This window comes from Dasypus novemcinctus, chromosome 18 (assembly GCF_030445035.2).
Source record: "Dasypus novemcinctus isolate mDasNov1 chromosome 18, mDasNov1.1.hap2, whole genome shotgun sequence".
Taxonomy (NCBI): domain Eukaryota; kingdom Metazoa; phylum Chordata; class Mammalia; order Cingulata; family Dasypodidae; genus Dasypus; species Dasypus novemcinctus.
In genome coordinates this window covers 64,739,913-65,028,270 of record NC_080690.1, presented here as the reverse complement: position 1 = coordinate 65,028,270, position 288,358 = coordinate 64,739,913, and the positions used below count along the sequence as shown (strand labels likewise).

Below are 288,358 nucleotides of genomic sequence, written 5' to 3'. Positions count from 1 at the left end.
CGCAAGAGTGTCCTTTGTGAGCTAGAACAAATGTACATCACTCTTGCAGGGTGGTGGGAATGTGGAGAAGCATGGGAAAAAGACAACTGGAGTGACCTATGGACTGTGGTTAACAGTAATAATGTAATATTCTTGCATCTATGCCAAAGATGTACTGTGTTGATAATGGGAGAGAATGGGAAATGTATGCCAAATGTATTTTATGGTCCTGATAATAATTATCAGATGTTATTATCTCATAATTTTTAACAAATATTCCACCTTGGTATGCTGTGCTAATAGAGGGGTGTTGTTAGGGAATTCTGCACCTGTGCATGATTGTTTTGTATGTTTACAACTTCTGTCATAAAAATATATTTAGAAAATAATAGGGTTGGTTGGGGGAAAATACACCAAATGTAAGATAAGGACTATAATTAATAGTAAGATTTTGACAATATTCTTTCATCATTTGTAACAGATATCTCACAACAATGCAATGTGTTGGTGGAGGGTTGATGTATGGCACCCCAGTATGATTTTATGCATGTTTGCTTTGTAAGTTCACAACTTTTACTATATACTTATTGTTTATGTATGTTCATTTATAAATGATATAATAATATAACAGGGTGGGTTGGGGGAAAATATTTTGTTTTATAGTAATATTTTAAGGATGCTCTTTAATCATTAGTTAACAGTGTTTCACAACAACACAAGGTATTGGTGGTAGGGTGAGGTATAAGAGCCCTGTATGATGGTATGTGTGTTTGCTTTTAAGTTCACAAATATTATTACACACTTACTGTTTATGTATGCTCATGTATGAATGATATACTTTAATCAGTCAAAAAAAAACAGTAAAAGTATTAGAAGTGAATGTGAATAAGTTCTTAGTAAGAATCAGGCAAGGAAAGTCTTTATAATCTAATAGGAAAATATGGAATCCAAAATGAAAAGACTGATAAATTTGACCAAAGACTTTTTAAAAACTTATTTCATAAACAACCAAACTTGGGGGAAATTTCATCATATAGGACAGAGTTGTTGCCATTTGTTTACAATCAACATTTCCATGAGCAAAGAAATGCAATCAATAATGAGACTGGGGAAGCGGATTTGGCCAAATGGATAAGGCATCCAACTACCACATGGGAGGTCCAAGGTTCAAACCCAGGGCCTCCTGACCCGTGTGATGAGCTGGCCCACGAGCAGCACTAATGCGCGCAACAAGTGCCGTGCCATGCAGGGGCGCCCTGTAAGGAGAGTAGCCCAGTGCGAAAAAAGTGCACCCTGCCTAGGAATGGCACCGCATACATGGAGAGCTGATGCAGCAAGATGACGCAACAAAAAGAGACAGATTCCGGGTGCCGTTGACAAGAATACAAGCGGACACAGAAGAACACACAGTGAATGGACATGGAGAGCAGACAAGCGGATGGGCAGGGAAGGGGAGAGAAATAAAATAATAAAATCTAAAAATAATGATAATGAGATGGCATGCATGGTCCATGAAATTGGGACAAATGAAAGAAAATGACACTTTCTAGTTTTGATACACTGAAAATGGAGGTGTAACATCACTGAAGGACAAGGTGGTAACATCTAAGACAAAAGTGACCACTTAAAAATGACTTCATATTTAATGATATGGAAATCTATATGCTGTGAAAAAATAAAAAACGGCTAGGAAATATAATGATGACATTTTCAGGGGGGAAAAGTTTGGAAATATTCACTCACATAAGTAAGAAATACATAAACCACAATATTAATGATGCTTACTATGGGTGCTAGGATTACAGGGAACTTTAATTTCGTTCTTTGAGTATATTTTTTCTTACTTTTCTTTACATTGAACATGAACTGTCTTTGAAATTAATTTAAAAATTAGATATAATTTATGCCAAAATGTCAATCATGCTTTTTTTGTCTGAGAACACTGCCATTTTCTACAACGTGCATATATTAGTATTGAGTAATAATTTTTTGTAAGGAAAGACGAGAGGCGTAAGGTGCTCCAAAGCTGAGCGATGGACGCTCCCCAGCCTCTTTCCCCGCTGCATTCCGGTGCGGCTCAGCGGTGGCCTAGGCTGAGGTGGGCGCTCCCTCAAGCGATTTGGATGCCTAAAAAGACCGCACGCCGCAGAGGCTTCTGGGAACTGTAGTTCTGGCCGTCTGAATCGCCCACTTCCGCTTCCGGCTAGATTACCACTGCCAGTTTCTTTGGCGATGGTGAGAAATCAAGGGGGCGTGCATCTTATGGTCATCGGTCAGGTTACAGGAGGAGGGGCCGGCTCTATAGAATTTCGGGGAAGGGGCAGCGTGTGGCTGATGGCCTGAGCTAGGCGATTTCGGGGAGCTCGGTCCATCGAAGGAAATACTTAAGGAGGTGGCTCTACCGAGCATCCCGGGTGGGATGGGGCGCGGGGCTGGGGCTGGGCAGCCTCGCTTCTGGGGTGGCTGCACCCGACACTCCCAGGCTTGGAAAGAGAGAAAGCGGCTGTTCCGGCTTTGAGACGCGCGTTCTTCGGTTTGGGAGACACCTGTGCAATCGAAGACTGATGGCATTTTACATTCTTTCAGGGCAGCCTCCCACCATTTCCTGTTAGTGAAGTCATTTCTATAAAGAGCTGCAAAAGTTGACTCCTCACGGTCTGTATTTTCTTAAGCATTGTACAAGTTCTAAGAGATGTTTTCGTGAGCTCTTTATTTGGGGGTGGGGGTGGGGGAGGTGTTGCGTCAGAGGCACACACAGGTTGAATTCCACTCTAGGTATCATACAGAATGAGAGAATCAGAGTTCTGAGTTCAGATCTTGAGAATGTGTCCTGATTCTTAATGTGTTTCAGAAGCTACAGTGAGTGCTGTCTGGTGGACAGGTCCCCAAGCAGCAATGCCGCGGGACCTTCTCTCAGAGTCTCCTGGAGAGGGACTGATTCCCTTTTTACAGGAAGGTGTGGGTTACATCCAACTGGTTCCTCCTGTGATGTGTTGAAATTGTGATAAAAAATGTTATTTCATGGCTCGTTTTTCTTTCACAGCCTTACCTTCTTGGGACTGTACCTTTCCCAGAGAGAATTAGTACAAAAGGAAGGAATAAACCCTGGTCTCTTTCCATTAGAGTTCCAGGTGAGTAGAGCTTTGTTTTTTTTCTGTTTTGTTGCTTTTAATGGCAATGCTTGCTCTCTTCTCAAAGGGAGGTCAGCTTTCCTGACCGTGTATTTCACAAATACCAAGCCAGGTCCCTAAGCCACAGTTGCCATCCCCCAGAAAAGGGTTTCTTCTAAGGCTGAGAATTTTCCTGTTGTCTTTCTTTAGTGTATTCTCTCTGTAGTCCCTAAGTAGTTGTTTATGTTGTCCATAAATCACTCAAGCTTACACTGTTCCAGTGCTGTGCTAGGTAAGGAGAAGAAATAATTTTAGTAACTGTAATGGTATTTATTAACTGACTACTTATTGTATGCCAGGTATCAGGTTGCAGGCTTTCTCTGCTCTATCTCTGGTACCTAGAAGAGTGCCTCGCATATAGTAGTCCCTCAGAGATTTGAATGAATAAATTTCTTTTTAATTTGCTCAGCAGCTTTGCAAGTTAGATATGATTAGTCCCCATGTTACAGATGAGAATGCTGAGGCTTAAGTTAAGAAACTTAACAAGTGTCACCAGGCCAAGAGGGGTTACAAAGAAGTCAGGACGTTTGCATTTGCACTTCCCTCTACACTCTTCCTTCCCCTTCTCTTTGTAAATCTGATTTATTTTCATTCGGGCCTCAGAGATTGTTGCCCACAATCTGATTTAATTTTGCCCCTCCCACACCCCACCAATCCGATGGAAGTTATATTCTGGTTGGTGAGCAAAATTCTGTCACAGTCATTTTATTTTCTTCAAAGCAATCTAAGATCTTTTTGCAACCTCAGATCACCTTATTTGTAGACTTGTTTACTCACCAGAATCCAAGCCCAATAAGAACAATCACCTTGGTCATCTTATTTATTATTCTGTTTCTGGTATTTATTTTAGGGGCCAAGATATAGTTAGGCTGAATTTATACATGTTAGGTGAATGAATGTTTGTGCTAGGTGCTGAGATGAATGAATAAATAACAGCAATGATAATAGTTTTGAGGATTTCCTATATCGAGGTACCTCTAGATGCTTTATTCAAGTAAGTGTGTGTGTGTTTGTGTAAGAGAGAAGAAAAGAGAAAGACTTGATTCTTTCAACTCTGCAAGTAGGAATTATCTTCATTTAACAGAAGAAAGAAGAGACTTGCAGAGATTTGAGTCACTTTTCTGTTGTCAATACAAATGCAAAGTGGCTGAGTCAGAATTTAACCCAAGCCTTTTGGCAACTCCAATATTAAGAGAAGGATCTGAACTTTTTAACCTCCCTTCTCCCAAAACTCTGGTCCTCCTTTGCTGTCTTGATTAATAACTTCATAATCTTCCCATTTTCCTCAAACTTCAACCCCAGACTCAGTTGATTTCTCCCCTTTTTCATCTCTATATATTTATCTATTTTTCCCATAAGAAATAAGGTATTGGGGAGTCAGATAGTGTAAGGGCTTTTGGCTATTGAGAAGACTTTGGTGAGGGTTTTGAGAGAAGTGAAGATTTAGGGCAGAGGAGTGACATCACTGTATTTTAGAAGGATCCTTCTGGCTGCTGAGTGGGAAGTAGACTATAAAGGAACAAAGATAGAAGCAGAGACCAGTTGGGAGGCTATGGCAGTAATTCAGATAAGAGATGATGGTGGTATGGATGGTGGCAGTAACAAGAATTGGTCAGGTTCTGGCTATAATTTGAAGGTATCTGCTGATGAATTGGATGAGGAATATGAGAAAGGGAGAAATCAAGGATCACTCTAAAGAGCCTGCTCAGAAAGAAGAGAGATACCTCCTGGGGCAGATGTGGAGTCTGGTTTTGGACATGTTACGTTTGAGACGCCTTTTAGACATACAGGTGGAGATGTCAAGTTGACTGTTGGATATATGAGTCTAGAGCTCTGGAAACAGCTTCTGACTGGACACATACATTTGAATCATCGGCATATAGATGATGTTTGAAGCCATGAGACTGGATGTGATCACCAAGGGTATAAATGAATGTAGATGGAGAAGAACTCCATGGACTAAGAGTTTCAAGGCAGTCCTAACTTTTAGTGGTCAGGGATATGAGGAGAATCCTTAATAAAATTTTGTACAGACTGGAAACCTCTGGAAGCCCTGAAAACCAGCCAGTCAGAGGAAGCTACAGTATCTTAGCAAGTGCTACTTAAAGTATGGTCACTGGTTCAGCCTTCTCCCCCATCACCTGGAAACCTGTTCAGAATGCAGGTACGTGGGTTTCACTGCAAGTTACTGAATCAGAGTCTTTGGAGGTAGGGTGCAGCAATCTGTTAGCAATCTCATGGTGATTTTTAAGCATGTTAAAGATTTGGAAGCACTGTCCTAGAGGATCCTGAAAATTTTAGTTTAAATAGCATTTGCCTAGAGGGGTCTGTCCTTGTAGTGGTTGGTGTTTTCCTGAGTATTCCACAGTTGCTTCTGAAAGCAAACTTTAGTTGGACAGGGTGAGATGGAAAGGTGCTTGTCAGAGTGTGGGACATACGGTTGGTTAGAGGACAGATGGAGACTTGAGCTCTTGAAGCAGTAATATTCAGGGAATTTTTCCGGGTGGACAACCCAGTATCAGTATGTGTCAGTATGTCAGTATGTCTGTATATCTAAACTTGTCCTGTGCTTTGGATCCAAAGATAAAACAATTCAGGCAAGGAGGAGAAGGGAGGGAACTCATGCACGGTGTCTTTGCAGGACCTGCCGACTAGCTCAGAACTGATTCCAAGAGTTCTGTTATCTTTATATCAGATCTTGTTGATGGAATTGCTTAAATGCATCCAGTGTGCCAGACCCTTGCAAGATGGAGAAGGTAAGTAAAGGAAAAAAGACTCACTTATCTTGGTGATGTAGAGCTCTTGATGGGAGATGCTATTTGAAAGGTGGTAAGCCAGCAGTTTAAATAAGGCATAGTTGAATCTCAGATCAATTCGGTCTGGTAGTGACAGAAGACTTCATTGAGAAAAAAAGTTGTTCTCAGGCATTATTCAGTGTGTCCATGAACTTGAGTGGGAACAAAATTCACACTTATCTGGTCTAACTGAAAATGACCTTGTTCTTTAATTATGAATGTAGGCAAGAAACCACAATAACATTAGCTGTACCTGTGACTTTATCTGTATAAATCATAGCTATTTTTATATCATATTATAGTTGGTACAGATGTTTCAAAATACTGTTTACAAGAATTACTATTTCAAAATACAGTAATCAGTTCATCCTTGACATTTAATATTTAATGTGCTAGTAAACACATACTTGGTGATTTAATATTTTCGAAGGTTGGATTTCAATATAATTGACTTTTTAAATAATCCCATGTATTTTATTTTGTGCCTTTAAAACATTAATCAGGGGAGTGGGTGTAGCTCAGTGATTGAGTGCCTCTTTCCCATGTATGAAGTCCCAGGTTCAATCCCTGGTACCTCCTTAAAAAAAAAAATCAGGGAAGTGGACTTGGCCCAGTGGTTAGGGCATCCATCTACCACATGGGAGGTCCGCGGTTCAAACCCCGGGCCTCCTTGACCCGTGTGGAGCTGGCCCACGTGCAGTGCTGATGCACGCAAGGAGTACCGTGCCATGCAGGGGTGTCCCCGCATAGGGGAGCCCCATGCACAAGGAGCACGCCCCATAAGGAGAGCCACCCAGCATGAAAGAAAGTGCAGCCTGCCTAAGAATGGCACTGCCCAAACAGAGAGCTGACACAACAAGATGATGCAACAAAAAGAAACACAGGTTCCTGTGCCGCTGACAACAACAGAAGTGGACAAAGAAGACGACGCAGCAAAATAGACACAGAGAAGAGACAACTAGGGTGGGGGTGGGGTGGGGTGGGGGGGAAGGGGAGAGAAATAAATAAATAAATAATAAATAAATCTTTAAAAAAAATAAAAAAATTAAAAAAAATCATTAATAAGAGCAGGAGTCCTTAAGTATTGCCAGACTGCTAAAGAGGGCCATGGCACAAAACAGATTAGAAACCTCTCATTTAGAAGACATTTTCTAACCCATACCCTGCTTTTGCAACGTACACAGTATTGCATTAATAAAGCTTTTCTTTCACAGGGCACAGGTCCCCTATGTTTTAGGGTTTTCCCACTTTCTGAAGGCCCTAAATGCTACTGCGAGACTCCAGCTGCTGGGCCTCTACCTAAATGCTTCTATAGCAGTCCTCATTTGCAACATTCTCAGCTCTCTGGACTATGAGTCCCTCCAGTGCAGAGCTTCTAAATACAATTACTTGTTAAATATCCTTGAAATGAATAGTGTCCAGTAGGTGTGATCCCACCTGGAGACCCAGAGCTTTGGGGACCAGAAGAAAGTATTCAGATAAAGTTCCCCCTTGAGCCCACAGGTCCCCTGGCATTGGAGACCAATCAGGCAGTGGAGAATGAAGGTGGAAGCAGGTACTTGTGACTTCAGGCATCCATCTGACACTCCTTGCCAGAGCTTAGAAGGTCTCAAGAATGAAGAAGCCATTGATCTTCTGCTTCTCCAACTTAGAAAGATCAGCAAATAAATAAAATCAGTGCTGCTTTCGGAGAAGCTCGGAGAGGAGACCATGGAGATTTTGACCTCAAGGCATGGGGAAAGAGGTGAGAGTTAATGAAGGGTGTGAGTGAGGGAGAATCCAAGCTGATGGTGGAGAGAGAAAAAATTGGGTGAGTGAGGATTGCCTCAGGGGGGAAGAAAACCTGTGGGTTAACCTGCAAGCCTTCCTAAGATTATCTACCAAGTCGATAATCTGAGAGCACGCGGCTGGCACCACCTCTTCCTCATGGCTTCTTTCTCCCCACAGCTCTTCATTCCCAAGTCCCAGCCCTTTCCCAAGAGGAAGAGGACAAGACCAAGTTTCAGGTGGGTTGAGTTTTCTTCTCCCTCCAGAAATACCACCTCAGGTGTCAGACAGTAACCATACCTCCCTTCCTGGATAAAAGCAAAAAGAAAGAAAAATATGTCCAGTAAGTACATTACATTACTCATTGCACTTCCCTGCAAAATAACTGTATGAGGTAGGTAGTGTGATCCTATTTTGGAAATGAAGAAACAAGTGGTGACCCTGGATTTGAACCTCTATCAGTAAGATTCCAGAATTTGCCTTTCTACTCTCCATGCTGCTTATTCGTAATAATTTCATCTAGGGGCCTGAGACCAAATTATGCAAAGAGGCGACTCTGTAAATAATGAGTCCTTCTCGGACAAGATTTTTCTCCTCTGTGGGTCTTTTCTCTTATTTTGAGATAAATTTATAGATGTAATATTTATGGAAAGTTTAGCTGCAATTTTTGTAGATGTAATATTTATCTTTTTATATATAATATTTATAGACATAATATTCTCCATGTAATACATCCTTACCAAAAAGTACAGCAGGAACAAAATTAAAAGACAGCATAGCGGGGGCAAAAAATTTCATCTATGACAAAATTTTTAACATCCTTACTGTAAAAAGAGAGGTACAAATAAAGACCCAAGCTTTTGTGCTCAGGAAGAAAGAAAGAAAGAAAAACAAGTGACCAGTAATCATACGAGAAGATGATCAACCTTACAATAATTGAGCACAATAGAGATTGAAAGAAGGTATGATTGTTTTTCTAGTAGATGGCCAAAAGTTAGACAGATCACTGTCCACTGTTAGCCAGAGTATAGAGAAATGAGTGCCTACATATAGTTGTAGGAGGAGGGAGAGTAAAATCAGTTCAGCTTCTGGAAGTTCTGTGTACTTCTGATCTGGTATTTTCCATTCTGAAATTTTATTCTAAATCAGAGCAAGTATTTATTTAAAGACTGACCATTACAGTATTGTTCGTAACAGAAAAAAAAAAAAAAAACAAATGGAGGGGACTCTATGAACATCCACCGGACTGGTGAAATACCTTCATTCATTCATTCATCCTATCATATAGATCTTCTGCTGTTAATCAGGTGCAATGAAGTGGATGAAACTATTAGGACGTGAAAATTTGCTCACTTGTTCTCTCTCCATATCTTTTGCAGATATATTAGTTGAGTTTTCCCTTAAATTGACAAAATAAAAATAAATCAGAGTAATGGCAGAACTTTAAGTATATTTTTTAACTGCATGAAATTATTTTCTAAACTTCAAGCTAATGAGATTATAAAAAGTTTCAAAGGTTTCAATTGCTTTTTAAACCATATGCTTTCAATTTTAGATATTATTGACTGACTTTCTGCTATAAGAACTGAGAAAATTAACACTATTACCCTTCACACCATCTCCTGATATTATATTATTATCATCATCTTCTGATTTGTAACCATCAGTCCCCACTGTTGTGTAGTATTGATCTAAGTTTGTAAATCATTACTCACCACTCTATTCTTTTGCCGATTTGTCCATTACTGACTTTTTAATTTTCACATATCTGTTACTTGGCTTAATTTTATTCACAATTAGTTTTTCCAGAGAAGTCTTATGGTTGAGGTATCTTCTGAGTTTTTTATGTTTCAGAATGCCTGTTGCCTTTATGCCCAGATGGCTAATTGTCTGAACTTAAAATTATTCAGTCACACTTGCACTCAGGACTCTTTGAACATTGCTTCATTTGCTCCTGTCATTCAGTCTTCCTTTTTACTGTGGTTTCTCCATCTTTTAGTGCACCAAGTTCATTTTAATCATCGGGTGAGTACATTACATCGCTCATTGCATTTTTCTGCAAAAAGCTGTGTGAATAATCCTGTTTTAGAAATGAAGAAATAAGTGGCGAGTCCTGGATTGGCGCCCAGGTCAGTATAACTCCAGAAAGGCCAGTTGTGTTTATATTTGACAACAGCTTGGCCAGGTGTCATTTTTATGGTCATACTTCATTTCCCTTGCTCCATTATCTTCTGGCATTAGTCAGTTCTTCTGCCTGGATGTCTAAGTTACTATTATGATTATTTTATCCATTTGGTCCTACTGGAACTCCTGTTAGATAAGCAGTATAACTTCTGGATCTGTTTTCCCCATTCTTTAACTTCTCTTTTATTCTATTCTTTGAACTTTTACATTGTATTCCAGGAATCTGTTCTGGTTTCCAGTTCACTAGCTTGTTCTTCATTGATATGTTTTATTCTGCTATTTACCTCATCCATTGAAGCTGGTTTTTTTCAATGGTAGCACTACCGTTTTACATTTCTAAGCATTCTGATGAATTCTTTTTTTTTTTTTTAGATCAGTTAAATATTTTATTAGAAAACTTGTGGGTTTACAGAACAACAAGGCATAAAATACAAGATTTCCCACGAACCCCCACCATCAACCTCTCACACTGGTGGGAAACATTTGTTACCATTGATGATAGCATCTTTTTATAATTTTCCTATTTTTTAGAGTAGTAACCAGTATTTATTGAGTCTTTTTCCAGCAGTATATAAAGCAATTTATATGAAGTGCCTTATTTAAAGCAACCAATACAAAGCCCTGTGAACTATTTCCTATTATTATTATTTTTTATTTTTTATTTATTTATTTATTTAAATTATTTATTTATTTATTTTTTAATTTACATTAAAAAAAATATGAGGTCCCATTCAACCCCACCGCCCCCCCCCACTCCCCCCACAGCAACACTCTCTCCCATCATCATGACACATCCATTGCACCTGGTAAAGTTCATCTCTGAGCATCACTGCACCCCATAGTCAGTGGTCCACATCATAGCCCAGCCTCTCTCATCTGATGAATTCTTTTTGATACAAAGCCTTTTCTCTTCCCTATTCTTTTCCCAAGAAATATCGTAACTGTAGCTTTTCAGTCCTGTGTGTTAAGGCTGTTTTTTTAGCTTCTTCAAAAGCTGTGTGGTTCACAACAATGGGACTTTTCTCCTGCCTGACCCATCTTTTCTGTGAGATCATGACTGTCCACTTTATGAACTTGCAGCTTTAGAAACCTATATAGGGGGAAGCAGCGGTGACTCAATCAGTTGGGCTCCCATCTACCATATGGGAAGCCCTGGGTTTGTGTCCCGGGGCCTCCTTGTGAAGGCAGGCTCATCCGCATGCGCCCGGAGTGCCGCCTGGCCCAAAAGTGCCATGAAATGCCGTCGGCCCGCAAGTGCCACAGAGAGCCGACTCAGCAAGATAGCGCAACAAAAAGGGAAACAAGTAAAAACACTGAAGAGCATGCAGCAAATGGACACAAAGAGCAAAAAACAACAAGCAATCCGCAAGGGGGGGTATAAATAAAAAATACAGACACACAGAAGACTGCACAGCGAATGGACACAGGGAGCAGACAGCAAGCAAGCCACAGGGTGGGGGGAGGATAAAAAAACATAGGGAGTGGATATGGCTCAAGCAGTTGAGCACCCGCCTCCCAAACAGGAGGTCCTGGGTTCGTTTTCTGGTGCCTCCTGAGAAAACAAAAACAAACAATAAGCAAACAAATGAAAAAACCAACTCAGGGAGCCAGTGTGGCTCAGTGGTTGAGTGCTGGCTTCCCATATACAAAGTCCTGTGTTTAGTCCTCTAAAAAAAAACAAACATGTATAATACCAATCTAATAATACTAATCTTTAAAGTTTATAGGATAAATTCCTAAATATTGCTGGCACAAAAGTAATCCACCTCTTTATAAAAACTTTAATAGACTGTTGTCAGAGTATTTGACAGAAAATACTAGCAATTCATCCTGTTTGCCCACATCTTCAGCTTCAAAGATATATCAGTAGGAAACTTTTGTTGATCTTGTAGAGGAGGACTACTTCTGATATGGCAAAGTTCTCCCATTTTATTTTGCAACGCCCAAGATACTAGGCCTGATAAGCATTTTTCATACATTTATTGGCTGTATATGTATTTTCTCATCTTTGAAATGCTTGTGAAATGCTCTTGGCCATTTTTTTCATTGATTCAGTTTTATCACATTTTTAGAGGCTCTTTCAGTAGGAGGGATGTTAACCTGCCTATCAAAAGTATCAGACTTCTTTTCCCTCAGTCTTTTTTAATGGTGACTTGATCACAGATTTTATCATTTTCCCATAGTTTAATCTGTTAGTTCTCTTCTGAAAAGCTGGGTTCATATATAGTTTTGTAAGGCCTTACCTGTCCTACATGTAATAAAAAAGGCACCTAAAGTTTTAAAAATATTTTACATTTTTTCATTTTGAATCTCTAATATAACTAATTTATTTTTGTAAATAGTATGAGATTGATATTCAACTTCAGTTTCTTCAAGATGGATAGCCAATTAAATTAAATATTCTTTTCCAGCCAACCAAAATACCACCCTTATCATTTGTATATTTACTTATGTGCTTATGTGTTATATACATAAACTCTGTGTGTGTGTAGAGAGAGAGAGAATTGATTCATATTTCACATGTACCTGCCTATTCCTGGATTCTGTTATCTGGTTCCCTGAATTATGTACACAGCTCTGCATTGTTTTACTATTTATAGTGGACACATACTTTTGAAACTTGAAATTATGAAGAGAAAAAATAATGTTGGAATTCACATCTGGCTGAAACTTAGCTGAATGTTTTCCAAACCAGGTGCCCTTTGTCATGATAGATCTTGAACACCTTTTTTTTCCAGTTATTTTTGCGGCCTTTGGTTTATTCAAGTGTTCTTTTATTCAGCAAATATTTGTTAAATACCTGTTTCAGGCCAAACATTATTTTAGGTAATAGTAATATAGCAGAGATAAGACAAACAAAATCCTTTTTGGGACTGACATTCTAGAAGGTGGAGACAGTAGTAAGTTAAAAATAAGATTTTTGAGGAGCGGATGTGCCTCAGTCAGTTGAGCATGCATATTCCGCATGGGAGGTCTCAGGTTCACTTCCTCATGCTTCCTAAAGAAGACAGACAAAACAACTAGATAACAAGCAAAAACAAAGAGCAGACAATGAGCAGCAACAAGCAAAAACAAAACGAGCAGGGAGCAGATATGGCTCAAGCAGTTGAGCACTGGCCCCCCACATGGGAGGTCCTGGGTTTGGTTTCCAGTGCCTCCTAAAGAAAAAAATAAACAGACAATGAGCAGACAACAAGTGCAAACAATGAGCAAAAACAATGAGCAAATACAAGGGAGCCATCTCAGGGGTGGAGGGAGAAAATTTTAACTCAAATATTTTAAGGAACATAGGGTGAACAGGAGAACGTTTTCACAGTCTAACTGTGTTTTGGAAATATAATTGACAGATTTTTTTTTTTTTTTTTGTAATTAGGTGTGGGAAATGAGAGGGGAAGAATCAAGGATGAGCCCAAGGTTTTTAACGTGAATAACTGGGTAGATGGGGTTTCTGTTTACCCAGATTGGGGAGACTAGGAGAGAACAATTTTGGGGGAGAGAATTCTAGCTGGATTGTTACAGGTTTGAGATACCTTTTAGACGTCCAAGTGATAGTTGGATATGCAAGAACTTCTACAACTCGATGTAGAAGGCAAGGCTGGATATAAAGGTTCGGAGATACCAGCTGACCACTTCTGTCCAAAGCTTTCTCTCTAGCTTTTCCTAGAGGCTCTTTTTCTGCCTCTAGTCTAGGAATTAATCTAGGATTCTGCTGGGAAATATCCACCCTTCTTCAGTTACTTACTACTTGTACTTAAGAATGTGGGTCCAATTTTGTTGTCTCAAGGTAATGTCATTTGAATCTACAGACATTCATTATATAATGTTTTTAACACCCTGAATATCTCCATCATACTTCGGCCATAAGTATGACTAACAATTCTATAAATGTTTAATATTTTTTCTTACCTTCAGTAATTTAAGCCCTGTCTAGGACAGCATTAATATAGCAGGCCTGATACTCCTCTGCTTTGAAAGACCTGCTTGCAAGGTTGACCCTTGGCTGACATCTGGGAAATTAAAATTTTGGGAGGGTTTCCATTCTGATAAGAATAGCTCATTGTGCCTACCCTGTTTGTGCAAACAATATGGTTTATGCTGAACGTCTGCCTTCATTCTGGGAGTCTGGACCACAGATACATCCTAGGCTGAGGGTCCCTATGTGACCAGCCCCCAATTAAAACCCTGGACATATAGTCTCTAATGAACTTCCTGGTAGATAACGTTTCACACATGTTGTCACAACTCATTGCTGGAGGAATTAAGTGCATCCACTGAGACTCTACAGGAAGAGGACTCTTGGAAGCCTGCATCTGCATTCCTCTGGACTTCGCTTCATGCACCTTTTCCTTTTTCTGATTTGCTTTGTGTACTTTTGCTATAATAAATCATAGCCATAAGAATAACTATATGCTGAGTCCTATGAGTCCTCCTAGCAAATTGTCAAACCTAGGGGTTGGTTTGGAGCTTGGTGACACCAGCTCCATGAAGACAGGGCTGTGTACTTCTTGCTTCTCTCTAATCCCCCGTGCCTAACACTGTTTTGTAGGTACTATTTCTCAAATGGGTAATATGTTCACATGCATGCATTAAACCTTTCAATGGCAACCTTGCTTTCCTTCTTATTAAAAATATATCCATGGGTTAAACAAAAATTGAAGTCCTTGTGGAATCACAACTTACTTTTACCTTATAATGCCTTGCCATACATATTTCAGGGACAAGCTGAAGGTAAAGGGCAATTCTGAAAGCTTACATCTACAACTGTCTCCCTCTCCAGGAGCCATATTACAGTTCAAGTGAATGAAACTGATATTATAGGAATACAGTTGATTGCTATATTTCAACATACAAAACTGCCATTCCATTATTTTCTCACTGGAGCCATTAGCTTAAAAAAACTTGTGCCATGCTTCATAACCAAGGACAATACAGCATGATTTAAAATGCCACGATTTGAACTGCTGCTTTAAAGTTCTCATCTGGCTGGGGAGATGGTTGCAAACATACAGTAGTTTCTTTCTGCCAAGTGATAACATGGAAGCCAATAAAAACGTAGGAGTGGGAAACGGACTTGGCCCAGTGCTTAGGGCGTCCGTCTACCACATGGGAGGCCCGCGGTTCAAACCCCGGGCCTCCTTGATCCGTGTGGAGCTGGCCCATGCGCAGTGCTGATGCGCACAAGGAGTGCCCTGCCACGCAGGGGTGTCCCCCGCGTAGGGGAGCCCCGGGCGCGTAAAGAGAGCCGCCCAGCGGGAAAGAAAGTGCAGCCTGCCCAGGAATGGCGCCGCCCACACTTCCCGTGCGGCTGACCGGCTGACGACAAAAGAAGCCAACAGAAGTGGACAAAGAAACAAGACGCAGCAAATAGACACAGAGAACAGACAACGGGGCGGGGGGGGGGAGGGGATTAAAAATAAATCTTTTTAATAAATAAATAAATAAAAAAGTAGGAGTAACAGCAAAGAGCAGGATTCACCCAACTGCTGCTGGTGAGGTAAGGAAATGATTGGTGAAGAACTATTATTGGAGCAGAAAAAAAATGATAACACTCACTTTGGGTATGTGTAAACATGGCCATTCTTAGTCACAATCTTATTGAAAGAAAAGCTGGTAATCTATCCATTAGAATCAAATTGTAAAATGTGCAGAATCTGTGACTCAACCATTCCAGTTCTAGGAAATTACCTTCTTAAGTGCTCACACTGACAAAGGATGTTCCTTGTTTTCCTCTTTGGAAAACCATGGAAGATCAATTAGTTAGAATAGAAATTATTGGCACCAAGCCTTGAATAAAACTCGAGTTGATTCTCCAAACTGAACAACTTCCCTCTTTATTGACTACTTTTCATAATGATACCAAATTTACCTTTTGTCTAGTGAATGTCTGTGGTAATGGTGCCTCACATTTTAGGAACCATTGACCTTCAAGGACGTGGCTGTGGTCTTCACCGAGGAGGAGCTGGGGCTGCTGGACTCTGCCCAGAGGATCCTCTACAGAGATGTGATGCTGGAGAACTTCAGGAACCTGGTATCTGTGGGTAAGAGAACCTCTCTGGGTAATTAAAACTTAACTTACTGGAATGTTCTTGTTCCTTGGAGAAGTGGGGGCTTTTTGGTCTTGGTACCCGGGTTAAAGCCTTTATTGGTAGGATTGTTATAAAGTTGCTTCATCTATCTGTCCTTGAGAAATTGAGCCTAAACCTGGCATTTTCTTGCATTTTCAGGGCAACAACCTTTCAAACCTAATAAGATAGCCCCTTCAGGACAAGCCAAAGAGACTTGGGTGATGGAGAGAGAAACTCCAAGGGATGCATGTCCAGGTGAGAATGATGGAGCCAAGAGTCCTTGCGATAAGAGCCTGGCTAGGCAGTGAGAGGGTGGACTTGCCACACAGGTACCCCATTCCCTGTCCTAGGTTTTGCCTGTGACTGCTGGTGGTGCCATTATAGAAATCAGTTCCCTGCCTTCTCATGGCTCCTCCATGCTTTGCAGAGAATGACTTATCCAGAGCAGTCAGGGCATCTCTGGTCTTTCCTTCCTCTAATAGAGACAGGCCAGATAGTGGATGGCAAACCAATGGCAGAGAGACCATTCCAAAATGTTGAGAGTCCTGTGATGAATTTCTCATTTAACTCCTGTATCCTAGAAGTTCCTAGTTACAAATGGGTTCTGGTTACCTCTGCCCTAAAAGATAAAAATAGCCCCCCAAAAGTCTGAAAACATGAAAATATTATTTGAATTGTTGGATTATATGGTAAATATGACAGTTTGATAACTCACAACCAGTAATGTGTATAAGTTGATATTTTTACTTCTGCATGCCATAAAATTATCATCTGGATTCTTATTTAAGCTCTTCACAGAAGACACAGACATGGCTGATGCTCTTTGGAGGATTTGATGCTTTGTTGCTTCCTGCAAGTTCAAAACTGGGAGTTATTCCTACAGGCTGTGTCTTAGAATGCTAACTGTGGACTCTAAAACCTGACTTCCAGTGTTCTAATTTTCAGCTCCACCACTTCCTAAAGGTGTGGTGGAGTAACTTAGTTTAAGTACTTACCTTCACTATGCCTTTGTTTCCTCATCTGTAAAGTGAAGATAATAATGTTCCTTTATCAGTGTTATTCTGAGGATTAAATAAGTTAATATATGTACATTGTTGGCACATAAGAAGTATTGCAATAATATTAGATATTATTGTTAACAACAGCATTGTTAAGTAGAGAAGTGAATTTTCTCTGTAAAAACCTGTCCAGAATTTCTTTTTTTCCTGGGAAACTCTATGATGAGACATAGTTTGTCATTGTTCAGATCATATTGGCCTTTAGTATCAATGCTTGTTTATAGGAACCTCTTTATTTTCTCAGAAGGAAAAAATAAATGATTTGGTGGTTAAGACAAAGCTGAGTTTTTCCCTGTGTCATAATGGTCTTGAGCAAAACTTGGTCCAAGTCTGAAAACGTAAAATCCCTGAGCCAATCATTAACTTATTCTCATCTTTGAATTGTCTTTAACTCCATAGGTGACAAGAATGAAAAAGATATGGAATCTACTCAAGAAAAAGAATTAAGATTCCTTTCACACAAAGAGCGCTCCTCCCAGAAAATCTGGGAACAGGTGGCTTATGAATTAACTGAGAGTCTGGATCATAGAGTAAATCTTCCAAGGAAAGATTTCCATTTCTCAGAGGATGCTTCTCCCTATCAGGGGTGGGATGGAGCCTTTACTCAGGATTCTCAAATTGAGAATTTGGTGAACAGTCTTCAAAGGGATGGCCTCATCAATTTAGAAACTCAAGCGTTTCCAGCCTGGAAGTCTGTAAGACCAGTCTCCGTTCAAGAATCTTTATTGAAAGCCTTTGTGAATGAGCTATGGAGTATCCAAAGAAGATATAAAAAACTCAACATGGAAGATGCACAATATAAATGTGATCGGAATGATTATGGCTTCAGCTGGATATCACTTTGCCATGATGATCACAGACTACCTGCAAGAGAGAAGCATTGTAATGATGAGTGTGGAATAGGCTGCATTACAAAGTCAATACTTTATCACCCTGGCCCTGGTGAGAATGACTTTAAAAGTAATGAATGTGGAAATGACTTCAGAGATGATTCAAGCTTTCGCACTCATCCAAGAGTGTACCTGAAAGAGAAACCCTATAAATATCATGAGTTTGGTAAGGGTTTAAGGAAGAGTATCCATCTTGAAAGACATCAAAGGGTCACTACGGGAGAAAAAGCCTTTAAAAGCATTGAGTATAATCAGGGCTTCAGGCAGAGTGCACACATTCACAGCCATCTAAAAGTCTACATGGAAGAGATGCCATACAAATGCGATGTGTGTGGGAAGAGATTCAGGTATAAATCAGTTCTTCTTATTCATCAGGGAGTACACACAGGAAAGAAACCCTATAAATGTGAGGAGTGTGGGAAGGCCTTTGGTCGAAGCTCAAACCTACTTGTCCATCAGAGAGTCCACACTGGTGAGAAACCATATAAATGTGGTGAGTGTGGGAAGGGCTTCAGTTATAGCTCTGTGCTTCAAGTTCACCAGAGGTTGCACACAGGAGAGAAGCCCTACATATGCAGTGAATGTGGCAAAGGATTCTGTGCTAAGTCGGCACTGCATAAGCATCAGCATGTCCACCCAGGAGAAAAGCCCTATAACTGTGGTGAGTGTGGGAAAGGATTCAGTTGTAGCTCAAACCTTAGCAGTCATCAGAAATCACACACAGGAGAGAAACCCTACCAATGTGACAAGTGTGGTAAATGTTTCAGTCATAACTCATACCTTCACACTCATCAGAGAGTTCACACAGGGCAGCGCCTCTATGAATGTGATATGTGTAGTAAGAGTTTCAGTTACAGCTCAGGGCTTCTCATGCATCAGAGACTGCACACAGGAGAGAAACCCTACAAATGTGAGTGTGGAAAGGGCTTTGGCCGAAGCTCGGATCTCCATGTCCATCAGAGAGTCCACACAGGAGAGAAACCCTATAAGTGTACTGAGTGTGGGAAAGGCTTCCGGCGGAATTCAGACCTTCATAGTCACCAGAGAGTCCACACAGGAGAAAGGCCCTACATCTGTGATGTGTGTGGGAAAGGCTTTATTTACAGCTCCGACCTCCTCATCCATCAGAGAGTCCACACAGGAGAGAAACCCTATAAATGTTCTCAGTGTGACAAAGGCTTCAGTTATAGCTCAGGGCTTCTCATTCACCAGAGAGTTCACACAGGTGAGAAACCATATAAATGTGAGGAGTGTGGGAAGGGCTTTAGGTGTACCTCAAGTCTTCATAAGCATCATCGAGTCCACACTGGAAAGAAACCCTACACATGTGATCAGTGTGGCAAGAGTTTCAGTTATGCCTCAAATCTTCGCACGCATCGGAGATTGCACACAGGAGAGAAACCCTACATATGTTATGAATGTGGAAAGGGCTTCAGATATGGCTCAGGTCTCCTTAGTCATAAGAGAGTCCACACTGGAGAGAAACCATATAGATGTGAGGTGTGTGGAAAGGGCTACAGTCAGAGCTCACATCTTCAAGGTCATCAGAGGGTCCACACTGGAGAGAAACCCTATAAATGTGAGGAGTGTGGGAAGGGCTTTGGTAGAAGCTCCTGTCTTCATGTTCATCAGAGAGTCCACACTGGAGAGAAACCTTATAAATGTGAGGAGTGTGGGAAAGGCTTCAGTTATAGCTCAGGTCTGCGAAATCATCAAAGAGTGCATTTAAGTGAGAAACTTTAGAAGTAGATGTGAATTGAGGACCTCTAGCTAGAACTCAAAACTTTATATCCTGAGAGTCAACAGAGGAGAAAAACTGTGAAAATAATATGTGTGAAGGGCTGCAGTAGTGGCTGAATTTTTTTTATAGCCATCAGCTAGTCTGCAAGGAAACAAAGATCTGAATTCTCATAAGTGGAGTAAGCACTTCAATCTTCAATAAGTGTCTGTTACACAGGAGAGTTGTCCTTCATGAAATGTGTTGATAGCTTCAGTAAAATTCAACCACATTCATCAGACTTGGCCTAGGAGCAAGCTTTTACAAATGAGAGTAGTAGTGAGAATGTGTCAAAGGTACAAATTATGGACATTCTGCATTCCTTGGGGAAAATACCTATAATTATGACTAGTGAAGGAAAACTTTGTCACCTTTCTGAAACCAGGATCATATATACCTTTTTAGAGATAGTTTTTATAAAAAATTAAAAGATGATATTAACATTTATTGAAGCTATAGCAAAAGCCCTTCCCTTGACAAGCCTGAATGATGTGTCTCCATTGCATTTTTATCATGCTTTTTCTGATTGCATATTACCTCAAAAGTAAACCTCAGGAATATTTTATATAATCAAGTTTTTAAAATTCTATTGGGATTGCATTGAACGTATAGGTTAATTTGGAAAGAACTTTCATCTTCAAAATGCTTTTTTTTTTCCATTTTGAAAACACTGTTTCCATTTAAACTCCACTATTTTTTATGACTTTATTTTTAGAGATTTGTAAAATAGGTTTTGAGTACCTGTTAAGTATATTTCTAGGAATTTGCTTTATTGCTGTCATGAATATAATATTTTAGCCAATCCCATTTCACCTCATTTTTTTTACATATAAGAGAAATGTTAGAATATGTTTTAAAAACCAGAAATGCCATTTTTAATGGAAACATGCACACTTATGCACTATCAGTGAAAGTGAAAATAGGTACAGTCTTTTTGGAAAGAACTTGTCAGCATCAAATTCACTTTGCATAAACTTGTGGCAATGTGTAATTAATTTATTCTTGGGAGGTAAATACACTTGTGGGAAAAGATGTGTACATCTGTCTGGTTTTTGTTGCTTTTTTAAAATATGAAAGCTTAAAAAAGTATATCAAGTGTCCATTGATAGGCAATTGTTTAAGTTAAGGCATTTGTATACAAGGGAAAACCACTAAAAATGTTCATGTACATCTCTAATGACATTGAAGTTTTCCCACAAACTATTTAGTAATAAAGTTTTAGAATGACATTTATAGTATGACCCTATTTGGTTATTACATATGTTTGTGGGTGTGCATATAGAGAAAGACAGAAGGAAATATTAAAAGGGAGGGAGGGAAGGGAAAGTGTGAAAGAGGTCAGGATCATAACTAGGTTGGTGCAAAAGGAATTGTGGTTTTGGACTGTGATTTTTAACTCATTATAACTAGGCTCAAACACATCTCTATTAACCAAAATAGGAACCATTACAATCAACACGTTTTTGCTGATGAAAAATAAGTTTATTCCTGTAGTGTAAAAGTCTGTGCTTTGGAACTCAAACTCTTGGAAAGCATTTTCTGCATCCTGCTGGTTGTGGGAGCATTTTCCCTGCAAAAAGTTGTCAAGATGCTTGAAGAAGTGGTAGTCAGTTGATGAGAGGTCTGATGAATATGGTGGATGAGGCAAAACTTTGTAGTGCAATTCGCTCAACTTTTGAAGCATTGGTTGTGCAGTATGCAGTCAGGCATTGTCGTAGAGAATTGGACCCTTTCTGTTGACCAGTGCTGGCTGTAGGCATTGGCAGTTTTTGGTTCAGCGCATTGATTTGCTGAGCAAACTTCTCAGATACAGTGCTTTCAACACAGTTCAGAAAGCTGTAGTGGATCAGACCAGAAGCAGACCACCAAACAGTGACCATGACCTTTTTTGGGTACAAGTTTGGCTTTGGGGAATGCTTTGGAGCTTCTTTTCTGTCCAGCCACTGAGGTGGTCATTGCCAGTTGTCATATAAAATCCACTTTTCATCACATGTCTGATCAAGAAATAGTTCATTGTTGTTGCATAAAATAATAGAAGATGGCACTTCAACAATTTTTTAAAAAATTTCCAGTCAGCTCATGAGGCACCCACTTACTGAGCTTTTTTGCCTTTCCAATTTGTTTCAAATGCCGAACGACTGTAGAGTGCTGAAGAACGTTAAGTTCTACAGCAACTTCTCGTGTAGTTTAAGAGGATCAGCTTTGATGATTGCTCTCAATTGGTCATTGTCAACTTCCAATGGCCGGCCACTACGCTACTCATCTTCAAGACTCTTGTCTCCTTTGCAAAACTTCTCAAACCACCACAGCATTTTGCATTCATTAGCAGTTCCTGGGCCAAATGCGTTGTTGATGTTGCGAGTTGTCTCCACTGCTTTACAACCCATTTTGAACTCAAATAAGAAAATCGCTCGAATTTGCTTTTTGTCTAACATCATTTCCATAGTCTAAAATGAATATAAAATAAACAGAAAGTAATAAATCATTAGCAAAAAAACATAAAGCAAGAAATGCACATTTCTTCTATAACTACATTTATATAAGAATATTTGCCAATATCAGATGGCAAATTTCAACAATGCAAAACCACAATTGCTTTTGCACCAACCAATACTTGTCTCTGGCAGGTGGGATTTGGGATGTCATACATTCATTGTACTTTTATGTATATATCAATTTAAAAAATAACAGTTAAGCTGCTTTCCCCCCCATTAGTTTGGTGGAGCAGTTCCTTGTAGTCAAAGTTCCACATTATAACCTCTATAATTTTTGCTATTTTCTTTTTTTTTTTTAAGATTTATTTATTTCTCCCCCCTTCTCTTGCCCACTCCCCCACCCCCACCCTGGTTGTCTGTTCTCTGTGTCTATTTGCTGAGTCTTCTTTGTCTGCTTCTGTTGTCAGTGGCATGGGAATCTGTGATTCATTTTGTTGTGTCATCTTGTGTCAACTCTCCGTGTGGGCGGCGCCATTCTTAGGCAGGCTGCACTTTCTTTAACTCTGGGCAGCTCTCCTTATGGGGTGCACTCCTTGCTCATGGGGCTCCCCTATGCAGGGACACCCTGCGTGGCACAGCACTCCTTGTGCGCATCAGCACTGCACATGGGCTAGCTCCACATGGGTCAAGGAGGCCCGGGGTTTGAACCGCGGACCTCCCATGTGGTAGATGGATGCCCTAACCACTGGGCCAAGTCCACTTCCCTAATTTTTGCTATTTTCTTATGTTTAATTAGCACCAACTCCAGATTTAAGGCATAAAAATAAACTGAAATTGGTAATGTAGATACTTTTCACAGGCTGCATCATTTTTGCTAGTTAGTGGTAGATGAGTTGGTCTGGATAATTGTGAGTAGCTTTGGCGTTTTCATTCTGCATTCTGGTCTCAGATCAGTAATAAGCCCATGAGCCTGCCTTCTTCAAAGAGCATAGGCCCTATGATGTGCTCCCTCCTGTCTAACTTCAGGTGACTCAGGAGACCTGGGGGCTCCCCTTGGTTGATCCCCTTGTTGCTGCCTGGGGCTACCCAGGCAAAGAAATGTAAATTGTAAACATTGGGGTCAGGTGGGAGGTCTTTAAACCTAAGTAAATAATTAAAGGACACATCTAGGGAACAGAAGCAAAGTGTTGATGTTGGGGAATGGTTAGGTTTCAGAGAAGAGGCTTGAAAACTGAAGGAGTTTATAGAATGACAGAAAGGTCGTTCAGGTGATGGGCAAGAGTTTATATCCAACAGACCAAATGTAGACATCATCCTTGTCCCTCAGGCCTTCAAAATGTGTGGTTGGAAAGTTTAATTCATTCAGTTATCCCAAAATGGACAAGATTCTTAAAATTGTTTATCCAGGCAATTGTTTATCTCTTCCATTGTTTGGAGATAGCAGTCTGATGTTAGCAGGGCTGAAGGCATCTGAGTATTTGAGTCTTGAAGCTTCCAAGGTGGCTATTAACATAACTTTGGGCAGGAGGCCTCTTCACAAGGCTTCATGGCAACTGACTTTCCCCAGGGTGAGTGATCAGAGAGGAGAGAGCAAGCAAGAGGCCAAAGTGCTTTTTATGGCCCAGTCTCCTAAGTCATCACCACTTCTGCTTTATTCCGTTTATTAGGAAGTCACTAAATCTAGTCCATATTTATGGGGTGAGGAATTAGTCTCTACATCTTAAAGGAAGAGGTATCAAAGAACCTCCACACATGGAAGAGTAACAGTGATGGAGCCAACAGTCCAACTTCTTTGTAGATGTGTGCAAATCATTCTCCTTTGCCAACTTGGGATCTGCTAGAGGCAGTCCTCAAAATCCCATTGGATTGCTTGAAATTTATCCAGGACTGATCAGCCTTTAGGATTTCAGTGGCAGCAAAGGATATAAGAAAGTTCAGAGAGCTTCAGCTGCTACAGAATGGGTTGTGGGTGTAGGAGTGCAGCACATTTATGCAAATCCAGCATTAATAACAGATGAGTTGTTGACCTCTTTGTTGTCATTCTTGGAGTTTGTGTAGAAAGGTTAATACAAGTTTAAGGAGATTTGGAGAGTTGTAAAAACATCATCTGGTGGCATAGTTCGAAACCAAATAATTGGTAATACACAAAGATGATGTTGAACAAGTTGGCTCTAACTGATGTGGGTTGGTAGGGAGGATGGGTTTGGTAGAGAATATAAAGTTCATCATGATAGTAAGGTTATATCCTGCCAACAGGTTGATGACATGGCCATTTTATAAAATGGAGTGAGAGACTTAATACAGGATACCTACATCTGAGGAGTTTTTGTGGGTCCAGATGGGTTGCAGCTCTTCCTCAGGACAGTCCTCAGTCTGAAGACAAATGTCTCAAATATAACACAGGGCCTAGTGCTATTAAGTCACCAGAAGAAAAATGAAGCCCGCCAACTTGGTAAGGCAATCTACCTCCCAGGAACCATTAGGATGAAGTGGTATGATTTAGGTCAGAAATTAATTTCTGTCTATTCTCAGGAGTTCTCTTGTATCTATATGTGGTGCTGTGAGTATTGAAAATACCTAAACCTATTGTTACCTTGGACTCCAGAGTCAGTGTAATATGATGTGCAATTTTTCCATCAGAAATACTTGCATGTTTTAAATGTCTTGAATTCCTACTACTGACTGGCATTTAGCCGGTCAAAAGATATTTCATGCCAGTTTCTGTTTAAGCACTGGGAATATAACCATTAAACCCTCGAGGACCTGGTGTTCTGCTTTTGGGGAAATTATGGAAAAAGACAAGTGATTAATTTCAGAATGTGCTAAGTGCCTTGAAGGTAAGAAAAAGGATGATGTCCACACCCAGGCACGGCATTTGAATCAAGACCTGAAAGATGAGAAAGTTCCAAGCATTGGAAAAAATGGAGGCAGAATGAACAGTGCTAAGGACCAAAGGTAGGACAATGCTATAGCAGTAGACAAAAAGCCAATGTGGGGAAGCAGATTTGGCCCAATGGATAGGGTGTCCACCTACCACATGGGAGGTCCAAGGTTCAAACCCAGGGCCTCCTGACCCATCTGATGAGCTGGCCCGTGCGCAGTGCTGATGCATGCATGGAGTGCCATGCCACGCAGGAGTCTCCCCCATGTAGGGGAGCCCCATGTGCAAGGAGTGCACCCCATAAGGAGAGCAGCCCAGTGCAAAAAAAGTGCAGGCCTGCCCAGGAATGGCACCTCACACATGGAGAGCTGATGCAGCCAGATGATGCAACAAAATGAGACACAGATTCTGGGTGCTGCTGACAAGAATACAAGTGGGCACAGAAGAACACACAGCGAATGGACACAGAGAGCAGACAACTGGGGCAGGGGGAAGGGGAGAGAAATAAATAAAAAATAAAAAAGCCAATGTGATGGAAATATATTGAATGGGAGTTAGTATACAAGATAACATGGGAGAAGTAGGGTGGTGTGGTAAATTAATGATGGCTGCAAATTCTTCCCTATTACTACTGTTGAGTGGTGGAGTCTAGTTCCTACCCCCTTGAATCTGGGGTCTGTTGGGATCAAGGCATCATGGGCTATCAGATCAGGGAAATATAATCAGGAATCCACCCAACTGCTACATGCCAGGGTCTTTAATACGGCCAAGATGATAACTGTCACATGGCCTCCCAAAGAACTTGTACCAAACAAGGTATCTGGAAGGCCAACTTAAACATGTCTTCTTTCCAGATTCTGGAAAATCTGATGTATTCTATGGGCCCAGAAGACCAGTCTAGACTACATTGATTCTAAATTGTTTGGAATCAGAAAAAGTACAAAAGCCCCAGATAGTGACTAATGTGACAACAGTCCTGACAAGTACAGTCACAGATTTTCTCCCACCAAATCACAAGGGCCTGCAAAGAGAAGGTAGGTAATCTCTATTAGCTGGTTGGCCTGATCTGAGGGAGGTCACAGATCGTGTAGTAATTGGCAATATGAATTATGTTCTAGGATGGTGCTGTCCAATAAAAAGATAATGCAAGTCACACTTGTAATTTTAAATTTTCTAATAGCCACATGAAAAGTAAAAAAAAAAAAAAATCAGATGACCTTAATTTTAATAATACTTTCTTTAACTTAGTGTATCCAAAATATTATCATTTCAAGGTATGATGAACATAAAAATATATTAATGAGATATTTTACCTTTTTTTTTTTTTTTTTTTGATACTTTTTTCAAAATCTGATGTTTTGCTCTTACAGCACTGTCTTAGTTTGGACTAGCCACACTTCAGGTGCTTGGTATCCAGATGTAGCTAGTGGCTACCATATTGAATGCACAGCTTTAGGAGGTTAATACTCCTCAACATATCATGATCTTTACTTAGTTCCACTGTTTTCGATTCCACCTCTCACTTCTGCCCAGGCATACTTGTGGTTATTGAGTCCAGACCTTGTCTGGGGTTCTGTCTGGAAACTTATTTGTCTCTATTGCAGTTCCTCCTGCATGTTATTAAGCTGTAGCTCCTCTGTTCTGCTTTAGCCATTCACTTACTGTCTTCTAGATAGTTCTGGAATTTTCCCACCTGCTGATGCCTCTTTCACTTTTCTTCATTGTTGAAGCTTTATACCTTCTAAAGAAATTACTGTCATTTTAGTGGGTTTCTAGGAAGAGAATATAAACACATTTTCTCAGTCCATCAAAATAAATCTACTCTTTTAAAATCCCTTACTCCTTTATTTAAAAATCCACTGTTTCCTCAGCTGTCAGTTTTTCTGTTTATTGAGTTTGGTGCTTTATATAAAAATTGATATATTAATATAACACAATTGATATTCAGAGGTATTCAAGCATAGGTTGCATCTGAAAGAAATGAAACTATCTTGGAAATTACATATTTTAAGTAAAATGACTTCAATAAAATCATGGAATCATGGGCAAAATAACAGAATAGACTTTGCTAACAAGCAAATTAGGGAGCTATTAGATTAGGCAAGAAATTATTCCAGAATATAATACAAGGAAATAACACACTAGTGCAGGGGTTCTTAACCAGGTGTCCAAAGATTTCAGGGGCCATGAACTTGAATAGAAAAAATAAAAAATATTCTTGTAAGGATGTGTTGGTGCAGGTGTGATATATTCATTAAATAATACACAGCATAGTGTGGACTTAGTAAGGCATCTGTGGTTTTCACCTAACTGGCAAAGGGGTCCATGGAATATAAAAGGTTAAGAACCCCTGCAGTAGTATATATAATTGATACTGGGAAGTGGCTGTGGCTCAACTGATAGAGCATCTGGCTACCATATGGGAGGGCCCAGGGTTCGATCCCCAGGGCCTCCTGACCCATGTGGTAAGCTGACCCATGCACAGAGCTTCTACGTGCAAGGAGGGCCATGCCATGCAGGGGTGCCCCCATGTGGGGGAGCCCCATGCACAAGGAGTGAGCCCTGTAAGGAGAGCTGCCCTGCATGAAGAAAAGTGCAACCCATCCAGGAGTGGCCCTGCACACACGCACAGCTGACGCAAGATGATGCAACAAAAAAGAGACAGTTTCCCAGTGCCACTGAGGGTGCAAGTGGGCACAGAACATGCAGCGAGTGGACAGAGAGAGCAGACAATGGGGGGAGGGGAAGGGGAGAGAAATAAAATAGATTTTTAAAAAATTGATACTAAAAGGGAGAAAGGATCTGACATGTGGCTAATGGGAGTGTCAGAAACAGGAGTGCTGATACAATGATGTGTGTGTGTGTGTGTACAATAACTCAAAAGGAAAAAAAATCAGAAGAAATATTCCAAAGCTGGAGGAAAGATATTACATTTTTACTGAAAGGTCATAGTGAATGCTTGGTAGAATAAAAAAGATTTTCATCTAAATAGAGAATGGTAAAATTTCATTTGAAGATAAAGAGAAAATCTTGTGTTTCAAGAAGGGAAAAAGAGAAGCAGACTTGGCCCAGTGGTTAGAGTGTCTGTCTACCACATGGGAGGTCTGTGGTTCAAACCCCAGGCCTCCTTGACCCATGTGCAGCTGGCCCACACGCAGTGCTGATGCACGCAAGGAGTGCCATGCCATCCTGGGGTGTCCCCCACGTAGGGGAGCCCCACGCGCAAGGAGTGCACCCCATAAGGAGAGCTGCCCAGCATGAAAGAAAGTGCAGCCTGCCCAGGAATGGCACCATACACATGGAGAGCTGACATAAGATGACGCAACAAAAAGAAACACAGGTTCCCGTGCCTCTGACAACAACAGAAGCAGACAGAGAAGAAGATGCAGCAAATAGACACAGAGAACAGACAAGTGGGGTGCAGGGGAGGGGGAGGGGAGGAAGGGAGAGAAATAAATAAATCTTTTAAAAAACAAAAATAAAAGCATTTTTATTATTTGGAGAGATGGTATAAATACTGGTTAACTCAATTCAACTTTTAATAGAGGAATTTCAGAATCAGTGTTTGTAAACCATTTTATTTTGTGTTTATTTACCATGGTTTCTCATATTTTTCTCCTTCTGTTCTTATTTTGTTAGATTGTTTTCTTTCCTTTAGTGTAGTGTTTCTCAAAGGGTGTGCTGTTGGGCATTTTGGGTGGATTACTTCTTTGCTAAGAAGGATTAATTTGTACATTGCAGTGTGTTTGGCATCCCTTTCTCTGAATAGTAAATGCATCCCCCGAGTCCTTAAGTCAAGCAAAAATCATCCCATACATTTCCAAAATCTCATAGGTGAACCATTCCCATCCTTTGTTCTATAATTGGGAAATGGGAGCCCCAATGACAATTATTCCTGAACTTTTCATTTATTTTTTAACAAACATGTTTAGGTTTATATTCAGGTTAAAAAAGAACTCTAAGACTGGATAAAATGATAAGATTCCAGTTATAAGTATGATAACCATATAAATATAAGAATATATGAATTTAAAACCAAACAATGAAAAATGCATACAAAAATAATTCTACTGAAAAGAAAACAAGTATAGTTATCACTAAAAGTTAAACTCAAGGTGAAAAATATAACACACTCAAATGTTGATAAAAATTATTGTTCCATCAAGAAACTATGATCGTCATGAAATGTATATACCTAATAACACAACCTTGAAAAATATAAAGCAAATGTGATAAAGATATATGAGGTAGATTACTAATTTACAATTATATGAGAGACTTTTTAGTAATTGACAGATTCATAAAGGAAGATATAAGTAACCATGTAGTGAATGTGAACAGCACAATTGTAAGTTTGGTCTAAATATAAGTGTTTGTATATCTCCCCACAAAGAATACACACTATTTTTGAACTGCTATAAATGTTACAAAAAATTAACCCTGCATTAGGTAAAAAATTAAAAATTTTCTTAATATATTTTTTAAAATATAAGAATGTCAAATTAAATTAACTAATCTTTCAACTCAGAACTCTATGTGAAGAAGAGAAGAAGACTAAAAAAGGAAAATTTTAAGAAGAAATTAATGACAAAAAAGTAATAGTTGGCAGTAAAATGAAAGGTCTTTTTTAAAATATTAGAATATAGGCAAAGCTTTAGAAGAAAAAAATACATGCAAAATACACTCAAAAACACACTGATAACAATTAAAAATATAACTTCAGAAACAGTTAAAAATATACAGCAATGCTATGCAAAATATTTACTATCAATGAACTTTAAAATCTACATGAAATAAATGAATTTGTAATACATTATTTCAGAAGTGTTAGAAAGTGGATTCAAGAAGAGCTAGTAAACCTGAGTAGGGTAATAACCAAAAAGAAAATAAAATGGTACTCTAAGATCTGTTTTTTAAAGAAATCTGTGCCCAGATATTTCTATGACAGTTCTATCTAATATTCAAGGAAAGTGTAATTCCCATGGTAATCAATCCCAAGCATAGAAAATGAAGGAAAGCTTCTCAATTCATTCTATGAGGTAGTATAACCCTAATAGGAAAACTAGTCTAGGATAAGAAATGTTTGCAAAGTTTTCTGCACATAGGTACAGCTAGTTCTTACTTATTAACATGGATTCAAAAACCTTAAATAAAACCTCAACAAATCAAATTCAACACAGAACCCAAAGAATAGTGATCACTATCATAAGAAAATCATGACCAAATAGGGTTTATCTTTAGTATTGGAAAGATAGTTCAACCTTAGCAAATTGGTAATGTGATTCTCTACATTGCATATTAAAAAACAAAAACCATTTTGCTGTCTCAAATCTATAAAATGATTTTACAGGTAATAAAATCTATAAATTGTTTTAAGATCTATTTTAAAACAATTCTTGGGAAGTGGATTTGGCTCAATGAATAGAGTGTCCACCTACCACATGGGAGGTCGAGGGTTCAAAATCAGGGCCTCCTGACTCATGTGGTGAGCTGGCCCACTTGCAGTGCTGATGTGTGCAAGGAATGCCCTGCCATGCAGGGGTGTCCCCGCATAGAGGAGCCCCATGCACAAAGAGTGCACCTTGTAAGGAGAGTTGCCCTGTGTGAAGAAAGCTCAGCCTGCCCAAGTGTGGCGCTGCACACATGGAAAGCTGACACAGCAAGATAATGCAACTAAAAAAGACACAGATTCTGGGGGCTGCTGACAAGAATCCAAGTGAACACAGAAGAACACACAGTGAATGGACACAGAGAGCAGACAATGGGGAGGAGGAGAGAAATTTAAAAATCTTTAAAAAAATAAAACAATTCTTAGCAATTTAGGAATTGAAGAAAATATTCTCAACTTTTGAAGGAAATATCAAAGCCTTCTATAAACATTCTACTCTTAAATAATGCACATAGGCCCAAGCTGGAACTACATTGCCAAGCCTCGGGTCAGCGAACCCATACTTAATTTAATTACTGTTTCTTGCAAGTCCTGGACTTTCCCAGAAACAGGAAACCTAAGACTAACCAATCACAGTCTACTGGTTCCAATTTATCTTATGTGTCCTGGCTCCTCTGGCTTGTCATTAGCCAAGTAAAGATAATATTTTGATACAGCCAATGGGGCCATTTATACTGCTAGCTTTATTGTTGGTTGTATAAGACTCTCTCTAGAAACACTTTCATTGCTTTTTAAAAAATAATTTTTAAAATTGTCCTTTTAGGAATACATAGATCACAAAAAAAAATCTTATATTAAAAAACTTAAGAGGTTCCCATATACATGCCCCCACCACATCCCACTCCTCCCACATCAACAACCTCTTTCATCATTGTGGCACATTCTTTACATTTGGTGAATACATTTTGGAGCACTGCTGCACTGCATGGATTATGGTTTACATTGTAGTTTATACTTGCACCAGTCCATTCAGTGGGCTATGGCAGGATATATAATGTCCAGCATCTGTCCCCACAATATCATTTAGGACAACTCCAAGTCCCAAAAATGCCCCCATATCACACCTCTTCTTCCCTCTCCCTGCCCTCAGCAACTACCGTGGCCACTGTCTCCACATCAATGATACAAGTTCTTCCATTGCTAGAGTCACAATCCTTCTTTAGTAGAATACCAGAAAGTCCACTCTAATCCATATTTTATTCCTCCATCCTATGGACCCAGGGATGGTGATGTCCAGGCCACTTCTAAATCGAGAGGGGGCTTAGACCCCACAAAGTGATGGATGTGATTCTCCTGCTTGCAGTTGTAGGCACTCTCAGTTCCCTGTTGTGGTGGTTGCCCATCTTCACCTCCCTGTTAACTGACCTGGGTAAGTCCAACAAATCAGAGAGTAGGAGTTGCAACTCTGATGAGGTTCAGGGCCCAGCTGGCACATGGCCAGTCCAGAGATTCAAGTCTCCTGAGTATACACCAACCCCAGCACCAATCACAAGTTCAGGAAAAGTGACAGAAGAGGCATGTGTAGAAAGGTCACATCTGAGTCCAACTCCATCACACTCAGGAGCACAAATTCCAAAGTAGGGCCCACTGACAAGGCACTGAACTCCAGAGCCATCTGCCATGATCGTTGAATCTGTGTGTCTCCATAGCCCTCAGGAGCACCAATACCTGGGTTTGTATCTACTTTGGCTGTCTCTGGGATCCTGCTGAGATGTGCATAAGCACAACCCCTCTGATGAACTTCCAACTCATTTTGAAGTCTCTTAGCCATGTAAACTCATTTGTCTTTGCCATTTCCCCCTTTTGTTTAAGGTCTTTTTCTAGTGGCATCATCAGCTGGTGATTGGTAGTAATCCCTTGGTGCCAGGGAGGTTGATCCCCAGGAGTCATGTCCCACACTGGAGGGAAGGTAATTCATTTACATGCTGACTTTGGCTTAGAGAGTGGCCACATTTGAGCAACATGGAGGCTCTAAGGAGGTAACTCTTAGGCTCCCTGCAGCTCTAGGCCTAGTTGAAACTACTTCAGGCACACAGGCTCATAAGCATGGTCATCAGTATCAAGGGTTCATCATTGGACCATCCTTCTTCACTAGTCTTTGCCCTTGTACTTGGAGGATTGTTATTGTTCCACTGGGGAATGTGACAGAGCTCCCCTGGCTCGGAACTCAGCACTCCCTCAATTGTCGTTTGTAACTCTAACTACTATGAAAATACCCAACAAATATCTGAACATTTTTATGTACCGTATATACATGCCCTGGAGAACTCCCTCCCAACCATGTGCCCCCCATTAATAACACCCCACACCAGTGTTCCTCCCCTACCATAGTTGAACCCATCTGTGATCCAAAAATTCTTCAAAAATGAAGCCTAATATTTTGCCAAATTAAAATAGTAGGAAAATGAAATAGTAATGAGAGTTTAAAGATTAGAAACAGAATACATACTAAATTAGAAAAACTAAAACAAAGTAAAAAAATAAATAGGGGTATTAAAAATGAAAAATATCATAAAACTTTATTTTTGACATTTTGCCTTTCATCACTATAATAGGTGTTGCCCTGTATGTACAGTGGCAAGGTAATTTCTTTCATTCCTTTCTCAGTGTCTACATCTTTTTCTTTTTAGTTTTCAATTTTGTCTCCAAAAAAATTTAGATCACAGTAAAGTCACATATACAGTATAGGGGAACCCATGTATCCAACATCGAACCCTTTTCCCCCTTTCCCAGCAATGATCCTTTTACATGTTCATGTTATATTTACTGCAGCTGATGTATAGAAATTGGAACATAGCTGCCATGGTTCCATTTTAGTTTACATTATGGTTTATATTTTAGACTGCACACTTTTCTGAATTTTTAGTTACATTATGGTTTACATTTTAGACTATACACTTTTATAAACTTTTGGTGAAATTTAACCTGTCCTATATCCATCACTGCATGATCTTGTGGAACATTTCCATTGACCCCCAATTACCCTTGCTTTCATCTATTCTATTTCTCACTCCCCCTCCCCTCAGGGCCCACAGTGACAGCCAAGCTTCACTGCTTGAAGGACCAGATTCACAGATACTTGCAACAATGCTGAGGGCTTGACACACTAGACTGCCCCCCCCCCCGCCCCAATTGGGAGCTATCAAATCTCTCAAGAGACACCCTTCCCTATGTATGAGAACATCAAGCTTCTCCAGGATGGGGTACATCTTCCCACTCATTGTATGGGTCTCTACCCAATGATATAACACACTATGACAAGATGAGCACTCACACACTCCCTAGAAGCTTGCCCCTGTGTCATATGTCCCCCATTAAGCACCTTAAACAAGTAACCCTTCCTTATTATATTTTCTGAAGAGTTTTCTCAACATTATAGCTTCAACCGCATACCCAACAATCTCCCATGTTCATCTCCTCAGCCCAACCCTCCCCCCAATTCCTTGGGCCACCTGACTCATCCCCCCAACCCGAACACCCCTCAAGCCTGCAAAACCCCACCCAATAGTATCCCTGTGCCCCCATCTTATTCCTTCCCCATACAAATACCTCCACTTTATCATAGATTTCACCCATGTAGACATCAGTTCAAAACATTACCCCCCCCCCCCAATTTCCTGTAGGCCTATCATCCAGTCTCTAGCTCTTGAGACAGCTTGGTTTGCTTATTTCATATCAGAGAGGTCATGTAGTATTTGTCCTTCAATGCCTGGCTTGCTTCACTCAATATAAGGGCCTCAAAATTCATCTATGTTATCCCATGTGTTTGATCCGTATTCCTTCTTACAGCTGATTAGTATTTCATTATATATATATACCACATTTTGTTTATCCATTCATCTGTTGATGGGCATTTGGGTTTATTCCAACTTTTGGCAATAGTAAATAATGCTGCTATGAACATTGGTGTACATATTCTGGTTTGTGTCCTTGTGTACAGTTCTTCTGGGTATATAGCAAACAGTGGAATTGCTGAGTCAAATGGCAAATCTATAACTAGTTTTTTGAGGAACCTCCAAACTGTCCTCAGAATGGCTGGATCCTTCTGCATTCCCAGTAGCAGTGGATGAGTGTTCCCATTCCTCCACATCCTCTCCAACACTTGTAGTCTTCTGTTTTTTTAATAGCCACCAGTCTTATGGGAGTAAGATGGTATCTCATTATAGTTTTGATTTGCATTTCCCCAATAACTAGTGATTTTGAGCATCTTTTCATGTGCTATTTAGTCATTTGTATTTCTTCTTTGGAGAAGCATCTGTTCAAATCTCTTGCCCATTTTTAAAATGGGTTGTTTGTCCTTTTATTTTTGAGATACAGGGTTTCTTTATATATGTAGGGTATTAGTCTCCTATCAGATATATGGTTACCAAATATTTTCTCCCATTGGGTAGGCTGCCTTTTCACTTTCTTGACAAAGCCCTTTGAGGTGCAAAGGGCTTTACTTTTAAGGAGGTCCCATTTATCTGTTTGTTCTTCTGCTCATCATGCTTTGGGTGTGAAGTTCATGAAGCCATTTCCTATTACAAGGTCCTGTAGATGCTTCCCTTCATTGTTTTCCAAGATCTTTATGGTCTTGGCTCTTATGTTTAGGTCTTTGATCCATCTTGAGTTGATTTTTGTATAAGGCGTGAGATGGTAATCCTCTTTCATTCTTTTGCTTATGAATATCCAGTTCTCCAAGCACCATTTGTTGAAGAGACCATTCTCTCCCAGTTGAGTGGGCTTGGTGGCCTTGTCAAATATCAGATGACTATATGTGAGGATCTATACCAGAACTCTTAGTTTGGTTCCATTGGTCAGTATGTCTATCCTTATGCCAATATCATGCCGTTTTGACCACTGTAGCTTTGTAGTATGTTTTAAAGTCATACTACAGGTAGTTTGATTCCTCCAATTTTGTTTTTCTTTTTCAATATGTCTTTGGCTATTCAGGGCCTCTTTGCTTCCCAAATAAATTCCACAGTTAGCTTTTCTAGTTCATTAAAAAATGCTGTGTTGATTTTTATTGGTGATTGCATAAATCTGTATGTCAGTTTGGGTGGGATAGTCATCTTAATGATATGTAGTCTTCCTATCCATGAACAGGGAATATCCTTCTATTTATTTAAGTCTTCTTTGATTTCCTTTAACAGTGTTATGTAGTGTTCTGTGTATAAGTCTTTTACATCTTTAGTTAAATTTATTCCTAGGTATTTGACTTTTTAATTTACTATTGTAAGTGGTATTTGTTTCTTGATTTCCTACTCAGATTGCTCATTACTGGTGTACAGAAATGCTACTGATTTTTGCACATTGATCTTATAACCTGAGACTTTACTGACCTCATTTATTAGTTCTAGAAGCTTTGTTGTGGATTTCTTTGGGCTTTCTATGTGCAGGATCATGTCATCTGCAAATATTGAAACTTTCACTTCTTTTTTAATTTGGATGATTTTTATATCTGGTTCTTGCCTCAGTGCTTGAGCAAGTACTTCTAATACAATGTTAAATATAATGGGTGATAGTGGGCATCCTTGTCTTGTTCCTGATTTTAGAGGGAAAGATTTTAGGATTTCACCATTGTAAATGATGTTAGCTGTGGGTTTTTCATATATACCCTTTATCATGTTCAGAAAGTTTCCTTCTATTCCCATCTTTTGCAGTGTTTTTGTAAGGCAAGATTGCTGTATTTTGTTGAATTTTTTTCTGTATCTATAGATATGATCATGTGATTTTTTTCCCTTTGATCTGTTTATGTGGTGTATTACATTGATTGATTTTCTTATGTTGAACCATCCTTGCATACAAAGGATGAAACACACTTGGTCATGGTGTATAATTCATTTAATATGTTGTTGAATATGATTAACAAGTATTTTGTTGAGGATTTTAGCATCTAGGTTCATTGGAGAGATTGGTCTGTAATTTTTCTTTCCTATGGTGTCTTCTTTTGGCTTTGGTATAAGGGTAATGTTGGCATCATAGAATGAGTTAGGCAATGTTCCTTATATTTTGATTTTTTGAAAGAGTTTAAGCAAGAATGGTGTTAATTCTTTCCGGAATGTTTGGTAGAATTCACCTGTGAAGCCATCTGGACAAAGGCTCTTCTTAGTTGGGAGGATTTTAATGACTGATTCTCTTTGTTCTGATTTGTTTGTTGAGAAAATCAATTTCTTCTTTCATCAGTGTAAGCTGCTTATGTGTTTCTAGGAATTTGTCCATTTCCTCTAAGTTGTACTGATTTTTGTTATGTAGTTTTTCAAAGTATCCTCTTATGATAATCTTTATTTCTGTGGGGTTAGTGCTGATATCTCCTTTCTCATTTTTTATTTTGTGTATTTGCATCTTCTCTCTTTTTTCTTTGTTAGTCTAGCTAAGGGTTTGTCAATTTTATTGATCTTCTCAAAGAATCAGCTCCTTCTTTTCATTTATTTTTTTGTAGGGCTTTCTTATTTTCTATTTCATTTAGTTCTGCTCTGATTTTTTATTGTTTCTTTCTTTCTTCTTCCTTTGGAGTTAGTTAGTTGTATTTTTATTACTTCCTCCAAGTGTGCAGTTAGGTCTTCAATTTTAGCTCTTTCTTCTTTTTTTGATGTATGAATTTATAGCTACGAATTTCCCTCTCAGTACAGCTTTTGCTGCCTCCCATTAGTTTTGATATGTTGTGCTGTCATTTTCATTAATTAAGGGAGTTACTGATTTCTTTTGAGATTTCCTCCTTGACCCACTCTTTGTCTAATAGTGTGTTGCTTAAATTCCATATCTTTGTGTCTAATCTGGGTCTCTAGTTCTTGCAGATTTCCAGCTTTATTCCACTATGGTCAGAGAAATTTTTTGCATGATTTCAATCTTTCTGAATTCATTGAGACTTTCTCTGTGTCCAAAATGTGGTCCATCTTGGAGAATGATCCATGTTTGCTTGAGAAGAATGTATATCCTGCTGTATTTGGGTGTAATGCTCTGTATATGTCAATTAGGCCCAGCTGCTCTAATATATTGTTCAAAGTCTTTGTTTCTTTATTGATTCTCTGTTGAGATGTTCTGCCCAATGATGATAGTGGTGTATTAAAATCCCCCACTATAATTGTGGAGGCATCTACTCCTTCAGTTAGTTTTTCCAGTGTTTGCCTCACATATTTGGAGGTACCCTGGTTAGGAGCATAAATGTTTATGATTGTTCTTTTTTCTTGAAAGATTACCCCTTTTACTAATATATAGTGTCTATCTTTGTCTCTCAGAATAGTTTTGCATTTAAAGTCTATTTCGTCCAATATTAATATAGCTACTCCTGCCCTTTTGTAGTTATTATTTATTTATAAGATTGTTTTCCAGCCATTTACTTTCAATCTCCTTGAATCCCTGGATCTAAGATGGGTTTCTTGTAAACAGCATATAGATGGGTCTTATTTTCTTATCCAGTCTTCCAATCTGCATCTCTTGACAGGTGAGTTTAATCTATTGACATTCAGTGTTCTTACTCTCAAGGAATTACATTAGCCATATTTTCTCTGAATTTGTGTATGTCATGTTTTTTAAAAATCTTTTTTCTTCTTATTTATTCTTATACTCTCCTCTTACTCTCTCTCTCCTGTTTTTTTCTTTCCTCCTGCAGGAGTCCCTTTAGTATTTCTTGAAGGGTAGGTTTCTTGTTGGCATACTCTATTAGTTTCTGTTTATCTGTGAATATTTTGAGCTCTGTCATTTTTGAATGCCAACCTTGGTGGGTAGAGTATTCTTGGCTGGAAATATATTTTTTTTAGTATTCTAATTATGTCATACCACTGCCTTCTTGCCTCCATGGTTTCAGATGAGAAATCAGTACTTAATCTTATTGAGCTTCCCTTGTCCGTGATGGTTCTTTTTTTTCATGGTGCCTTCAGTATTTTCTGTTTGTCTTGAGCACTGGATAATTTGACAGGTATATGTCTTGGGGTAGGCCTTTTGGGATCCATGCTGTTGGAATGCATTGTGCTTCCTGGACATGTACATCCATTCCCTCAATAGGTTTGGGAAGTTTTCAGCCATTATTTCCTCCAACACCCCCAATGTCCCCTTTCCCTTCTCTACTCCTTCTGGGATGTCTATAATGCATATATTTGTGCATTTTGTGCTGTTATTCATGTCCCTAAGTCCCTGCTGGATTTTTTCTGTCTTTTTATTGATCGATTCTACTATCTGTTTGATTTCAAATGTACTGTCTTCCACATGACTAATTCTTTCCCTACCCCTTCAAATCTGCTGTTATTTGTTGAGAGTATATTTTTTACTTTTTGAATTGTGCCATTCATCACCATCATATCTGTTACCTTGTTGTGTATGTTTACAATTTCTTCTGTATGTTCTCCAAGTGTTTTCTTAATATACTTAATCTCTTCCTTCATTACATTGGTCCATGATATATGTTTTGAGAGCTTTGATTAGCTGTTTGATGTTCTATTCCTCTTCCTGGTTTGGTTTGTTCATTGGGTTGGGTCATTTTTTCCTGATTATTGGTAATTTTTCCTGATTATTTGTAATTTTTTGTGCTGTCTGGTCATCATTTTATCTTGATGGGTTTGTTCAATTGATTAGCCCAAATATTCTGGGGGTTTATTTAGGTGCTGTTTTTGTGTATGTGTTAAGTCTTCCCTTTGACACTTTGTTCTTCTTTTTTTTTTTTTTTTTTTCTTTTTATTATGGGTTTTATTGCATTTTTGGAGAAATTTCTGATTTACATTTAAAAATAAATTACACCATAAGTATAGGAAATTCCCATATAACACCCCCACACACCTAAACACATGGTTTCAAGAATGATGGTTTTTGGAATTTCAATTTAAGCTCACAGACCCCTTGTTTGTTAGGAACCCCTGCTCTGGACACTAGATGTCACAGCCCCAGAGGATACCATTCTCATGTGCAGGATCTACAAATAATTTTATTGAAACTGAACAAATAACACAGCAGTCTTCCTAGGCTGGGGGCCACCCTCCCCGAGCCAGATCCCACACTCTAGAAGCACACTGCTTGTACAGTAAAGAATTAAAAAAAAAAATCCTCTCTATAGAGAAATCAGACTCTGCCCCAACACTATCATGGACTAGACTATTTACAAACCTTCACAGTTATTATTCCTTTTATAGTTGCTCCCTCCTTTCTGTTCCTACCCTACCCAGTGCACAAAGGGCAGGCACTCCAGGACTTTTCCTTGACTTATCCGGAAGGGGTGGGGATACCGGAGGGGGAGGGTTGGAAGGCTCCTCAGAGGTACTGGCATCAGCCCTGGGGTGCTGTCCCTTACCACAGGGTGGCGGATGGTTCCCTTCCCATGGAAGGTGGGGGGTGGGGCTGGTGCAAAGGTGAGGATTAGACAGAGTAGGCGGGGTGGGGCAACTCCCCCTCAGCCAGGCACCCACAGCCCTTCCTGATCCCCGCCTGCACCCTCTCAACTAGGGGGCCAATGCACTAACCTAGCTGCAGTCGGGAGGGCTCAGCTCAGCCCTGGGTGGAGAGAGAAGCCTCCCACCACTGGTCCCTACTCCCACCAGCAGCCAGCAAACTGTCCAGCTCATCTGGAGGTGGGAACAGATGGGCAGGTGGGTGGGAAACAGACTGGTACTGCCCCAGACTGTCCAACACAGGAGAAATCGAGGTAGCAAATGGCTGAAATGCTCTGACAAGGGGGTAAGAGAAGTGAGGGAAAGGAAGTTCCCACTCGTGCACAGCCCTCACAGCCCCGGGGCTGGAAGACAGACCTTGATTGTAAAGTGCTGTAGCCCCTAGCGGGCTGGGCCCCAGGCAAGCTCGGAAGAAAGCAGCCCAGGCGAGCGCACAGGAACCCAGCAACCCTCAACAGGCTATACCCTGCCTTGCTCCTTGCAGGATTGCCAGGGAGGGTGGGCTGGTAACTCCACCGTTAGCCCTCACCAGTCATCCCCCCTTGTTCACACACAAACCAGCACCCCACCCACACTGCGGGACAGTCCGGCTCACAGGTGAAGATTCCAGCCCAGCAGTTTATTCAGGGTGTGGCCCCAGCCTGGGCTGCTCAACGGAAGCCATACCTTGAGCCTGGGGGTTTCTTGTTGGGGCAGGAGATGCTTGTGCCTGCCACCCCCTGGCCCCCAGGCTCACATCTCATAGAGGATCACAGGGAAATCCACGTGGATGCGGGGGGGATCCAGCTTCACGATGCCCTGAGCAATCAGGTTCTTATGCACCCGCTTCAGCTTGGCCCGCTTCTGCCCGTTCTTGGTGACGATTGTCTCCTCAAAGAACTTGTGAGCCAGAGCCCCATCCTCGTCATAGAACATGGAGCCGCGGCGCGTGAACACGAAGGGGGCTGCGGTTTGGCCTCGGGGCCGCAGCAAAGCTTGCTCAGCACCTGCCGCGCCGGGAGCCTCCGGGCCGCCGCCCCCCGCCGCCGAGGCGAAGGGCCAGAGGCCCCGAGCTTTGGAGCCGCTGGCGCCCATATCAGGGCCGCCTGCGCATGGCGGGCCCCGCAGCCACTCCGCCCTTACAGCGCCACGGTCGTCGCCATGCCCTGCCTCGGCCTCCGCTCCGGGTGCAGCCTGACACTTTGTTCTTCTTATTCTTTTTTTTTTTTTTTAGATTTATTTATTTATTTATTTCTCTCCCCTTCCTCCTCCCCCTCCCTCCCCCGCCCCGGTTGTCTGTTCTCTGTGTCTATTTGCTGCATCTTTTTCTTTGTCTGCTTCTGTTGTTGTCAGTGGCACGGGAATCTGTGTCTCTTTCTTGTTGCGTCATCTTGTTGTGTCAGCTCTCTGTGTGGGCAGCACCATTCTTAGGCCAGCTGCACTTTTGCGCTGGGCGGCTCTCCTTATGGGGAGCACTCCTTGCACGTGGGACTCCCCTACCCCGAGGACACCCCTGCGTGGCAGGGCTCTCCTTGAGTGCATTAGCACTGCGCATGGGCCAGCTGCACCGGGGTCAAGGAGGCCTGGGGTTTGAACCACGGACCTCCCATGTGGTAGACGGATGCCCTAACCACTGGGCCAAGTCCACTTCCCTGTTCTTCTTATTCTATTTCCTTGTTGTTGTCTAAGTTCCCTTGAAGGAAAATATTAGGGCCAGGGAAAGCAAAAGACTTAAGAAAAGAAAAAGTATGATAGTAGTATAGATAGTAAATGTTAGTAGACGAACCATGTGAGACCTAGGAGAATGAATATTGGTAGCCAAAATCAGTACACACAGAAGAGGGGAAATCAAGGATGAGGAAGCAGAGCAAACAAGAAACATTGTCTGCAGCACCTAATAGGAAAAAAGAAAAAAAGAAGGAGGAAAAAAAAAGGAAAAAGAAAAAGCGGGGGGCAGAGGGGAGATAAAGAGAATGGAAAGGAAAGAAAAGAAAACAAACGAACAATAAGACCAGACATGGCCTCAAGCAAGGAGTCCTCTTTGCAATTGACTAAACTGCTTAGGATTCTATCCTTCCCCCTTTCTCCCTTCCTCAGTTCTCTCTCTCCCAGGGCAGCAGGAAGCCCATGTAAGAGCTCCCCTCCAAGATTCAAATGAGACCCTGGTGAACCAACTCACCACAGAAAATAATGACTTTTAGTCTTGCTGGGAACCCTAAATATGCTATTGGAAGCCTACCAAGCGTGTCCTACTGTCCCCCTCCCTTAGGTGTGTTGCACAGGACTACTTAATTGCCTGATTCTACCGTCTCCCAGACCAATTGACCCTATCCCATGGCATTTAGGTAAATCAGGCTCTCTCAGCAGATTCACCTTTCCTCTCTTCCTAGCCTCTCCCCAAGCCAGCTGGCATGCTCCTCCATGTTTTAGAAAAAACGGGATGGGGAGCAGACAATTGAACCTGCACTCCTCAGGCCCCTCTCTACCCCTCATCAGAACCCTCCCACTCTTGGAGTTTGTCTGAGATTGGCAGGCTAGGGGAATGTTGGAGTTTGGGGAGTGCTGGATTCAGGGAATGCAAGCTTGGGGGTATGTGGGCTCAGGAAACACGGATTTGGGGAACACGGGTTATGGGGAATGCAGGGTTTGGGGAACACAAAGTGTGGGGAACATGGGTTCGGGGATTGCATGTTTGGGGAACAAGGGGCTCAGGAATGCCACCATGTGACTGGCGGTGCTCAGGGAATGCTGTGGCTAACAGCTCTAGGGAAAAGTTTTAGCTTTCCCACAGCTCGAGTGCCAGAAACCTGCACTTCTACCTTGAGCAAGCACTCCTTTTGTAACACTCTCTCCAGATTGATGTCCAGAAACCTCCTGCTTTGTGGGTTCCCAAAGCAGCTCACTTGGGCAGGATTCTGTCCCCACTCAGCCCATTTTTTTGCAGAAGAGATGATGAGGGTGAACTCACTCCAATGCCATCTTGCCCCACTCCAGACCCTGTCCTTTCTACCACTCTTTGGAGCACCCTACTTTCTGGTTGGGATGCTGCTCGATTCATGAATTATTCAATTAAAAAAAAAACAAAACAGCTGTGAGACCCTAATTTTCATTTTGTTAAAATTTTTGCTTTTATCACTACTTAAATGTTGTTAAAGTATTCCCTTTATAAAGTTAACAGGTCATAAGGCTGTGACTTCATTCCGATTGATTGAGCAAGATACCTATGTGCAGAGGACAGCGTATTTTCCCCCAAGTATGAGTCATATCACAGTGGGAATGGAGCAGATAAGGACCCTCATCCCTTCCAGACCATCAGACCTCCATATTCCAAGAACGTCCTACCTCCTAGCCAACTACCCCCAAGTCATGCAGGAGAAGAATTCACTTTTACAGTCCTTTATTACCACAGTTATACTCAATTCCAACTCTCTCCCCATGGACTAATGTTTCCTCACCTATCGATGTACTGTATAAAGTCATATCCAACACCTTCCACAGGTGGGCTGAAGTCTCTTTCAGCTCCCGACCTTGCCTGTGGGAGAACTTCCCAATAAACTTCCTGACTGCATCATGACAGCCTCTATGTTCTAGTGAGTGCTGTTTTTTCTCTAACAAGGGTAAAAAATGGAAGTGCTGGAACTGCAGACAAAGACAAAGATTCTCAATATCACCATTATTATTATTCAGGGTAGAGGGGAGACCCAAGCCAATGGTGCAAGATCCCTGGATCTTTAAGATGGATGCCAAGGGGATGCGAACCACATATTCTCAACAGAGCCTCTGCCAATAGGACCAGACAACAGGTTCAAAGAGGGAGATTGCTCTCATCCTTATTGGTGCTTTCCGTTAGGCCAGAATTGTGATCCACTGGCAAAATCCTTATTCGATTTTCTTACTCCATTGCGGCACCAAAGAGGAAGATATTTTCTGGAACAGAAATCTTAAAATGTAAACAGGCATAAATCCAAACAAGGAGAACTCCTCAAAGAGATTCTGAAAACTTTCAGTGTTTTCTTGATTTGTGGAAATACATCTCCATTAAGAGACCACTGCTTCCCCACTTTGCTGTTTCCTAACTAATGACGGCAGACAATGGTCTTGTGAAAATGGGAAACAAATGGCAGGACCATACAGGTGTTAAGCCTAGGAGATTTTCCTGAGGGTTCCCTTCAAAAGAAAAGAAGGGTGATTCTTGAAAGGGAAAAAAAATATTTTAAATGGAAAGTGTGTTTTAGAAAATTAAAGGCCATGTCCACAGATTGAGAAGCTATAAGAATTTTCACTAAAATGTTAGTGCATAATTCCGGGTGTTAAGATAAGGAGTCTTCCCCCCTTTTATTTTATTACTGATATTTCATTATTATTTTTATCTCTATTATTATTTTAGGCAAACGTACAGAAATTGGGTCTCAGAGGAACCCCGCAGCCCCTCCGGGACGTTTCATGCACGGCCCCTGCAGCCGCGCAGAGCCTTCTGGGGATTGTCGCCCAAGGGCTGACTTGCGCGTGCGCAGATGTTCTGGGTGCGCTGTGTGGGCGACGTTGTTTGGGAGGCTGAGGTGAGTCTCCCGCTGGGCCACCCCTCCTTCGGAGGTTTAGGCTGGGATAAGGATGGGTGCTGGGTAGCTAAGACCTGGCCTTGTCGACTGGAATAGGGGTTGGAAGCAGTGAGTTGTGATCGAGGGGAAGATCCTTCTTGTCATGGTGGGGTCTTGAGGAACTCAGGCCTGGCCACCCTGTGATGGGGCGGGAAGCGCAGCTCCAGTTTGGGGGTTTTGGGGACTCGGGATTGTGGCTTTGGCCGCGTTTCCCTGGGTCGGGTGTTGTGGGCACTCTTGGAATGTACATCTCAGGTCCCGGGCGGGGCAGGGGAGCTTTGGCTCAGACTTTGCATCCCGGGTTTGGAGAGCTTTGGGCTGTGCATCCCTGACTGGGGGGAGGGGTTGGCTCAAGCACTTCTCCGGGTTTGGGGGACGGCTTGGGCTGCCTATCTCCCGGGCTGGGGTGGACATTTCCTCCTCAGCACTCCTAAATTTTCTCATGGAAGGGGGGTCGGATTGGGCTCTAAACTCGGTTTGGGATTTGACAATTTACTCCGGAGGGCATTCTTGGCTTTAGCACAGAGGTTCTGGCCTCTAGGAACCGAGGGAGAGTTCAGACTGGATATCCCATCTCTCTAGTAATAAATCTGGAGTTTTATATCTCAGAATTCATTTTGAAAAGAACTACCGAAGATAATGAACCTCATCCTTACCCCACATACTGTGAGCCAAGGAGTGCAAACTCTGAGGATTTGTAATACTCACAACAAATAGTAAATTGTTGACCTGCAATTAACAAGTTGAAATTTGAACACTGACTCTGTAGTTAATAAAATTAGAGACTTAATATTGTTTTAGGTGTGATAATAGTAGTTCTATATATGTTTGAAATTTTTATAGTAAAACATTTTCTAAATTTTTTTTTTTTTTTTTTTTTTTTTTTTTTTTGCATTTAGCAAACTAGAAGATGCTTGAGGCATAGAGAGGTTGAATGCCACTCTCAGTTGCACATACCATGTGGGGGGCCAGAACCTGGGAATTCCCCTCAGAGTAGGCTCCTGTGCCTTGGGAGTTGCAGTGAGCTCAGAGGTGCGGTTAGGTCTTCAGACCTCAAAGTACCTGGCTTGCTTTGCTTGAAACCCGGCTGGTACTTGGCAGTTTCTTGAGTCTGGTCACCTAGAGAGACAATCCTGATTCATTCACCAGATATTCACTGTGCATCCATTTTGTGCCAGGCATTGCTCTTTTTTGTAAGAATACAAGCTGAGGGAAGCAGATGTGGTGCAAGCATTTGGACTTCCATCTGCCACATGGGGGGTCCCGGGTTTGGTTACTGGTACCTCCTAGAGAGGGCGAGCTAGCACAGTGACCTGACACAATAAGATGATGCAACAAAAGAGATGCGAAGAGGAAGGACAATGGGAGAAACAACAAACTGGGGAGCTGAGGTGGCTCTGGTGATTTGGCACCTCTCTTCCACATGGGGGGTCCTAGTTTCGGTTCCCAGTGCTTCCTAAAGAGAAGAGGAGCAGACACAGCACACATGGATGGACACAGAGAGCAGACAGCAGCTTTGAACAATGTGTGTGTGTGGGGGGATAAATAAAAAAATAAATCTTAAAAAAAAAGAATACAAGTGGGATGGGGCAAGATGGCATCTGAGTGAATGCACCTTATAATCTCTCCTGCAAAGAAGCAGCTGAGTATTTGGAGTCCTGTTGGACTGGGGTGTTTCAGGTGTTTGCAGAGTAGGAGGTGTCAGTACGTTGATTTGGTAGGACGGTGACAGAGGAAATTCTTGTAAGAGGTAGAATTTTGGGTCTCTTTCACGGAGGTCGGGGTCATCCACGGGACCCTTCCCTCTGGGGCTGGCGGCCCAGTGGCAGCAATTCCTGGAGGCTTTGCTGTGCTGGGGACTTCCCAAGCTTTGAGTGGGCTGTTTCATGTGCCTGCAGGGCAGGAGGTGTCTGGAAGTCGATTTGGTGAGACAGTGACGGAGGAGATTCTTGCGAGAGGTGGAATTTTGGGTTTCTGACTTGGAGGTCAGAGGTTCTGACTGGAGCCCCACCCCCTAGGGCTGGCGGCTTGGCCGCGGTGATCCCTGGGATCTTTGTCCTATGGGGGGTCCCCAAACCCTGAGCAGGCTGTTTCGGGGGCTTGCAGGGCAGGAGGAGTCTGGATGTCGTTTTGATGAGACAGTGACAGAAGAGATTCTTGCAAGAGGTGGAATTTTCGGTTTCTGACATGGAGGTCAGAAGTCCTAGGAGCAACCCTTCCACCTAGGGCTGGCAGCCTGTCCATGGCGGTCCCTGAACTATTTGTAGTGCAGTGGCACCCCCAACAGGCTGTTTTGGGGGCTTGCAGGGCAGGAGATGTCTGGATATTGAGTTGGTGAGACAGTGTGACAGAAGAGATTCTTGTGAGAGGTGGAATTTTGGGTTTCTGACACAGAAGTCAGAGTTTGTGGATGGAACCCCAACCCCTAGGGCTGGCGCTCAGCTGCAGGGATCCCTGAAGGCTGTGTTGCGTTATGGTGCTCCCAGGTCCCCTGTTAACCAGACACGTGGTTCCCAGGTCTGTGTCCCCCAAACCCTGGTGACCCACGCTCCAGAGACTCACACACCTTGGGTCTGCAATATCACAGACTTCCCATTCCTGAATTCACTGCACCCTGAGGTCCATCTGAGGTCCTTGATTATCCTAGACCTTGGCATTTGTGTTTTTGTTTTTTTTTTCTTTTCTTTTTTGTCTTGGTTGCTAATATTGCATTATCTCCTGGACTTTTCTCTCATTTTACCCCCCAAGATCCTTTTTCATTTATTTAGTTTTTTTTCTCTTTTTCTTTCTCTTGCTTGTTTCACCCCCTTTTCTTTGGCCACCCCCTTTTTTCTTCTCTCTTTTTCTTCTTATTTTATTTTATTTATGTAATAGATGCTGCAGGGAGCACTTCACATTTGCTGTGTTTCCTCATCCTCCATTTCCTTTTTTCTGTGTGAATTGATTTTGGCCACCTACACTATCCCCTTTCCCCCACATCTTACTATCCTCCATTATCCACTGTCTCTCTTACATTCCACTTCCCTTTCTTTGTCCCCCAAATTGTCTGACTTTTAATTTCTAATACCTTTGTCCTGTTTTCTGTCTTTTATCCACTCTTGATATTATTGTCTTTCTTTTCTCTTTCCCTCTGTCCTGAAAACACTGGCTTTTTTAAAAATAGATTTATTTATTTATTTCTCTCTCCTTCCCCACCCACCCCAGTTGTCTGTTCTCTGTGTCTATTTGCTGCTGTCTTCTTTGTCCACTTCTGTTGTTGTCAGCGGCACAGGAATCTGTGTTTCTTTTTGCTGCGTCATCTTGTTGCATCAGCTCTCTGTGTGTGCAGCACCCTTCCTGGGCAGGCTGCACTTTCTTTCATGCTGGGCGGCTCTCCTTACGGGGCACACTCCTTGCGCGTGGGGCTCCCCTACACGGGGGACACCCCTGTGTGGCAGGGCACTCCTTGCACGCATTAGCACTGCGTGTGGGCCAGCTCCACATGGGTCAAGGAGGCCCAGGGTTTGAACCACGGACCTCCCATGTGGTAGACGGATGCCCTAACCACTGGGCCAAGTCCACTTCCCAACACTGGCTTTTTAATTCATACTATATTCCTCCCCATATTCAGTTGACTGTCTCATTATAGGTACTGTACTTACTGCTATAACTCTGCACAACTTATGTGAGTCTAATATCCATTCTCCCAGATCTCACATTGTTGCTCTGTTAACATTTATTACCATTACTACTTTACACATGTTCTTTTCTTACTCATTTTGCTTTCCCTGGCCTTAATATTTTCCTTCAAAGTGAACTTAGCCAGCAACAAGAAAATAGAGTAAGAAGAACAAAGTGACAAAGAGAAGACATAACACTTACACAAGAACAACTAATTAGTCCCCAAGACTAGACAAAGAAGCTAAGGAACTGATTAAACCTGTCAAGATAAAATGATGACCAGACAGCAACAAAAAACTACAAACCAAACCAATAATCAGGAAAACATGGCTGAATCCAATGAACAAACTAAAAACCAGGAAGGGGAGCAGAACATCAGACAAGTAACTAAAGAGCTCAAAACATATATTAGAGACCAACTTAATGAAGTAAAGGAAGAGATTAACAATATGAAGAAAACACTTGGAGAGGAAATTGCTGACATACGCAAAAAGAAAAGAGATATGATGGGGATGAACACCACAGTTCAAGAAATCAAAAATACACTCATAGCAAATAGCAGCAGATTAGAAGAGGCAGAGGAGAGAATTGGCAATGTGGAAGACAGTACATCTGAAATCAAACAGATAATAGAACTGATTGATAAGAAGATAAAAAAAAATCCAGCTGGGACTTAGGGACCTGAATGACAATGCAAAACGTGCAAACATACATATTATAGGCATCCCAGAAGGAGAAGAGAAGGGAAAGGGGACAAAAGGAGTGTTGGAGGAAATAATGGCTGAAAACTTCCCAAGTCTACTGAGAGAGATGGATGTACATGTCCAGGAAGCACAACACACACCAAACATCATAAATCCCAATAGGCCTACCCCAAGACATATACTTGTCAAATTATCCAATGCTCAAGACAAAGGGAAAATTCTAAAAGCAGCAAGAGGAAAAAAAACCCCATCACATACAAGGAACGCTCCATTAGATTAAGTGCTGATTTCTCATCTGAAACCATGGAGGCAAGAAGGCAGTGGTATGACATAGTCAAGGTACTAAAAGAAAAAAATTTCCAACCAAGAATACTCTACCCAGCTAAACTAGCATTAAAAAATGATGGACAGTTCAGAAAGGAAAAAACAGGAGAGGCAGAGTTGGAGGAGAGTGTAAGAGAAACAAAAAAGACAAAAGGAGAAGGAAAAAAAAAAAACAAACAAAATATGACAAACACAATTCCAATCAAAATATGGCTAACAGAGAGAGGGGGCAAGATGGCGGCTGAGTGAACATCCCTGTTAGAGTCTTCTGCAGGGAATCGGCTGGGCGGCGTTGGAGACTCTTTGGGACCGGATTGTTTCGGGATTTTTGCTGGTCCGGAGGTGTCTGGACATCGATTTGGAGGGAAGGTAACAGAGAGGATTCGTCTGTGAAATATACACGGAGATCCCAGCTACCTGTAGAGGATTCCCTTCTTGGGTAGGCGGAGACGAGGCATCTAGCCCCGCTCGGTGGGGCTGAGCCAGGCCGGGCCGGGCCGCGGTAGCGTTTGGAGCCGGGCGGGGCCGGTGCAGGCCCCGGCTGCGGGCCGCGGTAGCGCTTGGAGCCGGGCGGGGCCGGTGCAGGCCCCGGCTGCGGGCCGCGGTAGCGCTTGGAGCCGGGCGGGGCCGGTGCAGGCCCCGGCTGCGGGCCGCGGTAGCGCTTGGAGCCGGGCGGGGCCGGTGCAGGCCCCGGCTGCGGGCCGCGGTAGCGCTTGGAGCCGGGCGGGGCCGGTGCAGGCCCCGGCTGCGGGCCGCGGTAGCGCTTGGAGCCGGGCGGGCCCGGGTCAGGCCGCGGCGGGTACGGAGCCGGGCAGGGCCGGTCCAGGCCGCGGTGGCGGGAGGTGGATGCCGGAGCCGGCTGGGCCGCTGTAGCGAGCGGAGCTGGGCGGAGCCAGGCCAGGCCAAGGCAGCGTGAGGAGCCGGGCAGAGCCGGTCCAAGCCTCCGCGGCGGGCGGAGCCGGGCCTGCGGAGGGGTTTCTGTTTTTTTTTTTTTTTAATTTTACTTAATTTTTTTTTTTTTTTTTTTTGAGCATCTGCAGTACTGGGGAGTTCGTGGGCCCTGGGCAGCCTATTGGGGGTTTGTGGGAAGGGAGGTGCTTGCAGACCCATTTGGGCAGACAGACGGGGGGGTTTTAGGGCAAAGCGGGGGGAAGTTGTTGTTTTAGATAGTGTTGCAATTGTGACACGTGTGTACCTGTATCTCTCTTCTCCCTATCCGTTCCCCACCGTTTGCCCATCCTCTTTTTCTTTCTTCCTTTCTTCTTGCCTTTCTTTTTTCTTTATTATAATTAGTTTTTTTTTTTTTTTTTTCGGTTTTCTCTTTCCCTCTTGTCCCTCATCTTCCACTTATTTTTACTTTAATTCAAGTATACAATAGGTGCTACAGGAAACACCTCACATTTGCTGGGTTTTCCCATCCTCCACTGCCTCATTTCTGTGTGAACTGATTTAGGCTACCTACACTATCCCCCTTCCCCTGCATCTTGATATCCACTATCATCTACTGTCTCTCCTATATTCCACCCCCCACCTCCCGTTCTTTGATCCACAAAGTGTCTAACTCTTAATTTCTAATACCTTTGTTCTGTTTTCTGTCTATTATCCACTCTTGAAACTATTACCTTTCTTTTCTTTTTCCCTCTCTCATGAAAACAATAGCTGTGTAGTTCATACCATATTCCTCCCAAATTCAGTCATCAACTTCATAAAAGGTACTCTACCTACAGCTATAACCCTATACAATCTACATGAATCTAACCTCCATCCTTCCAGATCTCATATTCCTGCTTTATTAACATACATCACCAATACAACTTTACACTTTTCCCTTGCTTACACAATTGCCTTTCCCCAACACTAATACTTTCCTCTAAAGTGAACTTAACCAACAACAAGTAACTAGAATAAGAAGAAAAAAGTGACAAAGAGAAGATATAACACCTGTGCAAAAATAACAACTAATTAACCTCCAAGAGCAGACAAAGAAGCTAAGGAACTGATTAAATTCGTCAAAATAAAGAGATGACCAGAAAGCAACAAAAATCTACGAACCAAACCAATAATCAGGAAAACATGGCTGAATCCAATCAACAAACCAATAATCACGAAGGGGAGCAAAACTTGGCACAAGCAATGAAAGATCTCAGAACATTTATCACCGACAAATTTGATGCAGTAATGAAAGAGGTTAACAACATGAAGACATCACTTGGAGGGGAAATTGCAGACATACGCAAAAACATAACAGATATGATGGGAATGAACACCACAGTTCAAGAAATCAAAAATACACTTGCAGCAAATATCAGCAGACTAGAAGAGACAGAGCAGAGAATTAGTGATGTGGAAGACAGTACATCAGAAATCAAACAGATAGTAGAAGGGGTCAATAAGAAGATAGAAAAAATCCAATTAGGATTTAGGGACCTGAATGACAATGCAAAACGCTCAAACATACGTATTATAGGCATTCCAGAAGGTGAAGAGAAGGGAAAGGGGTCAGAAAGAGTGTTGCAGGAAATAATGGCTGAAAACTTCCCAAATCTACTGAAAGAGACAGATGTACATATCCAAGAAGCACAGCGCACTCCACAAGTCATAAACCCCAACAGGCCCACCCCAAGACATATACTTGTCAAATTATCCAATGCTCAAGACAAAGAGAAAATCCTAAAAGCAGCAAGAGAAAAGAAAACCATCACATACAAGGGAAGCTCAATTAGATTAAGTGCTGATTTCTCTTCTGAAACCATGGAGGCAAGAAGACAGTGGTATGATATAGTCAAGGTACTAAAGGAAAGAAATTTCCAACCAAGAATACTCTATCCAGCTAAACTAGCATTCAAACATGATGGAGAGTTCAAAATATTCGCAGACAAACAGAAACTGAAAGAGTATACCAACAAGAAACCTCCCCTTCAAGAAATTCTAAAGGGAGTTCTGCAGGAAGAAAGGAAAAAACAGGAAAGGCAAAGTTGGAGGAGAGTATAAGACCAACAACAACAACAAAAAAGACAAAAAAAAATATACAAACAAAATATGACAAACACAAATCCAATCAAAATATGGCTAACACAAATAATTCCTTGATAGTAATAACACTGAATGTCAATGGATTAAACTCACCTATCAAAAGATTCAGACTGGGACACTGGATAAGGAAATATGACCCATCCATATGCTGTCTACAAGAGACACATCTTAGACCCAGAGACGCATGGAGATTGAAAGTGAAAGGCTGGAAAACAATCATACAAGCTAACAATAACCAAAAAAAGGCAGGAGTAGCTATATTAATATCAGACAAAATAGACTTTAAATGTGAAACAATTGTGAGAGACAAAGAAGGATACTACATTTTAGTCAAAGGGAAAATCTGTCAAGAAGATCGAACAATCATAAATATCTATGCCCCTAACAAGGGTGCCTCTAAATACGTCAGGCAAACGCTGGAAAAACTAAGTGAAAGAATAGATACATCTACAATTATAGTGGGGGATTTTAATACACCACTATCAATTCTGGACAGAACATCTCAAAAGAGAATCACCAAAGAAACAAAACATCTGAATAGTATATTAGAGGAGCTCGATCTAATAGACATATATAGATCGCTACACCCAAACACAGCAGGATATACATTTTTCTCAAGCGCACATGGATCATTCTCCAAGATAGATCATATGCTAGGCCACAAAGAAAGGCTGAACGAATTCAGAAAGATTGAAATCATACAAAACATTATCTCTGACCACAGTGGAGTCAAGCTGGAGATTTGCAAGGGAAAGAAGCCCAGATTCCACACCACGATTTGGAAATTAAACAACACACTCTTAGAAAAACAGTGGGTCAAAGAGGAAATCTCAAAAGAAATCAATGACTACCTTGAAACAAATGATAATGATAACACAACATACCAAAATTTATGGGATGCAGCAAAAGCAGTACTGAGAGGGAAGTTTATAGCCATAAATTCATATATCAAAAAAGAAGAAAGAGCAAAAATTGAAGAACTAACTGCACATTTGAAGGAATTAGAAAAACAACAACAAAGTAACCCAACAGGAAGAAGAAGGAAGGAAATAACAAAGATAAGAGAAGAACTAAATGAAATAGAAAATAAGAAAGCACTTGAACAGATAAACAAGACCAAGAGCTGGTTTTTTGAGAAGATTAACAAAATTGACAAACCTTTAGCAACACTAACAAAGAAAAAAAGAGAGAAGATGCAAATACACAAAATAAGAAATGAGAAAGGCGATATCACCACTGACCCCACAGAAATAAAGACTATCATAAGAGGATATTTTGAAAAACTATATTCCAACAAAAATGACAATCTAGAGGAAATGGACAAATTCCTAGAAACACATAAACAGCCCATATTGACAAAAGAAGAAATTGATGATCTTAACAAACCAATCACAAGCAGAGAGATAGAATCAGTTATTAAAAATCTCCCAACTAAGAAGAGCCCAGGGCCAGATGGCTTCACAGGTGAATTCTATAAAACATTCCGTAAAGAACTGACACCAATCCTGCTGAAACTATTCCAAACCATCGAAACAGAAAGAACATTACCCAACTCCTTCTATGATGCCAACATTACCCTAGTACCAAAGCCAAACAAAGACATCACAAGAAAGGAAAATTACAGACCAATTTCTCTAATGAACCTAGACGCAAAAATACTTAACAAAATACTTGCTAATCGTATTCAACAACACATTAAACTAATTATACACCACGACCAAGTGGGATTCATCCCAGGTATGCAAGGATGGTTCAACATAAGAGAATCAATCAACGTAATACACCATATAAACAGATTGAAGGAAAAAAATCACATGATTATATCTATTGATGCAGAAAAAGCATTTGACAAAATACAGCACCCTTTCTTGATAAAAACACTCCAAATGATTGGAATACAAGGAAATTTTTTGAACATGATAAAGAGTATATATGAAAAACCTAAAGCCAATATTGTTTACAATGGAGAAATCCTAGACTCCTTCCCTCTAAACTCAGGAACAAGACAAGGATGCCCACTGTCGCCGCTCCTATTTAACATTGTCTTAGAAGTACTTGCTCGAGCACTGAGGCAAGAACCAGAAATAAAAGGCATTCAAATTGGAAAGGAAGAAGTCAAAATTTCATTATTTGCAGATGACATGATCCTATACATAGAAAACCCTGAGAGATCTACAACGAAGATTCTAGAACTCATAAATGAGTTTAGTAAAGTCGCAGGTTATAAGATCAATGCGCAAAAATCAGTAGCATTTCTGTACACCAATAATGAGCAAGATCAGGAGGAAATCAAGAAACAAATACCATTCACAATAGTAAATAAAAAAATCAAATACTTAGGAATAAATTTAACTAAAGAGGTAAAGAACTTATACACTGAGAACTATACAAGATTGTTCAAGGAAATCAAAGAAGACCTAAATAAATGGAAGACTATTCCTTGTTCATGGATAGGAAGACTGAACATTATTAAGATGTCTATCCTACCAAAATTGATCTACACATTCAATGCAATCCCAATAAAAATCAATGCAGCCTTCTTTAAGGAACTAGAAAAACTAACTATGAAATTTATTTGGAAAGGAAAGAGACCCCGAATAGCCAAAGACATACTGAAAAAGAAAAACGAAATTGGAGGAATCACACTACCTGACTTCAAAACATACTATAAAGCTACGGTGGTGAAAACAGCATGGTATTGGCATAAGGAGAGACATATAGACCAATGGAATCGAATTGAAAGCTCTGATATAGAACCTCACATATACAACCACATAATATTCGATAAAGCCACCAAACCCTCTCAACTGGGAGAGAGTGGCCTATTCAACAAATGGTGTCTGGAGAACTGGATAGCCATATGTAGAAGAATGAAAGAGGATTACCATCTCACACCTTATACAAAGATCAACTCAAGATGGATCAAAGACCTAAATATAAAAGCCAAGGCCATAAAAACCTTAGAAAGCAGTGTAGGGAAACATCTACAGGACCTTGTAATAGGTAATGGATTTATGAATATCTCACCAAAAGCACGAGCAGCAAAAGAACTAATAGATAAATGGGACTTCCTCAAAATTAAAGCCTTCTGCACCTCAAAGGAGTTTGTCAAGAAAGTAAAAAGGGAGCCCACACAGTGGGAGAAAATATTTGGCAATCATATATCTGATAAGAAACTTATAACTTGCATATATAAAGAACTCCTACATCTTGAAAATAAAAAGATAAACAATCCATTTAAAAAATGGGAAAAAGACTTAAACAGACACTTCTCCGAAGAAGAAATACAAATGGCAAGAAAGCACATGAAAAAATGTTCCAAATCTCTAGCTATCAGGGAAATGCAAATCAAAACCACAATGAGATACCATCTTACACCCATAAGATTGGCCGCTATGAAAAAAACAGAAGAATACAAGTGCTGGAGAGGATGTGAAGGAAGGGGAACACTCATACACTGCTGGTGGGAATGCAGAAGGATCCAACCATTCTGGAGAACAGTATGGCGGTTTCTCAAAAAACTAGCCATAGATTTGCCATATGACCCAGCAATACCACTGCTGGGAATATACCCAGCAGAACTGAAAACAAGAACACAAACCAATATATGTACACCAATGTTCATAGCAGCATTGTTCACTATTGCCAAAAGTTGGAATCAACCCAAATGCCCATCAACAGACGAGTGGATCAATAAAATGTGGTATATACACACAATGGAATACTACTCGGCTGTAAGAACAAACACACTACAAACACATGTGATAACATGGATGAATCTTGAGAACCTTATGTTGAGTGAAGCAACCCAGACATTGAAGGACAAATACTACATGACCTCAATGATATGAAATAAACAAGCTGCCCTAGATAGCAAGAGACTGAACGATAGGCTTGCAGGAAATCGGAGGGTGGAGGAAGGATATGAGCCGATGTCTGCAGGGGTGGAATTTCAGACGAGATGGTGGTAAGTATGAACACAAAGAAGAGATAAAAGGGGGGCAAGGGGTTGCCTTTGCTTGGGGCTTTGCGGGTTTGAGGGTGGCTGGGGAGGGACGGGTGGGTAACGTTGCCCAAAAGTGGGGGGAGGGAGGGGTAGCATACGAACCAGGAGAGGGTCAGGTGTTGGTGGAGAGTAAAATGCCGAGAAAATCATATCAAAATATAATAAAGAGGGTTACCTGTTTAGAATGCTCGGAGGGGAGGGGCTGATGCAGGACGGGCTCCTGGGGAATGTCTAAATGCTCATTCTGCCAGAGTGGGTGACACCATGGGGTAGAAACCCAAGTAGTGAGAGTGGGGGTGGACCCACATCCTGGGGAGGACTAATGCCATCCAATAGAGGGAACTGTATCCCTCGAGAGAAAGGGTGGCTCCCAGGGCATTGGGGCAGTTGAGCAAGTTAGGCCCTGAACACTATTCCATCTATCTCTGGAAGTGGCTCCTCAGGAAACGGAGGTTGGCTATCACTGAGGGCACCAAGGTGGAAGGGAAAATGGACGTTAAATGTGTGGAACCAAAGTAAATGGGGGGTAAGAGAGGAGTTTCTTGAGAGTACACAAGGATGGATATAAAACATGTAATATTACACCATAACATATAGGAGATGACAGACTGATAATGTAAACCATAATGTAAAACATAGGATAACTAAAAATGTAAAGAACTGTGTATCCTAAAGTATGCACCATAATGTAAGCACAGATGTCACCTTGTTAGAAAGCTAATGTCTCAGACTCTGTACATCACTTTAAGTAAATATGATATGAATAGGGCGTAAGAGTATCACTGTGGAAGGGAAAAGGTTTTCTGGTGGATGTGTGGGAGTGCTGTATATTATATATATACATTGCTGTGGTCTAGGACTCCTGTGAAGAAAAGCTGAATAATTAGGGGGGGGGGGGGGAAAAAAAAAAGAAAAAAATAGGATGTGGAATTTTTTCAAGTCAACATTCTTTATCTAAGTTCTTTATCTAACTTTATCCAAGTTCTTTATCTATCCTTTAAACTCATCGCTATATGCCATTCCCTAGTAAGGGACCATGACATTATATTGGGCTTCAAATTTCGGGGAGTTCTGGATCACAGAGTGTTTCAACAATGGCAATGGAGGGATACTGGTATGGGATACCAATGACAGATGATATATGACTGACAGGGAGCTGTACAGAACATATGTCCAGGGTGCATGGTAATGTTTGGATATACTCATAGTGGCAACAATTAAAAACCACAGTAGGGGGGGTACTGGGTTCCTGGCCAGTGGTGCTCTGTCGTGGTCCCTAGGGGAGCAGCGACAGTCTCCCAGGTACAGTGGTGGGGACCGGGAGGGAGTGAGGGTTCAACAGTGAGCCCCTGATACTAATGACTATGCTTGTGAGCTGATAAACCCAAAATAATAACAAGGCCTAGAGCGACTTTGTGCCTGGGAATTTCCTTCTGTCAGCCTTCATGTTACTCAAATGTGGCCAGTCTCGAAGCCAAACTCAGCATGTAAATGCAATGCCTTCCCCCCAGCGTGGGACATGACACCCGGGGATGAGCCTCCCTGGCAACGAGGGACCACTATCAACTACCAACTGATGATGCAACTGGAAAATGACCTTATACGGAAGGTTCAATGCGGATCAGCAGAATATCCATGTCTACATAAAATACCATGACTTTAAAATGCTGTTTGACCTAAAGTAAGGGGGAAATGGAAAGGAGAAATGAGTTTATATGGCTACGAGTTTCTAAAAAAGAGTCTGGAGGCTGGCAGAAGGTTTGCCCTCATGCACAACTGAGCAGAGTCAGAGAGACAGATAAAGCAGATACAACCCCCAGATATTGGTTCCTTTGAGGGCTAAAGAGACCCATGGGAGTTATGGTCATGGCCGATGGGGTTAACTACCAGGGCAGATGGCCCCTCTTTGGAAATGGTGTTTATGTGTGATGAATCTGGACTCAGATGGGATCTCCCTTCATAAGACTTTCATGCTAATGTGCTGGAGGTGCAGTTAATGTTGGGGTTTAAGATATATTTAGGGGATTTGAATCTCTGGACTGACAATGTGATAGCCAGATCCTGAGCCTCAACAGACTCCAGCACCTACAATCTGATTTATTGGACTTACCACACTCAGCTAAGATGGAGGTGAAGAAGGACAACCACCACACCATGGAGCCTAGAGTGATTACAACTGAAAATGGGAGGATTGCATCCAGCATCCAGGTGGAATCTGAGCCTCCTCTTGACATAAAGGTGCAATGGACACAACCAATCCAGTGTCCACATAGAAGAGGTGGCATTGGATTGGGAAAAGTGGACATAATGGACAAAGGGTATGGGGAAAGGCAGGAAGAGATGAGAGGTGGAGGCGTCTTCGGGACATGGAGCTGCCCTGGATGGTGCTTCAGAGGTAATCACCGGACATTGTAAATCCTCACAGGGCCTATATGATGGAATAGAGGAGAGTATGGGCCATGATGTGAACCAATGTATATGAGGTGCAGAGGTGCCCAAAGATGTACTTACCAAATCCAATGGATGTGTCATGATGATGGGAACGAGTGTTGTTGGGGGGGGGGAGAGGGGGGGTGGGGGGGTGGGGTTGAATGGGACCTCACATATATATTTTTAATGTAATATTATTACAAAGTCAATAAAAAATAAAAAAAAAAAAAAATATGGCTAACATAAATAATTCCTTGAAAGTAATAACACTGAATGTCAATGGATCAAACTCACCTATCAAAAGATTCAGACTGGAAGATTGGATAAGGAAATATGACCCATCTAAATGCTGTCTACAAGAAACTCATCTTAGACCCAGAGATTCATGGAGGTTGAAAGTGAATGGTTGGAAAACAATCTTACAAGCAAACAATAACCAACAAAGGCAGGAGTAGCTATATTAATATCAGACAAAATAGACTTTAAATGTGAAACAATTGTGAGAGACAAAGAAGGATACTACATATTAGTGAAAGGGACAATCTGTCAAGAAGATCGAACAATCATAAATATTTATGCTCCTAACAAGGGCGCCTCCAAATACGTGAGGCAAACAATGGAAAAACTAAATGAAAAAATAGATGCCTCTACAATTATAGTGGGAGATTTTAATACACCACTATCAACTTTGGACAGAACATCTCAAAAGAGAATCAATAAAGAAACAAAAACTTTGAACAGTATATTAAATGAGCTGGATCTAATAGACATCTACAGATCATTACACCCAAACACAGCAGGATATACATTTTTCTCAAGTGCACATGGATCATTCTCCAAGATAGACCATATGCAAGGCCAAAAGGAAAGGGTCAATTAATTCAGAAAGATTGAAATCATACAAAATAATATCTCTGACCACAGTGGAGTGAAGCTGGAAATCTGCAAGAGCCAGAGGCCCAGATTTCACACCAAGATATGGAAATTAAACAGCACACTCTTAGAAAAACAGTGGGTCAAAGAGGAACTCTCAAAAGAAATTAATAACTTCCTTGAAACTAATGAAAATGATAACACAACATACCAAAACTTTTGGGATGCAGCAAAAGCAGTACTGAGAGGGAAATTTATAGCCATAAATTCATACATCAAAAAAGAAGAAAGAGCCAAAATTGGAAAACTAACTGCACATTTGGAGGAATTAGTAAAAAAACAACAAAGTAACCCCACCGGAAGAAGAAAGAAAGAAATAACAAATATAAGAGCAGAACTAAATGAAATAGAAAATAAGAAAGCACTTGAAAAAATAAACAAAACCAAAAGCTGGTTCTTTGAGAAGATCAATAAAATTGACAAACCCTTAGCGAGACTAACAAAGAAAAAATGAGAGAAGTTGCAAATACACAAAATAAGGAATGAGGAAGGCGATATCACCACTGACCCCACAGAAATAAAGACTATCATAAGAGGATACTTTGAAAAACTATATTCCAACAAAAATGACAATTCAGAGGAATGGACAAATTCCTAGAAACATATATGCAGCCTATATTGACAAAAGAAGAAATTGATGATCTCAATAAACCAATCACAAGTAAAGAGATAGAATCAGTCATTAAACACCTCCCAAGTAAGAAGAGCCCAGGGCCAGATGGCTTCACAGGTGAATTCTACAAAACATTCCAGATAGAACTAACACCAATCCTGCTGAAACTCTTCCAAAAAATTGAAACAGAAGGAACATTACCTAACTCATTGTACGATGCCAACATTACCCTAGTACCAAAGCCAAACAAAGACACCACAAGAAAGGAAAATTACAGACCAATTTCTCTAATGAACCTAGATGCAAAAATCCTCAACAAAATACTTGCTAACCATATTCAACAACACATTAAGTGAATTATACACCATGACTAAGTGGGATTCATTCCGGGTATGCAAGGATGTTTCAACATAAGAAAATCAATCAATGTAATACACCATATAAGCAGATTGAAGGGAAAAAATCACATGATTATATCTATTGATGCAGAAAAAGCATTTGACAAAATACAGCACTCTTTCTTGATAAAAACTCTGCAAAAGATTGGAATACGAGGAAATTTTTGAACATGATAGAGTATATATGAAAAACCCACAGCCAACATCGTTTACAATGCTGAAATCCTAAAATCTTTCCCTCTAAGATCATGAACAAGACAAGGATGCCCACTCTCACCTCTTCTATTTAACATTGTCTTAGAAGTACTTGCTCGAGCACTGAGGCAAGAACCAGATATAAAAGGCATTCAAATTGGAAAGGAAGAAATCAAAATTTCATTATTTGCAGATGACATGATACTATACATAGAAAACCCTGAGAGGTCTACACAAAGCTTCTAGAACTCATAAATGAGTTTAGTAAAATGTGGGGAGCCACCCGCTGTAAAACCTATTTACAGCCTCTCACAACATGGCAGAGTTCACAAATCTGCCCTGTCATTTCCTTATTCTTCTTCCTCTTTGTTTCTTTGTTCTCCTTTTCCCGCCACAACTCTGGTGACCACAGCAATATGCATGCGCAAGGCGCGAAACTCTGCAGACCCGGCGCAAACTTTCAGCCAATCCCCTCCTTGGACGCCTGTCACCTGCGAGACTAGCCTATCACCTGTGGACACGTTCCCTTCCCTCAGTATATATTCCCGTGTTCTACCCCCAATAAACGAGGCTTGATCAGAATCCTGTCTTGCCTCCATTCTTTGTGTCTCTTGTCCCCGTCTCTGTGTCATTTGCTTTGTTTCTAGATCCCTGAGCTTGGTCAGACGGGAGACATCCTGTCGTATTGGCCTGGCCTGGAGGCGAGTCTGGGTCATTTGGCGCCCAACGTGGGGCTCAAACCCACGACCCTGAGATTAAGAGTCTCATGCTCTACCAACTGAGCTAGCTGGGCAATGATATAGAAAACGCTGATTGATGGACCCAAAAGAAAATATTTGAAGAGACACTGCCAGGAGCCTGCTGTCAGGATCTCGGAGTACAAAGAGACACCGCCAGGAGCCTGCGGTCAGGATCTCGGAGAACAAAGAGACACCACACAGTAGCATGCTGCGCGGTCAGGATCTCAGTAAGTGATCGGCGAAAGTATGGGACAAGCAATGAGTGAGCATAAAGTGTTTGTAGAAGGTCTATGTGAGGCTTTAAAGGCACGAGGAGTAAGGGTTAAAGTTAAATAGCTCCTAGAATTCTTTGATTTCCACAGGAAGGGAGCATAGATGCAATGATATAGTTTGTGTCCGCCATAGAGATGCAGTCATGACAAATGTAATTACAAAGGGTAAAGAGATTCTGTCACAGGGCCGGATTCCCCCTGGATCCAGTCCTTCTACCACCCTTAGCAATCACACGGTCAGGATCTTGGAGTTAAGGAGACACCATGTAGAATCCCGCCTCCTATCGATTCCGATTCAGTTTCTATTAAGATAGAAAGTGAGGAGGAAATACCCAAAATAGGTAGGAGAAATAAAAATAGGTGCAAAAAGAAAACTGGCGCAAGCTCAAGCTCAGAAACCTCTACCTAATTCTAACCCCAAGTCAGAGTCAGTGAAACTCACTGCCATTGACTACCCGCCACCATATGCTCCCTCCCCCTCTGTGCCACTGCCCAATCGCCCTACCAGTGCTGGCAATTTTGAAAGGATAACCAAGGAGTCATAGCAAATATAGAGAAAACAAAAGAGCAAATTCGCTTACAGAGGGAGCATTTACAACTCATAAAGGAGTTACAGCAGCTAAAATAATTAAAACACCACAAATGCAGAAAGGCAATTAACCACAATCTTTTTATCAACTTCCTGCCCACCTGTGCCTGCCTAGAAAGGCCACCCAGGTGTGCATCCCCTGCGGTGATAAACCCCCCCCTTTTTTTGCATAACCGGTCACCAAGAGGCAAACTGAGGGGCAAAACAATGAGGCAGATAATGAGGCAGATGGTGAGGTGAAGGTACTTCGTGTACATTTCACTTTCCCCTTTAAATCTTTAAAAGAGCTTAAAACTGCCGCCTCCACCTATGGGCCCACTGTTCCATAACAGGCTTGGGAGATTATGAAGGCACTGTACAGCATATGAATTATAACCCTGGCCTATTCGCCCAAATTCAAACTGCAGCCCTTAGAGCCTGGAAAAGGCTGCCTACAAAAGAACGCCCTGCCTCCTATTAAGCAGTGGCCAGAGTAACCCTTTTCAAATTTTGTAGGCAGATTGTGCACGGCTGCAGAAAGACTGTTTGGCGATACCAACACAGAAACAGACTATGTAAAGCAAATTGCCTTTGATAATGCAAATGAGGCTTGTCAGGCAGCGGTGAGACCTTATAGAATAAAGGAGGACTTCTCTGGTTACATCAGGCTTTGTCCTAAAATTAGCCCCGCCTACCAACAAGGCCTTGCTACGGCCGGCACTGGGCTAGTGAAGGCTAATATAGTTAATCCACTGGAAAGAGAGAGAAACGTGGCAACATTTGTGTTTTGTTTTGTTTCCATTCTAGTTCTGATTGGGCTTGCTTGACCAAGATAATAAAATTAGTACCAAGTTTCTATCAAAGTCTAAGGGGAATTTTCAGTTTTAAATCAATAGTTTTCTCCAGAACTTCAAGTCTCAATTTAGTCTTACAGTAATAATCCAAAAATGTGTGTTAATGGTCTGTCTAAAGTGCAAAATAAAAACTTAACTCATTTATGCTGCTCAGGTTATTTTAACTGATTGCTGATAACTAATAATGTTTCCAAGCACAAGCTTGCATATTACAGGCGACATGAATTCCAGAAGAAATCGTAAGAGGTACAATCTAAGATGTGATATATAACAGAGAATTTAAAAGCAGCTATACCAAGAAAGTAAAGAATTATGAGTCAATTGTAAATACATTGTATGTTTCTGTTAATGTGTTGTAATTGTTTGTGTTTGTCTGTCTGTTCATTCAATGTCAGTGTATATTGTGATACCTCCGGATGGTAAATATAAATTAGTAGAAATTTTAAAAGAGCTCTATTCAAATGGCCCAAAATTAAATAAGTGCTTATATTAATACTTAAGTTTATTATATTAATACATAAGTTTAAATGTTAATAAGATATCTACAATAATAAAAATTGTAAGTCTTGATTAACAAAATTACTATGCCTTTTCATAAAAAGTGGTTCTTGCCTAGATTGAAATGAATAACTTATTTTTCTTCACAGGATAATATGAAGGATGCAAAACTTAAATGAATATTAAAAAAAAAAGGGTTAAAAGTTTGTGACAATGCTAACTGAAATTTAACAAGTTTTTGCAAAAAGATGTTTTGTCCTAAAGTAGGATGGCTAATTTTCATAAACTCTTGGAACTTAATTTGCATGTGGCAAATTGTAGAAGGTATTATAATAACTTTAAGTAAGGGAATGTGTTCTGTAAAGGTAAAATTTGTCTTAAAATGATATAAATGTAGTCTATGTGGTTATAAATAATTATAAAAGGTCTTATGAAGCATTGTTTACATTAAAGTGTTTAAGTGGCTAATTCCATAAGGTCATTATTAAACAAACCTGAATTAATAATAATAATAAAAGGTAATTTTATAACAAATTTATTTGGCAGCCAGCCTCCCCTGCCAACTTGCTTCCAAAAAAACTGTTTTAATATTGCATGCTACTAAGTATTTCAAGTAAAGAAAAGTTCATTATTTTAACAAGCTTGTTTAGTGTTCATGGTATTATGTTATAAAAGGTTTGCTTGATAACTTTGTATGTAGGCTATATGGAATGTGTTTTTATTATTAAAGAAACAGAAGATGATTTTGTCCTGAGATAAAATGATTGATTATTGGAAAGAGTAGAGTGTGGGACAAAACCTCAGTGAATACTAAAAGTGCAAAAGGTTCGTGGAAAAGGAATTTTACAGTTAAAGTTAAATAAAATTTAATGGGTCTATCTATAAAATTTTAAAGGCTTTATTATCAAGTAGTATGCTGATGCAAAGTTAAAAATTTTTATTCTTTCTCAAGGCCTCTCATCATTAATCTGTTTTGGTAAAAGTTCTTATTCTCAATAATCAGTATACAAAGAAAGTCTGTTTTATCAAAAACAGATTTGACTCAATGTTTTATGAAAAACAGATTTGACTCAATGCTTTATCAAAATAGCTTCTTGTGTTCATCATTTAACAGTAGCCTTTTATTCCAAACTAATTATAAGAGATTTGTTCTTTTACCTTGAAAGAAAAATTAAAGTGATGATTGAGTTCATTTAATATAAGTTAAATGAAAGGTGTTTAAAAGTGTTACAAAATTAACAAGTTTTTCTTTCCTTTAACCCTCTGTTTTTTTTTTAAAGATTTATTTATTTATTTAATTTCCCCCCCTCCCCTGGTTGTCTGTTCTTGGTGTCTATTTGCTGCGTCTTGTTTCTTTGTTTCTTTTGTCCGCTTCTGTTGTCGTCAGCGGCACGGGAAGTGTGGGCGGCGCCATTCCTGGGCAGGCTGCTCTTTCTTTTCATGCTGGGCGGCTTTCCTCACTGGCGCACTCCTTGCGCGTGGGGCTCCCCCGCGCGGGGGACACCCTTGCGTGGCACGGCACTCCTTGCGCGCATCAGCACTGCGCATGGCCAGCTCCACACGGGTCAAGGAGGCCCGGGGTTTGAACCGTGGACCTCCCATATGGTAGACGGATGCCCTAAGCACTGGGCCAAAGTCCGTTTCCCAACCCTCTGTTAATTAAAGTTGTATGAGTAAAAGGTTTCTATAAATGCTTAAGAGTGTATAAAGTTACCAATATTTCAGCATAATATTTAAGAAAATTACACTGTGGTTATTTATAGTTTTAATTATAATAAAAGAGTATATGTCACAGAAACAACCTCTTATCATAGATTAAACTAACAACACTAGTATGCAGCAATCCCAAACACTGCTAGTTTGTTGCAAAAAGTTAATGTCCAGCTGTATTGCTACCACTTTGTTTTAAAACTTGCAGGGCTTTCTTTAGTGTCTTCTTACACAAATCAAGCCAGCTGCATTCCTCTATCTATATATAAAAAAAAAACAACGTAAAAATGAACTATTGCAGTTCTTTTCAGGACTATGTGCATAGCCCAACCATCTTGTACAGTATTTACTGATAGTAATAGTAATAAAAAAGCAGCATACGTTACTTTTTAAAAAAGAACAGACTTGGCAAACTCCATTCACGTCTCCCCAGCGTACTGAACTTGCTGCCATCATTAAGGTATTAACAATATTTAAGGAACCTTTGAATATTGTCTCTGATTCTGAATATGTATGCCTTACTGTTAAGCATATTGAAACAGCTCATATCTTTCCTACTGATGAGTTATCTCAACTTTTGGCTAACTTGCAACATCTCATCAGGTTAAAACAGCATCCTATTTACATTACTCATATATGCTCTCATACCTCTTTGCCTGGTCCTATGACAGCAAATAATGCTCGAGCTGATTTATTAGTAAGGTGTTTACAAAGTACTCGTGATTACCATGCTTTAACTCACATTAATGTTAAAAGCCTGCAAAATAACTATCAAAAGTTAACAAGACAACAGGCACAATAAATTATTCACACTTGTCCTACTTGTGGACCATTAACAGTGGTGCCTTTTCAGGCTGGAACTAATCCCAGAGCTCTGACTCCTAATCAATTATGACAGATGGATGTTACTCACATACCATCCTTTGGTAAATTACAATATGTTCATGTTTGTATTGACACTTATTCTCATTTTTTGTGGGCTACTGCTCAAAGTGGGGAATGGTTTCATCATGTTCACTCACACCTCTGGTCTGCTTTTGCTGTAATGGGATGCCCTTTGAAAATTAAAACTAATAATAGACCTTCCTACATTAGTAAATCCTTTGAATCTTTCTGTTTAAAATATGGTATTGAACATGTTACCAGCATTCCTTATAATCCTACAGGTCAAGCCATAGTTGAATGCAGCCATCATACCCTAAAAAACTATGCTTTTAAAACGAAAAGGGGGAGGTGATAGTATTATAACACCAAAGGATCAATTAGCAAAAGCTTTATTTACTTTACATTTTCTTAATGTTTATAATTCATTAACACCTGCGGAGTGTCACTCTGGAAAATGTCAAACATCTACAGTAGACACAGGAAATGAAGATCAACCAATATTCTAGAAAGATATTTTAAGCAATGAATGGAAAAAAAGGCAGGATTAAAGTAAGGGGGTGAGGCTACGCTCTTATCATTTCAGAAAATGGAGAACAAATTTAGTTATCTGTGAAAAGGATTAAACCCCAGAATGAAGAGATGGAGTCTTCTACAACTTCTGATGATGGTGATTGTAAGTAATGTGGAAGCTGCCAGTAATTACACTTATTGGGCCTATATACCTAACCCCCTATTACTTAAAGTGCTCTGGAAAGATTCATTATGTCATATATATCTGAATAAAACCCATATATTCCCTATACCAATTGATAATCAATTGCCAATTAAACCCTATAAAGAAAAAGAATTGATAATCTCATATTACCATTTGATTATCAATGCTTATGCATTGGTAACCATCCTTCCTGTATGTATGTTAAAAATCGGGCCATAACTATCTTTAAAAATAATAATACTCAGTTTATTGTGACTTTATTTCCCTCTTACGATTTAATCACAACTAAAAATCCTACTTATGATCGTCCACAAAAAGACAGTAGGGATAAAGAAGGATAGCAAGAATGCCATATAGGAAGAGAATCTGTCATTTTTAATGATTCCTATGGAATAGTGTGGGAAAGGGCCCCTGTGGGGAGTCCCATTGAATACAATGACAGATTTATTTGGCATGGTCTAAATAGTAAAGGACAACAAAAAATAATTTTTACTAAAAATAATAGTGTTTGGAAACAGAAAGGGAAATGGATCCCTTCTCCATGGTGTAATATCACATCTATACACAATCAGAAGAATCTGGAAAGTTTTTCTAGGAATAGCTCCTACTATAGAATGGATTGGGAATAATAGTAAGAATGGTCAATATCTGCATTTAAATCAAATTCATCTTCAGGCATGTGTAAGAGATCCTTATGTGTTTGTGGTTGGAAAATTAACTATAACCCAAAAATGCTCTATTCTATAAAAGTGTGGCCTTGCATCCTAGTAGCCATTACCCCGCAACTAACATACTATGGAGAAGGCAGACTAAAAAATTTTACTATCCCCATCTGTGTCAAAAGAGAGCCGCCTTCCTCCCTATATTGGTAAAAAATTAGCCTCACAGGTTCAGTCGCTGCAGCTGCCACAGCAGGTGGTGCTCTTGATCATGGCCTCATCAGCTTGCAATACTTTAAACAATGACAAATTAGCCTAGAATCCAGTGCACAGTCTCTTGACTCTCTGCAGCGGCAACTAACATCCCTCGCCCAAGTAGTCCTTCATAACCGCAGGGCTCTTAGCTTACTCACAGCTGAATAAAGGAAGAACCTGTCTCTTTCTCCAGGAAGAATGCTGCTACTATATAAATGAACCTGGTATTGTTGAGCAAAATGTTAAATTACGAGAATTGTGGGAAGGAATACTGCCCTCCCAATCACCTCCTCCCTATCGGCCTGGCTCACCTCCCCGATCGTAACATGGCTGGCTCCCCTCCTCAGCCCCCTAATTGCTCTCCTTTTAATCTGTGCGTTTGCACCTTGCCTCCTTAAATTTCTCCAAGAAAGGATGAAGCAAATCTCGGCCCACGTGATGTATCTTGCCGCTGTTCGTCAGTACCAACCTATCCGGACCGAAGAATGAACAACCAACCTTTGAAAATGCAAATTTCTTATGTTGTCTCATTTGCTATCCTGTACCCTAATAGCATTTCTTTGCCTGTTTTCCCCTTACAGTCACCACCTCCCATATCACGGCTTAACCTTCTCTGGTTAATCAATATCATTGAATCGGCTTCGGCAAAAATCCAGTGGCTCGAACGAGCAACGGGCACCCTGGCCTGACAAGACTGGGTGGGTGTGGCCACACCCACTAATCTCAGTACATCATGCATATCATGCGCGGTGCAGAGCTCCCCGCTATAGCTTACTTGTCACTGAGGCGCTGGTCTGGTTAGCCAATGATGGGCAACTGGGCTGACCCATCAGTCAACCTAAGACAGGGACATGGCCTTTTGCTGCCACGCTTCCTAATGACGGGTAAGACTGATCACTTAATGGGTGCAGCCCTGACCTAAGACAGGCACAGCCCCCCTCAGTACGGGAGCACCTTGCAGCCACATGTCACTGCTGAGTATAAGCCCTGCCCTAACGTGAGCCATCGCCAGCTGTTCTTTCCTTCAGTTCATAACACATTAAACAGAGAAGGGGGACCTGTGGGAAGCCATCCGCTGTAAAACCTATTTACAACCTCTCACAACATGGCGGATCTCACAACATGGCGGAGTTCACAAATCTGCCCTGTCATTTCCTTATTCTTCTTCCTCTTTGTTTCTTTGTTCTCCTTTTCCCGCCACAACTCTGGTGACCACAGCAATATGCATGCGCAAGGCGCGAAACTCTGCAGACCCGGCGCAAACTTTCAGCCAATCCCCTCCTTGGACGCCTGTCACCTGCGAGACTAGCCTATCACCTGTGGACACGTTCCCTTCCCTCAGTATATATTCCCATGTTCTACCCCCAATAAACGAGGCTTGATCAGAATCCTGTCTTGCCTCCATTCTTTGTGTCTCTTGTCCCCGTCTCTGTGTCGTTTGCTTTGTTTCTAGATCCCCGAGTGCGGTCACCCCTCGGGCTGAAGTGTGGTTTGCTGGCCTTGCAGGAGAGCGGCCGTGGTAGGCCTAATTCCAAGCTGCTGCCCCCATAATAGGGTGGCTGGTCGGACTCACCGCCACCCCTGAAGGGAGCTCGGCATGGGCGCAGAGTGCCCTCGGGTCTCCCCTTCTTGGCAGCCATGCTTCCGCGGCCACCTCCTCCCGGATAGCGCCACACGATGCCTTATGAGGCAACACCATTCTTCTTCTTTCTCCCTGCACAGGCGCAGGGCGGAAAATTCCAGTCTGCCCTTTTCCCTCCCCCCCCCAACAGCAGCAACAGCCAGGCACAAGGCGGGAAACTCAAGTCTGCCCTCTACCCCAGCAACAGCAGCCACCAATCCCTAAACCCTGCCACTTCCCCCGGCAACAGCAACAGCCAATCCCTAATCACCACCCCTCCCCCTTCCAGTACCTCCCACCGACCTTTCTCCCCAGTAACTGCTTGCGGCAACCAATCAGAACATGGCATAGCTTCGACCAATCAGCCTTCCCCAGCCCCTATAAAACTGTAGCCACTTCCTCAATAAAGTTGGACCTGCGTGTTTACCTCGTCTCCGCGGTAGTTCTTCTGCCATGCGCCCTCCAGTCCTGAGAGCCCCCAACAAGGGCCTGGCCTCCCTTGTCCCCAGTTCGTTGCCTGCTTCTCTGGGCGAACCCTTCATCGCCGGCTTCGCCGGGTGACCCTGTCAGCCGAACCACGCAACCCCTGTGAGACCGATCCCTCATCCCAAGCCGGACCGATCTCTCGTCCCAAGCTGGACCGACCCCTCGTCCCAAGCTGGACCGACCCCTCATCCGCAGCCAGACCCCATCGCCACCGACAGAGCAAGCCGCAGCACCCAAGCTTGGTTGGATGGGAGACGTCCTGTTGTATTGGCCTGGCCCGCGGGCGGGTCCGGGTCAAGTAAAGCCACAGGTTATAAGATCAATGCACAAAAATCAGTAGCATTTCTGTACGCCAATAATGAGCAAGCTCAGGAGGAAATCAAGAAACAAACACCATTTACAATAGTAAATTAAAAAATTAAATACCTAGGAATAAATTTAACTAAAGATGTAAAAAACTTATACACAGAGAACTACACAACACTGTTCAAGGAAATCAAAGAAGACCTAAATAAATGGAAGAATATTCCCTGTTCATGGATAGGAAGACTAAATATTATTAAGATGTCTATCCTACCAAAACTGATCTACACATTCAATACAATCCCAATAAAAATCAACACAGCATTCTTTAAGGAACTAGGAAAACTAGCTATGAAATTTATTTGGAAGGGAAAGAGGCCCCGAATAGCCAAAGACATATTGAAAAAGAAAAACAAAATTGGAGGAATCACACTACCTGACTTCAAAACATACTACAAAGCTACAGTAGTGAAAACAGCATGGTATTGGCACAAGGAGAGACACACAGACCAATGGAACCAAATTGAGAGTTCTGATATAGATCCTCATATATGTAGTCATATAATATTTGAAAAAGCCACCAAACCCTATCAACTGGGAGAGAATGGCCTATTCAACAAATGGTGCCTGGAGAACTGGATATCCATATGTAAAAGAATGAAAGAGGATTACCATCTCACACCTTATACTAAAAATCAACTCAAGATGGATCAAAGACCTAAACATAAGAGCAAAGACCATAAAGACTTTGGAAAGCAGTGTAGGGAAGCATATACAAGACCTTGTAATAGGAAATGGCTTCATGAACTTCACACCAAAAGCATGAGCAGCAAAAGAACAAATAGGTAAATGGGACCTCCTCAAAATTAAAGCCTTCTGCACCTCAAAGGAGTTTGTCAAGAAAGTGAAAAGAGAGCCTACACAATGGGAGAAAATATTTGGTAACCATATATCAGATAGGAGACATATAACCTGCATATATAAAGAACTCCTATATCTTGAAAATTAAAAGACAAACAACCCATTTAAAAAATGGGAAAAAGATTTAAACAGACACTTCTCCAAAGAAGAAATACAAATGGCTAAAAAGCACATGAAAAAATGCTCCAAATCTCTAGCTATCAGGGAAATGCAAATCAAAACTACAATGAGATACCATCTTACTCCCATAAGATTGGCAGCTATGAAAAAAACAGAAGACTATAAATGCTGGAAAGCATGTGGAGGAATGGGAACACTCATGCACTACTGGTTGTAATGCAGAAGGATCCAACCATTCTGGAGGACAATTTGGTGGTTTCTCAAAAAACTAGCCATACCATGCGCAGTGCTGATGCGTGCAAGGAGTGCCGCGCCACGCAGGGTGTCCCCCGCGTAGGGGAGCCCCATGCGCAAGGAGAGCACCCATAAGGAGAGCCGCCCAGTGCGAAGGAGGGAGCAGCCTGCCCAGGAATGGCGCCGCCCACACTTCCCATGCCGCTGACAACAACAGAAGCGGACAAAGAAACAAGAAACAAGACGCAGCAAAAAAAACACAGAAAGCAGACAACCGGGGGAGGGGAGGGGAATTAAATAAATAAAAAATAAATCTTAAAAAAAAAAAAAAACTAGCCATAGACTTGCCATATGACCCAGCAATTCCACTGCTGAGTATATACCCAATAGAACTGAAAACAAGGACACAAACCGATATATGCACACCAATGTTCATAGCAGCATTGTTCACTATCGACAAAAGTTGGAATCAACCCAAATGGCCATCAACAGATGAATGGATAAATAAAATGTGGTATATACATACAATGGAATACTACTCGATTTTAAGAACAAATACACCACAAACACACGTGATAACATGGATGAATCTTGAGAACCTTATGTTGAGTGAAATAACCCAGGCATTGAAGGACAAATACTACATGACCTCAATGATATGAAATAAGTAAACCAAGTTGCCTCAGAGAGCTAGAGACTGGAAGATAGGCTTACAGGAAATTGGGGGGTAGAGGAAGGATGTAAGCTGACACCTACATGGGTGAAATCTATGATAAGCTGGAGGTATGTATTTGTACAAGGAAGGGATAAAATGGGGGCATAGGGTTACCTTTGGGTGGGGCTTTGTGGGCTTGAGGGACCTAGGGATGGGAGGATGGGTTATATTGTCCAAGAAATTGGGGGGAGGGTGGGGCAACATATGAACATAGGAGATTGTCAGGTATTTGGTTGAAAGTATAATGCTGAGAAAACCTTTTCAAAATATAATTAGGAAAGTTACCTGTTTAAGATACTTAAAGGGGATAATCTGATGTAGGACAGGCTCCTAGGGAATATGTGAATGCTGATTTTGCCATAGTGGGTTATACCATTGAATAGAGACCCATATAATGAGAGTGAAGGTATACCCACATCCTGGGGAGGACTGATGCCATCAAATAGAGGGAACTGTATCTCTCCAGAGAAATGGTGGCTCCCAGTGCATTAGGGCAGTTGAGTGTGTCAAGCCCTCAACACTGTTGCAAGTGTCTCTGAATATGGCCCTTCAAGCAATGAAGATTGACTGTCACTGTGCACCCTAAGGGGAGGGGGAAAGAGGTATTGAATAGATGGAACCAATGTAACTGTGTGGGCAATAGAAGTGTTTCACAAGAGTACACAAGGATGGATATAAGACATGTAAAATTACACCAAAAATATATAGGGACTGATAGGCTAAAATGTAAATCATAATGTAAAACATAAGACAACTAAAAATTTAGAAAATTTTATAGTCTAAAATATAAACCACAATGTAAACACAAATGTTACCTTGTTTGAAAGCTATTGTCTCAATATCTGTACATCAGTTCCAGTCAATATAGTATGAATATGTAAAAAGATTATTGCTGTGAAAGGGAAAAGGTTTTATGTTGGAAATGTGGGAGTACTGTATATTGTATATATGAATTACTGTGATCTAAAACTCTTGTGAAGATAAGCTTAATAATTAGAAAAAAGAAAAGAAAAAGATAGGACCTGTACACTGAGGAAAAGATAAAAGTAGTTGCCTTGCCAATTTGCATACAGGGCAACACTTATTGCAGTGATGGAAGGCAAAACATCAAAAACAAAGCTTTTGCATTTTTAAATTTTTTGATACTCCAATTTATTTTTACTATAATTTTCCCAAATTAGTATGTATTCTATATCTAACCTTTAAACTCATCGCTATATTCCATTTTACTATTAAGTGAATCTGGCAATATATTGGGGTTCACTTTTCAGGAAGTTTTGGATCACAGAGAGGTTCAACAATGGCAGGGGAGGAATACTGGTGTGGTATGTTATTGACAGGGGACACATGGTTGTCAGGGAGTTCTACAGGGCATATATCCAGGGTACATAAAAATATTTGGATATTTTCATAGTGGGTACAATTAAAAACAACAACTGAGGGAGTGGTGAGTTCCTAGCCAGAGGAGCTCTATCACCGTCCCTAAAGGAACAGCAACAATCCCCCAAGTGCAACGGCAATGACCAAAAAAGAATGAAGGTCCAACAATGAGCCCTTGACACTAATGACTATGCTTGTGAGCCTGTACACCTGAAATAAGAACAAGGCCTAAAGCTGCTGGGTGCCTAAGAGTTACATCCTGAGAGCCTCCATGTTGCTCAAATGTGGCCAGTCTCGAAGCCAAACTCAGCATGTAAATGCATAGCCTTCCCCCCAGGGTGGGACATGACTCCTGGGGATGAGCCTCCGTGGTGCTGAGAGATTACTACCAAGTACCAGCTGATGATGTAACTAGAAAATGACCTTGAATAAAAGGGTCAACTCGGACCAGCAGAATATCTCAGTCTACATGTAATACCAGGAGTTAAAAAGCTTTTTGACCTGAATCAAGGGGGAAATGGAAAGGACAAATGAGTTTATATGGCTGTGAGTTTCCAAAAAGAGCCGGGAGGTTATCAGAGGGGTTGCCCTTATGCATACCTCAGCAGAGTCCCAGAGACAGGTAAAGTAGATACAACCCCAGGTATTGGTTCTTCTGAGGGCTATAGAGACCCCACAGGTTCTATGGTCATGGCAGATGGAGTTCAGTGCCATGTCAGCTGGCCATTCTTTGGAGTTTGTGTTTCTGTGTGATGGAGCTGGACTCAGATGTGATCTTTTTTCACAAGCCTCTCCTGTTACTTTTGCCAGAATTGTAGTTGGTGCTGGGGTTTAATATATACCCTGGGGATCTGAATCTCTGGACTGACCATATGATAGCCAGGCCCTGAGCCTCAACAGACTTCAGCTCCTACACTCTGGTTTGTTGGACTTACCCCACTCAGCTAACATGGAGTTGAAGAAGGTCAACCACCACACCATGGAGCCAAGAGTGCCTACAACTGAAAGCAGGAGGATTGCATCCAGCATCCACGTGGAATCTAAGCCCCCTCTTGATATAGATGTGGAGTGGACACAACCATTCCAAGGTCTACAGGATGGAGGAATAGAATATGGATGAGAGTGGATTTACTGATATTCTATTCATGAACTATTGTGATTAGTAATTGAAGAAAATGTTGCATTGGTGTGGAGAAAGTGGCCATGGTGGCTGCTGGGTGTGGGGAATGGGAGGAAGAGATGAGATGTGGAGGCATTTTCAGGTTTGGAGTTGTCCTAGGTGATGCTGCAGGGACAGTTACTGGACATTGTATGTCCTCCCATGACCCACTGGATGGAACGTGGGAGAGTGTGGGCTGTGATGTGGACCACTGACCATGAGGTGCGGTGGTGCTCTGAGATGTATTCACCAAATCCAGTGAATGTCTCATGATGATGGAGGAGATTGTTGCTATGGGGGGAGGAGTGGGGTTAAGGGGTTGGGGGGTATATGGGGACCTAATATTTTTTTAATGTAATATTTTTTAAAAATAAAAAAAGAATACAAGCTAAGAATAAACCAACTAAAAGTCCAATTCTTTGTGAAATTTTAGTCTATTGGGGAGAGACAAGCAACAAGCAAAACAAGCACTGATTGTATGATAATATATCAGGTATTGAAGCAACCCAAGTGTCTGTCAACCAATGAGTGGATAAATAAAATTTGGTATATACATGCAATAGAATATTATTCAGCTGTCAAAAAAGAATGAAGCCCTGATAGATGCAGCAACATGAATAAACCTTGAAGACATCATGTTGAGTGAAATAAGCCAGACACAAGACAAATATTGTATAATCTTACTGATTTGAAACAATAAAAATAAGTAAACTCATAGAGTCAGAATCTAGAATATAGGTATCCAGTGAACAGGTTGGTGGTAGGGAATGGGAAGTTGAGGCTTAAAATGTACAGGACAGAGGACCAGGTGTAGCTCAAGTGGTTAAGTGCCTGTTTCCCATGTATGAGGACCTGGGTTTGAGTCCCAGTACCTCCTAAAATAAAAATGTACAGGTTTCCTATTTGGAATTGTAAGAAAAGGGTTAAGTTGAGCTTTCTTATGAAGGTGACATGGGATCGAGGAAATAGGAACTGAAATCAGCCTCATGGTTTCTAACAGCTCTGGGGCCAAGTTTGAAAGTGGCACCAAGTTTGAAGGCAGTGCCAACATTGAAAGTGGTCCCAACTCCTTATATGGTAAAAATACCAGGGAGAGGAGCCCTAAGGTAAGTTTGAAAATTAGCGCCAAGTTTGAAATGGGCACCAACTACCAATTTGCTGGAATGTGGGGAATGGGAGTGGTAACTAAGAACAGAAAGTTTGTTAGACCTCTTGGATAGGCTGTAACCTCTGAAGTATCCAGTCAGTGGGGAACAGGGAAGGGACCTGTGGGTTAATCTTAGGGTATAAATGTTGTGTCTTGTTGCTTTGTGCACTGACCATTTTATTCAGGTCATGTGCCCATTCTTGCAAGATCATGAATAAATTCTTTTCTTCTCCACAATCAGGAGAGCATTCATTCTATTTTAGGTATAGCTTTCTTTCTAACAGAATGATGGTGGTGATGGTAGCAAAATATTGTGAGTGCAATTAACAGTACTGAACTATATATCTGAATATGATTAAAAGGGGAAATATATATTTATGGTAACAATAAAAATTTTTTTTTTAATCCATGGAACTATGCTACACAAACATTGAACCCTAAGTTAAAACATGGACTTTAATTAATATTACAATTATAAAAATATGTTAACATCAATTGTAACAAATATTTCACATCAACACAAGGTGTCATTGGTGGGGTGTTGCATTAGTCAGCTAAAGGGGTGCTGATGTAAAATACCAGAAATTTGTTGGTTTTTATAAAGGATATTTATTTGGCATTGGAGCTTACAGATACCAGGTCATAAAGCATAAGTTACTTCCCTCACCAAAGTCCATTTTCACATGTTGGAGCAAGATGGCTGCCAACATCTGTGAGGGTTCAGGCTTCTTGGGTTCCTCTGGGCTCAGCTCTGTTTTCTCCACAAGGTAAGCTATAGACTCTCAGGTGAACAGCTCTGTCTCTCTCCCTGGGGCTCCAGCTTCAGCATCAAACTCCAATATTAAAAGCCCCCAACTCTGTCCTTTGCTATGCCTTTTATCTGTGAGTCCCCACCCACCAAAAGGTGGGGACTCAACACCCTACTGGCACAAGAGGTTTACATGATTACTTAATCAAGCAAACCTCTGAATCCGATATAATCCAATATGCCCAGAGGAAAAGATCAGTTTACAAAATAATCCAATATTTCTTTTCAGAATTCATCAATAACATCAAACTGCTGCAGGTGATATATGGAAATCCTGTATTTTATGCATGATTGTTCTGTAAATCTACCACTTTAATAAAGGAAAAAATATCAGGTATTGATAAATTATGAAGAAAAAATAAAGCAGTGAAAAGGTGTGCTGTTTTTAACGAGGGTAGTCAAGGAAAGTGTTTCTGAGGAGGTGACATTTGAGCTGAGACCTGCTTTACTTTTCTCCATAGCACTTACTGCTTTCTAACATGGTATGTAACTTACCTTTATTATTAAACTTTTTTTTTTGGTCTTTTTGCCCTCCACCAAGGTATAAACTACAAAAAGCAGGAATTTTTATCTATTTGTTCCTTGCTGAATCCATAGAGGGCAGAACATTTGCTGGCACACAGTAGGCCCTCAGAGGACATGGGTTGAGTGAATGAAAGAATAATCACTCACGACCCTTTGTTCTCTCCTCAGCCCTTCCTCTTCAGGGCACCCTCTTTCCAAGGAGTACTACTTAAAAGGAGAAAGGAATGATTTTATCTACCCTGCAATACAATCTTAGGTTAGTGTCAACTTAATATTTGCTATAGTCAGCATAGAATAGGGGTTAAGAATGTAGAACTCTGGGTTTAAATCTTGGTGCAAACATTGACCTTGAGCAAGTCCCTTTGTAAAATAATAGTACCTATCCCACTGGGTTAAGCTGAGGGTCAAATTAAATGACTTAGTACATGTCCTGTGCTGAGCCCAGTGCCTGGCACATAGTTTGAGCATAAAGTCATGATGATTTTCTGAAATGTTCCTGCTTTGAAATAGAAAACAAATTTTATTGACTTCTTTGAAACTCTGTTCCTCACAATGCCTCATGACTTTGGCTCAGAACTTCTGGAAAATTCTCCAGAAGTCCTTTGTTCAGGTTATGGGGATTCCTTGAGATTTCTAATCCCCTGTATCTATTGACTTCATTAAGTTTGGGTCTGCCTTTATCGCCAGGATTCTATTCATTGATTCCATAAATTATTCTGGCTGATTTTATTCCCAGGGCTATGCTAGGGGGAATGTGAAGAACTAATGAGGGACAGAGTAGCTACTACTTTTTAAGGATTTGGTATTTGTCACCTGATATTCTGAGCACTTTATAAAATATTTTTTCTCATCCTTATGGCACTGCAAGGTAGATATTAGGGCCAACCCTGCCCCTGCCTCAGAACTTAGCACCCACTGCACCTCTGCCTGGATGTGCTCACCAAAGATTTTACATGACTTGCTGTCTCACTTCATTCAGGTGTCTCAATCATTCCCCTCATGAGAGAAGCTGTCTCTAAAATAGGCCTCTCTGGCAACCCTGTCATCTGACTCTGCCTAATTTTTTTTGTTACAGTGCTCATCATCACTTAACATATTACATAATCATTTGTCTGTTTGTCTCCCCCCAGCAGAAAGTAAGTTTCACAAGAACAGTGATTTTTGTTGTTTTTGTTCTTGGTCTATCCCCACACTTGTATGGTGCTTGGCACATTGTAGATGTTCAGCATATATTTGTTTTTTCTTTTCTTTTTCTTTTTTAAAAAGATTTTATTTATTTCCCCCCTCCTCCTCCTCTTGCCTTGCTGTTTTTGCTGTCTGTGTTGTTTTCTCTTCTAATTTTTCTCTCCTCTAGGATTCACCAGGATTCGATCCTGGAAACCTCTTATGGGGAGAGAGGTTCCCTGTCAATTGCACCACTTCAGTTCCTAGTTTCTGCTGTGCTTCACCTTGACTCTCCCCTTGTCTCTCTTTTGTTGTATCATCATCTTGCTGTGTAACTCACTTGTGCAGGGCACTGGCTCACCACATGGGCACTGGCTCGCTATGTGGGCACTTGCGTGGGCACTGGCTTGCCACAGAGGCATGTTTTCTCTTCTTTTCACCAGGAGGCCCCAGGGATCGAACCCAGGTCCTCCCATATGGTAAGGTGGAAGCTCTATCACTTGAGCCACATCCGCTTCCCAAGTAAATATCTGTTGAGTGAATGAAATGGGGCTCATTGGACTCAGATGATACTGTTTCAAAGGCCAGGCTGTCTTACTTTCTTGCTGTGTGATCTTGCAGAAGTTGGCCTCTCAGTGTCTCATTTGTAAAATAAGAATAATAGTATTTACTGCATAGGCTGGGGGTAAGAATTATATGAATTAGTCCATTTAAAATACTCAGAAGAGTGCCCAACATTTAATAAGTGCCCAGTTAACATTAACTTCAAATATATATACATATTTATTTTGTTTTACTGGCCTATGAGCCTTTCAAGTAAAATGTCCCTCTCTCATTGATCTTTTCAGCTGCTCCTGTGTCTAGTTAAACTAATGCCTAGCATACAGTAGGACACAAATATTTGTTGAATGAATACATGATAAATTTAAGGAGTAGCCCCAGATGGATGAAAAGCAAAGTTCAATAAAAAAGATGCTTGGGAATAAGATTGTAAATACCAGGACATTATTGTAGATGTCTTTGACTGTCATGCTCCACTTCATGGAAAATAACAGTAATAACAAAACAGCAAGTGATGTTTATTGAGCACTTATTGAGCCCAATGTATGGGCTTTACATACATTATCTCACTAGATGCTGACACCACTCTTATAAGGTAGATACCACTGTTTGCATTTTACAGGTGAGGAAACAGAAGTTTGGAGAGGTTATGTGTGTTAGATACCATCTGTTTTCCCCTCCTGAGTCATTCTCTACTCTTCTTCATACCACTTTCTGCCTCAGGAGGCTGACCTTTGTGACTATATCAGTGGATGCCCTTGACCTCTGACTTTCAGTTGGACTCAGCCAATAGAGAGCCCCAACAAGAGCTCCTAGGGAAGGAGAGTGTGAATAGGGATTTTATTCCTCCAGCTCTTTCCTTGAGGGCCCATCAGAGCTGGCTGCAGCCATGACTGAAGGACATGCTCCTGTTGGGTAGTTTTGTATCTCTAAGTTCTAGTACATTCTCCCTCCTCTTGCTCCATGCCATTTCTAGCACCTGGGATAGTAAACTGTCTTTTGTGGTTATTTGTACTTTGCCCACATCTTTGTATGAGTGAAATCATATGAAATACATCTGGATTGAACCATATGACAATATCTGACCATTTTTAAGTTAAAAAAGTGTCTATTTCAATATGGTATGACATAATAAATACTCTTTTTATTATACTCTCTTCAGATAACTCAGTTCGCCAAGATCCTGATGGACATGTTCAGTAACTTGCCCAAGGACAATGACTTAGTGGGAAATGGGGGAGGGGGGAGTGTGGGAGTTTGAGGGAGGGATGGGAAGGATGAAGGGGATTTGAATCTAGATTGGTTTAATTCCAGAGGGTGCACACTCTAATATTGCAACAGGCTGGGTGATGTGATTAGATCTGTGGTGTGGAAAACTTATCTGCCAGGATATATAAGACACATTGGGATGTGTAGGGGGGGAACAATGGGGAAACCAACCAAATTATCAGGGGAAAGCTCCCAGGGGTGAGGCAACTGAACTGGAAACTGAATGTGAAAGCAAAGGCTGAGATGTCAGTAATGATGCTGAAGTTTGGACATGGGGGTGACTGGTGATGGGATATTGATTATAATTAATTAAATAATTGTAATTAATAATTTTGGAGAATCAATTAGTTTTATGATTTTAAATATTTTCATCCAGGAACATAGTGTGTTTCTCACTTGATTCATTTTTCTTTATCTTTCAATAAAATTCTGTGGTTTTCTTCCTTAATGAATGATGGTATTTTATAGCTTTTGTCTCTATTGTGATGGGATAATTTTTTTCTTTTCATGTATAATTGCTTAAGGATAGTTTAAAGAAGATAGTGTTCTATCTTTCTGCTACCTTCCCAGAATCTCATATTCTAATAGTTTTTTTAAACAATTTTTTAACGAAGTATATCATTCATACATGAACATGCATAAACAATAAATGTATAGTAAAGATTGTCAACTTACAAAATAAACATACATAATATCACACAGGGGTCTCATAAATCACCCCTCCACCAACTCTTTGCATTGTCGTGAAACATTTCTTACAAACTATGCAAGAGCATCATCAAAATATTACTACCAACTATAATCCTTATCTTACATTTGGTGTATTTTTCCCCCAACCGAAACTATTTTTTTTAAACGTATTTTGTTACAGATATTGTGAACTTGCAAAATAATCATATAGATATGTAGATTTCCCATACAAACTCCACACCCTGGTGGAATATTTGTTACAGATTATTAGACAATATCATCAGACTGTTACACCAATCATGGTCCATAGCATACATTTGGCACGCTTTCCGTACACTTCCATTACAGTACAGCTTTGGCATTGATGCAAGAAAATTATAGTATTGCTGTTAACCACAGTCTATAGGCCACACCAATTGTAGTTTTTCCATGCTTCTCCATACTCCTGTCACCCTACAATACTGATGTACAACTGCTTTAGCTCACAGGACTCTCTTGCATTTGTACCCTTAACCACAATTCTCAACCGCCTCTTGGTTCACTGTGTTATTCAGTCCCTAGATTTATTCTTTAGCTTTCCCTCTATTGACATTTACTTCCCCAGACTACCTTTTTCAGTCACAATCCCATTTATAAACCAGTTGCTACTCACTATAATGTGTTACTATCAACTCTATCCATCTCCACACTTTTACAGTCAAGTTAATTAAAACTTCTACATACATTAAGCATCCATATTTCTTCTCAACCCTCCTCTTGTCTCCTAATAACCTATACTCTAGGTTTTAATTCCATGTGTTTATTATTTGTATTTCATATTATTGAGACCATGCAATACTTGTCCTTTTGTGTCTGGCTTACTTCACTTAGTATAATGTCTTCAAGACTCATCCATGTTACCACATATGTCCCAATTTCACTTTTTCTTACTGCAGCATAGTATTCCATCATATGTATATACCACATTTTGTTTATCCATTCATTGGTGGATGGATGCTTGGATTGTTTGCATCTTTTGGCAATTGTGAACAACGCTGCTATGAACAATGGTGTGCAGATGTCTGTTTGTGTCATAGTTTTTAGTTCTTCTGGATATATTCCTAGTAGAGGAATTGTTGGATCATATGGCAGTTCTATATAGCTTCCTGAGGAACCGCCAAACTGTCTTCACAGAGACTGCACCATTTTACATTCCCACCAACAGTGAAGGAGTGTTCCCATTTCTCCACATCCTCTCCAGCACTTATTGTTATTTGTTTTTTTAATAATGGCCATTATATGTGGTGTTAGATGATATCTCATTGTTTTAATTTTCATTTCCCTAATAGCCTGTGATACAGAACATTTTTTCATGTGCTTTTTGGCCATTTGTATTTCCTCTTTGGAGAAATGTCTATTTAAATATTTTGCCCATATTTTAATTGGATTGCTTGCTCTTTTATTATTGAATTGTATGATCTCTTTTTATAAAGTGTAAATCAAACCCTTATTGGATAAGTGGTTTCTGAATATTTTCTCCCATTGACTGGGCTACCTTTTAACCTTCTTGATGAAGTCCTTTGAATCACAGAAATGTTTAAGTTTGTGGAGGTCCCATTTATCCAGGTTTTCTTTCATTGCTCGTGCTTTTGGTGTAAAGTTTATGAACCCACCACCTACCACCAGGTCTTGAAGATGTTTCCTTACATTTTCTTCTAGGAGCTTTTTGTACTTCCATTTATATTTAGATCTTCAATCCATTTTTAGTTAATTTTTGTATAAGGTGTGAGATAGGGGTCTTATTTCTTTCTTTTGGCTATGGATATCCAGTTCTCCCAACAACATTTGTTGAATAAACTGTTCTGCCCCAACTGGGAGGGCTTGACTGGCTTGTCAAAAATCGCTTGATCATAGCTGTGAGGGTCTATTTCTGAACCATCAATTCAGTTCCATTGGTCTATATGTCTATCTTTATGCCAATATCATGCTGTTTTTACCACTGTAGCTAGGTAATATGATTTAAAGTCTGGAAGTGAGAGTCCTCCAACTTTACTTTTCCTTTTTAAGATATTTCTGGCTATTCTGGACCTCTTACCCTTCCAGATAAATTAGATAATTGTGTTTTCCATTTGCTTAAAAAATGCTGATGGAATTTTTATTGGGATCCCTTTAAATCTGTATGCCAATTTGAGTAGAATTGACATCTTAATGATATTTAGTCTTCCAATTCATGAGCATGGAATATTTTTCCAATTATTTGGGTCTTTTAAAATTTCTTTTAGCAATGTATTATAGTTTTCTGAATACAAGTGCTTTGCATCCTTGGTTAAGTTTATTCCTAAATACTTGATTCTTTTAGTTGCTATAGTAAATGGAATTTTTTTCCTGACTTCCTCCTCAGATTGTGCGTTATTAGGGTATAGAAACACCACTGATTTTTGCATATTGATCTTGTATCCTGACACTTTACTGAAATCATTTATTAGCTCTAGCAGCTTTGTTGTAGATTCTTCTGGACTTTCTAGATATAAATCATACCACCTGTGAATAGAGGAAGTTTTAATTCTTTCTTTCCAATTTGGATGCCTTTTATTTCTTTTTCTTGCCTGATTGCTCTAGCTAGAACCTCTAGCACTATATTGAACAACAGTGGTGAAAGTGGGCATCCTTGTTTTGTCCCTGATCTCATTGGGAAAGCTTTTAGTCTTTCACCATCGAGTACAATGTTAGCTGTGGGATTTTCATATATGGCTTTTGTCATGTGGAGAAAGTTTCCTCCCTTCCTATTTTTTGTAGTATTTTTTATCAAAAAAGGATGCTGTATTTTGTCAAATGCCTTTTCTGCATCAATTGATAAGATCATGTGATTTTTCTCCTTTGATTTATTAATGTGGAGTATTATGCTAATTGATTTTATTGTGTTGAACTAGCCTTGCATGCCTGGTATGAAACACACTTGATCATGATGGATAATTCTTTTAATGTGTTCTTGAATTCGATTAGCAAGAATCTTATTGAAGATTTTTGCATCTGTATTCGTTAGAGAAATGTGTGTGTAATTTTCTTTTTTTGTAATATCTTTATCTGGCTTTGGTATTAGGATATTGGCTTCATAGAATGAGTTTGGTAGCGTTCCTTCTTGTTCAATTTTTTGGAAGAGATTGAGTAAGATTGGTATTAAATCTTCTTCGAATACTTGGTAGAACTCACCTGTGAAACCATTGGTCCTGAACTTTTCAATTTGGGGGCCTGTTTGATGACTGTTTCAATCTCTTTACTTGTGGTTGTTTTTTTGAGGTCTTCTATTTCTTGTAGCATCATTGTAGGTTGTTTCTACCTTCCTAGGAATTTTTCTGTTTCATCTACATTGTCTAGTTTTTTAGCATAAAGTTGTTCACAGTATCCTCTTATGATTTCTCTTATTTCTATGGGGTCAATAGTAAGGTTCCCCTTTTCATTTCTTATTTCATTTATTTGCATCTTCTCTCTTTTTTTCTTAATCAGTCTAGTTAAGGGTTTGTCAACTTTGTTAACCTTCTCAAAGAACCAACTTTTGGTTTTGTTAATTTTCTCTATGTTTTTTTTGTTCTGAATTTCATTTATTTCTGCTCTGATCTTTGTTATCTCATTCTTCTACTTGCTTCTACTTGCTTTGGGATTAGCTTGTTCTTTTTCTAGTTCATTCAGCTCTGTAGTTAGGTCATTGATTTTAGCTCTTTCTTTTTTAAAAAATATGTAAGCATCGAGGGCTATAAATTTTCCTCTCAGCACTCCCTTTGCAGCATCCCATAGGTTCTGATATGTTGTATCCTCATTGTCATTCATCTTGATATATTTATTGATTTCTCTTCAAAATTCTTCTTTGACCCACTGATTATTTAGGAGTGTGTTGTTTAATCTCCATATATATGTGAATTTTCCCTTTATTTGCCACTTGTTGATTTCCAACTTTATTCCATTATGATCAGAGAAAGTGCTTTGTATAATTTTGATTTTGTTGAATTTATTGAGATCTACTTTGTGACCCAACATATGGTCTATTCTGGAGAAAGATCCACGAGTACTTGAAAAGAATGGATATCCTGCTGTTTTGGGTTGCTTTGTTCTGTATGTGTCTATTAGGGTTAGTCCATTTGTCATATTATTTAAGCTCTCTGTTTCTTTATTGATCTTCTTCCCAGATGCTCTATCTAATGCTGACAGTGGTGTATTGAAGTCTCCAACTATTATTGTAGAGATGTCTATTTCTCCCTTCAGTTTTGCCAGTGTTTGCCTCATGTATCTTGGGGAATCCTGGTTAGGTGCATATATATTTATGATTGTTATTTCTTTCTGATGAATCATCCCTTTTATTAATATGTAATGTCCTTCCTTGTCTCTAATAAGAGTTTTGCTTTTAAAGTCTATATCATCTGAAATAAGTATAGCTACCCCAGCTTTTTTTTTGGTTACTGAATGTGTGGAATATCCTTTTCTAACCTTTCACTTTCAATTTATTGGTATCCTTGAGTCTAAGGTGAGTCTCTTGCAGACAACATATAGATGGCTTATATTTTCTTATCCATTCTGCCAGTCTGTGTCTTTTGTTTGGGGAGTTTAATCCATTACCTTTCAGTATTATTACTGTATAGGCAGTTCTTATTTCATCCATTTTGATCTTTACATTTTTATCTGTCATTTTATATATGACACTTTTAGTTACTGTTACTGATACAGTTGTCATTTCTAGACTCTCTTCCAGGCCTCTCCTGTCTTTTCTTTTCAGGCTGTAACACTCCCTTTAGTATTTCCTGCAAAGCTTGTCTTTTTGATATAAATGATCTCAGTTTCTGTTTATCTGTGACTATTCTAATCTCACCCTCATTTTTATAAAATTGAGGCTATAAAATTCTTGGCTGGCAGTTTTTCTCCTGCAGTATCTTAAATATATCATACCACTGCCTTCTTGCCTCCATGGTTTCTGATAAGAAATCAGCACTTAATCTTATTGGGTATCCCTTATATGTTGTGCATTGCTTTTCTGTTGCTGCTCTCAGAATTCTCTGTCTCTGGCATTTGAAATTCTGATTAGTATGTGACTCGGAGTTGGTCTATTTTAATTTATTTGGATGCAAGTACGTTGTGCTTCTTGGACATGGATATCTATGTCCTTCAATAGGGTTGGGAAATTTTCTACCATTATTTCTTCAAATATGCCTTCTTCCCCTTTTCCCTTCTCTTCTCCTTCTGTGACACCCATGACGCATATATTTACATGTCTCTTACTGTCATTTTGTTCCCTGAAACCCTGTTCAATTTTTTCTATTCTTTTATCTGTTCCTTTGTTTGTTCACTTTTGGAGGCCATGTCTTCGAGCTCACTGATATTTTCTTCTGCTTACTCAAATCTGCTGTTATATGCCTCCAGTGTATTTTAAGTTCATTTATTGCACCTTTCATTCCCATAAGATCTGCTATTTTTCTATGTATGCTTTTAAATTCTTCTTTGTGCTCATCAATATCTTCTTAATATCCTTAGTCTCTTTAACCATCTCATTGAATTTATTAAGATTTGTTTGAATATCTAAGATTAGTTGTCTCAACTCCTTTATGTCATCTACAAGCTTATCTTGTTCCTTTAATTGGGCCATCTCTTCCTGTTTCTTGGTATGGATTGTAATTTTTTGTTGGTATTTCCGCATCTGGCTTGCTAGGTGTATTTATTCTGGGTGCATTTTCTCCCTTTAGTTTAGGGATTTATTATCTTTTCTCACTTGCTGGTTGTGTAGTAGGAGCCAAGGATATAGTTGGTGCTGTAAGCTATGGAGGCTGCAGCTACCCATGTTGCCCCAAGAAATGATGAAGCTTCTTCACCTTTCTCCTCTGTCAGGGGTAGGGACAGAGCTGCAGCTGTGTATAATAATCCAAGTTGGGCACAACAAGACTGTCTGTAGTCACCCAGACAGACTGATGAAGGTTCACACTCCTTTCTCCCCTACCTTAGGCAGGGATGGAGCTATAGTTTTGGTCAGCAGTCTATGCTTGTGGTTCCAAAATTACCACAGTTGCTCAGGTAAAGTGATGTAGCACCAGACCCTCTCCCTGCTGGGAATGAGAATGGATCCTCTGGAGTGCCCAACAATCTAATCTCTGTGGGCCAAATATACCTGTAGTTGCTCTGAGAGGCTAAGGGAGTACTGTCCCTTCTGCCCTTTAGGGGGTGGGAACAGAGCCACATGCTCAACAGTTCAGTCCTGCAGGCTGAAAGTACACACCATTGCCCGGAGAGGCTGAGCAATCACCAGCCCCCTCCTATCCTATTGGGTGGTAGGGGTGGTTATAAAGGCACTCAACAGTTCAGACCCTTTAGGCTGAGAATATCTGCCATTACCAGGAGAGGCTGAGGAAACACCAGCCCCTTCTTTCCTCTTAAGGCACGGGGTTGGATCCACAGGCACCCAACAGTTCAGTCCCTGTTAGTTGAAAGTATCCACTGTTGTCCAGACAGACTATGGAGACACCAGACCCCCTCATCCTATTGGGAGTGGAGGTAGATTCATAGGCATCTAATAGTCCAGTCCATGCAGGTTGAAGGTCTGCCATTGCCCAAATAGGCTGTGGAAAGACCAGCCTCCTTCTTTCCTATTGGGGAGTGTATAAGGGTTCTCTAGGGAAACAGAATCAAAAAGGGATATCTGTCAATAGTAAGAGATTTATCAGAGTCTCTCATGCAGCCATGGGATGCACAAGTCCAAGTTCTGCAAGCAGGCTGCAACCAGGAGCTCCAATGAAGATTCTTGATGAGTTCTGGGAGATGTTGGCTGTCCAAAGACTAGCTAGGAAATTCTCTCTCAATGCTGAAATCACTTTGCCTTTTAAGGGATTCAGCTGGTTGGGTTAAGCATCACTCATTGCTGATGGCAATCTCCCTAATTTGGAGATTATAACCTGCTATTTACGATTTACCACTGCAGTAAAGTCAATGGCAACTAAAGTCCATAAATGCCCTTGTGTTACAGTTAACCCAGTGCTTGCTTGACCAAACAACTGGGCACAATTACCTGGCCAAGTTGACACAATAGTCTAACCATCACAAGGGGTGAGGGTGGGTCCACAAGTACCCACCAGTCCAGGCTGTGTGGGCCAGAAGCACCTGCAGTTACCCAGAAAGGATGGACAAACACAGTCCGTCTCTTCTGCTGTTGGGGATGGGAGTGGAGAAACAGGGGCCCAACAGTCAGGCTTGTGCAGCCCAAAACTGTCTGAAGTTGCCCTGAGAGGTTGACGCAACACTAGCCCCCTCTTATCCTGTGGAGGGACAGAGGTGGAGATGGGCTCAACGGCACTCCACAAACCTCTTTGTGTAGGCTGAAAACTCCTGCCATTGTCTGGAGAGGCCAAGAATACCCAGCTTCTCTCCTATTCTCTTGGGGTGCAGGGATGCAGCCCCAGGTGTCCAATTATTCAGCCTGTGCCAGCGGAGAGCACTTGAAGTTGCCTGAGAGCCTGGTGCAGATCCTGCCAGCTACCTCTCTGCTAGAGTTGGGGCTGGAGCCCAGGCCAGAGCAGTCTGATCTTGGTGAAAAGAAGCCCATCCCTAACTCTACTGGATTTCAGTCAGCCAGGCTCCCCCTCATGCTGGGGGGTGGGGTCATAATGGCGGCTACCAGACTGTTTCCTGCTTGGATATGCTCAGACCCTGGCTGTCTCTAGGATTAGACTTTAGTCACCTGAGTCCACTAATCAGTAGCTGAGGTCAGTGGACATTTGTCTTTTCCTCCACCGTTTATGAGAAACGGAGCTTCCATATCTAGCCACAGAAAAGCTCCTGAGGCGGCTTGCACCCCCAGAGCAGGAAGGCACCAACCTCTGTGGCATGGCTTGCAGCTTCCCAGAGAGGTGGAGCAGGTCCCCCCAGCTTCCTCTCTGCTGGAGGTGGGACTGGGGTTTAGGTTAGACCTGCAATCCAACCTGGGTGGAAAGAAGCCAGTCCTTACAAACACTGATTTTCACTCAGCGCCGCTTCCCTTGTTCCTGGGGTGAAGTCAGAATGGTGGTCACCAGCTTCCCTCTGACCTGGACAGGCTCAAAGTTTAGTTGTTCTTAGGATTCTACTTCAACCCACCAAATCCACTTAAAAGTAGCTGAAGTCAGTGCCATATGGTGTTTTCCTCCCATTTTTATTGGGAGAAATAAAACTGCCAACCCCAACCATGGAATAGCTCCCGAGGTGACTTGCATGCCATGGGCACTGACCTCTGTGGTATGGAGGGCTCTACTCACGAATCCTCTGTGCAGATAGGTAGTCTCCTCCTTCCACACTCTCAAGGATGTTGCAGGATATTCTCTAGTCTCCTGGGTTCTCCAAACAGGTGCTTTAGGTAGCTCTGGGTGACCATCAACTGCCCTGTGTCACCAGCTGACTCCAGGAGCACCTTATTCTGCTGCCATCTTGGCTCCACCTCCTTGAATAAGTTTTTAAGTATGGGTCCCTTGTGTTGTTCTGTATCCGTAAAGGTAAGTGTGTTTACTCCTCCAGATTTATGCAATCTATCACATCATCTCAAAACTAATATATCCAAAACTGAGGTCCTGATCTTGCCCTACAAAACCTGCTCCTTCCATATTCTTCCTCATCCAAGCTATCAGCACCCACATCCAAGCTATCAGCAAATCCTGTTGACTATATCTTCAGTTTACATGCAGAATCCAACCACTTCTCATGACCACAACCTCTACCATTCTAATCCAAGCCACCATTAGCTCTTGCTGGGATTATCATAAAAACCTCTAATTGGTCTCCCTGTTTCCCTATTGTTACTTTTAGTCCTCCTTAACACAGAAGCCAGAGTAAAAATCCTCTTAGACATAAATCAGATCACATCAATCTTCTGCTCAAAATGCTTTCATTTGACAAGAGTAAATTAAGGAGTAAAAGTCAAAGTCTTTACAATGGCCTACAGGACCATATACTATCTGACTCCCCATTTACCTGACGTTATCTCCCTTGTTCACGTCACTGTATCACACTGGCTTCCTTGCTGGTTCTGAAACATGCCAGACATGCTTCCACAGCAGGACTTTGGCACTTGCTGTTCCCGGTGTCTGAAACACTCTTTGTGCAGATATCTGTTGTAACAATTTGAAGTTATTTTATGAATTTCAAAAAGAAAAAGAATATGTTCTCAACTAATTCATTCCTGTGGGCATGGGGCCTTTTTGATTGGACTACATAAGTGAAATGTGACTCAGGTTGAGTCTTCACTGTCTTACTGGAGCTTTATATAAACAGATAGAGAGAGAGGACTTGAGGATCACCAGCAGCCGAAGCTTAAGCATTAAGGCCTCGAGAGGCTGGGCCAACAGAGCAGCTTGTGGTTGAAAAGATGAGCCATATTCCTGAGAGTTCATAGCTGAACTCAGGAAGAAAACAGAACAGCTAAGACTTAAAGAGGAGGCCCAGAAAGAGACAAGCCCTATGTCTGGTTGCCCACAGCTGAGCTCTGGGAGAAAGCTGATTCTGGAGGGAAAGGCAGGGACCTTGGCAGAGATAGGCCGCCATCATAGCCATGTGGCAGGACACCAGGATGCTGACTTTGGTGAGAAAGCATCTCTGATGGTGCTTTGATTTGGACATTTCATAACCTCAGAACTATAAGGTTTTGCCCTAAATAAAATCCCCATTATAAAAACCAACCCATTTCTGGTACTTTGCATAGCAACCCTGTGGCAAACTAAGACATCTGTATTGCCCACTCCTTTACTTTTGCCTTTAGGCATCACCTATAGCTTGTCACCTCCCTAAAGCCTTCCCTGATGCCTAGATCTCTTGCAAGATGTGTTGGGTTCCTGTTCCCTGTGACTTTATATGGTCGTGGGATGTCTGTTACAGGACTTATCATGTCTTACCTGTTTCCTCACAAGTAGGACAGAGAAGAGTGTTGCATGTCCATGAAGGGGTGAGCTTACAGGGTTTCTGTCTACCTGCTTCAGTCCACCTGTAGTCCTAGAGCAATCCTACCTGTATACTGTGGGCATCTCCAAAGTGCACAGTGTGCCTTATATGTCATAGATGTGTAGTCAGCATTTGCAAAGGTAATGGGGCTCCAGGGATAGAATGAGGGCTTGGAAAGAGCTTTGGAAGCCAAGAGTTAAGATCATAGCTAACTCAAAATTCTTGAGACTACAGGCCACAGCCACACAGGAACAAGGCTGGTGCTTGAAAATGGAAACAGAAGAAGGCCCCCTGTCAGTAAGAATTCTTCCTGGGAGCTCTCTCCAAATCAGCAATTCTGGAGTCTCTTTTTCAGAATAATTAGGTTGTGGAAGGTGTCAGTGTATTCTCAAGTCTGTGAAAAGAAAAAGAATGTGGAGGTTTTGACCCAAAAAGTTGAAGAGAGAGAGGGAGAATTGGCCAGGGTTGGGAGTGGGGAAGGGTTTGAGGCGGTCAGCAATCAGTTTGTTGAGAGTAAGAAGAAAGGAAAGGATATCCTGGGGGTGAAGCATTGGTAAGAAAATTGTACAGATAAAATGATATCAGTATTCATTCACAACTTGTTAAATTCAAGCTCTCATGGATTCTTTCTTTGCAGTTCTGCTTTCTAAGGCCCATGGCCTTTTCAAGAGGAAGACAATACGATTAGGTTCTGGGTAAGTTAAGATTTCCTTTCTTCCTCTTTATATACTATGTCCATTCTGAGGAATCAGATACCTCTATTTTCTGGAAGGGCATTTTTCGAGGGACTGCCATCTGCTTGGCACTTTATCTTGCTTACAGCTGTTAATGATCTGATGTGAGGTAGATGGTATTACTTCCTTTGTAGAAATGAAGAGGCATACTCAGAGATGTCAAAATGACTAGTACAGTGCCACTCCAAGATGACTAGTACAGTGCCACTCCAAGTAAGGTCCACAAACCAGTGACAGTCCACAAACTGCTTGTTAGTAGATCCTGAGAGATGAGCAGAGAAATCAAGAGTAAGAGTCTTAAAACTTCTATAGCAATTTGGTGTTGCTACAACATCTGAGTGCTTAGTCTAAAGTGTACAGGTGACCACACTCTGAGTGGTCTGGTTCACAAAAGTAGCAAGATTTGAACAGGTATGTATCGGGGTTTGACCAGAGGAGCACAACTGATTGGAGATATAATCAAGTTATTTATTGCAAGGAATTGGGTCATGCATTTGTGGGGGCTGGTTAAGACAATCTGAAATCCATAGTGAAAGCCATTAGGAAGGGCAGGCTAAAAACTCTTGGGCATGGCTGAAGCTACTATCCCCAGGTAGAATTTATTCTTCTTCAGGGAAGCTTAATCCCTGCTTTTAAAACCTTTCAACTGATTGAATTAGGCCCACCCAAATTAGCTAAGATAATCTCCCTTCCTTAAAAGTCAACTGATAATGGACTTTAATCACATCCACCAAATACCTTCACAGAATGCCTAGGTTAGTGTTTGATTGAATAACTTGGACCTATAGCCTAGCGTTGACACATCAAAAGACCATCACAGGGCGGAGCAAAGATTTTCTTTTAACCATGAAAAAAAATTTAAATACAAAAATACACAAAAAGAGAAAACAGTACTATAAACCTCCATTTACAATATTTATCACTGCAGTTCCAACAATCAATGTTGTGCCACATTTGCTTATCTATCTCTTTTTACCTTTTCTTTTTTTTCCCCCAAAAATATTGTAAAGAAAATCTCACCTAGCATGTTCATATTATATTGTTTTTTTTCCCCTGGAGTTCATCATTCTCTTGTAGGACCTTATTACATGCAGTTAAAATAAACCTGTTTACACTTTCAACCTTCTGCCTGGAAACCATCTTGCACAACTCCACAAATTCATTAAGTTTGTTTTCTATCTTCTGAGTTACTGCCAGCAACAGTTTTACCAAATGGTTCACCACTACATCACTCATGTTATCATTTGTCCAGCCTCCTATAATAGTTCCCACAAGTTTTGTAGCCTGGCTCAAAACCCAATACCATAAATATTTATTTGGTAGCACTCTGCTTGTGGTAACAAAGTTTTGTATTGGTTAGTTTGGATGTGTTGTGGTGATGGCAAAGGTACAAGAAAGCAAGTAGAAACATGCAAGGCCTCTTAAAGCCTAGGCTTAGAACTGGCACCCTGTCACTTCTGCCTCACTCTGGTAGCCAGAGCAAGTCACAAGACCAAATCCAAAGCCAAGGGGCAGGGAAATCCACTCTGGTCCTTTGGTGGGATTAGGGAGCATGGAAGAGAATATTTCTAAATAGCAATCGAATCTACCATGCATTCCTATATATTTCAGTATGCTTTCCTAAAAAAAAAAAAAAAGAAAAAAAAAAGATTAATGAGATTATCAACAACTCTTTGGTATCATTTAATAATACCCAATCACTAATCAAATTTCCAAGCGTCCTTCCTTCCTTCCTCCCTCCCTCTCTCTCTCTTTCTCTCTTCTTTTCTTTTCTTCAATTGGTTTGTTTTAATCAAGATCTAAACAAAGTCCAGCCTGATATTTTGTTGTCATGTCTCATAACCTCCTTTAATCTAGAGAAATTCTCACTTGTGCTTTATTCTCCCCTACCAATGACTTCTTGTAGAAACCAAGTTAGTTGTCTTTTGTACTTTCCTATATTGGGATATTTCTGTTTGCTTCTCTTTTGGTGTTAGTTAATGTATTCCTCTATCCACAGTATTTCCTGTAAGGGAAGCTCTAAATGTTCAAGGTTTTACAAAATAGTTCTGTAGGCCAAGGAACAGATTTTAAGACTTTTGCGTATGTGTTTCTAAGTGATAATTGTTTATACATTTTTTGACTGTCCTTATACCAGTGCCCTATGGCAATCTGTGCATCATATCCCTTCAAGGGATCCATCTAGTGTCAAGGATGACTGGGAAATGGGTGTTTTGTTTTCCCAGACTCTATGGTAAAGGTAGAGAAGGGAGAAAGGGATTGAGTGGGCCTCTGTTACCAACCTTCTCTCCCTATGGTGTCTGCCTCACATGGGCTGTGGGGCATCTGTATTTCCTGGCCCACCAGCTCCAACCTCACCTTGTTGCCTTTTGCTGAACATACAGTGGTATTAGTGAGAGTGGTGTTCTTATGACAACACTGCTGCCTCTACTAGGTTTTTCTTTTTTTTTTGGTTAGGCTAGTATAAAGAATTTATTGAGAAGGGGGTGGAAATTACAGCACTTGCTGAGAAATGGGAGACAAGGATGGAAATATGCACTGAGATTTGATGCAGGCTCCTCTAGACAGAGAGAATCTCTACTAGTTTTATTTTTTTATTTTAAAAAACTTTAAAATATTTTTGTGGTCCATGAGAAATTTATTTTTCCCTATCAAAGGGACTATACAATGTGTAAATTCAAGAAATATGGTAGGATGGAAAGAGCAGAAACTTTGGAGTTAACTATAGATTGGATTTGTGGATCTGTTACTTACAGGCTAAGTCATCTTTAGACATTCTTAACTTCTTTGAGTCTCAGTTTCCTCATCTATTAAAGAATATTGGGGGTGTATGTCGGAATTCTGTATTTTCTGCATGATTTTTCTGTAAACTTACAACTGCTTTAATACTTTTAAAAATTAAAATGCAAAGTAAAACCGCATACACATGCAAAACTGAGATTAAAAACATCTTACAATGTTCTCATTACGATTTATGATATATGTTGAGTGTGTTTTGTACCATGTTGGACATATAGTTTCCTTTCTCCCTCTATTAGTTTTGTTTTTAATAATTGTCAGGCTTTGGTAATTGAACAGTTGTTAGTAAAAAAAATTCTTTGTGAAGTACCTTGTGTTTTACTTTGCCAAAGGGCTGCCAATGCAAAGTACCAGAAATGTGTTGGCTTTTTAAAGGGTATTTCTTTGGGGTAAAAGCATACAGTTCCAAGGCCATAAAAGGTCCAACTCAAGGCACCATAAGTGGTGCTATTTTACCCAAGTCAGCTGCCACGTATTGAAGCAAGATGGTGGGTGATCTCTGCCTGGTCTCTGCCTTCCCCTCTGGACTGTACCATCTCCTGGAGCTCAGCTGAGGGCAGCCAGGCATAGGGCTTGTCTCTTGCAAGGCCTCTTGTCTCAGGCTTGGCTGCTCCACTTTCTTCCCAATTTCAGCTGCAAGCTCTCAGGCAAATGACTTACTTTCCTTGGGCCTCATATCCTTGAGCCTCTCCTTTCCATCACATGGCAGCATCAAATATGGCAGATCTCTCATTTCCAGTGTGTCTCTGTTATTTTATCAACCTGAGTCAAACCTCACTGACATAGTCCAGCTGGAAAAGTTGCTCACACCCAAAGGAGTGGACCAGCCCACAAAGGGAATCTTTTTCTTTTTGGGATTCATAAAATAATTTCAAACTGCCACATGTGTAACAGTGCATAAGTGTGGTTTGGAATTACTGCTTTAGAGATCCAGGGTCTAGCGGGAGGACATCTGTAAACACCTAACTTTGAGCACTGTGATAAGTGCTAGGATAGAAGTGATGTATTTTATTTAAATGTTTGTTGTTGTTCTTGGTCAGGGGATAGCTCTTAATATGAGATTATGTTTCCATCAGCTTTTTATTTATAAAAATTTCAACTCATGGAAAAATGGAAAGAATAGCACAACATATCATCTTTACCAAGTGTCTTAGTTTGCTAGGTCTGCAATGAGAAATACCAGAGATGGCTGGCTTAAACAGCAGGAGTTATTGGCTTACAGTTTGGAGACTAGAAGTCCAAAATCAAGGTCTTGCCAGGCCATGCATGTTCTCTCTGAAATCTGTAGTGTTCTGGTGTTGGCTTGCCAGCAATTTATCTCTGCCTCCATCACATTGTGATCTGCCTCTTTCTGGTACCTCTTGTGACTTCTACTTCCATGTTCAAATTTCCTTAGATTAAAAGGACTCCATTTATACTGGATTAAGGCCCACCTGACTCAGTTTGGTCTCATCTTAACAGGATCTTCAAAAATCCCATTTACAAATGAGTTCACACCCACAGGTCTGGAAGTTAGGACTTGAACCTGTCTTTGTGGTGGACATGATTCATTATATCACACCTAGATTCACCAGTTGTTAACAATCACACAAAAACATAGACAAGATATACAAACATACACATACGTATCTTTATTTTATGTTTCTGAAACAGTTGAGAGTAAAATGCAGGCATCATTATACTTCATCCCTAAGTTCTTCAGCATGTCTCGCCTAAGAATAAGACCATTTCCCTACATTTCCACATTACTTTTACCATACCCAGGAAGTTTCCCACTGATACTATACTATTATTTAATGCTTAGTTCACATCCAAATGTTCCTAATAGTCTCAATAATTTCCCTTTTCCCCTCTTTTTATTTTTTTATTTTTTAATCCAGAAGCTAATGTTTTTAGTTGCTTTTTCTTCTTAGGTTTATTTTAATCTGATAGAAGTACATAGTAGATTGATCTGCCATGAAGGAAAATTACCAAGTCTTCGTGTGTGATAGAAGATGGGACACATGAACACTGCTGGGCCTGGGTAGTGGCACAACCTCATTTGTGTGGGTGATTGTTGTGGAGTGTGCTTGATGTTTTAGGAAACAGTGACCTTCAAAGATGTGGCCATGGTCTTTACTGAAGAAGAGCTGGCACTACTGGACAAGGCCCAGATAAACCTGTACCAAGACGTAATGCTGGAGAACTTCAGGAACCTTGTCTCAGTAGGTAAGTCTAATGATCCTCAGCAACTAAGCATCAGTTTCGAACCAGATAGGATATTACAGTTGGAGAACAAAGAGGAACTTAGATCAAGGAGATATAACTCCTAAAAGATCTGTGTGCTTGAGTAATTAAGAGTTTTTGTAGATAAATGTGGACAGATGGTCCCTTATATAGTGTTGGTGAGGAAGCTCTCTTCAGACACTGTACTCCCTGACCTCTGGGCATGGCTGATGCAGTTAGTGAGAGCTTTCTTGCTTCCTCTTACATTTAGGCTCCTATTCTTCCCTCATATTTCTCAGAGAGAGATTATTTAAGTTCAGACACTGCCAAGGGAGAAAGACAAATGTTTTGAACAAACTAGAATCAAAGGAACCAAACCAGAACTTTGGTTTGATTGACACAAGAGCACCTGATACATAGTAAATACAACATAAGTATAAGTTTATTTATATATATATATATATTTATGAATATCTAAAAATTTCAGCTTCTCAGAGGTGCATCTATAGATAGGTATTACCCCAGTATCACTTATGAGATAGTTGCTATTATTATCATCTCCCTTTGCAGATGAAACTGCACAGAGTAGATAAATTAAGTTGCTCATTGTCATACAGCTTATAAGAAGAAGAGCTAGAATTTGAGCACTCCCAGTGTGGCTCTAGAGTCTGTGTTTTTAATATCAGTCTCACTCTGAAGTACCACTGTCTATATACTGTAGACTTAGGGCCCCTTTGCCTAAATCTGCATATCCCTGTAGTTGTTTCTTAAACTGCAGGATGCAAGCCCAGTAGTAGGCCTGGAATCAAGTTAGTGTGTCATAACCAGCAGTTTTTTTTGTTTTGTTTTGTTTTTTAATTTTATTTTTTCTATACCAGGGACAAAGGATTAAACCCGGGACCTTGTACGTGGGAAGCTGGCACTCAACCACTGAGCCACATCAGTTTGCCTGAATTGATTTTGCTTGTTTGTTTTTATTTTTTCAGAAGGCACCAGGATCCAAACCTGAGACCTCCCATGTGGGAGGTGGGAGCTCAACCATTTGACCCACATCTGCTTCCATAACTAGCAGTTTTTAAAAGCAAAATAAGAACGAAATACACAAAAAATTATTAGAGTGCATTGCATATAGTAAGGTATGAAGAAACTTTTGGCTCAGTTAATGGTCTGTCTCTGCGTACTGCGTCATGTTGTAAATGTTTTTCCTACTATGTTAAAATAATTGGAAAGCCATGGCTTTAAGTCTGTTCTGAGTAACTCACAGTCCCCTTTTTTCTGACACCATATTACAAACTAAAAGTCACTTTCAATAACATGACCCAGAAACTACCTTGACCTGGAAGCAGTGTGGTCTTGATAATTCAGGCCATTTTGAAGCCCTATTCTGCCTCAGCCAGGTGTTTGTTATGGCCTTGTCTCTTGCTTCCCTGTACACCAGGCCATTGACCCATTCCCCATTCTCATAGTCATGGCTGTTTAAGATTCTGCAATAACCTAAAAGGGAAGACATCAAGAAATGGATGGCAAGACATTAGTGGACTTTATCTCTTCACAAAGCCAGAGTACCTCAGGGAAAATAGAGTGTCTCTTTAAGCCTGACTCAAAGGTATATATGTGCCTCCCCTCCCCAGCCCCAGAACCATATTTTACAATATCATTCCCATTTCGGTCTGCACCCTTAGTTTACACCCACCATGTATAGTTATGCAGGCTGTACACAAACATACATAATAGCCCTATACTATATAAAAGTGATGTGAAAGAAGGGACATTATTAGGAGATAGGCAATGTTGCTTGTTTTTACAACCTTTACTTAGGGGGCCCTTGTTATCCTTTTTGTCTCTCACCATGCCCAGCATATAGCATCTCATTATTTTGTTATATATTCTACATAAATTGTATGGGAGCCTTCTTCATACCTTTTGTAGCAAAATGGTTTAAAGCTTTTTATTGACTACTTTTATAGGTAGGAGGTAAATTTGTTCCTTTATAAATTCTCTCCAGGGGTTCTTTTTATTTACCTGCAACACCTGCTTTCTAATTGGCAGCTGGCAGGTTGGAATTACTGTCGTTCTAATTGTGTCATATGTGAATAGAAGATAGTGGTAAGTTCCTACACCATCCTACTTCATTTTCTCAAATCTTTTAGAACAGATGATTTATTTGTTCTCTTAGCCATATTATCTTTCTCTTTATAGGAGAAAGGATTAAAAACATTTAGAATCTGCGGTCACCCCTTGGGCTGAAGTGTGGTTTGCTGGCCTGGCGGGGGAGCAGCCGCGGCAGGCCAAGCCGCTGCCCCCATAATAGGGTGGCTGGTCGGACTCACCGCCACCCCTGAAGGGAGCTCGGCATGGGCGCAGAGTGCCCTCGGGTCTCCCCTTCTCGGCAGCCATGCTTCCGCGGCCGCCCCTCCTCCTGGATGGTGCCACACGATGCCTGTGGGGCGGCACCCTTCTTCTTCTTTCTCCCTGTGCAGGCGCAGGGCGGAAAATTCCAGTCTGCCCTTTTTCCCTCCCCCGACAGCAGCAACAGCCAGGCGTGGGCGGAAAAATCCAGCCCGCCCTTTTCCCTTCCCCCGACAGCAGCAACAGCCAGGCGTGGGCAGGAAACTCAAGTCTGCCCTCCACCCCAGCAACAGCAGCTACCAATCCCTAAACCCTGCCCCTTCCCCCAGCAACAGCGACAGCCAACCCCTAACCACCACCCCTCCCCCGTCCAGTACCGCCCACTGACCTTTCACCGGCAACCAATCAGAACAGGGCGTGGCTTCGACCAATCAGCCTTCCCCAGCCCCTATAAAACTGTTGCCTCTCCCTCAGTAAAGTGGACTCGCGTGTTTACCTTGTCTCCGCGGTAGTTCTTCTGCCGTGCGCCCTCCAGTCCTGAGAGCCCCCGACAAGGGCCTGGCCTCCCTTGTCCCCAGTTCGTCGCCTGCTTCTCCGGGCGACCCCTTCGTCGCCGGCTTCTCCTGGCGACCCCTTCATCGCTGGCTTCTCCTGGTGACCCCTTCGTCGCCGGCTTCGCCGGACGACCCCTTCGTCGCCGGCTTCGCCGGGCGACCCCGTCAGCCGAACCGCGCAACCCCTTGTGAGACCGATCCCTCGTCTGCTGCCGGACCGACCCCTCGTCCCAGGTGGGACCGACCCCTCGTCCCAAGCGGGACCGACCCCTCGTCCAGAGCTGGACCGACCCCTCGTCCGCAGCCAGACCCCACCTCTACCAACCGAGCAAGCCGCCGCAAGAATCTTCAGGAGAAAGGATTGAGTTACCTCTCACAGGAAGTGTTCTACTGCTGGCAGATTTGGAAACAAAGAATCAGTGAATTAACAGAGAGTTGGGATTGTGTCATGAACCGTCAAGGAGATTGTCCCCAATATTTAGAAAAAGATATTTCCCTCTGTGACAACTGGGTAGGAGTGTCCCTTCAGATTTCTGGAAACAAAACCTACATAGTAAATGCCATTAATTTAGAAAATCAAGATGTCACAGCTTAGAAAGGCCTGACACAGGTCCTTACTTCAGAATCTTGGAGAAAAGCCAGATTAGTGACAGAGCCCCAGAAATCTCAAGGAAGATATAAGAAATTGTATGGATGTGATAGGTGTGATGACAGTTTCAGTTGGACCTCACATGATCATGATGATCCCCAAGAATGTAAAGGAGAGCAATATTGTAGATGCAATGATTGTGTGAATAACTTGGTTGTGAATTCAGCAGTCGAACAACATAATATACTCCATGCAGTACCCAAACCTTTCAAATATAATAAATATGGAATGGGCTTCATAAGAGATTCAGATCCTCACATTCACCATTGTACTCACATTGAAGAAAAATCTTATCAATGTCACCAATGTAGAAAGGAGTTTAGTCAGATCTCAGATCTTATTGTTCATTATAAAACCCAGTAGGGTGAGAAACTTTATGAATGTCTTGAGTGGGTGAAGGCTGTAAACAGAGCTCATACCTTTCCAGACATCAAAAAATGCCCTCAGGAGACAGACCCTATAACGTGATGAATGCGGTAAGGGCTTTAGAAGGAACTCTCCCCAACCATCACCAAATCCATACAGGAGATATGCTCTACAAATATGATGTGTATGGAAAGGGGTTTAGATTCCAGCTGCTCCTTTATATTCATCAGGGGGTACACTGAGGGGGAAAACCCTACAGATGTGAAGAATGTGGGAAGGGCTTTGATCAGAGTTCTGATCTTCTTGTCCATCAGAGAGTACACATGAGAGAAACCCTACAAATGCAGGGAGGGTGGCAAGTGCTTTAGTTCCAGCTCTGTTCTTCAAGTCCACTGGAGATTGCTTATAGGAGAGAAGCCTTTTAGGTGTAATGATGTGGAAAGGGCTTCAGCCAAAGCACACACCTTCACATTCACCAGAGAATCCACACAGGAGAGAAACCCTACAAATGCAATGTGTGTGGAAAGGATTTTGCATACAGTTCAGTCCTTCACACTCATGAGAGAGTTCACACCAGAGAAGGAACCTTATAAATGTGAAGAGTGTGGTAAGGGCTTCAGTTATAGCTCATATTTTCACGTACATCAAAGAGGTCATACAAGAGAGAAACCCTATAAATGTGATGAATATGGTAAGGGCTTCAATTGGAATTCAGATCTTCATGTTCATCTCAAGGCGCACACAGGAGAGAGTGAAAAATGTGATAAGGGCTTCAGTCATAACTCTTATCTTCTTGCTCATCAGAAAGTGCATATAGATGAGACACAATATGCATGCCATGAGTATGGCAAGGGTTTTAGTTATAACTCCAATCTTCATACTCATTAAAGATTTCAAAAGAGGACAGAAACATCACAAATCTTGTATGTCAGAATTCAATCAGGAAAGCAGAAGACAATCTGAATTCCAGGTGATTAGAGGCTCACTCCGTCATTGGAAGGGCTGGAGGAGCAAAGGTCAGGGAAATTGCCACCCATAATGTCAGCCTGCAGCACTGAAGCAAGTAGTTCTTAAGAGCATTCCAGGAAACTACTACAAGTCTCAGGAACCTCTGTGCAGCTCCTATCAACTCTCTTATGCTGCACTGGCAAAGTTAGTGATTCTCTACAGATGGGCAGTTGGTAGCAGTAGCAATAGCTAGAGGTGAAAATTCCATTCAAGGATGTGGACCCAGGAAGGAAATTCTAATTGGGATGAGTATGGTAAGGACTTCAGTCCAGCCAAAACTTTAGGTTTTTTTTTAGAGTCCACAGTAGAAATGTACCTTCCATGAAAAGGATATTCAAAAGTGTGCACAGAAATGAAATCCACAATATTAGTGTGGTAAGAACATTAGTCCATACTGAGGTTTTCAAATCCGTTAGATTGTCTATATAGAAGAGAAGCTCTGTAGGAGTGATAATTTAAGGATATGAAAGAGCGCAATGTCTGTCACACAGGGTCCCATTTCCTGGGCACATAGGAAGATCCCATTTCCCAGAAACCCTTGCAGTTAAAAGAGTGGGTTCATGCAATTGAGTTCTAGCAATGGAGTGTGAGCAAAAGTGATTTAAGCTACTTCCATGCTTGGCTCTTACACACATCATGTGATGTCCTCAAGGCTTCTCCTTGCCTGCCAAGGTGACTTTGGAGGTGACTTGTTCCAGACTAGGCTGATGGAAGTCTATCTGACCTGTGTTGGATTTTTTTTTTTTAAGTAAGGAATAAACATTTTGTTATACCACTGAGATTTTGGCAGTTTGTTGGTATAGCATTTGTTACTACAGAGGAATTTAATAGCAACATATTCCTGTCATTGGAATCCATATAGGAAAGCAACATTATAATTCAGAGTTCAGCACTTCCTAATCCTTAGGACTCTATGTGGCAGTGAAACCATGTAAAATGGTGTGACTAGAACTTCTTCACTGAGAATCTTTTCATTCATTGTTGTGTACATAATAGAGAAACCTTCCAGATGATATGCATGTGGTAAAACTTTATCCAAAATAGAATTTATAGATGTAAGAAAGCTCACGCAGAAGAGAAATTCTGTAATTTGTAGTGGCAGAAAAGTTTGTTAGTTCACACCTCAAATGCAATGAAAAAATTAACTAGAATAGATGTCCTGTGAATAGTCTTGATAAAAGACTTGATTTCATTTGGGATTGCATTATCTTCATAGATGGGTTTGGGAAGAAGTAATTCCTTCACAATATCTTTTTTCTTCTTTGTTTTAGTTTTTTAGGGTGCTCCAAGCAAATACCATGAAATGGATTGGCTTAAATAATGGGAATTTATTAGCTTACAGTTATTTTTTTTTAAATTGTATCACTTTTTATTTTTTCTCTTTATTTTTTTAATGTTACATTCAAAAAATATAAGAGGTCCTTATATACCCACCACCCCCCTAACCCCACTCCTCCCATATCAACAGCCTCTTTCATCATCATGGGACATTCATTGCATTTGGTGAAAACATTTTGTAGCACTGCTGCACCACATGGATAATGGTTTACATTGTAGTTTACACTCTCCCCCAGTCCACCCAGTGGGCCATGGCAGGACATACAATGTCCAGCATCTGTCCCTGCAGTACCACGCAGGGCATGGATTCAAGTGGACTTACTGATATTCTACTATGTAACTATTGTGATTAGCTTACAGTTTTGAGGCCAGGAAAATGTCCAAATCAAGGCATCTTCTAGGTGATGCTTTCTCTCGAAGACTGTGGCATTCTGGGACTGGCTTTTGGCCACCCTTGGTCCTTAGCTTATCACATCCCAAGGCACATTGCAAATTGCATGTCTGACAAAGGATTAGTATTTAGAATATATAAAGAACAGCCAAAAATCAACAGTAATAAACAATCCTATTAGAAAATGGACAAAAGACATTAAGAGACATTGCCCTGAAGAGGACACACAGATGGCAAATAAGCACATGGAAATATGTTCAACATCACTAATCAGGGAAATGCAAATGAAGACTGTAGATATTACTATACATCTATTAAAACAGCTAAAATAAAAAATAGTGACAATGTAAAGTGCTGTCAATGATACAGAGAAATGATCTCTCGCACTTTCCTGTGGGAATGATACAGCCACATGGGACAGTATTTTGGCAGTTTCTTTAAAAACTAAACACTTCAAGCAAGTGCACTCCTGAACATTGAAACCTCATGTGTCCACAAAAACATGTACATGAATGTTCATAGCAAGAATTCATTACAGCAAATAATTGGAAATAACCAAAATGTTCCTCATAGATGAATGGTTAAACTGTACTTTCATACCATGAAATAGCTACTCAGTAATAAAAAGGAATGGTGGATATTGGTAACTACTTGGGTAGATCTGAAGGACATTAGGCTGAGTGAAAAAGCCAATCTATTTTATGGTATATACAGTTATATAACATACTTGGAATGACAAAACCATAAGAGAGAGGGAAAACAGATTAGTTGCTAGAGATTAGGGATACTGGAAGGAAGGGGGATGGGAATGACTACAAAGGGGTTGTAAGAGAGATATCTTTGTGGTGATGGAATGGTTCTGTATCTTTATTGTGGTGGTTACATCACTCTATCTACGTGATAATATGCATCTTTACACAGGCATTGTAGCAATGTCACTTGGTTTTTATATTGAGCTATATTTATATACAATATAACCATTGAACAAAGTGGGTGAAGGATACATAGGATCTCTTTCTATTGTCTTTGCAACTTTTGTGAACCTATAATTATTTCAAAATAATTTTTTAAATTATAAAGGTAATTTGATAGTTAGGAGCTCCATAGAGAATTTTTATTTATTTTTGCCAGGTTTATGAGCAATATAGAACCAAAGATTGGATTCGCTTGGGCCTGGGTTTGAGTACCTATCTTAAATCTACTTCCTATTCAAGGGTTGCAGCCCTTTGGAGTCTCACACAAAACTCAGGTTTAAAAATTTTTTTTTTAAACTAGGGTCATCCCATTCACCTTTGGCAGGCCTTGGACTCCAACTATTGGTTTTTCAGACTTTTACCTTAAGGAATTGGCAAATGCCCCCAGGAGAAAATAGTCTTTAAAGCCTAGCTCACCTTACTGTATTTCCATGTTCTCCTGGTTCTTATTAATTCTTCATTACCTTTAAATTCTCTGATCTTGAAAAGGATGCTCATTTTCCTCATGAGGAGATAGGTTCAAATTACTTATGCTGGCAGTGAGATAGATGGCTACAATAGACTCTTTAGTGCTTCCCATTGCATTTTTAAAAATTTATGGAAATATATCACTCATACATAAACATACATGAACAATAAGTGTATAGTAATAGTTATGAACTTACAAACATATATAACATCATACAGGACTCTCATACCTTACCCTACCACCAATAACTTGCATTGCTGTTAAACATTTTTAACTAATGATTAAAGAGCATTGTCAAAATATTACTACTAACCAAAGTATTTTTCCCTAAGCCATCCTATTATCTTTACACCATTTATATATGAACATATATAAACAATAAATGTATAGTAAAAGTTGTGAACTTACAAAGCAAACATGCATAACATCATACAAGGGTCCCATACATCAAACCTCCACCAACATCTTGCATTATCTTGAGACATTTGTTAAAAATTATGAAAGAATATTGTCAAAATCTTACTACTAATTATAGTCTTTATCTTACATGTGGTGTATTTTCCCCCCAACCACCCTATTATTATTTTTAAAATATGTTTTTATGACAGAAGTTGTAAACTTATAAAACAAGCATGCACATGTTCAGAATTCCCAAACAACACCCCTCTATCAACGCACCACTCTGTGGTGGAATATTTGTTACAGATAAGATAATATCATCTGATTGTTACCACATCCATAGTGTATATTTGGCACACATTTTCCATACTGCCTCATTATCAACACAGTACATCTTTGACATAGATACAAGAACATTATTACTGCTAACCGCAGTCCATAGGTCACTCCAGCTGTATTTTTCCCATGCTTCTCCATGTTTCCAACACCCTGCAATAGTGGTGTACATTTGCTCTAGCTAAAAAAGGACACTCTGCATCTGTAGCATCAACCATAATTTTCATTCACCTCTTGGTTTACCATGCTATTTAATTATTCAGTTCCTAGATTATTCTCTAGCATTCTGTCAATTGGCATTTACATACCTAGACTACCATTTTCAGCCACCTACCAATTTATAAACTAGCTGTTACTCATTATGTGTTACCATCCACTCTACACATTTCCATACTTTTACAGTAAAGCTAATTAAAACTTCTACATGTATTTTTTTTTTTTTTTTTTTTTTTTTAAAGATTTATTTATTTATTTAATTCCCCCCCTCCCCTGGTTGTCTGTTCTTGGTGTCTATTTGCTGCGTCTTGTTGCTTTGTCCGCTTCTGTTGTCGTCAGCGGCACGGGAAGTGTGGGCGGCGCCATTCCTCGGCAGGCTGCTCTTTCTTTTCACGCTGGGCGGCTTTCCTCACGGGCGCACTCCTTGCGCGTGGGGCTCCCCCACGCGGGGGACACCCTTGCGTGGCACGGCACTCCTTGCGCGCATCAGCACTGCGCATGGCCAGCTCCACACGGGTCAAGGAGGCCCGGGGTTTGAACCGCGGACCTCCCATATGGTAGACGGACGCCCTAACCACTGGGCCAAAGTCCGTTTCCCAAAACTTCTACATGTATTAAACATCAGTAGTCCATCTCAGTCCTCTTATCTCCTTTAAGAATCCACCATCTACCATCAGACCTTGAATATATTTTCCTACATTTTCTTCTAGAAGCTTTATGGTTCTTGCTTTTATTTTTAGGTTTTTGATCCATTTTGAGTTAATTTTGGGATAAGATGTGAAATAGGGGTCCTCTCTTTCTTTTAGGTATAGATATTCAGTTCTTTCAGCACCATCTGTTGAATGCACTGTTCTGCCCAAGCTGTGTGGGTTTGACAGGCTAGTCAAAAATCACTTGACCATACATATGAGGGTTTGTTTCTGAACCATCATTTTGGTTCCATTGGTCTATGTGCCTGTCTTTATGCCAGTATCATGTTGTTTTTACCACTATAGCTAGGTAATATGATTTAAAGTCTGGAGATGAGAGTCCACTTTCCCTTTTTAAATGTTTCCAGCTATTCAGGACTCCTTACCCTTCAAAATAAGTCTGATAATTGTGTTTTCAATTTTAAAAATGCTGGTAGAATTTTTATCGGAATTGCGTTGGGTCTATCAATTTGAGTAGAAATGACACCTTAATGATATTTAGTCACCCAATCTGTAAACATGGAATGTTCTTGCAGTTATTTAGGCCTTTTTAAATCTCTTTTAATATTGAGTTGCAGTTTTCTGAATACAAGTGCTTTAAATCATTGGTTAAGTTTATTCCTATTTGAGTTTTATCTGTCATATTTTATTTTCCCCACTCTTTTGACACTTTTAGTTAATTTTATTGATATAATCTTCATTTCTACACTTTCTTCCAGGTCTCTCTCTCCTGTCTTGTCTTTTCAGGCTCTAGCACACCCTTTAGTATTTCCTGAAAATCTGGTCTTGTGACTAGAAATTCTCTTTTTCTGTTTATCTGTGAATATTCTAAACTTGCCCTTATTTTTGAAAGACAGTCTTGCCAGATATAAGATTCTTGGTTGGAAGTTTTTCTCTTGTAGTATCTCAAATATATCATACCACTGTCTTCTTGCCTCCGTGGTTTCTGGTGAGAAATCAGCATTTAATCTTATTGGGTATCCCTTATATGTTATTATGCATTGCTTTTCTGTTGCTGCTCTCAGAATTCTCTCTTTGTCTTTGGCCTTTGACATTCTGATTAGTATGTGTCTTGGAGTTGGTCTGTTTGGATTTTTTCAGATGCAAGTACGTTGTGCTTCTTGGACAAGGATATCTATGTCCTTCAATATTATTGGGAAATTTTCTACCATTATTTCTTCAAATATTCCTTCTGCACCTTTTCCCTTCTCTTCTCCTTCTGGGACACCCATGACATGTATGTTTGCATGTCTTTTGCTGTCATTTAGTTCCCTGAGACCTTGTTCATTTTTTTTCCATTCTTTTCCTCATCAGTTCTTTTGTATGTTCATTTTCAGAGGCCATTTCTTCAAGCTCACCAATCCTTGCTTGTGCCTTCTCAAATCTGCTACATGCTTCCAATGTTTTAAAATTTCATTTATTGCACCTTTCACTCCCATAAGATCTGGTATTGTTCTATGTATGCTTTCAAATTCTTCTTTGTGCTCATCCAATGTCTTCTTAATATCCTTAATCTCTTTAGCCACCTCATTGAATTTTTTAAGATTTGTTTGAACTTCTATGATTAGTTTTTCCAACTCCTTTATGTCACCTGGAGGCTTATCTTGTTCCTTTAACTGGGCCATATCTTCCTTTTTCTTGGTGCAGTTTGCAATTTTTTGTTGGTGCCTTGGCATGTGAGTTACTATTTATTCTGGGTGCAGTATTTCTCTTTAGTTTAGGGCTTCTTGCCCTTTCTCCCTTGCTGGTTGTGCAGTAGGAGCCAAGGATGTAGTTGGTGCTGTAAGCTGTAGAGGCTCAAACTACCCTCTTGTCCCAGGGCCTGATGAAGCTTCTCCCAACTTTCTCCTTTGCCAGGGGTGGGGACAGAGTCACAGCTGTGTGGAATAATCCAAGTTGTGCAGGCCTAGATTGTAGTTGCCTGGAGAGACTGATGAAGCTTCATACCCCTTTCTCCCTTGCCTGGGGTGGGGATGGAGCTGCAAGGTGTGGGTAGTAATCTATGTGGTGCGGGTCCAAGAAGACTGCAGTTGTCCTGGTAGACTTCCAATTATTCAGTCTGTGCCAGCACAAGTGTACCTGCAGTTACCTGGATAGGCTGGTGCAGGGCCTGCCAGTCTCTTCCCAGCCAGAGGTGGGGCTGATCCTATGCTAGGGTTGCAGGCAGATCTGGGTGAAAGAAACAGATTCCTACTGTCACTGTGATTTTTAGTCAGCCTGGCTTCCCCTCATGCTGGGCACAGGGTAAAAATGGTGGCTTCAGGTCTCTTTCCAACTAGGACAGCTTCAAGCTTTAGCTGTTCTTAGAGTTATACTTTAACCCTCCTAATTGACTAATCATTAGCTGAAATCAGTGGTCAACCATCTCTTCCTCTCTGTTTTTGGGAATGGAACTTCCAATTCCAGGTGCGGAATAGCTCTCGAGGTGGCTTGTGTCTCCAGTGGAGGATGGGCACCGGCCTCTGTGGTGCAGAGCGCTCTACTTATGAATCTTCCCTGCAGATGGGCAGTCTTCTCCTTTCCTTCCCTCAAGGATGTTGCAGGATGCTTTTCCAGTCTCCTGGAACCCCCAAACAGGTGCTTCAGCTAGCTCCAGATAGCTTCCTTCTTTTAAGATCTATCTCTTTGTACATATTTGCTCTTATTCTTTTTGTTTTTCTATTCAGAGGTAAACTTGCCCAGGATTTAAAATAGTTTTAGTTGAAAAGAATTTGGTTTCTTATTCAAATATTTCCAGTCCCTCCTATGAAGTAGTCTTGCCAAAAATACTTGAACCTGGGTGGAAGCGGGGCAAGATGGTGGCTGAGTGAGCTTACCTGATAATATCTCCTGCAAAGTAGTGGCTGGGCAGCATTGGAGGTTCTTTGGGACCAGGCTGTTTCAGGATTTTTGCAGGACAGGAGGTGTCTGGACATCGATTTGGTGGGAAGGTAACAGAGAAAATACGTCTATAAAATATAATTGAGACTCTTTACATGGAGATCCAGGCTGTGCGCGGAATGCTCCCTCCTAGGGTGGGCAGAGCCATGGCACCAGGCGCTGCCTCATGGTTTGTTTTTTTTTTTTTTTTTTGAGGCTCTGCAGTACTGGGGAATTCATAAGCCCTGAGCGGCCTATTGGGGGGTTAATAGGACAGGAGGCGCTTGCAGACCGATTTGGGGAGACAAACAGGAGTTTTATTGAGAAGCGGGGAAATTTTTGATTGCGGACATAAACAATAGCACTTCTGCCTAGAGCCCCACCCACCCCAAGCCCGGCTGCCGGTCTAGAGTGAACTTAAATTGATAGCAGTAAAGAGACGCCACCAGGGTCTGGCAGGGTGGGAGACATCTGGAAGCTGATTAGGGGAATATTTTGCGGAGCATGGGAATTTTGGGTTTGGACTCTGTTATTAGTGTTTCCGGCTGGAGCCCCACCGCCGGGCCTGGCTATTGATCTGCATCATTAAATTGGCTGCAGTGTAGAGGCACCCCTAGGTGGCCATTCCGGGGGATCACAGGGTGGGAGGGGTCCTGAAGTTGAATTGGTGATACATCCACAGAATAGACCCCAGTGAGTGAGTGAATTGTGGGGTACAGACACACAGGATAGAGCGTGTGGATGTGACCTCACCCATAGGGCTGGCACCCAGCTGCAGGGATCCCTGAAGGCTGTGATGCACTGCGGTGCTCCCAGGCTCCCTGTTAACCGGACTTGAGGTTGCCAGGTCTGAGTCCCCTAAACCCTGGTGGCCCACACCCCAGAGACTCACACCTCTTGAGTCTGCAATATCACAGACTTTCCATCCCTGAATCCATCACGCCCTGAGGTCCATCTGAGGTCCTTGAATGTCCTAGCCCTCAACATTTTTTGTTTTTTGTTTTTTTTTATTCTATTTTATTTTTTATTTATTTTTTAATGTCCTGATTGCTAACATTGCATTATCCCTTAGTCTTTTCTCCCAGCGTATCCCCAAAGTCTTTTTCTTCAGTTATTTAGGGGTTTTTTATTTTATTGTTATTTTGGCTGTTGTGGTAGGTATATATCTTTTTTCTCTTTTCCCTACCTGTTCCCCGCCCTTTACCCACCCCCTTTTTCTTTCTTCCTTTCTTCTCTTTTTTTTTCTTTTCTCTCCCTTATCCCTCATTTTCTTCTTATTTTATTTTATCTTAACTATTCAATAGGTGCTGCAGGGAACACCTCACATTTGCTAGATTTCCTCATCCTCCACTGTCTCATTTCTGTGTGAATAGATTTTGACTACCTACACTATCCCCTTTCCCCTACATCTTGATATCTTCCATCATCTACTGTCTCTCCTATATTCCACCTCCCTTTCTTTGATCCACAAAGTGTCTAACTCTTAATTTCTTTTTTTTTTAAAGATTTATTTTTATTTATTTAATTCCCCTCCCCTCCCCCGGTTGTCTGTTTTCTGTGTCTTTTTGCTGCGTCTTGTTTCTTTGTCCGCTTCTGTTGTCATCAGCGGCATGGGAAGTGTGGGCGGCGCCATTCCTCGGCAGGCTGCTCCCTCCTTTGCGCTGGGCAGCACTCCTTATGGGTGCACTCCTTGCGCGTAGGGTTCCCCTACGTGGGGGACACCCCTGTGTAGCAGGGCACTCCTTGCGCGCATCAGCACTGCGCACGGGCCAGCTCCACACGGGTCAAGGAGGCCCGGGGCTTGAACCGCGGACCTCCCATGTGGTAGACGGACGCCCTAACCACTGGGCCAAAGTCCATTTCCCTACTCTTAATTTCTAATACCTTTGTCTTGTTTTCTGTCTGTTATCCACTCTTGAAACTATTGCCTTTCTTTTCTCTTTCCCTCTCTCACGAAAACAATAGCTTTTTAATTCATACCATATTCCTCCCATATTCAGTTGACTACCTCATTATCAGTACTCTACCTACTGCTATAACTCTACACAATTTACATGAATCTAACATCCATCCTACCAGATCTCATATTGTTGCTCTGTTAACATATATCACCAATACTACTTTACACTTTTTCCTTGCTTACACAATTGCCTTTCCCTGGCCCTAATACTTTCCTTTAAAGTGACCTCAATGAGCAATAAGAAATTAGAATAAGAAGAACAAAGTGACAAAGAGAAGATATAACACTTATGCAAAAACAACAGCCAATTAATCTCCAAGACTAGACAAAGAAGCTAAGAAACTGATTAAACCCGTCAAGATAAAATATTGACCAGATAGCAACAAAAATCTACAAACCAAACCAGTAGTCAGGAAAACATAGCTGAATCCAATGAACGAACTAAAAATCAGGAAGGGGAGCAGAACTTCGCACAAGTAATGAAAGATCTCAGAACATTTATCACTGACAAATTTAACGAAGTAAAGGAAGAGGTTAACAACATGAAGACAACACTTGGAGGGGAAATTGCAGACATACGCAAAAAGATAACAGATATGATGGGAATGAACACCACAGTTCAAGAAATAAAAAATACACTTGCAGCAAATATCAGCAGACTAGAAGAGGCAGAGAAGAGAATTAGTGATGTGGAAGACAGTACATCGGAAATCAAACAGATAGTAGAATTGGTTGATAAAAAGATAGAAAAAATCCAGCTAGGACTTAGGGACCTGAATGATAATGCAAAGTGCTCAAACATACGTATTATAGGCATCCCAGAAGAAGAGAAGCGAAAGGGGTCAGAAGGAGTGTTGCAGGAAATAATGGCTGAAAACTTCCCAAATCTACTGAAAGAGACAGATGTACATATCCAAGAAGGACAGCACACCCCACTGGTCATAAACCCCAACAAGCCCACCCCAAGACATATACTTGTCAAATTATCCAATGCTCAAGACTAAGAGAAAATTCTAAAAGCAGCAAGAGAAAAGAAAAACATCACATACAAGGGAAGCTCCATAAGATTAAGTGCTGATTTCTCATCTGAAACCATGGAGGCAAGAAGGCAGTGGTATGATATAGTCAAGGTACTAAAGGAAAAAAATTTCCAACGAAGAATACTTTTTCCAGCTAAACTAGCATTCAAAAATGATGGAGAGTTCAAAATATTCGCAGACAAACAGAAACTGAAAGAGTATGCCAACAAGAAACCTCCCCTTCAAGAAATTCTAAAGGGAGTTCTGCAGGAAGAAAGGAAAAAACAGGACAGGTAGAGTTGGGGTAGAGTGTAAGAGCAGCAAAAAAGACAAAAAGAGAAGGAAAAAAATGCAAACAAAATATAACAAACACAAATCCAATCAAAATATGGCTCACACAAATAATTCCTTGAAAGTAATAACACTGAATGTCAATGGATTAAACTCACCTATCAAAAGACTCAGACTGGGACATTGGATAAGGAAATATGACCCATCTATATGCTGTCTACAAGAGACACATCTTAGACCCAGAGACTCATGGAGGTTGAAAGTGAATGGCTGGAAAACAATCATACAAGCATACAATAACCAAAAAAAAGGCAGGAGTAGCTATATTAATATCAGACAAAATAGACTTTAAATGTGAAACAATTGTGAGAGATAAAGAAGGATACTACATTTTCCTGAAAGGGACAATCTGTCAAGAAGATCGAACAATCATAAATATTTATGCTCCTAACAAGGGTGCCTCTAAATACATGAGGCAAACGTTGGAAAAAGTAAGTGAAAGAATAGATGCATCTACAATTATAGTGGGGGATTTTAATACACCACTATCAACTATTGACAGAACATCTCAAAAGAGAATCACTAAACAAACAAAACATTTGAACACTCTATTAGAGGAGCTGGATCTAATAGACATATATAGATCATTACACCCAAACACAGCAGGATATACATTTTTCTCAAGTGCACATGGATCATTCTCCAAGATAGACCATATACTAGGCCACAAAGAAAGGCTTAATGAATCCAGAAAGATTGATATCATAAAAAACAATATCTCTAACCACAGTGGAGTGAAGCTGGAAATTTGCAAGGGACAGAGGCCCAGATTTGACACCATGATTTGGAAATTAAACAGCACACTCTTAGAAAAACAGTGGGTCAAAGAGGAAATCTCAAAAGAAATCAAAGACTACCTTGAAACAAATGATAATGATAACACAACATACCAAAATTTATGGGATGCAGCAAAAGCAGTATTGAGAGAGAAATTTATAGCCATAAATTCATATATCAAAAAAGAATGAGAAAAAATTGAAGAACTAACTGCACATTTGGAGGAATTAGAAAAAAAAACAACAAAGTAAACAACAGGAAGAAGAAGGAAGGAAATAACAAAGATAAGAGCAGAACTAAATGAAATAGAAAATAAGAAAGCACTTGAAAAGATAAACAAGACCAAGAGCTGGTTTTTTGAGAAGATCAACAAAATTGACAAACCTTTAGTGAGACTAACAAAGAAAAAAAAAGAGAGAAGATGCAAGTACACAAAATAAGAAATGAGAAAGGAGATATCACCACTGACCCCACAGAAATAAAGACTATCATAAGAGGATACTGTGAAAAACTATATTCCAACAAAAATGACAATTCAGAGGAAATGGACAAATTCCTAGAAACACATAAGCAGCCAATATTGATGAAAGAAGAAATTGATGATCTTAACAAACCAATCACAAGTAAAGAGAGAATCAGTCATTAAAAACCTCCCAACTAAGAAGAGCCCAGGGCCAGACGGCTTCACAGGTGAATTCTACAAAACATTCCAGAAAGAGCTAACACCAATCCTGCTGAAACTATTCCAAAAATCGAAACAGAAGGAACATTGCCTAACTCCTTCTATGATGCCAACATTACCCTAGTACCAAAGCCAAACAAAGACACCACAAGAAAGGAAAATTACAGACCAATTTCTCTAATGAACCTAGATGCAAAAACACTTAACAAAATACTTGCTAATCATATTCAACAACACATTAAATGAATTATACACCACGGCCAAGTGGGATTTATTCCAGGTATGCAAGGATGGTTCAACATAAGAAAATCAATCAATGTAATACACCATATAAACAGATTGAAGGGAAAAAAATCACATGATTATATCTAAAGATGCAGAAAAAGCATTTGACAAAATACAGCACCCTTTCTTGATAAAAACACTCCAAAAGATCAGAATACAAGGAATTTTTTTGAACATGATAAAGAGTATATATTAAAAACCTATAGCCAACATTGTTTACAATGGAGAAATCCTAAAATCCTTCCCTCTAAACTCAGGAAGAAGGATGCCCATTGTCTCCCCTTCTATTTAACATTGTCTTAGAAGTACTTGCTTGAGCACTGAGGCAAGAAACTGATATAAAAGGCATTCAGATTGGAAAGGAAGAAGTCAAAATTTCATTATTTGCAGATGACATGATCCTATACATAGAAAACCCTGAGAGATCTACAGCAAAGTTTCTAGAACTCATAAATGAGTTTAGTGAAGTCGCAGGTTATAAGATCAATGCGCAAAAATCAGTAGCATTTCTGTACACCAATAATGAGCAAGATCAGAAGGAAATCAAGAAACAAATACCATTCACAATAGTAAATTAAAAAATCAAATACTTAGGAATAAATTTAACTAAAGATGTAAAAAACTTATACACTGAGAACTATACAAGACTGTTCAAGGAAATCAAAGAAGACCTAAATAAATGGAAGACTATTCCTTGTTCATGGATAGGAAGACTAAATATTATTAAGATGTCTATCCTACCAAAACTGATCTACACATTCAATGCAGTCCCAATAAAAATCAACACAGCCTTCTTTAAGGAACTAGAAAAACTAACTATGAAAGTTTTTTGGAAAGGAAAGAGGCCCCGAATAGCCGAAGACATATTGAAAAAGAAAAATGAAATTGGAGGAATCACACTTCCTGACTTCAAAACATACTACAAAGCTACAGTAGTGAAAACAGCATGGTATTGGCATAAGGAGAGACACACAGACCAAAGGAATCGAATTGAAAATTCTGATATAGAACCTCATATATATAGCCATATAATATTTGATAAAGCCACCAAGCCCTCCCAACTGGGAGAGAATGGCCTATTCAAGAAATGGAGCCTGGAGAACTGGATATCCACATGTAGAAGAATGAAAGAGGATTACCATCTCACACCTTATACAAAGATCAACTCAAGATGGATCAAAGACCTAAATATAAGAGCCAAGACCATAAAGACTTTGGAAAGCAGTGTAGGGAAACATCTACAAGACCTTGTAATAGGAAATGACTTCATGAATATCACACCAAGAGCATGAGCAGCAAAAGAAGAAATAGATAAATGGGACTTCCTCAAAATTAAAGCCTTCTGCTCCTCAAAGGAGTTTGTCAAGAAAGTAAAAAGGGAACCCACACAATGGGAGAAAATATTTGGCAACCATATATCTGATAAGAGACATAACTTGCATATATAAAGAACTCATATATCTTGAAAATAAAAAGATAAACAACCCATTTTTAAAAAATGGGAAAAAGATTTAAACAGACACTTCTTCAAAGAAGAAATACAAATGGCTAAAAAGCACATGAAAAAATGCTCCAAATCTCTAGCTATCAGGAAATGCAAATCAAAACTACAATGAGATACCATCTTACTCCCATAAGATTGGCAGCTATGAAAAAAACAGAAGAAGAATACAAATGCTGGAGAGGATGTGAAGAAAGGGGAACACTCATCCACTGCTGGTGGGAATGCAGAAGGATTCAACCAGTCTGGAGGACAGTTTGGCGGTTTCTCAAAAAACTAACCATAGATTTGCCATATGACCCAGCAATACCACTGCTGGGTATATACCCAGCAGAACTGAAAACAAGGACACAAACCGATATATGCACACTATCATATTGTTCACTATCGTCAAAAGTTGGAATCAACCCAAATGCCCATCAACAGATGAGTGGATCAATGAAATGTGGTATATTCACACAATGGAATACTACTCGGCTGTAAGAACAAATACACTACAAACACATGTGATAACATGGATGAATCTTGAGAACCTTATGTTGAGCGAAGCAACCCAGGCATTGAAGGACAAATACTACATGACCTCAATGCTATGAAATCAGTAAGCTGCCTCAGAGGGCTAGAGACTAGAAAATAGGCTTACAGGAAATGGGGGGGGTGGAGGAAGGATGTGAGCCGACGTCTGCAGGGGTGGAATCTATGATGACCTGGCGGTAAGTATGAGCACAAAGAAGAGATAAAATGGGGGCAAGGGGTTGCCTTTGGGTGGGGCTTTGCGGGTTTGAGGGGGGCTGGGGATGGGCGGATGGGTAATATTGCCCAAAAAGTTGGGGGGAGGTAGGGGCAACATACGAACATAGGAGAGTGTCAGGTGTTGGTTGAGAGTAAAATGCTGAGAAAATAGAATCAAAATATAATTAGGAGGGTTACCTGTTTAGGATGCTTGGAGGGGATGGTCTGATGCTGGACCGACTCCTGGGGAATATCTGAATGCTCATTTTGCCAGGGTGGGTTGTACCATTGGGTAGAGACCCAAGTAGTGAGAGTTAGGGTGGACCCACATCCTGGGGAGGACTAATGCCATCAAATAGAGGGAACTGTATCTCTCGAGAGAAAGGGTGGCTCCCAGGGCATTAGAGCAGTTGAGCAAGTCAGGCTCTGAACACTGTTGCAAGTATCTCTGGACATGGCTCCTTGGGAATTGGAGATTGGCTGTTGCTGTGGGCCCCAAGGGGAGGGAAAAATGGATGTTGAATGGATCAAACCAAGGTAAATGTGGGGGCAAGAGAGGAGTTTCATGAGAGTACACAAGGATGAATATAAAACATGTAATATTACACCAAAAACATACAGGGGATGACAGACTAATAATGTAAACCATAATGTAAAACATAGGATAACTAAAAAATTTAGAAAACTGTATATCCGAAAGTATGGACCACAATGTAAGCACAGATGTCACCTTGTTTGAAAGCTATTGTTTCGGAGTCTGTACATCAGTTTCAGTAAATATGATATGAATAAGTTAAAAGATTATTGCTGTGGAAGGTAAAAGGTTTTATGGTGGATGTGTGGGAGTACTGTATATTGTATATATTAATTACTGTGATCTAAGGCTCTTGTGAAGAGAAGCTCAATAATTAGGAAAAAAGAAAAGAAAAAGATAGGATGTAGAATTTTTCCAAATCAATACGTATTCTAGATCTAACCTTTAAACTCATCGCTATATTCCATTTTACTAGTAAGGGAACCTGACATTATATTGGGCTTCACTTTTAAGGAAGTTTTGGATCACAGAGTGGTTCAACAATGGCAGCGGAGGAATACTGGTATGGGATGTTATGGACAGGCGATATATGGTTGACAGGGAGTTATACAGGGCATATGTCCAGGGTGCATGGTAATGGTTGGATATACTCACAGTGGAAACAATTAAAAACAACAGCTGGCGGGGGTATTGGGTTCCTGGCCAGGGGTGCTCTGTCATTGTCCCTAGGGGAGCAGTGGCAGTCCCCCAGGTGCAACAGTAAGAACAAAGAAGGAATGAGGACCCAACAGTGGGCCCCTGATGCTAATGACTATGCTTGTGAGCCTATACGCCTGAAATAAGAACAAGGCCTAGAGCAGCACTGTGCATGGGAGTTTCCTCCTGACAGCCTTCATGTTACACAAATGTGGCCAGTCTCGAAGCCAAACTCACCATGTAGATGCAGTGCATTTCCCCCAGCGTGGGACATGACACCTGGGGATGAGCCTCCCTGGCACCGAGGGATCACTACCAAATACCAGCTGAAGATGCAACTAGAAAATGACCTTGAATTAAAGGTTCAACGCGGATCAGCACAATATCCCTGTCTACATATAATAACAGGACTTTAAAATGCTGTTTGACCTAATGTAAGGGGGAGATGGAAAGGACAAATGAGTTTATATGGCTATGAGTCTCTAAAAAAGAGTCTGGAGGTTGTCAGAAGGATTGCCCTTATGCACACCTGAGCAGAGTCTCAGAGACAGATAAAGTAGATACAACCCCAGGTATTGGTTCTTTTGAGGGCTAAAGAGACCCACGGGTTCTATGGTCATGGCAGATGGGGTTCACTGCCATGTCAGTTGGCCCTTCTTTGGAGCTGGTGTTTCTGCGTGATGGCACTGGACTCAGATGGGATCTCTTTTCACAAGACTTTCATGCTACTTTACTGGAATTGTAGTTGGTGCTGGGGTTTAAGATATATCTAGGGGATTTGAATCTCTGGACTGACAATATGATAGCCACGCCCTGAACCTCAACAGACTTCAACGCCTACACTCTGATTTATTGGATTTACCCCACTCAGCTAACATGGAGTTGAAGAATGTCAACCACCACACCATGGAGCCTAGAGTGCCTACAACTGAAAGCAGGAGGATTGCATCCAGTATCCATGTGGAATCTAAGCCCCCTCTTGATATAGATGTGCAATGGACACAACCAATCCAATGTCCACAGAGAAAATGTGGCATTGGTGTGGGAAGGGTGGCCATGGTGGCTGCTGGGTGCGGGGAATGGGAGGAAGAGATGAGATGTGGAGGCGTTTTTGGGACTTGGAGTTGTCCTGGGTGGTGCTTCACGGACAATTACAGGACATTGTAGATCCCCCCAGGGCCCACTGGATGGAACGTGGGAGAGTGTGGGCTATGATGTGGACCATTGACCATGAGGTACAGCGATGCCCAGAGATGTACTTACCAAACGCAATGGATGTGTCATGATGGGAGAGAGTGTTGCTGTGGGGGGAGTGGGGAGTGGGGGCAGTGGGGTTGAATGGGACTTTGTATTTTTTTAATTTAATATTTTTAAAAAAAATGAATTAAAAAAATACTTGAACCTGAATCTAATTTATCCTTTAAATCAAAATTCCACTTTGCAGAAAATATAGGATATTGGAAGGAAAGTTAAAAAATCACTGTGAGGAAGCCATTAGACAAACAGCGTGTGGGACACTTAATTTGACATCTGATTTCATTTTTCCAACTCACCAAGGACATGAAAAATGTAGAGAGTATGTGGGGGTTGTAGTCCTAATATAAATGAGTTTCAGGTGAGATAGCAATCAAATACAATGAATTGATGTTTGGATATTGGTTGGAATAAGCTAGCTGTATAAGGCATTTTTGCAATAAACAGGGAAATTAGAAAAGGGTGCATATTAGAGATTACAACTTGCAATTTTGTTTTATAAGGTAATCTCTTTTTGGTAGTTATATAAGAAAATGTCATATTTAAGCAATACATATAGTGTTTGTGAGGAAATGACATAATATCAGAGCTTTGCTTTTAAATACTTCAGTAACCAATTGAAAAAGTAACAGATGAACATGGTCTGGCAAAAATGTTGGTAAGTGTTGAATTTAGGGTATATGCATTGCTGATTAGTGTTACTATTCTCAATACTTTTGTACCAATTTACAAGTATCTCTAAAATATTACTCCCTGCCTAGAAGGAAAGTGGCTAGTACATACTTCTGGTAGTTTAACTTTTTATAGTTATCTGGGCTTCATTTCTCATCCAAACACTCCTGAATAATTATGATACCTGGTTTAAACTGATGTGTAGAAAAAGACAGTCATATTAAATATATGATGCCAAAGAGCAAGACAGGAGTTGGTGGTGTAAAGTCTGAGTTTGAACTCAAAATATTTCAAGGAAGGAGCCCTTTTCCTGAATGCAATATTTTCTCTAATTCCCTGAAAGTGCAGCTTATTTTATTTACCATAAACAGCACACATTTCAATACTGTTTGTTTTATGTCCTAATCAGTTCTTGGAAATCCTTTGTGTATGTGTATTTTTAGCATCTTGAAATGAATAGTTCAGGCAATGAAAACAACATATATGCCTAAATGAAAAAACAACAAAACAAAACAGGCAAGCAAGTCAACCAAGTCTGAAATACCCTATTCCTTAAGGTCTATATCCTGTGCAGCAAAGTCCAAATCTCTTTTAGGATCTTGCTTTTTATCACACCTTTTTCCCGATTAAATATATTAATTTTCTTTCCATATTAGAAGTTTTGCTTTTCTCCCTATAATAGCCATATTTGCACACATTTCTTGAGAGAAAAAAGTTACAAAAAAGGGGAAAAAGCCAAGTGATAAACGCATTGTAAAATGATTTATGTTGAATTTTTTTTAGCCAAAAGAACCCATCGCCGCGACACGTAGAGGATTCTGGGAAGCGTAGTTGAGAAGGTCCGTGTAGTCGAAAGCACTTCCGCTCCCAGGCAGGCGAGGCTGTAGTCCTTTTCCGCTAGTGCATTTTGGGAAATGTAGTCGAGAAATTCCGAGGTGTCGTCTTCCTCTTCAGAAGTGAGGGGTGTGGCTCTAGTCTCCCTCGGGGTTCTGGGAAGTGAGTCAGAGGAACTTCCGCTCCAGGGGAGCTTTGGAGCTATCCTGTCGCAGGTGGTAGTAAGATTTGCGTCCGCGCAATTCATCCGCACCTTCCTTAGCTTAGGCGAGGGACCGGTGGTGGCCCGGCCCTCGGAGTTGAGGAGGAAAAGTGGTACACTTTGTCTTCTTAGGGGTGTAGGCGGTTTTCCTTTCCGTCGTTTTGGCAGAGTCTCCTAGGGCTCGCGCGTGCCCAGGGTGGGAGCAGGTTCGGGTTGTGGGTGTTCTACTGGAAGAATTTTTCCTGCTGGGAAATCTGGGAGCGAGCGAAAAAAAAAAAAAACACAACAGAAAACAAAGTATGTATTTGTCAAAAAGTGGGCAGCAATACCTATTCAGATTTGTTGAGATGGAACTATGCTTTAATTTTGAAGGGGTTAGTTCCAGTAATGTTCAAATTCAAGGATTTTGAATTTTGAGAACCCGAGAATCTTGGAGGAACTCTTATCTGACTGAATCGCAGAATTATCCGATATGATGTCAATTATCCCATGAAGAATGACGTATGAAATGTAAGTATTTTGGTAGCTTTGGGTGGCCCGCACATCAAGGTGATGATCATGGAGTATACAAATGATTATGGAAAAGATTATGGAAAAAACATGAAACCACTTAATCAGCAAGTAAAATGAATGTTAAAAAAAAAAAGCCTTCAGTGATGTCTTCAACTATGACCTTCGTAAACAGTTAAACTTAGAAAAGAAGCCTCAAATGTGTAGTGAGTGTGGAAAGTGCTTTAATTATAGCTCAGTTCTTTTTATTTTTCAGAATGTTTTCACAGAAGAGAAATGCTATTGGTAAGTGTGGTAAGAACTTAAGTCAGAGCTCACATATACAGACTTATTGGGGATAGAGTCCCTTTAGGAAAGAAACCCTAAAAATGCCCTGAATATAGTAAGAACTTCTGCCTTTCTTCATATTAATGAACTTTTTGACAGCAGAGAGAAGCCCTATAAGTTAGAAAGGTGTGAGAGGGCTTCAGGCATAGCTCAGGCTTTAACATTATTTGTAGAGGCCACATTGGAGAGAAATTTTATAAATGTGCTTCATGTAATAATGGTATCCTTAATAGTTCTCACCTCCAAGCTCACCAGAATTGCAAAACTGGAGCGAAACCTTATAAATGCAGGGAACATTGGAAAGGCTTCATTCACAGTTCAAATCTTCAAACTCATCATTATGCTCAGATTGGAGAAGAAGTATACATATGTGAGGAGTGTGGGAAGGATTTCAGTTGTAGCTCAAATTAAACATTCATTTTGAAGGCCATACTGAAGAGAAATTCTTTAAATATGTAAAGTGTGATAAGGGCTTCTCTTAGCCTCAAAGCTTCAGGCCCACCAAGAGAAACCATAGAAATGTGAGGAATCAGGGAAGGGCTTCAGTCACAGTTTACCTCTTTATACTCCTTGTTCAAACCACAAAGAAGAAGAATCTTTTAAGTGGGATGTATGTGGAAAGTACATTCAGAATTCAGACATTCAAGACCATCAGAGATTTCACACTAGAAAGCTGCAGTGATCACAGCTGAACAGGTCCTGGTCTTCAGGACGGGGAGTGCAAGGCTGAAGAAATGAAAGATGCAAAATAGCAGGGGCCAGGTGGACCATGAGGAGCTTGCAGCTACCTCAGGCACCCAGCTTAATCATGCAGCTTATTTTATACCTTAAATGACATCAGCACATTCAGCAGTTCTCACGGGAAGCTCTTGTTTCTAGGTCACTACAAATACAAATACAAATACAAAAGTTACTCTTCTTTTCATTAGCCCTCTGATAACAGTTGGGATAACCTGGATGAAATGGACAAGTTCCTAGAAATTACCAAAACTGACTCAAGAAGAAACAAAATCTCAACAGACCTATAAAAAGTAAAAGATTGAATCCATAATCAGAAACTTTCCAACAAAGTAAAGTCCAGGACTGGGTACTTTTATTGCTGAATTCTAGCAGTCATTTAAAGAAGAAATAATACCAATCCTTGTTAAACTCTTCCAAAATATTGAAGAGGTGAGAATACATCTTGGCTCATTCTAAGAGGCCAGCACTATCCTGACACCAGACCCAGATAAAAACAGCACACATAGAAAAAGAAAATTATGGATGAACATCTCTTATGACTATAGATGCAAAATGTGCAACCATAAACTAGCAAACTGAATCCAACAGCATATTAAAATGATTATACACCATGATCAAGTGGGATCTATTCCACAAATCTGCAATCGTACTTTAACATAAAAAACCCATCTATTTACAGGAAATGGACTTGGCCCAGTGGTTAGGGCATCCGTCTACCACATGGGAGGTCCGCGGTTCAAACCCCGGACCTCCTTGACCCGTGTTGGGCTGGCCCATGCGCAGTGCTGATGCATGCAAGGAGTGCCCTGCCACGCAGGGGTGTCCCCGCTTAGGGGAGCCCCACGCACAAGGAGTGCGCTCGTAAGGAGAGCCGCCCAGTGCGAAAGAAAGTGCAGCCTGCCCAGGAATGGCGCTGCCCACACTTCCCCTGCTACCGACGACAACAGAAGCGGACAAAGAAACAAGACGCAACAAATAGACACAGAGAACAGACAACTGGGTTGGGGGGGGGGGAATTAAATAAATAAATAAATCTTTAAAAAAAAACAAAACCCATCTATTTAATACATCACTTTAATAGAATGAATGCTAAAACCACATGATCATCTCAATTGATATAGAAAAGGCATTGGACAAAATACAATATCTGTCATGATAGAAACACTCAGAATGCTAGTGGTAGAAGGAACTTCTTCAACCTGATAAAGGGCATTTATGAAAAACTACAGATACCAGCATACTCAGTAGTGAAAGACTAAAGCTTTCATCTCTAAAATCAGGAACAAGGTAAGGATGCCTGCTATTACCACTACTAGTCAACATTGTACTGAAAGTTCTAGTCAAAGCAGTTAGTCTAGGAAAATAAATAAAAGGCATCCAAGGTGAGAAGGAAGATCTAAAACTATCTCTACTTGCAATTGACATGATCCTATGTATAGGAAATCCCAAAAAATCCTCAAGAAAATTACTAGAGCTAATAAATTCAGCAAAGTTGCAAGACACAAAACAACATGCAAAAATCAATTGTGTTTCTATACAGCAACAATGAACAATCAGAAACAGAAATCAAGAAAGCAATTCCATTTAAAATATCCTCTAAAAGAATAGAATATCTAGGAATAAGTTCAACCAAGAAGGTGGAAACTACAAACATTGCTTAAAGAAATTAAAGACCTAGGTAAATGGCAAGACATCCTGTGTTTATGGATTTTAAGACTGAATATTGTTAGGATATCACTACTACCTGAAGTGATCTACAGTTCCTACACAATCACTATCAAAATTCCAACAGCCTATTTTTGCAGAAATGAAAAAGTTAATCCTGCCAATTCATATGGAATTGTAAGGGTCCCCAAATAGCCATAACAGTCTTGGATAAGAACAAAGTAGGATAACTCACAAGTTCCAATTTCAAAACTCACTGCAAAGCTACAGTGATCAAAACAGTGTGGTACTGGCATAAGATATATATAGACATATATACCAGGAAATGGCACTGAAACTCTAGAAATAAACCTATACATCTATGACCAGTTGATGTTTGACAAGTGTGTCAAGTCCATTCAACAAATGGTGCTAGGATTAGTGAAAATCCACATGCAAAAGAATGACGTTGGACCACTCTTCCCATACCAAATTTAAGTCAAAAGAGATCAGTGATCATAAATATGAGTTAAAACCATAAAATTCTTAGAAGAAAACAGGGATAAATTTTCATGACCTTGGGTTTGGCAGAGATTCCTAAATCCTAGATATGACACCAAAAATATGAGCAAGAAAAGAAAAAGTAGATAAATTGGTTTCATCAAAATTAAAACTTTTTATTCATCACAGGACATTATCAAGAAAATTAAAAGTCAGCCTACAAAATGGGAGAAAACAGTTGCAAGTCAAATATCTGGTAATTGTCTAATAGCCATGATATATAAAGAAGTCCTAAACTCAACAACAAAAAAGACACACAACCCAATGAAAAGTATGCAAAGGATTTGAGTTAACATTTCTCCAAAGAAGACATACAGATTGTTTATGAGCACATGAGAATAGACTCAATGTCAGGCATCACTGAGGAAATGCAAATCAAAACCATAATGATACCATGATAATGCAAGATGTTAATAATATGGTGGTATATTGGAACTCTGTATTTTACATATGATTTTTCTGTAAACTTAACATCTTTTCTGGTAAAAGAATGAAAAATGTTCAGTTCATCAACAGTGAACATTCTTTTAATCTCTTAAAGGCCATTTTGTTTAACAGAGCTTTACAATTACAATTACAATCAAAATCCAGTTAGTATATACTTAATTTTATATTTAAAATTCTCACTAGCAAAACGAAGAGAGCAATTTGCAAGAAACAGCAGGGATTTTGTAAGACAATGGTGTCACAGCATCAGTGTAAGAGGAGTTTTTTTTTCCTTTACTTTTTAAAATTTCAGAATATATCAAACATATACAGAAGTAGACAAAGTACTACAATGAACTCCCATATAATCATCACCTAGCTTAACAATTACCAACTTATTGCTAACCTTATTTCACATATACCTTCATTCACTTCCCTGCCTTCTACATTACTGTGAAGCAAATCACATCGTTTTGTCTATAAGTATTTCAAATGTCTTCCTAAAAGATAAATACTTTTAAAATGGTTTGAATTTCTTAAGGTTTTATTAAGTAAATATTTTTAGCTGAATTTGTTTATGGTGACATCACATACATGTATGAAGCTGTCATATAATTTGGTGGAAAGCATTTCATTAATAAAATAAAGCGAAATTTAAATTGAAAAAAAGAAACAAAAAACCAAACTGGAATACTACTTCACACCCATTATGTTGGCTAAAATTTAAAAAACAAAAACAAAAAGGAAAATAAGTGTTGGCAAAGATGTGGAGCAAGGGCAACCCTAGTTCATTGTTGGTGGGAATGTAAAATAGTATAGCTGCTATCACAAACCATGGATGGTCCCTCAAACATAGAGCTTAAATATGACCCAGCAATCCCATTTCTAGGTATACACAAAAGAATTGAAATCAGACACTCAAATAGATACTTGTATACCAATGTTCATAGTGGCATTATTCACCATAGCCAAAAGGTAAAAATCACTTAAGTGTCCATCAACAGATGAATGGATAAATACACACACACATTTCAGCTATAAAAAAGAATGAAGTTCTTTTTTTTTTAATTATTTATTTATTTTTAAAAATTACATTAAAAAAATATGAGGTCCCATTTAACCCCACCGCCCCCACCCCCCACTCCCTCCACAGCAACACTCGCTCCCATCATCGTGACACATCCATTGCACCTGGTAAGTACATCTCTGAGCATCACTGCACCCCATAGTCAATGGTCCACATCATAGCCCACACTCTCCCACGTTCCATCCAGTGGGCCTGGGGGGATCTACAATGTCCCGTAATTGTCCGTGAAGCACCACCCAGGACAACTCGACGTCCCGAAACCGACTCCACATCTCATCTCTTCCTCCCATTCCCCAAACCCAGCAGCCACCATGGCTACCCTTCCCACACCCATTCCACATTTTCTCTGTGGACATTGGATTAGTTGTGTCCATTGCACATCTATGTCAAGTGGGGACTTAGATTTCATATGAAGAATGAAGTTCTGATACATGCTACAATGTGGATGAACCTTAAAAATATTGTGCTAAGAGAAATAAGCTAGACACAAAAGGGCAAATATTGTTTTGATTCCACCTTTATAAAATATATAGACTAGGCAAATTCATAGAGATAGCAGACTAGTGGTTACTGGGAAGTGAGGGGAAAGGAGGTGGGCAGTTATTGTTTCATGGGGACATTTTGGGATGATGAAAATTTCCTGGAAGTCTATACTGGTGATGATTATGCAACATTATGAATGTACTTATTGCCACTGAATTGTATGGTTAAAATGGAAAATTTTCTGTTATGTATATTTTACAATGAAAATCCCAAAATAAAGGGGAGCAGATGTGGCTCAAAGCAGTTGAGTGCCTGCTTCCCACATGGGAGGTGCTGGGTTTAGTTCCTGGTGCCTCTTAAAAACAAAACAAAACAAAACAACAACAAAGAACAAGCAAAAACCAAATGAAAAAACCAACTCAGGGGAGCCAATGTGGCTCAGTGGTTGAGTGCCAGCCTCCAAAATACAAAGTCCTGTATGGTTTAATTTTGCCAGTCCCATATACTTTGTATAAATGTATTCATACTTTATTTACTTTATTATTATTTTTTGTTTAGCTCTTTGCTCAACAGATTTAGCAATGGTTTTGCATAAAGCTGAAGTTCGTTCAATGTTTTTGCTGTGTATTGATCTATGGTATGAATATATCAAAAATATTTATTCATTCTATCATTGATAGATGCTTGGAGTATTTCCAGCATTTTGTTACTTTATATGATACTTTAAAGATAATTTTTATACATGTTTCTTGGTACACATGCACACATTCCTTATGCTGCTATATGTTGAATATATTTGAAGTGTCATAAGAAATGCTTTTCAGATTTGGCATTATAATCCACCAACACTAGATTTTTACTTATTTCATGAGGTTGAGATCCATTTCAGTACCCTCAGTACCTAATTTAACTGAGCACCACGTATGGAATAACTGTCACGTTCCCACGAATTTGCAGTGCTATTGCAAATCTTAAATCAACATAAAAGCGTACATAGAAAAACAGATGGATCTAAATATAAGTTATTAAAATTAATCAGTCAAGTCGGCAAGATTAAAGGGCAAGTGCAATATTTAGTAGTAGTTATTTGGTTGGACATTATTGTCATGTTCTAAGAGGAAATGTTTTAGATATTTCACTATTACTTTTGATGTTGGCTGTGATTTTTGTGACCTTTTCTATTCTAGCTTCCTAAGTTTTCTTGATGTATGACATATGTTATCTACATATGTACATACTCATGTATGTATGTATGTTGCTGGTTTGGTTGAGTTGCTTTTGGTTTTGTTTTTTCCCTTCTTCCTTCTCATCATGTTTGAAAGAAAAAATATTCAAGAAAAAAAGACTGGGGAGGAGGCGGCCGAGTTTGACTGGCACTATAGAATTAATACGGACAGATAAAGACCACCCAAATGAGAAAGGGAAGCCTTGCAGGAAGCGGTGCCTTGCAAGGCATTCAGGGAATTGTAATTCAAAAAGATCAGAGTCTGCGGGCGAAAATAGAAAAGTATATTAACTTCCGTGTATTTGTAAGGCGACGAAGTGGCCTGGGAATTCTGGGAAGTGTAGTTCAGGAGCGATGTGTAGTGGGAGAACTTCCGCTTCAGAGGGCGAGGCTGCGTCCCTGTTCCCTTTGGGATTTCTGGGAAGCGTAGTCCAGGAGTTCTGGGAAGACAGTGACTTCCGCTCCAGGTGCGTGAGGCCGCGGCCTTCGTTCCTCCCAGCAAGGTGAGCCCTCTCCTTCCCTGGGTCCCCTCCCGGCCTCCACGTTCACTGTTCTTCCCTTTTCTATGGGCCAGTAGCTACCAGACCTTTGGCTTTAGGGAGGAGAATCCGCAGCCAAGGACGAAGAAGGGGTTTGTGTTCGCTTTGAATGAGCCTTCTCGAGTGCTGGGCGGTTCGCGCATCTCTGGCTTAGGGCCCGCGCCCGGGTCGTACATCTCCGGGTTGCGTTCTTCTGGCTTCTATGTTCCCCCGCCTTTTTCCCGATCGCCAGGCAGCTCTGCCGCTTCCTAGCAATATAATACTCGGCGAGTATCTTCCTCTCTCTGCCTCCGTTTCCTCTTCTTTAAAAGGGTGCTAGTACCGATCTAAGAGTTATTTTGAGAGTTAAATCAGAATGTGCAAGTAAAGAGCTTGGAACAGAGCCTGGCGTAGGGTACAAGATATGTTTCTTGTTAATAGTACTTTTTAAATTTCGAGAAGTGCTCGGTTCCCTGAAAGCTCCTGTGAACCCGAGGTAGAGGTCCCAGCCCCAACTGCAGCGTCCCTGGCCCTTTTCTGATTGCTGAAGGAAGCAGAGCTGTACCCAGATTCCTAATGCCCCTCCTTTTTTTTTTTCCCCCAAGTGGGTCACTCCCGACTGTTGTCTGGGGATGCTCACAGTATTTTATGTGGGAGTTTTGATTTCTTGTAGGCGCCTTTCCTTCCCCAGCCTTAACTTGAAAAAGACTGCAAGGAGGAGGAAGGAGTACCCCTTGATTCCTGGCCTCAGAACCCCTCCTGAGTAGGGCTTACCATCCTTCTTTCTCCTCGATCATCCCTTTTCTCAAGGGAGAAGACATTTCCTTCACTCCTTGGCAGATTCTTCTGCTGCGATGCACCTATACTTATTGAATAAATGCAGAAATGCATAGGGGGAGTGATAATGATAAATTCAAACATTTGGCATTTACCGCTGAATGCTATTATTCTGAGGGTTTTGTATGAATTAATATATTTAACCCCACAAGATTCCTATGGGATGGGGGAACTTTTGTTGTTATTCCCATTTTAAAGATGAGAAAACAGACACATAAGAGCATAAGTTGCTTGTCCAGGGTCACATAACTGATAAGAGACTGAACTCGGATTTGAATTTAGGTAGTCTCAATCCATTATCTTAGTTCTTAAAATGTTTAGTGTCAGGTTGGGAAGGCAGGTTTGGAATTTTGTAGAGGACCATGAAAGCTGTGTTAATGAGCTTTGAGTTTTTGATAAGACTTTTTAAAGTCACCTACAATTTTTAAATTGTATTTTATTTGAAATAATATTTATAGTACATTTTCTGATTATAGGAAGAATTACTGCATATTGTAGAGAATTAAGAAAATAGGAAAGTATAAAGAAAAACAATTATCCATAACCTCAGGATTTAGGGATAACCATATTTATATTTTAATATTTTTCTCCGCAGTAGATTTTTTTTTTTTTGGTATTTTTACCCATGGTTTACAAAATCGGTATTATTTTCCCCCTAAGTTTTTTTTTTAACAAATCAATTTTATTGATACATATTAATAAGCATAAATCCATCCAAAGTGTACAATCAGTGGTATATGGTATAATCACATAGCCGTGCATTCATCATTTCAGTCATTTTTAGAGCATTATCATTATTCCAGTAATAATAATAATAGGGTGGTGGACTTGGCCCAGTGGTTAGGGCGTCCGTCTACCACATGGGAGATCCGCGGTTCAAACCCCGGGCCTCCTTGACCCGTGTGGAGCTGGCCCATGCGCAGTGCTGATGTGCGCAAGGAGTCCCATGCCACGCAAGGGTGTCCCCCGCGTAGGGGGGTGTGCCCCTTAAGGAGAACCGCGCAGCGTGAAAGAAAGTGCAGTCTGCCCAGGAATGGCGCCGCACACACGGAGAGCTGACACAAGATAACGCAACAACAACAAAAAAAGAAACACAGATTCCCGTGCCACTGATAACAGAAGCAAAGAAGACGCAGCAAATAGACACAGAGAACAGACAACCGGGGTGGTGGGGGGCGGGGAGGGGAGAGAAATAAATAAAGAAATCTTAAAAATAATAATAATAATAAATAACAAAAACCAAACTAACAAAACTCATCACCTCTCAGTCTCTCTATGCTTCTCCTGCCTTATGTAGCTGCTATTCTGTTTCCTTCTCTCTAGTTTATTTGTATTTATATTTTGTAAAAAAGTTTTATATATGCAGTATCACCCATATTCATATTTTACATGAGGTTTCTTTTTTTATTTTTTATTTTTAATTTATTTTTATTTTTTATTTTTTTAAAGATTTATTTATTTATTTCTCTCCCCTCCCCGCCACCCCAGTTGTCTGTTCTCTATGTCTATTTGCTGCATTGTCTTTGTCCACTTCTGTTGTTGTCAGTGGCACGGGAATCTGTGTTTCCTTTTGTTGTGTCATCTTGTGTCAGTTCTCCGTGTGTGCAGCACCATTCCTGGGCAGGCTGCACTTTCTTTCACGCTGGGCGGCTCTCCTTACGGGGCTCACTCCTTGCGCGTGGGGCTCCCCCACGCGGGGGACACCCCTGTGTGGCAGGGCACTCCTTGCGTGCATCAGCACTGTGCATGGGCCAGCTGCACATGGGCCAAGGAGGCCTGGGGTTTAACCGTGGACCTCCCAGGGCGTGGTAGATGGACGCCCTGACCACTGGACCAATCCGACGCCTACCTGAGGTTTCACTATGTTATACAGTCCTGTTATATATTTCTTAGCTTTCCTTCTAGTAATATACATGTCCTTAGACTTTCCTTTCAACGACTATCATACCCATGTAATAGCTCTGCTAGTCACAAACACCATGATATGCTCTCATCATTTCCATTCATTTCCAAAGATTTACAAACAACCTTTTAACCAGTTCTGCACAGATTAACCCTCAGCCTTCCATTCTTTACCCTTCTATTTTCTGGTGACCTGTATTCTAATTATTAATTCCATGAGTTTATGTAATACAGTTAATTCATAGTACTGCAGTCATACAGTATCTGTCCTTTAGTGTCTGGCTTGCTTCACTCAACATAATGTCCTCCAGGTTCATCCATTTTGTCATATGCTTCATGACTTCATTTCTTTTTACAGCTGCATAATATTCCATTGTGTGTATGCACCACAATTTGTTTATCCATTCATCAGTTGATGGACATCTGGGTTGTTTTCCAGCTTTTGGCAATTGTGAATAATGTCACTATGAACATCAGTGTGCAGTTGTCTGTTCTTCTGGGTTTATACCTAGCAATGGTGTTGGTGGGTCACATGTCAAGTCTGTATTATATATTCAGCTTCCTTAGGAACTGCCAACCAGTCCTTCACAGTGGCTGTACCATTCCACATTCCCAGCAACAGGGAATAAGTGTTCTACATCCTCTCCAACTTTTATAGTTTTCTGACTTAATAGAGGCCAGTCTAATAGGTGTGAAATAATATCTCATTGTAGTTTTGATTTGCATTTCCCTAATCGCTAGTGATGTTGAACATTTTCTCGTCTTTACCATTTGTTTTTTTTTGGACAATTGTTTTTTCAAATCTTCTACCCATTTTAAAAATGGGTAGTTTGTCTTTTTATTGTTGAGTTGTATGATTTTGTTGTTGTTGTTGTTGTTGATATTCTCTATATGTATTCTGGTTTAATCCTTTTTTTTTTTTCCAAATTCTACTCAATTTATTCATTTTTTAAAAAAGATATTACATTAAAAAAATATGAGGTCCCCATTCGCCCCCACCGCCCCCACCCCACCACTCCCCCCACAATAACACTCTCCCCCATCATCATGTCACATCCATTGCGTCTGGTGAGTACATTTCCGGGCATTGCTGCACCCCATGTCCCGTGTTCCACACCATAGCCCACACTTTCCCACGTTCCATCCAGTGGGCCATGGGAGGACATACAACATCTGGCAGTTGTCCCTGGGGTACCACCCAGGACAACTCCAAGTCCCGAGAATGCCTCCACATCTCTTCTATGATCTTTTTATATGTCATGAATATTAAGCCCTTATCAGATACGTGATTGTGAAATATTTTTTCCCTTTGAGTCAGCTGCCTTTTCACCCTTTTGAGAGAGACCTTTGAGGTGCAAAAGTGTTGAATTTTTAGGAGGTCCCATTTATCTGTTTTTTCTTTTGTTGCTCTTGCTTTGGGTGTAAGGTCTAAGAAATTACCACCTACCATAAGATCTTGAAGATGTTTTCCTACATTTTCTTCTAGGAGTTTTATGGTTGTCACTTTTATATTTAGGTCCTTGATCCATTTTGAGTTAATTTTTAAGAAAATTTCTCCCCCCCGCCTCGCTTTTTTGCACTTGCTGTCTCCTCTCTGTGTCCATTTATTGTGTGCTCATCTTCTTTTTAGGAGGCACTGGTAATCAAACCCGGGACCTCCCATGTAGGAGAGAGGCACCCAATGGCTTGAGGGACCTTTACTTCCCGCTTCTTGTGTCTCTCATTGTGTTTCCTCTTTGTGTCTCTTCATTGCATCATCTTGTTGCATCATCTCATTATGTCAGCTTGCCATGCCAGTCCATGGTGTCAGCTTGCTATCTTGCCTGTCTTTAGGAGGCACTGGGAACCAAACCTGGGACCTCCCATGTGGTAGGTGGGCATCCAACTGCTTGAGCCACATGTGCTTCCCTCAGGTTTTGTATAAGGTATGATATAGGGGTCCTCTTTCTTTCTTTTGGATATGGCTATCCAGTTCTCCCATAATCATTTGTTGAATAGATGTTCTGGCCCAGGTGGGTGAGCTTAACAGCTGTGTAAAAAATCACTTGACTGTAGATGTGAAGGTCTGTTTCTGAGTTCTTGATTCAGTTGCATTGATCAATCTATCTGTCTTTATGCCAGTAACATTCTGTTTTTACCACGGTAGCTAAGTAATATGCTTTGAAGTCAGGAGTTGAGAGTCCTTCACTTTGTTCTTTTTTCAAGACATTTTTGTCTATTCAGGGCCCCTTACCCTTACAAATAAATTTTATTATTGGCTTTTTCATTTCTGCAAAAAAGAGACTGTTGGGATCTTTACTGGGATTATATTGTATCTGTAAATCAGTTTGGGTGGAATTGATTTTTTTTTCTGTTTATATAGTAAGTATTTTATTAATTTGTACTAATATATTCTTATATTACAAAGGCAATTTTATGGAAGAACCTTCTCTTTGACATCTGAATCATCTGAAATAACACAAACAGAACTATACATTTAAAAAATTCTCATGTGGATAACAAATGACAAACAATAGACAAAAAAAGCTTTATTTTTTTTTACAGGTAGACTTTGAAGTAGACCTAATTCAGTTTTCTTTTTTAAAATCTCCAAAGACAAAAGCTGCTTAAAATCTAATTGAAATGAATAAAAAATTTGTTTACTAAGCTACTGGTCTCCAGCACCATTTTCTGTTTCCTGTTGTTCTGATGCAAGCTTTTCCTTGTCTGCTTCTTCTCTTGCTTTTTCCACTGTTCCAGCTGCACCATTTAATGATTTATTTTAATTAAATTATTTAAATATTTAATTTAATTTTATAATTTTAAAAATTATTTAATTTAATTTAAATTAGTTTTCTTGTCTGAAAATACTTTTCCTTTAGCAGACCCAGCCTGGGCAGCTTTATTTTCCTTTCCTTTTCCTTTAAATCTGCAACCTTTTGACTTCCAGTTGTTTAGGGATTCTTGTTGATTTTCTGTGATTTTTTAAAAAATATTTCTTTCTCCGCCTCTCCTTCTAGTACTTCCCATATCACATCTTTGTTCCTGAATTGTAGGTTACCATTATTTGCATCTTTGGCTTGATGGAGTGCTTCTTTAGAATTATTCCCTCCTTTGCTCCTCTGACAAAGTCTATCTATTTTATTTCGCCATGACTTGAGAAAAGGATGTGCAGATATTCTCTACAAGTCTGATCATCTAAGTCACCTGAAAATTTCAGCAAGCATCCAATCTTTTCTAGTAGTATCAATCTTCAGCTTCAGTTTCATTTCAGCATCTTCTGCTAACTTCTGTTTTTCTTCTTGCTCTTGTTTTAAGTCTTAATTTAGCTTACACTTTATTTTGCTCGCTTGCTTCATTCTTTTTTGCAAAGTAATCTTCCTTGAAAAATATTAGTAGGTCTGGGTCCTTGTACTTCTGACCAGATGTCTCTACAAACTGAGCAGATTCAGCACTATCAAGCATAGCAGATATTGACCCCTTAAATGCTTTGTGCAGTGTTCTTCTCATCTAAATATTTAGTGCTTGATCTTTATCTTCTGACCATTCTTTTATGTCATCCAGGGTTGCATCAGTTGGGAAGCCTTTAATATAAATGGATCTGTTTTTTACATCATTTTTATACTTATTAATGTCTCTTCAGGGAGAGGTTTGCTTGGAGATCTTCTGATTTTAGTTTTATCTTCACTTAATTCCATGTGTTCTCCTTTCAATTTGCTTGGTGCTTCTGCTATTACCATTAAAGTCTATTGTTAGACAGTTTAACCTCAATTTAATGACAGATTTTGGCCTCCAGGGCAGCCATTTTTTCAGTATCACCATTCTTAGCCATTATGACCACCTTTAGGGTCCTAGTGTCGCAGAGCTGCACTACAGGATCACTCACGGCCACAGTCTGCTGACGTTTCTGAGCAGGGAGAGGGGACCTAATGTGCTTAAAGAAGGGCCATCCCAGCTAGAATTGATATCTTAGTGATATTTAGTCTTCCAATCCATGAACTAGGAATAGCCTTCCATTTATTTGTCTTCTTCAGTTTCTTTTAGCAATGTTTTATAGTTTTCTGAATACAGGTCCTTTCTGTCCTTGGTTTATTCCTAAATATTTGATTTTTTAGTTGCTATTATAAATGGAATCTTTTTCTGATTTCTTCCTCAGATTGCATATCAGTAGCGTATAAAAACACTATTGATTTTTTGCGTATTAATCTTTATCCCGATACTTTGCTGAACTTGCCTATTAATTTAGTAGCTTTCTTATGGATTTTTTCAAGATTTTCTAGATATAGTATCATATCATCAGTGAATAGTGAAAGTTTTATTTCTTCCCTTTCTGTTTGGGTGCCTTTTATTTCTTTATCTAGCCTAATTGCTCTAGGTAGAACTTCTAGCACAATATTGAATAACAATGGTGACAGTGGGCAGCCTGCCTTTCAGTCTTTGAACGTTGAGTACAATGCCAGCTGTAGGTTTTTCATATATGCACTTTACCATGTTGAGAAAACTCCCTTCTATCCCTATCTTCTGGAGTATTTTTATCAAGAAAGAGTGCTATATTTTGTCAGTGCTTTTTCTGCATCAATTGAGAGGATCATGTGATTTTTCAATTTATCAGTAAGGTTTATTACTCTAATTGATTTTCTTGTGCGGAACCATCCTTGCTTACCTGGGATAAAACCCACTTGATTATGGTATAATTCTTTTAATGTGCTTTTGGATTTGGTTTGTAAGTATTTTGTTGAGGATTTTTGGATCTATTCATTAGAGATATTGGTTTGCAGTTTCTTTTTTTTGGTAGTACCTTTATCTAGTTTTGGTATTAGGCTGATGTTGGCTTTAGAGAATGAGTTTGGTAGCATTCTTTGCTGTTCAGTTTTTTGGAAGAGCTTGAGCAAGACTGCTATTAGATTGTCTTGAGTGATTGATAGAGTTCACCTGTGAAGCCCTCTGGTCCCAGGCTTTTCATCTTTGGGAGGTTTTTGGTGACTGTTTCAATCTCTTCACTAGTGGTTGGTTTGTTGAGGTCTTCTATTTCTTCTAGAATCAGTGTAGGTGATTAGTGTGTTTCTAGGAATTTGTCCATCTCCTCTACATTGTCTAGGTTTTTGACCTACAGTTGTTCATAGTATCTTCTTATGATCTCTCTAATTTCTGCAGGTCAGTGGTAATGTCCCCCCTCTCATTTCTTATTTTATTTATTTACACCTTCTCTCTTTTTTCCTTTGTTAGTCTTGCTAAGGGTTTGTCGATTTTGTTGATCTTCCCAAAGAGCCAACTTTTGATTTTGTTGATTCTCTGTTGTTTTTTTTTGTTCTCGATTTCATTTGTTTCTGCTCTGATCTTTTTTTTTTTTAAAGATTTATTTTTATTTATTTATTTCCCCTCCCCTCCCCCAGTTGTCTGTTTTCTGTGTCTTTTTGCTGCGTCTTATTTCTTTGTCCGCTTCTGTTGTCATCAGCAGCACGGGAGGTGTGGGTGGCGCCATTCCTTGGCAGGCTGCACTTTCTTTCGCGCTGGGTGGCTCTCCTTACGGGTGCACTCCTTGCGCGTGAGGCTCCCCTATGTGGGGGACACCCCTGTGTGGCAGGGCACTCCTTGTGTGCATCAGCACTGTGCATGGGCCAGCTCCACACGGGTCAAGGAGGCCTGGGGTTTGAACCGCGGACCTCCCATGTGGTAGACGGACACCCTAACCACTGGGCCAAAGTCCGTTTCCCTCTGCTCTGATCTTTAATCTTTCTTTCCTTTGGCTTGGTTTGGGATTTGTTTGCTGCTCTTTTTCTGATTCCTCCAGGTGTATAGTTCAATTTTTAGTTTTAGCTCTTTCTTTTTTTTTTTTGGAGGTACTGGGGACTGAACCCAGGACCTCATATGTGGGAAGCAAGCACTTAACCACTGAGCTACATCTGCTCTCCAATAGGAGTTGGTTTTTTCGTTTGTTTTTAGGAGGTAGTGGGGATTGAACCCAGGACCTCATACGTGGGAAGCAAGCGCTTAATCACTGAGCTACATCTGCTCTCCAATGGGAGTTGGTTTTTTCGTTTGCTTGTTTTTAGGAGGTACTGAGGGTTGAACCCAGGGCCTTGTACATGGGAAGCAAGCACTCAACCCCTTGTGCTGCAATCCGCTCCCCATTCTCTTTCTTCTCTTTTAATGTAAACATTGAAGTCTATAAATTTCCCTCTGAGCACTGCCTTTGTGGTGTCCCATAGATTTTGATATGTTTATGTTCTCATTTTTAGTCATCTGTAGATATTTGCTGAATTCTCTTGCAATTTCTTCTTTGACCCACTGATTTTTTAGTGTGTTGTTTAATCTCCATATATTTATTAATTTTCCGTTTTTCCATCCATTATTGATTTCCAGCTTTATTCCTTTATGACCAGAGAAAGTGTTTTATATAATATCAGTCTTTTAAAATTTATTCAGATCTGTCTTGTGATCCAATATATGGTCTGTCTTCAGAAGGATCTCTGAGTGCTTGGAAAGAATGTATGTCCCGCTGTTTTGGGGTGCAATACTCTTTATTTTTTATTTTTATTAAAAAATTTTTTTTCCTTCTTTATTTTATTTTTTTAATGTTACATAAAAAAAATATGATGTCCCCATATACCTCCCACCCCCCTCACCCCACTCCTCCTTCATCAACAACCTCTTTCATTATTGTGGCACATTTGTTGCATTTGGTGAATACATTTTGGAGCACTGCTGCACCACATGGATAGTGGTTTACATTGTAGTTTACACTCTCCCCCAGTCCACCTAGTGGGTCATGACAGGACATACAATGTCCAGCATCTGTCCCTGCAGTACCACCCAGGACAACTCCAAGTCCTGAAAATGCCCCCACATCATATCTCTTCTTCCCTGTCCCTACCCTCAGCAGCTACCATGTCCACTTTCTCCATATCAATGCTATAATTTCTTCCATTACTAATCATATGCAATGGTCTTTAGATGTCTGTTAAGTCCAGTTCATTTTAACCTTTTAAGAAAACCCACTTTTGGCTTAATTGTTTTCATTGAAGCATTGGTAAATTTTTTTATAAAAAGCCAGACCAAATTTTTCAGTGTTGTTGAAATACAGGTGTAGTAATGACTTCTTTTTTGGGGGGATAAAATTTTGCTTAATTAAACTTTAGGGTTAGTATTTCCTATCACTAAAATTTATTTCAGGGAGCAGATGTGGCTCAAGCAGTTGAGAGTCTGCTTCCCACATGGGAGGTCCCAGGTTTGGTCCCTGGTTCCTCCTAAAATATAAACAAAAAAAGCAAACAAACGAGAAAACCAACTCAGGCGAGCCAGTGTGGCTCAGTGGTTAAGTGCAGGCTTTCCACAAACGAGGTCCAGGGTTCAATCTCCAGCCCTGGTTCCTCAAAAAAAAAAAAAAAAAAAAGTGCAAATATTCATCTGTTAATGCTGATGTGTAATGAGATTTTATAATTTTATTTTGAAAATGTTATACAAATAAGTAATTACAAATACAGGTATCAATCCACAAAATTTTTATTTTAATTGAGCTTCTTAGTCTTAGAAGATGTGGTAGGCTGAATATTGGTTTCCCAAAGATGTTCCACATTCTAATTTCCAGAACCAATGATTATTACCCTTCATGGTATAAGGACTCTGTAACTGTGATTAAGTTATGGATCTTGGAATGGGGAGATTGCGCTAGATTATCCAAGTGGGCCCAATGTAATCACAAAGGTTCATATAAGAGGAGCGTGAGAGGATCAAAGTCAGGAGAAGGTGATGTGACAACAGAAGTAGAGATTGTAGTGTTGTGGCCATGATTCAAGGAACTCGAGCAGCCTCTAGAAGTTGGAAAAGGCAAGGACCAGATCTTCCCTACTGACACCTTTATGTTAGCCCTGCAAAACTTGTTTTGGACTTCTGACCTCCATAACTGTAAGATAATAAATGGTGTTTTAAACCACTATGTTTGGTAATTGGTAACAGAAGCAATAGGAAACTAATTCAGAAGGCTTTTACGAATTATTTTAACTTCTTTTCTTGATATTTGCCTTGTGCATATTATTTTACATTGCAGATTAACCATATCCTGTTGAAAGTTAGTAGGAAAGTCCTCAGCTATTAAGTGGATTATGAAATATGGAAATTTCCTTTGTACTTGCATCAAAGTCCAGAAACACTGCTGGAACTATGTAGTTTAAACTCAGAAAATATATTAACAGGTTTGTGTGGGAATGGAGATTATGCTTGTTTTAACTGTTGACAACACTAGAAATGTAGAAAGTACCTTGGACTGACTTGTGATTTAAACAACACTAGGGGTCATTGAAATGACTTTATACAATGTAAGATTCACAAATAAGTGCTGATTTGCCTTGTAATTTTAGGCTGCATTCATTAAGAAAGAGGTCTGTAGCAAAAGCTAATTTCCAACACCACTCAGTACTTTTTAGCAGTGGTTAAAGATGGTTCTTTTCATTCAGAAACATTTCAGTATTGGTTCTAGCTCAAAAAATCAACAGTAAATTTTTACCACTGCTAAGGATATTCAGCTTCTGTTTCTGACAAAAATTCATAGAAACTGATGGTTAAGTCTAAGAAGTGAATAAAGTTCACTCTTGACAGTACTGGTTCAATAACACATGATTTAAAAAATATTTTCTGCAAAGTTCTTGCTTTGTAGAATACTATGAGAAATAATTCAATGAGTAATTAATACCATGAATAACCTTAGGATTTAAATACCTGGCATTTTCACAAGCTTTGTAAATTTTTCCACCTCAGTCTTTTTTTCCTCCACAAATACGTTTACCACCATCACTTGTAATACATCTTAGCAAATTCCATTTCAGGTTGGCCTGAATTCATGTTTTTTCAACTTCACAGACTTCCTAGAGGCTAATTCTTTACTCACTTCAAAATTGACATAGACTCCTTGAATGAACAACTGAGCAATATCACTAACATCTGTCAACTTTACGAAAATCCAATAAAATGAATTGGAAAAATGAAAAAATAAAAGGAAGAAAAAAAATGAAAAAAAAAGCTAAAAATTTAAAAAGAATGATTTGGATTCATTTCCCTTTTATTTTAATTGACTACAATGTTATTCCCATTGTCCTCAACTTTTTGAATGACTGTTCTTGACCAAAGCTAATAATTTTAAACCAGTTCATTTTCTCTGTACAAATTTCTTTGCTACAATCAAACAAAATTTTATTTACTCATTGTTGGCAAATTAGATGGCTTCCCTTGTTTAGGTTAGAAATAGAGACTGAATATTTGATTACCTGAAATTTAATTTGGTTGCAGCCTCATTTTCATTATTTATATTTATATTTTGTGAAGAATTTCTGCTCAGAAGAGGCATTTCATTTTAAGTTTTCTAATTTTTCTGACCAATTGTTTTACTGTTAAGAATATTTGCATGATTAGTGTGATATGTTGATGTGTATTGTATTCTTTTAGCAGTTGCATAAGTAAAATGCTTTGCCCTTCTAATTCAATAACAAAACATTGTGTACTCCACTGTGTTTTCAGAGTGTGACATTTAAAGTCTACTTTCCTTCTCTCTCCTTGTTTTGACTGGTAAAAAAAAATTGCAGTGTCATAGTCAGCTTTATTTGTGGTATTTAAAATGCTGTTGAGTTATAACTGGATTACTATAATTTCTGTTGTGTTTAATAATAGTGCAAAAAAATGAGCACGCCTCATACAGTGTCTGTTGCACCTGTTCAACTATGCTGTTATAGTACAAAAGCAGCAATGGGAAGTACATAAACAAATGAGCAAAACTGTGTTCCAATAAAACTTTATCAACACTGAAATGTGAATTTCGTGTAAATTTCCATGTTCATACTTTTTTACTTTTTTCAACCATTTAAAATATTAAAACCATTCTTAGATTGCAGTCTGTACAAAAACAAGCAGTGGGCTGGATTTGGCCCATAGGCCATTGTTTGCCAGTCCCTGATTTTGTCTAGTGGTTTCTTGTTTTCAATTTCATTTGTTACTTTCTTATGCTTATTTTCAATTTCATTGATTTCTGTCTTATGTTTATTATTTCCTTTTTCTGTTTGCTTTCTATTTAAGTTGCCCTTTTTCTAGTTCTTCACTTGGAAGCTTAGATTATTGACTTAAGACCTTTCTTCTAATGTAGACACCATTGCTATAAATTTCTCTATAATACTGGCTCTAATTGCATTCCACACATTTTGCCATGTTGTATCTTCATTTGGATTCCATTCAAGATATTTTCTAATTTCCTTTGTGACTTCCTCTTTGACCCATTGATTGCTTCTAAGTATGTTGTTTAATTTCCAGATGTTTAGCAATTGTTTAGATCTTTCTATGATTGATTTTAAATTCTTTTATGATCAGAGAAAATATTTTGTATGACTTTATTTTTAAATTATTAAAGTTTGTTTTACAAAAATGCATTATCTGAAATTTAAAATATCATTTGGTGGATTCACTAGCAGATTGGAGATAACAAAGGAAAAAATAATGAACTTGAAGATAGATGAATATAAATTATGGACCCTTTGCCACAGAAAAGCATTCAAAACATGAGTGGAGCCTGGCCTTCCCTGCCTTTTGTCTACCCAGCCCAGTCCTGGGGCCCGAGTTTGCATTGGGAGTAGGGAAAGAGGGGTGATTGTAATCCTTCTTTAATTTCCTTTTCCCACTCTACTCCTACTCTTCAGCCTTTGTGTCAGTTCCAAGGCTGGAGTGTTTGGTCAAAACTGAACACCCCCATTCCAATTTTGCTTTCTGATGTAAATGTTAACTAAGGATTTAGAAGCTGTTTTGGGGAGGCAGGCTGAGGAAAAGGGTAGAGCTGGGTAATAGAGAAATGTCTACTCCCCTGGGGTACTAGGAAGGATTCTTAACTTTCCTTCCACCCCCAATTTCTGCCTCTATAGACCAGCCAGAATTTTGCTTCAGTGAGAGATCTGGAATGGTTGACATGATTGAAACTACATACAATTATATGACCCAATAAATTATTTTGTCCCTCATTTTTCTATTGCTTCCTTCTAGGCGCAAAACTCGGTCCCATTCCCCCCCTTCCAGTTCTTTTCACTGCCAGGCTCCTCCTTTTCTCTTTGTTTAATGGAGTTGCTCATCAAGTACTTTACAGCTTCCAGCCTCTTTCCATGCCTTCAGTTCCCTCCATTTGGCAAGCCCTGATGGGTACAGGGGTTTGATCCTCAGGAGGATAGCCTTGGGTATAATCTGTTTTTCTAGTAATCAACCCCTCGCCTTCTGCCACTTAGCAGCTTTTGTCCTCTGCTTTGATGGCAGAGGTTAATTCATTTTCTTAGGAAGAGGGAGAGGTGGACTGTGTTATGGAAATGAATAAAAATTTATTTGCTGCTTAAAAACAACAACAACAACAAAACATAAGCAGAGCCTCAAGGCTTATGGGACAATATAAAAAAGTTTAATATTCATGTCATTGGAGTCTCAGGAGGAAGGGAAGTAAGATCTGTATGGAAGTCATGGCTGAAAACACCCCAGATTTAGTGAGAGACATAAATTTATGATTTAAGAAACTGAGTGAGCCTGAAATACAGTAAACTTGAAGGAAATCACTCCTGGATATATCATAATCTTCTGAAAGTAAAAAATAAACAAATTCTTGAATACAACCAGAAAAAAAATTTCATCTGGTAGAACAGTATTAAGACATCTGTGGATTTCTTGTGGGAAACTATGGAAGCCAGAAAACATTGGAACAACCCAGTGAAAATTTTCTTCAGGAATGAAGGTAAAAATAAATAAATACACACATACATATAGTTGATACATAAGCATACCTGTGCTACAAGGAGTGTTAAAGCAAGTTTTTTTTTTTTAAAGATTTATTTTTATTTATTTAATTCCCCTCCCCTCCCCCGGTTGTCTGTTTTCTGTGTCTTTTTGCTGCGTCTTGTTTCTTTGTCCGCTTCTGTTGTTGTCAGCGGCACGGGAAGTGTGGGCGGCGCCATTCCTCGGCAGGCTGCTCCCTCCTTCGAGCTGGGCGGCTCTCCTTATGGGTGCACTCCCTGCGCGTGGGGCTCCCCTACGTGGGGGACACCCCTGTGTGGCAGGGCACTCCTTGCGCGCATCAGCACCGCGCATGGGCTAGCTCCACACGGGTCAAGGAGGCCCGGGGCTTGAACCGCGGACCTCCCATGTGGTAGACGGACGCCCTAACCACTGGGCCAAAGTCCGTTTCCCTAAAGCAAGTTCTTTAGACTGAGGGAAATGGTACCAGGTGAGAATTAGGAACTTTGGAATAAAGAAAGAGCAACAGAAACAGTTTTGCAGTTAACATAAAAAGCTTTTCTCCTTTTAAAAACATACATGACTGCTGAAAGCAAAATTTGTAACTTTTTTGGCTGGAGTTTTCTTTGTATGTAGAACAATAACTAGCATAAAAGGAACGATTTGGTGCTAAGATGTCTGCATTTTAGTGATAAAATAATAACTCTAAATAGACCTTGAAAGATTACTTATGTATATCGCAATCCCTAGAGCAACTACTAAAAAATAAAAATAAAAAAACCAGGAGATATAGCCAACAAGTTAATAGATAAGTGAAAAAGAGATACTAAAAAATATCCGAATAATCCAAAAGAAGGCAGAAAGCAGGTAACAGAGGAACAGAGAACAGAGGGGACAAACAATTTTTGACTTAAATCCAGATCTATCCTTAATTATATTAAATGCAAATAGTTTGAACATTTCGATGAAAAGAGATTGTAAGATTGGATAAAAAAAGTAAGAACAAAGTAATATGCTGTCTAAAAGGAACCCATTTTAGATAAAAGGACATTGGTTAAAAATAAAAGGATAGAAAAAGATTTACCATGCAAAGAGCAACCAGAAGAAAGCTGGAATATCTATTTTAATATCAGGCAAAGTAGACTTTAGCCCAAAGACATTACCAGGGATAGAGAAGAACACTAAATGAAGTGTCTGTTTACCAAGTTGACATAACAGTGCCCTCACAAAACAACAGAGCTTCAAAATACATGAAGGAAAACTGACAGAATTGAAAAAAGAAATAGAGTAGTCCACAAGTACAGGTGAAGATTTTGACATTTTTCTCAGTAATTGCTAAAACAAGTCGGCTGAAAATCAGCAAGGATGCAAAGGACCTGAACACTGCTCTTAACCAGTTTGACCTCATTGACATTTCTAGAACACTGCATCAAAAATAACAGTAACAGAATATACATAATTTTCATGGGCTGCAATTTCGATAATTTTTGTTCACCTGTCTTGAGTTCACTGATGCTTCTGTTTCTTGTTGTTTCTGTTTGGTCTTTCCCACTCAGCTGCAGATTTCTTTGTTGTAGGGACTGTGCCAGCTTCTCAGTGGCATAGGAGTTGGTGTAGTTTTCTAACAGACAGTAGGAAATTGGGAGTTTCAGTTCAGTGAGGTTGTATTCAAATTTTCCAGAAATGGATGGAGAGGAAATAAACAATAGAAACCTCACCTGCCCTTTATTTCAATCAGTTTTAGTGGAATACCGAAGCCACCAGCTTTTCTAGTTTTCAGAAGTTGTGTACTCCTACTGATAATTATTGATCTAAAATAAATTTACTTAAAAACAAACCAGGGCTATGTTCTTTCTTTCGGTTCTCTGCTTGGGCTCTGGTTCCCGCTTTCTGCGGTGCCATGCACTGCTCTGAAGAAACCCTGGCCTTCTCCCCCAGCAAGCAGGCCGGCCTGTGAAGGAAGGCAGCGTTCAGATCCACATTGCCTGGCTCTTGGAGCACACACCATGGCTCCAACCACAGGCCACAGGCTCTCACCTGCACAGTGCCTATGATTATACAGTACCACCCATGGAGAAAGCCCTTGTGAAAACACGTTCAGATAGCCCTTCCTTCTGGTTGTTATGGAAGAGTTGCTCCATGTTCTGGCTTGGGTGCAAAACACTTCGTAGATGTAGGAGCTGGTATCGTAGATGAAGACTATAGAGGAAATGTTGGTGTTATGCTGTTTAATTTTTGCAAAGAAAATTTTAAATTGAAAAATTTAAAGTGAAAAAGGGTGATTGAATTGCACGGCTGGCTTGTGAATGGATTTTTTTTAAACAAATAGAGGAAGTTCAAGTTTGGGATGTCACTGAAAGGGGTTCAGGAGGTTTTGTTTCCACTGGAAAGAATTAAAATTTATGCCATGAATAGAAACATACTTTTATCTTTAAAAAATAATGCTGTTACTTAAAGTATTTTGGTGTTTGTGCTTCTGTAAAGCTATTATGTTTTAACTTCTGAAAACATTTTGGATTTCTTATGATCAAGGAAAGGGCACCTCTGGTGGGATCATATAGAAACTTGTGTTTTACTACTAATTGATTGTTGTATACAATATGCTTTGCAGTGTCCTAATACAAGCAGTTTCTTTTCCAGTTCATTTTATGTATAAATGTACATCTATTGGAAAATATTATTTAATTCACTAAATGCTACCCCTTCAGCAACTTATTTTGCTGTAATTGCTTCATAAACTTTAAAAAATGCATTTTATTCAATAAACTTGAATTCTTGCACAAATTATTGCATAAACTGAACTAAAAGATAATAAAAAGGAGAGGTTAAAGTTAAACAAAAAACTAAGGGCTAATGTGTGGCTTGTTTCATGGCGGCAGTGATGGGGATGATTAACAATTTTCCGTGCTTATAATGGATCATTCAGGCTTCCTGATGTTTTTTATGCTTCAACTCATTTATTCCTCATAACAGTCCTTCTTTTATCTCTATTTTACAGGTGAAGAAACAGAAACAAAGAGGGCTTAATTGATTTGCAAAAGTTTACTCTGCCTGTAAGTGGCAGTCAGGATTGAAGCTTGGTGGCCTAATTCCATAGCCAAGGCTCTTATTCACAATGCTGTTTTCATTAGACTGATAAAAAAGGTTTTTGGAGTTTATAACACCGAGGCAAAACACATCAAAAGGCATCCTGGAGCAGGGAACATATTAAACTTAAAAACTGAGTGTTGAAAGCTAAGATCTAGGCCAGAAGTGGACAAACTACTGCTCACAGCCTGTTTTTCTATGTTCTCTCTCCCTCCCCAGCTAAGGATAGTTTTCATATGAAAAGGGTTGTAAAAAGAGACAAAGAATAATATACAACAGATACAGTATGTGACCTGCAAAGCCTAAAATATTTACTATCTATCCCTGTACAAGAAAAAGTTGGTGTCAACTGCCTAACTAGGTGGAAAGGGAAGGAAGGACAGAGGAAACAGCACATGCAAAGCTTGGAGGCTTTTGTGTGAGGTCAAGTGATTTATTTGGAGATTACGGAGAAGAAATGAGCAACCAGACATACAAGGTTTCTGTATGTGTGTCTTGATAAGAATTTAGACTTTATCCTAAAGGCATTGTGCAGCCATGTATTTGTTTTAACCAAGAAAGGAACAAAGTCTGAAAATTGTTTGGGAGAAATTATCTGTATTAATGATTAAGAGTTTGTTAGTGAAGAAGTTCTGTATCTGGACTGCGTAGGTTTTATTTAAGCTTGTGCTCAATCACTGAGCCACATCAGCTCCCCTGAGTTGGTTTCTTTCTTTCTTTTTTTTTTTTAATTTTTATACCCCCCCCCCCATGGCTTCCTCATCTGTCTGTTTGCTGTCTGCTCATCTTCCTCAGGAGGCCCTGGGAACCAACCTAGGACCTCCTGTGTGGGAGACAAGTGCCCAACCACTTGAGCCATTGTGGACCATTGTGGGAGGTGGGTGCCCAATTGCTTGAGCATCTGCTCCCTCTTGTTGTTTTTGTTTTTTCTAGGAGGCACTGGGAACCAAACCCAGGACCTCCCATGTGGGAAGCAGGCACTCAACTGCTTGAGCCACATCTACTGCCCCGGACTACCTAGTTTGACACATGACTCTAGCAATTCCTAGCTGGGATACTTTGGGTTCATTATATGACCTCTCTGTGCCTTGACTTCTTAATTCAAGATACTCTTATAATATTAGCTTTTTCTTCATAAAATTATATTGAGGCTTCAAAGAGCAAATATATGTAAAGTCCTTGGGATAGTTAGTGCCTGGCACATACCATGTTCTCAATGTTGAACTCGTGGCAGAGCTGAGTGTATTCATTGCACGATTCTCAAAGTCCCATGGATAATTAGAGTGATTCTTAGTACTTGATGAAGCTGATCAGGCAGCTTTAAACTGGAGGCCTATCTTCATGTAGTGTTTGTGCCTGCAGGGGCACCCATGATTTGATTTGCTGTTCTCTCCTTGTAGAAATAGCTTGAGGAGCACATTGCAGTGGAAAGAAGTAGGGAGCTCAGCATCAGGTCTGGGTACCAGGCCTCCCTCTACTCCTGGCTTGTGTGTGTGTGTGTGTGTGTGTGTGTCAGGCAATTCCCAAAAGGGCTAGTAGTTAATTACATTGGCTCAGTTTGCAGAATGCCTCTAATCATCTCATAGTCTTTGATTTTTATCCCTTTCTATAAACTGTTACCACCTGAGGACCTTCCAGAAACACTTCCTCCACAGATCCTCATATGTAGCTCTGGGACTGGGGACTGGGCATTGGTGTATTTAAAAAACTCTCCACTGATACCATGTGCTGACCATTTGGGAGCTCCAGTCCTAGTAGTTAAGAACACAGCTCTGGGCCAATAACCCTGCTTGTTCTGCAGGTTAAATGTGTGATCATGAGCAAGGAGCTTAAAATCTGAATGCTTCAGTATTCTCAACCGTAAATAAAAAGGGGTTACAAATAGTCCCAACCCCTTGGGTTGGTAGGATTAAGTGAGGCAATAGCTCTAAAGCACATAATTTGGCTTTTGTCTTCACTCCACCTTCTCTGCTTCCTCTTTTGCTCCAGGGACCTTCTGGCCCTCATTCTGTTTCAGTACTTTGATGACTCCACTCTCTTTATGGCTATTGTAGTTCAATCATCCTCTAGGGCTGAGATCAGTCCTCATTTTCTTCATCCAGACCAGCCAGCCCTTACCCCAATCCCTTCTGGGTTTGGGGGCCCCTTCCATGTTCTCTCAAAGGACCTATGCAAACTGTGCTGTGGCATTTGTCAGTGCATAGCATAACTGCTCTTTTCTTGCTTGGTTTCCTATGCCAAGCTGTGAGCAACTAGAGAGCTGGGAAAGTGATCCCTAAATATTGGGTAAATGAAAGAAAACTCATCTGTTAATTATGCTTGTTCTCAGAAGTTGTGCATGTATTCTGTGGATTCTACAGCAGCAACGCGTGTGGGCAAAAACTTGGGAGGAGCTGGTGCCCCACTGGAGTAGCAGGCCTCTCCCTAAGATGATGTTAAAAGGCTCTGCCTTAGCCACAGCCCATGATTAGTTCTTTTTTTGAGTTCTTTCTCTTCCATAGATGACCTTGAAGTTGCTTGAGAGCAGTAAATAAGGTAACAAACCTTGAGGAATAATCCAAGAAATGAAACCCATGGTCTCCAAATCCTCCCAAGAGTCAATCACTGAGCCAAGACTTTAAATAGAAAAGCACACTTAATCCCCCAAACAACCATGCAAGTTAGGTTCTCTTATCACCAATGTAATTTGTTAAGTGAGACAGGAGGTCACATCTTTTTGTTTAACATGGGAAATATAGTAGTGTCACAGGTCTCATTAGTCTTGTTTGCATGGGGAAGAGTGGTATACCATTGAGCCTTCTCTGGTTTAGGAAGAGTATTTATTGCCATTATACTTTTTGGAAGTGTGGTCTCAATTTCTACATAACTTTGATTACTGGAGCAATAAATTAAGTAAGAAGCCAGGGTTACAGCATTTTAGAGGTTCAGAGTGGCTTTCCAGGACAAAGCAATAATCTGTGCCATCCAGATGTCTTGTAAGACACATTTGCAAAGACAGTTTTTTGATGCAAGATAGTGTTGCTTCTCTGTAGCTTCAAGGAAACCGAGAACCGTGGTATAATTAGAACAGCTTTCCACTGCTCACACATCTAATCTTAGCATCAACCCTAAAATGTTAGTACTATTAGGATCCTAATTTTGCAGATGACAGAATTGAAGCATAAAAATTAATTAGCTTTACCCAGGTTACTCAGCAAGTTTTATAGCTGTGCCAGGTTTTGAACAGTTTGTCCCTAGAATCAACCCATAAAGAGCACATTCCACTGCCTCTCTTTTCCTACATTTCCCAGGATCACAGATGAGTCCTCTGGGAACTGGGAGGTGTGAGGGCTGCTGGGTACAGCTGGGCAGGTTGTTGCACACACTGGGGCGTCCACCCAGGCTAACCTAAGAATAACCGGAATCCAACCTGCACTCAGCCCAGTAAAGTGTATGTGGCAGTGACTGCTGGGGAGAAGTGGTGCTTTTTCTAATTTGTACAAACATACATTTGCCTTTATCTCATGGCTTCTTTCTTATTACCCTGTACTTTTCAGGTCTCTGTCTTTTCCCAGAAGAAGACGGAGAAAATGACCAAGTTCCAGGTGAATCACGTTTTTATTTGTCACATAACATGCCTTCTCATTTCTTAGTGGGTAGACTCATCTTTATTCTGTTCCTTACCAGGAGTAAAGAAAGACAACAGGCATTTAATACCATTTGTGTGCCAAACCCTTGCTTTTTGTTTTTTATTTCTTTTTTAGTCTTTGTTTTGTTATTTTTTTACTTTACAAATATTTTAAAAGAGAATAGAAATATTTTTTTAAAATTCACAGATTAGCCTGCCTACAAACCACCTGCTTTTTTCCATAGCTGCTTTTTGTATGCCTTTGTAAGTATACCTGTAATAGTAGGTATGATTTTGAATTGTGGTAGTTTTTTTTTCCCACTTAATATTATATGTAGCATTTAAATTTTTTTCTGTGAATTCTTATACCCTATTTTCTTTTTTTAACATTCCTCATTTACAGGCTTTTGAGGATTCTTGTAGTTTACTACCATATAGTTTTCCTACATTTAATCTTTACTTCAAAAGGAATTCTGAAGGAATTCTGACATTATTTGTCTTTCATGTTCCAGGGATTCAAAACTGAAAAAATGTGTTTTTTTCATAAGCAGCAACAAAGGTACTTTTAAAAGAATACCTAAAACGTGGTCAGGATCATATTGAAGGTAAACTCACATACAACAAAATAGTGTTAGATGTTTTCATATAAGAAGAGCTAGATATTTTTTCCCCAGTACCTGAAGCTGTCTGTGCATGTGTCTGTACATGTCCATGTGTCTTTGTTTTGCTATGTATTAATTTATTCATTACAGTAATATAGATAATTAAAACTTTTAAATTGTATTATAGGACATGTAAGCATTTCTTTCTGTTACTATGTTGACTCCATACATCTCTCTGAGGGAGCACTTGGAACCATTTATATCCTTAACATGAAGATAAGAAGTTCGTGTAGGTGCAAGCCCTGCTCAAGTTCCTATAGGGCAAGGGTTCCTAACCTTTTTTGTTCCATGGACCCCTTTGCCAGTCAGGTGTAAACCACAGACCCTTTACTAAGTCCACACTATACAGTGTGTTGTTATTATTATTGTTGTTATTATTTTAGGGTGTTCAAATGGAAAGATTATTGAATAAAACAAAGCATAAAGAAAATGTGATAAATCCCACAACTTCAAATTTAAAATTAAATTGCAACAGATGAAACCATAAAGAAAGCAAAGAAAAGCTATGTACTAAAATTGATATATTTGTAATATATGAAATAAATTAAAAATTAGAATTCAGAAAATATAAAGAACTTTGGAAAATCAATAAGAAAAGACAACCCAATATTTCTATACATTTTTCTTGCTTGTATGGTGTCACTATAGTATCTGGAGACAAATATTCAGAGCTATGATGTGTCTCTTTAAGGCATCATTTTTTTTTTAATCCATGTAATTTTTAGTCCTTTTTCATTAAATATTAGAATGTTTTGAGTCCTAGATAAAATTTTCTATCAGGTTATTTTTAGCATAATTTTATGCTTTTCATTCACAATTCACAATTTTAAATGGTTTCCTTTATAATCAGGTCATAATTAACTTTTATTTTATTTATTTATTTTTTATTAATATATATTTTTAAGATACTTAAATTATGCAAAATGTTACTCAAAAAAAAAAGGGATTCCCTATGTCCCACTCCCCACACCTCCCACCCTTCCCCACATTAATAACTTCTTTCATTAGTGTGGTACATTCATTGCAATTGATGAACACATTTGGAGCATTGCCAGTAAGCATGAATTATAGTTTACATTGTAATTTACACTCTCTCCCACTCAATTCTGCAGGTTATGGCAGGATATATAATGGCCCGTATCTGTTGTTGCAATGCCATTCAGGACAATTCCAAGTCCCGAAAATACCCCCACAGTACACCTCTTTTTCCCTCTCCCTGCCTTCAGTACCTCCAGTGGCCATTGTCTCCACATCAATGATATAATTTCTTCCATTGCTAGAATCACAATAAGTCTATAGTAGAATACTAGAAGTCTTCTCCAGTCCATATTTTATTCCCCAATCTTGAGTATTCTGGAATGGTGATGCCCATTCCACCTCTGATTGAGAGAGGGTCTCAATCCCATCCTGATGAATGGGATTCTTTTGCTTGCAGTTGTAGACTTTCTTGGTTCCTTGTTATGGTGGTTGTCTATCCTCACCTCCTTGTTAGTTGTTCTGGGTGAGTCCAATGAACTGGAGAGTAGGTGTTGCAACTCCGCTGAGGCTCAGAGCCCAGCTGGCACATGGACAACCCAAAGATTCAAGTCTCTTGGTTGTACACCTACCAACTCCAGCACCAACTATAGGTTCAAACAGAAGGGACAGAAGAGGCATGTGTAGAGAAGTCACAATTGAGCCCAACTCTGTCACACTCAGTAGCAGAAATTCCTAAGTAGGGCCCACTGGCAAATTCTGGAGCTATCTGCCATGACCATAGGACCTAGGTGTCTCCAGAAACTTCAGGAGCCCCACTGTTTGGGGTAGTATCTTACTTTGGTAGTCTATGAGATCCTGCTGAGACGTGCATAAGTGTAACCTCTGGGACAACCTCTTGACTCACTTTGAACTCTCTTAGCCATATAAACTCATTTGTTTTTACCTTTTTAAAACCTTTTATTCAAGGTCTTTTTCCAGTTGCATTGCTGGTTGGTACTTGGTAGTAATCCCTCAGTGCCAGGGAGGCTCATCCCTGGGAGTCGTGTCCCATGCTGGGGAGAAGGTAATGCATTTATATGTTGAGTTTGGCTTAGAGAGAGGCCACATTTGAACATGGAAGCTCTAAGGAGGTAACTCTTAGGCACCCTACAGCACTAGGCTAAGTTGCAATTTCAAGAGCAAAGTCTCATAAGCATTCATCGATATCAAGGGCCCATCAATGAACCATCATTCTTCACAAGCCGTTGCTCCTGCACTTGGGGGATTGTTGCTGTTCCATTAGAGAATGAGGCAGAGCTCCCCAGGATGGGAATTGAATATTCTTTTAGTTATTGTGTGAATCTCCATCCACTGTGACAATGCCCCATGAATATCTGAACACTTTTATATACCTTATATATATGCCCAGGTGAACTTCCCTCCCATGTATCCCCCCCATACTGACACCTCACACCTTTGATCCTCCCCTGCCACAGTTGTAAACCTTCTATGATCTGAAACTTCTTCAAAAATAAAGCCAAGAATATCGCCAAATACAATTAACAGGAAAATGAAATAATAATGATAGGTTTTAACATAAGAAATAAAATACATAATAATTTAGAAAAACTAAACTAAAATTTAAAAATTGGAATATTAAAATAATGAAAAGTATTAAAATTTTTTTGACGTTTTGCCTTTAATCACTGTAATATCTGTTGTCCTGTATGTACAGTGACATTTTCTTCCCCAGTGTCTTAGTTTTTTTCATTTTGTCTTTAAAGAAGTTTTAGGTCACAGTAAAGTCATATGCAGAACACAAGAGACTCCCATATACCCAACATCCTCCCCCTTTCCCCCCTTCCTGTATCGATAACCTTTTTTATATGTGGATAGTACATTTGTTACACCTGATATACAAATATTAAAACATAGCCACTAATCATGGCCAATGGTTTATATTATGGTCTACTCTCTAGATCATACACTTTTATAAATTTTGATGAAATTCAACATGGCCTGTTTCCATCATTGCAATATCATGCAGAACACTTCTATTGCTCCCTAAATACCCCCTCTTCCATCTACTCTCTTCCTTCCCCCACTTACCCTTGGGGCCCACGGCAACCACCAGGCTACACTCCTTGAAGGACAAGATTCATGGTTACTTGCAACAACACTGAGAGCTTGACACACTGATCTGTCCTCCCATATTAGGAACTGCCCAGGCTCTCAAGAGACACTCACCCCCTCTGTTTGAGAACATATCGGGCCTTCCCAGAATGGGAGTCCCAACTCCTTCCTGCTTATTATATGGATCTCCACCCACTGATACAATACACTATGACAAAATGATCACTTGCATATTCTCTAGAAGACTGCCCCAGGTGCACAATGTCCTGAATGCCCCCCCCCCCATCCAACGCCCTAAACCAGGAACCCTTCCTTGTCATAATGCCAAAAGAGCTTTCTGAGCATTGTAGTATCAACCACATACCCACCAATCCCCAGTGTTCACCTGCTCCCTCTCCCAACCCTCCCCTAGTTCCATGGACGGTCCAACCCACCCTCCCTACACTACTCCCCTGTCAAACTTGCACTGCCCAACCCAATAGTATCACTATACCTCTGTCATATGACTTCACTGCACAACTACTTATTTCCACCTTATAGATTTCACCTGTGTGGGCATTGGCTCACAACCTTCTCCCTTTCTGTTTCCTGTAAATCTATCTTCCAGACTCTGTCTCTCTGAGTCTGCTTGATTTGTTTGATTCATATCAGTGAGGTCATGTAATATTTGCCTTTCAATGCCTGGCTTGTTTCACTCAACATAAGGTTCTCAAGATTTATCCATATTACCTTGTGTATTAGTACTGTATTCCTTCTTACAGCTGAGTAATATTCCATTCTATATGTATACCACATTTTGTTCATTCATCTGTTGACGGGTATTTGGGTTGATTCCAACTTTAGGCAATAGTGAACAATGCTGTTATGAACATTGGTGTGCGTATATCTGTTCATGTCCTTACTTTCATTTCTTCTGGGTATATATCCAGCGGTGTAATTGCTGAATCATATGGCAGATGTAGAGTTAGTTTTTTGAAGAACTGCCAAACTGTCCTTCACAATGGCTGTTCCATTCTACATTCCTACTAGCTGTGGATGAGGGTTCCCATTCCTATACATCCTCTCCAACATTTGTAGTCCTCTGTTTTTTTAATGGCTGCCAGTCTAATGGGTGTAAGATGATATCTCATTGTAGTTTTTTTTTTAAAGATTCATTTATTTCTTTCCCCTTCCCCTCCCCAGTTGTCTGTTTTCTGTGTCCATTTTCTGCTGGTTCTTGTTTTTTTGTCCACTTCTGTTGTTGTCAGTGGCACGGGAATCTGTGTTTCTTTTTGTTGCGTCATCTTGCTGCGTCAACTCTCCATGTGTGCGGTGACTTTCCTGGGCAGGCTGCACTTTCTTTTGTGCTGGGCGGCTCTCCTTACGGGACGCACTCCTTGAGCGTGGGGCTCACCTATGCGGGGGGCACCCCTGTGTGTCAGGGAACTCCTTGCGCGCATCAGCACTGCACATGGGCCAGCTCCACACGGGTCAAGGAGGCCCTGGGTTTGAACCGCGGACCTCCCATATGGTAGATGGACGCCCTAACCACTGGGCCAAGTCCACTTCCCTCATTGTAGTTTTGATTTACATTTCCCTAATTGCTAGTATGTTGAGCATCTTTTCATGTGCTTTTTAGCCATTTGTATTTTTTCTTTGGAGAACTGTCTGTTCAGATCACTTGCCCATTTTCTAAATGGGTTGTCTTTTTATTTTTGAGATATAGGGTTTCTTTATATATGCTGGATGTTAGGCTCCTGTCAGGTAAATGGTTACCAAATATTTTCTCCCATTAGGTAGCCTGTCTTTTCATTTTCTTGACAAACTCCTTTGAGGTGCAAAAGTTTTTAATTTTGAGGAGGTCCCATTTATCTTTTTTTTTCTTACACTGCTTTTGCTTTGGGTGTGAAGTTCATGAAACCATTTCCTATTACAAGGTCCTGTAGATACTTCCCTACATTATCTTCCAAGGTCTTTATGGTCTTGGCTCTTGTATTTAGATCTTTGATCCATCTTGAGTTGAATTTTAAAAAAAATTTTTTTCTTCCCCTTCCCCTCCCTGCTGTTTTTTCTTGTTTGCATTTGCTGCGTTATCTTCTGTATCTATTTCTGTGGGGTCAGTGGTGATATTCCCTTCCTTGTTTCTTATTTATTGTATTTGTATCTTCTGTCTTTTTTTCTTTTTTAGTGTAGCGAAGGATTTGTCAATTTTATTGATCTTCTTGAAGAACCAGCTTTTGGTTTTGTTTATTTTTTCCAGTGCTTTTTTGTTTTCTGTTTCATTTAGTTCTCTTCTAGTCTTTGTTACTTACTTCTTTGTACTTCCTTTTTGTTATTGTTCTTTTTCTGATTCCTCTAGGTGTGCAGTTATGCCTTCAATTTTAGCTCTTCCTTTTTAATATGTACACTTATGGCTATGAATTTCCTTCTCGGTACAGCTTTTGCTCCATCCCATACATAGGTTTTGGTACGTTGTGTTATCATTTTCATTCATTTCAAGGTAGTTATTGATTTCTTTTGTAATTTCCTTCTTGACCCACTGTTTATCTAAGAGTGTGTTGTTTAACCTCCATATCTTTGTGCCTAATCTGGTTCTCTGTCCCTTACTGATTTCCAGCTTTGTTCCATTGTGGTCAGAGAAATTACTTTGTATAATTTCAATATTTCTGAATTTACTGAGAGTTGTTCTGTGGCCTAGCGTGTGGTTTATCTTGGAGAATGATCCTTGCACACTGAGAAGAAAGTATATCCCACTATATGTATGTCTATTAGGTCCAGATCCTCTATTATTCAAAGTATTTGTTTCTTTATTGATTCTTTGTCGAGGTGTTCTGTGTAATGGTGACAATGGTGTAGTTAAGTCCCGGACTATAATTATAGAGGCATCTATTTCTCCACTTAGTTTTTCCAGTGTTTGCCTCATGTGTATTTTGAAGTGCCTTGATTAGGTGTATAATGTTTATGATTGTTCTTTTTTCCTGAATGATTACCCCTTTTACTAATACATAGTGTCTTTCTTTGTCTCTTAAAATAGTTTTGCATTTAAAGCCTATTTTGTGTGATATTAGTATAGATATTCTCATTTTTGGTTGTTGTTAGCTTGTAAAATGGTTTTCCAGCCATTCACTTTCAGCTTCCTGGAATCAAGGGTCTAAGGGTCGGTTTCTTGTAGACAGCATACAGATGGGTCATATTTCCTTATCCATTCTGCCAATCTGTGTCTCTTGACTGGTGAGTTTAATTAATCCATTAACATTCAGTGTCATTACTGTCAAGGAATGACTTACATTAGCCATATTTCTTTGGTTTTATGTATGTCATATGTTGTTTGTATTTCTCTTTGTGTTGTTGTTGTTGTTGTTGTTGTTTTTATACTCTTCTCCAGCTCTCTCTCCTGCTTTTTCCTTTCAAACTGCAGCCCACCCTTTAGTATTTCTTGAAGGGCAAGTTTCTTTTTGGCATACTCTCTTAATTTCTGTTTATCTGGGAACATTTTGAACACTCCATCATTTCTGAATGCCAGCTTTCCTGGATAGAGAATTCTTGGCTGGAAGTTTTTTTCTTTTAGCACCTTAACTATGTCATACCACTGTCCTCTTACCTCTGTGGTTTCAGATGAGAGGTGAGCACTTAATCTTATTGTGTTTCCCTTGTATGTGATGGTTCTCTTTTCTCTTCCTGCTTTCAGTATTCTCTCTTTGTCTTGAACATTGGACAATTTGACAAGTATACATCTTGGAGTAGGCCTTTTGGGATTTATACTGTTTGGTGTGTGCTGCACTTTTTGGACAGTACATCCATCTCTCTCAATAGGGTTGGGAAGTTTTCTGCTTTTATTTCCTCCAGTACTCTTTCTTTTCCCTTACCCTTCTCTTCTCCCTCTGGGATACCTATAATGAGTATGTTTGTGCATTTTGTGTTATCCTTCAGATCCCTAAGTCTCTGCTGGATTTTTTCTATCTTTTTATCTATATGTCCTACTATCTGATTGATTTCAGATGTACTGTCTTCCCCATCACTAATTCTTTCCTCTGTTCAAATCTGCTGTTATGTGCTTCCAGTGTATTTTTGGTATCTTGGATTGTGCCTTTTATCATTATCATATCTGTTATCTTTTTATGTATGCTTAACAATTTCTTCAATATATTCTTCCAGTGTCTTCTTAATATCCTTAATCTCTTCCTTTACTTCATTAAGTTGGTTTATGACATTTGTTTGGATAGCTCTGATTAGTTGTTCCATGTTCTGTATCTCCTCTGGTTTTTAGTTTGTTCATTGGACCAGGCCATGTCTTCCTGTTTCTTAGTATGGTTTATAATTTTTTGTTGCTGTTTAGGCATCTCTTTGTCTTGATGGATTTATTTGGCTGATTAGTTTCTCTTCCTACTCTAGCTTTTATTTAGTTGCTATTTTTGTATGTGTGGTAAGTTTTGTCTTTGATACTTTGTTCCTCTTTTTCTCTTTCCTTGCTGTTATTTATGTTCCCTTGAAAGAAGAAGATTAGGTCCAGAGAAAGGGAAAGAGGTAAGAAGAGAAAAAGGTAATAGTAATAATAATAGTAAAAGGTAGAAGAGTGATGTTATAAGACCTAGGAAAATGAATAATTAATCCTGTAGGAAGAGCAGAGGAATAAGAATTAAAAAGTGGGGTACAAACAATGAAATGAAAAACCCAATAGAGAAAAATATCTAGAATGATTTAATAGGCCAAAACGATAAGAAGAGAGGGAAAGAGAAAAGCCAATAAGAAAAAAAAAATAAAACAAAGAAAACAGAATAGAGGAGATCGAAATAAAAAACAAGAAAAATTGAAGACTAAACAAAGAGGTGGAATGTAAAAACAAAAACAGAAAGCAGAAGATAGGAAGATGGAAGGAAAGGAAATAGCATAGGTATACAAAAAAGGGGGAAACAAAGGAAGGGGGAAACACAGTAAATAAGAAACAAGACAGCAGTACCTAATTTTTAAAAAATGGGTAGTGGGGAGAAAGAAGAAGAAGAAGAAAAAGAACAAAATAAGCAAGCAAGCAAGCAAGCAAACAAAAATTTAGGATAAACAGCCTTCCCTCTTAGGCCTCTGAGGAGCTTCTTAGCCTGCCGGTTTTCATCAATCAATTCCCTGTAGCCTGCTCTCTGCAGGTTTTGAATTGGGTTTTAGTAAGTAAGCTAAGTTAAATTTAAAAAAGGAACCTTTCTTTAGGTAAATAAGAGACCCAAGAGAAGCTAATAGAAAAATAATGTCTATGTGTTCCCTGCCCTAATGTATCAGCTGGGTGTGAACACAGGCAGTCAGCCTCCAGAGTTATGGCTATAACTGTGACACCATAAATGCTGCAGCTCACAGAGGTGGCATGGAAGATGAACTATAGCCTTGATCTGACAATTACATGATATGTGTACATAAAAGATGGAAACAGACAATATGAGGCACTGTTGTTACTAAAGTGATATACCTTCTCTGGAACAAATGGCATTATGAATGAAATTTACAGTATTGGTAGTCCAGGAAGCAACAGAGTTCCGGGCGTATTAACAAAGGCAGTAATTTAAAGTGCAAGGATGACTTTTCTTGCAGCCATTTTGGTGAATGGAATTGGCAGTATGTAAGGCAAACAGCAGGCAGCTACTTTCAGGTTCCCTAGAGTGCATAACAGTTTCTCATCCTTTATACTCTGTCAGTGCTGCCCCTCTTTGGTAATCTTAGTGTATGTGTATTTATTGTTGTAGGAGGCAGTGACATTCAAGGATGTGGCTGTGGTCTTCACTGAGGAGGAGCTGGGGCTGCTGGACCTTGCCCAGAGGAAGCTGTACCGAGACGTGATGCTGGAGAACTTCAGGAACCTGGTCTTAATGGGTGAGGACAGGGGCCCTGTGTAACTCAGCATTGGCCACCTGGAGTGTCTTTATGTGTTCAGTTGTTTGAAGCTCTGAGAATCCTGAAGTGGTGTTCTAAGTTGAACACTTGAGAATCCTAATAATCCATATGTAACATAGACAGGATGTTTCTGATGTTTTTCTCTAGGCAAATGTCTGTCCTCTGAACTATAAATGGGCAAATTGTGGTCCTGCCCCATTGTTTTTTGTTAGCAGTTTAGTGAATTACTCTAGCTTTTTTGTTTTTCAGGGTACCAGTAATTGTTTATTTACTTGATTCTAGGGATATATATATTTTTAACAGTGTGCTTGTAAATAATTTCAAACTTACAGAAAATTTGCTAAAGGAAAAGTATAGTACAAGAACACCCATATACCTTTTACCTAGAGTCACCTATAGTAACGTTTTGGCCCATTTGATTTATCTTTTATGCTCATGTTCATTCTCTTTCCACATATGTATATACCTGAAAAATTATATATATTTATAATTTTTTTGGGAACAATTTAAGGGTAATTTACATGTGCCATGGAGCTGTACCTCTAAAACTTCCATAAATATGCAGACTACCCTCACTCCTGACACCAACCACGAGATCAGGTATTCCTAACACTCCTTTCAGTTTTGATAATTTGCTAGAAGGACTTGCAAAATTCACTGAAAATTGTTACACTCATGGCTACAGTGAAAGGATACAAAGTAAAATCAGCCAGTAGATAGGGTGTGTGGGGCAAAGTCCTGGAGAGTTCCAAGTACAAAGCTTCCCGTTTTCTTCTCCCTGTGGAGTCGTAGACTACGCCAACTCCTCCTAGCAATGGTGTGTGACAACACGTGGAGCATGGCCCCCCAGGGAAGCTCACCTGAGCCTTGGTGTCCAGTGATTTCATTAGGGCTTGCTCATGAACAGATGGTTGACTGCCCACATGGCTGACCTTAGTTTCTGTCAAGGTGATATTGCATGACCCAAAGCCTCCACCATAAATCACATTGTTAGACTATTTGACAGGTTCCAAGGCTCCCAGGGAAACAGGACACATTAGGCAGGACTTGCCATGGGCTTAGAGATCACCTCTAAGGCCAAAGGCCAGACCTCTTTTTAGGCAAGATTAATTCTTTACTGCAAAGTATATTTTGTAGAAATAGGAATATCCTCTTACATATCCCGAGTGCAGATATAATGCTTTATCTTTTATGTTTATACTCTAACTTTATCAGTAGAGCCAAAATAGCCTTATTTTTTCTCCTTCCAGAACAAGGATCCAGTTCTAGTCTGATTTGTCATATATCTTTAGCCTTCTTTAATTTGGAACCATTCTTTGTCTTTTATGACAGTGATTTTTTAAAAAAATACGTTAGCCCACCTCCTTTCCCCAAATTTTAATAGACTATACTTGATGTTTCCTCATAATTAGATTCAGATTATCCATTCTAGCCAGAACACTACAGAGGTGGTGATGTGTCCTTTTGAGGATATCACATCTGGAGACACATATTGTCCTTCTGTCCCTCATTAGCAATATTAATTTTTTTCCCATTAATTATTGTCCATGATTTACATTAGAGTTCCCTGTTGGTGTTGAATACTCCTATGGGTTTTTTGTTGTTGTTGTTGTTTGTTTGTTTTAATTGTAATCACCCAGTTAAGATGTTGTCCAGTTTCTCCACTATATAATTACTGCTTTTTTCCCCCTTGCATTTACAGGGTAACACTTTTAAGAGCATGCGAATATCATGCTCCTCAACACAATTTCCTTATAGATTTAGTATCCAATGATAATTCTTCCAGTCTTTACTATGATAGTTAAAAAATGATGATTTTCCGACATAGTGCTTCCTTACATTTATTTTATTTTATTTTTAAAATTTTTTTTTAAAGATTTATATTTTATTTCTTTCTCTCCCCTTCCCCCCACTTGCCTGCTTTCTGTGTCCATTCACTGTGTGTGTTCTTCTGTGACCGTTTCTGTCCTTATCAGCGGCACCAGGAATCTGTGTTTCTTTTTGTTGCGTCATCTTGTTGTGTCAGCTCTCCATGTGTGCAGGACCGTTCTTGGGCAGGCTGCACTTTCTTTCGTGCTGGGCGGCTCTCCTTTAGGGGCGCACCCTTGCGCGTGGGGCTCCCCTACGCAGGGACACCCCTGCATGGCAGGGCACTCCTTGCGCGCATCAGCACTGTGCGTGGGCCAGCTCCACACGGGTCATGGAGGCCCGGGGTTTGAACTGCGGACCTCCCATGTGGTAGGCGGATGCCCTATCCATTGGACTAAGTCCGCTTCCCCTTCCTTACATTTAGCAGTCAGTGCTTGGCATTCTGCTGTAAGAAAGAGCCCTCTCTATTCAACTGCTTATTATTTTTTATTTGTAAGGAATTGTGAATTCTTTTTTAAAAAATGGTTTATAATGTGTTACTGTAATTAATTATTTTGGTGCTAAAATTATCCCAAATTTGATCAGGAGGAGCTCCTTCAAGCTGGCTCTTGTGCCCTTGTAACATGCCCCCCAACATTTTTTGCACATGTACTTCCTTTGCACAACATAATATTGTATGTTCATCATTTACTTATTTTGTCCCAGCTCTGGAATTACCCATTTCTCCAAAGAGCCCTTATTCAATACCAAGTTCTAGTTGCAAGATATTGTCATTGTCACTGTGGTATATTTGTTTCTTGGTAGTATATAAATAGATAGATGTCCAGTTTCATTCAAAATAAGAAAAATATAAATTTAAATTATTTTGATATACTATTTCTCATCTAGGAGATTGGCAAAAATTAAAAAAATTAACACTACATTTTTGGTGAAGCTGTGAGGGGAAAAGCACTTTCACACTTTGAAAGTAGGAATGCCAAAATGATACATCAATATGTAACAAAACTACGTATTTACCTTTCCCGAGCAATCCACTTCTATAAATTTTCCCTTAAGAGAGAAGAGTGCAAAAGAGCATTAATAGTATGCTAGAATTTATGTAAGAAAGATGGGAAAATAAGTAAATATATGTGTATCTGCTTAACTTTATGAGAATAATCACAGGAAAAATTAATCAGAAAGTCATGAAAGTGAGTGGAAGGTAATAGAGTGGAAAGGATATGAGAAAGAGGTACCTATCTGAGTATACCTTTTTATCTAATTGAAGGTTTTTTGAAATAACATATTTCAATACATTACAAAAATTAAGAATGCAAAGAGGTGATAAACTGTAAGAAAAATGAAACAAATGAACTCAGTTATAGTTGAAAATTAATACCCTTACTACACTGAAGAGGAAAAAGAAAGAACTCACAGAAATATCTAAGGAACACAGCATGGGATGTTATACTATCAGTCTTGAATATGGTAGAAGGGGGATGGGAGAATGTGAATTGCAATCAATCCTCAACAATTTTTAGTAAGTTTATTTATTGTAGTGGTATAGAAGAAGCAATTTTGAGACCTTTTACATGTATTATAGGTGCCAAGGCAATTCATTGAGAAGGTATAGTCTTTTTGACAGATAGTCCTGGAACATTTGGACATCCATGTGCAAAATGATGTACCTGGGCCTGTGCCTCACACCTCATTAAAAAGTTAACTCAAAATGGATCACAGACCTAATGTAAAATATAAAACATATTTATCAAGAGAAAACAAAGAAAGTTGTCATGATGACTGGTTTAGGCAAAAAGTTCTTATTTATGATACCAGAGCATTATCCAGAAAAGGAAACAACTGATAAATTGGTCTTTACCAAAATTAAACAACTTTTGCTATCCTTCCCTTTTTACAGGGCATCAGCCCTTCAAACCAGACCTGATATCCCAGTTAGAGAAAGAAGAAAAGCTTTTGATGATAGAGAGAGAAACCCAAAGAGATGGATGTTCAGGTGAGTACTGTGCAGCAATAATACAGCAGCCAGAGAACCCCTTGTAAAACTCAAGTCAGATCATGTCACTTCCCTGTTTAAAACTCTCCAGTGGCTTCCCATTTCACACAAATAAAATGTAAAGTACTTAAAGTGGCCTTTTAGGCCCTTGGGCATCTGTTCCCTCAACTCCTTCCAGCTTTCCTTATTCATCTACTATTGTTTATCTTTACTGCTTTGCTCTGTCTTTCAGACCTGTCAGTTATGCTTCTACTTCATGTTCCTTGACTTGCTCTTCTCTCTACTTTGAATGAATGAATTTGTTCATAGATGCATGGACTTCCCTGTCTTCAGTCCTCCTAGAGATAGCTAATAGGTATAGAATAAAAAAGGATAACCAAGGAACATTCCAAAATGTTTTTTGTTGTCTGATGGATCCCCGTCCTTATTCTAATTCTTTAGGTGTCCTTGATATTCATAGGTAGGTAAGCATTATTCCTAAAAGGTAAGAGTAGCCAGTTGTCTATGCAGATCTAAATTAAGTAACAGAAATGATCACGGTGCCAATTTGCTAATTTTATAATTGACGCATCTTTTTTTTTCTCTTTTCATTTTTAAAATTTTTAAAAAGATGCTTAGATTACATAGATGTTGCTTAGAATTAGAATATATAGGGGATTCCCATATGCCCTGCTCCACATACCTCCCCCATATTCCCACATTAGCAACATCTTTTATTAGTGTGGTGCATTCATTTCAATTGATAGACACATTTTGGAGCATTGCCACTAAGCATGGATTATAGTTTACATTGTAGTTTACACTCTGTCCCACTCAATTCTTTAGGTTATGGCAAGATATATAATGGCCTGTATATGTTGTTGTAAGGTCATTCAGGACTATTCCCAAGTCCTGAAAAGGCACCCATATTACACCTGTTTTTCCCTCTATTTACCCTCAGAACCCCAGTGGTCACTGCCTTCACATCAATGATTGTTGGAATGTTGGCCTGAAGGGTATCAGGAATGAAAGAGAAAGAGAGATTGGGATCAGGGGTTCTGAGAGCATTGAATCCTCAAGCTCATCAGACAACTTTATTATTTCCAAGTAGCATTATATATACTCAAGCTACTGTAAGCACACGCAGTAGCATGCAGCTGCACACTAAAAATTCTCACAAGCTGCAGGATTAAAATCTTATCTCAGAGTACAAGGTCTTAGTGCTCTCTTAGACTACAAAGTATGTTTTCTCATATTTCTCCCAGCCCCAGACAGCTTCGGTCCTGTTTACTTTTTGCATTCCTGTGTTAACAGCGTAACCATGGAAACAGCACCACTGTGCCTTTGTTTCCCACAAATGATATTTCTTCCATTGCTAGAATCACAATAAGTCTACAGTAGAATACTAGTAAGTCCACTTTAGTCCATAGTACATTCCCCTATCCTGAGGATTCTGGGATGGTGATACCTGCTCCACCTTTAATTGAGGGGAGGCTTCAATCCCATATGGCTAATGGATGGGACTCTTGCAGTTGTAGATACTCTCGGTTCCTTGGTATGTTGGTTATCCATCGTCTCCTTGCTAGTTGTCCTGGATGAGTCCACTGAACTGGAGAGTAGGTGTTGCAACTCTGTTGCGATCCAGTGCCCAGCTGGTACATGGACAGCCCAAAGATTTAAGTCTCTTGAAAGTATACCTACCAACTTTAGTACTAGTTGTAAGTTCAGATAGAATGACAGAAGAGCCATGTATAGGGAAACTACAACTGAATCCAACTCTGGATTCACTGAGGAACATACATTCCAAAGTAGGGCCCACTGGCAAGGGGCCAAACTCCTGAGTTATCCGCTCTGACTATAGTGTCTGAATGTTTCCAGAGCCCTCAGAAGCCTCGCTCTTTAGGGTAGTAGCTACTTTAGTTGTTAATAAGATCCTACTGAAGCATGCATAAGCATTACTTCTGGAATGACTTCCTGACTCACTTCGAAGTCTCTTAGGCATGTAAACTCATTTGCCTTTATCTTTTCCCCCTTTTGGTCAAGGTCTTTTTTTTCCCTCCAGTTGTATTGCTTGTTGATACTTGGTAGCTATCCCTCAGTGCCAGGGAGGCTTATCACTGAGAGTCATGTCCCACACTGGGGGGAAGTTATAATTGACCCTTCTCATGCAGCAATTGAGACTGTCTTGGTGTTGGTGATAATGTCCTCATTCATGTTACCAGCTTATCATCCCATTCTGTCTTCTCCTCTCACCCTTTCATGCTCTAATACCTAAACAATCTCTTGACCTAGGTATAGTTTTTTTTTTGCTTCTGTGCTTTCTGTGTCCATTTGTCGTACATTCTTCTGTGTCTGTATTTTTTAAATTTAATTTAATTTATTTATTTTCTCACCTCCCTTGCTGCTTGCTTGCTGTCTGCTCTGTATCCATTCGCTGTGCATTCCTCTGCTTTTTTTTTTTTTTTTTTGCTTCTCTCTCTTTTTGTTGCATTGCCTTGCTGAGTCAGCTCTCTCCAGTGCTCTAGGTATAGTTTTGAAGTAGAATTATTGTTAAACATTTTTGTGAATCCATGTTTTGGTAATGTTTCCTAAATTCCCAAGACTGCTATGAGAGGCCATTGTCGCAATTGTGTAGATAAGGATGGTTCTGGATGGGGAAAAAAAGGAAATAGAAAGTTTCAAAGCAAGTTAATTCGCTTTTACAATTTTTTGTTTATATCTCAGTTAAGACTCTGGATCATACATGCTGAAGTATAATCTTCAGAGCAGGGGTTGGCAAAGGTCCAGATGGTAAATATTTTAGACATTGTGGGCTACATATGATCTCTTTTACATATTCTCCTTTGTTTTGTCTTTTATCATTTAAAAAATTTAAAAACCATGTTTAGCTTCTAGGATGTACAAAAACAGGCTGAAGTCCATAGTGTGATAATCCCTGCCTGATAGCATCAGTAGGAACATAATGTCATGTTCTAAGATAATTTTTTAGTTAATATATTTACATATATTAACATGTTTATATGTTTTATATTAATGTATAAGTGTGATAATGTACACTCCTTTATATATACTTGCAAATCTCTTTAATGCCTGGCTTAATAGAAGACAGCTGATACTCATATCTGCTTCTGTTTCAATCTCTTGCCATATCATGTAATGTCTAGGAAATTCCACTCTGGGAAGCCTGGTGTGTTTTCAGATATTTTCCATTAAAATGTTGAATTACTATTTCACGTATTTTAGTGGACTCCATTCTGGCAAAGCCTACACCTCTGCTGGCTCCATTAGCATCTCTTGGTATTCTTGTGGAAATGACGTATCTGAAGACTATCAACACACTCACCCATAGAAATTGGGAGATATGAGATGTAGCATTTGTTGGGTCTTGCTTTTGTTGCTGAGAACTTGTTAGAAATGCTTCTTATTTTTAATATACTAATTTTTCTCCTTCAATGATATGTTGGGGAAATCTCTCCCACTCTAAGATTGTAATAACTGATTTTACATGGCTGCATACTATTCCAATATGTGGATATATCTGTGCATCATTTTGCCATTTCCCAGTTGATAAGCATTAGCTTATTTTTTCCCTTTTCTTACTAAAACAGACAGTATTGCAGTAAAAATCCCAGTCCAATTGTCCCTAGGTACTGGTGATTTTATTTCTGTGGAATAAATTACCTGGTGACTCAGACCCAAAAAAACACACACCTTACTGCAGCTGTAAGTTTGGAGTTGTAACCAAAATAAACATTATTTCCCATTGGCTTCCTGCCTAAAGCCTATAGGAACTGACTTGATTCACTCAGGTGAGGAAACATTTTTAAATGGAGATTCTTACAACTATTCTCTTGGCAGGTCTTCTGTAGAAGTCTTTCCTATTGTCTTTCTCTTTACACTAGGAAATAGAAGTAAAAAAATAATGGTTTCTAAGTTATCCATTCCCTTTCAAGATTTTCCAAGTTTCATCTCTTCCAAAGACAATATTCACATGAAGTATCCCCCTACCCCCACCCCTGACATCCTTTCTCTATGCCAGGCGAAGAAGATTCAGGATAAGAGACACAAGAATTAAAAAGATTGGCACCCTTCTTTCCTTTCATCCCCTATTCAGAAATAAGGTGCATATTTCTTCATCTTTATTCCCTGCAAGTTAATCATTCAATAAATAACTGTTAATGTAGATTTTAGACAATTTTTCAAACTTCATTCTACTTAAGATGTAGTATATAATTTTCATCTAGTGAATATTATAGCCTGAAAAATAAAGAAGTTGCATTCTCATGGTCCATACATCCTGAGGGAGAGAAAGAACATATTTTAAGTGATAATTTGTTCCTTATATTTAGAACCTGGGGTCCATGGAGGCATGAAACCAAGAGGTACATACCTACCTATTAATATTTTTCCACATTTGAACTTGCCATTTGAGCCTTGTGATTGTTCTATTAAGGACTTTACACCTTCCTTAATTATTTAGACCAGTGATTTTCATACTTTTCTGGCCATGATGTTCAGTATGTAAAATAACCCAGTAGAAATCTGTATATGTATACATATCTATGCACATGTGAAACAAGCATTTCATTTAGAGATACCCCTATATGCAATGCACATCTTATATTTTCTATCCTATTTTTAAATAATGATTCCACAGCATTAGTGTTCTCCTTTTTTTTTTTAAATATAAAACAGACTATAAAGAACCTTACTTTATTCATCTGCTTCATCAACATCTGGCAAAACTATAAACTGAACAGGTTATACACACAATTCCTGGCACACAAAATATGCTTCTATCCTTTTCTATCCCACTCAAAAAAGCACATTAGAACACAAATAAATGAACCTGATGTTATTAAAGAAGTTATCCCAAATTCACTCTAGATTTTTTTAGTTTACAAACTTTAGTACTTTTGAGTTAAAAAATTACTTGTGATTCACCTCAACACTGATCACTACTCCTTGTTTGAACAGATGATGATTAAAAACTGGTCTTGAATATAGTAGGTGTTCAGTTAATGCTTATTGATATGAAACAAACAACTGGAACATCTGCAATCATACTAGAGTAATACATTTCTCACAGGTACTACAAAAGTATGAAAACCAATTTTATGCACAATTTTTCCAAAGTCTTCCAAAGACACCACCACCATCACTTCCACACATACACAAATAATGGCCTGGCAGAAATTATTTGCCATGCTTAAAGTAGTTAAAAAATTAGTATCCCTTAATACACAAATACCTCCTACAAAAGTGTTCTCCTATTACAGTCCATAAGTTCAAAGTTTTTATATCCAACAATATCCTGTAGTCTGTTTTCAAAAGTACAATCTTCTCTGCCAACCAATGAATTTTTTGAAATATATTTTTTACTGAAGTGTGTCATTATACATGAACATGTACAAACAATAAGGTGTATAGTAGAGATTGTGAACTTACAAAATAAACATACATGATATCATACAGGGGTCTCATATATCACCCCTCTACCAACACCTTGCATTGTTGTGAAACATTTGTGACAAACTATGCAACAGCATCATCAAAATATTACAACTAACTATGGTCACTCTCTTACAATTGGTGTATTTCCCCCCCCCCAACCCACTCTATTTTTTAAAATATGTATTTATTACAAAGGTTGTGAATGTACAGAACAATCATGCACAAGTGTAGAATTCCCATACAACACCCCTTCGCCAACACTACACTATGATGGAACATTTGTTACAGATTATGAGATAATATCATCAGATTATTACCACCAGTCATAGTCCATAGCATACATTTGGCACACTTTTTCCTTATCCCTCCTTTATCAACACAGTACATCTCTGGCATTGTTATAAGATTATTATAGTATTGCTGTTAACCACAGTCTATAGGTCACACAATTATAGTTTTTCCATGCTTCTCCACATTCCTGCCACCCTGCAACAGTGATGTACATCTTCTCTAGCTCACAGAATACTCTTGCATTTGTGCATTCAACCACAATTCCCATCCACCTCTGGGTTTACTGTGTTATTCAGGCCCTAGACTTTTCTTTAGCTTCCTTTCAGTTGAAGTTTACTTCCCCAGATTACCCTTTTCAGCCACAGTCCCATTTATAATCCACCTGCTACTCACTATGTTATCATCAACTCTATCCATTTCCACACTTTTACAGTCAAGTTAAAACTTCTGCATACATTAAGCATCAGTAGCACTTATCAACCCTCATCTTATCTCCTAATAATCTATACTCTAGGTTTTAACTCCATGTGTTTATTCTTCCTGTTTAGTTCATATTAATGAGATCATGCAATATTTGTCCTTTTGTGGCTTACTTTGCTTAGTATAATGTCTTAAGATTCATCCATGTTATCATATGTGTCCCAATTTCATTTCTTACTGCAGCATAGTATTCCATTGTATGTATATAACACATTTTGTTTATCCATTCATTGGTTGATGGACACTTAAGTTGTTTCCATCTTTTGGTAATTTTGAGTAATGCTGCTATGAACATCAATGTGCAGATGTCTCTTTGTGTCATAGTTTTTAGTTCTTCTGGATATATTCCTAGTAGAGAAGTTGCTGGATTATATATCATTTCTAAATTTAGCTTCCTGAAGAAACACCAAACTGTCTTCCACAGAGGCTGCACCATTTTACAATCCCATCAACAGTGAAGGAGTGTTCCTATTTCTCCACAACCTCTCCAGTACTTATTATTTTGTCTGTTTTTTAAATAATGGCCATTCTATGCATGTTAGATGATATCTCATTGTTGTTTTGATTTGCGTTTCCCTAATAACCTGTGATATGGAACATTTTTTCATGTGCTTTTTGGCCATTTATATTTCCTCTTTGGAAAAATGTCTACTTAAATCTTTTGCCCATTTTAAAATTGGATTGCTTGCTCTTTTATTGTTGAGTTGTATGACCTATTTATATAGAATGGAAATCAAACCCTTATTGGATATGTGGTTTCCAAATATTTTCTCCTATTCAGAGGGCTTCTTTTACCTTTTTGCTGAAGTCCTTTGAATCACAGAAGTGTTTAAGTTTGAGGAGGTTCTACTTATCCATGTTTTCTTTTGTTGCTCATGTTTTCAGTGTAAGGTTTAAGAATGAGCCACCTACCACCAGGTCTTGTAGATATTTCCCTACATTTTCTTCTAGGACCTTTATGGTACTTGCTTTTATATTTAGATTTCTTTTTTTCAGGTCAATTTTTTTTGTCTTTATTTTATTAATGTTACATTCAAAAAATATGAGGTCCCCATATATCCCCCACTCCCCTCCCCCCACTCCTCCCCCCATAACAACAACCTCCTCCATCATCATGAGACATTCATTGCACTTGGTGAATACATCTCTGAGCACCACAGCACCTCATGGTCAATGGTCCATACCATAGCCCACACTCTCTCACAGTCCACCCAGTAGGCCATGGGAGGACATACAGTGTCCGGTAACTGTTTCTGTAGCACCACCCAGGACAACTCCAACCCCCGAAAATGCCCCCACATCACATCTCTTCCTCTCACTCCCTACCCTAGCAGCTACCATGGCCACTATCTCCACACCAATGCCACATTTTCTTTATTACTAATCACAATAGTTCATGAATAGAATATCAGTAAGTCCATTCTAATCCATACTCTGTTCCTCCATCCTGTGGACATTAGAATGGTTGTGTCCACTCCACATCTATATCAAGAGGGGGCTTAGATTCCGCATGGATGCTGGATGCAATTCTCCTGCTTTCAGTTGTAGGCACTCTTGGCTCCCTGGTGTGGTGGTTGACCGTCTTCACCTCCATGTTAGCTGAGTGGAGTAAGTCCAATAAACCAGAGTGTAGGAGTTGCAAGTCTGTTGAGGCTCAGGGCCTGGCTATCACATGGTCAGTCCAGAGATTCAGATCCCCTGGGTATACACTAAAAACCCAGCACCAACTACAGATCCGGTAAAAGTAACAGGAGAGGTTTGTGGACAAAGATCACATCTGAGTCCAGCACCATCACACAGAAACACAAACCTCAAATTCGGGCCAACTGACATGGCACTGAACTCCATCTGCCATGACCATAGAACCTGTGGGTCTCTGTAGCCTTCAGAAGAACCAATACCTGGGGTTGTATCTACTTTATCTGTCTCTGGGACTCTGCTGAGGTATGCATAAGGGCAACCCCTCTGATAACCTCCCAGCTCTTTTTGGAGACTCACAGCCATATAAATTCATTTTTCCTTTCCATTTCCCCCTTTTATTCAGGTCAAGAAGCATTTTTAACTCCTGGTATTATATGTAGACTGAGATATTCTGCTGGTCCAAGTTGACCCTTTTATTCAAGGTCATTTTCTAGTTACATCATCAGCTGGTACTTGGTAGTAATCCCTCAGCACCAGGGAGGCTCATCCCTGGGAGTCATGCCCCATGCTGGGGGGAAGGCAACACATTTACATGCTGAGTTTGGCTTTGAGACTGGCCACATTTGAGCAACATGGAGGCTCTCAGGAGGTAACTCTTAGTCACCCTGCAGCTCTAGGCCTTGTTCTCATTTCAGGTGCACAGGCTTACAAGCATAGTCATTAGTATCAGGGGCTCATTGTTGGACCTTCCTTCTTTTTTGGTCTTTGCCGTTGCACTTGGGGGATTGTTGCTGTTCCTTTAGGGACTGTGATAGAGCTCCCCTGGCTAGGAACTCAGCACTCCCTCAGTTGTTGTTTTTAATTGTAACCACTATGAAAATATCCAAACAATTTTATGTACCCTGGAAATATGTCCTGTAGAACTCCCTGCCAACCATGTGTCCCCTGTCAATAACATCCCACACCAGTATTCCTCCCCTGCCATTGTTGAACCTCTGTGATCCAAAACTTCTTCAAAAATGAAGCCCAATATATTGCCAGGTTCCATTAATAGTAAAATGGAACATAGTGATGAGTTTAAAGGTTAGATATAGAATACATATTAATTTAGAAAAATTAAGGTGAAAATAAATTGGGGTATCAAAAAGTTATAAAATGCAAAAGCTTTGTTTTTGATGTGTTGCCTTCCATCACAGCAATAAGTGTTGCCCTGTATGCAAATTGGCAAGGCATCTTCTGTCTTTTCCTCAGTGTCTACGTCCTTTCTTTTTCTTTTTTCTTTTCCAAATTATTAAGCTTATCTTCACAAAAGTTTTAGATCACAGTAATTCATATATACAATATACAGTACTCCCACATATCCAACATAAAACCCTTTTCCCTTCCACAGCAATAATCTTTTTACATATTCATAGTTTATTTACTGAAACTGATATACAGATATTGAGATAATAGCTTTCAAACAAGGTAACATTTGTGTTTACATTGTGGTTTATATTTTAGACTATACAATTTTCTAAATTTTTAGTTGTCTTATGTTTTACATTATGATTTACATTTTAGCCTATCAGCCCCTATAAATTTTTGGTGCAATTTAACATGTCTTATATCCATCCTTGCATAATCTTGTGGAATACTTCTTTTGCCCACACAGTTACATTGATTCCATTTGTTCAATACCTCTTTCCCCCTCCCCTCAGGACCCACAGTGACAGTCAATCTTCATTGCTTGAAGGGCCATGTTCAGTGTTGAGGGCTTGACATGCTCAACTGCCCTAATGCATTGGGAGCCACCATTTCTTTCAAGAGATACAATTCTCTCTATTTGAGAACATCAGTCCTCCCCAGGATGTGGGTATACCTTTACTCACATTATATTGGTGTCAATCCAATGAAACTACCCAGTATGGCAAAATGAGCATTCACATACTCCCTAGGAACCTGTCCTGTGTTGGATTATCCCCTTTAAGCATCTTAAACAGGTAACCTTCCTTATTATATTTTTGAAAAAGTTTTCTCAGCATTATACTCTCAACCAAATACCTGACAATCTCTTATGTTCGTATGTTCCCCTACCCTCCCCCCAATTTTTTGTGCAATATTACCCATCCTCCCATCCCCAGCCCCCCTCAAGCCCGCAAAGCCCCACCCAAAGGTAACCTATGCCCCCATTTTATCCCTTTCTTGTACAAATACTTACCTCCAACTTATCATAGATTTCACCCATGTAGGTGTCAGCTTACATCCTTCCTCTACCCCCCAATTTCCTTTAAGCCTATCATCCAGTCTCTAGCTCTCTCAGCTTGGTTTACTTATTTCGTATCATTGAGGTCATGTAGTATTTGTCCTTCAATGCCTGGGTTGCTTCACTCAACATAAGGTTTTCAAGATTCATCCATGTTATCACATGTGTTTGTAGTGTATTCGTTCTTAAAGCTGAGTAGTATTCCATTGTATGTATATACCACATTTTTTTTTATCCATTCATCTGTTGATGGGCATTTGGGTTGATTTCAACTTTTGGCAATAGTGAACAGTGCTGCTATGAACATTGGTATGCATGTATCAGTTTGTGTCCTTGTTTTAGGTTCTACTGTGTATATACCCAGCAGTGGAATTGCTGGGTCATATGGCAAATCTATAGCTAGTTTTTTGAGAAACCACCAAACTGTCCTCCAGAATGGCTGGATCCTTCTGCATTACCACCATCAGTGGATGAGTGTTCCCATTCCTCCACATCCTCTCCAGCATTCGTAGACTTCTCTTTTTTTCATAACTGCCAATCTTATGGGAGTAAGATGGTATCTCAGTGTAGTTTTGATTTGCATTTCCCTAATAGCTAGAGATTTGGAGCATTTTTTCATGTGCTTTTTAGCCATTTGTATTTTTTCTTTGGAGAAGTGTCAGTTTAAATCTTTTTCCCATTTTTTAAATGGGTTGTTTGTCTTTTTATTTTCAAGATATAGGAGTTCTTTATATATTCAGGTTATAAGTCTCCTATCAGATATATGGTTACCAAATATTTTCTCCCATTGTGTAGATTCTCTTTTCACTTTCTTGACAAACTCCTTTGAGGTGCAGAAGGCTCTAATTTTGAGGAAGTCCCATTTATCTATTTATTCTTTTGCTGCTCATGCTTTTGGTGTGAAGTTCATGAAGCCATTTCCTATTACAAGGTCCTGTAGATTCTTCCCTATACTGCTTTCCAAAGTCTTTATGGTCTTGGCTCTTATATTTAGGTCTTTGATTCATCTTGAGTTGATTTTTGTATAAGGTGTGAGTTGGTAATCCTCTTTCATTCTTTTACATATGGATATCCAGTTCTCCAGGCACCATTTGTTGAATAGGCCATTCTCTGCCAGTTGAGAGGGTTTGGTGGCTGTATCGAATATTATATGACTATATGTATGAGGTTCTATATCAGAACTCTCAATTCGGTTCCATTGGTCTGTGTGTCTCTCCTTGTGCCAATACCATGCTGTTTTCACTACTGTAGCTTTGTAGTATGTTTTGAAGTCAGGTAGTGTGATTCCTCCAATTTCGTTTTTATTTTTCAATATGTCTTTCGTTATTCGAGGCCCCTTTCCTTTCCAAATAAATTTCATAGCTAGTTTTTCGAGTTCATTAAAGAATGCTGTGTTGATTTTTATTAGGATTGCATTGAATGTGTAGATCAGGTTTGGTAGGATAGACATCTTAATAATATTTAGTCTTCCTATCCATGAACAGGGAATATTCTTCCATTTATTTAGGTTTTCTTTGATTTCCTTGAACAGTGTTGTGTAGTTCTCTGCATATAAGTTTTTTACATCTTTAGTTAAATTTATTCCTAGGTATTTGATTTTTTTATTGACTATTGTAAATGGTATTTGTTTCTTGATTTCCTCCTGAGCTTGCTCATTATTGGTGTACAGAAATGCTACTGATTTTTGCGCATTGATTTTATAACCTGCTACTTTACTAAACTCGTTTATGAGTTCTAGAAACTTTGTTGTAGACCTCTCAGGGTTTTCTATGTATAGGATCATGTCATCTGCAAATAATGAAATTTTGACTTCTTCCTTTCCAATTTGAATGCCTTGTATATCTGGTTCTTGTCTCAGTGCTCGAGCAAGTACTTCTAAGACAATGTTAAATAGAAGAGGTGATAGTGGGCATCCTTGTCGTGTTCCTCATCTTAGAGGGAAAGATTTTAGGATTTCACCATTGTAAATGATGTTGGCTGTGGGTTTTTCACATATACCCTTTATCATGTTCAGAAAATTTCCTTGTATTCCAATCTTTTGCAGTGTTCTTATCAAGAAAGGGTGCTGTAGTTTGTCAAATGCTTTTTCTGCATCTATAGATGTAATCCTGTGATTTTTTTCCTTCGATCTCTTTCTATGGTGTATTACATTGTTTGATTTTCTTATGTTGAACCATCCTTGCATACCCAGAATAAATCCCACTTCGTCATGGTGTATAATTTGTTTAATGTGTTGTTGAATACGGTTAGCAGGTATTTTGTTGAGGATTTTTGTATCTAGGTTCATTAGAGAAATTGGTCTGTAATTTTCTTTCTTGTGGTGTCTTTGTTTGGCTTTGGTTCTAGGGTAATGTTGGCATCATAGAATGAGTTAGGCAATGTTCTTTCTGTTTGGCTTTTTTGGAAGAGTTTCAGCAAGATTGGCGTTAATTCTTTCCGGAATGTTTTGTAGAATTCACCTGTGAAGCCGTTTGGCCTGGGGCTCTTAGTTGGGAAGTTTTTATTGACTGATTCTATCTCTTTACTTGTGATTGGTTTGTTGAGATCATCAATTTCTTCTTTCGTCAATATAGGCTGCTTATGTGTTTCTAGGAATTTGTCCATTTCCTCTGAATTGTCATTTTTGTTGGAATATAGTTTTTCAAAGTATCCTCTTATGATAGTTTTTATTTCTGTGGGGTCAGTGGTGATATCTCCTTTCTCATTTCTTATTTTGTGTATTTGTATCTTCTCTCTTTTTCTTTGTTAATTTAGCTAAGGGTTTGCCAATTTTATTGATCTTCTCAAAGAACCAGCTCTTGGTCTTGTTTATCTTTTCAAGTACTTTCTTATTTTCTATTTCATTTAGTTCTGCTCTTATCTTTGTTCTTTCTTTTTTCTTCCTGTGGGGTTACTTTGTTGCTTTTTTAACTAATTCCTCCAAATGTGCAGTTAGTTCTTCAATTTTTGCTCTTCTTTTTTGATGTATGAATTTATGGCCATAAATTTCCCTCTCAGTATTGCTTTTGCTGCATCCCATAAGTTTTGGTATGTTGTGTTATCATTTTCATAGTTTCAAGGTAGTTATTAATTTCTTCTGAGATTTCCTCCTTGACCCACTGTTTTTCCAAGAGTGTTCTGTTTAATTTCCATATCTTGGTGTGAAATCTGGGCCGCTGGTCCTTGCAGATTTCCAGCTTCACTCCACTGTGGTCAGAGATATTATTTTGTATGATTTCGATCTTTCTGAATTCATTGACCCTTTCTTTATGGCCTAGCATATGGTCTATCTTGGAGAATGATCCATGTGCCCTTGAGAAAAATGTATATCCTGGTGTATTTGGGTGTAATGATCTGTACATGTCTATTGTCTGTTAGGTTCCAGCTCCTCTAATATACTGTTCAAAGTTTTTGTTTCTTTATTGATTCTCCTTTGAGATGTTCTGTTCAAAGTTCATAGTGGTGTATTAAAGTCCCCCACTATACTTGTAGATGCATCTATTCTTTCACTTAGTTTTTCCAGTGTTTGCCTTACGTATTTAGAGGCGCCCTTGTTAGTTGCATAAATATTTATGATTGTTCATTCTTCTTGAAAGATTATTCCTTTGACTGATATGTAGTATCCACCTTTTTCTCTGACAATTGTTTTGCATGTAAAGTCTATTTTGTCTGATATTAATATAGCTACTCCTGCCTTTTTGTGGTTATTGTTTGCTTGTAAGATTGTTTTCCAGCCATTCACTTTCAACCTCCTTGAATCCCTGGGTCTAAGATGTGTTTCTTGTAGATAGCATATAGATAGGTCATATTTCTTTATCCAATCTTCTAGTCGGAATTTTTTGACAGGTGAGTTTAATCCATTGACATTCAGTGTTATTGCTTTCATGGAATTATTTATGTTAGCCATATTTTGTTTGGACTTGTGTTTGTCATATTTTGTTTCTTTTTTCCTTCTCTTTTTGTCTTTTTTGTTGCTCTTACACTCTCCTCCAACTCTGCCTCTCCTGTTTTTTCCTTTCTTCCTGCAGAACTCCCTTTAGTATTTCTTGAAGGGCAGGGTTCTTGTTGGCATACTCTTTTAATTTCTGTTTATCTGTGAATATTTTGAGCTCTCCATCATTTTTGAATGCTAGCTTAGCTGGGCGAGTATTCTTGGTCGGAAATTTTTTTCTTTTAGTACCTTGACTATATCATACCACTGCCTTCCTGCCTCCATGGTTTCAGATGAGAAATCAGCACTTAATCTTATGGAGCCTCCCTTGTATGTGATGTTTTTTTTCTCTTGCTGCTTTTAGAATTTTCTCTTTGTCTTGAGCATTGGATAATTTGACAAGTATATGTCTTGGGGTAGGCCTGTTGGGATTTATGGTGTTTGGGGTGCATTGTGCTTCCTGGACATGTACATCCATCTCCCTCAGTAGATTTGGGAAGTTTTCAACCATTATTTCCTGCAACACCCCTTCTGTCCCCTTTCTCTTCTTTTTTCCTTCTGGGATGCCTATAATACGTATGTTTGTGCATTTTGCATTGTCATTCACGTCCCTAAGTCCCAGCTGGATTTTTTCTATCTTTTTATCGATCAGTTCTACTATCTGTTTGATTTTAGATGTACTGTCTTCCACGTCACTAATTCTCTCCTCTGCCTCTTCTAATCTGCTACTATTTGCTGAGAGTGTGTTTTTGATTTCTTGAACTGTGGTGTTTATCACTAACATATCTGTTATCTTTTTGCATATGTCTGCAGTTTCTTTTGTATTCTTTCCAAGTGTTTTCTTCATATTGTTAATCTCTTCCTTACTTCATTTAGTTGATCTCTAATATATGTTTTGAGATCTTTTAATTTTCTTGTCCGATGTTCTGCTCCTCCTCCCAGTTTTTGTTTGTTCATTGGATTTGGCCATGTTTTCCTAATTATTGGTTTGGTTTGTAGTTTTTTGTTGTTGTCTGGTCATCATTTTATCTTGACAGGTTTAATCAGTTCCTTAGCTTCTTTGTCCAGTCTTGTTGGTTAATTAGTTGTTGTTCATGTGTTAGTGTTATGTCTTCTCTTTGTCACTTTCTTCTTCTTACTCTTTTTTCTTGTTGCTGGCTAAGTTCACTTTGAAGGAAAATATTAGGGCCAGGGAAAGCAAAATGAGTAAGAAAAGAAAATGTATAAGGTAGTATTGGTAATAAATGTTAACAGCAACAATGTGAGATCAACGAGAATGGATATTAGACTTATTTAAGTTGTGTAGAGTTATAGCAGTAAGTAGAACCTATAATGAGACAGTCAACTGAATATGGGGAGGAATATAGTATGAATTAAAAGGCCAGTGTTTTCATGAGAGAGGGAAAGAGAAAAGAAAGACAATAATATCAAGAATGTATAAAAGACAACAGAACACAGGTATTAGAAAGAAAAAGTCACACGGTTTGGGGGCCAAAGAAAGGGAGGTGGAATGTAAGAGAAACAGTAGATGATGCAGGATTGAAAGATGTAGGGGAAAGGGGATAGTGTAGGTGGCCAAAATCAATACACACAGGAAAGAGGAAATGGAGGATGAGGCAACACAGCTAATGTGAAGTGCTCCCTGCAGTACCTATTATATAAAGAAAATAAAATAAAAAAGAAGAAAAAGAAAGAAATGAAAAAAAAAAGAGAAGAGAAAAGGGGGAGAGAAAAATGGGGAGAAACAAGCAAGAAAAAGAAAAAGAGAAAAAAACTAAATAAATGAAAAAGGACCTTGGGGGATAAAATGGGAGAAAAGACCAGGAGACAATGCAATATTAGCAACCATGACAAAAGAAAAAAAAAAGAACCAGCTTTTCAAGCTAGGACTCCTCTTTGTAGTTAATACGCTTAGGGATCTGACCTTCCCCCTTTCTCCCTTCCTCCCTTCTTTCTCTCCCAGGGCAGCAGGAAAGCTGCCTGAGTGGTCTGGTAGGAGATATAAGTGGGTCCTTGTTGAACCAACTCAACACAGTAGACTGTGACTCTTTATTTCCAGCGTGAGAGCACCTACACCTCACCAGAAACCCCAGATGTGCTATTGGGAGCTTGGATAGCACGTCCTACAGTCCCTCCCCCTTAGGTGTGCTAGAGGAGGTCTAATTCATTTTCTGACTCTACCTTCTCCCAGACCAAGTTTCCTGTCCCAGGACGTTTAGGTAAATTGGGCTTCCTCAGCAGATTCGCCTCTCCTTTCTTCCCAGACTCTCCCCAAGTCAGCTCGTACACTCCTCCAAGCTCAAGGAGAAGAAAAAAACAACAGCAACAAAAAACGCAGAGGGCTAGGGTAATCAGGGACCTCAGATGGATTTCAGGGTGCAGTGGATTCGGGAATGGGAAGTCCGTGATATTGCAGACTCAAGGTGTGTGAGTCTCTGGAGCGTGGGCCACCAGGGTTCAGGGGATACAGACTTGGGAACCATGCATCCAGTTAACATGGGGTTTGGGAACATCACAGCACAACAAAGTTTTCAGGGATCACCATAGCTGGGCCGCCAGCCCTAGGGGGAGGGGTGCCGCCCACAACTTCTGACCTCCGTGTCAGAAACCCAAAATTCCACCTCTCACAAGAATCTCTTCTGTCACCATCTCACCAAATTGACATCCAGACACCTTCTGCCCTGCAAGCCCCCGAAACAGCCCACTCAGGGTTTGGGAACAGTGCAGCACAACAAAGATTTCAGGGATTGCTGTGGCCGGGCTGCCAGCCCTAGGGGGAGGGGTTCCACCTACAACTTCTGACCTCCTTGTCAGAAACCCAAAATTCCACCTCTTGCAAGAATCTCTTCTGTCACTGTCTCAGTAAATCGACATCCAGACACCTCCTGCCCTGCAAGCCCCCAAAAGAGCCCGCTCAGGGTTTGGGAACACCTCAGCACAACAGTTTTCAGGAATCGCTGCAGCCGGACCGCCAGCCCTAGTGGGGAGGGTCCCGCCCACAACTTCTGACCTCCGTGTAGGAGACCCAAAATTCTACCTCTTGAAAGAATCTCTTCTGTCACTGTCTCACCAAATTGATGTCCAGGCACCTCCTGCCCTGCAAGCACCCAAAACAGCCCGGTCCAGCAGGACTCTCACCCTACTCAGCCGCTTCTTTGCAGGAGAGATTATGAGGTGCACCCACTCAGATGCCATCTTGCCCCTCCTCTATATTTAGATCTTTGATCCATTTTGAGTTGATTTTGTATAGGGAGTGTGATAGGTGTCTTCTTTCTTTCTTTTGGCTATGGATATCCAGTTCTAGCACTGTTTGTTGAATAGGCTGTTCTGTCCCAGCTGGGTGGATTTGACAGGTTTGTCAATAATCACTTGGCCATAGATGTCAGGGTCTGTTTCTGAACCATCAGTTTGGTTCCATTTGTCTGTATATCTGTCTTTATGCTAATACTATGCTGTTTTCACCACTGTTATTAGATAATATTATTTAAAGTCTGGAAGTATGAGTCTTCCAAGTTCATTTTTCCTTTTTCTGGCTATTCGGGGCCTCTTACTCTTCCAGATAAATTCGATGGTGATTTCCATTTGTTTAAAAAATGCTGGTGGAATTTTCATTGGGATTGCATTGAGTCTTATATCAGTTTGGATAGAATTGACATGTTAATGATATTTAGTTTTCCAATCCATGAGCATGGAATATTCTTCCAATTATTTAGGTCTTTTAAAAAAATTTTTAGCAATGCATTATAGTTTTCTGAATACGGTGCTTCACATCCTTGCTTATTTCTAGATATTTTATTCTTGTAGTTGCTATCGTCAATGGAATTTTTTTCCTGCTTCCTCCTCATATTGTGCATTACAATTGTATAGAAACAACCAATTTTTGCATATTGATCTTATATCCTGACTCTCTACTGATCATTTATTAGCTTTAGCAGCTTTGTTATAGATTTTTCGGGACTTTCTATCATCTGTGAATAGTGAAAGTTTTGCTTGTTCCTTTCTGATTTGGATGCCTTTTATTTCTTTTTCTTGCCTGATTGCTCTAGCAAGAACCTCTAGCACTAGCACCACAATAGTGGTGACAATGGGAATCCTTGTCTTGTCTCTGATCTCAACAGGAAAGCTTTCAGTCTTTCACCATTGGCTACAATGTTAGCTGTGAGTTTTTCATATTTGTCCTTTATCATTTTGAGAAAGTTTCCTTCAATTCCTATTTTTTGAAGTATTTTTATCAAGAAAGGATGCTGTATTTTTTCACATGCCTTTTCTGTTTTAATCAGTAAGATCATGTGATTTTTCTTCTTTGGTTTATTAATGTGGTATATTTTGCTGATTGATTTTCTTGTGTTAAACCACCCTTGCATGCCTGGTAAAAAACCCACTTAATCACAGTGAATAATTCTTTTAATGTATTGTTGGATTTGATTAGCAAGTATTTTATTGAGGATTTTTACATCTGTACTCCTCAGATAAATGGGTCTGTAATTTTCTTTTTTCATAATATCCTTATCTGGCTTTGGTATTAGGGTGATATTGGCTTCATAGAATGGGTTTGGTAGTGTTCCTTCTTGTTCAGTTTTTTGGAAGAACTTGAGTAAGATTTGTATTAATTCTTCTTTGAATGCTTGGTAGAACTCACCTGTGAAACCACCTGGTCCTGGGGAGCTGTTTGATGACTGTTTCAATCTCTTGTGAGATTGTTGAGGTCTAGTTTTCTTCTAGGGTCAGTGTAGGTTGTATGCTTCTAGGAATTTTTCCATTTCGTCTACATAATCTAGTTTTCTGGCATAAAGTTGCTCATAATATCCTCTTATGATCGCTCTTATTTCTGTGGGGTCAGTAGTAATGTTCCTGTTTTCATTTTTTTAATTTCATTTATTTGCATCTTCTCTCTTTTTTTCTTAGCTGTCAATTTTGATAGTCCTGAAGAATCAATTTTTGGTTTTGTTAATTCTGCTGTCTTTTTTGTTCTCAATTTCATTTATCTCTGCTCTGATCTTTGTTATTTCATTCCTTCTACTTGCTTTGGGATTAGTTTGCTCTCTTCTTTCTAGTTCCTCCAGCTGTGTAGTTAGGTCATTGATTTTAGCTCTTTCTTCTTTTTTAATGTAAACATTAAGGGCTATAAATTTTTCTTTCAACACTGTCTTTGCTGCATCCCATAGATTCTGATATGTTGTGTTCTCATTGTCATTTGTCTCAAGATATTTAAGGGTATGTTGTTTAATCTCCGTATATATGTGAGTTTTCCCTATTTCTGCTGCTTGTTGATTTCCAACTTTATTCCACTATGATCAGAGAAAGTGCTTTGTATAATTTTGATTTTCTTGAATTTATTGAGATCTGCTTTGTGACCCAACATATGGTCTATCCTGGAGAAAGATCCATGAGCACTTGAAAAGAATGGCTATCCTGCTGTTTTGGGGTGCAGTCTTCTGTATATGTCTGTTAGGTTTAGTTCATTTATCATATTATCCAAGCTCTCTGTTTCTTTATTAATCCTCTGCATAGATGTTCCATCCAATGCCGAGAGTGGTGTATTGAAGTCTCTAACTATTACTGTAGAGATGCCTATTTCTCCCTTCAGTTTTGCTGGTGTTTGCCTCATGTATTTTGGGGCATCCTGGTTAGGTGCATATACATTTATGATTGTTATTTCTTCCTGGTGAATCATCCTTTTTATTAATATGTAATGTCCTTCCTTGTCTCTAATAACAGTTTTGCTTTTAAAGTCTCTGTCACTTGATATAAGTATAGTTTTTTTTTTTTGGTTACTGCATGCATGGAATATCTTTTTCCAACCTTTCACTTTCACTCTTTTGGTATCCTTGGGTCTAAGGTGAGTGTCTTGCAGACAGCATATAGATGGCTCATATTTTCTTATGCATTCCACCAGTCTTTTGATTGGGGAGTTTAATCTATTAACATTCAATGTTATCACTGTAAAGGCAGTCCTTATTTCATTCATTTGGATCTTTGGGTTTTATCTGTCATTTTATTTTCACCACTCTTTTTGACACTTATAATTACTGTTACTGATACAGTCGTCATTTCTAGACTCTCTTCCAAGCCTCACATTCCTGCCTTTTCTTTTCAGACTGTAACACTCCCTTTAGTATTTCCTGCAATGCCAGTCTTTTTTTTAATAAACTCTTTCAGTTTCTGGTTATCTGTGACTAATCTTGCCCTCATTTTTGAAAGATATTTTTGCTGGATATAAGATTCTTGGCTAGCAATTTTTCTCTTGCAGTATCTTAAATATATCATACCACTGCCTTCTTGCCTCCATGGTTTCTGGTGAGAAATCAGCATTTAATCTTACTGGGTATCCCTATATGTTATGCATTGCTTTTCTCTTGCTGCTCTCAGAATTCTCCCTTTGTCTTGGCATTTAACATTCTGATTAGCATGTGTCTCAGAGTTGGTCTATTCAGATTTATTCAGATGGGTGTATGTTGTGCTTCTTGGACACAGATATATATGTCCTTCTATAGCATTGGGAGATTTTCTACCATTATTTCTTCAGATATTCCTTCTGCCCCTTTTCCCTTTTCTTCTCCTTTTGGGACACCCATGACAGGTATATTTGCATGTCTCTTGCTGTCCTTTAGTTCCCTGAGATCCTGTTAAATTTTTTCTGTTCTTTTCTTCATCTGTTTTTTTTATGTTCATTTTCAGAAGCCATGTCTTCAAGCTCAATGATCCTTTATCCTGCTTCCTCAAAATTGCTGTTATATGCCTCCAATGTATTTTTTTGTTTCATTTATTGCACTTTTCATTCCCATAAGATCTGCTGTTTTTCTATGTATGCTTTCAAATTCTTCTTTGTGCTCCACCAATATCTTCTTAATATCCTTAATCTCTTTAGCTGTCTCATTGAATTTATTAAGGAAATTTGTTTGTACATAGTTGTCTCAACTCCTTTATGCCATCTGCAGGCTTATTTTGTTCCTTTAATTGGGCCATATCGTCCTGTTTCTTGGTATGGATTGTAGTTTTTTTGTTGATGTTTTGCATCTGACTTGCTAGATGTATTTATTCTGGGTGCAGTTTTTCCCTTTAGTTTTGGGCTTTCTTGCTCATTGTGTTGTAGAGGTTGAGGATATATGGTGCTGTAAGCTTTGGAGGCTTAAACTGCCCACATTGCCCCAGGAATTGATGAAGCTTCTCTGTCAGCAGTAGGGACACAGCTGTAGCTCTGTATAATAATCCAAGTTGGGCAGAATAAGACTGTAGTTGCCCAGAGGGGTTTCACACTCCTTCCTCCCCTACCTTGGGCAGGGATGGAGCTATAGTTGTGGGCAGCAGTCTTTGTTGTGTGGGTCCAAAATGACCACAGTTGTCCAGGTAAACTGATGTAGCACCAGACCACCTCCCTGCCCAGTGTGGGAATGGACCCTCTGGAGTGCCCAACAGTCTAATCCATGAAGGCCAAATACACTTGCAGTTGTCCTGAGAGGCTGAGGGAGTACTATCCCTTTTGCCCTTTAGGGGGTGGGAACAGAATCACCAACTCCCAATAGTTAAGTCCCTGTAGGTCAAAAGTACCCACCATTGCCTGGAGAGGCTGAGGAAACACCAGTCCCCTTCTATCCTATTGGGTGGTGGAGAGGTTCTCAGGGCACCCAACAGTTTGATGCCGTTAGGCTGAGAATATCTGCCCTTGCACAGAGAGGATGAGGAAACACCAGCTGCCTTCTCTCCTATTAGGGCATGGGTTTGGATCCACAGGCACCCAACAATTCAGTCTCTGTAGGCCAAAAGCACCTGCTGTTGTCTGGAGAGGCTGTGGAGACACCAGACCCCTCCTATCCTATTGGCTGGTGGGGGTGGTTCTAAGGGCACCCAACAGTTTGGTGCTGTTAGGTTGAGAATACCTGCTGTTGCACAGAGCGACTGAGGAAACACCAGCCGCCTTCTATTCTATTAGGAATGGAGTTGGATCCACAGGCACCCAACAATTCAGTCTCTGTAGGCCAAAAGCACCTGCTGTTGTCTGGAGAGGCTGTGGTGACACCAGACCCCTTCTGTCCTCTTGGGGATGGAGGTGGATCCGTAGTCATCCAACAGTCCAGTCCACGCAGGCCCAGAGTGTCTGCCGATTCCCAGAAAGGCTGTGGAAACATCAGCCCCCTCCTTTCCTGTTAAGGGGTGACAGTGGTCCTACTGGTACCCACCAGTCCAGGCTATGTGGGCCAAAAGCACCTGCAGTTACACAGAGAGGTTGGGCAAACACAGTCCATCTCTTGTCCTGTTGGGGATGGAGGTGGAGCCACAGATGCCCAGTGGTCATGTTTGTGTAGGCTAAAACTGCCTGGAGTTGCTCTGAAGGCTGAGAAAACATCAACCCCCTCCTATCCTTTATGGGGACAGAGATGGAGATGGACTCGAAGACACTCACAAACGAGTTTGTGTGGGTTGAAAATGCCTGCTATTGCCCGAAGAGGTGAAGGATACCCAGTTCCTCTCCTATCCTATCCTATCATGGTATGGGGATACAGCCCCAAGTGTCCAACTATTCAATCTGTGCTCGTGGAGAGCACCTGCTATTGCCTCAAAAGCCTGGTACAGGTCCCACCAGCTTCCTTTCTGCTGGAGGTGGGACTGGAGCCTAGGCTGGGGCTGCAGTCCAGTCTTGGTAGAAAGAAGCCAGTCCCTAACTTTACTGGATTTTCAGTCAGCCAGGCTTCCCCTCATACTGGGGGTGGAGTCAAAATGATGGCTCCTGGATTCTTGCAAACTTGGACAGGCTCAAATCCTAGTGTTTCTAGGATTATACTTGAGTCCACTATTCAAGAGCTGAAGTCAGTGAACAACTGTCTTTTCCGCCATTGTTTATGGGAGATGGAGCTTCTAACTCTAGCCATGGAATAGCTCCTGAGACAGCTTGTGCCACTAGAGTAGGATGGGTACCAGCCTCTGTGGCATGGCTTGCAGTTTCCCAGAGAGGTGGTGCAGGTCCTGCCAGCTTCCTCCCTGCCAGAGGTGGGGCTGGCATTTAGGCTAGAGCTGCAATCTGATCTGTGTGGGAAGAAGCTGGTGCCTACCAGCACTATGAATTTCAGTCAACCTTGCTTCCCCTCATTCTGAGGGTGGAGTAAAAATGGCAACTACCAGCCTCTTCTTGACCTGACAGGCTCAAAGTTTAGCTGTTCCTAGGTGTAGCAGTTTGATATGGTTATGAATTCCAAAAATAGATATTGGATTATGTTTGTAATCTGGTCTGCATATGATTAAGTTATGATTAGGGCTTTGATTGGGCCACGTCATTAGGGCATTGATTCCCCACCCCTTGGTGGCTGGGGACTCACAGATTAAAGGCATGGCAAAGGACAGAGTTGAGGGTTTTTGAGTCTTAAGCTGGAGCCCTGGGAATTAAGCTCACAGAAGAAACAGAAGCAACCCCAGGAAGAGAGGAACCCTGACCCCAGGAAGAAGCAAGCCCTGGGAAGAGAGGAACCCTGAACCCAGAGAGAAGCAAGACCCTGGAAGAGAGGGACCCAGGAAGCCTGAACTGTCACAGACGTCAGCAGCCATCTTGCTCCAACATGTGAAAATAGACTTTGTTGAGGGAAGTAACTTATGCTTTATGGCCTGGTATCTGTGAGCACCTGCCCCAAATAAATACCCTTTATAATAACCAACCAATTTCTGGTATTTTGCATCAGCACTCCTTTGGCTGGCTAATACACTAGGATTATACTTTAGTCCAGCGAATTTGCTAATCAATAGCTGAAGTCAGTGCCACACTGTGTCTTCCTCCACCATTTTTTGTGAAATGGAGCTTCCGACTCCAGCCACAGAATAGCTCCTGAGGCGGCTTGTGCCATGGTCACCGACCTCTGCAGCATGGAGGGCTCTACTCATGAATCCTCTCTGCAGATGGGCAGTCTCCTCCTTCCATACTTTCAAGGATGTTGCAGGATACTCTTCTGATCTCCTGGAGCCCCCAAACAGGTGCTTTGAATAGCTCTGGGTGATTACTAACCGCCCTGTAGCAAGAGCTGCCTCCAGGAGCTCCTTACTCTTTCACCATCTTGAGAGACTGATCTATATATTCTTTTTTTTTTTTTTTTTTTAAGATTTATTTTTATTTATTTAATTCCCCTCCCCTCCCCCGGTTGTCTGTTTTCTGTGTCTTTTTGCTGCGTCTTGTTTCTTTGTCCGCTTCTGTTGTCGTCAGCGGCACGGGAAGTGTGGGCGGTGCCATTCCTCGGCAGGCTGCTCCCTCCTTCGCACTGGGCGGCTCTCCTTATGGGTGCACTCCTTGCGCGTGGGGCTCCCCTACGCGGGGGACACCCCTGTGTGGCACAGCACTCCTTGTGCGCATCAGCACTGCACATGGGCCAGCTCCACACGGGTCAAGGAGGCCCGGGGCTTGAACCGCGGGCCTCCCATGTGGTAGGCGGACGCCCTAACCACTGGGCCAAAGTCCGTTTCCCCTATATATTCTTTAGTTCATCCAAGCCAATGAATTTTTGTCTCCTTTTTGGAACATGATAGGAAAAATCACTTTACTACTAGTAAAGCATGATTTGGAATCCATGTCTACATAAAGTCAGCTAGTTAATCCACATAAGCAAAGAAAAGATCTGTTTTCATGGAGTCAACTGGTTAATTCTATCCTAAGTGCAGACTCAGCAACTTGGAGAACCATCTGTAGCCTTTGCTGAGATGAGGCATGACAGTCTCCAGTAGTTCTCAGAGACCTTCCTTCACCAACACTCCTTAACACTTCACCCCCCTGAAACTGTTGGTTCCTGCTGATGCCATCTGAAACTCACAATGGGGATGGAAAGAGAAGTTCCTGGTCCATATGGACAGACAGGCATCTCTACCCTGGAGAAAACATCATTACTCTACAAACAAGGACGTCTAAGCATTTGTTTTTTTCTTGTAGCAAGTTATTTCTGTTTTTCTGAATTTTCAGTGTCATCTACTTATATCAAAATCATCAACTTCATTAACCAGGAGACCTTTACTTTTAGTAATCTCCATATTTCACATAATAAGTTGCCTCCTGTAAATTATCTTGCTTTTCTTTGTTTCCTTTTGGTTACATGCTAGTTCCAGCTAGGTATCTTAGTCCACTTAGACTTTTCAGGAAAGTATTTGGCAATTTTGGTTTTCTACACAGGAAGAGACTAGAAAGCGGCATCTCTCTGCATCAGTGAGCAGTATATGCCAAATGAGTTCACGGAGAGGTAATGCCTCTCACCAGGCATGCATACTCATGTTCTCCTTAGAAAACCTTTGCAGTCCAAGTTTTCTTTCTGGAGGTGCTCTAGCCAAATTTAAGTTCTCCTTCCTAGATTTTTCCCTTTCTACTCTCCAGACACTTAAGAAAGTCTGGAGACAGAATAGCAAACTCTGAGGGCAGATGACAGGGTCATCGCCAGAGACATCAGATTCACCAGGAAAGAGTTTTACAACTGTCAAGTACTAGGGAGACACTTCCACAGGTCATTACTTGGGAGTATCTTAAATGGAAGATACAGTCAGAAATACCCACACACCCACACACATACACACCCCTGAGGTGGCACAGTTCTTCTGAGGTGGCACAGTTCTTCACTAGACAGTGTTGTAGGCAGTGAAGATATTGCAGTGCACAAAACAAAGTGCTCATCCTTACATATATTACATTTCACTGTGGAGAGACAGACAAATATAAATAAATAAGAAAGAATTATTTAGAGAACAATATTACTTATGTAATGAAAAAAAAATCCCCTTTTACTGCTTTCTTTTCTGGGTACTATGGAGACTTTGTATACTGCTACCAAGTGTTAGAGTAAATATTATTACTTCAACCCCATTTATCCTCTCATCTTCATAGAGGATACTTTTCACCAGGATATGAAGATCTGCTGTCTGCTTATAATCTGAACTTTAATAACTAGGTGATAAGCCATTTCTACCCAAACATGATCGTTTTCTACTATTCTAGTGTCTCACATTCCCTAAATATTTGAGTAATTTTCCATTAAAATGACCTAAACCAAAATCAGTGCCCATAGCGTTTTGTTTTTTTTTTTTCCAGGAGGTATGGGGAATTGAACCTGGGACCTCATACATACAAAGCAGGCACTCAACCACTGAACTATACCTGCTCCACCCCATAGAGTTTTGCTCATACCTTATGAATTGTCTCAAAGGCACTTACAGGTGCCATGAAAATGGTGGCTTTTATTCCTCCCTCAGCCACTTTTTTTCTGTTGTCGTTTGTAATGGTGTTTCATATTCTGACCTATGCCATCACGCTTGGTGATTGTAAAATAACTTTTGAAAAGAGTTAAAAACTGATATCAGCTCAAAGTGATTTAGGAGAACTTATTATCCTCATGAAGATACAGCTCATTAGAGACAGGCTCCATGATGCCTCAGACATGACTTAAGGCCTGTGTTACCTTCTTCAGCACAGCATTTGATACACAATCTCCTTATAAACAAATATACAAACAAAAATATTACCAGGCCCATGTGTCAGAGAAAAAAGAAAAAGTTATTATCAAGACAAAAAGCAGTTGTCCACTTGAAACTGTATTCTCTCCAATCCGGGAATATCCCCTAGTTTCTCCTTGGGATCTCTACATAGCCCATGGTAAACTCATAATTACATGTATAAATTTTAATGAGGCCTTTTGAACAGTGTAACCCTGTCTTGATGTCTAGGTTGTATAGCAAAGCCTTGTTTTTGAGGCATACGGATAACCTAAATTATGTAGCTCCTATTTGTATACCTGGTTCAGACAAAGAACAGGATTTTTCTAAGCATTTTTAGAGGAAGTGACTTGAATTTTCCTCTGGTTCATTTAAATTTAATATTATGACCTAAGTGTAAAATTTTGAAACCCCTGAATAAAGTGTTCACTTGTCTACATCTCTGAATTCTCTTTATCCTTATAGGAAGCAAGGATCAACCTAAGAAGGAGAGTATTCAAGAAGTGGGACTGAGCTACCTTTCTCCCAAACAGCTTTCCTCCTGGCAGACCTGGCAACAGAGTGCAAGTGGATTAAACATGTGTCTTGATTCCATGAGCAATGATTCTCAAATGCAAAAGCAAGGTGATTCCCTCTGCCAGATTTGGGCAGAGATACCAATTCAGATTTCTGAAGATGAGAACTATATATTGACTCATAAAGAAGATGGTTCCAACTGTATAAAAAATCAAAAATTTCCATCTTGGGGAGACCAACACTTTTGGAAGAAAGTGTATCTGACTGAGTCACAAAATTTTCAGTGTAGATGTCAGCACATTCCCATTAAAAATAATTTCTGTAAGTGTGACTGCATCAATTGGATCACAAATCACAACATTAGTCTGGCAGTTCACAAAACAGGAAAAAATTATAGCTGCCGTGATTGTAGAAAAGACATCATGAAGGCATCATTACTTAGTCAGGACTTAGTTCAAACAGGACACAAGCCCTACCTGTTTAATAAGTATAGAAAAGCCTTCAGTGATGTCTCCATCTCTGAAGTTAATCAGCAGTTACAATTAGAAGGGAAGCCCCATACATACAGTCAGTATGGAAAAGGCTTCAGTTATAGCTCAGTTCTTCATAGTCATCAAAGTGTACATAGAGGAGATGATGGTGTGGTTGAGAGTTCACAGCTACCATCTCATCAACAAATACAAACAGAGGAGAAACTATGCAAATGTGGTGGATATAGTAAAAACTTGAATCAGTACTCCTCTCTTAACACTTATGAGCTTATTCACACCGGGAAGATGTCCTATAGATGCAACATTTGTGAGAAAGCCTACAGTCATAGCTTAGACCTCAATAGTATTTTAAGGGTCCATTCTGGGGAGGAACTCCATGAATATGAGGAGAATGGGAATTTCTTTGATCAGAATTCATGTCTTCAAGTCCATCAGAAAATCCACACTGAAAAACTATACACAGGTGTGGAATATGGGAAGGGCTTCATTTGTAGTTCAAATCTTAATATTCAGCATAGAGTTCATGTAGAAAAGAATCTCTGTAATTCTCAGGAGTGTGGTAATGGCTTCGGTCTGGCTTCACATTTTCAGGACCTTCAGATAGTCCACACTAGGGAACAACCATACAAACATTATTCACATGGCAACAGCTTCAGTCAAAATTCATACCTTCAGAGCCATCAGAAAATCCACATTGGAGAGAAACCTTATATGGAGTGTGGGAATGGCTTCAATTGGAGTTTAAAACTTAAAGGTCATCAGAGAGTCCATACTGAAGAGAAGCCGTACAAATGCAATGTATGTGGTAAAGGCTTCAGTCATAGATCAGTTCTTAATGTTCATCAGCGAGTTCATACAGGAGAGAAACCTTATAAATGTGAAGAGTGTGGTAAGGAATTCAGTCGGAGTTCATATCTTCAAGCCCATCATAGAGTCCACACTGGAGAAAAACCATTCAAATGTGAGGAGTGTGGGAAGGGATTTAGTCGTAATGCATACCTTCAAGGCCATCAGAGAGTCCACACTGGAGAAAAACCATACAAGTGTGAGGAGTGTGGGAAGGGATTTAGTCGGAGTTCACACCTTCAAGGCCATCAGAGAGTCCACACTGGAGAAAAACCATACAAATGTGAGGAGTGTGGGAAAGGCTTCAGTTGGAGCTTTAATCTTCAAATTCATCAGAGGGTTCACACAGGAGAGAAACCCTATAAATGTGGAGAATGTGGTAAAGGCTTCAGTAAGGCCTCAACTCTTTTGGCCCATCAAAGAGTCCACACAGGAGAGAAGCCATACCAATGTGATGAATGTGGTAAAAGCTTCAGTCAGAGATCATACCTTCAAAGTCATCAGAGTGTGCACACTGGAGAGAGACCATATATATGTGAGGTATGTGGGAAGGGCTTCAGTCAGAGAGCATATCTTCAAGGCCATCAGAGAGTTCACACTAGAGTCAAACCATATCAATGTGAGATGTGTGGAAAGGGCTTTAGTCAGAGTTTACGCCTTGAAGCGCACCGGAGGGTCCACACTGGAGGGAAGCCATACAAATGTGAGGTATGTGCAAAGGGCTTCAGTGAGAGTTCACGTCTTCAAGCACATCAGAGGATCCACAAAGAAGGGAGACCTTATAAATGTGAACAATGTGGTAAGGGTTTCAGTGGATATTCAAGTCTTCAAGCCCATCATAGAGTTCATACTGGGGAGAAACCATACAAATGTGAAGTGTGTGGAAAGGGTTTCAGTCAGAGATCAAACCTTCAAGCTCATCAGAGAGTCCACACAGGAGAGAAACCATACAAATGTGAAGCATGTGGTAAGGGTTTCCGTTGGAGCTCAGGTCTTCTAATTCATCAAAGAGTCCATAGTGGTGATACATTTTATAAGATTGATTATGGTAAGGATTATTCTTCATCAGAAAATTCACACAGAAATGAAGTTCTGTAAAATGGTGTGCTCTGCTTTGTTTTTAAGTCCTCACATGGGAGCTGAAATTTTCCATTCACTAGAATTCTTATAGTAGAATTTTTTTTTTCCTTTTTAATGAACAATATAATGTTTTGGCCCAACCTCAACATTCCCAATGGTTAGGAGACCACATAGCAGAGATGCCTAAAGAGGGATTTGGTCAGAGCCTTATTAGTTATTGTACAGGAGCTAACACTTCTAAAAGATAAGAGAATGGTCAGGAATTTAACAAAAATGTAATACTGAGTGTGCCTAAATCCATGTCCACTAGAATGTAAGCTCCATGAGAGAAGGGACTTTTTTCATTGTAAAATCTACAAAACCATCACATTTTATAACTCAGTGTAGGTGCTCAGTACTTTTTTGTTAAGAGTAAACATTATAATGGTATAATGTTTGGAAATATTTCCAAAAAAAAATTTCATTTAAAATGTATTTGGAGGAGGAATTTTACAAGTATCTTAATATAATCACTTCAAGTAAATGTGCTTTTTACACATGCATAACATCAACAGTATTGCAATTTAAACATAAATTTGGTTGTAACCCTATTGTGATTGGCTCCCATCCTTTGTCCCATCTTTTTTCTTAAGCAGGGACATGCTGGATTTCTTAACATTTAGTCTCTTTCTATGTAGTACACCATCAGGTTAAGCTTGGCTGTGTGTGAGTGTGTGTATCTGCATATACACATGAGCAAATGCTCTGTACCAATACAAAACAGAACATTGCATTTTACGTGACTGAATTTTTGCTCCTGTCCTGTTGTGTTAATTTACTGTAATACTTGCAGAGTCAGAAATGATTATTAATGACAGATACTGTCTTAATAAATGTCTAAGTTTTAATATTTGTTTTTTTTTAGTCTTCCTGTTTCCATCAAAGTCCATTTGATCTGATTGACTTCTAAGTGCTGTAGACTTTGTCCATTCCAGATCTTGTTAGGCTCTGGCAAATTTGAAGGCCTCCCTATCCCCATATTTCTCCCTCTTCTACACAAAAAAGGAAAAATCTTGAATTTTTCTAAAAATTTTATCAGGAAGTATTGATTCATAGGACAGGATTGCCATTTACTTGCTGGTCTCTGTATTAAAGAACAATGCTCTTTGTTCAGGAGAGTGAGAAATACAAGCTTGTTGGAGAAGAGTTGGGTAATATGTATCAAAATGTAAAATGTGCGTGGCCATCTGAGAAAAAATAGAATAATTATGGTTAAGGAATTTTCACAGGAAGAAAAGATATACAATGGTGATCATTTTTTAAATGAAATAGATGTCCAAATGTCAAAGTTTGAGATAAATTTTAATATTTTCCTCTAAGTGGAGCTTTGGAAAGTATGGCATAGATCTAAAATGACAGGAATGGAACATGCATATTGTTTAGTAAAAATGTGGATTGTATTTTCATAATTTATTGCAGTTTATTTAAGTACATACATATATGCTCAATTACCTGCTTATAGATAATATGTGAAAGATTATTCAGCATCATGTAAAACAGTGGTTTTTTCTGACAAGCAAAATTTTGGCTCAGTTTTTTCTGTTTTATAATTGATTAAAAAAAATTTTTTTTTACCATGAACATCTACCAATTTTACCAAAGCAATATCTTCATAAAAGACTGTGAAACTAATTAATTCTTTATAGTTAGGAACTCATAATTGCTGTATTTCATTATATGTCATCTAATGACCAAAATTAAAGAATAAAGTCTCTGAAATTAATTTTCAAAATTCTCTCAAATTTTGGGGATCCAGATAAATTAGGTGTCAGCAACTTTATCTTTCTGGGAAATTTCTTTGAGTCTGAAAGCCTATGCAGTGAAGCATGTCCTAGTGCAATTTAGATAATGATTCATCATAGATTTCCCTGTCAGTTTTCCCCCACAAGATGAATGAGGTGACCAAAGCACTGGCTTAGCCTGATTTCCAAGGTGCTAGTTGATGTAGAGCATTTTTTTTTGCTATCATACTTTCAAGGAACGGTCAAAAGAACTCAAGGTGGTTTTATCAACCAGGATGCTTTTAGTTGTAAGTAGCAGAAAATTTAACTCAAGGTTGCTTAAACTAAAAATATTTTTTGTTTACATAAATGAGAAGTATACGGGTAGGGCAGGACTTAGGTCTGGGTCAGTCAGGGCTCTATAAAGATTTCCTTTCTTTGTCTCACCTCAGTCCCCTTGTGTGAATTCTTGTGTTGAGATTGCTTGCAAGATGATGGTGTTACCTGCTTTTTTGGTTCATAGCCAAGGGAAGAGAGCTTCTGAAGTCTCATTTTAGTTTTGGGTCCCTCCTGCTTCCCAAAACGCATAGGATCTCTGACCTGTCTGATCCCTACTCAAGACTAAAACTAAGCCAAGATGACAGAGAACACCCCTGGTCTCCACGAACAGGCTGGATTTCTCTTAGTGATAAGCAGCAGCAGGCTACACTGGGAAAAGGGTATGAACATGGACAGAGTACTTCTGTGACACAGTGTCTTCCTCTCCTGGGTTGTGAGTATATGTGACTAAATTGTTGCCAATCTCATCTGTCCATTGTCATGGTGTGAGTAGACAATAGAGATAGGCAAAATGCCAACACTGGATATGAATATTTCCATGTGTGTAAGAGGAAAGGATCTGGGTGAGAATGTTTTTAACACCTTAACAGAGTTTTTTTGTGGAGTTAAAAGGAATAGTGATGTTGGCTGGCTCTTCCTGAATACGCTGGATACAGTTAAAAAAGAAAGGGATGAGCTTAAGGCTTCAAATTTGCAATTGAAGTGCCACATGAATGATGTGAAAGTTTCATATGTGCTTTGAAAGAAAATCTTGTTTTGTGCAGCCACAGAATTGAGATCTCTGAAAACCAGACTTAGAGTAACAGAGTTATAATGGAAACTAAAATCTCAACCTTGCTGGATGTCTACTGTTAAAATGAGGGCATTGATTGGAAAGTAGTGGAATCTTGGGGATTGGGATAGAGTCCTATGGGTTGATGATAATGGCAATGGGGACATTGAAACCCTAAATTCTGCTGAGATTCTGCCAGATGAACCTGTAATGAGGAGAAAGCCACTCGACCTCCTTCCTACCCTGAGGAGAAGACCACCCAATGTCAAGTCTGTACCACCCAGCCTCCAGCCTGCCCCAGTGAATCCTGACCACTTCCCCATTCAGAGGAGAGGACCACCCACCCTCCATTCTGCCCCCAGAAGTCCCGACCTCCCTTCCCTAAGGAGACAATCACCCTACCTCCACCTTCCCCTGAGGAGTCTGCCATACAACCCCATTCTTGGTCCAAAGCTGTATTAGGATTCTCTAGGGAAATGGAACCAACAGGAGATACCTGTAAATAATATGAGATTTTATAAAATTGTCTTGTGACTAGGGATGCACGAGTCCAAATTCCATAGGACAGGCTGCAAGCCAGGAACTCAGATGAAGGTGCTTGCTGAGTTCCCTAAGAGAATGGCTATCTGAAGCAGAAATGGGAATTCTCTCCCTGAATGCTGAAGTCACTTCTTTTAAGGCCTACAAATGATTGTAGATGATTGATTGTAGATGGAACCAGCCATCTATGCAGTCAACTCACTGATGATTAAAGTCCGTGAAGTACCCTTGTATTACAGTTTGTCCAGTGCTTGCTTGACCAAACAATTGGGCACATTACCTGGCCAAGCTGACACATTATCACAATAGGTTAATAGAAATTACTCAAACTAAAACAGAAAGAGTAAAGACAATGGACTAGAGCATCCAAGAACCCTGGGACAATAACCTATGGTGTACTATATGCATAACTGAAAACCAAGTGGGAAGGAGAGAGAAAATGGAGAATATTTTTTTATTTGAAAAGAATCGCAAAATATCCAAAAATAATAATAAAAAGCGTCAGTATCCCAAACAGGGCTCAAAAACCCTACAAATATTGCCAAACCAAAAATAAACAATATAGAGAAAATACTGAGGGTAGACGGGTAAAAGACATTACATATAAGGAACAAAGATTTCAAAATAACAGATTTCTTATCAGAAACCATTCAAAACAGTGGACTGACATTTTTAGAGTTCTGAAACAACAACAAAAACAAAAACTCAATAAAAAACTCTAAGCCCAGCTGTTTTTACTACTTCCTATTCACCCCATTGGTGAAGAAGGGGTTTCCCCACCCTAAATAGTACAAAATAGTTAAATGCATGACACCTGACACTGGATGGATGCTGTTTAATCACATATTCACAACCCAGGGGAACTGCCTTCAGGAGCAGAGTCACCCAGCAGGGGCTGTGGGAGGGAGGGACTTTGTAGTAATGAGAGTGGGGTATCCCTGGTTCCCACAGGTACAGATTGTATAATCCCACAGGCTGGCAGGGAACTGAAGCCCATTAGGTTAAAAACTGGGTAGAGTGCATCTGGTGGGGAGCCTTTCCTACTGAATGAAATGCAAATCTGGTGAGAACAGGCCTTTGGGGCCCTGTGAGGCTCAAGATGTCAAGGGAGCAGATGGAGTTTTAGGTCTTAAAGTGGATCTCTTGATACCCTGACATCAAACATGTACTTTAATGGTAATTTGAGAGACCAACAGAGAAGGCTCTCAAGACATTCAAATAAGCATTTTTAAAGGGCAAAGAGAATTAAGAAGGCCTAATTATGAATTATGGCCTATAGCGTACTTTGTTATATTTTTCCATAACCCCCTATTACTAACAAAGCGTATCTTTGGCATTGATGTAAGAATATTACGGTGTTAACTATAGTCTATAGGTTACATTAATTGTGCTTTTCTCATGCTTCTCCACTTTCTTACCACCTATCTACTACATTCTTTTAATGACAACACACTATGTTTATGTATTAATTTTTACTGAACTAATTTCCTACAGGTGAATGTTTTTCACTAGCTCAAATATGCTGTGAAAATTTTAGAAGCTCAAAATGTATCTTCTTTCAGTTCCAATGAACTCATCCAGTGTCCTCTCATGGATCAAGGGATCTATGGTTAAAATTGATTTTTCAGATTTGCAGATATAATACAATTCTGTAGTTAGTGTTTGTTACTGATTTCTAGCTCTATTGCATTTTGACCAGACAACATACTTTTTATTATTAAAGTTTTTTGAAATTTGCTGATTGCTTAATTACTTATGGTATATGGTCAGATATTGTAAATGTTCTGTGTGTACTTGAATAGATGTATATTCCATTGTTATTGGATGCTATATTCTCTATATAATTATTAGATCAATTTCCCTGAGAATGTTGTCATATTCCATATTCTTACTGTTGTTTACTCTTTTTCTGTGCTTTTGTCCTATTAGGTACTCAGATAATGATTTCTTCTTGTAGTTCGGCTGATCTTTGATTCATATATTTGATATTTATTACATGCATAAAAATGTATATTTGTGTTGTTATTGGGGAATTTAATCTTTTTATGATTATGATATCTCCTTTACTATTTCCAGCATAGTTTTTTTTTTGCCTTAAAGTTTACTTTGCCCATTACTTATGCTATATTTTTTAATGTAGTGACAATATATGGTTTAGGATGACAATGTCTTTCTTCCATAGAAAGTTTCATTTGCTTTTGCCAATTGCATACTTGGTGGAGGCAGGAGGCACATGCAATGCACGATGACCTTAATACAATCTTAGGGATAGAGATGATTTGAAGCTGGGCTTCAGTCCTTGCCAGGGAAGGTCTCCTTCCCTTTCCACCCTTAGTCTTAGCATGCGTTCTGTTGGAGTTGTCTACAGAAAACAGTGATTGTGCCAGTTCTCTTCCCACCTGCCACACTTTCAGTTCCCACATTTGCTTCCCTAGCTCCATTACAGTCAAAAGTGCTGCCTAGGGAAGCGGATGTGGCTTAACTGATAGAGCTTCTGCTTACCATATGGGAGGACCTGGGTTCAATCCCTGGGGCCTCCTGGTGAAAAAGAAGAGAAACTGCCCACATGGTGAGCCAGTGCCCTGCACATGTGAGTCACTCAACAAGATGATGACACATCAAAAGAGAGAGAAGGTGAGAGACAAGGTGAAGTGCAGCAGAAACCAGGAACTGAGGTTGCACAATTGACGGGGAACCTCTCTCTTCATCAGACGTCTCCCGGATTGAATCCCAGTGAATCCTAGAGGAGAAAAAAATGAGAAGATAACACAGACAGGAAAAACAGCAGGACAGGAGGAGGGGAAGGGAGGGGAGAAGTGCTGCCTAGCTTCTAGACTGTATTAGCCAAAGGGGTGCTGATGCAAAATACCAGAAATTGGTTGATTTTTATAAAGAGTATTTATTTGGGGCAGGAGCTTACAGTTGCCAGATCATAAAGCATATGTTACTTCCCTCACCAAAGTCTATTTCTATGTGTTGGAGCAAGATGGCTGCCTATGTCTGTGAGGGTTCAGGCTTCCTGGGTTTCTCTGGGCTCAGCTCCTCTGTTTTCTACACAAGGTCAGCTGTAGACTATGAGCCTCTCTAGTCTTTGAACTCTCTCCACAAGGTCAGATGTAGACTATCAGGTGAATGGCTCTCTCTCTCTCCCTGGGGCTTCTGCCCTGTCTAAGGAGCCGTCTCTATTCCTCTGTGTTCTTCTCCTGGCTCAGGTCCTCTCTTCCTGGGGCTTGCTTCTCTTTCCCCTGTGTGCTTACTTCCTGGGGCTCCAGCTTAAGACTTCAGCATCAAACTCCAGCATCAAAACTCCAAAATAAAAAAACACCAACTCTATCCTTTGCCATGCCTTTTATGCCCTAACGACATAACCTAATCAAAGCCCTAATCATAAGTTAATCATGCCCAGGTACAGACCAGATTACAAACATATTCCAGTATCTATTTTTGGAATTCACAACCATATAAAACTTCTACATGGGCCTTTCAATTTTTTTTTTTTTAGCCAAACCTGATATTTTATTTTTTATTCTGGTGTCATAATACAAGTTAAAATTTTCCATTTTAGCCACATTCAAATATAAAATTCAATAATGTGAATTACATTCACAATATTGTCACTGTCATCCACTATCAAATTTTTTGATCACCCAGGGGATAAGTAGCCCCAAATGCCTGGCTCAGTTCACTGGACTTCCATTTTGACCCACTAATTCTCCATTTCTTTGTTGTTTTTCTGATGACTTCTAAAAGATACATTATAAAAATATCTTTTAAAAGACATTTCTTTTCCTAGTTGTTCTCAATACAAGGATTATTTGGAATTATCTGTTTCACTGTTACTAGAAATGGAGGAACAATACATTTATTACCCTCACTATATTTTTTAAAATTTGCAACCCTTTGTATCTCCAAAAAAATCTTTTCTATTGTCAATGTGATCTTGTTTAATATATGACTTGTAAACTGTTATTAAAAATTTTTTGGGGGGTGATGATCATATAGTCTGGTTCCTTAGAATGGTTCCTTTCTTTTAATGCTCTCACTTTTTCTTTTTCTATTGGAAAGAAGTATATACCTAGCATTTTCTGAGAATTTCAGGTGGACATTGTATGGGTATTTGTTCAGTTAATTCCAACATGACCTTTAAAGAATTCTTGCTAAAAATGAAGAACCTGAATCTAATCTTGTCTTTAAACTGAATTTCCAGTTTTCAGCAAATATAAAAGATTAAGGAAAAAGTTATATGATATCCAGAAAGCAGTTTGACACGTCTAATATATGGGAATTCCATATGACAACTGACATTTCTTCAGTAGGTCAAGCTCATGGGAGAGGGGAAAGAGTGAGGGAGATGAGTTCTAGATTACAACAGTCTTGAGACTTAACAATTATATGCAATGAATGCACATGTTTTGATACTGATGCAGGCAAAAAGATTTTTAAGAGCATTGAAACTTCAAATAAGGATAGGGTAAATTAATATTAAGGAAGCACTGTTCATTTTTTTTCAGTGTTTTAAGGTACTGTGGTAATGCAAGTAAATGTCTTTGGTATATATATGAAACTATTTTTGGGGAAATGACAAAGATATCTTGGAATTGCATTTGGACTACATCAGTAATTTTTAAAAAGAAAGAAAAAGTGATAGATGAAGCAAGTAGGAAAAGCGCTAATTGTTGAATCTGGAAGATGAGTTTATGTGTCATTTCACTCTCTTCTACAAATTTGTCAACTTGATCTCATCTAACAATCATGTTCTCATGAATTTCAATCAATGAGGCACCTTATTGTTTTACTAGATGTGTGATATCAAGAGCAGGGTGGAACTAGATGATGTGATGTCTGAAGAGGAACTCAAAGAAGAAACATTTTCAAAAGTTTAGAATTTACCCGTTTCAATATTGCAATGTTTCCTCCAAGTCCCTGCCTTTGCACCCTTAATCCACTTGAGAAACCACATTTCTTTAAAAAGAGCAATTAAAAACAAGGAAATGAGAAACTTTTGCTGCGTTTGCATTATGACCTGATCAACACGTGCTTTTTGTGATTTCTTGAAACCTGAAAATCAGCTCGTGCCAGCTAATAAATCTGAGTTCTAGATAGAACCAGGCACACATAGAATTACCAATAGAGATAAGGTATCTTGACTGGATTGTCTCCTTGACTGGTTGAGATTCTGTGTTCCTTAAATTTGTTGTCCAGCGCTGCTCAGACCATTTACCTTTCACGATATTCATTTTCAGCCCATACATCGCTTCCACTCTATAATGTGGTGGTGTTTTTCCGTTTTTTTTTTTTTTTTCTTGTAATTACTTTCCGTGTTTTAAGCTCAACTTTTCTCTCCTTTACGAGATATTTATAGTTACGTGTGAAAGAAAAAAGTGAGAAAAAGGAAGGCGGGGCTTGATCTGCGGCACAAAATTCATTCAAACGGAATCTGATTATTCAAAAGACGTGCCATACAGAGCAATCTGGTAAGTGTAGGCAATGAAATCCATACAGTCGGAGAAACTGCTCCAGGAAAGTATGTCAGAAGCGTTCAGTCAGCCAGAGCTTTGCTTTTATTGGAGGTATTTCGGGTCTAGGAAGACGCATCTATGTAAGATTTGGGGGAACTTAATCCAAGCATTCAGGGTAATAACCCACCTTTCCGTTCCGAAAGGCCGAGCTGCATGGGGTTCTGCCCACTTGCATTGTGGGACATGTAGTCCAGAAGCTCCTGTCCGACTTCTACCACCCAGGGGCGGGGCTGTGAAAGTTGTTCTCCTAGGGCATTCTGGGAAGTGCAATCCAGGAATTCCGTGTAATAGTAGGCACTTCCGCTCCAAAAGGGCCGTGCTGGTGGATTCTGGGTGATCAAGGCTTCTTGTAATCGCAGATACTTCCGTTCCGAAGGGCTTTGCTGGTGGAATTCTGGGATAGGACCTGGTCACAGGCACTTCCGGCTTGGGACGGTGAGGTGTACTATATTTTTTTGGTGGTGGTTAGTTGCGCGTGCCGCAACCTTTCCGAACCTCTTCGAGTTGCTCTAGGGGCAGTAGTAATCTGGTTTTCGATTTAAGGGAAAACAAGCAGCAGTGGAGAGTGGAGTTCTGAGAGGCGGGTCGGTAGTTTTAGTTAAACTTATGGTAGGTATTCTGACTTTAAGGGCGATTTCTCAGGCGGGCTCTAGTAAGGCATAGCCGGATTGTCAGGTCTCCTTGGCCCTCTGCTCCCGCAACTCATCTCCCGCACCTACCGGCCAGAGCAGCCACTTCCTTGGGTATTAACATTGTGTTGCTGGATTTTCTCTAGGTTCTTGGCTAAGCTACAAAAAAATGAATTTAAGTGCAAGCCAGTTTAGTTAGGCCAGTAATTTGTTAAGGAAGGAAGGGAAGAGAAATGGGAGAAAATAACAGATTATGGATCCCAGGTGGAGGAAAAGGGCTGAAAAGAGATAAAGAGGGCTGATTTACAGACTGCATTTCCCCATTACAGATTACAAAATTCCCAGGTTTACTTGCCTGGATCAGGCAAGAGGGAAGAGGGCAAGAATTGGTCATTTGACTTTGACGCTTGCCTTTTAAACAATTATTCTGCCTTTTTGCTGATCACCGGGAAGGAGTCCCAGCTGTTTGCTGTTTTGATTGATTCACCCATTCCTCACTTCCCCAGGAGAGCTCAATGATAAGACCCATGGAGAGTATTGGGAGCTTCTTGATTCCAGGGGAAGTCTCATTCCAAATGGGAGTTCTCGCCAAGGTCTTCCATTAGCCATCCTGAGGGGTATGCATGGCCACGTGGATTTCCTGCAGGCTCCAGATCTGCCTATTTATTCCTAATCTACTAGCTCGGGGCAACTGGGCTAGTTAGTTACTCCCTGTCCCTCCATTTGCTCATCTGTAAAATTGAACAATAGTAGTACCTTCCTAATGGCATTGTTTTTGGAATTTAAAAAGATATTGCAAAGGAAAACCTTAAAACTGTGCCTGGCACGTGGCAAATGGCAGCTTGTTCTTTTAAATACTGTTATAATTCCCTGAGAAATGTCCATTTTGCAGTGAGTGATGATCCCGGGCCTCACTCTGGCCTGGGACGGAATGGATTGGTTCCACCTGGTTCCTCAGGATGTCTACTGGTTTATCCAGGATGAAGACACAGTTGAGATATTTTACAACCTTTCCTTCTTCAGCCTTCACTTATCATAATGGACAGTATGAAGGTGAAGAGAGTGACTCCTTGGCTCCTGGCGGCAGGACCCTACATAGAGTAGACCTGACCTTTTTTACAAAGATGTTTAAATAAATCTGAGAATGTATGGAGTATGTATTTGGTTGTGAGTGCTGGCAATAATTAAACCTTGATTATTAAGTTCCAGAATAGGTTTAGAAATGAACACATATGCAGGGACACTCTTTGGAACTGTTATTTTCCCTGCTTTAGAGATGAGACTGAGGTATAGGTAGCTTAAGAGACTGCGTGTTGTCATCCAGCTAGGAGGAGGCGGGGCTGGTGTTGGAACTTAGGCACTCTGAGTCCCTGGTCTGAGTTCTTCATCTTTCTGGTATATTCTCCCTGTCAGGAAGGTAGTTTGGATCTTGATTGTGGGGGGCCTTGAATGTAAGGCTAAAGTGTGAGGACTTTTCTTTGATTTTTTAAGAAACATTCTTTCACAGTTGATTCTTATTACTTCTGCTAGTTATGTACTATAAAATCATTGTATGTAGGATTAAAAAAACCTGCGCAACTTCCAACAGCAACTACGAATACTGCAGTAATTTCAAGAATCTTGTACTACAGTTCAATTCAATTCTGGCTTTTAACTACCTGGAGTTACACCAGACTCCACCTATTAAGGGCAGTCCTCTAAAAGATTGCGGTTGAGGCACCAGTCCAAAGTTTACCACATTTCTGACAAACTGGGATTCCCACCACCCACTCATGTTGGATAATTTGCTGGAAAAATTCAGAACTCATTGAAAGTGCTATGTTTAGGATTGTTGTTTTTCTGTAAAAAGATACAAATAAGCCAAAAGAAGAAACGTGGGATGAAGCCTGAGAGGGTCTCAAATGCAAGTTTCTGTTTCCTTTCCTCAGAGTCAGAATGTACCAGGCACACCATACCAGTTGTGGAAGGTCACTCAAACTTTAAGTGTCCTGAATTTATGTGGGGTTTTATTACATAGACCCAACTGATGTAATCAATGCCAGTGTAGTCTCAATCAATCTGTAGTGCCCCTCCTTGGCTGCAAGTCCCAACCCCTTAATCACATGGTTGGTCTTTCTGGTTTGGCCAGCCCCTACCTTTAGATTTTAGGGTACCGTTAGATTATATGGGGCTTACCCCACTCTGCCATCTCCTTAGAATATGAACTATCAGATGTAGTCTGTGTGACTAACAGAAGACAATGCCTAGCAGGAAATTCCAAAGATTTAGAGATTATCTCCTGAAGAACTGGGGGCAGAGACCAGCAAACTCTTTATTATTCTACACATCTCTAACAATTAATGAATACCGAGCCACACCCCCTAGGGGAAATACAGGGTTAGGTTCCTGTGAGCCACTGGTCACAGCATTTCATCAACTTATACATGATCTTCAGATATATATATATATCTCAAGATATATATATGTATGTATTTCTTTTTTTTTTTTTTTTTAAAGATTTATTTATTTAATTTCCCCCCCTCCCCTGGTTGTCTGTTCTTGGTGTCTATTTGCTGCGTCTTGTTTCTTTGTCCACTTCTGTTGTCATCAGCGGCTCGGGAAGTGTGGGCGGCGCCATTCCCGGGCAGGCTGCTCTCTCTTTTCACGCTGGGCGGCTTTCCTCACGGTCGCACTCCCCGCGCGTGGGGCTCCCCCACGCGGGGGACACCCTTGCATGGCACGGCACTCCTTGCGTGCATCAGCGCTGCGCATGGCCAGCTCCACACGGGTCAAGGAGGCCCGGGGTTTGAACCGCGGACCTCCCATATGGTAGACGGACGCCCTAACCACTGGGCCAAAGTCCGTTTCCCTGTATGTATTTCTTAAGACACCTTATATCTTTGGCTTCCTTCTTAACTTTGTATACAGTGATTCCCTAGGAAGTTTCTTTTTGTTTCACCAGCCTTTTAGAGACTGCCCCTTACTTAACACCATCTTCAAACAGTTTCATTACCTTCAGAACATTTTAGAGCAACATTTAAACAAAGCTTCTGAACTTAAATTTAATCAAGTTGAATCATAACTTGATTGGATGGCAGGTAATCGAAGCACATTAAATAAGGTGTTGAATCATTAATGTTGAACTCATGACCAGCAGTGCTGTGCCAGGCATGAAGGAAGCTTATCTCACAGGTGTTTTCTCCAGAAGCACATGGAAGCCTTTTTGCACTTAGGAACACTGGACAATACTTCAGCACTATGCTTAGAGGCCATTTCAAACAGTGAAATAAAAAGGCAGAAAAATGTGAATAATATGGCACTAAATATACCATGAAAAGGACACTTCTTTATAGTATGAGAGCTGAAACAAGAAAGTAGAAAGTTGCCTTATTCACCCTCGCTGGGAATGTGTATGTAAGGTGACTCAAATTTTTCACCATTCGGCACATGTCTGTGAATGACCATGAAAGTATTGTGAATATTGCTTTTGGGTTTACAAATAAATTTTAGTAGTAGGTAAATTTAAAAATACAGAATGAAAAAAAATACAGAATCAGCTAATAAGGATTGACTATATTTAATTTATTTTAAAATATTTAATATTTTCTAGAAGTAATACATAGTCATTATAGGAAATTCAGATGATAGAAAAATATACAAAGGAAAAAATGAAAAATTACCCTTAACCCCAGGATGTACAGATAACAACTGTCAACATTATAATGCATTTCTGTGTAATGGTTCTTTGTGTATATTTATTTATTTATAAATGTTTTACAAAGTTGATAACATACTTTTTTTCCACCCATCACACAAGAAAGGTTTTTATTGCTGTTTCAAAGTTTTTATAAAATCATGCATCAGAAAGTATAAATGTAACACAATTGAGTTTTATTTGAAGGATATAATAAATAACTTTAAATATAGTCAATGCTTAATTACAGCATTATGCCTCTTCACCCCTCCCACCTCAAAAATGCTTCATAGCAGGAGGATCAGAACACAGTGGTTATGGACTGGCGTGGGTACTGGACAGACCCCACTTGGCCTCAGACCAGCTTTCATCGGATGGTGACTGCTTTGGTTTCATCATCTGTTTTTGTTTTGTTTTGTTTTGTTTATGAAAGTTTCCAAATGCCCCCAAGAAAAAATAGATTCATGAACTGCCATGTAACCAATACCCTTTTATCAGCACTTGCCATTTTTGATAAATTAATTCCCTCCACATCTACCTTTTTTTTTGGCTTGAGTATTTTAAGTAAATTCCAAACATCAGAAAGGTAGGTTTAAAAATTAATATTATAAGCTATGTACATGGCCCACTGGGTGGACTGTGGGAGAGTGTGGGCTATGGTGTGGACCATTGACCATGAGGTGCAGCGGTGCTCAGAGATGTATTCACCAAGTGCAATGAATGTCTCATGATGATGGAGGAGGTTGTTGTTATGGGGAGAGGAGTGGAGGGTGGGGGGTGGGAGGTATATGGGAACCTCATATTTTTTTAATGTAACATTAAAAAAAGACCAAAAAAAAATAAGCTATGTACGAAGACTAGGGGAGCGGTGATGTTAAAGCAACTTCAAGCTTTTCACTCTTGGCAGTTTAAATGGAGGGACACAAGAGTTTCTGTTTGAGTGGGAAGTATAGATTTTGTTCACTCATTTGGAGTCTGATTTGCCTCTCTATTGTTACTCCTGGTTTGTCTCAGCTCTGTCTTTAGGCTGAAGGACTTCCTTTTCCAGGGACTGTTATTCTTCTTGGTGTGCCCAGCACTGAGCCCCATCATTGGCAATGAGACATTATATTCAGTGATTGTGGGCAGGGCAGCTGTCTACCAGACAGGTGGAAGCAGGAGCCTGCAGCATAGAATTTCTGAAATTGGTATCAGAAGACAAAACAAAATTAAAATGATCTATAAAATTATTCTTGCCTTTTATCTCAGTGGTTCTCAAACTATTTGATTATAGAATCCCTTTACTCTCTTAAATGATTGAGGACTCCCAAGAGCTTTTGAATTTGGTTTTATCAATCAATATTTGCTATGTTAGAAATTAGCAATTAAGAAAGTATTCACTTATTAAAAAAAAAAAAACTTGTGGGATGATGGCAGGCTAGAAAGACACAAGACTCCTTTCTCTCCCAGAAAAATAGAGGACAGCCAGAAATAGCCTGGAAAAAAAATCTAGGGTTTAGGATACCAGGGGAAGACAGGACACTGCCCAGAGGAGAGAGGGACAAAGGAAAAGAATCATGATGGCAAAATTGTGAGTTAAAAGCTACAGCTGCAAATGCCAACATCCTCCACACTATAGACACTTTTGAATTGCCAGGCCTCAGGACTGGTGGCTACAGACAAAGAGGACCCCAGGGATACACCTTCCCAGGAGGAAAGACAGAGGGACACAGCCCTCTGAAGGCTGGCTCAGCTTTTGACCCACAAATTTGGTCTGCTGTGTCCCATGAGCCCTTCCAGGTTGGGTGGGGATATGCCATTCTTTGCCTTGGGAGCCAGCAAGGGACTAAAGAGATCCCCATCTACTGACTGGGACTGGTTGTTGAGGAAGCAAGAGGAGAGTAGAATTGCCTCCTACCTAGGAAAAGAGAAGGGGCTGCAGTAAAGGTTGGAGAACTGCCTCTGAGAAAGTTTTAATTATGAGGCTCTTAGCCTCCAGGCACGAACCTCTGTCACATTGATTCAGTCTGTGTTACAGTAAACACATTCTGATCAGGCATTGAACTGAGAGGGCTCCCAAAGAGCACCATCTACTGGCAGAGCATGTGAGGAAATTGAAAGTAAGTAAAGCAGACCTTTCCTGGTCTTTATAGTCTCTCTCCCCAAGGCACTAGGAAATGGATCTGCAAGTCATTACTGGGTCCAGGGCCCAGATTTGAGCAACTAACAGGAACAATCCTGAAGACCCAGAACAAACTGAACCAAGAATCAAAGAACAGCAGTAACACACAACCTCCCACCACTAACACACTAGGAAAGAGAAATTGAGCATCTGAATAAACTCACCATTTCTAATCAGATGCCTAGACATCAGAAAAAAATTACAAGCCATACTAAGAAAATGGAAGAAATGGTCTAAAAAGGAATATATCAAAGCCCCAGAAAAAACACTGGATTTGATACAGCTAATCAATGAGATGTACTCAAGTTTCCAAAATCAAATCAGTGAATTGAAAGACATGGCTCAAGAGATAAAGGACATCAAGAAGACACTGAGTGAGCACAAAGAAGCATTTGAAAACCTGAATAGAAAAGTAGCAGAGCTCATGGGAATGAAAGACACAATAGGTGAGATCAAACACGTTAGAGGCATACAACAGCAGACTTGAAATGATAGAAGAAAGAATAAGTGATATCAAAGACAGGGCAGCTGAAATTAGAGAAAAGAATGGGGAAAAAATTGGTCAAGGCCTCACTGAGTTGAATTATGACATGAAACATAACACATGTCACAGGAGTTCCAGAAGGAGAAAATATGGGGAAAGGGGGCAGAAAGAGTATTTGAGGATGTGGCCAGTCTCGAAGCCAAACTCAGCATGTAAATGCAATGCCTTCCCCCCAGCGTGGGACATGACACCCGGGGATGAGCCTCCCTGGCACCGTGGGATCACTATCAACTACCAACTGATGGTGCAACTGGAAAATGACCTTGAATTGAAGGTTCAATGCGGATCAGCAGAATATCCCTGTCTACATATAATAACATGACTTTAAAATGCTGTTTGACCTAATGTAAGGGAGAAAAGGAAAGGAGAAATGAGTTTATATGGCTACGAGTCTCTAAAAAAGAGTCTGGAGGCTGTCAGAAGGATTGCCCTTATGCACAACTGAGCAGAGTCTAAGAGACAGATAAAGTAGATACAATCCCCAGGTATTGGTTCCTTGGAGGGCTAAAGAGACCCACGGGTTCTATGGTCATGGCAGAAGGGGTTCACTGCCATGTCAGATGGCCCTTCTTTGGAGCTGGTGTTTCTGTGTGATGAAACTGGACTCAGATGGGATCTCTTTTCATAAGACTTTCATGCTACTTTACTGGAATTGTAGTTGGTGTTGGGGTTTAAGATATATTTAGGGGATCTGAATCTCTGGACTGACAATGTGATAGCCAGGCCCTGAGACTCAACAGACTCCAGCACCTACAATCTGATTTATTGGACTCATCTCACTCAGCTAAGATGGAGTTGAAGAAGGACAACCACCACACCATGGAGCCTAGAGTGCCTACAACTGAAAGGAGGATTGCATCCAGTATCCATGTGGAATCTGAGCCTCTTCTTGACATAGAGGTGCAACGGGCACAACCAATCCAAGGTCCACAGAGAAAAGGTGGCATTGGAGTGGGAAAAGTGGACATGGTGGCTGATGGGTATGGGGAATGGCAGGAAGAAATGAGATGTGGAGGTGCCTTTGGGACTTGGAGTTGCCCTGGATGGTGCTTCAAGGGCAATCACCGGACATTGTAAATCCACCCAGGGCCCACTGGATGGAATGGGGGAGAGTATGGGCCATGATGTGGACCATTGACCATGAGGTGCAGAGATTCCCAGAGATGTACTTACCAAATGCAATGGATGTGTCATGATGATGGGAGTGAATGTTGCTGGGGGGGGGGAGTGGTGGGGTGGGGGTGGTGGGGTTGAATGGGACCTCATTTTTTTTTAATGTAATATTTTTACAAAATCAATAAAAAAAAATAGAAGAAAAGAGTATTTGAGGAAATAATAGCTGAAAATTTCCCAACTCTCACAAAAGAAATAAACTTACATGTCCAAGAAGCACAGAGTACTCCAATTAGAATAAATCTGAGTAGACCTACTCCATGACACATACTACTCTGAATGTCAAATATCAAATATAAAGAGAATATTTTGAGAGCATCAAGGGGGAAGCATACCATCACATACAAGGGACACCCAGTCAGACTTAGTGTGGACTTCTCATCAGAAACCTGGAAACAAGAAGACTGGTATGATTCAGTTAGGATACTGAAAGTGAAAACCTACCAGCTGAGAATTCTTTACCCAGCAAAGTTGTCCTTCAAATGTGTAGATGAGTTTAAAACATTCACAAACAGAAACTAAGAGAGTTGATCAAAAAGAATCCAATTTTGGTAAAATGGTGCAGTCTCCATGGAATACAGTTTGATGGTTCCTCAAAGGAAGCTAAATCTATAATTGCCATGCGATCCAGCAAAATTCCTCTACTACAGATACATTCAGAAGATCTAAAAACTGACATGAACAGATATCTGCACACTAATGTTCATAGCAGCATTATTCACAGTTGCCAAAATATGGAAACAACTCATGTCCATCAACCAATGAATGGATAAGCAAAATGTGGTATGTACATATGATAGAATACTGTACTGTAGTAAGAAGAAATGTAATTGGGACACATATGATAACATGGATGAGTCTTGAAGACATTATGCAAAGTGAAATAAACCAGACATAAAACGACAAATATTGTATGGTCTCACTAATTTGAACTAAATACAAAAAATAAATGCATGGAGTTAAAACCTAGAGTATAGGTTATTAGGAGATAAGAGAAGGGCTATGAGGGACTACTGATGTTAATGTATGTAGAAGTTTTAAATAACTTGACTGCAAATGTGTGGAAATGGATAGAGTTTTTGGTAACACATTATAGTGAGTAATAGCTTGTTTATAAATGGGATTGTGGCTGAAAAGGAGCGTATAGGGATGTATAGGTCAATTGAAAGAATGCTGGAGCATAATCTAGAGACTGAATAATACAGTGAAACCAGAGGTGGATGAGAATTATGGTTAATAGTATAAATGCAAGACTGTCCTTTTGTGAACTAGAGTGGATGTATGTTACTAATGGAGGTGGTGGGAATATGGAGAAGCATGGAAAAATATAATTAATGTAACCTATGGACTATAGTTAACAGCAATACTGCAGTATTCTTGCATCAGTGCCAAAGATGTACTGCATTAATAATAAGGGGGTATGGGGGAAAAAAATAAGCCAAATGTATGCTATGAAACATGGTAGTAGTAATAGTCTGATGATAATATCTCACAATCTGTAACAAATGTTCCATAACAGTATGGTGTGTTGGTGAGTGGGAATTCTACACATGTGCATGATTATTTTGTAAGTTCACATCTTCTGTAATAAAAATATATTTTAAAAAGAATCCAGCATTGCAGGAAATATTAAAGGAAGCCTTACAGCCTGAAAGAAAAAGATAGGAGACAGAGGCTTGAAGAAAAGTATAGAAGAAAGAATAGCAGAAAGAGTAACCAAAAGAGTAAAAAGACAAGTGGAAATAATATATGATATATGAAAACCAAAAAATAAAACAGTGAAAGTAAATAATGCATTTACAGTAATATCATTGCATGTCAATGGATTAGACTTCCCAATCAAAGCATATAGGCTAACAGAATGGATAAAAAAACAACAGCCACACATATGCTGCTTACAGGACACTCACTTTAGAACCTGGAATACAAACTGACTGAAAGCGAAAGGTTGAAAAAAGATATTTCACACAAACAGTAACCAGAAAAGAGAAGGGATATCTATACCAATATTGAACAAAATAGAGTTTAAATGCAAAAAAGTTATAAGAGGTACAGAAGGCCATTATAAATAAAATAGGTATATTTTATTTTACAAACCACAAGGAAGAAATGAGTCATAAATATCTATGCACCTAACCAGGGTCCCCCAAAATAAATGAGGCAAACTGGTGAAACTAAAGGGAGAAAGACATCTCCACAAATAGTTGGAGACTTCAACACACCTCTCACATCATTAGAACATCTAATAACAAGGAAACAGAGAACATGAACAATATGATAAACAAGCTAGACCTAATAGACATATACAGAACGTTGCACCTGAACTCAGCAGATTATACATTCTTCTCAAGTGCCCATGGATCTTTCTCCAGCATTAGACCATGTTAGGTCACAATGTAGCTCTCAATAAATACATAAAGTTGAAATAGTATAAAGAACCTTCTCAGATCATAATGGAATGAAACTGGAAATCAATAATAGACAGGAAAGAAGTAAATTCGCAAATCTGTGAAGGCTAAACAAAACAAGCCTAAGTAATCAGTGGATCAAAGGAGAAATTGCAAGTGAAATCAGTAAATATATTGAGACAAATGAAAATGAGAACACAACTTTTCAAAACATGGGATACAGCAAAGGCTGTCTTGAGAGGGAAATTTATAGCCCTAAATGCCTATATTGAAAAAGAAGGAAGAGCTAAGATCAAAGATCTAACTGAACAATTGGAGAAACTAAAAAAAGAACAGCAAACCAATCCCAAAAGAGCAGAAAGAAAGAAATTATAAAGATTAGAGCAGAAATAAGTGAAACTGAGAACAAAAAATAATAGAGAAAATCAACAAAGCCAAAACTTGGTTCTTTGAGAAGATCAGTAAAATTGGCACACCCTTAGCTAGACTAACAAAAAGAAAAAGAGAGAAGATGCAAGTAAATACAATAAGAAATGAAAGGAGTGAAGTTCCAACTGACCTCACAGAAATGAAAAGGATCATAAAAGGATATTATGGGAACTGTATGCCAACAAACTAGACAACCTAGATGAAATAGACAATTTCCTAGAAATACACAGGCTACAAGAATGCTACAACAAATACAAGAACTTAACAAACCAATCACATTTAGAGATTGAATTTATCATCAAAAATCTCCCAACACCAGAACTGTAGTTGGTGCTGGGGTTTAATATATACCCAGGGGATCTGAATGTCTGGACTGACCATTTGATAGCCAGGCCCTGAGCCTCAACAGACTTTAGCTCCTCCACTCTGGTTTATTGGACTTACACCACTCAGCTAACATAGAGTTGAAGAAAGTCAACCACCACACCATGGAGGCAAGAGTCCCTACAATTGAAAGCAGGAGGATTGCATCCAGCATCCATGTGGGATCTAAGACCCCTCTTGATATAGATGTGGAGTGGACACAACCATTCCAAGGTCCACAGGATGGAGGAATAGAATATGGATGAGAGTGGACTTACTGATATTCTATTCATGAACTATTGTGATTAGTGATCGAAGAAAATGTGGCATTGGTGTGGAGAAAGTGGCCATGGTGGCTGCTGGATGTGGGGAATGAGAGGAAGAGATTAGATGTGGAGGCATTTTCGGGACTTGGAGTTGTCCTGGGTGATGCTGCAGGGACAGTTACCGGACATTGTATGTCCTCCTATGGCCCACTGGATGGAGCATGGGAGAGTGTGGGCTATATGTGGACCATTGACCATGAGGTGCAGCGGTGGTCTGAGATGTATTCACCAAATCCAATGAATGTCTCATGATGATGGAGGAGATTGTTGCTATGGGGGGAGGAGTGGGGTGAAGGGGTTGGGGGAGTATATGGGGACCTAATATTTTTTGAAGCAATATTAAAAAAAGAAAAAAAGAAAAAAAAATCTCCTAACAAAAAAAAATTTAGGACCATATGGCTTCATGGGTGAACTCTACCAAGCATTTCAAGAAGAATTACATCAATCTTGTTTAACATCTACCAGAAAATTGAAGAGGAGGGAAAATTACCCAACACATTTTATGACGCCAACATCACCCTTATACAAAAGCCAAATAAAGACAACAAGAAAAAAATTACAGACCAAGCCTAATGAACATTGATGCAAAAATTCTCAACAAAATACTTGCAAATAGAATCTAACAGCATATCAAAAGACTTATACATCATGACTAAGTGGGCTTTATTCTGGGTATGGGTATTAGTCTGCCAAAGGGGTGCTGATGTAAAGTACCAAAATCTGTTGGGTTTTATAAAGGGTATTTATTTGGGGTAGAAGCTTACAGTCACAAGGTCATAAAGAGTAAATTAGAACTGAGCCTGAGCCAACCATGGAGTAGGCAGTGGCTGCGGAGGTTGGTTAGGAGACAGCAGCGGCAATGCCCAGATGCCACTGAGGGCACTTGCTCCTGTCTCCAGGAACCACTGTTTGAGGTGGCCTAAAGCAGGAGATAGCATGCAGAGTGGCAAGGAGCGGGACAATTTCCAGGGTGAGGCCTCAAGCACCTCCATGATCTCGGGTGCCAGCTGCTCTTCCCAGCCCACTACCCAGTTGGTTAGCCAGGATACTGGGCTGGCTGACCTGTGCTATGACCCCGACCACTTGCACAGAACGCTTGGCCACCTCAAGATTGCCCAAATGGTCTCTGCAGGCACTGAGATGGAGGAAGGTCCAGACCTTCACTCTGACTCCTGGTCCCCATCTGCCCTGGGACTTACTGCTGAACTCTGACTCCTGGCAGCAACATGATGGATCCCCACTGGCTGCCTCAAAATCGTGGCTGATGTCTCTCACACTGGCATCCTCCATGGAAATTTATTTCCCGAATGGGCAGCTGGTCCATGGTCAGAAACTGGACTTCATGATGGCTTATCCAGTCACCACTACAACTGTGCCTCTGGCTACCCTGGTTGAACCTGTGGGCTCCATGAATAGCCAGCCCTCTTATCACTCATGGCTTTCTCTCTGTATCTGAATTTCCTTTTGCTTATAAAGGACTCCAATATTAGGATGAAGAGCCATCCAGATTGAGGTGGACCACTTAAAAACTATCTCATCAAAAAGTCTACGTTACAATGGGTGGACACCACAGGAGTGTATTAAATTTAAGAACATGTTTTCCTGGGGGTACATACAACTTTAAACCACCACACACAATTTTGAAACAATCAGAAACTTACAGAAAATTTACAAAGACAGTACAAACTTGGTTTTTTTTCCTTTAACCACTTAAGTTATTGAATTGATAAACTGTTATTCCCCTAATACATATTCATTTCCCTCAAACAAGAATTTTACATAAAACCTCATTACAGCCCTAGGCATCAGGCAATCAAAACTGAAACTTAACCACCATCTAATCATTAGGCCCAATAAAGTTTAGTCAGTTGTCCCAATAATGTCCCCTATAGGGAAAATAGCCAGTCCACTATCATGTGTTGCTTTTAGTTGATGTATTTTAATGCCCTTTTAGATTTCCCAGTCTTCCCTTGACTTTCATGAACTTGGCGCTTTTGACTCTTGCAGGTTGTTATTCTGTACAGTGTCCTCCTACATGGTTTTGTCTGATGTTTCTGGTTATGCATCTTCTAGAGGAATATCACAGAAGTGATACTGGGTTTTCCTGGCATTCTGGCAGGTGTTCCTGATTTTCTCATCCCCTTACTGTTGGTATTCAATGAATCATCTGATGAGCATAAGCCACCAAGCTCCTCCACTATATAGTCTTTTCCTCTAGTACTTTTGGAGCAGGAATGTTTGAAACTATATAAATATATTGTTTCTCATCAAATTTTCTGCATGTATGTGTGTATGCATATATATATGTGTTTGTTTCAGCTTTTTTTTTTTTTAAGATTTATTTTTATTTATTTAATTCCCCTCCCCTCCCCCGGTTGTCTGTTTTCTGTGTCTTTTTGCTGCGTCTTGTTTCTTTGTCCGCTTCTGTTGTCTTCAGCGGCATGGGAAGTGTGGGCGGCGCCATTCCTCGGCAGGCTGCTCCCTCCTTCGCACTGGGCGGCTCTCCTTATGGGTGCACTCCTTGCACGTGGGGCTCCCCTACGCGGGGGACACCCCGTGTAGCACGGCACTCCTTGCGCGCATCAGCACTGCGCTTGGGCCAGCTCCACACGGGTCAAGGAGGTCCGGGGCTTGAACCGCGGACCTCCCATGTGGTAGACGGACGCCCTAACCACTGGGCCAAAGTCTGTTTCCCTGTTTCAACTTTGACTCATGCTTTCTTCTTTAATTCAATAGGTTATAATCTGTATATATCATTACTTTTTCTAATGCTCCAATTTTCCTTCATTTGGCCAGTGAGGACCCTGTAAGCTGACATCTTTGTCCTTTTGATAAATTACCTTATTTCATTGAGCCCTTCCCTACTTTCTAACCATAAAATGCTGTAAGCTTATGTTTTACTTTTCCTGTCATAGCCCTGGAATCAACCATTTCTCCAAGGAACCCTGGTTCCTTTCAGTGGAGAATTGTATTCAGACATCAAGAACTGGGTGCTGGGTGTGCACCTTGCTGCTGGGTGATAGTGACTCCCAAGTCTTCCTGTTCTTAAGTGGCCCCTGGGGCTGGCACAGCCTGATAGAGCAGGTTAGGAAACCTGGGTTTGGCTGGCATGTCCAAGACTCTGGCCTGCAGGAAAGTACTTGAGATGGTTTTTCCAGGAGTACACCCCAAGAAGAGAGTGCCCTGAAGATCCCCTTTTCACTTTTTATTTTGAAAAGTATTTGACTTTCAGCCTCGTGAGGTATTTGCAAAAGTAATAGAAAACAATGCAGAGAACTTTAGCACATCTTACAAGTAGATATCCAGATCCACACATTTTAAACATTTTACCATATTTGCTGCATCACTTTGTCTATCAGTTTTTCTATTTTCCAAACATTTGAGAGTAGGTTGTATACATCCCAATGGTTTTATCAACTTGAGGGCCTGAAGCAGGTAGTGCAGCCTGAGGATCTCCCTGTGTGTGAGTGTGCATATGTGTGTACGCCTATGGAGAGGGGTAAGTGAACTGGACGTGGGCTTCATGTCAGTGTGAGGTGTCTGCTCCGAGACTCACAATCCCACTTGCAAGCCCCACCTAAAGCTACCAACACCTGCCCAATGCCCAGCAAAATCCAAACTTGCATACATACTTTAACAAAACAAAATGAAACCATAGCAAAGTCACACACAGCAACACCAGAAGAAAGGAAACTGGGTCCAATTTCAGAAAAAGTCAAGCTTCAGATCCAAGAGGCTCTCCATTCTTAGAAGCAACTTTTAAAAAGCAAGAACATGAAAAGCAAAGCACAAACCTTCTTGTGAACACGTTAGGCTTGCAGATATGTCTGACATTCTGTAAAATATTGTGTGCTCCTGAAGCTGATGTGCCAAGATATGGAAGACATTGTACACTCTTCAAACTCCTCACCACCCTTTGCCCTCAAGTGAACCTCTCACCTAATCATAGTTAGTATCAGTAACAGGAGCTTAAAATTTGTACGATATTAACTAAACTATAGCCCTTTTTGGAAATTCATCAATTTTCCCATGAATGCCCATTTCTGATCCAGGGCCCAGTTTGCATGAGCTATTATTTCACAGAATCCACTCCAGCCTTTAACATTTCCTCCATCTTTCCTATCTTTCATGACCTTGATGCTTGTTTCTATTTTGGGAATTTTAGACAGAAAAACTCTGGATTAAACCATTTGAGATTTCTTTGTTACCATTCAATTCATTCTTTACTCAACATAGACTCTCTTAATTGGACACGTGCTATTTTCATATACAATTCTGCACACAAAAATGATTCTTGCATCAATGACAGATTCTCCTGCTGAAGAATTTCAACATCATGAGCAGTATCCATTCCTAACTACTTTCAGCCTTTCCATTCATATTGTCACTTGGTTTCACCTGCAAAATGACGATTCTATTTTTTATTCTTGAAGGATATCTAGTTCTAGGTCAGCTGTTTTTTCCTAAAAGCACTTTCTCTTACAGCTTCCACAGATTTTTTTACTTTTTAAAATTTATTGAAGTATACCTCTCATATGTAAACATGCATAAACAAAAGTGTATAGTAATAGTTGTGAACTTAAAAAACAAACGTACATAGCATCATACAGGGTTCTCATACCTCACCCTACCACCAATACCTTGCATTGTTGTGAAACAGTTTTAACTAATGATTAAAGAGCATTGTCAAAATATTACTACTAACCAAAATATTTTACATTTGGTGTATTTTTCCCCCAACCCACCCTAATTATATTATTATTTTTATTATTACATCACTTATACATGAGCATACATAAACAAGTGTAGAATAAAAGTTGTGAACTTACAAAGCAAACATTCATAACATCTTAGAGTGGTCCCATACATCAACCCACCACCATCACCCCCACCTTGCATTGTTGTGAGACATTTGTTAACAAATTATCAAAAAATATAAAAATCTTGTTATTAAATATAGTCTATACTTTACATTTGGTGTATTTCCCCCCAATGCACTCTATTATTTTTAAAATATATTTTATTGCAGAACTCGTAAACTTACATAACAATCATGCATCTATGCAGAATTCCCATACAACACACCAAACTGTGGTTGAATATTTGTTATAGATTATGAGATAATATCAGACTATTACCACTAACCATGGTGATAGCATATATTTGGCACATCTTTGGCATAGATGCACAAATATTACATTATTGCTGTTACCCATAGTCCATAGGTCACTCCAGTTGTATTTTTCCAATGCTTTTTTCACATTCCCACCACCCTGCAATAGTGATGTACATTTGCTCTAACTCACAAAGGACACTCTTGCATCTGTACCACCAACCACAATTCTCATCCACCTCTGGGTTTATTGTGTTCATTCAGTCCCTAAACTATTCTCTAGTTTTCTTTCAATTGACATTTACATCCCTAGACTCGACCCTTCAGCAACATTCCCATTTATACATGAGCTGTTACTCACTATAATGTGTTACCATCAACTCTATCCATTTCCATGCTTTTACAGTAAAGTTAATTAAAACTTCTGCATACATTAAGCATCAGTAGTCCATATTAGTCCTCTTATCTCCTTTAAAAATCCACCACCTATCACACGGTCTTGAAGATGTTTTCCTACATTTTTTCTAGAAGCTCTATAGTTCTTTTACATTTAGATTTTTGATCCATTTTGAGTTCATTTTTGTATACAGTGCAAGATAAGGGTATGGAAGGGGACAAAGACCTTATGGTGGCAGTAGTTTCTTGGACCTTACACACAAAGCACACACAACAAAAGAAAAAATAGATAAATGGGACCGCCTCAAAATTAAACACTTTTGAACCTCACAGGACTTTGTCAAAAGGGTAAAAACTGACTAAATGGGAGAAAATATTTGGAAAGCACATATCTGATAAGAGTTTAATATCCATGATATATAAAAAGTTGCTACAACTGAACAATAAAAAGATGAATGACCCAATTAAAAAATGAATAAAAGACTTAAATTGACATTTGTCCAAAGTAGAAATGCAAATGGCAAAAAAAAAATTTTTCAACATCACTCACAATTAGGGAAATACAAATGAAAACTACAGCATGATATCTTTTCATACATTTCAGAATGCCTACTATTAAAAAGACAAAGAACTACAAGTGTTGGAGAGGATGTGGAGAGATAGAAACCCTTATTCGCTGTTGGTGGGAATGCAGAATGATACAGACTCTGTGGAGGACTGTTTGGTAGTTCCTAAATGGGTTGAATATAGACTTGCCACATGACCCTGCAATACCACTACTGGGTGTATACCCAAAAGAACTGAGAGCAGTGACATGAACAGACATCTGCATACCAATGTTCGTAGCACTGTTATTCATGTTTGCCAAAAGTTGGAAACAACCGAGGTGTCCCATGAATGTATAAACGAACTGTGGTATATTCCCACAATAGAATATTATGCAACTTTAAGAAGAAATGAAGTCATAAAGCATATGACAACATGTCTGAACCTGAAGGATGTTATGTTGAGTGAAACAAGCCAGGCACAAAAGGAAAAATATGTATGATTGTGCTACTATGAATTGAATATATTGTGCAATCTCATGAGTTACCAAGTTGAGTAGATCACCAAAAAAGAGAATACGTTTAGATAATGAAAGCTGAGGGTTAACTTGTGCAAAATTAGTAAAAAGGATGTATGTTAATCTTTGGAAATTAAGAGAAAAAGTGAAAGCCCAACATAATTTTTGTAAATAGCAGTACTATTATGTGGTCATGAGAGTGGTTTAAAGGGGAAGTCGTGTATATTACTGAAAGGAAAGCTAAAATATATAACATGGAACTGTATAGCATAGTAAAACCCCATGTGAAATATGAATATGGGTAAAATTCCTGATTTCTAAGAAGACAGTTGGATTTTTATATCCACTTCTTTGTTCTATCTGTTGTGATATGACTTAGAGTAATGAAGAAAATCCATCCTCCCACAATTATGTAGTTGGAAAGGAAAGAATTACTTTAATAGCCTTTACAGATTATTTAGGATATTCTCCTTTGATACTACACTAAAATTCTACAAGCGGTAGTTTCTTAAGTCTTGTTGCAATATAGAATATGAAACCATATCAGTGTACTTGCTGTTCTCTTACATTAAAATCTTTTGGTTTGTCTTGCACTGAAAGTGAATCTTTTATCCTTTCATGGCTTTGAGATATCACGTGTTGAAAAATATTAATTGGCTGAGTTTTGTAGATCTCCCAAATGGTTATATTTTTATAATTTTTTTAAAAGTCACATCAGTATCACCACTTGTCTCATCAGACTTTAAATACCTTAAGTCTTTAAGTGTTGGGAACCTATCAAGTTCTAAGTGATACAACTTTTGTGAAATTCTGTTGTTTACTTGAATGCATGGATTTTATCATTAGCAATAAATGCTGTCAATAATTCCCTTGAAGTGACAGGCTTACTTGTTCATTTCCAAAAGCTCTGCCAAATACCAGGTATTTTGTTAGCTGTTCTTTCAAGAAAATGGTATTCTATGAAAAATCAATGCCTAGCTGACCTTAAAACTCAACAAATACCACAAGTGCTTTTCCTTGAGATGATCTTTGTATGCAGCAGAAGTGCTTGTAATGCTTACTTGACATGTAAATGAGCATAAATTTTATCCCAGAGAATATTACAAGGACACTCAAGGATTAAGATGTAATAAAATTAATAATTTTTACTCTTTCTTCAAGTATATTCTTCAGTGAAACTGGCATTGTATTTTGTTTTGTTTTTACTGTGAGGACATGGCATTAAAGAATACAGTGACTGTACATTTTGGTGCCATTGCCTTGATTCATGCCTAGGTGCCATCTATGGGCATTCTTTTTTACACTTTCCTTTATTGTGCTTCATAAGTACTGCAGTTTTTGCAAATTGAAAGTTTGTGGCAACCCTGTGTCAAGTAAGTCTGTCAGCACCATTTTTACAACAGCCTGTACTTACTTTCTGTCTCTCTATGTCACATTTTGGTAATTCTCATACAACTTCAAATGTTTTCATTTTTATTTTTATCTTTTATGGTGATTTGTGATCAGTGATCTTTAATGTTACTATTGCAATTGTCTTTGGGCCCCATGATCTTTGCCTATATAAGATGGTGAACTTAATCAATAAACGTCACATGTGTTCTGACTGCTCCACTAATCAGTCATCTCCCCATCTCTGTCCCTGTCCTTGGGCTTCCCTATTCCCTGAGACACAACAATATTGAACTTAGGTCAGTTAATAACCCTATAATGGCCTCTATGTATTCACCTGAAAGGAATAGTTGCACACTCTCACAGTTTAAAATACATATATATCTATATTTTTATGTTGGGGGGTAGAAAAGAAAGCAGCCCCTACACTTGATCCTATGCAGTGGGAGTTTCTTGATCCATAGGGCTAAGGAAGACTTTGAGGAAATAAAAGTTGTTTGGAAAAATCCAGGTGTAGTTGCCTTGTGTGTTTGATGGGTAGAAGGGATGAAGTGAAATGTGAAGGCCCCTCACACCCTCATCTTGCCTCAGGCTATATCTTGGAACCCTGGGGTGGAGGAAGCACCACTTTCAGTCCTGCTTCTTGGGATTGTTGACAGCTATGTAGTGATAGAGAATCACAAGCAAGAAGAGTGACATGCCCAGCATGTTGATGGAGATAGCAAGCTGCATGGCCATGATCATCCTTACCAGCTCCACTCAGCTTCAACACCACCTGTGCACCAGTTCAAGGTGGGAGCCCTGGACCAGAATTTCACTTTGCCCTATCACCTTAAAAGCTAGAAATGATTAAGCTTAGTGAGGAGGGCATGTTGAAAGCCAAGATAGGCTTAAAGCTAGGCCTCTTGCACCAAACAGCCAAGTTGTGAATGAAAAGGAAATTCTTGAAGGAAATTAAAAGTACTCTAGTGAACAGACAAATGATAAGAAAGCAAAACAGCTTTATTGGGAAGCTGTGGCTCAATTGATTGGGCTCCTATCTACTATATGGGAGGACCTGGGTTGACGTCCCAGGGCCTCCTTGTGAAGGCAAGCTGGCCCACACCCACAGAGAGCTGATGGACCACGCCCATGGAGAGCTGGTGCGGCAAGATCATGCAACAAAGGGAAGCAAGCAGACAGAGAAGAATGCACAGTGAATGGACACAGAGAGCAGACAGCAAGCAAGCTGCAAGGGGAGAAGAATAAATAAATAAAGCTTTATTGATGATAAGTGAAAGTTTTAGTGCTCTGGATATAAGATCAGTTCAGCCACAACATTCCTTTAATCTAAAGCATAATCCAGAGGAAGGCCCTATCTCTCTTCAATTCTATGAAGGCTAAGAGAGGTGAGGAAACTGCAAAAGAAAACTTTGAATCTAGCAGATGTTGGTTCATGAGGTTTAATAAGGAGAGACTCTGTCTCCATAACATATAAGTGCAAGGTGAAGCAGCAAGTGCTGATTTTAGAAGGTGAAACAAGTTATCCAGAAGATCTAGATAAGAGAGTTGATGAAAGTGGCTACATTAAAATACAGATTTTCAATGTAGACCAAACAGCCTTCTTTTGGAAGAAGATACCATTTAGGACTTTCATAGTTAGAAGTCAATGCCTGGCTTCAAAGGACAGGCTGACTTTCTTGTTAGGGGCTAATGCAGCTTGTGACTTTAAGTTGAAGCCTTTGCTCATTTATCATTCCAAAAATCTAGGACCTTAAGAATTATGTTAAATCTATTCTGCCTTTACTCTAAATGGAACAACAGTCTCTGCTGATTGCTGCCATCATGAATACCAGTCTTGTGCAACCTATCACAGGACTGGTTTGCAGGGACGGTGCACACAGTTTTGTGTGGAATTCATGGAGGACACAAGTCACTCCATCATCCGCAACATGAAAGGCCCAGTGCGCGAGGGCAATGTGCTTACTCTATTGGACTCTGAACAAGAGTCCAGGGTTTGCAGGGACGGTGCACACAGTTTTGTGTGGAATTCATGGAGGACACAAGTCACTCCATCATCCGCAACATGAAAGGCCCAGTGCGCGAGGGCAATGTGCTTACTCTATTGGGCTCTGAACAAGAGGCTCAGAGGCTGTTCTGAGCCTGCTGGGTCTTGGATATCTGGGTGGTCCACCTGGCCCATGGAGATGATCTGTGACTATTAAAAATACATTTACATTTTATGTAAAAATAAATAAATGAAACAGCAGAGTCTGGATGATAGCACATCATGGTTTACTGAATGTTTTAAGCCTACTATTGAGGCTGCCACTCAGGAAAAAAGATATTTTAAAATATTACTGCCCATTGACAATGTACCTGGTCTCCCAAGAGCTCTGATGGATGTAATACAATGAGATGTTTTCATGGCTGCTAATACAACATCCATTCTGCAGGCCATGGATGAAGGAGTCATTTTGATGTTCAAGTCTTATTATTTAAGAGAGAGATTTCATAAGGTGATAGCTGCTATAGATAGTGATTGCTCTGATGGATTTGGGCAAAATAAATTGAAAACCTTCTGGAAAGGATTCACCATTCTAGATACCATTCTAGATGATTTGTGGGAGGAAGTCAAAATATCAACATTAACAGCAGTTTGGGGGAAGTTTTTCCAACCCTCTTGGATGACTCTGAAGAGCCCAAGATTTCAGCAGAGGAAGTAACTGCAGATATCATTGAAAAAGCAAGAGAACTAGAATTAGAAATGGAGCCTGAATATGTAACTGAATTAACTGCAATCTCATGATAAAACTTAAATGTATGAGAAATTGCTTCTTATGGATGAGCAGAGAAAATGTTTTCTTGAGATGGAATCTACTCCTGCTGAAGGTGCTGTGAATATTGTTGAAATGAGAACAAAGGATTTAGAATATTACATAGACTTCATTGATAAAAAAGTGCCAACTTTTGAGAGGATGGATTCCAATTTTGAAAGACATTTTCCTGTGGGAAAAATGCTATCAAATAGCAAATCATGCTACAGAGAAATCTTTCTTGGAAGGAAACATCAGTAGATACAGCAAATTTCTTTGTTGTCTTATTTTAAGAAACTGCCACAGCTCTCCCAGCCTTTGGCAACCACCACCCTGATCAGTCTGCAGCCATCAACACCAAGGCAAGACCCTGCACCAGCAAAAAAGATTATGGCTTGCTGAAGGCTCAGATGATGGTTATCAATTTTTTAGCAATAAGATTTTTTCTTCAAGGTAGGTACACTATTTTTTAGACATAATGCTGTTGCACACGTGATAGATTATAGTACAGTATAAACACAACTTTTATATGCACTAGGAAACCAAAAAATTCATGTGGCTTGCTTTATTTCAATATTCACTTTATTGTGAATGTCTGGAACCAAGCCCTTAGTATCTCCAAATTTTGTCTGTATTTTAACCACCATTCTTTTTCACCATTTTTATAAATATAAATCCAGAGAAAAAGACAAACAACACTGTAGCATTATTATAGAATTAGTTTTGACCTTCTGAACCCTCTTAAAATTGACCCCTATTTAAAAAAAAAGTAACTGATCTGATAGGTCTAAAACGAAGTCTCCTTTTCATTCCAAGAATTTGCTTCCAGGGGTGCTTACAAATCATGATACTGCTCTTTTCTCTCAGGGAGAATTCCAGGGGCACCTTCTAATGGAGAGAAGACTCAGGAAGCCTTGGTATAGTGCCCATCCCTACTTCTGGATTCCTGAAAACCCTTAGGCAGTCCCCTTTCTTCTAGTGAGCCAGTGTAGTATAGGGGTTAAGAACATGATTTCAGTCCACAAATCGCCTGGACTCATCACCAAGGGTGGTAGTTCCCAGCTCTGACTATGTCCTGAAATCTGGAAGACTTTCTAAAATGTACAGATACCTGCTCCCTAACTTGACAGATTCTGATTTACTTTTGGAAGGATACTGGAGACGTTTTAAGCTCCCCCGCAATTTTTAATAAGTTTTTATTTTAGTATAAATTCTAGTATATATTATTTTAGATATTATTTTATATATACAACCTAAAATTTCCCCTTTAACCAAGTAAAATTTCCCCTTTATTCAAGTAAATAATTCAGTGCTGTTAATTACATTCACAATGTTGTGCTACCATAACCATCATCCATTATAAAACTTCTCCATCACCCCATATAGAAATTCTGTACTAATTAAGTTTTAACTCCCCATTCCCTACTCCCTTTCCTGCTCCTGGTACCTATATTCCAGTTTCTGACTATGAATTTTCTTGTTCTAATAATTTCATATCAGTGAGCTCATACAATATTTGTCCTTTAGTCTCTAGCTTATTCACTCAACATGTCTTCAAAGTTCATTCATGTTGTATGTATCAGAACTTCATTTCTTTTCATGGCTGCATATATTCCATTGCATGTATAAATTGCATTTTGCTTATCCATTCATTTGTTAATGGACACTTGAGTTACTTCCACCTTCTGGCAATTTGTGAATAATGCCTCATGAACATCAGTGGGCAAATAACTGTTCTTGTCCCTGCTTTCAATTCTTTTGGATATATACCTAGTAACGGGATTACCGGGTCATATGATAATTGTACAATTAATCTTCTGAGGAACCACCAATTATTTTTTCCACAATGACTGTACATTCCCACAAACAACCTGCGTCTGCACATTCTTTCCACTACTTTTTTTTTTTTAAGTAGTAGCCATTTTAGTGGTTGGGAAGTGGTATATCATTGTGATTTTGATTTGTATTTCCCTAATTCCTAATGACTTTGAGCATCTTTTCATATGCTTTTTGGCCATTAGTATATCTTCTTTGTATAAATGTATATTCAAGTTTTTTTGCCCATTTTTAAGTGGGTTTATATTTTTGTTGTTGAGATGTAGGGTTTCTTTATATATTCTGGATATTAGACCCTTTATCAGATATGTGGATTCCAAGTATTTTCTTCTATTGAGTAAGTTGTCTTTAATTTCATGATAAAGTCTTTTGAGGTACAAAAGTTTTTAATGTTGATGAGGTCCTATTTATCTGTTTTTTCTTTTGTTGCTCATGCTTCGGGTGTGAAGTCTAAGAAATCATTGGCTAATACAAGGTCCTAAAGATGCTTCCTTGTGTTTTCTTCTAAGAGTTTTGTTACTGGTTCTCATATTTAGGTCTTTGATCCATTTGGGGTTGATTTTTGTACATGTTGTGAGGTAGGGGTCGGTTTTCATTCTTTTGCATATCAACATCCAGTTTTCTCAACATCATTTGTTGAAGAGACTATTATTTCCCAATTGAGCAAACTTGGCACCCTTGTCAGAAATCAATTCATGATAAATATGAGGGTTGATTACTGTACTCTCAGTTTGAGTCCATTGGTCTATATGTCTGTCCTTGTGCCACTACTACCATGCTGTTTTGATTATTGTGGCTTTGTAATAAGTTTTAATATTAGGAATTGTGAGTCCTCCAATTTTGTTCTTATTCAAGTTAACTTTGGCTATTTGGGCTACCTTATCCTCCATATAAATTTGATGATTGGCTTTTCCATTTCTGCAAATAAGGCTGTTGGAATTTTTCTTGGTATTGCATTGAATCTCTAAATTGCTTTGGGTAAAATGACATCTTAATATTTGGTTTTCCAATCAAGAACATAGAATGTCCTTCCACTTATTTAGTCTTTTGTATTTCTTTTAGCAATGTTTTGTACAAGTGCAAGTCCTTTACATCCTTGGTTAGATTTATTTCTAGATATTTTGTTCTTTTAGTTGATATTTTGAATGGAATTTTTTATTTCTTCTTCAGATTGTTCATTACACTTCTGATTTTGCATGTTGATCTTTTATCCTGTCACTTCACTGAATTTGCTTATTAGTTCCAGTAGCTCGTTGTGGATTTTTCAAGATTTCCTGTGTACAGTAACATGCCATCTGCAAATAGGGAAAGTCTCACTTCTTCCTTTCCAATTTGGATGCCTTTTGTTTCTTTGCTCTGGCTAGAACTTCCACTACAATGTTGAAGAACAGTGGTGACAATGAGCATCCTTTTTCCTGATCTTTGGTGAAAAGCTTTCATTCTTTCACCATTGAGTATATTAGCTGTGAATTTTTCATATTTGCTTTTTAACCTGTTGAGGAAGTTTCCTTCTTCCTAGTTTTCTAAGTTATTATGTCAAGATGCGTTGCTGATTTTGTCAAAATCTCTTCATCATTTGGGATGATCATGTGCTTTTTTCCTTCATTTTGTTAATGTATTACACTTCTTGATTTTCCTATGTTGAACCACCCTTTCATACCTGGGATAAATCACGATATAAAGAAGGCCACCAGGAAGCAGACTTGGCCCAATGGATAGGGCATCCACCTACCAAATGGAAGGTCCGGGGTTCAAACCTCTGGCCTCCTTGACCTGTGTGGAGCTGGCCCATGCACAGCGCTGATGCACACAAGGAGTGCCATGCCACGCAGGAGTGTCCCCGCGTAGGGGAGCCCCCACGTGCAAGGAGTGCGCCCTGTAAGGAGAGCTGCCCAGCACGAAAGAAAGTGCAGCCTGCCCAGGAATGGCACTGCACACACGGAGAGCTGATGCAAGATGGTGCAACAAAAAGAAATACAGATTCCTGGTGCCGCTGATAAGGATAGAAGTGATCACAGAAGAATGCACAGTGAATGGACACAGAGAGTAGACACTGCAGGGGTGGGGAGGGGAGATAAATAAATAAATAAAAAGAAGGCCACCCAATGTAAAGTAGCAAATTTTACATTAGCGGACTAACATTTGAGCAGAGACTAAAAGTTAGTAGCGAGAAACGGACTTTGGCCCAGTGGTTAGGGCATCCGTCTACCATATGGGAGGTCCGCGGTTCAAACCCCAGGCCTCCTTGACCCGTGTGGAGCTGGCCATGTGCAGCGCTGATGCGCGCAAGGAGTGCCGTGCCACGCAAAGGGTGTCCCCCGCGTGGGGAAGCCCCATGCGCAAGGAGTGCACCCGTGAGGAAAGCCGCCTAGCGTGAAAAGAAAGAGCAGCCTGCCCAGGAATGGCGCCGCCCACACTTCCCATGCCGCCGACGACAACAGAAGCGGACAAAGAAACAAGACGCAGCAAATAGACACCAAGAACAGACAACCAGGGGAGGGGGGGAAATTAAATAAATAAATAAATCTTTAAAAAAAAAAAAAAGTTAGTAGCCATATACATTCCAGGCAGAATAAGAACAGACAACCAGGGGAGGGGGGGAAATAAAATAAATAAATAAATCTTTAAAAAAAAAAAAAAAAAGTTAGTAGCCATATACATTCCAGGCAGAATATAACTTCCTTTCTAGGGTTGGCTTTCAGAGTTTGCACTGCTGCGCTGTTCTTTTCCTTCTCCCAGGCTATATCTCTGTTTTAAAAGATTAGCTACTTAAAAAAAATAGCAGCTATGTATGGCAGGGAAGCAGAGAGAGAATAAGAAGTGATGAGTTTTGTCTGTTTTTTGCTTATCATCATTGGAATAAGGAAAGTGCTCTAAAAATGACTGAAGTAATGAAGGCACAACTATGTGATTACACTAACAACCCTTGATTGTATACTTTGGATGGATTTATGCTTTATTAATATGTATCAATAAATTGATTTGTTAAAAAAAATTAGCTTCTACTTTTTCACATTTTTCCCCCTAAAGTTTATGAGGATCTGAATTACTGCCAGGTTTTAGAACAATATGTTATCACATCAACTTTCTTCCCCCTTTATTCTTATGGAAGAGACTTCCCAGCAGACCACTCTGTTTATATGCTAGGCTCAGTCATTGCATGGTAAGGCATTTTCTCCCAAACCTGCATGCCATCCTAGCTATTCCAGGGCCTTGCAGTGCATTAGACATTAGAGTAACTTTCCAATAAAATAAAATGTCCCAAGGGAAAAAGGCTTTAAACTCTAGATAGGAACGTCTCCTGAAAATGTATCTCTAAACATTTTGAGCAGAGACTCTCTAGCAGTTGGGTATTTATGAATTCCAAAAAGAGACAGTAATTATGTTTGTAAATTGGTCTGTTCCTGTATCAGTCAGCCAAGTGGGTGCTGATGCAAAGTACCAGAAATCTATTGGTTTTTATAAAGGGTGTTTATTTGGGGTAAATGCTTACAGTTACAAGGCCCTACATTGTATCTCCTTGATTGTCTGTTTATATAGCCCACAAAGGGGTCAGGACTCAAACTGAGTCACCCTAATTGTTGAATCAAAGTTCTAATCTTGACATAATTTAATCAAAAGTATCTCAGCTGAATCTATTAATAATGCAATTAAAGGGTGTCATGCCCAGAGGAACAGACAAGTTTACAAACATAATATTCTCATTTTGGAATTCATAAATAATGTTAAACTGCCATACCCTTTGATTGGTTTAAATTCAAAGGCTTTATGTTTACTTGATTAAATCAAGATTGGGGCTTTGATTTGACCATTGGGATGTGCAGGGTTGAGTCCCCGCCCCCTTCATGGGCTGATAGTCTCTCATACAGAAGTAGATACACAGAAGAGAGACACAGAAACAGATACATGAGAAAAGAGGAAGGGAGCTCCATAGACATGGAAGAGGATCCTACAGCCCCAGGAAGAGAGGTGAGCCATTTGCCTGATAATGTGCAGCATAAGAGAACAGAGCAGCTGAGCCCTATGCAAGCCTACAGCTGAGATTGGAAGAAGTGGGCCCATGGAACCTTAAGAGGAAAGAGGAAGACTGAACCCTTGTGGATATTGCCTGCCATCTTGCTTCAACACATGGCAACAGACTTTGGGTGAGAAAATACCTCTTATTGTACCGTAGGTTGGACTCTTCAGGGCCTTGTAAGTGTAAGCTTTTACCCTAAATAAATACCCTTTATAAAAGCTAACATTTTGTGTGATCTATGTATCTTAAAAAAACAACAACAACAACAGAGTTCTGGTACTTTGCATCAGCATCCCTTTGGCTGACTAATAACAGACCCATTGACCAACTGTGCAGGTTGTGCAATGTGGCCCTGATTTTGAGGCATTCAGATAGATAGAATTACATAGAGACTAGATCAGGCAACTTCCACAATAAGAGAAGGGATGACTTTTAATAAGCTAGTTCCTTAACATTTCCTCAGAAGTTACTTAACACTGAATTCAGAAGTTTATTGAAAAATTTATCTCACACATTTGGATGTCTGTGTATAAATGTAGAACCTTTAATAGTAAAGGTAAACATTTTAGAAAATAAATGTGTAAAACTATAGTTATTTTGAGGTTATCAAGAGTTCACAATAGTTGTTAAATAATTTATAGTCTGTGTCAACCAAAAAAATTAAGTATGTCTGTTATGTAGAAATTTCCATGGAATACTTTGCATATCTATATTTAAACACTTTTAGATATTTGATACTTAGAACATATATATTAGCACAAATATGTAAAGTATTGGTTATATTATTAGTTTTCCTTAAAGTTCCTACTTGTTCATGCAACTACTTAATTCTCTAAGATTCTACACTGACTTTATTTTTTTATTTTTATTTTTTTAAGATTTATTTTTTTAAATTTATTTCTCTCCCTTCCCCCCACCCCAGTTGTCTGTTCTCTGTGTCCACTCACTAAGTGTTCTTCTGTGTCCACTTCTATTCTTGTCAGCAGCACTGGAAATCTGTCTCTTTTTGTTGCATCATCTTGCTGCGTCAGCTCTCTGTGTGTGCAGTGCCACTCCTGGGCAGGCTGAAATTTCTTTCACGCTGGGTGGCTCTCCTTATGGGGTGCACTCCTTGCGTGTGGGGCTCCCTTACATGGGGGACACCACTGCGTGGCACGGCATTCCTTGCATGCATCAGCACTCAGCGTAGGCCAACTCCACACGGGTCAAGAAGGCCTTGGGTTTGAACTGTGGACCTCACATGTGTATCCATTGAGCCAAGGCCACTTCCTTCTACACTGACTTTAATGAAATTCAGTACAAAAAGAGCAGATTAATGGTATATATCAATTTTTCTGATATTAGTTTCTGGGTGTCCCAACATCCATTTTTCCCCCCAACATCCATTTTTATTTCCTTAAACCCACTTCGATTTGGTTAATAGTAACTTCATTCAAATTCTCTTTAGACATTAAAAAAAATGTATGTATCATTCTCAGAAACTCTTGACTGTGCTGTGTAAAGTTGATCCTTTTGTACATAACAGCATATTTCTATAGTCCAAACCCTTCTAAACACTTCCTCAAAATATTCCTTATGAAGGAGCACAATCTCTATACACATTTATGGTATTTGCATCTACTTTCCTAATTGTAGTACCATTACCATAAAGAGTGGGTTCCATTGCCAAAGCTTGCAAAGTTTCCATCTAATTGAGGTTGTTTTTGTTGTTGTGTTTTACTTTGTTTTGTTGTTGTGTTTTGTTTTGTTTTTCAAGTCTTTTTGCAACTAACTGATTCCTTACAGCTTGCATATGGGACTTGCTGGGGTTCTAAATGGATTCTTACCAATGCTTGATGGACAGGAGCCTAGTGGATCCCTTTCTGGTGTCTATGGGCATGTAAATCAGAGAACATGATAAATGGCGGCAAAGAACCTTCCCAAGTTCATTGAGATCTCGTGATGATTTCAAGTGTGAAAGCTTGAAATCTCTGAACAAAATGGTCACTTGTCCACATCTATGAATCCTGTCTTTATAGGAGGCAGGATTCAAAGCAAAATGGAGATTGTTCAAGAAGCAGGATCACATGAAAAGTTTTCCTGATTGCAAATCTGGAAACAGGTTGCAAGTGGCTTACCCAGGTGTCAAGATTCCCTAAGTGTCATGATTCCATGATGAATAGTTGTGAGTTTCAAAAACAAGGTGATTCCTCCTGTCAGATATGAGAAGAAATACCAGTTTAACTTTGTGATAATGAGAATTATATCTTGAAACATAAATGGGATGATTCTAATAATTTTGAAAATCTGGAGTTTCTAACCCCAAGAGCCCAGGATCCTTGGAGGAAAACATGTCTGAGTCACAGAATTACCAAGAGTAGTTGTCAGCAAATTCCCATGGAAAATAAACCACGAGCAGTGTGTTGACAGCTTCAGTTGTACCTCACCAGGACATTTTTGGAGTATGCAAAAGAGAAAAATCTTACAGTGACAATGATTATGAAAAAGGCAAAATGAAGCTATCAGCTCTTGATTAGCATAGAATAATTCACAAAGGACAAAAACTACCAATGTAATAAGTGTGCATAAACCTTCAGTGATGTCTCCGACTTCAGTCTTCATCAGCAATTACACTTAAGAGAGTTGCCTTAAACATGCAGCAAGTTTGAGAAATTGTTCACATGAGAGAGAAGTTTTTTGTTTGGGAGGACTGCACTAGCAGTTGGAGGTGGTTTATTCCTATTTGTTTTTTTAATACACTTAATTTTTTTTAAAAAAAAGATACTTAGACTACATAGATGTTACATTAAAAATGTAGGGAATTCCCATATGCCCCACTCCCTACCCCTCCCACACTTTCCCACATTAACAACATCCTTCATTAGTTGGCACATTTGTTATAATAGAAATTTTATAATTGAATGAGTATGGTAAGATTTCATTCAGAAATCTCATCTGCAAACTCATCAGAAAGTTCACACTATAGAGAAACCATACATGTAAGAGGAATGTGGGAAAGGCTTCAGTCATAGAAATCTTGACAGTTGTGAGTAGTGTTAGAAGGGCCTTGAGTCATGCCTTGTGTCTTCAGGACTATCAGAGAATTCACACTGGGAAGAAACCATTCAAGTGTGATGCATGTGTAGCAGTTTGATATTATTTATGAATTCAAAAAAAGATATTTATTATGTTTGTCAACTGGTCTGTTCCTCTGGGCTTGATACCCTTTGATTGTATTGGATTCAGCAGAGATGCCTTTGATTAAATTATGTGAAGATTAGGGCTTTGATTTGACCATGTTGTTATGGCATGCAGGGGTGAGTCTCCACCTCTTCAGGAAGCCAATAAAACACTCTTACACAGAAGTAGATACACAGGGGAAGGAGACACACTGAAAAAGACATGATAAAGGAGAGAACTTGGTTTTGACACTGGAGCCCCTGGAAGAGTTGAGCCATTTGCCTGATAGTTTGCAGTTAACCTTGTGACAAGACCAGAGCAGCTGAGCCCAGAAAGAAATGAGTCCTGAGAAGAGAGAGATGAGCCTTATTGCCAGTCTACAGCTGAGATTTGGAAGAAGCTAGACCCACAGGATCTTAGGAGGAAGAGGAAGGCTGGACCCTAGCAGATGTTGCCCGCCATCTTGTGTCAACATGTGGCAACAGACTTTGTGTGAGAAAGTACCTCTTAGGCTACCTGGAGTTGGACTCTTTGTAGATTGATTTGGAGACAATTACTGCTTTAATAATTACTGCCTTTCTTCTGCTCCATCGACGAGGATTGTCTTTCCGTCTATTTAGTTCTCTTTGAAATTCTTTCAACAATGTTTTATAGTTTTTAATGTACAAGTCTTGCACTTTTTTGTTAAATTTATTTTTGATGCTATTGTAAATGGAATTTTAAAATTTCATTTTCAGTTTTTTTAGTGCTACTGTATAGATTTACAATTGATTTTTGCATATTGATTTTGTATCCTGCAAACTTGTTGAACTTGTTTATTAATTTTAATTGTTTTTTAGTGGGTTCTTTAGTAGTTTCTATATATAAGATTATGTTGTCTGCAATCAGAAAGATAGTTTTATTTCCTCCTTCCTAATCTGGATCTCTCATTTCTTTTTCCTGCCTGGCTAGAATTTTCAGTACAATGTTGACTAGAAGTGGCAAGAGAAGACATCTTTGTCTTGTTCCTGATCATAGGGGCAAAGCATTCATTCTAACTATGGGTATTTTGTGTATCTCTTTATCAGATTGAGGCAGTTCCCTTCTGCTTTGACTTAATTATGTATTTTATCATGAAATGGTGTTGGATATTGTCAACTGCTTTTTCTGGGTCTTTTGAGATAACCATGTGGTTTTTATCCTTTATTTTACTAATATGGTACATTACATTGATTTTGGATATTAAACCAACCTTGCTTTCCTGGGATAAATACCACTCGGTCATGATGTATAAACATTTTTATATATTGATGGATGTTTTTTGTTAGTGTTATTGAACAATGGGCTCACTGCCCAAAGCACACAAAATCCAGTATTGTGACACTAGGATTTTGAGAAAAGAAAGTGTTTTACTGTGAGGTTGCCTGGCAAGGAGATAGGAGGCAAGCTCAACTCTGTCTCCCCAAACCAAGAACTAAGGGTGATTTATAGGACAGATACAAAGGGAGGTGAGGACAGTGATGGGGATTCAGTTTGGCATATTCTGATTGGTTGTTTATAGGACTATCTATATATGGTTGTTTATATATGGTGGAAATATGCCAGCAGGCCACATCTTATCTTCCTTCTGAGAGACCCTTCATATTTCATTTGGTTCAGGAAACTTCTCTTCCCCATAATCTTGATTCCAAGGAAGGTGATTTTTGTTCCTAGTGTCTCAGGGGCAAGGACACAGTGTATCTGTGTCTGTGTGTGCTCTGCCGGCAGGTGAGTTTGACTGCAACTAGCTTGACTGCTTGTAAAACAAACTCAGAAAGAATTTTAGTAATGGGAGAGGAAGAAATTCTGATAAGCAGCAGGGTTTGGCCTGACTCTTGATTTATAGTTAGGACTCACATCTCTCTGTCTGTGGTTTCAGTAGTATTCTGTTGAGGCAATTTGCAGCTGTTTTCATGAGGGGTATTGGTCTTTGGTGTTTTTGTTGTTGTTTTCCCTTGTGATATCTTTGTCTTGTTTTGGTATCAGAGTAATAGTGATGTCATAGAATGAGATGAGAGTTTTCTCTTCTTTGCTATTTCTTTTTGTATGAATCTGTGAATTTTTGTGTGTGTGAAGACTGGTAGAACTAACCCATAAAGTCAGGTGGGCCTGGGCTTGAGCCCCTTTGTAACAATAGTCCTTGAGTTCAGTCTTTGAAGTTTGTTCCAATACCAGGATGACTCTTAGGTGTTTCTTTCCCCTGCATTCTTTGTTAAGTTTAAGTGTTCAGTTTGGCATGTTGCTAACATGGAGCCACCAACTTCCTCTTACTTGTTCCCCACCAAAATCTCCATTGTTTTCAACAATACCCTTAAACTTGAACTTCCCTACCATGCTCTGTTCCAAATAAAGTCATTTCCCTTAGGGAGAGCTAGGGAGCTTTCTGTTCTTATGGTTTTCCTCTACCCTTTGGCAGAAACTCTGCACTATTGCTCTGGAACTGGGGTCAGAGACAGTGGCCCACTTCTCTCAGAGTGACACCCCTGTTCTGTCAGCAACACATTATGCAGTGATAGTAGCCCCTGGTCTTCTCAGCTGGCCTCTTCTGGCATGGAGCCTCTACCCTACAAGTGAACCACAGAAGGAGCAGTCAGGGCCCAGTATTCTTGGCCTGCCACAGTTGTGAAAGAGAGGCCCAGACCTCTTGGCCACACTTGCCTGGAGTAGAGCTTCTGCAATATTGGAGCTGTGAAGGATGAGAAGTGCTATCAGATTGGCTTTCCCAGTGAGAGACTGTAGCCCTAAACTGGTTACTGGGGGAAGAGAAAGCACCATCTTTTTAGCTATACTCCACTGAAGCAGAGCTGCTTTTACACAGAGCTGATGGTAGGGTTGGGGGAGGGATTAGGTTTTGACTCAAGTGCCACAGACTCTCACTGTTAAAATTTAGTAGATTTTCTTGAATAAATGTTCTTTCATTTTCTGTATGCTCATAGGACGATTTCCAGAGACTCTAAAGGGCTGGCTTTTAAGAATTATTTTAATCAGTTTTATTTCACTAGGGAGAGGATTCCATGGAGCTCACTACACTGCCATTCATGAAATGCTTCTCATGAAAGTTTTTAAGGTGGAGAATTTGGTGCTTACAGAAATGTTGTAAGCACTTAAAAGAATGAAGATCAGGGACGTTATCACTGATTATCTTAGCCTGTAGCATCAAAGTGAACGGTTCTCAAGACCTTCCCCTGGAACTACTCTCTATCTTGAGACTTTCTTGGAAACCTCCACCAACAATCTCAATTTGTAACAGAAAAATGGACGATTTTCAAAAATCTTACCTGGAAGTTGTTTTAAAACTGATTTCTAACCCCTTATCTACCCTCAATCTACAGAGAATAATAGCCTCTCCTTTTCTACCTTCTAAGTATCACATGCATGAGGCAGGCTAGTTTAGGGAATGAAAAGATGAATCTGGGACCTGGTAGAAAACCACGGCTGTGAAACATGTGGCCATGGAATTCTACCTGGAAATCCTCTGAGGGAAAGACCCCCCCCCCCCCCATCAGAAAGTGGCTAGAGGAACCCATGAGAATTTTCCTTGATCATCCAGGATCAAGGAAAAGTCTGGGATATTCTCAAGGGGCCTTATCATTGTCGCCCAACCCCCCCCCCACCCCCACTGCCTGGGGGAATTGAAGAGTGGGGTAATCAATCAAAACAACAAACAGGGGAAGCAGCTGTGGCTCAATCAGTTGGGCTCCTGTCTACCATATGGGAAGCCCTGGGTTTGCGTCCCTGGGGCCTCCTTGTGAAGGCAGGCTCACCCGCAAGCTGTGGAGAGCCATTGGCCCGCAAGCACCAGAGCCAACTCAGCAAGGTGACGCAACAAAAAGGGAGACAAGCAAAAAAAAACTGACCCTTTTTCTCCTTCTCTGCCTGGACTAGCCTGCAAGTATGCTTGGGATCCATAATCTGTTGATTTCTCCCATTTATATTCTTTTCTCTCATTTCCATGATAAACTACTGGCCTAACTAAACCAGCATGTTTTTAAAATTCTTTTATATAACATAGCCAAGAGCCTAGAGAAAATTCAGCAACATGAGGGCCTCCTTGATTGTTGACTGTAATTCAGAACCTTTGTGGGATGGAGATACTGGAGGTGGATAGGTGTTGCCTTTTCTTCTTTAATGCAGAGCCAAGTCAACAACAGATTATTCAGAACAGGACTTCAGGTGCATGACAAGTCTTAAGACACATCAGAGACCACATGCATATGTGATGATGCAATAAGGGCTACCTTAAGCACGCATCACATTGGAGACATCAAAGTGCTCCCACAGGTGACAGTGCCTATCAGTAACATGTGAGGCAAGGGTTCTAGTTATAGCTCAGTCTTCCCAATCACTTAGGGTTCACATAGAAACTGTTAAGGTGATGCTGCTAGTGATACCTATAGCCAGAGCTCCAAGATCCATCAAAGAATATACCCAAACAGGAAAGTAATTGGAATGAGAGCAATAAGGACTTTAGGCACAGCAAAGTCTTCAGATTTACTAAAGAGTCTATCCCCAGATCCCTGAAAGATAGCCTTTAATTTTAGAAAGCATGTAAGTTATATTAGAAAGTTACTCAGGGACAAAACTTGGGAGAACTTATTCAGTATTCAGTCCTCCTAATTCATCATTTTTTTACATAGGAGAGAAGATCTGTAGTCAGAGACAAAGCCACGTGTTCACTAGATAATCTCTTTCTGGGCACAAAGGAAGATTACATTCCTAGTACCTAACCTCCAATTCAGTTACTTGTGGCCCTGGGACTATATTCTGGCCAACGCAGTGTGGACAGAAGTGAAGCATAGTACTTTATAGGTCTTGCCCTGAAAACATCTGGTATAATCCTCCAGCTCTCACTTTCCCTGCCAAGGTGATATATAACCCAAAATCAAGGGTGACACCTTTTCCATGTTGTCTAGATTAAGATAGAAGAGGGCTACATGACCCTGTTGGACTTCTATTGGGTGAGAAATAAACATTCACTGTGTTAAGTCACTGAGGTTTGGGGATTTTTTGTATGTGGAACATAGCATAGGTGATATTGACTTAACATAAAATGTCTTAGCAGCAGTTTCTTTAATCATGTAAGCAAAAAACACTAATTTTCATGAACATGGAGATGTTTTAGTAAGAATGCCAAAACAGGGAAGCGGACTGGGCCCAATGGATAGGGCATCCGCCTACCACATGGGAGGTCCGTGGTTCAAACCCTGGGCCTCCTTTACCCATGTGGAGCTGGCCCATGCGCAGTGCTGATGCACGCAAGGAGTGCCGTGCCACACAGGGGTGTCCCCGGGTAGGGGAGCCCCACACACAAGGAATGTGCCCCGTAAGGAGAGCCGCCCAGCGCGAAGGAAAGTGAAGCCTGCCCAGGAATGGCGCCTCACACACAGAGAGCTGACACAACAAGATGACGCAACAAAAAGAAACAGATTCCCATGCCGCTGACAACAACAAAAGTGGACAAAGAAGAACACGCAGCAAATGGACACAGAGAACAGACAACTGGGGCGGGGTGGGGGGAAGGGGAGAGAAATAAATAAAATAAATCCTTAAAAAAAAAAAAAGAATGCCAAAACATTACAATCTTTAAGGTTCTTTATGGCTATAAAATATTGTAGGTAGATGGGGAAAGTCCTTCTGTGAGAATCTTCCATTCATTCATTTATTCATCAGAGTCTACATAAACTTGCTTGTAGTAAGATCCTTTCATTAATGCAAATTATGATAATTTCCATGCAGTTGTAAAACTCTGTAAGTTGGTGATTATGTCACCTCACAACTTAAAAGCACTAAGAAATTACTTCATAGGAAGTCTACAAATAGTCCTAATAAGGTTGACTAAATAAAACTTAGGTTTACTAAAAGTAACAAATCTTTTTTTTTCAATTTCTCTCCCTTTCCTCCCACCTCCCTTCCCACCCCCCCCCCCAAAGTTGTCTGCTCTCTGTGTCCATTCGCTGTGTGTTCTTCTGTATCCATTTGCATTCTTGTCAGCAGCACCGGGAATCTGTGCCTCTTTTTGTTGTGTCATCTTGCTGTGTCAGCTCTCCATGTGTGTGGTGCCACTCCTGGGCAGGCTGTACTTTTTTCACACGGGGTAGCTCTCCTTATGGGGCGCACTCCTTGCATGTGGGGTTCCCCTACACGGGGGACACCCCTGCATGGCACGGCACTCCTTGCACATATCAGTGCTGTGCATGGGCCAGGGGGTCCTGGGTTTGAACCCTGGACCTCCCATGTGGTAGGCAGACGCTCTCCCTTGAGTCAAATCTGCTTCCCAAAAGTAAGAAGTCTTAAAAAGCCATCAGAGTTCATTGCCAGAAGCAGTAACTAAGGAAGAGTCTTCTCCCAGCAATACTGTATAATACTAAAGTCCTTTAAAAGTGTTAAATTTCTGTGAGGGTCTCAAACTGATCACTTTGTGAATACAAGACTTTTGTTTGCCCCAGCTTCATCAGGAAGGGCCCGAGGCAGGATTCAAGGACAATCTTTAAGTTTTCTTCAAGGTCATGTTGTGATTTTTTAGTATTGCATTTTCTTTGTAGAGGTGGGAGGAGTAGACATTTTCAAAGAAATTTCCCTTCCTTTTCAATAAATATTATTCAGGCCATTTACGTGTCTCAGTTGTGTTCTAGGTTTCTTTATTTGAGTTGTGAATGTCTATACTTAGTTGTTTTTCTTTCCTTCCATGATATAGTTTTACTGGCATGGTGACTTAGTTTGCCAGTGCTGCTATGACAAATACCACGCATTCATTGGCTCAGCAACAGGAATTTACTGTTTCATGATTTTGGAGACTAGGAGGAAATCAAGGTGTCAGCAAGATTTTGCATTGTCCCTGAAATCTGTAACATTTTGGTGTTGGCTTGCTACAGTCCTTGGGGTTCTTTGACTTGTGTCTCTCCCTCTCATCACATGGTGATCTTTCTCTCCCTGTGTCTGCTGTTTTGTTTCCACTGACTTCCAGCTTCTTCCTGTGTGGACTCCTCTATATTTTATCAGATTGGACAAGCACATCTGCTAATCAGTGATATCTGCTCCCCACTTTGTAAGACCCCTCCCCCATGTAAAATGGAAACAATGTCAACCAGTCAGAGCATTTCTTTACTTGCTTCTGTGTTCATCCTATATGGTCTTCCCTTTTCTACTCCCTTGGCAGAGCTCCCTTCTGCCTTCTGAATAGAATGCTGCTTGATAATCACTCAATAAGGCTGTGAGATCCTAAATTGCATGGAATGTTTTTCTTTCATCCCCATAGTATAATATTCCACACTATAATAGTTTTGCCCACTTACTAATCAATAGACATTTGGATTGTGTCCAGTTTTCAGCTATTATGAATAATGCTGCTATGAATATTTACTTAAAAGTTGTTTGTGGACATATGTTTTCATTTTCCATAGGTAAATACTTAGCAGTGAAATTGCTTGGTTTTATGGAAGAGTTTGTTTCATTTTATGAGATAGTGCTAAACTGTTTTCCAGAGTAGCTGTATACTTTTACATTTCCACAAAAAATCTTTTGAGAATTTCAGTGACTCTGTGCCCTCACCAATGCTTGGTATTGTTATTCTTTTTGTTTTTGCTATTTTAGTGGGTGTTTAGTTCCTTTAAAAATTTCTATTTTACTGATGACTAGTGTGGTGAACATCTTTACTTATGTTTGTCTATATAAACCTTCTACAAAGTTTTTAAAAAGTATTGTTTATGATTTATTTGTGTTTATATATTCTGGATATAAACCCTTTGACAGATGTTTTGGAAGTATTTCTCCCAGGTTATAGCTTGCCTTTTGATTTTCTTAACTGTCTTGAAGAGCTAAAGTTTTTCATGTTTTTGTGTCCTGTTCAAGAAATCTTTGCCTGACCTTTCTGTGGGAAACTGGCTTACCTGTTCCCTATTTGTTGCACTTATCCCCAATTATTGTAATCATTACTGTGCTGATGAGGAACTGCTGCCTTGGAATTCCTAATAAATATGATGTGGAAACTAGGGTCGAGGCTCTCAGTTCCAGACCTGGTCCCAGCTTTGTTTTCTCTCTTGTGTCTCTGTCTCTCTGTTCCTTTATTTCTTTATGGCTTGGGGACAGAAAGAGATTAAGAAGGAAATTGAGAGGAGGAAAACTGGAAAAGAAATGTTGAATTATAAAAGGAAACAATGAAGAAATTCTAGATTAATAGATTTGGAACTGCTTTTGTGCTTGTTCAATGTCAGTGTGTGTGTTTTAATTGTTTCAGTGTGTGGTGTGTGAAAGAGAAAGGGAGGGGAAAAGAAAAAGGAAGAAAAAAGAAAGAGATAGAAAAAGAAAAAGAGAGAGGAAGGAAAAAAGAAAATGAGAAAAGGAAGGAAAAGAGAAAAAGATGAAAGAAAAAGATAAAGGAAGAAAGAAAAAAGAAAATGGACAGGAAAAAGAGAAGGAAAAAAGAGAGAAAGGAAGGAAAATGATAGAAAAAGGAAGAAAGAAAAAGAAACAGGAAGGAAAAAGAAAGGAAGGATAAAATGAAAGATAAAAGTTAAGCAAATATTGAAAAAGGTAAAAAGGTTTGTAGGAATGCTAACTGAAATTTAATAAGGTGTAGTTTGTCTAAAATAAAATGGTTTTATAAAATCAGAAATGGAAATATGTGGAACAGAACTAATATGCATATAGCAAGTTGTAAAAGTATTGTGGTAGCATTCAGTGAGATAATGTGTTTTGCAAAAGTAAAACAAGCCTGAATGAATACAGAAAGTGTAGAAACTGAACTTCTGCGGTTCTTCCTCAAGGCTTTCTGCCCTGGCCTGATGGCAGTGAATCTGGCTGCATAGAAGAAACCTGTGGCAGTGACCCTACTAAGAAACATCAGAGACAATGGTATTTCAAGGGCCTGGAATAGGCCAACAGTTGGGACAAGCTATAAGGTCCCTGCTACTCTATCAGATTATTAAATGTTGTTTGGTTGGGTAAGACAAAACTATACCATCTACTGTATTTGATAAAGTACAGTGTTTTCTCATGTTAACAGAATTGGTAATATTGTTGGAATACTAAAAATCTTTTATCCCTTGCTAAGATGTGTTAATTAGGAAAGGTCCTTCATGAAAGTAGGAGGACCTCCAGCAGGCTGCATTAAAAAAAAAAAAAAGATGGAGAGAAGGTGGATATTGACTTAGCCTGTGAATTGGCTGTGGCCAGTACCAGTATTGGCTTTGGGTGGGGTTTGTGGCAAAGGCAATATTCTAATTGAGTACCCCTTGGGTTTTAGTCACAAATGTGGGAAGAGGCCAAAAGTACAATTAAGACCTAAGAAGAAGCAGAGTGGCTCCACTGGAAAAGTGAACATCGTGAATACCAGACCTTGTGGTGCTTCTTGCAGCAGTTCCCACTGCCTGCTATTCAGCATAGGAAGCCCTGCTGAAAGTGAAAGATCTAACCCAATAGCGTCTGGTCACTCTGAAGACTGCCATCCCTATCCAGAGGTGGATTGCAAATACTAAAAGCAAAACAGAAACAATGGACTGTTGTGAATCACCCTCTATGGGGAAGAGATTTGTAGAAGAACATCTGGGACACCTGCCAGCAGTGACAGATAAATGTCTGTCATGTCCCTGCCCACTCCTCTAACATCCCTCTCAGGACTATTGAGGCAGATGCCTCATGCACCAACAGCTTGTGGCCTTAATGCTCACTTCAGTGACTGTGACATCAGCATCCTCCTGCTCTTGGAAGGGGCAAGATATGCTTTCACTGCTACAGACACTGCAACAGGACTCATAACAGGTCAGCTATTGTTTTCTGCCTGGAAAAAGTCCTCACAATGATGGACTAAGTTTAAATTCAACACTGAGTTGTGGCCCCAGGTCCAGTGAAGATGCTAAGAGCAGGACCAATGAAGACATGGAAATTATGTGATAAACTTCCAGCTGTCCCACAGCCCAAAATGGGGAAGTAACAATTTGTCATTGCCAATGCCTCAAACTTTACAAATTGGGGAAAATGAGGTCATTTTTTATCAAGTACTGGCCTATATAGCCTTGCTGGTAGGAAATCTTAAACCCATGAGAAAGAAGTCATCACTAGTTGGAAGTTTGTATAATCTGCTGTAGTTATGGATTATGTATAAAATGCTGTTCTAAACTTGGAAGAAAAATGACAAAATGTAAATATCCAACTGAGACTAACATGACTGGAATGTATCTTAACTTTTGTGTAACCCCACATGTTTATAATAATAGTCCAATTGCAAGCTGATGTAATGGGTATTCAGAATGCTAACCTGTTTCTTAAACGATGGCTGGAATTGCATATGGACTACAGTCACTAAACCCTATGACTTAGGGGAAAAGATGGGGAGGAGGTATTCTGGGAGAAATGTTGCTTGTTTGTCTTTGTTTCTTTTGAACATAGTCCTCAGAAGCATGCAACGAGCCCTTCTGGGTATGAAGCAGCAAGAAACCACGGAATCTGCCTTCGTTGCTTTTCAAAAACAAAAAGGGGGAAATGTTGTGGGAAACTGGCTTACCTGTTCCCTATTTGTTTCACTTGTCCCCAGTTATTGTAAACGTTGCCATGCTGATGAGGAACAGCTGCTTTGGAGTTCCTAATAAATATGATGTGGAAACTAGGGTCGAGGCTCTCAGTTCCTGAATCTGTGAGTCTCCTGGTCCCATCTTTATCTTCTCTCTTGTGTCTGTCTCTCTGTCCTTTATTTCATAAAGTTCTGCGTTGCCTTCCCTTCGAGCCAACCTATTGCTGAGTTGATCTCAGCAACTGGTGCCCAATGTGGGGCATGAAGGGAAGAAAGCTTGCAACATGATCCAATGTCAAAATTTTTCTCATATGTTTTCTTCAAAACATTTTATAATTTAGCTTTTACATTTCGGTCTATGATCCATTTCAAGTTAATTTTTGTGTATGGTATGTAATACATTTGATGCAGTGCCATTTGTTTAAAAGTGCTTTCTGCCCTCATTGCCTTAGCACATTTTTGAAAATCAACCATGAGTCTTTTTCTGGATTTTCTATTCTGTTCTGATACTCAACATTACATCAATACCACACTATCTGAATTATAGTACCTTCATAGTAAGCCCTGACATAAGGTAATGTAATTCCTCCATCCTTGTTTTTATATTTATTAATTGGGCTGCTCCAAGTATTTTGGCTTTCCACATCAGTTTTTAAATCAGCTTGTCAATTTCTTTGAAGAAACCTGCTAGGATATAGTTTGGAATTGCATGAAATCTGTAGTTCAATTTGAAGTGAATTGCCATCAAATCAATATTGAGTCTTACAATCCAATGCATATGGTATATTTTTCCATTTATTTATGTTTTCTTTAATTTACCTCAACAAAATTTTGTAGTTTCCATTGTACAGATCTTGCACATTATTCATTAAATTTGATGCTACTATAAATGGAGTTGCTTTTCTAAATTTACTTTTTCAATTTTTCTCTGCTGGTATACAAAAATACAATTGGTTTTCTATTTTGTCTTTGTTTCCTGTGTTCCTACTAAATGCACTTATTAGTTCTAGTAGCTTTTTTGGTAGATGTCTAAGGATTTTGTAGGTTCAAAATCATGTCATCTAATGACAGTTTTATTAGTTCCTTTGAAATATGTATTCATTTTATTCCTTTTTCTTGCCTTATTGCATTGACTTACACCTCTGGCACAATGCCAAATATAAGTGGTGAGAGAGTGGACAACCTTACCTTGTTCCTGATCCTAGAAAGCATTTAGACTATCACCATTGAGTGTGTTAGCTGTAAGTTCATTTTTTGTTTGAAAGGAATTAAAACATTTTAATTAAAAAAATCACAAATGGATGATAAAGTATGTAGAAACTGAAAATTTACAAACTAGTTAAAACCTGTAATCGCTGACTGTTCAGAACTACATAGATGGATCATGGGTGGTGGTGAACAGGAGAAAGGGATGAATCTGCATTGTTCTGGTGCTCCCCATGCCACCTGACCCCGAGGAAAACCTGACTTTGATTAGTTATTGAGCCAGACTAATGCTGGCAGCAGATCCAGTGATGGTAACTTGCCTATCCGTAGATCCTTCCACTGGGTTATCAATTTTGATCTGCACTCTAGATACCTCACACATTTCATTGATTCTGGCACTTTGACGCCCGATGATGCAACCAATCAAATCATTTGGTTGGCGAGTTCATGAGAAATAGTCTGAACAGATGCATCCAAACCTGCGCTGAATCTGATGTTGCCATGTGTCATAGGAAAATGAGACTGTTGCATCACCAGCCGGTACAGCTTGCTCAAATCTGTCTGTGGAATGGCATACTATTCTTGAATGGTATATTAGCCAGTCAAAGGGGTGCTGATGCAAAATACCAGAAATGGGTTGGTTTTTATAAAGGGTATTTATTTGGGGTAGAAACTTACAGTTACCAGGCCATAAAGCCCAAATTACTTCCCTCACCAAAGTCTATTGCCATGTGTTGGAGCAAGATAACTGCTAACATCTGCCAGGATTCAGGCTTCCTGAGTTCCTCTCTTCCCAGGACTCATTTCTCTCTGGGCTCACTCCTCTGTTTTCTCTACAAGGTTAGCTGTAGACTATGAGGCTTTCTAGACTTTTCCTCTCTCCACAAGGCCAGCTGTAGACTATCAGGCAGCCAGCTCTGTCTCTCTCCCTGGGGCTTGATTCTCTCCCAGCTTAGCTGCCTTGCTTCTCTGTCCTACTTACTTCCCAGCCACATGCAGTTGTTCAAGCTGGAACTGCAGTAGGGTGGGGTTAGCTGGTGTGGTGGATTGATATTATTTATGAATTCCAAAAAAGATATTTGATTATGTTTGCAAGCTGATGTGTTCCTCTTTGACTGTATTAGATTCAGCTGAGATGTCTTTGGTTACATTATCTTAAGATTAGGGCTTTGCTCCGTGTTGCTCAAATGTGGTCAGTCTCGAAACCAAACTCAGCATGCAAATTCGTTGCCTTCCCCCCAGCATGGGACATGACTCCCGGGGATGAGCCTCCCTGGTGCCGAGGGATCACTACCAAGTACCAGCTGATGACGTAACTAGAAAATGACCTTGAATAAAAGGTTCAACTCGGACCAGCAGAATATCTCTGTCTACACATAATAACAGGAGTTAAAAATGCTTTTTTTTTTTTATTTTTTTTTTTATTTTAATTTTTTTATTTTTTATTGACTTTGTAATAATATTACATTAAAAATATATATGTGAGGTCCCATTCAACCCCACCCCCCCACCCCCCCTCTCCCCCCCCAACAACACTCGTTCCCATCATCCTGACACATCCATTGGATTTGGTAAGTACATCTTTGGGCACCTCTGCACCTCATATACATTGGTTCACATCATGGCCCATACTCTCCTCTATTCCATCATGTAGGCCCTGTGAGGATTTACAATGTCCGGTGATTACCTCTGAAGCACCATCCAGGGCAGCTCCATGTCCCGAAGACGCCTCCACCTCTCATCTCTTCCTGCCTTTCCCCATACCCTTTGTCCATTATGTCCACTTTTCCCAATCCAATGCCACCTCTTCTATGTGGACACTGGTTTGGTTGTGTCCATTGCACCTTTATGTCAAGAGGAGGCTCAGATTCCACCTGGATGCTGGATGCAATCCTCCCATTTTCAGTTGTAATCACTCTAGGCTCCATGGTGTGGTGGTTGTCCTTCTTCACCTCCATCTTAGCTGAGTGTGGTAAGTCCAATAAATCAGATTGTAGGTGTTGGAGTCTGTTGAGGCTCAGGATCTGGCTATCACATTGTCAGTCCAGAGATTCAAATCCCCTAAATATATCTTAAACCCCAACATTAACTGCACCTCCAGCACATTAGCATGAAAGTCTTATGAAGGGAGATCCCATCTGAGTCCAGATTCATCACACATAAACACCATTTCCAAAGAGGGGCCATCTGCCCTGGTAGTTAACCCCATCGGCCATGACCATAACTCCCATGGGTCTCTTTAGCCCTCAAAGGAACCAATATCTGGGGGTTGTATCTGCTTTATCTGTCTCTCTGACTCTGCTCAGTTGTGCATGAGGGCAAACCTTCTGCCAGCCTCCAGACTCTTTTTTAGAAACTCGTAGCCATATAAACTCATTTCTCCTTTCCATTTCCCCCTTACTTTAGGTCAAACAGCATTTTAAAGTCATGGTATTTTATGTAGACATGGATATTCTGCTGATCCGCATTGAACCTTCCGTATAAGGTCATTTTCCAGTTGCATCATCAGTTGGTAGTTGATAGTGGTCCCTCGTTGCCAGGGAGGCTCATCCCCGGGTGTCATGTCCCACGCTGGGGGGAAGGCATTGTAAAAATGCTTTTTTGACCTGAATCAAGGGGGAAATGGAAAGGACAGATGAGTTTATATGGCTATGAGTCTCTAAAAAAGAGTTGGGAGGTTATCAGAGGGGTTACCCTTATGCACACCTGAGCAGAGTCCCAGAGACAGATAAAGTAGATACAACCCCAGGTATGGGTTCTTCTGAGGGCTACAGAGACCCACAGGTTTTATGGTCATGGCAGATGGATTTCAGTGCCATGTCAGTTGGCCCTTCTTTGGAGTTGGTGTTTCTGTGTGATGGAGCTGGATTCAGATGTGATATCTTTTCACAAACCTTTCCTGTTACTTTACCAGAATTGTAGTTGGTGCTGGGGTTTAAGATATACCCAGGGAATCTGAATCTCTGGACTGACCATATGATAGCCAGGCCCTGAGCCTCAACAGACTTCAGCTCCTACACTCTGGTTTATTAGACTTACCCCACTCAGCTAACATGGAGTGGAAGAAGGTCAACCACCACACCATGGAGCCAAGAGTGCCTACAACTGAAAGCAGGAGGATTGCATCCAGCATCCATGTGGAATCTAAGCCCCCTCTTGACATAGATGCGGAATGGGCACAACCAATCCAAGGTCCACAAGATGGAGGAATAGATTATGGATTAGAGTGGACTTACTGATATTCTATTCATGAACTATTGTGATTAGTAATCGAAGAAAATGTGGCATTGGTGTGGAGAAAGTGGCCATGGTGGCTGCTGGGTGTGGGGAATGGGAGGAAGAGATGAGATGTGGAGTTGTTTTCAGGACTTGGAGTTGTCCTGAGTGGTGCTGCAGGGACAATTACCGGACATTGTAGGTCCTCCCATGGCCCACTGGATGGAACGTGGGAGAGTGTGGGCTATGGTGTGGACCATTGACCATGAGGTGCAGCGAGGCTCAGAGATGTATTCACCAAGTGCAATGAATGTGTCATGATGATGGAGGAGAATGTTGCTATGGGGGGAGTAGTGGGGTGAGGGGGTGGGGGGTATATAGGGACCTCATATTTTTTTAATGTAATATTTTAAAAATGAATAAATAAATAAATGAAAGATTAGGGTTTTGATTTGACCATTTCATAGGACATGCAGGGTTGAGTCCCCACGCCCTTGGTGGGCTGATAAAACAGACTATCACACAGAAGCAGATACACAGAGAAGATGACAGAGTATCCTGTGATGAGCCTAATAGTTTACAGCTGAACTTGTGAAGTGACCAGAGCAGCAAGGCTCAAAAGAAACAAGCTCCAGAGGAAAACAGATGAGCCCTTTGCCAGCCTACTGCTGAGATCAGAAGCTGGGACCACAGAGCCTTAAGAGGTCAGAGGAAGACTGAATCTTCACAGACATGATCTGCCATCCTGCTTCAAGATGTGGCAACAGACTTTGGGTGAGGAAGTAACCTTAAGTTGTCCTCTTTAGGGCCTTGTGACTATAAGCTTCTACCCCCAATAAATACCCTTTATATAAAAGCCAACAGACTTCTGGGACTTTGCATCAGCACCCCTTTTGACTGACTAAGACAGCGGTTTTCATGGGCTTCTCGTGGATTGGTTGTTTACTAATTCCTCAGGCCAGAGGAATAAATAACTGTCCATAGATGTTAGGCATCTGGGGCTTCTGAGAGTTGGATGTGTTTTGACCCATGAATGTTAGAACCCAACAAGGGAGGTGACTGAGGTGTGGTCTTAGCAAATTGCCTGTGAAGGTAAAATGAGAATTTTTAGCCGTGGCCTCAAAACTGTGCCTGTACATTACTAACATGAACAAGATCTTCATTGTAAAAGTAAAAAATGATAAGCCACTTCATTGTCTTCGATCAGCAGAAAGTATAATTGTGTTACAAATCTATTTACAAAATATGCAGCACATAAAATGGATGGCATTCTTATGGCCTTACAAGGACACAATCTACACAGTTAAATGCATAAAAAAGAGTCTGGAAGGATAGTTGCAACACTAATGGTAGCTTTTTTCTCAGAAAGTAGGAGTAACTGGAGTAGGGGAGAGTACTAGGCACCTATGGGGTTTTAGAGGATTTTAGCTTTGTCTGTAATATTATAATCATTTATAAGAAAAGTGATTAATCATTGCCTTTCTTATTAGAAATTAGTAATAACACTAATAATATCACACTGATAATAATGGGAATTGAATTAACAAATGCCCAGTGACATTGTAGGAGTGGGAGTTGCAAGGCTAGAAGAAATATTTCTCCAAGTTTTGCTGAGCATGTTACTGACAGAAATATATATAGGGTGATGTGCCAAATTTTGGCATCCTTTGAAAGAAAGCAGCCTCTTTGTCCATCGGGAGCCATCGTTGCAGGTTGGGTTCCTGCCTCTGAAATGTACATTAGCTTGCAGGTGGTTCATTGGGGAGTGCTCTTGGGATCACCACTTGAAGAAGGGAAAGGAAGAAAGAGGATTGGGCAGGGGAGAGACTGGGCTGCAGTGTAGTCTCACAAAGTCCTCACCAGACTCCTTGGAGAGCTGTGAAGCTGATAGGGCCCTTTGTCCCAAGTTAGGGCAAAGGGCTAGAGCTTTATATCCTCATTTCAGTTAGTCACTGAATATGGACCACCCGAGGAAGGAGGTGTGACTTAGGAGAGGTGATTCTCTTCAGCTGAGGCTATGCCAAAAGCACTCAAAAATATTTGTTAACTGAAAGAATTTAAAAAATACCAGAGTACCCCAGTGTCCCAAGTTTATAATTCTTACCAGACTGCCTCATAATTTTTCTTTTTTCCTTCCTCCCTCCCTCCCTTCCTTTTGAGAATTTTGTTTTCGTTTTCGTTTTCAGTCTTAAATAACCATAATTACTAATAGGATGTATGCACCTGTTGGGCACTGCAAAACTTTCTAAACTTTGAAATAAGATTTCATACTGCCGTCCTCATTTCCTGTTTCATATGAATGTTCGTGTTGCAAATGAACTACAGAACAGCCAGCCTTACAAAGTATATGACATTATTGAAAGGAATATGATTGTGATTTAATATTAAAACTGTGAAGTACCTCAAAAATTTAAAATATTCTGCAGCATTTTTTTTTCTTCACTGTGACATCCTGGCATGCTTTGGGAATGGCAGCTCTTGTAGAAAAAAACCCTAGGGGTGGACTTTTGATTAGTTTGGTCATGTGACCAAAGAAATGGGCTAGGACTAGCTCAACTTGGGTCACTTACCCACTTCTTTGGTTAGAAGGGCAATATCCTCTACTGGAACTGGACCTTTCTTTAAATGTAGAATATTCACCAGGTAGCTGAGATGTAGGGTCTGAGAATTGGTGATTTCACTTGTGAACAAAAGTTGCCAGAAATCCAGAGATGTGCTTCCAGCTGGATATCTTTTTTGACCATCACAACCCATCTTCCATTCCCCTCATGCTCTTTCTGTCCTCAGAACTGCTGCTTTATGTCTGTTTGGAACTGACTGATCCAAAGTGAAGTGGAATAAAATGAAATGGAATATTGAGGAGGGAAGGAAGATGCCTGGATAGACTGGGACCCGGCTTCCTTTCTCTCATCAAATCCTCCCTAGCAGGCACAAGGACCAAATGCTTCTCAAGTCCCAGAAGAGACAGTATGGATGGACTCTGATACTGTGTGAGGGTTGGGAGCCAACATCGGTGATGGAGGGGGCCATTTTAGGAGAGGGACGGGATGAATCACCCAGAGGATGAATTCAATAAGCACCTTCTGTTCTCATAGCAAAATGCTTGGCATCTTGAACCATGCTACATTCAATATTAAAAATAGGGAAGGGGATGTGGCTCAAGCAGTTGGGTACCCACCTACCACATGGCAGGTCCCAGTTCAGTTCCCAGGAAGATGAGCAAGACAGTATGAACAAGACGATGCAGTGAGATTATGCAGCGAGATGATACAGTGAAGAAACACAGTGAAGAAAATACAATTAGAGATGGAATAAGCAGAGAGCAGAGGTAGCTCAAGTGATTAGATGCCTCCCTCCCACATGGGAGGTCCAGGGTTCAGTTCCCAGTGTCTCCTAAAAAGAAGACGAAGATACAACAAAGAGACACAGAGAGCAGATAGCAAGAACAAACAATGGGGGGGGGGAGTAGAAATAAATAAAAATAAATCTAATAATGTATATATATACACACACACACATACCGATAGTTGTCAGTGATCTCTTGTGGACTATAAACAGTTTCACAGAGCATCACAAAAGACTGTAATAAAGCAAGAAAAAACACAAGACTAATCATATCTGAGCACTAAAACAAATGAGATCACTCTTATATACCAAAGAAATGGCCAAAACTCTTCTCCCAGCTTACATAAGTAACTACTGCTTTTTGCTAATTATATGTCTAGCTGTACTTTGTTCCTCCCATCTCTTACATAAGAATTATTAAGTACCTGTTAGTCCCCAATCCAGAGCCAATCCTACTTTCTTGAATTCTCCTCAAAAATCACCTGAAATGAGCCTATATTCTATAGCAGACCTCTCATGCCTCCCCTGAGTTGCTCAACAGTTCTCCCTTTGCTTGAATAAGTTGTTCTTTCTGATAGCCTTTGGCTGAAGGGCATTGGCAATACTCATCATAACACTGGCAGGGAGCTATTACTTTCTCTAATTAATTTACAGATCAGGAAACTGAACTTAAAAGAGAGTGTGTGCTGTCTAAAGTCACACCTACTCTAGCCCCAGACCCAAATCCTGCCCGATCCCTTCCTTGACCCAAACTCCTACATTTACTCTGACCCAAACCATAGCCCTCTCCCTAATTCCTGACTTTTTTTCTGTGTTGAACAGGCCAGAGTCTAATTTTTATAATTTCAGGACTTGCATGAGTCTTGCACCATTCTGAAACATAATGCAAACTCAATAAATATTTGGTGAATGAATTCATGAAAGAAACCTCCTCGTGCTCCCTTTGTCTCCAGACTGTTTATTCAGCTCCCAGCCAGGATGGTCAAAACCTGGTGACTGAGAATATGTCATGAGTACAGGTCTGCAGGAGATAAATGTAGAGTGAAATCATGTAGGATGTGATAGTGCTGAGGTCATAATTACAGTGAGGATAGTTAATTAGCCAGAGCTAAGGTGAGTGATGGGTCTGTACTATGTCTGGTGGTTTGGAGCTGTATGTACCCCAGAAACACATGTTCTTAAACTTAATCCATTCCTGTGGGAGAACCCATTGTAAATAGGACCTTTTTTCCCCCTTCTTCTTGCCCCCCCCCACCCCCGTCTGCCCAGCTATTTTTGTTGTCTGTGTCCATTCGCTGTGTGATCTGTATCTATTTCTCTTAAAGATGTAGCCCACTTCAGTCAGGATGGATCTTAATCCTGTTACTAGAATCATTTATAAGCAGAATGAAATTCAGAGAGAGAGAGAGAGACAGAGCATGCTGCCAGAGACTGAAATTAATAGAAACCAGAAGAGAACTGAGAGGCCAAGGAGGCTGTGTATTGCCATGGGACAGAGGAGCCAAGGACCAAGAATCACCAGCAGCCAACCCCAGAATGCCACAGTCTTTGGGGAGAAAGCATCACCTTGATGATGCCTTGATTTGGATTTTTTTCTGGCCTCAAAACTGTGAGCCATTAAATTCCCATTGTTTAGGCCATCCCTTTGCATGGTATTTGTTTTGGCCGCCAAGGAAACTAAAACACAATGGAGGAAGGCCTGGATTCTAACTTTGATAATTCATTAGTGCCTTCATGTGTTTAGTATGTTCCTCATATATTCAGCACATACTTGTTTTTTTTAGGAGGTACTGGAGGTTGAACCCAGGACCTCATACATGAGAAGCAGGTGCTCAAGCACTGAGCTACAACCACTCCCCAGTTAGATTGTTTTTTTGTTTGTTTTGTTTTTTAGGAGGTGCTGGGGAGCAAACCCAGGACCTTGTACATATACAATCACTTGAGCTACATCCACTCCCAGCACATACTTCTTATGTGCCTACTTGGTACAAGACTGTGCTTGATGCCGAGATCTGATTATAAGAGTAGATCTGATCCCTGGGGGTAAAGTCAGGTAAGTCAACTCTTGCATGCAAATATTTAATTCAGCCCTGTCCAGGACTTTGGTGGAGCAGAGAAATAAGGTATTATACATATCTATAGTGGGGGAATCCACAGTTAGGGGAGTCAGGGAGGAGTCTTAGAGGAAATAACAAATTCGCTGAAGAGCATTCCAGTCTGAAGGAAAATATTGTAGTTGAGGATACTCGGGTTCTTTTCCAGAGAGGAAAGGGTAATCATGGTTTTGGGGATTAAAATTTTGTGCCTCTGGAGTAAAGTAGAGCAGAAGGCAGCATGAATCAAGAGAAGGGGATTGGAAAGGAAAGTTTTGTTATCTGTGCTCTGATTGAGCTGGGAAACTTCTGTTTGCCCCTCCAGAGCGCTAAGAGGCTGCACTGTATGGGCCATATCAGCAGGTTTCTTTGCCTCTGGTTGCCAGTTAGTTTGGGCCAATAGAGGGAGAAAGGAGAATGAAAGTACGCATTCCCTCTACTCTTCCTATGGGGTCACTTTTGGCTGGCTACATCTCCCAGCCTAAGTACATGACTTTGTCAACTAGTCCTTATCACATGACCCTCTCCTGGGTCTGTTATCTGCTGGAGCCCTTCAAGCCTACTAGTGGTAATGGCCCTTGGGGTGACAACATTATCCCTTCAGATTTCCCTACATCTCTTCTGCAGTTCAGGAGGTCTCCAAGACCACCCTCAGTTTCAAAGTCCTTCACTTTTAGGTTCTCTACTTTTTATATTTTGTTTCCTGTAAAATTTTTGGTTTTTAATCTATTTCCATATTGCAAGCTTCGCTTTTCTCTCTCTTTTTTTTTTTTAATCGCAATTATTTTTCATGAGCTCTTAAACGGAATGCAACAGTACGAAAAGGGAAGCCACTCAAACCGAACCCGCTTTGAGCAGAGACCGGGTGACAGTAGGTGCAGGTCCCCGAGAAATCTGGGAAGTGTAGTTCGGCGGGGAGGGAGGGCCCTGAAATCTGAGACGCTTCCGCCTAGGGATTCTGGGAAATGTAGTCCTGGGGCTGTGTGTAGTTGGAGGCACTTCCGCTCCAGGAAGGCGCGGTCCGGACCGTGATTGCACCCAGGGAGGTGAGGGGACCTCGCGCCTTCCCGGCCAGGGCTTGAGGCCGTTAGTGACCCAACCCTCGGCCTCCGGCAACAGAAGCCGTGGTCAGTGGCAGGGGCCGGGACTGGAAGTCAGCGGCGGCGGTTTGCGCCCCCTCGGCATTGCCTCTCGCGTTGGGGGCTTGCTCGCGTCTTGCATTGCGTTTGAGGGTCTCCCGCGCTCTTCGCCGCCGCAACCTTCCTTTCCAACCCAGCAGCTAGTCCTACCTCTAATTCGTGGTAAAATATTGGGCGAGTTGCTCAGTCACTCCTTGCCTCAGTTTCTTTAGGGCTAAAAAGGGCTACTGCCTTCCTAAGTCTTCTGAAAAAACATGCCTAGTACATTGCAAAATACTGGGTGTTACTATTAATTATATTATCATATGCAGGCGCCCTGTTGTTATGAAGCTTCTGTGAAGCCCGGGATGGGGTCGGAGTTCCAGCAACCCCACTGGCGTCTCCTCTTCTCTGATCCTTGCCCGAAGCAGGGCTGTTCCTGGATTCTTGGGTATCTTCTATTTTCCCCATCTGGATCCTGAGGAATGCCCTCTGATTTATCCTGGACAGAGACACAATCACGGTCACGGCTTTGCTGAGTGCTGACATACAGTGAGGCCTTAACTGTTCAGTACTATTGTGTTGGTATAACCCCGTGTGGTTCATTTAGATGTGGCATGATTTCTTAGAGCATCTTAAGTTTTTTTAAGTCATTTTTTACTTTCATGTATATTGGAGAAGAGACTTTGAAAGTTGAGGCTCTTACCATTTGATAAAGTTTGAAAATGATTACATCTATTAGGAAAAAAATATCCAAGACAGTTTAACGGTCATTACCAAAGGAACAAATTATATGTGAACCAACCAATCAGAATTGCAGGTTTTTCCGTCGGTAAAATCTGCCGCAGGACAGAGCAATCTCTGAAATTCTTGGTTTCTTAAAAGATTCATTTTCTGGAAGGCACATTTGCAAGGAAGTTTTTATGAAGCAAAACTGGTTCATCTGAAACTTCAAGGAAATAAGGAATATGGTCATTATTGTCCCCATTTTCAGGTGACTGAATTGGGGCACAGGAGGTTTACAACTCGTTCAAGGTTGACACTGCTAGTAAATAGAAAATAATTAGAATGCCAAAATTTGAATGCAGGCATTTTGGTCCTGGTACATTGTACTGCCCTTCTGCCTCTCATTTCTTCTGCTACCCAGGTTCTGAGGGAGTACTAGGAGCTGCAAGAAGCAGTTGGGTTAGGGAAGTTATGCAGATTGTTGGGGATCAAAGGCATCTGGCTGATCCAGCGCCTGTTCTCACTAAGCTGTGTGCAAATATGTCTGCCTAGAGAAAGGGGCACCTCTTTCTATTCACAAAAAGTGCCATATGGTCTAGCAGCATCCGTAGGATTTCTCTCATGATGGTTTTCCCTTCCCCTGTTCTGCCTTCTCAGAACTCTGCCTTTCTCCAGAATGAAAAGGAGAAAAATGACCAAGTACCAGGTAAGTTGGTTTTGCTTTTCCTGTTTCTTAAAGTGAGACCACATATCACAAAATTTGGGCACATTTTTCTCCTGCCTGAGAAGGGTAAAAGAGAACCAAAGGAATCTGAGGGATTGTTATATGCCAGGCTCTTGCTTTTTGTTTTTTTCCAAATAAAGTACAAAATGTCACAGGAAATTTTTGAAAATTGAAGACCCAACTTTCACATTATAATTGTTTACAAATCAGCTGTTTTTATTGTCCGACATTCTGTTTAACTTTCATTTAATAGTTTACCTAATTTTATTCCCCATGCATTGATATGTATGTGGTTTATGAATTTCACTGTTTTAAAGAACTTTGAAATAACAGCTTCTGTACCTACAACCTTTCTTCTCAAACAGGAATTCCAAGAATTCTGCCATTTTTTTGTCCTTAAAGCTCTAGGGACTCATTTTTTTACCCCCCCCCCCCCCCCCCCCGCCCCGCCGCTTTTTGCATGCTGTCTGCTCTCAGTGTCTATTTGCTGTGCATTCTTTTGTGTCTGTATTTATTTTTATTCCCCCCCCCATTGGGGCTTGTTTTTTTTGCAGTCTGCTCTTTGTGTCTGTTCACTGCACGGTCTTCTGCGTTTTTGCTTGTCTCCCTTTTTGTTGTGTCATCTTGCTGAGTTGGCTCTTCATGGCACTCGAGGGCCGTCGGCACTCCACAGCATGCGGAGCCTGCCTTCACAAGGAGGCCCTGGCACGCGGACCCGAGGCCTCCCATATGGTAGATGGGAGCCCAACTGATTGAGCCACAGCCACTTCCCCTCAATTATTTCTGCGTATGTGATAACACATATTTTCTAGAAAGAATGCCCAAACTATGTCTTGGAACAGGAGGATCATACTGATACTGAACTCAAAATAATTTTAATTGTTTTCAAACATAAGTAGCTAGATTCTTTAATTTTAAGTTAAACCATGCATATATTATAGTTAACTGTCTATTTTATTCGTTAACATGTTAATATATTTTAATGAAGAATGTACTAGTTTTAAAAATCTAATAGCACTAGGTGACTTGCCAGGCATTGACTCCCTGGAGCAACTGAATGAGGACGTGGCTGGTCTTACCTGTATTTTAAACATAAACATGTTTGTGAACGTTCAGATACTTACTCAGGTCCACTCGGTGCCTCGCAGACACTATAGTTTTCATTGCCCAAGCCAGGACTTACATATGTTCTATTCAGGTGGAAGAGACCCAGAGAAAAGAAAATTCTCTATTGTGTCGGTGCCTTGTGTGTCCTGGTGGACAGAAGACTCCGAAAATAACATTGTTCTGGTTCCCTTTCTCAATGCCCAGTTCTTTGCCAGATATGTCAGCTGGTCATTCGGTACAAAGGTGCTCAGAGCTCCAGCCATATCAAATGCAGAGATGAGAAGAGTCTTTATAGAAAAAAGCTGAAATTTTCGTACAAAAAAACACCATACCCAAAGAGATGAGACAGATAGGAAATGGGAGCGGGGATGGGAATGGGTATATGTTAGAAAGCAGTCTGATAGTCTCAGTAGGAATCTTACTGGTACATAAGATACCCCACCAGGATTATCAGCAAAGGAAACTGATATAAGAAAATATATAGATATATCTATACAAATGTATATTTTTAAAATTGTCTTTTAAATTAAATAAGTGGAAAATTTTTTTAAAAAGAGGTGTTTTTATCCCTTATCAGATAACCCAAGATTTGAAAAATCAGATAATGTCCATTTTGGGCCAGAATATAGAGAATCAGGGACATTTATAATCTCTTGCAGGAAGTTAATTGGGGAAATTGCCATTTTCCTAACCAAATTATAAAGGTGCGTATTTTTTGACAATACAATTACCACTTCTTGGAATAGGAAATAACCAGACAAGTTGGCTGAGATCTATGTAAAAATGTGCTTTTTTTTGCAGCATTGTTTATAAGTGGAAAAGTTTACAATTACTGACTCATGCATTATTTGGAATGGTTAAATAGATGGTAGCCCATCAGTTCAGGGCTACCATGCAGCCCTGCACGCCATGAAATGATGACGATGAGGGCAGTCGTGCCAGGCACTAAGTCCTGTGTGTGCGTTCACTCATTCGATCCCTACGAGGGCCTTCAATATAGCTGCTCTTATACAGATGAGGAAATTGAGGTATTGGGAACTGAAGTAACTTGTCCAATGCCCCAAAGCTAGTTAGTGATGGACAGAGCCCTGTGGAATGTGAACTGAGGCATCTGCAGAGCCCGTGTTCTCAACCTTTGACACTGGGAATGCTGTTGCAATTCACAGATAGGGCGTGTTCCTTGGCTGAACAGAGAGAACTGTACACCTGCCCCTGAGGCTCCTGAAGGCCTGTGAGATTGGCAGCCATGAACAACACGGTGGTACTGCCCCATGAGAGAAGGGGATAGATAGGCTCTACCAAATCCTGTTGGGACTAAATTAACTCAATTTTTTTGTGTGAAATTTGGCACTGTCAGTCAAGGTGTAAACCATGTGTACACCCCAATTTAACAATTACAGTTACAGGGACTTAGGTATTCAAAGGGCACCAAGTAAATTGTAGAAAGTCTTTATCTTTTTTCTGTTCAGCGTTTTTGGTATGATTGTGGATGGAGAAGAGGAGGAGCTCTATTAAAAGTGAGCTCAGGTTCCTACACATCCTCTCCACCCTCTCGTACTGCCCTTCTTCTAGTGGCCATTGCCTGAAGTTACGTGTGTTTGGTGTTGTAGGAGGCAGTAACATTCAAGGATGTGGCTGTGGCCTTCACTGAGGAGGAACTGGGGCTCCTCGACTCTACCCAGAGGAAACTATACCGAGATGTGATGCTGGAGAACTTCAGGAATCTGGTCGCTGTGGGTAAGGACAGGGACCTTCTGTATTGCACATCATCCCCTGGTGCAGATTTCTCAGACTGGCACTATGGAAATTTAGGGCCAGATCATTCTTTGTGGTGAGGGGCTGTCCTGTGCATGGTAGGACATTTAGCAGCATCCCTGGCTTCTACCCATTAGTTCAAGGTTATGGGACCCTTAGGGACCTGAGTTTTCCAATCCCTTTGGAGCTTAGAGAAAAGGCATTTCTGGTCTCTGTTCCAAGACAAAATTTGTCTTTTGTTAAATGAACTGTAAATGAACAGTTGTGCTTGGCTGCTGCTGTCTCCTTAGTTCATACATCTTTTTACAGTTGTGAGTCATGATCCACTGGCAGGTCGTGAAAGTAATCTAGTAAGTTGCATCAACACTTTTGTAATAAAATGGACTAGAGTGGCAATATCATGGTGCATATTGCAGCAACAACACAGCTACTTGCAGTAAGGGGGGTAAGATTCTGGAAAGGATGTGGTGAAAACAAACTGGTTAGGGACAGGTCATTAATCCTTTCAATAATTTATATGTGTGTGTGTACTGGCTTCTGATATTAAATGTATTTCTTATAGTGGATCATGGTAAAAGATGTTCAAAAAATGCTGCTTGGGGCAGGGGTGGTGGGGCTTAGATTATGGACTTGGAAGCAACATTTTTCCATATCTTTGCCTTGAATGTTTTCACTTAGACATATCTCCTTGTGCTTTCACAGGATATCAGCCCTTCAAACCAGAAATAATATCCCAATTGGAGCAAGAGGAAAAGCTTTGGATGAAGGAGATTCAAACCCAAAGAGGTAAGTATTCAGGTGAGAACTGTGAACTAGGAGTCCTCATAGGTAACAGCCCAGTTATTCTGCCCCTATTTGGGATGGACTCTGCTCATAACCAGAGACCCTTTGGAAAAATCACTCGCGTCATGTCACTCCTCTGCTTCAAGCCTTCCACTGGCTTCCCATTTTGATCAAAATAAAATCTAAAGTATTTAAGGGGCTTGTAAGGTCTTGTAAGGCTTATTCGCTCACCTAGCTTTATTATTCTACCTTTTTTCTCATCATTTTCCCCTTCTTTAATCTGTCCAGCCTCACTTTTTGCTCAAGTATGCCAATTATGCTTTTGTGTCAGAGCCTTTTACTTCCTTTTTCTTTTTTGGCTGGAATCCATTAACTTCCTAGCTCCTTTATTTCATTCACATCTCTGATCAGAAACCATTTCATCAGAGGCCCTCTCTGACCACCGTATACTATCTTCCCTTCATTCTCCATGTTCTTCCCTTGCCTTATGGTATTATATTCTAAGCACTGACACCAGCAGGTTTATTAGCATGTATTTTTGCTTACTTATCACTTCTCCTCACTGGAATGTAATCTCCATGAAAGCAGGGTTTTTATCTATTTTGTTCACTTCTGATCCTTGGTTACTAGAAAAGTCCAGGTACATATTAGTATTCAGAAATATTTAATATATTGAATGGATGAATGAATGAATGAGGTAATGCCTGTGTGGACTTCACAGTCTCCAGTATTCCTGGAGGCAACTGATAGGTGAAGTACCAACAGTATAACTGAGGGTTATTCCAGCACACTTTTTATCTTCCGATAAATACCTAGCCTAGTTCCACTCTTTGGTGCGTTTGAACATGCATATCTGTTTATGATCCCTAAAAGACAAAGCAACCAACCAATCAAGATGATCAGAGAATACAACTTAATTAAATACCAAAACAAAAGATCATTGCCACTGTGCCCAGCATTATCGATGAAACTTCTCATGCCAGGAGATTCAAGTGAACCATTTGATGAGTTGACAAATATATTCATATATGTAACCAGTACCACAGTTAAAGTAAAGAACAATTCCATTATCCCAAAAGGTTCATTTATGCCCATTTTCAGTCAGTCCCTTTCCCTCTCCTCTGACTCCAGGCAGCCACTGATGTGCTATCTGTCACTATTTTGGTTTCAGAAATTTATACAAATGAGTCAGTCAGTTTTTAGGTCTGGCTTCTTTCTGTTAACGTTGATTTTGAAATGATGATGTATGTGTCAGTAGTCCCATTTTCTTTCTGAGTAGTAGTTCTTTGTATCACTATACCATTTCTTTGTTCATTTGCCAGTTTTTAGCTACTGGGAATTAAGCTGGTATGAAAATTTGTGTTCAAGTCTTTGTGTGGACGTATTTTCATTTTTGGGTGTGGGGAATACATAGAAGTGGAATCAACTGGGTTGTATAGTAGGTGTATGTTTTACTTAATCAGAAATTGGATAACTGCCTTTCAAAATGGCTGTGCTATTTTGCATTCTCACCAGTGTAGGAGAGTTCCAGTTGGTATCATCAGGTTTTTTTTTAAACAAATCCATTTTAGTAATACATATTAATAAACATACAGTTCATCCAGAATGTACAATCAGTGGTATTTGCTATAATCACATAGTTGTGTGTCCATCACTTCAATCATTATTAAAGCATTTTCATTATTTCAATAATAATAATAAACATAAAACAGACAAACACAATTCCTCACTTCTCAATCCCTCTATGCTTCCCCCCCTGTACATAGCTGTGTTTCTGGCTATTCTATCCAAAGTGTATAGTCAATGGCTTTTAGTATAACCACAATGTTGTCCATTCTTCATCTCAAAAATTTTAGAAGTTTCGTGACTCTGAAAAGAAAGACTCCATGCCCCTTAGCATTCCTTCCTCAGATCTATATAACCACTAATCTCTTTTCATCTTTATAAATTGATTTATATTTTACATTTTATATAAATGGAATCATATAATATATAGTACTCTGTGTCTGGTCTTCTTCACTTAGTGTAATGTTTTATTTTTGTCTAATAATTTGTAGATTGACTTACATTTGTTTAGCTTCAAAGAAAACCGGTCTTATATATGCAATTCTACCCATATTCATATGTCATATAATATATTTATATTTCATATAATATGTTTAGCCCATAATAGGGTAATGATACAATATTTGTCCTTTTGTGTCTGGCTTATTTCACTCAACATAATGTCCTCCAGGTTCATCATGTTTCACAACTTCATTTCTTCTTACCACTGCATAATATTCCATCATACGTACAGTTCACAATTTGTTCATCCATTCATCAGTTGATGGACTTCTGGATTGTTTTTAGCTTTTGGCAATCATGAGTAATGTTGTTGTGAACATTGGTGTGCAGATGTCTCTTCATGTCACTGCTCTCAGTTCATCTGGGTATATATCTCCAGTGGTATTGCAGGGTCCCATGGCAAGTCTATATTCAGCTCCCTTAGGAACTGTAAAACAGTTCTCCCCAGTGACTGTACCATTCTACATTCCCACCAACAGTGAATAGGTGATCCTACCTCTCCACATCCTCTCCAACATTTACAGTTTTCTGACTTTTTAATAGCAGCCACTCTAATAGGTATGAAATGGTATCTCATTGTAGTTTTGAATTGCATTTCCCTAATTGCTAGTGATGTTGCACATTTTTTCATGTGTTTCTTTGCCATTTGTATTTCTTCTTTGGGCAATTGTTTTTTCAAGTCTTGCCCATTTTTTAATCAGATAACTTTGTCTTTTTATTGTTGAGTTGTATGATCATCTTATATATCAGATATTAAACCCTTATCAGATGTGTGATTGTCAAATATTTTATCCCACTGAGTTGGCTGCCTTTTCACCCTTTTTGACAAAGTCCTTTGAGGTGCAAAAGTGTTGAATTTTGAGGAGGTCCTATTTATCTGATTTTTCTTTTGTTGCTCATGCTTTGGGCATAAGGTTTAAGAAATTCTCACCTACCACAAGATCTTGAAGATGTTTTCTACATTTTCTTCTAGGAGTTTTATGGTTGTTGTTTTTATATTTAAGTCTTTGATCCATTTGGAGTTAATTTTTGTATAAGGTGTGAGATAGGGGTCTTCTTTCTTTCTTTTGGATATGGTTATCTCCCAGCACCATTTGTTGAATAGACTCTTCTGGCCCAACTGGGTGGGCTTAACAGCCTTGTCAAAAATTGCTTGACTGTAGATGTGAGGGTCAGTTTCTGAGTTCTCAATTCAATTCCATTGGTCAATCTCTCTGTCCTTATGCAAGTATCATGCTGTTTTTACCAATCAGTTTTTAATTTTAGTCTTTCCAGTGGATGTAATGATGTCTCACTATATTTTTAATGAGCATTTCTCTGATTATTATTGAATCATTTCAGGTGTGTCTTGACCTTTTGTCTATCTTTTATGAATTATCTGTGTTCACATCTTTGCCATATTTAAAAATATTGGTTTATTGTTCTTATTTTGAGTTGTAAGAGTTCTGTATGTATTCTGGCTATACACAGGTATCTGTAGGTATTTTCTCCCAGTCTTTGCTTTGCCTTTTCACTTTCTTAAACGTTTCTAAGAACAAATATTTTTAATTTTAATGAAGTTCTATTTACCCACTTTATCTTCTGGTGTATGTTTTTTCCTAAGAGTGCTTTGCTTACCCAAAGGTTGCAAAGAATTTATCCTATTTTTTTTCCCTAAAAGTTGTTTGATAGTTTATCTTGTGATCTATTTTGAGTTTATTATTATGTATGGTGTGAGGTAAGGGCTACGGTTCATTATTTTTCCTTAGAGATAGTGTTTTCCAGAGCCAATTCTTTTTTTTTTTTTTTAAGATTTTATTTATTTATTTAATTTCCCCCCCTCCCCTGGTTGTCTGTTCTTGGTGTCTATTTGCTGCCGTCTTGTTTCTTTGTCCGCTTCTGTTGTCGTCAGCGGCACGGGAAGTGTGGGCGGCGCCATTCCTGGGCAGGCTGCTCTTTCTTTTCACGCTGGGCGGCTTTCCTCACGGGCGCACCCCTTGCGCGTGGGGCTCCCCCACGTGGGGGACACCCTTGCATGGCACGGCACTCCTTGCGCGCATCAGCGCTGCGCATGGCCAGCTCCACACGGGTCAAGGAGGCCCGGGGTTTGAACCGCGGACCTCCCATATGGTAGACGGACGCCCTAACCACTGGGCCAAAGTCCGTTTCCCTCAGAGCCAATTCTTGAAAAGATTTTTTCTTCCATTGAATTACCTTAGCACTTCTGACAAAAATTAATTAAACATATACATATGGGTCTATTTCTGGAACCTCTTTTCTTTTCCATTGATCTTTATGCTGTTGCCAGTACCAAATAGTTCTGAGTACTGTTGCTTTTAGTAATTCTTGATATCAGGTAAATCATGTAGTGTACATTCTCCAACTTTTTTTTTTTTAATTGTTTTGGCTATTCTAGGTCCTGTACATTTCCAAATAAATTTAAGAATCTGCTTTCTACCAAGATGTCTACTGGGATATTTATATTTATTGGAAATGCATTGAATCTATACATCAATTTGGGAAGAATTGATATCTTAACAAGATTGAATCTTCCAATCCATCAATGCTTTATATCTCTTCATTTATTTAGGTCTTCTTAAAATTTTCTCAGCATTGTTTTAGTGTTCAGTGTATAAGGTATTATATACCTATTTTTTTGATGTTATGTAGCTGGAATTGTTTTATAATCTTATTTTCTAATTATTTGTTTCCATCATATAGGAGTACAGTTGATTTTTGTATATCATAGTATAGAATCATGACATCTGCAAATAAAGATAGAAGCACTTCTGTTTCCTTTTGCTTAAATAGACTGGCCAAGACCTCTGGTATTATGCTAAATAGAAGTGAGGGTGGACAGTCTTGCCATTCCTAATCTTAGGTAGAAAGCATTCTTTCACCATTGAGCATGATACTGTAGGTTTTTCGTAAGTCTCTTTTTTCAGGTTTACTTTCCATTTCCTTCTATTCCTAGTTTGAATTTTTAATACAAAATGGTTTAGTATTTTGTCAAATGCTTACTCTGCATTTATGGAACTGATATCTTTTATGATCGATATTGGTAATATCTGTCTTTTCTGTTTTTTTCTAGGAAATCTAGAAGTTTTTCACTTATTAATTTCAAATGTACAGGGAAGTTGCAAAAATAATACAAAACCAACACAGAGAACTTCAATATACCCTCTATCCAGGTACCCCTAAGTACCAACTTTTAACATTTTGCCACATTTGTTTCCTCTCTCCCTCCCCCCTTTCCTCTCCCTATCTTCTAAACATTTGTGTAGGTCACATACATCTCCTTGAACACTTACTCAACTTCTATGTATGTTTCCTAAGAACAAGGATATTCACTTGTGTAACCACATTAAATACATTTATCAAGTTCAAGAGATTTAACATTGCTATAAAAGCATACAGTCAATATTCCAATTTTTTCATTTGTCCCAATAATGTCCTTTTGGGTACTTTCTCCTCCATCATTAGAACCAGTCCAGGATCATGTATTGCATTTAATTGCCATTGTCTCTTTAGACTCTGGGTTTTTGTTTTTTCTAATTGTGGAAACTTATATACAACATAAATTTTTCCATCTCAACAACTCAGTGTGATTAATCACATTCACAATTTTGTGGTAATTTCACCACTTTCTGTCACTCCCAACAGAAACCCTGTACCCATTGTATATTCATTTCCCATTCCTCTTCTAAGAAAGATGGTTCTGCCTGTTTTGGCTTGTTATTTAAAGCACCTGTGGGAAAGAAATGCTGGAGAATCTCACTCTACCATCTTAGTGACACCATTCTGATTTATTTTTTCAAAGACCTACCTTTTGGTTTCCTTAATTTTATTTATTGTTGTTCTGTTTCTATTTAATTGATTTCCACTGTTTATTTCCCTCCTCCTTCTTAATTAATTTTCTCTTTTTATAGCTTCTTGAGATGGAACTTAGGTTATCAATTTTGAATCTTTCTTCTTTTCTTTTTTTTTTTAAGGAGGTATCAGGGATTGAACCCCAGACCTTAAGCATGGGAAGCAGGTACTCAACCACTGAGCTACATCCCTTCCCCAATGAGAGATGGTTTTTTCATCTGTTTTGTTTGTTTGCTTTTAGGAGGTACCAGGAATTGAACCCAGGACCTCTTACATGGGAAGCAGGCACTCAACCACTTGAGCTGCCTCTGCTCCCTGTCTTCTTTTCTAATATTAACATTTAAAGGTATAAATTTCTGTCTGAGCACTGTTTATCTGCATGTATGCCCAGAATTTTGATATGATGCACTTTCATTATTCCAAATATTTCCTTATTTCCCGTGTGATTTCTTGTTTGACACATTTCTTAGAGTGTTTTTATTTTCATATATTTAGGTCTTTCCTAGATTTCTTATTACTGCTATTTTTAAATTTAATTCTATTGTGGACAGAGAACATGTTCTTTAATATATTAGTCTTTTGAGATTTGTTTTGTAGTCCAATGGTTTACCTTGATGGACGTTGCATGCACATTTGGAAAGAATGTATTTTGCCATTGGATGCCATGTTGTATAAATTTCATTTTGGTTGAAGTGCTTGATACTGTGGTTCAGATTTTCTTTGGCTTTCAACAACTGAGAGAAGTGTGTTCAAATCTCCAGCTCTGACTATAGATTTATCCACTGTGCCCTTAGTTCTCTCCATTTTTGCTTCATGTATTTTAGAGCCTTTATTTAGACATGTACATGTTAGTAATTGCCATATCTTCTTGCTCTGTTGGCCTGTTTTCTTTATAAAATGTCCCTTTTTATCTCTAATAATGTTCTTTTTCTTCAAATCTGTTTTTGATAATTTAGCCACTAAAGCCTTCTATATATCTATTTTTTTGTTCATCTTTTTCTTCTTTTCTGCTTTCTTTTGGGTAAATGCTTTCATTATTTCATTTTAATTTCTCTTAGCCTCTAGAAGCTGTTTTTTAAGACCAGGAGGCCTTTGGGGATCTCCCCTGTATCTGCATAGTTGAGAGCTCTGGCAAGGATATTTGGTCTGACTTAGTATTCAGAGTTAGGAACTTACCCTCTGTGCTTCCCTTGCCTCGGGATTTCTCCCCTAAATATCTGATGGTTCTTTCATCCCTAATTTGTGACCTCTGACACCTCAAACTGTGTGTGGGTTAAGTAACACATTCAGTCAAAACAGCATCACACTCATAAATCTCACCCTATGCTGTTAGTGGTCAGTCAGAGATTTAGACAGAATTTAGGCTCAGATTAGTCTCACTCCTTCTGCAACTCATCTTCTAAGGCTGCCAAATCCTTACAGGGAGGAAGGGGCAAGAATATGGGGTGGGATTTGGGTTGTACTTCTAGGCAAAAAAAATATCCCTAAAACCCCTATGAAATTCTCCTAGCCGTTTTTAATTCTACTCTCCCTTGTTCCCAGCCCCTTCCCCAGGCAACTGCTGATCACTTTCTATTACTATAGATCAGTTTGCAATTTTTAGAATTTTATATAAACAAAATCTTTGTCTGTCTTATTTCACCCAACGTAATTTGAGCTTCATGCATGGTGTTGCATCTCTCATTAATTCATTCCTTTTTATTGCTTCTTAGTTTTCCATTGCGTTGATATGCCACAATTCATTCACCTGTTGATGGACGTTTATTTTCAGTTTTTTGCTATTGCAAATGAAGCTAAATATTCATATGCAAGTATTATTTTGCTTATAGTGTTTCATTTCTCTTGGGTAAGTACAGGAGTGGAATGGTTGGATCATGTGGTTGCTGTATACTTAACTTTTGAAGAAACTACCAGTTTTTCAAAGTGGTTGTATCAGTTTACATTCCCATTAACAGTTTATCTGAGTTCTAGCTGCTCCATGTCTTCAACCCTTTCTTTTGGAGATTTAGGTATTCTAGTAGGTGTGTAGTGATGTCTCATAGCTGCTTCAATGTAGATTTCTCTAATGACTAATAATATCGAGTATCCTTTCACGTGCTTACTTAATAGTTGTAAATTTTCCTTGTTGAAGTACTTGTTCAAATATTTCATTATTTTTTTAAATTGGGTTGTTTTCTTATTGAGTCTTGGTAGTTATTTATATATTTTGGACACAAGTCCTCTATCAGGTATATGGTTTGCAAATATTTTCTCCCTATCTGTGGCTTGTCTTTTTGTTACCAGTGTCTTTGAAGTGTACAAATTTTCCATTTTGGTGAGTTCAACTTGTCACAATTTTCTTCTAGGGGTTTTATAGTTTTAGGTTTTACATTTAGATCTGTGACCCACGTTCTAGTTTTTATACATGTTTCAAGGTACGTTTCATGTTTTGCATGTAGATTTCCAAATGTCCCTTTATAATTTGGTGAAGTATATTGTATAGAGTAAGGAACTCTATATATCCAGTGAGGATGCGCCACACAGAGGCATATAGAAGAAGTTTATGAGTGCTCACAGGTCCTGGAGCAGAGCAGAGCAGCCCACCTCGCAGCACCACTGCGGGCAACACGCCAGGAGGGTAGGTTCAGCCAGTCAGGTGAGGAGCAAGAGGTTACACTGGACCTGGGGAGTTTGTATTGGATTTTTGTGGGGGTGCCAACATCATAGGAGGTGGGAGGAGAGGGAGAAGCTGTTATCTTGTTTAGGCAGGTGTCGGGGCAGTCGCTGGAGGCCCTAAGGACAGGGTCTAAGATGTTGAGGCACAACGGTGGTGTGAAAAGCCCCTGTCTCCTAATCACTGTCGTCGACCCTGCCTGTCTCAGCATCAGGGACCTTAGGATTGCACTGGCTATTTGTGTTGGGGCGATGTTGAAGGTGAAGGGTGTTTGCTGGCCTGATGACCCAACAGAAGTCTCTGTGGCTGTAGGAGGAGAATATAAGTCTGGGCAGATCTCCCGGCAGAGCGGTGTCTCCCACGTGGTGTGGTGGTGCAGGCATGGGTGTAGCTCTCCCGGCTTGGTAGTGTAGTCTTGGTCACTGGGTTCCCGGGAAAGCACATGGCAATCTCAGGGAATTGAAACTCGGGGGTATATTGGCAGATGTTTCCGAAGCTGTTATTGGATGTTATTGGATACTTGGGTCTGAGCTGGAACCCAGGGTAGCGCTGTGCAAGTGAGCAGGGTCTGGTGAAAGCAATCCTGGGGAAGCCTGGGCTCTGTTGAGAGGTCATTATTGTCTCTTGGCATGTGCAGCAAACTCAGTTTCACTTTTACCTCGAACTCTAACCCACGCAGTACCACTGCTCAGACCTGTGGCTCTAATTTCTAATTCCTATAAAGAATCAGGGGAACTAGGGTTATTATCCATCCTTTATATCTTGTGTATATTGGTAAGGTTCCAGAGCTGGGGATTTTCTCTTGGCCCTTTGCGCTGTTAATTACAAGGTATCCCATTTCACTATTTGCCCCTGTCTTGGGTTGCCACTCTTTGTATTGTATATTGTATTATATTGAAAAAGAGAAGTGTTACTTATTGCTTTGATGAGAAGGTTGTCCCTTGAGGACTAATAGGCTTTTTGGGGGAGAAGAGGGTATTTGGAACCCCATTGACCAGGAATATATTAAAACTTGAGGCAAAACTTTAACCTCCTTTGGCATCCATTTGCCATTAATGAATTTGAGTAAGAGCTCCTTGAGGAGGCCATTGTGTCTTTATCACCTGGGGACAGTTTTAGGGCAAGTGAAACTTTAAAATGATCCTTCCATTCCACCATAAAGGGAGTGGTCCTATGATCTGAATCAGTCGTGTGTGAGGAGGCCCAAAAGGAGAATAATGGAACTGGTGAGGCGGTGAATTGTGTCGAGGAGGCCATTGTGTCTTTATCACCTGGGGACAGTTTTAGGGCAAGTGAAACTTTAAAATGATCCTTCCATTCCACCATAAAGGGAGTGGTCCTATGATCTGAATCAGTCGTGTGTGAGGAGGCCCAAAAGGAGAATAATGGAACTGGTGAGGCGGTGAATTGTGTCGTGTGGGGAAGGCCAACATGAGGCCTGTAGAGAGTCTGTCATAGTCAGGGCTTACCTGGTGGTTCCACAACAAGGCAGAGTGGTCCTGTGTAATTAATATGGCCATGGGAAAAGAGTTTATGCCCCCGTGGCCTGGGTCCCATCCTCGATTTTGGAGCATAAGGCACAGTCCTCAGTAACCATTCTGGCCAGTGGGCTTAGAGGCAATCCCTTTCTTTGTCCACTCCACCAGGACAGAGGAGCCAAGGAGCCCTGAGATGGTATGGACCCAGACCACCATTAGATAGGGGAAGCTTGTGGGGCCTGAGTGGGTGGTCTTCAAGGGACCTGCTGGATGTGCTGTGTACAAATGAATTTTTAGACAATTTATTGGCAGTATCATTGAAGGGTGACTCCAGTGTGGTAAGTCAAGTGTGTGTAGAAATGTGTGACATAATGAGGCAGTTAGCTGTTTTTAAATGTGGAGGCCCCATAGGGTCCTTCCTTGTAGGAGAAAATTATTCCATCTCCATTGGCCTGACCACACAGCCAGCCAGATGTAAGAATCAATGAAGATTTGAGATTGGGCAGCTGGTGGTTCAGAGCATCCTGGAGAGCTAGCCGGACCACTCCCAGCTCTGCAAACCACAGACCCCAACTCTGGTGAGGGAGATGGTATGCCGTAGCCTCAAACTCTGTTCGAGGCCAGGTGGTATGCCGTAGCCTTCCAGCAAACTGCATGGTGGACATTGATAGCGTTGCCATGAGTGAGATAAACCGACTGACTCCTTTTCCATGTCAGACACTTGGTCACAAGGGAATCCCCACTTGGCTAGAGAAGTGTGAATTGGGGCACCATTGCCAGTGTCTCAAGATCTGTGGGCAAGGGACTGAATCTGGGGAAGCTGGATCCTCCTGTAATTTGGAAAGGCTCTGTTTATCAGGTTTAGTCCTCTCCTAAAGATACAGTTTTCTTTTTACCATCAGCTGTGCCGAGCTTCTGTTGGGAATTCTTTCTCCGCAGTGGCAATGTGGGAATCTCTGTACACAGGCTGACTGGTTGTAGCCCGATAAACACCTTTTCCCAGAAAAGCCCAATAAGCATTGGGTGGCAGTGGGGTTCCTTACTCTTAAAACCCATACCTTTAATTCTCACCGGACAAGGGGCATGACTTGGGAAATGGCCTGTTGTGTCATTTTTAAGGCACATTGTTGAAGTGCTCCCCAGTGGTAAGCAGATTTACATGTGATTTTGTAGGGGCTGTGAAGAGTGAGAGCTGTGGGGTGCACTGTCTCCAGAACATGAACGTGTGTCTTAGTGTCTGAGGAGGGCTTAGTTGTATGAGTTGGTGTTTGATGGTGGTTGAACCTGTCATCCTTGTATTTTATGGGGTGTTATTGCCCAGTCTCTTTTCTGTGAGTGAGTGTGGCTAGGTCCTCCCAGAGTCCTTTTTTAGAGTCACCCCTTAATTAAATGCCACCCTTATAGGAAAAGTGTTTAGTGGTCTTTTTTTTTCTCCTCTCCCCCACCCTGCTGTTTTTGCTGTCTGCATCCATTCACTGTGTGATCTTCTGTGTCTTTTTCTCTTTTTGTCTTCTCTTCATTTTTTCCTCTAAGATTCACGGGGATTCAATCCTGAGGACCTCTGATGTGGAGAGAGGCTCCCTGTCACTTGTGCCACCTCAGTTCCTGATTTCTGTTGTGTCTCACCTTGACTCTCCCCTTTGTCTCTCTCTTTGTTGCATCATCATGTCACATGGTTCACCATGCAGGCACTGGCTTGCTGCGTGGGCACGCCTTTTTTTTTTTTAACCAGGAGGCCCAGGTGATCGAACCTGGGTCCTCCCATATGGTAGGTAGAAGCCCGATCACGTGAGCCACCTCCACTTCCTGTTTAGTGGTCTTTAATGGCAGTTTGTTGACATTTTGGTGGCAAGACCTTTAATTTCTCTCAGCAGTGTCTTCTAGTTTCCAGCGGACAGGTCTTGTTCACCTTTTGTAAAATTTATCTGACTGTACACCTACGGAATATGTTCCTCCAAAGTTCAGTGGGCACTGAAGACTGAAAAACAAAGCAGGCCACTCCATATATTAATAGTAAAATAGTAATAGTTTACTAGGGAACTTACACATCAGGAGCTGGTCCTAGGTGGCCACAAGACATTCAGAGTAGCACACAGCACCAGCCAGGGTATGACCGGGGGTTATGTGAGCTAAGAACAAGGAAGGCACAGAGCCTAGTTGGGATTCGTGAGATCATAAATGTGTTTCTTTGAAGATGCTGATATGTAGCAGGAATAGTTTAGTATGGAGAGCTATTATGCTTAGGATGCAATGCGCTTTAAGGTGTATCCTCAGGGAGGGGCGTTTTGCATTATCTAGGAATTTATGGCTTCTCTGGTTCATGGCCTCACACTCCACCCCTCAAAAAAAACAACTTTTACATTCCACAGCCACCCTTCTCTGAATATCTCTGAGTGGTAATTGGGCACATCTGGAGGCAGAATCCACATCAAAAATATCAGCTACATCTGCTAATACCTATGGCTGCTAACGTCAAGAGGAAAACCAGTAAAGCAGATCCCTGAACCCTGCTCTGATAGAGTGAAAGGTGATACTGCCCAAGGCACAGGTTCACACCCGCAGGAATGGATCAGTGTCAAGAATATGATTTTCTGGGGGTACATACAGTCTCAAGCTACCACACCCAGCATTGAATTCTTCCCCAGGGAAGTGTGCCATACTTTGTCCCCAAGGGTTCTATGGCATCGGGTAGGACATTATATAAAGGAACTTGTCTATTGAGCCATAAAGGGAGTACGACTTCTGTGCCGGCTTCTATAGAGGAGGCTGTCTGTAAACTAGAGCAATGGGGACCTGCTACATATGAAATAGGAGTCAGAGCTATTGCTAAGTCCTTTCCCTGTCTCCAAGGAATAAAAGTACCTATCACTTGGGTGGGTGCCTTTGGTAGGGCCTGTGGTGGTCTCCATATGAGTCCCTGCTCTAAGTGGAGGAATACCTTGGTTCGATGCTACTTCTATTCTTTTTGCTGATGGAGTGGACAGTGGGGTCCTGCAGCATGCTTATGCTGAGGTTTGCCCATTTGTCGGCACCCTATTAGCCTAATTGCTTCCTGTAAAAGAGGTGTCCACCCATGCAATGAGTGGTTTGGAGACAGCTGCAGCATCGTTGATCTAAAATCCCATTCTTCTTCTCTAGCAGGCCAGCAGCTTGGGGCCTGTATGACAAATGGAAGCGCCAGGCAATTTCTCTTTCTTGCCCAGTCCTGGACTTGGTCACCTGTAAAATGGGTGCCTTGTTTGCTGTCAGTGTGTTGTGGGTACCCATATGTTGAAGCTTAATTCCCTCATTGATGTTCAAAAACCTGCAGAACACCTAAAGTAGAATCTGCACAGGTTAGCACGTCCTTTTGTCCATCTGAGAGGATGAAGTCCTGTAAAGGCTATTGCCAGCATTGCCCCGCCTGCGTTCCCTGTGGTATCTGCGCTGTGCTGCTAGGTAGGGGGTGCCTCCATCCAGTTGAGCATATGCTAGGTGGGACTCACAGGCCTTAAGCACATCGCTATCTCAGAGGGAGATTTAACCTTTTACATAATTCCTGTACAGTCGCAGGACTTTCATGTCCTGATTTATGGTGTAGCCAATCTGCTGGATCATGGTTTTCATCAACGCATCTAATTTTAGCTAAGGTGTCAGCTTCCAGATTTCTTCAAGGTGTGATTGAAGTCTGAGCTGAAAGAGATCGTTATTTTGGCATCTGGGCTTTGTGCCCTAACCCAGATATCTTCCCCCAGGGCCTTACCCCATATGTCCTTATCAAATAAGGTCCATTTCTCCTGTTCCACTGTCCCACCCAGAGAATCAGACCATGATATCCAACCCAGCCCTCGGTGCCTGTGGAGGTCGGCAGAGGCTCATGGACTGTCACCATGCAGGTGGCTCGTAACTCAGCCCACTGACTGCTCTGATGTTCCCTTTCATCCACCCATGTGGTGTCTGTAGTTATTTGAACTGCCTTTGGTGGGGGAGGGGGCTGTCCTCTGCTGGAACCATCAGTAAACCAAGCATCCTCCAAAGGGGCTCCTGCACCCTCTGTAATTGATGCTACTTTCTCTATCACTGGAATGGAGAGTGGAGTAGAGTTCTGATTTTCTACGTGCATAACTGGCCCCAATAATTTATGTACTCCTCAGATAGTGGGCTAGTATGGAGAGGACTCCGTTGTTACAAAAAAGCATGCCGTTTTTATAGTGTGCACATAAAAAAAAAAACAGTGACTCACTGTGCACAAGCACTTTTGGGTCAAATACTAGTGTCTTTTACCAATCCATTTATTGGCAGAGACATTTTAAGGCTCAGTTTGCTTAAGAGCAGGATATACTGCTAACAGTTGTTTTTCAGTAGAACCATATCATTACTCTCTTCCTTTCCATTGCTCAGAACAGAACCCAAGTGGTATTCACTTCCCATTTTGTTTTTGCCACAAATCCTACCCAAATCCTTCTAGGTAGCCGGCAACAGCTGATTTACGAGCTGGCCCTGTTGTTAAAGTACCTAGAGACTGGATCGTTTTACAGCCACTTTTGCTTGTTGGGATGTTTGCTCAGCCTCAGTGTCCCAGTGCCACTAAGCCCATCAACCTATATAATGGTCAAAGTACTTGAACTAGGTGGGATTTAAAGGGTTTCCAGTAATGTATTAAGCTTATAAAGGCTTGCAGTTCCTTTACAGTGTGGGAAGGTGGACACATTTGTACGTTATGACAGCTGCTCGAACAACCTTTGTCTTACCTGACCAAACCACCCCTAGGAGTTTTACAGGAGGTTCAGCCCCTGGATGTTGGCATCATTGATGGCCCATCCTCTGCTCGTTAAAAGCACTGTAATGGTGGGGCTACCATTTCTAGAAATGTAATACTGTCAGAAGTAAGAATGATACCATCAATATAGTGAAACAACATATTTGGTGGCTTTTTTCATCTTGCTAGATCAACTGCCACCATTCCATGACAGATGGTGGGGCCATATAGGTACCCTTGTGGCAAAACCTGGAAGTCTGCTGCCACCCTCCCCACATAAATGCAGATTGATCTTGTCTATCTTCAGCTAGTGGGATCCTGAAAAAGATGGTGGCTAAGCCTAGTACATAATGGAACTCTCCTAACTGGGCAAATAAGTTATCAGGAAGCTTTGCAATGCGTGAATAGCAGGAACAACTGTAGTTAAGTCTCAGTAATCAACTGTTAGTCTCCAGCTACCATCAGGTTTTTTCACTGATTGCACAAGACTATTAAATGGGCTCTCTGCTAGTCATCTGATCCCACTCTGGCCAGTTCTTTTAACGTTTCCTGATTTCAGCATGTCTGCCCAGGAATCAGTATTGCTCGGTATGGGTGTCTCTCCAGGGTGGGGGTGGGAGCAGGTGCACTGAGGACTAATGAGCTCACCCCGTAGAACTGATTTCACTGTGTGGATGCAAAGGCAGAATTCACCGGTGGTGATGGTGTGGCGGTAAGGTCTAGGTCTTATAACACCTTCACCCCTAATATTCATTTGAGAATGTGGAGAAATACATACAATATACTTTGGGGAGGCGAGGCACCTCATTTGCGGTTAGGATAGTTTGCACTACTCTTATGGCTTTTTCCCCATATTCATTCATCACTTTTAGGGAACCATTAAATCTCCAGGAATTGCCATAGATGAGTGTGCTCTTTACTCCAGTATCTATAAGGGCTACAACATACAAAGAGACCAGTAGATAACTAGCTGTACATGTGGCCTCTGATCACCTGATGTCACCTGTATTTGCAGGCAACCATGGCCCCACCCCTAGGCTTCGGGTTAGAGACTATCCACCCCCTTATACCAGACTTCTCAAGGGGTGCTGTGGGAGTGAAAACTGGTGGCACAGATTTAGAAGTAGGCAGAGGCTATCTTTTTTCCTTAGGCAACTTTTGTCAGAGCCCTAAAAATATAGCAGTAGGTAGTTTATTTTTTCTATTGGAGTGCCTACAGCAGTTAAATCAACCCATAATTGTTTATGAGTTACACGTACAAGCCCTGTCTGCCCCTTCCCTTGCAAGGTCTCTTTAGTTAACTTTCCTTACTCCTTTCAACCATATTCTTTCCATCTCACCCAAGTCTGCTTGTGTCTTGTTTCACCCAGTGAACAGATGGCCTGACCAGTTAGGGGGCTTAGAATAGCTACTAATGTCCCATACCAGGCTGGAGACACAGTGGAGGATTTTATCCTTCATATTGGCTATGAATAATTTGTTGTCAGGTCCACGAAAGAGTTCAGCATATACTACATGCTTTACTCCTCATTCTGGCTATATTTTATAATTCTTCCATATCTGCCTGTTGTGTATGGCATATTCCCTCATTAGGCCAGGCGAAATTTTGCAGCTAAAATGCACTACATTAACACATTTTGAATGCTGTCTGGTCTTTGCCATTTTTTATAAAGACGCTGATGAAGAGATAGATAATGTAGTTATACTAGCTATTTTTGTCATTTCCACTCCTGAAATCATAATACAGTCTCCTCCTTACATTCCATATTCTTAGAAACCAAGTGGCTATGCTCTCAACCTTTTTGTTTAACCTTTTCTGTTACTTCTAATTCAGAGGGTGGGGGTGGGGATTACTCCCTTGTTACTGTATGATTCTGAGCAGGGATCTCCTCCCAAGGGTCACCAGGATGACTTGTTGCTTTCATCTTTGTAATTATTAATGGCCTTGCTTATTTAGGCCCATCTGCAATTTCAGTTTCCTCTTCCATTCTCCCTCTTCTGCACTCTCCCAGGGATCCCAGTTTTCCCTCTGGATAACCACTGGTTCCTGCCACCCAGCACTTTCCTTCCAAGTATTGCACCTTTACCTGCAAAATGAATGTATGCCATTTTTGCTAATGCATTATCATTGTTAGAAAGGGATATTAGGTTAGTGTATTCCAGAGCTAAAACTTCTTATCTCTTCACTTCAGCATCTGCTTTTAATTGGGCTTTGTAATATATCTAACCGCTCATAACAATGGCCACATGGTAACTGCAGTCACTTCTTTTCCTTGCAATTTCCATTTGTCCCCCACGTTCCCTTTTAGGACAAATAATACTCTGGGATTTTTGGGGTATCCCGCACACATACTAGGCTGAACTGTTCTAAAACATGGGTTACCTCCCTCCACATACTGAAAGTTGGCCACCTCAGGATATCCCACATGGATTTCTATTTTCCTCTGCTTGTTTTGTTTTCAGTCTCCTGACTGGCTTGCCAGTTGTCTGGCCAGGAACGTACAGAACAGATTCCACCAAAGTTTGGTGGGCATTTAAGACCGAAAACTGAAGCAGGACACTCCATATAGCAAAATAGTAACAGTTTATTGGGGAACTTACAACTGGAAGCTGGTCTTGGGTATTACTGGAGGTTATATGGATTAGGAACAAGGAAGGCACAGAACCAAGTTGGGATTTGCGAGATCGTAAACATATTTCTTTGGAGATACTGATGTGTAGCAGGAGTAGTTTAGTACAGTTAGCTGTTGTGTTTAGGAATGTGAACATGTGCTTTAAGATGTGCCTTTTGGGGGGGGGGGTGAACATTGCATTATCTAGGAATTTATGGCTTCTCTGGTTTATGGCCTTACTTTATCCCAAAGTATTTAATGTTTCTTGGTAATATTATAAATGGTGCTCTTTCTTCAATTTCAACATCTGATTATTCCTTACTAGTATATAAAAATAAAATTAACTTTTCTATATTGACCTGTATCCTGAAACCTTCTTAAACTCACTGATTGCTACTAATAGCATTTTTGTACATTTCTTAGAATTTTCCATATAAAGGGTCATGTCATCTGTGAATAAAGATGGCTTTATTTCTTTGTTCAAGTCCATATCCTTGTAGCATGATTTTTTTTTCTTGCCTCGTTGCATGGGTTAGAACTGGCACTACAATGTTAAATAGAAGTGGCAAGAGTGAGTATCCTTGTTTTGATCTTGATCTTTTGAGGAAAGCTTTTAATCTGATTTCATAATGTTCAAATAGCTTTGCCTTCCTGAAACAACCACCACATGGTTAGGATTTATTAGTCTTTTTATACATTTTTGGATTTGATTTGCTGAACTTTTGTCAAGAATTTGTGTATCTATATTCATGCAAAATATTGTTCTGTAGTTGCTTTTTCTTGTAATGTCTTTTTCTACTTTTGGTGTCAGGATAATGCTGGCCTTATAAAATGAGTTGGGAAGTAGTAGTCATTCTTCACCTACCTGGAAGTGTTTTATCTAGCATTAATATTATTTCTTCCTTCAGTGTTTGGTGGAATTCATGGGCAAAGCTATGTAGACCTAGTATTTTCTTTGTGGAAAGACTTTTCTTTTTTAACTTTATTTTGTACATTTAATAATTGAAAATATTAAAAATAATTAAAATAAAAAGAAAACAGTTGATTAAAACATTTCTCAATTAAATGTACTGGATACATATAACTTTTTAAAATCACACAATACATTACACAATATATTTGGCTCATAGTAATGCAGTCATACAGTATTTATCCTTTTGTGTCTGGTTTGCTTCACCCAACATAATGTCCTCCAGGTTTATCCATGTTGTCATATGCTTTATGACTTCAGTTCTTCTTATAGCTGCATAATATTCCATCATGTGAATGTACCATAGTTTGTTTATCCATTCTTTGGTTGATGGGCACATGGGTTGTTTCCAGCTTTTGGCATTTGTGAATAATACTGCTATGAACATTGATGTGCATATGTCTGTTTATGTCATTGCTGTCAGTTCTTCTGGGTATATACCCAGTAGTGATATTGCAGGGTCACATGGCAAGTCTATATTAAGCTTCTTTAGGAACTGCCAAATAGTCCTTCACAGTGGCTGTACCATCCTGCAGTCCCAGCAACAGTGAATATGTGTTCCTATCTCTCCACATCCTCTCCAACACTTGTAGTTCTCTGTCTTTTTAATAGTGGCCATTCTGATAGGTGTGAAATATCTCATTATAGTTTTAGTTTGCATTTCCCTAATCATTAGTGATACTGAACATTTTTTTCGTGGTTTTTTTTTTTTTTTTTTTGCCATTTGTATTTCTTCTTTAGACAAATGTCTTTTCAGGTCTTTTGCCCATTTTTCAGTTGGGTCATTTGTCTTTTTATTGTTGAGTTGTGACATTTCTTTATATATCCTGGATATTAAACCCATATTTGACATGTGATTTGTGGAAAGATTTTTAACTATGAATTTTATTTCTTTAATAGATAGAGGGCTATTCAGATTATATCTTCTTGGCTAAACTTTGGTAGTTGTATCTTTGAAGGAATGTGTCCATTTCATCTGAGTTGTTGAATTTATTAGTATAGAGTTTATAATATTCTCCTACCTCTTATCTTTTTAATATCTACAAAATCTACTTCTGTTACCTCTTTTGAGGTTGGTAGTTTGTCTTCTTTTTTTCTTGTCATATTTGCTAGAGGCTCATAAATTTTATTCTTTTCAAAGAACCAACTTTCACATTCATTGATTTCTGTCTGATATTTATTTATTTTTTTGCTTGCTTTTCTAGTTCTTCTGAGACATTTCTCCTGAATAGATTTCCCTGTAAATACTGCTTTTGATGGGTTATATTTTTATTTTCATTCATTTCAAAAATACTCCTAAAAATTCTTTTGGTTTCTTCTTTGATCTGTGGTTTATTTTGAAGTGTGTATTTGTTTATTTCCTGGATTTGGAGATTTTCCAGAGGTCTATCATTGATATCTGATTTAATTCAGGTCAGAGTGTTGTAGAATTTGAGAGAGGTTCAATTATTTGCGTATAGAAAGGCCAGGACTTGGGAATGATTTTGAGAAGGAAAAATGGTTTATTGATGGCCAGCCAGACTGGGAGCTTTTTGTTTCAATCCCAAGCCCTGAACAAGACTTTCAAGTTCCTTTTATACATGGTGGGGAGTCATATGGTCCTTTTGTTTCAGTTTTCAATAGGCTTGAATTAGCATATATCTTCCACATCCTAGGTAAGCTTTTAGCATGGACTTCATACATTCTAGATAAGCTTTTAGCACATTTGGTTTGCATTTTCCCTGAATATTTAAAGTTTAGAGTTTGCATTGCTAAACTATTTCTCCCGGACTGGAGTCGTTGCCATGGTCACCAAAGGCAGGACTACAGCCTCTTACCTTTCCACACCCACAAGTCAGGACAGACAGTTTAGGTTAAGGTTATCTCTGAAGAGACAAAGAGCCTCCCACCCATAGCCCACATCAAGAGAACATACTTTGTATGACTTGAATCCCTTTATATTTATTGAGACTTGTTTTATGGCCCAGTGTGTGGTCTGTCTTGGTGAATGTTCCATCTGTACTTGAAAAGAATGTTTTCTGTTGTTGTTTGGCAGAGTGTTCTGTAAAGGTCAAGTAGTCAAGATGGTTGATAGTGTTCACAGTCTCCTATACCTTCACTTATTTTCTCCTTATTCAACCAATTATTGAGAAGGTATTGAAATTTCCAGCTATAAATGTAGATTTGACTATTTCCCTTTATAGTTAGTCATTTTGAGCACTGTTGCCAAATGTGTAGGTTGTGTAATGAGACCCTGTAATTAAAGCATATATTTAGCCTGATTTATGTAGACACTACTCAGCATTGGCTACCGTAGACAAAGAGGAGACTTAATTTTATTATTCTTAGAATATAATTTAATTTTTTCTTTCTAAGCAGTTTGTTGGATGTCTTTATATTGCTTTGCAGTTTTCTAATTTCTAATTCCTAGCCCATTCTTAGACCAGTATTCCTAAATAGCTCTCATTCATGCTTATTGGCTAGGAGCCCAGAGACCAACTCTTTGTTTCCACAGGGACTTAAAGCGAAAAACATTAAATATGATGGTAAAGATAAACTGAAGATTCCATTCATGAAATAAAACCTATAACTAGGCCTATGTGTAATGTTTTGAAATATCTGAATAAAAGATTTATATATTTTCCATTTTTTATTGTCTTTATCCTTCTAGGGGACTGGAATCAAAATGAGATGGAAACTCTTCAGGAAGCAGGATTAAAGTGCCTTTCATTGGGAGAGCTGTCATGCTGGCAAATCAGGGGACATGTTATGAACAAGTTAGCTAGAAGCCAAGACTCTGTGATAAATATTCCAAGAAAAAGTTCTCAGTTCTCCAGACAATATGATTTTCCCTATGAAGTGGGGGCAGGAGTATCTATTCAGGTTTCTGAAGATAACAACTACATGATGAGTCTTGTAGAACCTGGTTCCACTATTATAAAAAATCAAGAATGTCCAACTGGGAGAGCACCGAATTCTTGGAGTAAAATTTATCTGAATGAAAGACAGAATCATCAGAGAAGCTGTAAGCAGATGAAAAACAAATTATTTATATTTGCTCCATGTATTGGTATTTTCAGTTGTATTTCACATCACCATGATAATAACATAGTGCACAAAAGAGATGAAGCTTACAGCAGCGGTGATTGTGGTAGAGACATCTTAAAGATATCACCTCTTAACCAGCTTAGTATAATTCACACAGGACAGAAAACCTACCAGTGTAATGAATGTGAAAAAGCCTTCAGTGATAGATCGAGTCTTGAACTTCATCAGCAGGTACACTTGGGAAAGAAGCCTCCTACGTGTGGTACACATGGGAAGAACATCAGTTATAGCTCAAGTATTCCCAGTCAGTACAGTGTTCACACAGGGAAAAAACGGTACTGGTGTCATGAGTGTGGTAAGGGTTTTAGTCAGAGCTCAAATCTGCAAACTCATCAGAGAGTCCACACAGGGGAGAAACCTTATACATGCCATGAATGTGGTAAGAGCTTTAATCAGAGCTCACATCTTTACGCTCATCTGCCTATTCACACAGGAGAGAAGCCCTATAGATGTGAAAGTTGTGGGAAGGGTTTCAGTCGCAGCACAGATCTTAACATTCATTGCAGAGTTCACACTGGAGAGAAACCTTATAAATGTGAGGTGTGTGGGAAGGGCTTCACTCAAAGGTCACACCTTCAGGCCCATCAAAGAATACATACTGGAGAGAAACCATATAAATGTGGGGATTGTGGTAAACGTTTTAGTTGTAGTTCAAATCTTCATACCCATCAGAGAGTCCATACTGAAGAAAAACCATACAGATGTGATGACTGTGGTAAGTGCTTTAGTTTGAGCTTTAATCTTCATAGTCATCAACGGGTCCATACAGGAGAGAAACCCTATAAATGTGAAGAATGTGGTAAGGGTTTTAGTTCAGCCTCAAGTTTTCAGAGTCATCAGAGGGTCCACACAGGAGAGAAACCATTTCGATGCAATGTATGTGGTAAAGGCTTCAGTCAGAGTTCGTATTTTCAAGCCCACCAGAGAGTCCATACTGGAGAAAAACCATACAAGTGTGAAGTGTGTGGGAAGCGCTTTAACTGGAGCTTGAATCTTCACAATCATCAAAGAGTCCACACAGGAGAGAAACCCTATAAATGTGAGGCATGTGGTAAGGGTTTCAGTCAGGCCTCAAATCTTCAAGCTCATCAGAGTGTCCATACTGGGGAAAAACCATTTAAATGTAATGCCTGTCAGAAGCGATTCAGTCAAGCCTCACATCTTCAAGCCCATCAGAGAGTCCACACAGGAGAGAAACCATATAAATGTGATACATGTGGAAAGGCTTTCAGCCAGCGATCAAATCTTCAAGTCCATCAGATAATTCACACTGGAGAAAAACCATTTAAATGTGAGGAGTGTGGAAAGGAATTCAGTTGGAGTGCTGGTCTCAGTGCTCATCAGAGGATCCACACAGGAGAGAAACCCTATACATGTCAGCAATGTGGTAAGGGCTTCAGTCAGGCCTCACATTTTCACACGCATCAGAGGGTCCACACTGGAGAGAAGCCATACATATGTGATGTCTGTTGTAAGGGCTTCAGTCAGAGATCACATCTTGTGTACCATCAGAGAGTCCACAGTGGAGGGAATCTGAAAATGTGAGGTGTGGTACATTCTTTGGCTAGAGTTCGCATCTTCATCTCCATTGAAGAGTCCATGTTGGTCACTGTGGAAAGTGATTCCTTCAAAGCTCAGAAGCGTAATCACAGAATCTTCACAAGAGAGAAAGAAACTATAAAATATGTTTTTAAGGACTCGGGAGAAAATTTTTTTTACATCAGATTCCACAGAAAACCTTATTTATTATATAAATACGGCTGGTACTTATACCAGAGTTCAAATGGTCCCAATTCTCAAGATACAACACAGTAGAAGAATCTTAACATTCATCAGAGTCTACCCAGGAGAGAGCCTTTAAAAATGAAGACTATCGAAAGACTTTAACAAAAGTATAAAGAAGTCACAACTTTTTCACCATTCTGTCTCTACCACATAGAATAATACCTGGCTTCAAAGAGGTGCCTAGCAGTTACTGAATGAAGTTGAGAAAAACCCTACAATTAAGAGAGATTTTTGAAAATTTTAGTCACTTTCCTGCTCTAAAATCATATTAAATTAGACTCAAGGGAGTGGATGTGGCTCAAGAGATTGAGAGCCAGCTTTCCTGGGTTTGGTCCCTGATACCTCTTAAAAACAAACAAATGGAAAAAGCAACTCAGGGGAGCCAGTGTGGCTCAGTGGTTGAGTGCCAGCTTCCCACATACAAGGTCCAGGATTCAATTCCCTGGCACCTCAAAAAAGGAATCCTACAAGTAGCCTTAATATTAATTCCAGGAAACATTAAATGAGGTAGAGAAAATAATGTAATACTGCCTATCCACAATAATACAAATTTTGGGCAAAAGTCTTATGAATGGCTTCCTTCATCTAGCCTCAATTTTTTTGTCCAGTGTGTCATCAGTTGTGTACAGTGTAATTTTTAGTATCATTAGTTTGTACTTTGTAGAATGAAAAAAATTTAATCATAAAAGTGACACTGCAATTTATATGATTGAAATTTTTTGGACTCTTAATTCATTAAGGTAGGGTTTTACTATAACTCAAAGTATTAAAAGTAATTACTAATGTCAAAATTTTATTAGTAAAGTTGAATTGGTAATAATTGGTTTATTTTCATTATTTTCATTCAGACTTAGGTCAAATTGTCTTCTCTGTGCTGTAGTTCTCCATCCAGACCTCCTAAGGCAGAGACTTTGGCAGATATTTTTGTCACATTCCTCAACCCATTGCCATTCTTTCCCTCCCACCATGAGGGGGGATCCTGTTGAATTTTGATTAAAATTTCATTCTATGTAATGATTTAGGTGGATTGCCATTTACACAATATCATACAATTAGCACCATTTGTTGAAAGATGTGATCATGAGCTTTTGGAGATGAGTTAATCAAGTTTGACCTGGTAATCCTAGCATGGGAAATTCTGCTTAGGAGATTATAGCAAAAGGGAGAAAGCATATGCAAGGATATTTATCCTGAATTTGATAAAGAGGGAAATATCCACCAGTAAATGTTGAACAAGTTTTTATATGTTCCGATAATGTACAGTTTTAAAAATCATATCATCTTAGAAGAAACGAGCTCTTATTCATGAGAAAATTAAGGTTTTTCCTGGTATGATCCAATTAATAGAAGTATGTTTACCTGAAGATGTGATCATATGTGTACAAACAATGTGTGAAAGAATAGTCATAAGCTAAGACTTTTTCTGGCAGGGAAGGTTTTGAATGAATTTTTCCTGTAATATCTCAATTATTTACAGCAAGCAGTAAATATTTACAGGAGCAGTAAAACCATGAAACAAAAAAAATGACTCAATAAATGAAAACCCCTTATAGTTAAATCTTAGCTTCATTGCTTTATCTCATAGGGCATATAAATCTGTTATGGGTGTACATTTAAAAAGGATGTTGGTTTTGCTTTATTTGTATTAACAACTGTGTTCATCACTTGGATTGACAACATGGCTTACCCATTCAGTGAAATACTATGGAGAATTAAATGAGAGACGGTAACTTTATAATTTTTAATGACATTGGTAGACACCCAGAATATATATTTAGAAAAGCAGGGGAAAACCTAGGCTTTTCTATGATCCTTTTTAAAATATGTATATGTAATATATATTTCCAAAAAATGGTCTGGTTACCTTTAGAAGAATAAGTCTTTATGTAAGTCTTTTTTGTAATCTTTTAAAAACTTTTCAGAGTGATGTCACCAAGATGGCATAGTGAACTGCTCCACTAGTAGCCACAGAAGCTTTAAGTAACAAGAGCTGTTAGAGGTGTTTTTCTCAAAGCTCTAGAAAACAATTGCAGTGACAGGGTGAGTGCTGAATCAAGAAAAAGCAGCAAAAAATGGTAGGAAAATCTCATGATGCACTTGCTGGCCCTACCCACATTGCCTCACTGTCTTGGTACAGAGCTGGCACGTGCTTCCACTGCAGATTCCTAGTTTAGGTTCTGGCAGCAGTGGAATAATCCTTGTGTATATATTAGGTTGCATGTAGGTTTGTGCCAGACTAGTGACACAACAAAGGACTGAACCAGGACACTTGTTGCAGGCTTGCTGTCCCAGTAGTTGCCCTACACATAAAGGTGGCTCAAAGAGCTCGCCTATAAAATGCTGTAGGAAAACAAATCATAGCTTCTTGGGGCAAAGGATTGCTGGCTGTCGAACATACAATATATGGCCCAAGATCATAAAGAAACACTTTTCTAGGGAAAAGGGGCTATTTGGATCTGTGTAATTGGGAATTTCTAGGGCTCTGCATGCATACCCAGGAAAAGATGCTCAGAAAATACCGAAGACCATATACTTTTTCCTTAGACTGTCCTCTAAACTCATGATGGCTAAGCTCTTGAGGAGAACACTTGCATAGGCTAGTCTTCAAAGACTGGGAAAGGTTTTTCATTTTTTTGCTAAATCTAATACTAGCTGGGAGGAGGCTTAAGGAAGAGATTATTTAGGTCTAAATTACAAAGCTAACTCTTGAAAATATCAAAATCTCCAGGGTGCAACAAAGGATTACAAAAGATACAAATAAACAGGAAGCAATGGCTCATGTAAAGGAGCAGGATAAAAGTTTAGATCTAATGATTGATGAGGAAGATCAAACCTTGGGCATACCAAAGGCTTTCAAAAATTGGTCCTAACTATGCTCAGAGCTAAAAGAAAAGATGGGAGAAAAACTAAAGGAAATCAGGAAAACAATAGATGAACACAAAGAGAATACCAATAGAAATAATGAAAAAGAACCAAACAGAGTTGAACCCAATAGTAACAAATCAAAAATTCTCTAGAGGGGTTCAACATATTGGAGCTGGCAGAAGAAACAGAGAACATGAAGATGAGATGACTGAAATTATTCTGTTTGAGAAGCAGAAATAAAAGAATGGAGAAAAGTGAACAGAGCCAGAGGGACTTGCAGGGCACCATCAAGCATATCAACATTCACAGAAAGGGAGTCCCAGAAGGAAAGGAAAGAAGGAATGGGACAAAATATTCAAGGAAATAATGGCTGAAAACTTCCCAAATTTAATGAAAGTCATGATATACACACCAAGAAGCTTATCCAAACAGGATAAACACAAATAGACCCACACCAAGACATAATCATAATTAAACTGTCAAATGCCAAGATAAAGATTTCTGAAAGCAGCATGAGAGAAGCAATGCATCATATATAAGAGAGCCTCAATAAGATTAAGTGCCAATTTCTCATTATAGTCTATGGAGGCAAGAAGGCAGTAGAATGACATATTTAGCATGCTGAAATGAAAAATTTCAAACCAAGAATTCTATGTCTGGAAAAATTATCTTTCATAAATAAGGGAGATGGAGAGCAGATGTAGTTCAAGTGGTGGAGCATCTACTTCCCATGTATGAGGTTCTGGGTCCTACCCCTGGTACCTCTTAAAAAATGAAAAACTCATTAGGGAGGGGATGTAGCTCAGTTTGTGAGTGCCTGCTTCCCGTGGATTCAATTCACAGTTCATCCTTAAAAATAAAATAAGGGCAAGGTCAAGACATTCCCAGATAAAAGCTGAAAGAGTTCATCACCACTAGAATGACCTTACAAGAAATGATAAAGGGAGTTCTTCAGTTCAACGGGAAAGATACTACAAAGTAGATCAAAGTCACATGGAGAAATAAAGATCTCTGGTAAGGGTAACAACATGGGTAAATATAGGAGAACCAGTGTAGTTCAGTGGCTGAGCACTGGCTTCCCACATATGAGTTGCCATGTTCAATCCCTGGCCTCAGTACCTGAAAACAAAGTGATATTTTTAAAAATGGGTAAATATAAAAGATAGTACTCTTTTTGTTACCTCACTTTTTATTTCCTACAGGACCTAAAATACAAATGCATAAACAAATTATGATAAATCAGTGGTTTGGGACACATAATGTATAAATATGTATTTTGTGAAGGAATTACATAAAAATGATGGGGGCAGAGGAATAGGGAAACATAACTTATGTGTGCTAATGAAGTTAAGTTGCTTTCAAGCCAAGCAAGGTTTACAGATTTAGGATTTTTAATTTAAGATCCATGGTATCCACAAAGAAAACACTGGAAATATGTCCACAGAAGAAATTTAGAAGGGATTGTAAAGGGTTCACTGCAAAGTACAACTAAATATGAAAAAAAGGTAGTCAGAAGAATTGAAGGGCAGAAAGGATTGACTCATAAAAACCAAATAGCAAATTGGCAGAAATAAATTCAGCATTACCACCAGTTGCTTTAAATATAAATGGAAATATATTTATATTTATGTATATATTTCCATTTATATTTAAAGCAACTGGTGATAATGCTGAATTTATTTCTGCCAATATATATATATATATGGGTTGGGATTTCAGGGAATATGGTGGCCTAGCAAGACACAGGACTTTCTTCTCTCCCAATGAAAAATAGCTAGAGGACAGAAACGGCCTGGAAAAAAAAATCTGGGGTTTAGGACATCAGGAGAAGGCTGACACCAACCATAAGAGAGAGGAACAACTCCTCCCAAGGCTCTAGGAAGCAGGTCTACAAACTATTACTAGGTCCAGAGTCCAGTTTTGAGCAACTAACAGAGACAATCTTCAAGACTCAGAACAGGTTGAACCAAGAATCAGAACAGCAGTAACAGTAACACATAGCTGCCCACCACTAAATCCCTACAAAAGAGAAACTGAGCATCTGAGTAAACTACCACCCTAGTTAGATGCTTAGATGTCAGCAAAAAATTATGAACCATATTAAGAAAATGGAAGTCATAGCCCAAGGAAAGGAATATATCAAAGCCCCAGAAAAGACACAGGATTTGAGACAACTAATCAATAAGATGCACACAAATTTCCAAAATCAGTGAGTTGAAATACAATATGGCTAAGAAGATAAGTGACATCAAGAAGACATTGAGGGAAGCAGATTTGGCCCAACAGATAGGGCGTCTGCCTACCACATGGGAGGTCCAAGGTTCAAATCCAGGGCCTCCTGACCCATGTGATGAGCTGGCCCATGTGCAGTGCTGATACGTGCAAGGAGTGCCGTGCAATGCAGGGGTGCCTCCCATGTACGGGAGCCCCACACGCAAGGAGTGTGCCCCATAAGGAGAACCACCCAGTGTGAAAAAAGTGCAGCCTGCTCAGGAATGGCACTGTACACACGGAGAGCTGACACAGCAAGATGATGCAACAAAAAGAGACATGGATTCCAGGTGCTGCTGACACAAGTGGACATAGAAGAACACACAGCAAGTGGACATGGAGAACAGACAACTGGAGGGAGTGGGGAAGGGGAGAGAAATAAATTTAAAAAATAAATCTAAAAAAAAAAAAGACATTGAGCAAGCATAAAAAAGAATTTGAAATCCTGACTAGAAAATTAACAGAACTCATGGGAATGAAAGACATGATAGGCGAATTCAAAAACACCTTAGAGGCATACAACAGCAGACTTGAAATGATAGAAGATTAAGTGACACTGAAGACAAAACAGCTGAAATTGAAGAGAGAAAAGAATGGAAGAAATTGAGCAGGAGCTCAGGGAGTTGAAAGATAACATGAAATACAACAACATACAGGTCATGGGAGTTCCAGGAGGAGAAGAGAAGGGGAAAGGGGCAGAAAGAATATCTGAGGAAATAATAGCTGAAAATTTCCCAAGTCTCAAGAAAGAAATGAACTTACATGTCCAAGAAGTGTG

The 288,358-nt window shown here is 39.9% G+C and overlaps 4 protein-coding genes, 1 non-coding gene and 3 pseudogenes across 18 annotated transcripts; 5 read left to right on the top strand and 3 right to left on the bottom strand.

The window, feature by feature from the left end:
* The first annotated feature begins 2,146 nt into the window (after positions 1–2,146).
* On the top strand, positions 2,147–20,914 carry ZNF229 (zinc finger protein 229). 6 transcript variants are annotated; one of them, XM_071209319.1, is made up of 9 exons: positions 2,147–2,214; positions 2,566–2,634; positions 3,023–3,110; positions 5,791–5,905; positions 7,448–7,688; positions 7,892–7,950; positions 15,807–15,933; positions 16,120–16,215; positions 17,418–20,914. In XM_071209319.1, exons 5-9 carry the CDS (start codon positions 7,655–7,657, stop codon positions 19,649–19,651), a joined length of 2,550 nt encoding a protein of 849 aa, XP_071065420.1. In that variant the 5' UTR covers positions 2,147–2,214; positions 2,566–2,634; positions 3,023–3,110; positions 5,791–5,905; positions 7,448–7,654; the 3' UTR covers positions 19,652–20,914. The 6 variants fall into 6 exon arrangements, with proteins under 6 accessions (XP_071065420.1, XP_071065422.1, XP_071065418.1 ...); XM_071209320.1 differs by having other exon boundaries at positions 2,206–2,371; XM_071209321.1 differs by lacking the exon at positions 5,791–5,905.
* A 19,409-nt stretch (positions 20,915–40,323) lies between these two features.
* LOC101443883 (tumor suppressor candidate 2 pseudogene) lies at positions 40,324–40,880 on the bottom strand (annotated as a pseudogene).
* Positions 40,881–61,399: 20,519 nt separating this feature from the next.
* TRNAK-CUU (transfer RNA lysine (anticodon CUU)) lies at positions 61,400–61,472 on the bottom strand. The gene has a single exon. It is a non-coding gene; the product is annotated as a tRNA-Lys (tRNA).
* Positions 61,473–75,760: 14,288 nt separating this feature from the next.
* Positions 75,761–101,394, top strand: ZNF285 (zinc finger protein 285). Its single transcript, XM_071209001.1, is given in 10 exon segments — positions 75,761–75,880; positions 80,142–80,204; positions 96,465–96,591; positions 98,556–98,562; positions 99,516–99,655; positions 99,800–100,531; positions 100,534–100,831; positions 100,833–100,936; positions 100,939–101,087; positions 101,089–101,394. Coding segments are annotated over 10 exon segments (2,046 nt in total).
* Positions 101,395–120,633: 19,239 nt separating this feature from the next.
* Positions 120,634–193,967, top strand: ZNF112 (zinc finger protein 112). 5 transcript variants are annotated; one of them, XM_058280388.1, is made up of 6 exons: positions 120,634–120,701; positions 121,058–121,195; positions 149,291–149,338; positions 158,819–158,945; positions 162,733–162,828; positions 189,738–193,967. In XM_058280388.1, the coding sequence occupies exons 3-6, from the start codon at positions 149,324–149,326 to the stop codon at positions 192,221–192,223; spliced, it is 2,724 nt and encodes a 907-aa protein (XP_058136371.1). In that variant the 5' UTR covers positions 120,634–120,701; positions 121,058–121,195; positions 149,291–149,323; the 3' UTR covers positions 192,224–193,967. The 5 variants fall into 5 exon arrangements, with proteins under 5 accessions (XP_058136371.1, XP_058136370.1, XP_058136372.1 ...); XM_058280389.1 differs by having other exon boundaries at positions 120,650–120,698; XM_058280387.1 differs by having other exon boundaries at positions 120,648–121,195.
* LOC101445996 (lupus La protein-like) lies at positions 133,594–134,757 on the bottom strand (annotated as a pseudogene).
* On the top strand, positions 144,509–145,159 carry LOC139436878 (deoxyuridine 5'-triphosphate nucleotidohydrolase, mitochondrial-like; annotated as a pseudogene).
* Positions 193,968–201,431: 7,464 nt separating the features above from the next.
* On the top strand, positions 201,432–285,337 carry ZNF235 (zinc finger protein 235). Of its 5 annotated transcripts, XM_071209305.1 has the most exons (6): positions 253,989–254,038; positions 254,443–254,662; positions 255,494–255,542; positions 258,278–258,404; positions 259,125–259,208; positions 280,223–285,337. In XM_071209305.1, exons 3-6 carry the CDS (start codon positions 255,513–255,515, stop codon positions 282,202–282,204), a joined length of 2,223 nt encoding a protein of 740 aa, XP_071065406.1. In that variant the 5' UTR covers positions 253,989–254,038; positions 254,443–254,662; positions 255,494–255,512; the 3' UTR covers positions 282,205–285,337. The 5 variants fall into 5 exon arrangements, with proteins under 5 accessions (XP_058136369.1, XP_004483941.1, XP_071065406.1 ...); XM_058280386.1 differs by lacking the exons at positions 253,989–254,038; positions 254,443–254,662 and adding an exon at positions 201,432–201,570; XM_004483884.3 differs by lacking the exon at positions 254,443–254,662 and having other exon boundaries at positions 253,952–254,038.
* The last annotated feature ends 3,021 nt before the right edge of the window (positions 285,338–288,358 follow it).

What these genes read in the sequence shown, in the direction of transcription:
- ZNF229 (XM_071209317.1), top strand. Translation starts at nt 5,854, where the DNA reads ATGGAATTGCTTAAATGCATCCAGTGTGCCAGACCCTTGCAAGATGGA. An exon ending in CAGGAACCTGGTATCTGTGG is followed by an intron (nt 15,934 to 16,119) that starts GTAAGAGAACCT and finishes TTGCATTTTCAG; the next exon opens with GGCAACAACCTTTCAAACCT. An exon ending in TCCAAGGGATGCATGTCCAG is followed by an intron (nt 16,216 to 17,417) that starts GTGAGAATGATG and finishes TTAACTCCATAG; the next exon opens with GTGACAAGAATGAAAAAGAT.
- ZNF112 (XM_058280388.1), top strand. An exon ending in CAGGAACCTGGTCTTAATGG is followed by an intron (nt 158,946 to 162,732) that starts GTGAGGACAGGG and finishes CCCTTTTTACAG; the next exon opens with GGCATCAGCCCTTCAAACCA. An exon ending in CCAAAGAGATGGATGTTCAG is followed by an intron (nt 162,829 to 189,737) that starts GTGAGTACTGTG and finishes TTATCCTTATAG; the next exon opens with GAAGCAAGGATCAACCTAAG.
- ZNF235 (XM_058280386.1), top strand. Translation starts at nt 255,513, where the DNA reads ATGAAAAGGAGAAAAATGACCAAGTACCAG. An exon ending in GAAAAATGACCAAGTACCAG is followed by an intron (nt 255,543 to 258,277) that starts GTAAGTTGGTTT and finishes TTGGTGTTGTAG; the next exon opens with GAGGCAGTAACATTCAAGGA. An exon ending in CAGGAATCTGGTCGCTGTGG is followed by an intron (nt 258,405 to 259,124) that starts GTAAGGACAGGG and finishes GTGCTTTCACAG; the next exon opens with GATATCAGCCCTTCAAACCA.